At 32.3% G+C, this 288,358-nt stretch overlaps 12 protein-coding genes and 3 long non-coding RNA genes across 29 annotated transcripts; 8 read left to right on the top strand and 7 right to left on the bottom strand.

Annotated features, from left to right (window-relative positions):
• The first annotated feature begins 36 nt into the window (after positions 1–36).
• On the top strand, positions 37–7,122 carry LOC148629006 (ceramide kinase-like). The gene is made up of 8 exons (XM_088542277.1): positions 37–195; positions 353–523; positions 662–784; positions 956–1,019; positions 4,040–4,407; positions 5,220–5,429; positions 5,672–5,856; positions 6,606–7,122. Exons 1-8 carry the CDS (start codon positions 93–95, stop codon positions 6,822–6,824), a joined length of 1,443 nt encoding a protein of 480 aa, XP_088398403.1. The 5' UTR covers positions 37–92; the 3' UTR covers positions 6,825–7,122.
• Positions 7,123–12,724: 5,602 nt separating this feature from the next.
• LOC148629005 (ceramide kinase-like) lies at positions 12,725–15,876 on the top strand. Its single transcript, XM_088542267.1, has 8 exons — positions 12,725–12,846; positions 13,026–13,196; positions 13,381–13,503; positions 13,715–13,778; positions 14,023–14,390; positions 14,610–14,819; positions 14,978–15,162; positions 15,379–15,876. Exons 1-8 carry the CDS (start codon positions 12,762–12,764, stop codon positions 15,586–15,588), a joined length of 1,416 nt encoding a protein of 471 aa, XP_088398393.1. The 5' UTR covers positions 12,725–12,761; the 3' UTR covers positions 15,589–15,876.
• A 17,006-nt stretch (positions 15,877–32,882) lies between these two features.
• Positions 32,883–35,976, top strand: LOC148629004 (ceramide kinase-like). Its single transcript, XM_088572073.1, has 4 exons — positions 32,883–32,940; positions 33,624–33,687; positions 33,943–34,756; positions 34,932–35,976. Exons 1-3 carry the CDS (start codon positions 32,883–32,885, stop codon positions 34,310–34,312), a joined length of 492 nt encoding a protein of 163 aa, XP_088428199.1. The 3' UTR covers positions 34,313–34,756; positions 34,932–35,976.
• A 31,350-nt stretch (positions 35,977–67,326) lies between these two features.
• LOC148629003 (organic solute transporter subunit alpha-like) lies at positions 67,327–74,093 on the bottom strand. 2 transcript variants are annotated; one of them, XM_088542249.1, is made up of 8 exons: positions 73,985–74,093; positions 73,782–73,871; positions 72,571–72,731; positions 72,227–72,300; positions 71,041–71,199; positions 70,144–70,258; positions 69,675–69,927; positions 67,327–67,954 (listed from the first exon to the last, which is right to left on the bottom strand). In XM_088542249.1, exons 2-8 carry the CDS (start codon positions 73,828–73,830, stop codon positions 67,788–67,790), a joined length of 978 nt encoding a protein of 325 aa, XP_088398375.1. In that variant the 5' UTR covers positions 73,831–73,871; positions 73,985–74,093; the 3' UTR covers positions 67,327–67,787. The 2 variants fall into 2 exon arrangements, with proteins under 2 accessions (XP_088398375.1, XP_088398367.1); XM_088542241.1 differs by having other exon boundaries at positions 73,782–73,842; positions 73,985–74,080.
• Positions 72,787–86,704, top strand: LOC148629002 (uncharacterized). Its single transcript, XR_015914748.1, has 3 exons — positions 72,787–73,424; positions 79,776–79,867; positions 86,532–86,704. It is a non-coding gene; the product is annotated as an uncharacterized LOC148629002 (long non-coding RNA).
• A 3,400-nt stretch (positions 86,705–90,104) lies between these two features.
• On the bottom strand, positions 90,105–98,570 carry LOC148629001 (organic solute transporter subunit alpha-like). Of its 2 annotated transcripts, none has more exons than XM_088542220.1 (8): positions 98,291–98,570; positions 96,725–96,777; positions 96,333–96,499; positions 95,573–95,646; positions 95,057–95,221; positions 94,584–94,698; positions 93,599–93,851; positions 90,105–93,119 (listed from the first exon to the last, which is right to left on the bottom strand). In XM_088542220.1, the coding sequence occupies exons 2-8, from the start codon at positions 96,774–96,776 to the stop codon at positions 92,929–92,931; spliced, it is 1,017 nt and encodes a 338-aa protein (XP_088398346.1). In that variant the 5' UTR covers position 96,777; positions 98,291–98,570; the 3' UTR covers positions 90,105–92,928. The 2 variants fall into 2 exon arrangements, with proteins under 2 accessions (XP_088398346.1, XP_088398337.1); XM_088542211.1 differs by lacking the exon at positions 98,291–98,570 and adding an exon at positions 97,190–97,271.
• Positions 97,306–102,677, top strand: LOC148629000 (uncharacterized). Its single transcript, XM_088542230.1, has 5 exons — positions 97,306–97,439; positions 99,279–99,417; positions 100,167–100,306; positions 101,291–101,423; positions 102,130–102,677. The coding sequence occupies exons 1-5, from the start codon at positions 97,307–97,309 to the stop codon at positions 102,137–102,139; spliced, it is 555 nt and encodes a 184-aa protein (XP_088398356.1). The 5' UTR covers position 97,306; the 3' UTR covers positions 102,140–102,677.
• Positions 102,678–102,813: 136 nt separating this feature from the next.
• LOC148628999 (protein KRI1 homolog) lies at positions 102,814–118,100 on the bottom strand. The gene is made up of 18 exons (XM_088542199.1): positions 117,951–118,100; positions 116,767–116,843; positions 116,321–116,426; positions 115,728–115,827; positions 114,345–114,431; positions 113,871–113,955; positions 112,912–112,995; positions 112,258–112,361; positions 111,558–111,684; positions 110,604–110,699; positions 109,591–109,761; positions 109,190–109,277; positions 108,858–108,934; positions 108,263–108,371; positions 107,614–107,744; positions 106,859–106,923; positions 104,611–104,715; positions 102,814–103,568 (listed from the first exon to the last, which is right to left on the bottom strand). The coding sequence occupies exons 1-18, from the start codon at positions 118,018–118,020 to the stop codon at positions 102,830–102,832; spliced, it is 2,421 nt and encodes an 806-aa protein (XP_088398325.1). The 5' UTR covers positions 118,021–118,100; the 3' UTR covers positions 102,814–102,829.
• Positions 118,101–120,960: 2,860 nt separating this feature from the next.
• LOC148628998 (uncharacterized) lies at positions 120,961–123,635 on the top strand. Of its 2 annotated transcripts, none has more exons than XM_088542177.1 (2): positions 120,961–121,120; positions 122,175–123,635. In XM_088542177.1, exons 1-2 carry the CDS (start codon positions 121,065–121,067, stop codon positions 123,517–123,519), a joined length of 1,401 nt encoding a protein of 466 aa, XP_088398303.1. In that variant the 5' UTR covers positions 120,961–121,064; the 3' UTR covers positions 123,520–123,635. The 2 variants fall into 2 exon arrangements, with proteins under 2 accessions (XP_088398303.1, XP_088398294.1); XM_088542168.1 differs by lacking the exon at positions 120,961–121,120 and adding an exon at positions 121,335–121,470.
• A 993-nt stretch (positions 123,636–124,628) lies between these two features.
• LOC148628997 (uncharacterized) lies at positions 124,629–131,982 on the bottom strand. Its single transcript, XM_088542189.1, has 9 exons — positions 131,854–131,982; positions 129,599–129,777; positions 129,200–129,360; positions 128,926–128,993; positions 128,556–128,655; positions 128,191–128,283; positions 127,245–127,372; positions 126,565–126,664; positions 124,629–125,919 (listed from the first exon to the last, which is right to left on the bottom strand). The coding sequence occupies exons 2-9, from the start codon at positions 129,752–129,754 to the stop codon at positions 125,403–125,405; spliced, it is 1,323 nt and encodes a 440-aa protein (XP_088398315.1). The 5' UTR covers positions 129,755–129,777; positions 131,854–131,982; the 3' UTR covers positions 124,629–125,402.
• Positions 131,983–134,848: 2,866 nt separating this feature from the next.
• On the bottom strand, positions 134,849–164,730 carry LOC148628996 (mitogen-activated protein kinase kinase kinase 1-like). Of its 4 annotated transcripts, none has more exons than XM_088542059.1 (21): positions 164,258–164,730; positions 160,386–160,442; positions 158,093–158,216; positions 156,115–156,150; positions 155,346–155,471; positions 154,690–154,848; positions 152,600–152,716; positions 150,688–150,824; positions 149,643–149,764; positions 148,616–148,703; positions 147,634–147,796; positions 147,220–147,462; positions 146,474–146,595; positions 146,120–146,211; positions 144,077–145,729; positions 143,685–143,854; positions 143,150–143,308; positions 142,466–142,628; positions 141,933–142,064; positions 141,539–141,813; positions 134,849–139,140 (listed from the first exon to the last, which is right to left on the bottom strand). In XM_088542059.1, exons 1-21 carry the CDS (start codon positions 164,434–164,436, stop codon positions 138,982–138,984), a joined length of 4,476 nt encoding a protein of 1,491 aa, XP_088398185.1. In that variant the 5' UTR covers positions 164,437–164,730; the 3' UTR covers positions 134,849–138,981. The 4 variants fall into 4 exon arrangements, with proteins under 4 accessions (XP_088398185.1, XP_088398193.1, XP_088398204.1 ...); XM_088542067.1 differs by having other exon boundaries at positions 158,096–158,216; XM_088542078.1 differs by lacking the exon at positions 160,386–160,442.
• A 145-nt stretch (positions 164,731–164,875) lies between these two features.
• On the top strand, positions 164,876–192,141 carry LOC148628995 (uncharacterized). Of its 9 annotated transcripts, none has more exons than XM_088542096.1 (11): positions 164,876–165,013; positions 168,442–168,487; positions 173,548–173,664; positions 174,357–174,377; positions 181,979–182,154; positions 182,739–182,839; positions 184,408–184,500; positions 185,212–185,454; positions 186,230–186,380; positions 188,192–188,324; positions 188,941–192,141. In XM_088542096.1, exons 3-11 carry the CDS (start codon positions 173,590–173,592, stop codon positions 190,072–190,074), a joined length of 2,127 nt encoding a protein of 708 aa, XP_088398222.1. In that variant the 5' UTR covers positions 164,876–165,013; positions 168,442–168,487; positions 173,548–173,589; the 3' UTR covers positions 190,075–192,141. The 9 variants fall into 9 exon arrangements, with proteins under 9 accessions (XP_088398222.1, XP_088398263.1, XP_088398231.1 ...); XM_088542105.1 differs by having other exon boundaries at positions 164,889–165,009; XM_088542137.1 differs by lacking the exon at positions 174,357–174,377.
• A 15,382-nt stretch (positions 192,142–207,523) lies between these two features.
• On the top strand, positions 207,524–285,956 carry LOC148628992 (uncharacterized). The gene is made up of 30 exons (XM_088542031.1): positions 207,524–207,673; positions 208,843–209,172; positions 210,808–210,977; positions 211,187–211,367; positions 214,422–214,436; positions 216,673–216,774; positions 222,096–222,206; positions 227,379–227,600; positions 227,931–228,088; positions 237,757–237,909; positions 238,032–238,185; positions 239,756–239,955; positions 248,863–249,079; positions 249,502–249,906; positions 250,280–250,489; positions 251,755–251,833; positions 253,269–253,447; positions 253,973–254,125; positions 255,385–255,498; positions 258,312–258,428; positions 258,844–259,077; positions 259,209–259,476; positions 265,141–265,319; positions 271,408–271,536; positions 278,138–278,254; positions 279,562–281,121; positions 281,601–281,725; positions 282,519–282,591; positions 282,812–283,041; positions 284,013–285,956. Exons 1-30 carry the CDS (start codon positions 207,574–207,576, stop codon positions 284,130–284,132), a joined length of 6,405 nt encoding a protein of 2,134 aa, XP_088398157.1. The 5' UTR covers positions 207,524–207,573; the 3' UTR covers positions 284,133–285,956.
• LOC148628994 (uncharacterized) lies at positions 272,968–278,143 on the bottom strand. Its single transcript, XR_015914701.1, has 2 exons — positions 275,248–278,143; positions 272,968–273,125 (listed from the first exon to the last, which is right to left on the bottom strand). It is a non-coding gene; the product is annotated as an uncharacterized LOC148628994 (long non-coding RNA).
• LOC148628993 (uncharacterized) lies at positions 281,698–284,239 on the bottom strand. The gene is made up of 3 exons (XR_015914702.1): positions 284,105–284,239; positions 282,869–282,989; positions 281,698–281,835 (listed from the first exon to the last, which is right to left on the bottom strand). It is a non-coding gene; the product is annotated as an uncharacterized LOC148628993 (long non-coding RNA).
• Positions 285,957–288,358: the final 2,402 nt, after the last annotated feature.

Here is a 288,358-nt window from a genome sequence, read left to right as displayed (position 1 = left end):
CATACGTTCAAACTAGATTTAAAGATACCTATTTTTAGAAAACTTTATGTATATATTTCAACATAACGTGGTAAAATTGAACAACGATAAGAATGTATTTTTTGAATGGACAAAGAGTAATAGTGACCTGTGCATCTGACTGTATAAATATTTTATCTGATGCGGGAGTTAACGATACAAGTCTTATTAATCAAAGTAAGATTTAGTCAGACAAACATGAAATAAGGCTAATTAGACATGAAAATAAAAATGGATTCTGAAAAAAATATTTTTCATTTTCGCCATCTGATATTCTTACATGTATTTGTGTTATTAAAGCTAATCATTTTAGTGCTGTTTTTGATATTCATAGAAACCATTGCACTGAGAGAAGTACTGAGGGTGTCTGTCGATGAATGTACATTGACGATACAAAATGTGATTCATGAAAATAAAAGGAAATTGAAGATAAGATCTCTTACTCTATCGGGATGTTCTGAAGATATTGTTACTCTGGAAAAAGCAATATCTGCACACATATCCGGTATGTATTAATTCACTTTGTAGTATTTTTATATTCATTTCGATCAAACAGAAATACATAGATTTCATTCGCGGTTAGTTTAACCAATATCAGTATGGCAATGAACATTTTGGCAATTTTACGAATCATTTTTTGTAGATCGTCCTAAAAGACTCTTGGTGATTGTAAACCCAAATAGTGGTAAAAGTAAGGCGCTTAAAATTTATGAAAAGTATGCAGCTCCTTTATTTAAAGACTGTGATATCAACGCTGATGTGTGGGGTAAGTTCTACCACTATTCATAGCCATATTTTATCATAAGTATAAGGTCGACTGATATAAATCACTTAAATCGATACACACCAAAATGTAATTACCTTTGTTTATATTTCAAATATGTACGGAATTCGAAAACATTAGCAGAGTCTTGCATTTTCATGCCTCTCCTTGCAGTGACTCAGAAGCCTAAAGAACCTACAGAGATACTAAATAACTACGACCTATTTCATGTGAATGGGTAGGTATAGCAATTTGGTCTTAATAAACACCTTTGGTATATGAGTAATTCACATGTATATCATGCAACAAACGCGTACACTTCAGACTTACTGATTGCTTTTATCTGGTTTATATAAATACAGAGTTTTATATTCCGTGAAGGACAAAAAACGGAATTGAAAATCTTAACAATAATTCTTATAACCGACCCTTACTTCTCCAGTTCCCTTACAAAGAAAACCACGATGACTTAAGTTGCAAATCAACAAACTTAATATATGAATTAGAATGCAACTTATGTGGTTTAATATATGTCGGAGAAACGCAAGAACGATTAAATAAAAGAATGTGCGGCCATCGTTCGGGAATTAACACCACCAAATTCCCGACAATTTATCAACACTTTAATCAACAAGATCATTCAATCCTCTCCATGAAAGTTCGTATTTTAGAAAAAAATTTACCATCCTACGAACAGTCCCGCTCTAAGTAAAAACTATCGTAGGCAAAAAGAGGAGTACTGGATACGCAGACTAGGTACTGCAATACCTTACGGATGCAATGACAACATCAAAAGTATAGGAAACCTTCCAAGCCAATATAACAATAACATAAATGTGATGAATTTATTTGACAAAAATCCAAGACGGGAAAGGAGTCCTGGCCATCATCACATTAAAACCAAACTTTATTCTATACTTCTCACTCTACTACACTCCCTTTACAAAACAAGTCTTGACACTCCTGTTTCTGACCCCACCTCATCATTATACAGACTTGTTGCCATCATTTTGGATATTTGTTTCCACAGACTCTTTAAACCAGTTTGCGTGAAAAGTCAAGATGAAGAAAAACGATCATTTCTTCCACTACCGTTTGTCAACAAAGGTATAGATGCAATTAATTTGGCTAACATACTCCATCACAAAAACGTTACCAACAAAAATTCCCCATATTTCAAAGACAAATCCATACCAATTATTTCATATTCCTATACTTCACCCATCGCATCCAAAATTTTCAATTATAAAAGGCTATTGCAGAACCTCGAGATTGAGGACTTCAAGGCTAAACCACCTGACTGTTCTTGCAAAACATCTCCATTCAAATATGGTCCTTCTGGTCACGTCGTTACGGGAGATTTAACCATTATCGAAAACGAATCTCTGCGTAATATCCTTTCTAAATGTCCCAAGTACCGTGAACCACGCTCCATTAATTGGAATTATAACTTTAAAGTTCTTATGGATGCCGTCGAGGACTATGCAAGAAAATGGATAAAACGAGAACAAGAAGACAGTGATTCTCTGTCAGAGTGGTTAAAGGCCGTGAGGTCTTTAATTTTGAAACGAATGAAAGTTTTAAGTAGGTCAATGAGTGCCAAGGCTACGTAAGTTTTCAAAGACCCCGATGTAGCAAAAACATTATCTACTATACATGACAAATATGTTGTCGTACCAGCAGACAAAGCCCAAAACAACATTGATTTTGTCTGCAAAACGTTTTATATCCAATGTTTATCATCAGAGGTAGACGTAGAAAATAATAGCAGTGATAAGACATACACTGCTACCACTCTCTCCAAAGACGAGATTGTGGAAAACCATAAATCTGTGCTATCCTGTTTTGGTCTCTCTATCAAGGACGATGATTGTGATTTACCGTTTATGTACTGGATTCCTAAACGTCACAAAAATCCATACAAACAACGTTTCATAACTGGATCTGCAAAATGTACCACCAAACCTCTTTCAAAACTTTTAACTTCTATACTCACAACTGTCAAAGAGATTCTACATCTTACCACAACACTTGTTACTCCCGTAGTGGTATTAATTCAATGTGGATCCTGAAAAATTCGAAAGATCTTGTGGAGACAATCAGTTCAAGACTATTATCTGAATATAATAGCATTAAAACCTATGATTTTTCAACACTGTATACTTCTATTCTCCATACTCAGTTAAAATCCCGACTTAAAAACATTATACATCGTTATTTTTTTCAAAAAAAGATGGTACACCTAGATACAAATATATAGTTCTTGGTAGAGATTCCTCATACTTTGTAAGAAGTAATTCCAAATCATCTTCCAAATATACAGAAAAATTTTAATCGACAACATATTTGTCCAGTGTGGTGGACGTGTTTTTCAACAAACGGTCGGCATTCCAATAGGAAGAAATTGTGCTCCTTTACTTGCTGACCTATTCCTTCACTCTTATGAGGCTGACTTTATAGCTGATCTGATCAGAAAGAAAGAATATCGTTTGGCTAGATCCTTTAATCTCAGTTTCCGCTATATAGATGACGTATTATCTTTAAACAATCCTAATTTTGGGGATTTGATACATCGCATCTACCCAAAAGAACTTGAGATAAAGGATACTACAGACACTGTGAAGTCAGCCTCATATCTTGACCTACACTTAGAGATCGATGGTAAAGGAAAACTATTGACCAAACTTTACGACAAACGTGAAGACTTTTCATTCAGAATTGTCAACTTTCCTTTCATCTGTGGCAACATCCCTTCGGCTCCTGCGTATGGAGTGTTCATATCACAACTCATACGTTATGCCAGAGCTTGCCGAAGCTATGCAGACTTTTTGTATCGCGCTAGAGCTCTAACAAATAGGCTTCTGGAACAGGGTTATGTTACTACAAGTTTGAAGTCATCACTACAGAAGTTTTATGGTCGTCATCATGAACTCGTGGATCGTTATGATGTATCCATCAGCACCATGAAAACTGATTTATTCAACGGGTCGTAGTTTTCCTTCCCTCGTTTGTCTACCCCGGACTTGACTTTTTATGAGCAACTCTAGAAACGCTTACCCTACCGGTGCACCTGGTCCCTGCTCCCAGTTTTTAGTGGAGTCCGAGTTGCTCATTTACTTTTGATACTTTGTATGTATGATTTTAGTTACTTTATGTCCTTTGTTGTGTATGTCTGTTTTCCATGTCTGGTCTTTGTCCCTGGATTACATCCTTTTGATTACCGCTATAACCTTGGTTCCCTTGATTACTCTTTATAAGGATTGTTGCTGTTGGAGGCGATGGTATTTTCTGTGAGTGCATTAACGGCTTGATAACAAGGATACAGAGAGATCATGGTATTGACCCTAACAATCCTAAAACAGAGATCATACCAGCCTCACTGCCTATTGGCATAATACCTGCTGGTTCTGGGGATATAATTGCACAATATCTTTATGGCACAAGATGTCCAGGTACAGCTGTTCTTCACATTCTGCTTGGGAATCAAGTTTTTTCAAACCTTGTGAGTGTACATGAAGGTGGAAGGTTACTGTCATACTCAGCTCTTGTACTTGGCTTCGGATTGTTTGGGGATATGATGAATGATTGTGAGAGTTTTAGATGGATGGGACCTACAAGATATAATAGTAAGTTTTTTTGTTCTTTAACGTTTAAGTCTAAATTTTCAGTGTAAAATAAAGTGTTTTTGGTGGTAAAGGAAAACTAATAACCAAACATTACGACAAACGTAATGACTTTTCATTCAGAATTGTCAACTTTCCTTTCATCTGTGGCAACATCCCTTCAGCACCTGCGTATGGAGTTTTCCTATCACAACGTTATACCAGAATTTGCCGAAATTACGCAGACTTTTTGTATCACACTAGAACTCTAACAAATAGGCTTCTGGAACAGGATAATGTTGCTACAAGTCATCACTACAGATGTTTTATGGTCGTCATCATGAACTCGTGGATCGTTATGGTGTATCCATCTGCACCATGAAAACTGATTTATTCAACGGGTCATAGTTTTTTATTTCCTCGTTTGTCTTCCCCGGACTAGACTTTTTATGACAACTCGGCGGGTGTTTCTAGAAAAGCAGAGGACGCTTACCTTACCGGTGCATCTGGTCCATGTTCCCAGTTTTTAGTGGAGTCCGAGTTGCTCATTTACTTTTGTTACTTTGTATGTATGATTTTAGTTACTTAATGTTCTTTGTTGTGTATGTCAGTTTTACATGTCTGGTCTTTGTCCCTGGATTTCATTCCTTTGATTACGCTAGAACCTTGGTTCCCTTGATTACTCTTTAATAAGATAACAATACTGAAAGATCTCACGGCGGGAAATCTTTGGGGAATATTTTACTGCAGTGAGAATGAAGTCGAATTTTGTTTTATAGTACAAAGGCATTCTTTGACCGAAAGCGAAGAAAACAGTTTTAATCTTCGTATTTCAGTAGTACCTCTTGTTACCATGCTTAAAAGACGCGAGATTGAAGTAGAGGTTGAATATTTTCCTTTCAAGAAGGAAGAATCACCTAAACGTGCACGATTGTGTGGTTATCATATCTCACTGCCGAATGGGTTCTTGGATACATCAATACTGTCTCAGATTCATAGAGCTAAATCGACTGCGGAAATACCATATGAACACAAGGGAACAGAAGGTATGAAGCTTTCATTCACAAATGTCCAATCAATGATAGATTTCATTATTTATTTAAAAGTAACATCTGTGAACAAAAACATATATACTTGACCGTTCATTAAATTCTGTTTATTTTTGGAGGAAATTGTTGTACTCCATTTAGACATGTGTTTTACCTTCAAGTGTTATAGTTTTCAGACCAATCAGTTTAATAAGGTTATTTATTTTCTTTAAATCAATTTCCTTTCTCTATTACTTTAGAAACACAGTCAGAAGAAGGGCGTGTCTATGCAGTAGATTCCCATGCAATCACAATGAAGGAGAAGTCAGGTCGAATGACTCCTTACTTTGGACAGGATTCACTTATGGTTTATGTTACACACAAATGTTCACTCTCTGATCATATATCACAGCTTACCAAGGTCAAAAATGAAAAACCTGATTGTGTAAGTATACTATAGGATTAAACACTGGTTGTCTAGAATTTATCGATGTGTAAAATTGGACCATTCACTCACAATTCAAATAACAGTCCTAATGACTTTTATGCCAGGTTTGTGAGTTAATGGTTCAATTTTATACATCATAAACAGTGTTTAATCCCTATAGTTCCAAACCGTAACTATCTGAAATATTTTAGTATTTTCTTATATGCTCTAATTCAGTGAAATTGACTTTGCAAATTGTGGCATTCTACCGACAATGTGACATGGTTGTCAATTTCAATATTCAAAAAAATTACGGGCTACTGATATCGATATTCTTTCAAAAATTATTGTTTTGAATAAAATATGTCAAAAATGAATGAAATGAAGTAGATAATACCGTTTTAAGCCTTTCAACGGCTCTATTTTTTTCGAAGCGGTGGTAGCAATGTTGTTTACGATATGTACATGGAATTTAGTATATTGTAATAACTGTTACCGCAGAGGTCGTAAAAGGTGAACAACCAATCATAATACACGAAAAGGGCATTGATTAATTAGATTGGAATCACTAGATTTTAAAATTTATTCAATCATAAGTTTGGCAACAAAACTACCAAAACGTTATTCTTCATCTCCGAAACCATTTTGATACATTACATTTTTAATTATATAACAAAATACCTCAACTAGTAAATAGAATGTGTTGTATTGGTTGTAAATTGTAAATTAGTCACACTAATACATTTTCTTTGTATTTGGATTTGTAGTATGACTTCAAATTTGTCAGTAAACATTCTGTCTCAGGATACAGAGTAAATCTAACCAATTCTACAGTAACAAATAAAGATGGAAAGAAAGTACTTCAAAAACACTATTATATCAATTGTGATGGGGAAGCAATCCGGTTAACAGAACCAAGTTTTGATGTTAAATTGCACCGGAAAGTTATCATGTTTTTCGGAGAGCCATCTGACACATATAGTTGATATTCCATGTTTTTTTATGAAAAAGTTCTGGCGGCAGTTTACTGAGATCAGGATATTAGAAAAAAATTAGGATTGTTATTACCCTATTGGAATATCCATGACTAATTGTATCTTAGTTCCTATTGTTGTACTAACATATCAAGATACATGAATATTAATAAACAACATTTAGTCTTCAGAAACTAATAAAAGATTAAAATTGACGGATCGAAAATACAGTGATAGACAAATTGGACTGATTACGCAAAATGAGAGCTCTTTTTCGTTAGTTTTACAGACAAATAAAGATTAAGCAGAGTCTTTTGTCTTCTTTATCACACATTATTTAGTGATTAGGGAATTAATCCCAGAATCGAGAAATGAAATCAGTACATCATCTAGATAGGGATAGGTCACTTTGAAGGGCCATTTTTTCTATTTTGAAACCTCAGCAATTATACAACCGACCTTATCAGAGTTTAAATGCGAATTGATTGGTGATGATGAAACACTGAACATACTAATTGTGAAAATTGAGGTATATTTAAACTACATTCTTGAGATATGTTACATACAAACCAAATACCGTAAATAAGACAAGATACATATATATAGAGTCGTCACATTCTGAGACGTTTATATATATATAACTCAAAAATGTGACGACTCTATTCGCTACACTGTTCCATCGGATCAAATTGATACAGGGAAGATATGTAAACGTATAGAAAGGTCTGAAAAATTTCCAACGATGTTAGAACTGTTCTGACACGTTTGTATAATATTTATTTGTTGTGACATGCATCATTAATTTGATCCTCTATCCTACATAATAAATAAACTGTATCGTGCTACCATACATCGTGTACCAAGTTACAACTCTAGATTAATCCTACGAGGATTAATGACCCGGTCAGCGAAAGCCATATTTTTATATAGCATAGCTGGCCGAGTGGTCTAGGGCGCTGGACTTTGTGCAGGCGGTGTTGCCATAGATGTCACAGCGGTACGAGTTCGAGTCCCGCGGAGGGAACGATAAAAAATTTGCTTCGCAAGATCGTTGGGAATTTTTCAGACCTATATATATATATACATATATATTGTATCGCCTGAATAGTTTGGTATGTCGTTTTTAAAACCACTTAGATATGGTATAATAGAATGAATGTGAAATGATTTTTTGATCAATATAATATAAAATACAAAGTTAACCTTAATTTAAGTCAAGTTCTAGGGTATTTAATATCATTTGTTTTATTCATGTTAACCTTGAAAAGATAATTCTATTTAAACTACCTATCTGATTCACTCGTTCAAAATACAAATAAATCATGGTTTAAGGTTTAAACACAAAAATGGCGGATTCAAATATGATAAATAATAGGAAACAAGTATAAGAAAACTCATATCAAACAGAAAAGTGACGATTAAAATAACTGGAGCGATAATGTCCATTTCAAACGAGTATGCCGCACAAAATGTAAGTTAAAGACTAGGTGTACAAATTATATTTTTACACAGTATTCCATTATGATACTATGACCGAACCGTCAGCGGAGAAAACCGATCTTTATGGTTTAGTTTGTCTAAATTTCCAATAAAGAATTGAGACAATTTTTTGGTATCTTTATAGTGCAATCCATGTTCAAATTTAAGGAAAACAAAATATTAAACAGTGACCACATTAATACAAACATGTAATAAAAATGAGAAAACCATATGAACCATACACAGTAACATTAAGATACAGAGATAATATATATCACAATGATCGAAGAGATACTCAGACATTTTCTTACTAAGGGAACAGCATATATATATATACGCCATGTCATGAGGTTTAGACGCCTTTACTAGTTTTCTTCTAATTCAGTGTTAAGTTTTAATGACATCGTGTTTCCATTCTTTCTTAAAAAACTACCGCGTGTTATAAAATTGCATTTTTAGGGCATTTTATCTTCGTGTGAATGAAATTCAATATCAATGAAGTCTATAACACACAGAGATATCACCAAGTATTCATTTTAATCATGAAGATATCACGTCTCCCTTTAACTTTCAGAGTGCCTTTGCGTAGTTTTCTCATCAACATTTTTATGAAATGAAAATTTCTAAAGGATGAATAACTGAAAATCTACCGCATACGAATAAACTACTTTATAAAAGAAATTACAATATTCAAATGCCCATTAAAGAATTAATGTGACATCCTCAATTATCGATCTACGACACTCTCGACTGTAGTTATTTTTAAAATGAGATATATTCACGATAATGTTATTTCACAACAGTTGATTCAGGATGGATTTAGACCTGTTTGTTACCTTCCTTTTCACTATTTGTGATAAAAACTCTAATTGTAGCAGTCACATTTTATGAAGACTTATTTTGTTACTCTTTTCAACTTCTCCGTCTTCTTCCTTTTTTTTTACCTCTTCTCCTCTTTCTTCTTAGATCGCTTTGTTTTTTAAACGTCAAATTCGGTTAAAGAGTAATCAAAGGAATCAACGTTATAGCAATAATCAAAAGAATGCAATCCAGAAACAAAGACCAGACATGGAAAACACACAACAAAGAACACGAAGTAACTAAAATCATACACACAAAGTAACAAAAATAAATGAGCAACTCGGACTCTACTAAAAACTGGGAGAATGGACCAGATGCACCGGTAGGGTAAGCGTCCTCTGCTTTTCTAACAGACAAGTCAACAAGTTTAAAGGATGGATAGCTGAAAATTTACTGCAAACGAACAATTTGCTTGTAAATAGAGGTTACCTTATGTCCACATAATAAGTTGACGTGACACGAAAATATCCAGTTACCGATCTACTCCCCCCTCGTCTTTTGATGTAAGATTGTTACTAAAACTTTTTTTAAGATATATTTTTAACGAAGATATCTAACATTAATCGATTTGAGATGAATCCAGACTATTTGTAACTTGTTCCACTCTTTGTGATTTGAGACTAAAACACTTATCTAACATAAAACAAATATCATATAAAAAATCATATAAATGTTGCATATTTGTGTTGTTGTATACATGTTTTAGAGAGTTATCTCTCATCAGCAGTATTAGAAAAAATACTTAGGCAGAATGATTAAGATTTCAAGTTAATTATTTCCAAGAAATAATCAAAACGAAATAAAATAGAAATCAAATTTCCGCACCAATAATTTTACTATGTATGTCAAATGAGCTATATTTATAACACTGTATTCCATACAATAATTGAAGCACCAGTATTTTAGGTGTTTCGAATTTTGTCCAACGGCGTATTTTTGTAAATGATAAACAGAAATATGAAATGCCTCTATCATAAGCGTTATCGAAATATTTTACGTCAAAGAAACTTTTGCATACAATTTTGAGATCGATCTTGCATTAATACAATGAATAAACGAAGAATGATTGCTTATGTAATCATATTACTTATAAAAACAAAATGAAATGTAAGCATTGTATCTTCAAGACTAATATAGACTAATCAATGAGAAACAAATTTAACGTCACCCTTAATTTAATAATTTTAGTATAATTAAGATTTGTTCAATCATTTTCATCACGTGAATAAACATTTTACTCAACCAAGAACATGCTTTTAATGACTGTCATTGATGCGGAAGAATTGTACTTCAATGGAAGTCAGTTTCCTATTTGTCATTGTACGCATTTATAGTTTCCGCATGAGACAAGTTAAGATAAGAAGAACAAAACAAACAAATGCAAAAAAAAATAATCTAAACTGTCTTTATGTCTTGATTTTATTTTACCATTTCTTAAATTAATACTTATATACAATTTGATATCGTAAAATATCTTAATTCAGATGGTTAAATATGTTTTCCGAGTAATATTTGACCTAAATACATTTGATCGAATCTTTCCCCTCTCTTTTTTAAACTTTAAAATGGCTTATTTATTTTCCAAATGATATGTCAATTTTAGAAGAATATAATTATTAAAAAATATTTTTTGTATACGGAAATGGAAATTTTAAGAAATATAACGGGAGTTTTGTTTTAAATATCATTTAGCATTGGTCTAACTTCAACATGGCTTGCTCTACAAATTTTTCTACTTAGTGTCTTTATTTTGTTTTTTCAAGAGGTCAACATTGCCTTGTAAATATATACATGTAAATATGTGTGAGTTTGTGTGTATTTTGTTAGGTCCTGAAAAATAGAAGTAAACATCGCTTGTTCCACTAAATGACACTCCCCATTCTTTTTAGAAGTTGTAATTTGAAGAATTCGGGTGTTTGCTTGGTTAGATAGGTTAAGATTGCACATCCACTTTGTCGAGGGATCCCTTTTCAGGAATACTTGACAGTTTAAGGCCCTACCTTTGCATCTTGATATGTCATTTATTCATATGGTCATTCATTATTATGTAATATGTTCTTGCTAGAAATCAAATATTGAACAAATGATATTTCTCTCAATTCTAGTTTTGTTATGATACATACATAGCAGTGTGCCCTATGCGACCGTAAAATGGTGCACATCATTATTCAAAATTTAGACTGACAGAAAGGAAATTTTAAAGTAACATAACAGCGATTTGGTTTTAAATGCCAGTTAATATTGGTGAAACTTTAAAAGTGTCCAATCAATAAAAAAACATGAGCAGGTTCCAAAAGTAAACTACACCACTTAAAACAAATACAGATTTTTTTAAAGAATAAGTAAGTACATCTATCTAATCTAATAGGAATTAGGAAGCTGGATTTATTATTAAACACTGTTAACTTTATTCATTTTGAATGTTCACAATGAACAGAAGATATAGTACATATTTGCATTGGTGACATAGGTTTCCATAGTATTACTTTAAAATTTATCAATTTAACCTTGCGTCTTCCCCTATTGATCAAAATAACATAGCTACTCTGTGTCTCGTCACTACAATAATAAACTTCACTTTAATAAACATTTTATAACTTGCATTTTATCATTAAAACTCAGACCATGGAAAATGCACAGAAACGTATCTTCTGTCTGGATTGTAATGTTTAGTCTACATCAAACAGAGAAAAATAAACTTAATATTATATTTGAAGAAGAGACTTAATTCTACAAATAACTTCAATATAAAACAGCGTCTGTTGAAAGTGTGAAATGATTACGCAATGAAGAAATGTATGGAAAAATTAACAAAAGTTTCCCTCCCTTTGATTATCTGAAAAAAAAATATACAAGAGCTATTTCAAAAATATATCTGCCATAATTATTTATTTGATTTTTTACGAAATAACTACACTTTAGTGGTAATTAGATAATGGTTATATTAGTATTACACAAATTTGACTTAAGAGCTCAGTTCATGCGACAATAAAAAGTAGGTTACCTAATCGTAATATATTGTTTTCCCGGTAGTGAAAACTTCCAGTAACAGTCATCATGTTATTCAATATAGATGCATCGTGTACGTTATTTTGACATAACATACCGTTACATCAATTAAATTTAATAAATCATTTGAAAAATTGCCACATCTGCATAATTAGGTGAAAGAAATTGAAATGTTTCTTGTTCGTATTTTTACTATGCACAGGCATGTTTATGATTAAATCATCATATATGTTTTCATAAGCTTTATTCTGTTACGAGCTGTAAACGTTTTGTTGAGTGGTAGTCAGATAATTTGTACCCAAGTAGACAAATAACAAAGCACCATTTATAATATCAAAATTCTATGGAATCCTTGACATATAAAATCTAAAAATAAATATAAATGATGTTGAGTCTACAATGAGATATAAGATTACTTGATAAATTAATTACTTCCATTTCACAGAATATCCGGTTTTTACACTCCTACAAATGTATATGTTAAAATGGTTTTTTAGTAATCTATTTTTAGTGGATTTGGAAACCACCTATATGTATATAAAGGTAACGATACGACGTCTGTCATTGTAATTGGTAAAATACAAGTGAACAGCAAACAGAATGATTTTTATGAATGGTAGTAAGGTTACGGTGACCTACGAGGTTGGATATATAACTATATCGTCGGAAGATGGGGAAAGCATTGGTAAGTATATAGAAGAAGGTGATAAAATATTAAGAAAAATGAGAATACATCTTAAAAGATTTAAAACGACCACTAAGTGTGTCGACGAAAAACTTATAACCTTCGCACATAATTAATCATATCTCTAATGTATTTGCATTCTATGTTCTACATTGATTATTTTCTGTATTTCTTTCCAGAAATTATAGCCATGAAAGATTTGTTGAGAGTTGCCTCTGATGACGATTTTCTGCGTATTTTTTACGTGATAAGGAAAAATAATAAAAGAATGAAACTAAGATCTGTGAACATCTCTGGTTGTATGGAAGACATCAATGGCTTAAAGGATAAAATCACAGCAAATTTGTCAGGTACGTTTGAATTTCTAATGCATCATGTAAATTTCTTATTTTCATTTTTTTCGTAGCAACTTTGAAGAATCGTTATTTTTGTTCGGAAAGAAGTACTCGTGTTGACATTGTGATGAAAAATAAAGTTATGGTTGGATTTGTAGTTTGCACAAAATAATTTTTTGTAAAATCTTTCATTATGTAGGTCGGCCAAAAAGACTCTTAGTGATAATCAATCCTAACAGTGGAAAAAAGAAGGCACTTAAAGTGTACGCAAAGTACGCCGTGCCTTTATTCGATGATTGTGGAATCCATGCAGATGTATGGGGTAAGTGATTTTTGAACGTCTATCCCGTCTTTTATAGGAACAGAATAAAGTGACCGCTCAAGAGTTATGTTTAATTTTGGATATGTAATAAATGTAACAAATTCTTAATGAAGTTCAAACATTTTTGTCCGTTAGTTATTTTTTTTAGTCCACAAAAGCTTTTGTGACTGCGCTAACCTCAAATATTCAATATTTTTATTGTTCATTTCAGTTACACATAAACCAAAAGAACCCACGGAGATTCTAAAACAATATGACCTTTGTAATATTGACGGGTAGGTAGAAAATTAAAATGGTGAATGATATTTTTTTTTATAATTCACAATTATTCAATGTTAAGACATATCAAATAACAACATACATTAACACTCTGTGACAAGGAATTAAAATTCATGTTCATTTTTATTCAATTTGATATAAAATACATTTTTTTTTTCATTTGATAGAAAATTCATTTGATATTTTGTTTAGCTCAACCTTCAAATGTGATTTAAAATAGACTAAAAATTATCGTTTCAGGATAGTTGCAGTCGGAGGTGATGGAATATATTGTGAATGCATTAACGGGTTGGTAAACCGGATACAAAAGGACAACAATGTTGATAATGATAATCATGGTAATAACATTATACCGGCCTCACTCCCGATTGGCATCGTCCCAGCTGGTTCCGGGGATGTAATCGCACAGTACCTACATGGCACCAGATGCCCCCGCACTGCTGTTTTACATGTCCTATTAGGAGGACAAATTGATGCCAACCTTGTGAGTGTACATGAAGGTGGAAAATTACTGTCATACTCAGCCCTTGTACTTGGCTTTGGATTGTTTGGAGATATGATGCATGACTGTGAAAAATTCAGATGGATGGGACCTTTAAGATATAATGGTAAGTTGAAGATTTTGTACTGCTTTGTTTCTTTTTTCGCGTAAGACGAATTGACATTCATATGATAAAATTATTTGATGACGACTTGTTCTATTACATTTTTCTCTTGAATTAAATGGAAATTGTTTCATTAAACCACAGAGCGTAAATAAGACAATTCATATGTATTGTTCAATTTAATCAAACCCTTTGTACATTGAATTTTTTTTTCAATTACAGTAATACCCTTGGCTAATATGTTCAAAAGACGCGAATTTGATGTTGAAGTCGAATATTTCTCTGGTAAGAAAGATGAAGGAATCAAGCGTGGTCGATTATATGGCCGACAAATCTCATTACCAAATGGATTTATAGACAGTAATAGCCTTTCCAGAAAACATCGCACAAAATCTACATCGGATCTTCGTCAAAAGGAAACAGAAATAAAAGGTAGCTATAGTAATACATCTTCATGTCTGTCTAAAATGTTATTCTGTATGTGTAGTATATTTAAGAAATGTATGTACAATTTTCTCCTCTTTTAAGCTGTTGTTAATCCATTTTAAAGAGCATTTTCCTTAGTAATTTTCTATCATTCTGTATTATAGAGTCAGTCAAAGAGGAAGGACGTGTATATGCAGTCGATTCCCATGCTATTATGATGAAAGAGAAGTCAGGACGAATGAAACCTCACTTTGGACAGGATTCTCTTATGGTGTACACTACACACAAATGTTCTCTGACTGATCATATCTCACAACTGACCAAGGTCAAGGAGGAACAACCCGATTGTGTAAGTTATCAATTAGTTTGTTCGTAGAACATAAATAAATCATCTACAAATTATCATTACTGGTTATAAATTTTGTATTAGCATCACAACAAAGTAGTTCATTTTTTTTTTTATGAATGTTGTAAATTTTTATAATAGTTAATTAAAGTTTAACATAACTGTAACTAAATAGTTTTTGTTATTCGAATTATCTAATAATATTGTTTTCTTTTGCAGTATGACTTCAAGTTTGTCAGTAAACATTCAGTCTCTGGATACAAAGTAAACTTAACAAACGCTACAGTAACAAATAAAGATGGGAAGCGAGTTCTTCAGAAAGACTATTACATTAACTGTGATGGTGAGGCTATACGGTTAACAGAACCTAGTTTCGATGTTAAGTTTCATAGGAAGGTTGTGCGGTTTTTCGGAGATGTTGCAGACTGATACACCTAATCAAAACCAACCCCGGTTTTGAATTCATCACAACCTTAACGATTAAGGTTATTTTTAGTACTGTAAAGGTTCGCTCTTAAGTGACATTTCATGTTTTGCGTTGTTAAGAGCAATTTGAAGAAAGAGATGCGCCTATTATGAAAGTCACATTCATGAGACACTTGAACATCAAGAGGGTTTTGAGTGAACTGACAGGAAATACACCTGACACGATGGTATAACTTTGTCTTCGTTAATATGTACTGTAAAGTTGAAATAAAAAAGAAACATTAATACATTCGTACGTCTTTTTTAATTCAACATTATTTCTAGTTAAGTATCATACTGTTTCAATATGTTGCATGTACTCTTTTGGGGATGCTAAGGTCACTAATGGTGTCAACGACATAAACATAATTTTGAAGTTCAAAAGGACAAAGAAGTAGTATCGGTAAAAACGAACCCCACTGACATGAAGGAACAGTTGATGACAGTATTTTTCTATTTAGTTTGTCTTTTGTTGCCTCTGTTCTGTGTGTTTTGTCTTTAATTTTCATTCATTTATTTTTTATTTTTGTTTCTTTCTTGTGTTTTGTGTTCTTTGCGATTATAAGAGTTTATGTATGTGCAATATAAGAATAAAAACACAATTTATGAAATAGGAGTCGTTGATTACTATTTGGTTACGGTTAATATGAAGTAATCGGATATATTGGGATAGAACATCAGGTCAGAATTGGTTTTAAGAAAACCACAAGGTCAAATTATGTAAATATCTACAAGTATTTAAATGGTATTTGTCAAAACCACAAGTATGTAATTCATTCACTTTTACACTTATCGGAGTCACTCAAGCGAGTAATTCGTTGTTCTATATGTAAGGAAGATAAGTTAGTTGTAACTGATGTTAATAAAACCTGGGACACCAACAAGTCCTCCCCATCACAAACAATCATACGTACAAGCAAAGAAAAATATTAAAAATTGATACATTGCAAAAGCATAATAAGAATTGATAAAAACAAATCTGAACTCTGCAAAAGGTTAAATTTCGTACTAGTTTTCAAGAAGAAAAAGGAATTTACTGGGAAAAAATGATGTTATATGACTGAAAAAAAATACAGAATTACAATATATTTTCATTTATTTCCAAAAGTATTTGAGATAATGGATAATACAGACACTTAAAGGTCTCCCTTACATCTTGACTTACAACTGAGGAAGACCGATCACTAAACCAATGACTTCTCATTTAAATACCCATGTTATACTTGTCTGTAACAACATTTCTTCAGCATAAAGAATTTTCTATCACATCTCATAAGTAACACGAATTCTAGTTTTGTACCCAGCTAACCATTTACAATTTAGCTTTTGGAACAGAGCAAAATCAATTTAACTACATAATACATTTTAAAGAGTTAGTATGCACATGGAGAGTTTGTAATATGATTTAGACAAATGAATGATATCATGTTTCCTTAGCTCTCCATCATAGGAAGAAGCTGAAATTAAAATATTTGATTTCAACGAATATTTCTAGGACTTTTTTCATGAGTTACAATACTAGGTATTGCTGTGAACTGTAAAGTTCATGGAATCTGGAAGTATTCTAAACGTCTTCGATAGTTTACTTCAATACATTGCAATTCGTAGGCTTGGATTGTTGTTGTTTAATTTTTTGTCGAAGTAGACAGAATAATCAAATGCATCTGAGTTAAGACATCCGCTCCACATATTGTGCAGAAGCATAAGAAAGTTGCTACAACCTTTCTTGAACGTCATATATTAGAATATATATCATTCTTTTAATTCACATTGAAGAAATAGTGAATCAATCCTACATTTGAATACAAATTTAACTTTGGCCCTTAGAAGCATGGAGAACAAGATTTCAGTCTCAATGGCGTTAACCTTTAAAACCGAGTAAGGATCTTTACTAGTTTCATCTAATTAATTTCTTATACAAACTTCTGCAAATCCCTGTCTTTGTCAGATTTGCGATGGAATATTAAACTAGTTATATCAATTACAGCACACGAAATCACTCGCCTATTTCATCATAATAAACAATTTCCTAATGCGATTAAAAAAAATAATCTCAGCTTAATTTGAAATTTAAATTTGATAACTTGAATGGCAACATTACATTTTTTGGGGATATTATCAAAAGTTTCAATTATCTTGTGGCGAAAACGTGTGCATATGTTCAAAAAGTACATTAAACAGGTAGAAACGTTATTTTTTTTACCGTATTGATGATTTATCGATAGATAGAATCCATGTAATCTAAATTAGGACTGGTATAAGATAAAAAAGGGAATTTTATCCGAAATTTTAAAAGATAACACTTGCCATTTTGCACTTTATTGAACAAAGTGTATGCATTCTAAAAGTTAATATCAAAATGTCCATATGAATAACACAAACCCAAACAAATAGTTAACAATACACTACAGATGGTCGCATGTATGTAAATGATATCTCTTTTAGATCAATCTGATTAAATGAATAGCAAAATTAAAAAAAAAAGATGTTTGTAAGTAATTTGAACTGAACTTGTGATTATCACTCTCAATAGGAAACATTCCTTTTTTTCAGAACATATGGTTACATAAAACTAGCTATATAAAACAAATTTACCAAAATCAGGCAATGAAATAACAATTGCACAATCAAGTTCTGTCTATGAACTAAGGTTAAATGTGCTTAAATAACTAAATACAAGCCATTTAAATTACAAAATGATGGCATAACGAGGCATGCAAACGATAAAAATCAAATGCCAGGGAATGAAAGCAAAGACATTACCATTTTCTATCAATATCTTTCTAAGTCTTTTAAGGGCAGAAGTTGAGCAATTGCTTGTTCTTACAAAATTTAATTTTCCAATAGAATAGGTATCTCCTAATTCATATTTCTACTACCAACATCTTTCTCAAAATGTATCCATGATCAAGGTTAAAGCTTTAGAACAAATTATTGTATTCTTGTGTTCTGACTAAACAAACAAACCAAGCGTGTTCATGGCATCATTACTTGAATTACCTTTTGAATCGGAATTCATAGTATTCTAACTGTGAATAAATTATGTTAAATGGTTCATTTATTTACTATAATTTTAGCAAAGGTATTTTGCAATTCATTTGGTATGAGAATGTATCCGATTTGAATATTGATAAAAAAATAGTATTGTATGCTTTATGGTCAAAAACCAGTAAAACCAAGAAAGTAAGCAATGCATAAATAAGAAATAAAAACATGAATGAAGCTTAGGCATCAGTAAGAAAACTGGTGCTTTATAAAGGTTTCAGTGGCTTACACATAAACAACTTAGAACAATATAGAACTAGTTATGTTTACCCCCCCCCCCCGATGAAGGTTGTCACCAAATATAGTCTATAATTACCTGTTTTATGTATGACTAACGACCTCTATTACTCATAGATTGCTTTCTCTTTCAAATTTTCCATTTTTGACCATGATCAGAGGAATCACGGCGAGTTCCTTTAAAAAATAGAAAATATTTACGCTAACGTAGCTGAAATCATAAAGGAAGGAACATTTATTTTTGTAAGATTAGGACTGGTACGAGGGAATCAATTTTCAATTGCATAGAAAGAAGAAACTACAATGGTCAAATAGATAACAATCTTGAGAATACTTTGAATATCTTTTATTTAAAAAAGTGATCTTTCTGTACTACTAGAACAAAATGAAATTTTTTTGAGAAAATGTATCTGCAGTCAATCGATTTTTTTTTCATATTTGAGAGAATGGATATTTTGAATAAATTTTTTAAAGTTATATTTCTATGTTGTAACAGTGTAAATTTGAAGCAGAGAATATGAATTGTAAATGTGTAATAAAATTCAATTTCACAAAAGTGGAAACCCTGTATTTAAATTTAAATCCAAATATAACGATATAATATCTTCTGTGAATGAAATTTTATGTAAATCAGTCTATATGTTACATTTTACTACCAACTTTTCCCTTTAAATTTTAAAGTACATTTATGTTCTTTTTTATTCAAAGTTTTTAGTGCAACAAAATAATGACTATACAAAGTTTAAATGATGATTCTCAGTAATCAAATGAATGAAATTCTGAATGAAACACTCAAATATATGTAGTTTGTATTTTGGTATACCTTCTTTAAGACTTTATAGTTTATCGTGATGTTACACATCTTATACTACGCTGTTTTGGTTTTAAATCATCAATTAGTTTTATTATTTTAATTTTTTTATTGTTAAGTATCATTGATTAATGGATTCATAGTGGATATTGATTCTCTTTACAAGCTTTATGGCTGAATTTCCTTTTTCCATTTACTATGTCAATTTAAGTTGGTACAAACGAGTCTGGCAACTGAATGATTGAAAAAAAGTTTAGATAAACCTAAACGTTGGACATAACTCTAAATAAGGAAATTGTCAAACGAAATTTTGCAATCAATATCAAGCTTCTTCTACAAATCAATGTCAGTCAGATTTATAATCACACTGTCAAGTAGAAAGTATTAGCTACGACAACATGATAAGAACGAGAATCTTGATATTCTTATTCTGGAAACAAAGAATAAAACAAGAAAACGTACCTAACACACTGCTAAACACAAATTAACAAAAACAAAAGAAAAACATACACAAAAACTAAAGAATAAATGAACAACATTCACTTTAACACAGAGTATAGACAGGTAAACGTCCATTGCATTTCTATAATCACCCAATCCAACTAGTTGCATGCCGATATAATGTCAAATCAGAGCTGAACGATAGAATGAAAGCAAGTGACAGTGTAGAATTATGTTCCAATGTTTAAGATGGCCACGTCATTAAAAAAAAAACGAGTTCATTATATTGACCGTAAGATATTTGAAGTTGTGAATTTCGTCTTGTAGCAACACAGCCAAAACGCTTATACAAAGGAAGTACTCGGTAGTCTGAAAGAAATATATGTTTTTTATACCATCTTACATTGGTCAAAACAATACAAGTGTTTCAATCAATAAAGGAAATCTAAGGATGATCCAACTGTTGACTAACCTTAACCACTTAATTTAAGTATAACTTTCTTAAGTACGTCATATTTCCTGTGTCATTTAAATGTAGAATGAGGAAGCTAACTTTAGTTTGGACAATACGTTTTATTATCATGTTGCAAAAGCCAGCTTGATACTTAATGTCTTTTTTCCGTACTTGATCATTGACGAGCAACATTCTGTCTGAGTGCTGTTTTTTTTTCCGAACCTCTTGAATTCAACTATGGATTTTATTTGAGTTACTGTCGCTCGTATTTCAGTGACGACCGCTTTAAATCTACTGCTTTGTGGGGTTTGTTCTCCAGCTATTCAGTGTTGCCAAATGATGTTCCTTCGTTTGATGCAATTACTTCTTAATGGTAAAAGCACACATAGGTTCAGGTTAGTATAACCGAATCAATAAAAGGTTCAAAACATACATTTTAGTGTAGTTTATTTCTCGAGATTCCTTAATGCAAATGACAAAAAAATTGTTTAAGAAAAACTTTTTTTCAAATCACCATTGTCTTCACTTCGATCCATGTATCGCATTACGATCACGCAGTCATCGTTCTGGAATTTACACCACCAAATTTCTAACAGTTTATCAACACTTTAATCAACAAGATCATTCTATCATCTCTATGAAAGTTCGTATTATAGAAAAAATATTACCATACTGCGAACAGTCCCGTTCTAAGTAAAAACTATTGTAGGGAAAGAGAGGAGTACTGGATACGCAGACTAGGTACTGCAATACCTTACGGATGTATTGACAACATCAAAAGTATAGGAAACCTTTGAAGTTAATATAACAATAGCACAAAAATCCAAGACGGAATAAAGTCATGGCCATCGCCACTATACGTCACCTAAGTTACATGATGTCCCCATAGATGGTCTCCTTCCTCTTCCTTTCATACAAAAACCTCTTGGACTTCATCACATTAGAACCAAACTTTATTCTATACTTCTCACTCTACTACACTCTCTTTACAAAACAAGTCTTGACACTCCTATTTCTGACCCCACATCATCATTATACAGACTTGTTGCCATAATTTTGGATATTGGTTTCCACAGACTCTAAACCAGTTTGTGTAAGAAGTCAAGATGACGAAAAACGATCATTTCTTCCACTACCGTTTGTCAACAAAGGTATAGATGCAATTAATTTGGCTAACATCCTTCATCACAAAAACGTTACCAACAAAACTCCACCATATTACAAAGACAAATCCATACCAATTATTTCATATTCCTATACTTCACCCATCGCATCCAAAATTTTCAATTATAAAAGGCTATTGCAGAACCTCGAGATTGAGGACTTCAAGGCTAAACCACCTAAACATTTCTTGCAAAAATTTCTGGTCCTTCTGGTCATGTCGTTACGGGAGATTTAACCATCATCGAAAACGAATCTCTGCGTAATATCCTTTCTAAATGTCCCAAGTACCGTGAACCACGCTCCATAAATTGGAATTATAACTTTAAAGTTCTTATGGATGCCGCGAGGACTATGCAAGAAAAGGGATAAAACGAGAACAAGAAGACATTGATTCTCTGTCAGAGAGGTTAAAGGCCGTGAAGTCTTTAATTTTGAAACGAATGAAAGTTGTAAGTAGGTCAATACGTGCTAAGGCTACACCAGTTTTCAAAGACCCCGATGTAGAAAAAAACATTATCTTTTATACATGACAAATATATTGTCGTACAAGCAGACAAAGCCCAAAACAACATTGCTTTTGTCTGCAAAGCGTTTTACATCCAATGTTTATTATCAGAGGTAGACGTAGAAAATAATACAAAAGAAGAGATTGTGGAAAACCATAAATCTGTGCTATCGTCTTTTGGTCTCTCTACCAAGGACGATGATTGTGATTTACCGTCTATGCAATGGATTCCTAAACTTCACAAGAATCCATACAAACAACATTTCATAGCTGGATCTGCAAAATGTACCACCAAACCTCTTTCAAAACTTTTAACTTCTATACTCACAACTGTCAAAGAGGGTCTGCAGTCCTACCACAACACTTGTTACTCCCGTAGTGGTATTAATTCAATAAGGATCCTGAAAAATTCGAAAGACCTTTTGGAGACAATCAGTTCAAGACTATTGTCTGAATATAATAGCATTAAAACCTATGATTTTTCAACACAGTATACTTCTATTCCCAATACTCAGTTAAAATCCCGACTTAAAACATTATACATCGTTGTTTTTTTTCCAAAAAAGATGGTACACATAGATACAAATATATAGTTCTTGGTAGAGATTCCTCATACTTTGTAAGAAATAATTCCAAATCATCTTCCAAATATACAGAGGAAGATGTTTACAAAATGCTGGAATTTTTAATCGACAACATATTTGTCCAGTGTGGTGGACGTGTTTTTCAACAAACGGTCGGCATTCCAATGGGAACAAATTGTGCTCCTTTACTTGCTGACCTATTCCTTCACTCTCATGAGGCTGGCTTTATAGCTGATCTGATCCGAAATAAAGAATATCGTTTAGCTAGATCCTTTAATCTCAGTTTCCGCTATATATATGACGTATTATCTTAAAGAAAACCTAGTTTGGGGGATTTAATACATCGCATCTACCCCCAAAGAACCTTAGATAAAGGATACTACAGACACTGTGAAGTCAGCCTCATATCTTGACCTACACTTAGAAATCGATGGTAAAGAAAAACTACTGACCAAACTTTAGGACTTTTTGTATCGCGCTAGAACTCTAACAAATTGGCTTCTGGGACAGGATTATGTTGCTACAAGAATGAAGTCATCACTACAGACGTTTTATGGTCGTCATCATAAAGTCGTGGATCGTTATGGTGTATCCATCAGCACCATGAAAACTTACTTATTCAACGGGTCATAGTTTTCCTTTCCTCGTTTGTCTACCCCGGACTTGACTTTTTATGAGCAACTCGGCGGGTGTTTTTAGAAAAGTAGAGGACACTTACCCTACCGGTGCACCTTGTCCATGCTCCCAGTTGTTAGTGGAGCCCGAGTTGCTCATTTGCTTTTTTTACTTTGTATGTATGATTGTAGTTACTTTATGTTCGTTGTTGTGTATGTCTGTTTTTCATATCTGGTCTTAGTCCCTGGATAACATTCTTTTGATTACCGCTATAACCCTGGTTTCCTTGATTACTCGTTCACGAGTTAAGAGCAGATCAATATGTACTTATCATGTTAGTTATATAGTAACAGTGATACACAAATAAGTATCACTGTAATGTTTATTCAATCTGCCTAAGAAACACACCTTACAATATAGTAACAATTCTTGATGATGGAGACCAATCTCGTTGGTTAAAAGTTGGACTTGATACACTACAGATTTGTTTCCTGTATTTTATTCCTTATTTGACAATTGAAACTGTATTTCTTAATCAAGTCACTCAGTACCATTTTCAATTGTTAGAGGATTCTAAGTGAATTATTGTGTTTAAACAAAACAAACATGAAAAAATACGTGTAACCCCATTTGCCTGATCATTGCATTAAAATGTATTATATATGAACATGTGAGAATGCACTGTACATATTTGAAGAACGTTTTTCCCGGTATTTTTCCGATATAAGTCATCATTTTTATCTACGTAGATGACCAAAAATTCCTATGCCAACTTATGAAATGAATTAAGTCAGTACTATAAATTGTACCAACATTTTTTTCTACCTTTGATGTATTCATAATTTTCAGTGATACATGTATATTAAGCCTACTTGAGCCTAATCGTTTGTGCTTATAATTTTCAATGAATATTATTGAAACATTTTACATAGAATCAAACAGTTTAAAATGATGCTGAGTTTACCAATACTAAATACTAAACGCTTTAAAAAACATGATATATTTCGCAGAACACTTTTTGGCAGTTTTTGTTTTTCATATCTTTCAGTGTTATTGTAAAGCGCAAGTTAATAGTTATAAGGTGTAATTGTTGAATGATGGTAGTAAATTAATGGTGACGTACGAGTTTGTCTATGTAATTATATCTTTAGGGGAGTGGGAAAAGCATAGGTAGATTACAAATGAAGATGATAAAGATATTTAAAAAGCATAATTTAATTTGTGTAAAAAATTCAATTAACTGTGTTTAGTGAAAAGATATTTTTGCACTAAATTAACCATCGACCTCTGTATTCTATAATGATTATTTTCATTTTCAGAAATAATACAAGCCAAAGATTTATTACGATTTTTTTAGAAAATCTTATTTTAAAACATTTTGGACGTGTTTGAACAGAAAAGTAAAAAATTATATACATTTAGATATTTTCCCATCTCTGGATTTACTCAAGATATCAGCGCAAATGGAAATGAAATCTTAGCTTATGTCAGTGTTAGGTATGGCTCATAATGTGTATCTGTTGTAAGTTATTCGGGTCATTTTATACATAACCAGTACGGTACAAACCATATTTGAATAAAACACGTATGGTCTGATTATATGAACACTAAGCAATCAACCGATCGTAGAAATTTATGTCAAACAAGTGCCCCTTATTATTTTGAAAAGTATTCACAGTTTCTATTCTGCATACGTAAGTATTCTATATCAAATATGTTTTACAAATCAATGAATGAAATGCGACTATCTAAAATGATGAAAACAATATTGGCACACTTAATCCCTCGTTGTGTTACCAATGATATCGAAATTAGTCTAAAAGGTATAGATCAAACGAGTACGGACTGTCCATACAATCTTCAACTTTTTTTATCCATCCATTTTTTTTTCGAAGGAAATTTGTAGATTCGATTTTTTTGTGATGCTAAAAACGAGAAATACTCTCTCATAAGAAATCAAGAAAACCAAGATTCCAGCGGAAATCAAAAGAATGTAATCCAGGGACAAAGACTAGACATGGAAAACAAACATATCATAAAACAAACCAAATAAACCAAAATAACACGTTGAATTCGGACTCCACCTAAAACTTGGAGCATGCACCGACAGGGTAAGCGTCCTCTGCTTTTCTAGAAACACACCCGAGTTGCTCATAAAAATCAAGTCCTGTGTAGACGAAAGAGGAAAGGAAAACTATGACATTTTTGATTGTTTTTCGTTTTACACTTGTTTTTTTCTGTTTTGTCTTGTGTGTGTGTTTTTTTTTGTGTGTAAAGATTAGATCGATTTTCGTCTTTAATGAACTGTTATTTTGGGGCCTTTAACAGTTTGCCTTATAATGTGGATCTTTCCCATCAGCAAAGACTGTGCGGTGACCTGTAGAATTTTCATTATTCATTGCTTTTCATTTGGTGGATGACTTCCTCATATCAATCAGACCACATCTCCGATGTTGTTACATAAATCAATTAAAACACAGTAAGGTTGAGGACCTCCATGTCCTCTACAATAATGCACTTTTTGTGGTGCTCGTGTGGTTTAGTGGCCACTCAAGGTTTCCATTGAAACCCTTATGAAAACAAAGGGGATTTAGATAAAAATAAGTTTGGCATTATATGTAGATGTGCATGGATGGCCCCAAACATGCTAGAAACGTCAGTCCGAGATCTTCTGAATCACTATAATGATTATGATGAAATATTATAAGAAAGTTGGGCAATATGAATAGACGTTAATGTAGGACTATGAATACTCTGAAGACTTCAATGAAAAAAATCGAACTAACGTGTTCATATGCTGAAAAATTGTAATCAAAACTCTTCCTATTCAATTTTTGATTAAGACAAATTCTATTGGAAGGTCAGTCGGGCACCTTAGAAATGCATAAAGAAAGAGAATTATCATCGAAGAACTAAAAAGAACTCCAAAGAGGTATAGTTTTCTTTCTATGCGTTTGATTCTAATGCTGCTAAATAGTAATCAAGGGTACCAAGATTCTAGCTGAAATCAAAAGAATGTTGCCCAGGGACAAAGACAGGACATGGAAAACAGACAAAATGAACTAAGTACATAAAATAATCATCATAACTCATACAAAGTAACAAAAGTGAATGGGGAATTCGGACTCCGCTAAAACATGGAGCATATACCAGGTTTACCGGTAGGCTAGGCGTCCTGTGCTTTTCTAGAAACAACCGCCGTGTTCTCATAAAAAGTCAAGTCCGGGGAAGACAAAAGAGGATATGAAAACTATGACACGTTGAACAAAACAGTTTTCATGGTGCAGATGGATAAGCCGTAACAATCCACGAGTTCATGATGACGACCATAGAACGTTTGTAATGATGACTTCAATCTTGTAGCAACATAATCCTGTTCCAGAAGTCTAGCGCAACTCAAACAGTCTGCACTGTTACGGCAAGCTCTGGCATAACGTATGAGTTGTGATAAAAAAAACTCCAAACACAGGTGCTGAAGGGGTTTTGCTTAAGATGAAAGGAAAGTTGACAATACGGAATGAAAGGTCGTCGCTTTTGTCGTATAATTTGTTCAATAGTTTTCCTTTACCATCGATCTCTAAGAGAAGGTCAAGATATGAGGCTGACTATACATTATCTGTAGTATCCTTTATTTCAAGCTCTTTGCGATATATTAAATTTCCGAAACTAAGATTGTTTAACGATAAAACGTCATCGGAAATTGATATTAAAGGATCTGAAAAACATATGTTAACCATTGTTTATGACCACTATGAAAAATATATAAAAACATGTCTCTGACAAACGAATTAAATCATGGAAATCAATTAAATAAAAATCATACGGTGTTTACATGTTTTCAGAAGGATTTCACATATGAAAAGGGTATGGTTTTCACATGATTTTTGAAAACATGTGAGTTCTTGTATTTTTTATCGCACGAAATTGTATGTTTAATGGCACGAAAATATTTTTTACCATACCAGTTCTAAACATTTGTTGCCATATGTTTTAAAACATAAGAAAACATATGTTGGAATTTCTCATATATATGTTTCTTTCAGTTTTAAATTAAATACACATTGGTTCTTTCAAATCTCTCATTTTTGTCTAATTCATATTAACGCATAAAAATAAACTAAAGTACCATCTTATTTCCATATGGCTGTTATTACAATTAAATGCTGATAAATATCATGCAATAAATGCACTGATTTAGACTCACCGATTAATTTTGTCTGGGTTAAATCCAAATATTATCTTAGTAAACATATATCATATTTCATTAAAGAATAATACGTAGGATATAAGATATTTAATTACAAGGAGAAGCACGAAATAACATATTGTAAAAAATGACATTTTATCTCAGGATTGTTGCTGTTGGTAGTAATGGTATTTTCTTTAAGCGAATCAAAGGTTTAATAAGAAAGATGTTTGAAAGTCATATTGTTGACCGCAACAACCATTTACAGTATCAACGTTTATAGTGTCATTACCAATCCTTATTGGCATAATACCATTTGGTATAGTGGATACAATTATGAAACACCTGAACCTGGTACAATATGTCCATTTACTCTGCCTAACACACTCTGCTGAAGAATGTTAATGTTCTGCATTGGTTGTTATAAATTCAAGATATGGTTGGATGGTACCTATAAGACTGTGTAATGAATGAGTTGGATCTGGGTCGATATACACAGCAGATTCTGATGAATATACCCAGCATTTTGACCTATTTATAGAAGTCTAAAACAGAGTAAAATTCATTACTACGTTTTGTGCTAGTACAATAAGTATAACTGTCATTCTTTTTCTATATTCATTCATGATGAAATTTAATTCACTCCTAATATTTTTGATATTTATAAAAGTAAAAGTAATACATTGTTTACTTTATCGGTATTTGCAAAAAAGATAAAAGCAAGAATGGTCTTTGATTCCAGATTCCTATTTAAACTCTTTTAAACTAACTCCAGATTACAGTCAGGTGAACTCTTGCCAACATGATTATATGACGTGCGATTAATGTAGGGGTTGACAAACTCCTGTTGGGATGGATGTTTCACCCACATAATTTATATTGTGTTCGCACATCTTAACATCTTTCAAAGGTCAAAGATGAAAAACTTTTATGAAGATGAAAAAGTACTATTATGGAAGTATTCTATTTAATTATCAAGAAATCCTTTCAGCTTTTTTAACCATCTTAAAACTATTTGTGATACATAGATCAAAGTAGCCAGGCTATTTTATCGTTTTTGAAATAATGGTATTATGAAATTCACTTGAACGATTAAATGTTTACAATTAAACTTGAAGTGCGACGGCTACCAAACCCGGATATCCTTCGGCCAAAAACAACGCGTACAGTGGGCTGCTGGAATGTGTGGACCCTCTATCAGACAGGGAAGTTGACGCAAGTAATAAGAGAGAAAACTATACGAAAACTGTTAGGTTGATCTATTAGGAATAAGTGAAACAAGATGGACAGGAAATGCGTCAAAACAGCTAACATCAGGAAATCAGATATTATAATCAGAAAGATCAGATGACAATCACAGTAAAGAAGTTGCATTTATAACATCAAATGAGGTGCACAGGTGTTTACTAGAATGGAAACCTGTGAGTGAAAGATTGAAAACAAAATATCGCTAAGGAACAACAAACACCAAAAGTATTAACATATATACTAAGAACAATATGGCCCACTGACAAAACATCATCTTTTGGAGCATGGGACCCACTGTAAAGTGAACTAAAAAGTAAACATATCGAATTGTAACAACTGGAGAGAGATAATGCTTCTTTCATTCACCAGCAAAATATTAAATCGAATCATTCTGAACAGGATAACAGAAAAAAAAATGGACAAGCTCCTATGAAAAGAACAAGAAGGATTTAGAAAGGAGAGATCGTGTTCAGACCAGATACTCACCTTCATGCAAGTCATAGAGCAGAGCAGTGGGTGGAACTTTTCCGTGTACATAAACTTCATTGACTTTACGAAGGTGTTTGACGGTGTTCTCCTTTCAGCGCTATAGAAAATCTTCTGCTCGCCTTATTGCATTCCTGAAAAGCTAATAACTATCATTAGAATGTTATATGTTAACCTTAGCCTCAAGATTATATGTAGAAAGACCTTCACAGAGGACTACAAATTACACTCGGAAGTCAAGCAAGGGTGTCTTCTTTCTCCTTTAAGTTTCAACCTGTATATTGATTGATCATGAATGAAACCGTCAGCAAATTGCAGAGAAGTATCACCTGGACATAAAATGAAGGGCTTGGAGACCTGAATTTTGCAGATGAAATTGCCCGTCTCTCTCATCGCCATCGAGCCATTCAAGAAAAAAAACAGATGATATGCAATATAGCAAAACAGATTTTTTGAAACATTGACGCCAAAAAAACGAATAAAAAGAAGCTATCACCTTAGACTTATTAGGCATTGTAGAAAATAAACGACTTTGTAAAACCGCACAAGATTGCATCTAGGAAAAAGATGTGAAAGCAAGAATCTCAAAAGCAAGTGAAAAATTTTGCAATGCTAAATAGCATCTTGAAGTCCAACATTAATTGGTCCCTGGACAGGCAACATTGGAATACTTTGGTGACGGCCTTATGCGCTTCAGCACGAAAAGGATTAGATCCGTAGGTAATTGAAATGCAATAGAAAGTACAAGAGTTGTGTCTATTTATGCCTCTCCTTTAAGGGAATGCAGTGTATTTTATTGTTCTCTAATGTCTAAACTTTACGGAACGTTGTGAATAACTTCTTCTCCATTGAAATTACCAGTTTACAACAGTTACATTCAAGAACAATATTATACTGTTTTAACTTTCTTCCCTATAAAAGAAAAACACAGGATTAGACAGCACAAGAACACATAATCTATGTTGATAATGTTGCTTGCCAAAAAAAATAATAAAAAAATAATAAAATAACCATGAACTTTAATTCAATATCGGTAGATAATATCAAGATAACATTGATTTGAAATATTGACAAGTATTAAGATAAAGGATATTTTATATAAAATCTTAGAAATTACATTGACAAGATAAGCCGCGTCTTTAATGTATCTATCTTAAAGATTAAGCACTAGATATAAGTACAATATTTTCAAGTTACCAACAAAACAAACGAACTAAATTTGTACCTTTTAGTTAATGGTTAAATCAAGGGAAACCACCCAGCAGGCTTTGTGGTTTTTGAACGTAATTTGATAGTCGATACCACTGTGATACCTACTTTCAATTTAATTACATTTACTCTGTTCCATATAAAAAAATAGCTGAAAATACAACGTATCTTAAAGGATGACGATTAAAAAAACTTTCTGAATTCATTTCAAATCATGGGAAAAATTTCAATAAACTTTGGGTGTTAACAAAAATAGCTATTTTGAAATCCCCCTTTGGAGACCTTTAGCTAACTCCATGCGTGTTTAACATTGTTTTTAGGATTTCGATTTTCTATTTATTTGATCAATTTTCTAAGATGATATATTTTTCGGACTCCATTATCTTTGTAAATAGATAATGGTGATTCATCATTTAATAATCTTCGATTTGATAATCATCTCCATATAATTTATTCATAAATTTTTAAATTAAGAATAGTAAAGAAGCACAGAAATCATTGGTTGAAGAAACTATGAAATACTCGTAGTTTATTCTCCATTTGGAGACATAATTCTATATCAGATGCTTCAGTGTGGGGAGTGTTATCTAAAAAATCGTTTGTTTTGCAAGAAATTGTAAACATTACACCTACAAAGGCCCAGTGGCTTACACAAAAAAACCTTTTTGACAAGGTTATGTATTCCATAGGTTAAGCCCTCTATTTTGTTCTCTATATTGTCGACACACTAGTTGACCAAAATGGGATGTCAGTTTTCAATGAAAGACAACTTCCTCTCAAATCCCTCTCTCAGTAGACTTTACCTTCACCGAGCTTTGTAAGAACCATTGAGTGCTCACTCATTCAGTGATTTGGAAAATCTGTTTTTTTTTTCAGTTTCTAGATCCTTTGTCTTATGTAACATTTTGTGTTGCCCCGGCTTTTCCAGTGGGTTTCCTCTCAAATTTTCTTCAGTTACACTATTTTTCTTTGAGGCGTATTTTTTCCATGATCGTCAAAGCACTATATGTGTTGCATTGTACAATTGAAGGATTAAAATTATGATAAACAACGTCAAGGTCGTTTGTAATAAGTCGGAAATGTAACTGCGTAGTGAAAAATCCGAGAACCAAGGTTTTCTGTACATTATGAATGAAACTGTATGAAAAGTGGAGAATATACAAAACACAGTACTTGTAAGGTATTTAGTTATATCAGCAGCAAATCCCTTTAAATTATGAAGTCCGTCTTCGTAGTTTCCTATTCACAATATTTCTTAAGACACAATTATAGGTAAAAGATTGTTATTGATATTTCGCTGAAAACGAATAAATCTAACTAAGTGGGGAATAGCTAGCCTTGAACAGTGACATATAAACACATTTATTAGGCCAATAAATCTTTAGCGTGATACTTTGACCTCTTGTTTCAGAACTTCATAACCGTGTCTACCGACTTGAAATTTTAGAAAAAAAAGGGATGACTATTAATTTCATTGAAATGTATCCTCAGACGAGTGGATTAAATATGGATAAAACCTAGTTTAACATTGCTTTTTCCTTATTTATTCAATCAAATTGATGATGAAAAGAATTGGAAGCTAATGACTTATGAACTTTTGTCAGGATATTTTTGCTTCCATCACCAAAAGAGCGTACCTAAAGTTACACTACATATTTAAGTAGATACAATTTTCCAAAGCAAAGAGCGCAGAGTACTATTTTTATTTGTTCTTATTACAATTAGTTAATACAAACGTTTTACATCTAATCACTAGTACGAGATCTTGCAATTTTTAGCAATTCGATCTAAACAATAAATTTATAAATTAGTACTTAAAAAATAATTTATAATTCCTTTGTATTTTTTTACGAAGTTCAATTTCTGTTTTAACAGTTTCAAACAATCTCAATAATCATAAACAAGACGTAACAACAAACAGGTAATATACAAAACGTTAAAAAAGCTTTTCATATTAAAATCATATTCTTAACAATGCTGATTATTGATTTAAACTTTCGGAGAAAAGTCATTGACACACTTAATATCAACGAAAAACCTTTTAAAAATCACGGTGAGTCAACAAATAATAAGTTTTTTAAGATAACAAAGATCCCGTATTATTACGTATACAAAACAAATGTGCTGCAAAGGTTGTTTTTTTAATCTATTTAAAGTAAATTTGGAAACTATCTTTACGTATATAAAGGACACGACTCCGAGATTCATCGTGATTTATAAAACACAAGTGAACTGTGAAAAGTATGTATTTTGTGAATGGTAGTAAAGTTACGATGACCTATGATGTTAGATATTGCACTATATCTTCTTCAGAAGATGGAAGATCTATAGGTAGGTATTTTGATGAAGATGAAAAACTAGCTAAAATAATGTGAAATGAAACTTTATATCAAAAGAGCTTTAGTGTGTTTAGTGATAGGATGCTCTTATTTGCACTGCATAAAATCAAATGAAGTCTTTCATATTCATAGTCATACCATGTGCTTCCATTCTATATTGATTTTATTTCCTTTACGTTTTAGATACCATAGCAGCCAAAAATATATTAAGAGTTGCGTATGAAAAGAGTTTTGTGAAAATATTCTATGTAATACGGAAAAGAAACAGAAAGTTAAGACATAGACATGTAACCATCTCTGGGGGGTATTGAAGATATCTGTCACTTTAAGGATGAATTCTCGGCTTTCTTATTATTTTTGTAGGTTCAACAAAAAGACTTTTGGTGATAGTAAATCCTAACAGTGGAAAAAAGAAAGCATCAAAGGTGTATGAGAAATTTGCTGCACCATAGTTCAAAGATTGTTGTATTCATGCTGATATGTGTGGAGTAAGTTTATATTTCATCTGTAAGATTACGTAAAGTACATGAAGCATCATACTCATTGACAAAAAAAGAATAAAATGACATGTTTATATTCAATTACAATGTTTAACTCAAGGTATCCTTCCAAGAAAAACAAAACTAGATAAGTAGCAACCTCAACCATTTATTGGTTTCTTTTATCATTTTTCAGTTACTAAACAACCCAAAGAACTTACGGAGATACTCAAACATGACGATCTTTCTCGTTTAGACGGGTATGTATAGCAAAGCTTAAGTACAAAAAATTAAAATATGATTACAAAAAAAAAAAACAGTTATTTCCACTTGATAAATTTATACGGTATGAAATATTGTGTGTACTAATCTAATTTAAGTTTTTTAGCATCATAGATCATTCATTACACAAAAGGTATCAAGCTCAATTTTGGGTGAAAAAATAAGTTTTGTTACATTAACATCGACAAATGAAAATAATGCATTAGAATCATTTTTTATTATAATTATTTCAGGATAGTTGTAGTTGGTGGTGATGGAACGTATTGTGAATGCATTAACGGATTGGTAAACCTGATACAAAAGGACAACAATGTTAACAATGACAATCATGGTAACAAAATTATCCCGGCCTCACTCCCGATTGGCATTATCCCAGCTGGTTCCGGAGATGTAATCGCACAATACCTTCATGGCACCAGATGTCCTCGTACTGCTGTTCTATTCATCGTATTAGGGGGTCAAGTTGATGCCAATCTTGTGAGTGTACATGAAGGTGGAAAATTACTGTCATACTCAGCCCTTGTGTTTGGATTTGGATTGTTTGGAGATATGATGCATGACTGTGAAAAATTCAGATGGATGGGCCTTTTAAGATACAATTGAAAGTTTAATCTTCTTCTTTTCGGCAGTAAAGTATAGAATGATTCTCTTATACAAGACAAAAACTTTGCCATAAAATAACTAAATGAAAAAATACCAATCTTATATAAATACTGCTTATTGTACATGCATTTAGTGCGGCCATTGGAAGACCAAGCCTTTTATACTATATCAAGAATATAATTATTTAAAACGAAGAAAATATTGCCCTTGAACTTTAAGTTTGAATGGATTATATAATGCTCACTATGATTTTTTTTTAAAAAGTTTTCAGTAATACCTATGACAAATATGTTTAAGAGACGTGAAATTGGTGTAAAAGTTGAATATTACCCAACTTCGAGAGATAAAGTAACCAGGCGTGGACGACTGTTTGGGCGACAAATTTCACTACCAATCGCAAAACATCATTGTCGGATCTGCGGAAAAAAGAAATCGAACAAAAAGGTATTTTATATTAATCAAAATGATCAATACATATTTGAATTTGTATTAATGTGAATTTTGTTGTTTTTTTTCTTTTAAGAAATTAATTAAAACAGTGATAACATTTAACAAGACTCCCTTCCATGTGAAATGTCTGCACTTCTTTTAGCATTGACAATAAATCCATGTCTTACAGAATCAATCAAAGAAGAAGACCGAGTATATGCAGTCGATTCCCATGCTATTATGATGAAAGAGAAGTCAGGACGAATGAAACCTCACTTTTGACAGGATTCTATCATTGTTTACACTACACATAAATGCGCTCTGACCGATCATATCTTACAGCTAACAAAGGTTAAAGAAGAACTACCTGACTGTGTAAGTGAATAAAAAAAGCAGATTTAGAGAAGAGACATTACTTTTCTTCCTAGTTGACAACCTAAATTATTAAATATTCAAATCATAAAAATTAGCTTTTTTATAAATACCAGTAAATTAAAGATATACATTAAACAGTCTAAAAAAACTCACAATTTATTATCAAGAAAATGTTTCTATGAGATTTTAGTCTAAACATATGTAGTTCCAAATATCGAAAACTTCTGTCTCAGGATACATCTAACCGATCCTACAGTAACAAATAAAAATGGTAAGAAAGTACTTCAAAAAGACTGTTATATCAATTGTGACGGCGAGGCAATCCGGTTAACAGAACCAAGTTTCGATGTCAAATTTCATAGGAAGGTTGTTAAATTTTTTGGAGATGTTGCCGACTGAATAACATTGACAAACCCAACCCCGGTTTTCAACTCAATACAATCATGTCAGTTAAGGATGGTTCTAATACTATTTCATTTCACTGGATAGTGATATGACTTGGATCTGTTAATAGACTAGAACCAGATGTGTTATTCGTATATAGAATTCGGTCTGATAACGTTTGAACACCAAGATGAAACATTGTAAATAAACTGATAAAGAGGTATCTGCTTCCACTTATGCATCGTGTGAAGTCTACTTTAATAAAGTTAATCGGTACGAAATTTTCAGTTTTAAGTGTACGATACTGTAAACTGGACTTGCGAACATACAACTGAATCCACTGAGGAATGTTTTATTGATATATCTTACTGACGATTTTAGTGTTTTAAGACACCCTCGTTCGATTGTCTGAAATAAGTATCTATTATTTATTACCTATCTACATTTATGCTATTAAACATTTACACAGAACGATAGATTCAACGCATTTGTTACTCCACAAAACAAGATACATTTACATATCTGTCACCTGCACTCAAGCGACACTTCGTTTAATACGCAGAAATAATTGCGCAAACATTTTCGCTGTAATGAGGTAGATAAACAATACAAAAGCATAGTTAAAATTTACTCTGGTTCTTTTCGAAGTCAATGATATTCCTTAGTATTTTTCTACCTAATTTGATTGTTTGTTTGTTTGTTTGTTGGGGTTTAACGTCCGAGCAGCAATATTTCAGCTACATTCAGACGATGAACATGAAATGGATGATAAAATGAACATGAAATGAAGAAAAAGGATGGGACACAAGGACAATAGTGTCGACAAACCTCGATTGCCACTGGAAAAAGAGGGGATGGGTAAGGTCGGGCAATTTAGCCTCCTGTGGCGGAGCGCAAAGTTTCCTACTCCTATCGAATACCACAGCAGGGTTCTTTAACGTGCGAGGAACGTGGCATCTTTCCCAACACGGTGCACCACTATGGTTTGCGGTCAGATTTTCCGTATTATAGCCTGACAACCCCAGCATGTAACACGCCAGGGGTACCCCATTCCACCACCTGGGGCACACATCCCATTTACTCTGTGGGCAGAGCGCCTAGCCCCCGGATAGCCTACCTAATTTGAGGAAAACCCTTTAAGCTATTTAACTGATCTGATGAAGTGGTTTTCATTTTGTATTCCTGGTTTTATTTTAGCATATTATAATCATACAATAGTTTACAGAATCACTGATTCAGGATTTATATGTTATATCATCATCCCTCTAATTTCCATAATGAAAAGTACAAGGGATTTCAATTTGTGATGTAATAAAGGAAAACCTATATATATATATATATACAACGTCTCAGAATGTGACGACTCTATTTGCTACACTGCTCCATCGGATCAAATTGATACAGGGAAGCTATTATAAACGTATAGAAATGTCTGAAAAATTCCCAACGATGTTAGAACTGTCAAATTTGCGATGCAAATTTTTGTCGTTCCCTCCGCGGGACTCGAACTCGTACTGCTGTGACATCTATGGCAACACCACCTGCACAAAGTCCAGTGCCCTAGACCACTCGGCTAGCTAGGCTATATGGAGTTATCTCCCTTTTTCTTAATTTTCTCTCTCTCTCTCTAGACCACTCGGCCAGCTAGGCTATATAAAAATATAGCTTTCGCTGGCCGGGTGATTCCTCCTTGTAGGATTAATCTAAGCCTGTTACTTAGTACACGATGTATGGTGGTACGGGACAGTTCATTTAGACGTTAATATGTAGGATAGAGGATCAAATTAATGATGCATGTCACAACAAATCAATATTATACAACGTCTCAGAATGTGACGACTCTATTTGCTACACTGCTCCATCGGATCAAATTGATACAGGGAAGCTATTTTAAACGTATAGAAAGGTCTGAAAAATTCCCAACGATGTTAGAACTGTCAAATTTGCATGCAATTTTTTTGTCGTTCCCTCCTCGGGACTCGAACTCGTACTGCTGTGACATCTATGGCAACACCACCTGCACAAAGTCCAGCGCCCTAGACCACTCGGCTAGCTAGGCTATATGGAGTTTTCTTAATTCTCTCTCTCTCTCTCTCTCTCTCTCTCTCTCTATATATATATATATATATATATATATATATTTATAGAAAGGTTGAAAAGTTCCTAACGATGTTAGAACTGTCAAATTTTTGGTCGTTCCTTCCGCGGAACTCGAACTCGTACCGCTGTCACATCTATGGCAATACCGCCTGCTCAAAGTCCAGATGAACTGTCTCGTCGTACCATACCATACGAGTCCCGCGGAGGGAACGGCAAAAATTTGCATTGCAAATTTGACAGTTCTAACATCGTTGGGAATTTTTCAGACCTTCCTATACGTGTATATATATATAAACTCTAAGGCTCAATTTTTTAAATTTGCGAGTTTAGTCGTCAGATTTCAATCGCAGTTTAGGCCGGCTTTTATGAAATACAATACTAATCATATAAATAAATGAAGTTTTTATATGCTGTTTACGTCTTTAAAGAAATAACCTTTCATCATATAATCAATACAAAAACTGCTGCCTCAATATTTTTAGGATTATTACATTTAAAATACTGCAATGTTTTATAAATAGTCTATCTACTGGGTTTGCGAGTAGCCTAGGGGAACTTAGGTTCACAATAAATGGCATCAATCCAGAGGTTATCAAAAACAAAAATACCAATCATATTAATATAGCTAAATTCGATATGCAGTGCACGTTTTGAAATATAGAACGGTACTATTTCTCATTATTTTAGGTTGGCCTTTTGTGTACCCTACTTAAGTGAGTACTTCCGGACACTGTGATTGGACAAATTGTACTGATACCCAAAACGTTTTATTAATTCCAGGCTCAAACATTATTATACTTTAAAAAAAATTGCATTATATTTTTTGAAAACCATTCTATATAAATATCATGAATTTTTAAGATTTATGTGCCATCCGCAGAAAAAGGGGGAACTTTGACCCCAAACATCATTTGCTTAAAATACCAAAGCACCGAGACGGTTTTATTATGACTTTGATCGCAATTTTAGTCAGAGAAATGAAGATATTACTGGAAGAGTAATCAAGGGAACCAAGGTTATAGCGGTAATCAAAAGAATGTAATCCAGGGACAAAGACCAGACATGGAAAACAGACATACACAGCAAAGAACAAAGTAACTAAAATCATACATACAAAGTTACAAAAGTAAAGGAGCAACTCGGACTCCACTAAAAACTGGGAGCATGGACCAGGTGCACCGGAAGGGTAAGCGTCATCTGCTTTTCTAGAAACACCCGCCGAGTTGCTCATAAAAAGTCGAGTGCGGGGTAGACAAACGAGGGAAGGAAAACTATGACCCGTTGAATAAATCAGTTCTCATGGTGCTGATGGATACACCATAAAACTTCTGTAGTGATGACTTCAATCTTGTAGCAACATAACCTTGTTCCAGCAGCCTATTTGTTAGAGTTCTAGCGCGTAGTTTCGGCAAGATCTGGCATAACGTATGAGTTGTGATATGAACACTCCATACGCAGGAGCCGAAGGGATGGAAAAAAGTCAGTTTATAGCTCCGTCATTGTTTTAAAGGTGTGAATTTTTCAAAAGTTTCACTATTGTCACGTATGGGAAATAAATAGTACCGTTCTACCTAAAGGAGTAACCTCTCATTAGCAGCATTAGAATCAATTCAGGACCATTGCATTGGTTTCCGGCTATTCAGTTTTCATGCCATTTGTTATACCTTTTTGATTGCGCAATTGATTCTATCAATTCGGTAATTTTGTTATTACTCTTCATTAAGATTATAACTTGTATTGACCGATTATTTGATTATTTTCTATATCACTACAGTTGTCGCTGTTTGTATGAATAAATGCGTGTCGAAAGCTATTGGTATGAAATATTAAGCTTTCAATTTACGGGGAAAAATCAAAATACAGCCTTTTAGTCGTTAGATTCACTTCAGGAGACACACAATCTTGAAAAAGTTTTGACTTTCAGCACTACTAGTTCTAGAAAAGAACATTCATCATTTTTTCATGAGTTTGCATTTGTATTTTTGTCAATGCTGAATTTTAAACACAATTTAATATAAGTAACTGTAGAAACAACTGTTTGTACCTCGGCTCGGGAGTTGCATAAACCATTATCTTCTTCCTATTTGATAGTGATACGGATGTGCTTTTCTGCTTCTGTATGATACACGTAGTTGTACCGGCATATTATATATGTAATATGCATACAATCTTTATTTCTTTATCCTTTTATTGATCCTAAGTCATGTATTTTTTTTTCAAAAAATCTTTCTTTTATCATATTAGGAAATCATGCAATGTGATATCGATAACATTAGTTTTTTCCTGTTCCCCACACTCTATCAAAGGAAGTTGTTGATATAAACTTTGATGTATAAGAGTGGTTCAAGTGTCTCTTTAACCTTTGTGATTGGAAGTAAAGACTATGTTAACAAATATAGACACATCATTCATTATTAGTTAACACAGATTGTTACCCACTTTTACGCTGTGCATGTACACGCTGAAAATAGTATTTGCCATATCTAAAGCCGTATAAAACTATAATCATCAATTCCATAGGGGTTATGAAAGAGTAATCAAGGGAACCAAGATAGTGGAAATCAAAAGAATATAACTCAAGGACAACGACAAAGACATGGAAAACAGACACACACAACAAAGAACATAAACTAACTAAACTAATACATACAAAAGTAAATGAACAACTTGGAATCCACTAAAAACTGGGAGTATGGACGAGGCGAACCGATAGGGTAAGCGTTCTCTGCTTTTCTAGAAACACCCGCCGAGTTGCTCATAAAAAGGATAGTCCGGGGTAGGAGAAAGAGGAACTTGCTTTAGTGAGGTTAAGGGGCGAGAGATGTATTATAAAACAACCATTATATTTCAATCTGATCAAAATAAATGCACTGCCTATAAATACTTATACAAATAAATACTAATGCATATCATTCCACTGTATTTAATATCATATAAACTTTGAATTTTATCAAATAAAACAGGATTTATACCAAAGTCGACCCTAAAACAAAAACAGTATCGTCAGTATGGATATTGCATAATATCTATTAGTATGTTGTGTGCTTACTTAAAAAAAATCTTTTGCAGTTCACCCAAGATTAAATTGATAACTATGAATGCAAAATGGAGTCAAAATGTGTAAACGTTTCTGAATTGGTGTAATAACACTTGATTCCCTCACATTCGTTTTGGTAAGATTTTTTGCCTTAATGTTTTAACAACTAAAATATCTAACCATGAATTTCAATTCTATCAAGATATTTGACAAAATATCTAGTTTGTAGAAGCAACTTGTTCATGTTTCCGGATCCAAAAACTACCCGTTAACGTCCTATTAATGAAAGTAGAATAAAAAACGTTGACGTCATTTTGAAACGTAAACAGCTTGTTAATGTTTTTTACTTATGTTGCTTTGTATTATTCTGGTGATTTTATGTTCTTTCTCGTGTATGTTTGTTTTCCCTGTCTGGTCTTTTTTCCTATACATTCTTTTTATTTGCTCTAGAATCTTGTTTCCCTTGATTACTCTTTGAAACAGCGTGTAAACCTTATTGATACAGGGAAGATGTAAAAAAGTATAGAAAGGTCTGAAAAATTCCCAACGATGTTAGAACTGTTAGAACCGCCTACACAAAGCCCATCACCCTAGACCACTAGGGCGCTGGACTTTGTGCAGGCGGTTTTGCCATAGATGTCACAGCAGTACGAGTTCGAGTCCCGCGGAGGGAACGACCAAAAATTTGCATCACAAATTTGACAGTTCTAACATCGTTGGGAATATATATATGACAATAAGTCATTTGAGGTGGAAAGATAAATCATTATTGAAAATTAAAAGGGCCGAAAAAATGAAAATACCCATGTGCATTTTTAAAGAATGAGATGCTTTTGTGATTCACAGACAAAAGAGTATTATAACAAATGAACAACGACCTTTAGATCCTTTAGTTCCTTATTTGGTTACAGTAATGTTCGATACTGATCATGACTTACTGATGATTTATTTCGTTCTTACTTAAGGACTTGGCAATTGAACTCTAATTGTTTCCTTCTTGAAAAAAAATCCCATACTAATCATCGAAACAATATTTTTTCACAACAAATTCTGAACACAACTAGACAAGCATTGTTTTAGTCAATTGTCCAAATGGCCTTTGATGAAAGCATAACATTAAAATTATAACAGCTAACAGTTCCGAGTATGGAATAATGCAATTTATTCTACCAAATTATGAGTTACCACGAGTATTATGAGTAATTGAACCATTTTTTTCATTTAGCAAACTGACATTAGGACTATGAAGACAATATTTGTTACATCTAAAGTAATGTTACTACATGAATATCTACTAAAAATTCAGAAGTGTTACAGGTACAAACACTTAAGATTGTTTTTGTTCTGTGAAATTTTATTATAAGCACGTTATTCGACATGTTTTAATAAAGAATGATGAAGATCATTTTTACCAATCCTAAGCCATTCTAAATACAAATTACCGGTAGTCATATTGTTTTAAAGTTTTTAACTTTTTATTTTTATTGTGAAATGTGCTGTATAAAATTATGATGTAAAAGTCATTATCTGCCTTTGGTTAGTAGTTTGATGGCGTTACAATGAATGTTAGGATAAGGTTTAAAGAACGCTGTTTTTCATACGACTAAGCAGCCAAATCAGTATGGCGTCAAAGCTTACCAATTTTATGCTAAAACCACAAACATTCAATTCAGTGCTTTAATTGTTTTCTTCATTTGGGCGAGTCATATATATATATTTTTTTAATTCTAAAATCCTTTGAAAAAAATCTTCAGCGGGAATTTCCATTTTTCATGTTTCAAAAACCTGATAAATTTGGTTTTACTAATTTTATGTTTGTGGTTTTGATTTTACATATTTTTGTCACATCAATAACCACAAGATAACTTTACCGGATTTTCATGTAATGTCATAAGCCTCTAGAAATTTTCTATCTCAACAGCCAGATTTATATCTGCTTTGAAATTAAACCTTTTTGAACATTCCAATTCCTATTAGTATTATTAGAAAGTGCAATTGCACAAATGATAACTTTATTGCAGGGAATCCACAAAAATGAAAATGAACAATACATTATTCACGTAAATTCTACTTATTATGGTTCGTTATATTTACGATGCAGTAAAGATTTACTTAAATAAGATAATTTAGCTGATGTTTATAGCGTTGCCTCGTTGCCCCCAGTGCTTGAAGACGACATCGAATATAAATGGTCCTAAACATATACGGCTATATTAGGATGGTGTACAATTTGACGTAGGCAAAATAAACTTGTCTGATAGATATAACACTTCTCCCTACTCATTATTGCAGGAAATTTCTGAACTTAAAAAGGTTTGATGTATATAAATAGTTCAAGCACCTCTTAGATTATACATGCAAAGATAGACATTACCAATAATAAAAGTTGAATTCACAATTACTTGGTATAGAATGTAACCAGCGTGGCCTTACAAATAAGTTCATTTATAAATAGTTATTTTGTCTACAACAACTTACCTAAAATAAAACAAACAAATTGGGCAAGACCATCTTTATGAATAAAGGATATATTTAATATAGTAAACAACAAAAACATTTGCATTACGGTTTCTTAGCGAATACTAATTGTTCCGTGTTTAAATGATATAGTTTTTTTTAGAACAATTTGAAAAAAATAGAAGTGAATCAATTCCATATAGTTTTATAGTGCTTACTTATTTATTAATTGATACAGTTTTCAGATTTTTATCACAACGTTTTGAATTTTCACAAGTCTTTAATGCGTTTAAAATATTTTTCCTGCATCGTTTTTTCTTGATCTTATCCAATTTTAATTTTAACTTAGTTTCGTATTTCAACTGTAATCATTCTTAAGATGTATCAGCAATTTATATACGATTATGTTTTTAATTTATATATCTTGAATAATTTCACTTGTCTAAAGAAAGTACAATAGTTCGCTGAATTTTGGGAGGTTGCTCAGAAATCTATAAAACGGCGGATCGATATCGGCTGATTGCATGGGCATATTGTACAGCGGCTAAAAAACGTCGCGTATAATTTTAACAGCCAATCAAATTTTATTTCCGGTGCGTATCCGCACCTGCACCTGATCATATGCCGACAGAAAGGAATCCCATGTTTTCCTTGCCAGTTCTTAATAAATGTAACAATGGTACTTTCAATTACAACATTATTGTGAAAAACTGACATTTTAATTTTCACTAGTTCTCAAAATAACATTTAAAATGATATTGTTTCATGTTGTTTACTTTTTTCAAGTTGTTTACTCTGTTGATTATTGAAAAAAAAATATTCCGAAATCAGCTTTGTATCAGTCATTTCATAAGAAAGTTGAAAAATATAAATCAGTTAAGTATGTCGAATGAAATAATGATTCAATCAGTATGTAAAAAAGGCTGAACACTAACATGTACTGATATATTCTGGTTGGGAGAAAATTCTATATGTTGTTCCTAAACACTCTTATATTTCTGCGAGAAAACTGAATTTTTGATAAAATTGAAAATTAATAATATAGCAATTCAAGCATTTCAAGCGTATTTTGACTTTGTCCTCTGTCAATATGTTTTTTTTAGGTCGATTTATCATCGTGTCAACTCGCAAAAAGGCTATAATTGTATAGTGAATGTTCAACCTTATTAAAAATATTTATAGAATTAACTAAATTAATTCTTTTTGTTTAAATTTCTATGAAAAAATAGCTGTTATTAGTTTTTAAAACAGTTAATCAATCCATCACTGTCTCGTAAACTGAAACTTCCTTGGAAATTTTCAATAATTTGGTCATTAAACAAGCGAGGATCAAGTGATAATGAATGGATTAAAAATATCGCATTAATATATCCTGTGATTATGATTACTAACGCAACATAGCATAAAACAAATATAAACATTGTAGCTGATCAAAATCAACCTAAAAATATAAATAAAACAAGGAAATAACCTATACGTCATATTACAGTTTAAAACTAAAGTATATGATATAAAGCTACTAATAAAATACTGTTTATTTCTAGTTTTTTTCTGGAGATTGACAATGATTACCTTGCGACGATTAAGTGTTATTTTCTTTAAAAAATAGACAGCAGCTACCCTACCGGTGCACTTGGTCTATATTCCCAGTTATTAGTGAAGTCCGGATTGCTCATTTACTTTTGTTACTTTGTATGTATTATTTTGGTTATTTTATGTTCTTTGTTGTGTGTGTCTATTTTCAATGTCTGGTCTTTGTCCCTGGATTACATTCTTTTGATTTCCGCTAGAATCTTGGTTCCCTTGATTACTATTCTTCAATAAATCATTACCTATGTGCCCACATTGTGAAGTTCGTGTTCTTTTTCTGGGCATGATTTAATTTTTTTTCAATTCTGCCTGATTCCAGCACACAAGACCGGCTAGCCATCCCGCAGCACCTCAGTTCACTCACGAATTTAGATATTTTTTTTTATTTTTTGTGTGCTTTAAGTAGTTTTGGTGATGTGTAAAATTTGTCGTGTTTTCTTGTGTTCATTGCTATGTCTGTGTTAATTGAACGTTTGACATTTTGTTAATGTTAAGGTATTTTAGACTATTCAGTTTACTGCTGTTTTTCTTTTTATATAATACATCTGTGGGCAAATATTGTTCTATACACACAATGTAATACATGAACTGACATGATATTATATTAGTATGTATAAAACGGATATAAATGGGAAATGAGGTACAGCTCCATCGTATTGCTCTTGTTATAAGGGAAATAATCTAATGTCGAAATATATAACAATGTCTAATATTTCAAAAAAGTATTCATCATTTGTTTAAATCATATAATTTCAAATTGATTTTATAACTCATTCCGTCGATTTCTTCGGTTTCAGTTCTACAAGTTTGGTAATTTAAGATTTAAAAAATCCTACCTAAGGAGACTTTTCCCTAACAATTGATTGATGGAGTTTTTATTTGACCTCTGCCTTTTTGTTTTACGTAAGCTAGAAAAAACTGTTAGTAAAACTCACTAAATGACGCCCCTGTTCCCCCTGAAACCATATTGAAAATATATAAACTGAAAACTGAAATAAAAATATTTATGACCGCTAGAAAGGGCCTATCTATAATAGTTATCAAGTGGCTGGGATAAGTAGTCTTGAAGTTGCGAATTGGTGGAAAGATTTACGGATGGCATCATTACGATGTTCAAAGTGGTTATATTAGCAATAATAATAACAATGATATATTTTGATACCGTAAGGGTATATTAGTACGCATTGCAAGAACATCACAAAAACATAGTGCAACTCTGTACATGACAGTAAAAATGCAGTGTCTTATATTTCATCAGCACAATACATATTAACTATTTTTTTTTAAATAAAATGGTTATTCTTCGGACCAATGATTTTAATTTAAATGAATTGAAATCTTTTTTGTTTGAAGTGACTTATGTACATGCACTGAGATAATGAATGTCTATAGTCAATATTTTCTTCAGGAAAATTTCCTTTATACGCAGACTGTTGTATAACTATTAATCAGAAACATATCACAGAATGTTTTACTTGAATTTAACCATTGTATTGAAGAATATTTACCGTGGTAAGTCTCCCTAATACTCGAATTTCTCTGTAAACCTCATGCCCCACGCAGCGGCAGACCTTCCTTTCCACTCTAACTAACCGCTACAGAGAGGTCTTTCGAAATTCTAGGGCGTTATTCAAGTCATACATCGTTTGACAATCGAAAAACGTCACGTAAAATCATTCACTTTTTCCAGACTTTGTATTTTCTGAGGGGGCTGGCTGCAGCGTCTACAGTGAATTTCGAACGAGCGTAACGTCCGGAAGACTTTCCATTCTGCATGTACTTTTTTTGTCTTTTGTTGTTTGTTTTGTATGTTTCGCGTTTGGCTTTTTTTAAATGTTTTTCGCCTGTGTCACCTCGATGTGTGTTCTTTGCTTGACATTCATAAAACACGGAGTGATATCGATTCGCAAAATATTTTTTTTTATATTTTATTTGCTTTTGCCAGTCAGAATTTTGATAGAAGACCCCTACATCATCACGTGATCGGGATGTATTGCGGTAATAACTGATATGAACATTGACCTAACATGGCTTTGAAAAATGAAGATCATATATAGCTAATAAATTATCAAAATGAAACATGCTTTTACATACACTCACGCCCCAAATGTATTCCATCATGGGTCTTCTGAAAGATGTATTACATTTCTTTTTACAAAGCACTTATGCAGTTTTCTAAATGAATATTATGGGCAATGAAGTATAAGCCAACTAGGTAAAATTTAGGACTTTATCTTGTCTATATAAAATAAATTCTTCTTCTGATCATAAATTAGATTAGAAACATTAGTTGGTAGAAAGGCAAAAATAAAACGCACATATTTTTATACCCTCCATGTTTTGATGTACACCCGCTCAGGGCCATGCAATGCAATATTATTACCATAAAACCTTATTTTACACATTTCTCATATTGAAATGAATATTACCAAGTCAGGACCAATATCGTGGTCTTCCAAACTTTCCGGTTTTTTGCCCTGACATTGCCAAATGTTATACGGACTTTCCTTTCCTTATACTATTCCTTTTGACTGCTGTCTTTTATTAATGCGGTAATTTTGTCATTACCTTCATTAGAATACAGTAGATGGATTGTTATTTATAGGATGAAAGTTGTAATTAAAAATAAGGTCTGATTCAAAACACAGATTCCATTTGGGTTTTATTGTAAACTATTGTATTTATTCTGTGGGTCATTTCGTCGATATGCAAATCTTGCGAGAAGTGAAATGAAAAATACCTCAAAGATCAACAAGAGATGGTGCATTCCTGAAAGGGAAAATATGAAAGTCAGTTTTATATAAGAATATTAAGATATATGTAGTCCTGATCTTCTCTCTTTTTGATTATTAGAAGTTTAGAAGTTTAATTTTTTTCACTTCATATATACAAGAATCTAATATTGCTATACATAAATATAACATCGCTTTTATCGTTGTTTACAGTTCATAATAAAAAATTGTTGCTGTCAGATTTCAATTCTTAATACCTGTTTAATTAATATCATTTAGTTAACAGTGTTAAGACAAATACTTACTTATTCCTCTTATAAGCGGTCCTCTTGAACCATCACATGGTATTACACCAGACTTTGCCAGCTGATTAACTATAGTGAATTGAAGACTGGAGAGTAGTATGACCAATTGTAATGATGCAAATTTCGATCGCATTGAGTAGCCTTCTAGTTTTTTAATTGTATTACTGTGTATAACGACTAACCCCCAAACAGATATCAAAGATGACACTGTGCTGGTAATATAAGAGTAGAATGTACAGTTTCTGGGGTCAGACTGAAGAAAAGACATAAACAGGTTTAGGTTCAACATTAACTTATGTATTTCACATAATATATTACCTTATACGACAAAGAATGTCGTTGTTTTTTCCTTCATATATGTAATAAACCTGAAGTTATTTTTTTTTTGAAAATTGATAAAACTAACACTCAATTTTGTGAAGTATTTGCTTCTTTTTTTTCTTTTTTTCTAATATTTTTTTATATTTCATTTTTTTCTTCTTGTTTTGTTTTATAAGCCTTTGTTGCTGTGCTAAGTGGCTGTGAAGGTCGCGCACAATACAAACTCTGGTATATGAAAATGCGCTCGTGTCTTTTTAATTCTAAAGTTTCATCAAAAGCACTAAGCACTATCTATTCAATGTAATAAGCAACATTTCTTTTGTATTGTACAACCAAGATATCCCCATCGTTATTCCCTTATGATACAATGAAAATGTTTTCATATTTTTAGTGATGATTTGTATATGTGTTTTTTTATATCGATGGGCAAAAAAGAGAAAGATTGCAAAAAAAAAAACAAAAACAAAACAAAAACAAAACAAAACAAAAAAACCAAGAGATGAAAAGAAATTTTGATTTGTAATATTGAAAACTTACCTCTTCACCTGGTACATAAAGACCTTGTGTCCATGATAAGAGGGGAACCGTTAAGGCAATTGGTCTGACAAACGTTACTTGCAGAACAAACAATCTTGCTAATCCAAATGTCTTTCTGTAAATAAAATATGCTTGCGTTTTACTTGCATTTGACAACGACAGAAGAATTATTTCATCCATGTAACAAAAGTTACAGTTTACTTCAATAGGAAATGAGAAACGGCAATCATATGAGTAAAGTTCGCTGAGTTCCATCCAGGCCTTGCAGCATCTTTTTAAATAGAATGCGGTACTGTTCTTAAATTGACCATGAATTCTCTTTATTACATGTAAAACAATAAACGATAATTACCTGGTAAAAGGACAGTCTTTTAAACAACGTCGACAAATACAACAAAGAGGTGGGGTACCAAAGGAAAGTTTTTCTCCTGTCATACTGATCATTAAATTCTCTGTACCGCCAAAGTAATCAATAATTAATTGAATGAACAGCCAAATACAAATGGCTAAATATCTATTAGAAAAAAAAAAACAACAACAACAAAGATAAAGCAGAATTAATATCTTTGGGTATCATAATAATAATTCGATTCCGTATATCAAACTTTATTCGGATCCTTTTCGAATGTCAACTTAATTTTTGCGTGTGATGTATTGAAGTAAATGATCGAAATGGTTTACTTTTTCAGGCAATATATTGAAAACTTTAAGTACTTAGCTTTGCATTGACATAGTGGATTACTTTTTTTCAAATGTTTTGTTATAGGAAAAATAATTGTTCAAATATGTACTCACAATGAGGACAATATTTCTACAATCAACGTGGTAACTGGAAACAACAATATCAACAGGGACGTTAACGCCATCACCTTAAAGGAAAAAGGTATAGAAACAACACACAATGCATTGCTTTCCTACAATTCTGGAATGCACAATCAAATTCCTGTTACATATATACAGTGGAACTCCCCTAAACCGGCCCCCTGAAAACCGGAATCCTCCGAAAACCGATCATTTAGTTTTGGTCCGGAATTTTCCCCTATATAATTAAATAAAAATTTCCTCCCTAAACCGGCCCCTCTGAATTACGAACATCGGCTGCAAAATTCGGTCCCAAAACCCATTTCTTTGTAAAAATTAACCTCCGAAAACCGGTGAAAAGTTTGCCGACAAGTAAAATCAATGAGCCGTGTAACATGTTGTAAACATGTCAATCACGGTAAGATCAATAAATCAGTACTTCAAAAGGCTAACACCGATCTTGATTGGCATTAACAAGGAGTGACACTCTTTTATTCATTAATTATCACAGATAATGAGGGCAATAACCATGATCCTATATGTAATTAACTTTTTAACAAATGTTAAATTTAAAAATTGTTTTGATAACCACATTTTCAAACGATTCTGTAAAAACAGAAAATGAAAACTTCAAAATATGTTGTGCCGACCGCTTGTGTTCTATTAAAAACAGAAAATGAAAACTTCAAAATAGGTTGTGCCGACCGCTTGTGTTCTATTGTAAAATGAGTAAATGAAATTAAAGTTATGGCTTGAAAATGGTTTTCCTTAAATAGCCGGTGTTACAATTTTCAAATCATTCTGAAATTTGCATTGCTTCTGGTTTAATCTAAAATTACTGCTAAAATGTCAAAACCGCCGGCTAAACGTCGTCGTATTGAATTAACGCTAGAAGACAAAATTAATTTAATCAAAGAATCTGAAAGAGATAACAGCGTTCAGTAAACGTTTAATGAAATTTGCAACTGTAAAAGACGACAATTTTCTCAGTGTTGCGCAAGAACTCAACTCTAAAAGTGAAACCGCAATTCTTCAAAGGTGTTTGAAAAAGAAACAGGTATCAGTTGTAGACTTTTTTAAAGTGTAATTTGTTAGACTGATGATTAAATGTACAATTAACTGTAAAACTTGTTTTCAATTTTATTAGTGCTTTATTTATGAGAATCTTTATCTATGTTATTAAATGTCACTGAATAAATATGATTGTACGTGTATAGGTTTTTTTTATGGGGTGCAATTGAAAAGTGAACGTATATATGAAGTAAATGTACAAGGGACATAGTATTCTTTATCTATATCTTGAACTCAGACTGACCCTATTGTCTGCAACAATAAGAAAGAGAAGGGTAAAATACTGTCTATATGGATTCATTGTCATGATACCTTGGTATTTAGTCGGGTTTTTGGTTTAGAGACATTTTTATTTCACTTTTGATTTGTTTCTTTAGTTTCTCAGTCACATCTTCATCTTTTAGTATTTTTAGTCAACAAAGGCATCGGTGACTAGTTTACCTTAAAAACTTTACACAGATCAAAGACAATATCAATAAACTACGCCACGCATCACTAAACTGTCAACAATATAAAAATACTGAACAGTACGATTACTCTTTAATTAAAAACTACAATACAACTTATACGTTTATTCTTGATTTGAACACAAACATACACAAATACCTATCAAAGAATGTGTGTAGAAACATGCAAACAGTGCAATCAGATAATCATCAATAGGATCGGATCGATCACAAGATCAATAACATTGTACTTCCGGTATCCATATACGGAACGGATACGAAAATTTCCGGAACCTCCGAAAACCGGCACATCTGAAAACCGGCCGGTTTTCAGAGGCTCCACTGTATATTGTTAGTGTATTACGTCTCAGATTTCAATGTATATGTTATAAAAAATTCGCATGTGACTCCTCTCCCTTATTAAAAAGAAGAGGACGCTTACCCTACCGGTGCACTTGGTCAATGCTCCTAGTTTTGGTGGAGTCTAAGTTGCTCGTTTGCTTTGTGTGTATGATTTTAGTTACTTTGTGTTCTTTGTTGTGTATGTCTGTTTTCCATGTCTGGTCTTTGTCCCTGGGTTGCATTCTTTTGATTACCGCTATAGCCTTGGTTCCCATAATTACTCTTTTATGTGTAATCTTGTGTATGTATATCGTCTCCGTTTCATGTGTTCACGTTTATACCATGATTTTGGATGAATCATCTCACTGCTGACACTTCGGTATTTTTGTCAATATTTACTGGTGTCTATTGGTAAAAATTGATCTAAGCGTAATATGTTATTTTATTATCTTCAGTGACGTGTGTCATTTCAGCATTCCAGCTGCATATCAGTGTGTGGTCGGCATTTCAATGGGAACAAATCGTGCTCCTCTACTTTCTGACCTATTCATTCATTCTTGTGAGGCTGACTTTATAGCTGATTTGATACGAAAGAATGAATATCGTTTAGATAGATCCTATAATCTCAGTTTCCGCTATATAGATGACATATTATCCTTAAATAATCTAGTTTCGGGGATTTGATACATCGCATCTATCCCAAAGAACTTGGGATAGAGGATACTACAGACGCTGTGAGGTCAATCTCATATCTTGACCTACACTTAGAAATTGATGGTAAAGGAAAAATATTGACCAAACTTTACGACAAACGTGACGACGTTTCATTCAGATGTGTCAACTTTCCTTTCATCTGTGGCAACATCCCTTCAGTACCTGTGTATGGAGTGTTCATATCACAACTAATACGTAAAAAAGCAAAGAACGCTTACCCTTCCGGTGCACCTGGTCCATGCTCCCAGTTTTTAGTGGAGGCCGAGTTGCTCATTTTCTTTTATTGTTTTGTATGTATTATTTTAGTTACTTTATGTTCTTTGCTGTGTATGTCTGTTTTCCATGTCTGGTCTTTGTCCCTGAATTACATTCTTTGGACTTCCCTGGTTCCCTTGATTACTTCTTCATATGTTTTGTTCACTCTAAGCAAAAAAGTCGATATTCAATATTGTTTCTTTCAACGATAAAATACTTTTCTTTCATCCTAAAAACAATTCTATTTTTTTCTTAAAAAGATTACTTCCCAAGTACTATAAGTTATAAGCTCCCAAGTGACCGTCTATGGTTATTTAGACAGTCAGTAGACTGTTTAAATAATCATTGATGGTTGTTGGAGCTTATAACATTTTTGTACGATTTTGTTTATCTATATTATAGGGAAATACATTAAACTTTGTATCGAGCTATACTTCTTCGAAGATTTTTTAAAAATTATTCTGTAGTTACTTCGTAAAATACATTTTTGTCTTGGCATCCAACTCAAATGTACATGCTGACCAGTGGCGTGATTGAACTATCTTTATCTCAACATTCAGGTCAAATTGTTTGAAAGTGCTATATTAGTCTCAACGCCATTCTTATCGGTGAATGAATTTTCCTTTTATGTTTTTTTTGCAAATTGTTCATTCAATTATTTTCATCAAAGGCGGATAGATTTTCTATGTATCATCTTCATTTACATATTGCTGCTTCGGTTATTGGACAAATGGTTTTATCCAATCACGAATGGTCAACACAACGCGAAATCGTACGAGATAAATTTGTAGTAACATTGTTAAATGCATATGTAATATCGAACCGAAACTCAAGGCAAATGATTGACATCATTGCTATTTATAACATTTGCACATTATTTTTGACATTCTTACTGGATAGATTCCAACTAGGAAAATGACCTTCTTTTTCCCTATGTTTATCTTGGCTCTCACGAGGATAAACCATACTACTTCAAAATATATAACTACAACGGACGCAACCAGTATTCCACACAACGCAGTCAATACAATGATTCCTTTGTGAAAAGAAAGCTCTGTAAAATAAAGTAACATTGAAGCAGATTGAACTAAATTTCTTCTTGTGTTTGTATTAAATTATGGATAGTTTGTGCCTCAATTTGATATCATTGTCAACAGAATGTTATGTATAAAGTGCACAAAAACAATTTTCAAGCCATAACAAGGGATATTAGTTTTTGATATTTTAAAGGAAATCAAAGAATTCAGGATAAATATTTAATCAAAAAGAACGCAAGAAAATATGAACAAGTTTTTGAAACTCTTTCGGTAGTTCTGAGTTGGTATTTGAAGTGGTATTTGACATTTTTTTTTAGAAAATGATGTTTTAATCATTATTTGAAAGGAGTTGGTAAAGTGCATTTCATCATATATTGAAAACGAAAAGGCTATACTATTAAAGAGCATTTCCTTTTTAAGTCGCTAATATTGTTTATAAATAAACGACTTCCTGCCTTCAGTACTTTATATTCGCATATGATTTGCATATTTATATATTACTACACCACATTATGCTGCTGACCGGTGCCATAAAACCGTCAATTCTGGCTTCTAACGAGATCAAAATGTACCTTTTAAATATCATACACTTGTGTTCTACGTGTGTTTTTGCTTGTATGAGAACGGGAAGTTTACTTTAAAAGATGAAAATAATCGGTTAGCATTGAACTCAGTCTCCGATTCAGACACAGGGACTCATTACAATTGACTGTATAGGTAATAAACATTATCGGGGCCTTGATAATGTTTATGACATGTATAGTCATTGCAAGTTGTTTAATGTGGTTTCTAATCTGGTTCCCTGGTCAATATCATAAGCGACCCTAATATCGCTGAAAAAATTGAGAAACTTGTTAAACGAAAACATTACCCGCACTTCCTGGTAACCAATTGTATTGAGAAACAGTCGGGTCTTTACAGTTATGAAAGAGTAATCATATCAAGAGAACCAAGATTCTAGCGGAAGTCACTATTTTCAGCATATCGCATTCGTGCCATTATGGATGTTGAAAACAACACTTGAAGCCAAAATTAGTGGCATAAAATATTTGATGATTTGAGACTTTGAAGACTTTAGTCTTTGATTTTTCCTACGGTTCATTAATCAATACTAAATATGACTCAATGTTAACCATGTGTACTTTAACTTACCCAAGTAAAGCGTTTCCAGTGATGGTATTGTAAATATGACTCAATGTTAACAATGTGTACTATAACTTACCCGAGTAAAGCGTTTCTAGTGATGGTATTGTAAATATGACTCAATGTTAATAATGTGTACTATAACTTACCCGAGTAAAGCGTTTCAATGATGGGTATTGTAAATATAACTCAATGTTAACAATGTGTACTTTAACTTACCCGAGTAAAGCGTTTCCAGTGATGGGTATTGTAAATATGACTCCATGTTAACAATGTGTACTATAACTTACCCGAGTAAAGCGTTTCCAATGGTGGGTATTGTAAATATGACTCAATGTTAACAATGTGTACTGTAACTTACCCGAGTAAAGCGTTTCCAGTGATGGGTATTGGTTGGTACAATTGTTGATAGAATAGTTCATTACCGCAGTATTTGCTGAGTCATCGTCAAACATCTTCTATCATTTTAAAGAAATAAAAAATCAACACATAAAGAAATAATTATTTTAGCATATATTTTGCCTTTTTTACATTTAGAGAACTGTCCTTGGTTAAGAAATACAAAATGTATATATAACGCTTTAGTTATGTAACCAATCATAAACGCATCAATTTAAACTTTGAAAATCCAGTAATTAGACTGGATAGACGATATTTTTTATAGTTCATAAATCAATGTTTTATAATCCTAAAATGGTCCATGCTTTTTCATCATTTAGCAGAAGATGACATAAAACGCTATTTAGTCGGTGAAATTACCTAAAAAGACAATAATGACCAACAGCAAAATATAAAGGAAACATTGTTTTTTTAAAAAGGGGATGGAAATTGTTTTTTTTTTTTGTTTGTTTTTTTTGTTTTGTTTTTGTTTTGTTTCGTTTTGTATGTCTTGTTGTTGTTTTGTATTTTTCTCCTTTTTTATGGTTCTTTCCTGTTGTTTTTCCTTTTTTATTGTATGGTTATTGTTTCCGATTCATTTCAATCGATCATTAAGTATAAATAAGTACAAAGGTGTGTTGGATAGGTTAATATAAATCTTTCTACTTTATTGCATATGATATTTACTGTCACGTGCTTAAATTTGGTCCGTTATTTTTACCACTTAAAACAGCTTTTTTTAAATTTGTTATAAAATTTTCAAATCTCCAATAAAACCATATAACAAAATAACAACAGTATATTGTTCTCGTGGGGGTATTGACACGCCGTACGTAACAATCAATATTTAACCTTGGATTAGGTCGAAACCAGAACAGATGAAACATTTGACATTTTTGAAACTGTATTAAACATTATAAAGAAGATAGGTAAAGAAAAGTCATGTTTCAAATGTGATTGTTTCAGACATTCCTAAGCTTAATTTTATTACTTTACGTATGAATATTTTTTTTCAGCTTACCCTTTTTGTACTGATATTAAACTAAGAAAAGAAATTGCAATTACGGCGATCCCAGTATGGCGACGAAGAAATAGGTAGAATCTGTTCTGTAAATTTTCTCAAATCTACACGTGTTGTTAGAGTTGATTTTTTTTCAATTTGAAATTTGCACGTGGTCCCGACTTAATTTACACAAGTGGAAATGCGTTCACATGGACAAATTTGTACTCGTGTGTAAATTTACATATACCCAAATTGTTTGCAAAGGGCTTATGTCATAGATTCGCTGTCATTCATCACCTTGTCTGCATCGTATGCTAATATATATATATATACATTATTGGCCAATATCTATTATCTTCCCTCTATTACCATTTACCTCAAATTACTGTTCTAAAATTTCAACGACAATTTTTCTGATTTCCGACCGCACAATGTACCGATACCACACAGGACGTAATGGTATTTTTAAAATAAATTCTTGCAGCCGAGTAAGAACACGTTAGATTTGAGAAAATTTAAAAGATTTTATTTATTTCTGTTGTCGCCATATTTGGATCGTCGTATTTTATTCTACTACCAATTTAAGAATAGTGAATTGGATACTAACCTCGCATAAACAAACTCAGCAATAGTCAGCACAGTTCATTCCAAACTTGCTATTACCGCTGTCGTACAAAAATATTGTCAAATAAGTTGACCACCATTGTCACTTTTTAGATTTCGTCAACTGAGATCAAATAATAGGGCTTTATGTTACTTGTTAGTTTAATGTTGAAAGGATTAAAATGATAAATACGTCAGTGTACCATATAATGACCATGCATGGTCTCAATACATAGTCGACTCAATTGTAAATATTGTTGAAAGGTCATTTAAATGTTATTTAAGGTGATTTATACAACAGATACTGACGACTAAAGCGAAGTAATGACCCTTGACCAGTTAGACCACTCGAAATATTGAAATTTGAATAAAAGTGTAAAGTACGATTCAATCTAAAAATCATGCAGAAGTGATTCATTCTCTATTAATTTGAAAATCCGTACAATGTTTATATATATTATGAAGTAAATTGGTGTACACATTAATGCATGAGATTTTCCCTGCTTTTTCAAAGTAGATTTCAATCAAATTTTGTAGTTAATATCTGCTAAACATAACTTTAACAAGCACTTTTGTTAGAGTTGAACTGGCACCTAGAACTAGACTGAAAAAACAGTGCTTCAGACGAGGAAGTGGTCGTTGAAAAATGAAACACCAAGATTCAAAACGAGGGGATTTCCATTGGGAAAGAAGAAATGCCGACATTAATTTTAAACGCGGGAAAATCCGTTGAAAAAAAAATAAAAACGAAGTTTCAAAATAAGCATGAAGGTAAGTAGGTAAATGCTTTATTAAAACAAGTAAATTTTTATTGGGCAACTCTAAAACGCACAAATGAAATAAAACAAATATACAAAACGCATGTTAATGGACAGTTTTCTAATTCAATCATTCTTGAACGTTTTTTGTAATTGTAAAAAAAATAAATGTGGAAAGAAACAACACATTTTATATATTTTTTTTAATCTAAAGAATTACAACATTGAATGATTGCTGGTAGTTGTCTCCAAATTTTAACAGCTGCGAAATTGAAAGATTTTTTGTAAATATTTATATTTGGTCGAGGTAGAAATACGACATTGATTGGAGAAGATCTTAAACTGTTAAGGTTAACATTGATCTTGTAAAAGTAAATAGTTCGGTACCTTACAGTTAACTATAAACTATTTGTACACTGAAAGTTATTATAGATCTTTGTTTTGGTTATTTACTCGAACAGTTAATGATGACTATCTGAACTAGAAAGACTGTCAGCAAAGCTTACTAACTTGATTACCTCCCCCTCCCATTCCCCTATTTGATAACATGCACATTTTGACCTCCATATTGATTTGGATCAAAATCTAAAATAGGAGGTACACAATGGCAATATGTAATAAAGATTCTGTGAAAGTTTTATTCAATTCGATTCAGAGGTATAGGAGGAGTAACGGTTAAGAGATGGGTCCCCCACCCCTGTGTAAAGAAAGGAAGGAATGAAGGAAGTACGGACGGACGGACACTCCCATCACTAAATACCCTCCAATTTGCAAGTGGAATATACTAAGGAAAACATAGAAGAAGACGAAATAGAATGATTGTTGTGACTCATTTGCACCTTTATGATTCTAAAATAACTGTATTCAAACGGAAAAATCCTATAAAAAATGTCGATTGCCAAACGAGGGAAAATCCTGTTTATCAGTTTTTGTGCTTATACGTCTAAAGAAAAAAATTCTACCATAGTCGCATTTTCTTGTTTCTAAAGTATGTCGAAGTAGGCAAGGACTTTCCACTCTGATGTTCTACGTTCTGACCCCGAATAAGACATTTCGATTTGATTTGTCAATTTCTCAAATATGCATAAGTTTATGTCCCTCTTCGTAAATTTTGATTGGTTGTTCCCTTCTTAAGCCGAGTCGCTGACATTTTTTGCTAGTGTATGAATTGCATGTAGTTCGTATAGTAAACAAGCACGGTTGTTATGTATACTGGTTCGACAGAGGAACAAGTCGATAAAAACCTTTAAACTTTTATATTCGTATTCTACATAACATCGTCAAACAAAGAAGTATAATTAGGCCTAGCAGTACTTTCTATTGACTTTGAAATGAAATGGAAAACCGCGTCAAATGATGATTAAGTGTCACGAGAGATCTACAAATTATTGAATTTAATGATGACAATAAGGTCTGAAAGAAAACAACAACACATAGATAGCTATTCAGGAGTTTAACATCGTAGCGGTGTTACGTCTACTGTAATGATTTCTATTTCACTTAACGATTGAATAAAAAATGAATTAAACATTTCCCGATTTTAATTTTTTACATAAATTTGAACGTGTTCGGCAAAGAAAATGCAAAGAAATGCCAAGGTGTATGTTAGAAGATAGTGAAATATTTTTGTATCATCATCTTTCATCGTTCTATAACTTTCTTTTTTTTTTAGAAAAAAAAAACACAAATACAAATAATTATATTATGAATATGGAAAAATGATTGGAAGTGGCCTTCTAAAAAGTTTTCCTTAAAACTAAGTACACAAACGGGAATGATTAATTCCTGAGACTGACCCGCTGCCATTTTTCGGGGTAGTTGTCGTTTGCCGGATTGTTCGGCTTTCACTATGTTTGTTTCCATAATGTTTAATATTAATAGGAGATAATTCGACTGTCTTTGTGTATATAAACCACTATAATCGCAAAAAAATGTTTCGTAACACAGCGCTAGCCAATCATTTGCACGAAATGAGTGACGCTGACCATCAGCTGACTGTTCCAATTCTTGGTTTAATTTTCGTTTTCGTGCTAACATATATACTCAATACCATTAAACCCGGTTTGCACTCATATGTGGTATTAATAATACATGACGGACTGAGGGGTTTCTTAACGCCCTTGGCTATCATTTAGGGTCTTTCACGGACGGTCTAAAGCATCGAGGCGTTAACACAGTCCCCGGGCATAGTCATACCCGTGGTGTATTCAGGGAAATTAGTTGTCATGTGACCACTTTCATTCGTTAAATTCATTATCACGTGATTTAATGTCGATATTTGGTGAATCTTTGACCCAGCAAGATACGTTTTGGGATAAAATCAATACTTTCAAGGGCATGTAAAACAGATAGGCAAGTCAACTTATTGGAGCATGCCAGTCAATTGATGAAAACTCTCCAAGGCCGAAAAAATAATGTTATGTTTCCGATCACCATTGTAAAATTTTGTAGGGTCGGTAGATAGGGATTTATTTTTATTTATTTTTTTTAAATGAAATAAGTCATAGTGACACCAAACTCAGAATATAATGAAAACCAAATATACAAAGAATAATCATGGAATAGACTTAATCTACGGCCTAATCCCTTTTGGGATTCGGCGCTTTAGATATTTTTTTATTTTGATGGTGGTGGTCAAAACAAAAATATTTCGAATACCGAAACCCAAAAGGGATTACCCGCGACCAAGAGCACACTCACGGCATGTATGTTTACAATTTATTCTAAATGTAACAACCAGTATTTCTCTCTTTGTTTTCCATCTAGGATAGAAAAACAACTTTGGCTTTATTTTCTTGCTTTTTTTTTCTGAAAGACAATCGGCAGACTTTTTGATTATTTTTAAATCAAAAATAAAAACTTTTGGGTAGGGGGTCTGAAGGAGGGTCGGTAGGGTAACTGGAAACATTTTTAGGCTTGAACGGACGGTCTATTTATTACTACAGCAGTGCTAGAGGTAGCGTGGCAGGCTATTTTCTGACTTAGGTTGGGGTATTTAGGAACGGAGTTCCAACCTCTTACATTGTAGGAATAGTCAATATACAAATAATAAGAGGTTTGGGTTTTGGGTTTTCAAAGTAAGTATATTACCGAGGAGCTGCAACGATTTTTAGTTTTGCTATATATGTATATGTCAGACTGCATGTACTGACCACTCTTAATATGATTTTTAATTTATCCATTTTTTGTTTACGATTTCTTGATAACAAAGTAAAGTTTGTACATGTACATAAAAAATATAACCTTCATACTTAAACATTGTATATGTAAATATTACTCTTTTTAAAGATGTTTACCATATAAAATATTTTATAATACTTAAAGTTTACTTACCATTTTTTGTTTAATTTCCAATTGATAGAAAATCATCACATTATGACTCTATGTACATGTTATTGTGTGTAAATAGTTTATGAACTGTACAAGTATGACGGGTCCGTCTAGTCTACATTTGTTGAATCAAGTATGTTTTATACATGTACAAAAGTACATAAAGGGTTAGCTGGCTTTTGAAATCAAAACACCTGAATACATGTATAAACACAAACAAAATCTTAGCTTGACAAACATGTTGATTATTTTTCAGGTTTCTGAATATACGTGCTTGCATTTGTATTACTCAAGATTCTCCCTCAGTATTATTTCTCAATTGGAAACGGTGAAAGTTGATTTTCAACATGTGAGCTTTTGCATAATAAGTGGAGAAATATTTTAGGACATAAAAATGAGGTTGTAATTATAATCTCCTTTTCTGAGCTCATTTTATTATGATATTGTACACATATGTGCATGCAAGTTAAAATACATTGCACATGCAATGTTCTTTAAAAATTGTTTTATAGCCATAGTGATGTCAGATGATTTTTTCCTTAGAATATTCAATAGACATTGATTCGTAATACACAGATTTACTGTATGATTATAGATGTACGAGTAACAACAAACACTCAATTAACAAATGCAGGCATTGATATACAACAATGTAGAAAAAGGTTTTTGATCATTTTTGTAAAATATTAAAAATAAATGTCTACTCTTTTTCTTACATTTGCAGATAGATAGATATGGATGAATCGCTTTTCTGTTTAAAGGATGAGGGTTACATTAAGTATCAACACATTGATACTAAACGCGTAAAAATAACTGAGTTTTGTTAAATTGTGAAGAAGATTTACTGGATTTAAAAAACAGAGAAAATAGAGATTCTGAGGAAAAGTTAATGACAGTGTTGTGATGTGCTAAATGTACATACACGTTCTGTTGGTTCTGAAACCAAATGATACTGGCACTGCCTTTGGATATATTTTGTACAACTGCAAAACAAGTACTTTAGTATACAGTTTTTGTCCAAGGAAACATTTTTCAGGCTACTAAAGTGTATAAATATTTAGAAGTTGATATTTTGTTTTGACACAAGATTTAGTTGAAATATAGATTTGAAAGTGTTAACTGTAGCCAGTATCGATGGATTTAGCCTTAACGTCCTTCATATACCGGTATTGTAATTTTGTTTCATAAGAACTTTATAGTTATGGATGATCAATTGTTAGGAAATTTTGATATGAGTTTACAAACTACTAAAGGACTGCTCCTATTTAATTTTGAGTTTATTGCCCTACCATTTTAAAATTATGGCCATCATGTAACTGACAGATACCACTGTTGGTTTCAGTTAACCTAAAAAAAACCCTGAGAATCCAGAATTTTAACAAGCTAGCTACATAAAATGAAATAGTCAATCCTTAACATGACTAAGCATGTTCAACATATCCATGCAAGTACATCTTCAAGGAAGAAGCATTGTAATATGTTTTTGGCTTGTCTTATGGTTATGGTAAGTCATTGTGGATTTTCTTCCCCATTTATCGATATCAGTAGATATTTAATAACATATGTTAATACATATTTATCAACATGTGTATAATTCAATTGCTGATATCAATAAATGGAGGAGTTTTCTAGAAAATGCAAACACGTTTACCCTACCGGTGCACCTGGTCCATGCTCCCAGTTTTTAGTAGAGTCAGAGTTGCTCATTTACTCTTGTTACTTTGTATGTATTATTTTAGTTACTTTATGTTCTTTGTTGTGTTTGTCTTTTTTCCATGTCTGTTCTTTGTCCCTGGATTACATTCTTTTAATTTCAGCTAGAATCTTGGTTCGCTAGATTACTCTTTCAAGACAAAACGTATATATGATCAAATTTGCCCATCGACAATACCAGTCTACGTCCATATTTGCCCCTCGGGCAATACCAGTCTGTGTCCACACTTGTAGACATCATAAAAAACTAAAGCACTTGCTATAACGTATAAAAAATGTCGAAGGTAAAAATATCACTCAGAACACTTCAATTCGACGCAGTCGGTATAGTTTCGCTTTTTACCCTTTGACCTTAAAGACGCTCTTCTATGGAAACGCAATTCACCTGATCGCAATTTTGTTTCCTGATTGGCCAAATACTGATAACTTAGTGGCGTTCGAAAAAAACTGTATCGAAAATTGAAATTGCGTGTCATGTTTTATTTTCTCAAATGATGTATAGAAAATTATAAGTTAAAAAGTATAAAATCTTATTCCGTCGGCTATCTTTTTTTTTTAAAAGATAGTACTTTTTTAAGCGTCAAAGCGGAACGTATCTAATGTTCGTCACTAACCAGATAATGTATTAACACATCTCTAGATAAGGTCAATCTGACGTGCTACGTTCTCACCTTAATAGACATCATCGATTTGATAACTGGTTCAGTCAGTATGTATATATTTTTCAATAGTATGCAATTATGTATTTAAACCAAAGCACTGAAATAAAAGTTTATGTTAAAACAGAGTGAATTTCCTAGTTCTTCTGTATCTTTTTTCTTCTTTTTAATCTCCATTTGGTTGTTTAGTTTTTGTTTTTTGTTTTTTTTTTATTCAGGTATTTTTTTTTCTCGATAATTCCGTATTTCAAAGTTTTCAATAACAGACTGATACTGCTCCAGTGTATCAAACGGTAAAGTTTCGTTTAATATATATTTCTGGTTAATTTAAAACATGTTAATTTTTAAATGAATATCAAACTGGATTTTTTTTTCTGTTCGATATTCGTTTGACATTCGTTTCCATCAACTTGCCGTTTTTGTAATTTCCATGAGTTTGAATTCTGAATTATTCCTTTTTTTTTCAGTAAAAACAACTTTGGTGGTTTAATGCTGTCACTGTCCGCAGCATTAAAGTTATAGAGAGAGTTCAATGGATTACAAAATAAAATGTACAATGTAGAATTACAGTGTGAGATTAATTAATGTTCTCATTCATTTATTCATTCTATCATTGCAATAGAAATTGAAAATGTATTTTCTTGAAATTAAGAGGACCAAGATTCTAAGACTTCCTAAATTAAACTACTGATTATTTGATCCAAGAATGGATCAAATAATCAATAGTCTGTCATATTCATCGTGTGATATGAATGTTCATAGCGATCTAGGTTTTAGAATTACATGTAATTTTATTATATTTTATTATCTACAAACCGATTACGGATTCGGAGTGTTTTATCATTGTTCCCACCGTAAAGAAAAGGAGGGGGTATGTTATGGACTACATCCGTCCGTCACAACTGTTTTAAAACCACTACACGAATTTCGTAAAATATAATTGTTAATCAGCACATGAACATGATTATCTTGAATTGTAAATTGTAATTTGGGAAATTACAGTTTAAGAGTAATTGAGGGAACTAAGTTTGAGACTTTAACGGTTTATTTTGCATGTCACACTGTGTGATCACATTGAAAACACACTTCTCCTGTAATCACAGATCTTTTTTTTTCAAATTTTGCGGGATAGTTATTCACCTCATACACCGTATCATCGATATTCCTTTATAGTGCTGCGGACAGGTATCAAAAGTGCTTTAGTTTTCGAGTTTAATGGGCCTAGAGGGTAGACGGCTATATCATATGTCAATGGAAAGATAAACCAATGTACTTTTTGAATATCGTACTTTTAATGTGAAAACGGTAAAGTCGTCTGCTATTTTGCATTAATTAGAGGAGGGGTCAAAGATCAATCGACCCTAATACACTTTGATAAGTAATTTAAGTGAAATTGTTTATTGTAGGTATTGGGAAACAAGTAACCTGTAAAGAACAAGTGAGTAGAATTTCAAAAATGTAAAAAGGAAATTCCGGCAAAAGTTGACTTTTTAATCACACAACAAAAATGCCCCTAAAAATGGTTGCATTTTAGTGCATTTTAATTTGATTAAGAGATAATAATACACCGTAGAATATTACAATGTATATCTAAATATTCTTTACTGAATAACAATTAAAATAAACACAACGTTCTGCAACATGGGCTTTACAAAATGTGTTTGAAGTTGCAAAATTTCACATATTTTAACTACTAATCATAGTAAAATTGTAAAATACGGAATCATTTCCTAACAAACTGTTCTGTTTCCGAACTGTTGGTACAACAGAAAAGATGAATTTTATCCAAGGTAACTTATTTTTGACATAATCAATATTTTAAGTGTTTTCAAGCAGATAGATAAAAGTTTGACATATTTTTTTTTGCTATTCAATAATTGAGCGCTTAATAATGTTCGTTTTGAGGAAATTGGAATGAAGAACAGGATATCCATAGTCAAGACAAAAGTCCAAAAATACAAAAAATAGTCATAAGAATAACATTTGTGAATTTACAGAATTACTTAGCAAGCCAGGCTTGATAAAAAAAAACTGGGGGTTGGACTAGGTTCATTGGTAAGCTATTAATTTTCACGCCATTTTTCTGTTTTCCATTAAGTGCCCGTCGATCTGTTCGTATATAAACGATGTCATTTAAACGATTTAAACGAAGGAGAAAAAAAACTCTGGCATTGCTTAAAAGTCATCTAGTATGTGACGGTGAAAAAGAGAATGTTTTTTTTTTATTAATGGATTATTTCAAATAAAATCGGCATTTACTGTCATGTAGACCAATGAAAAGTTTCCAAGGTATGAGTGGCTTATTTACGATTCCTAGATTTTACAGCATCTTCGCAAGGCAAGGGTTACGGTCCTGCCCTTCACATTGCGTGAAGGGAAGAGGCAAGACCGTATTTATTTAAATTAGAACAAATCAGAATTCGAGAAGTGAATCATAAAAGGACTCACTTATTCGGTCTTTGCGTGAAGCAGACAGCCGTGATTGGCTGCCACATTGTAAATGTTCGAAACAATATTTCTACCTAGTCAAAACATGACAACAGAAGTAACGCACAATTCAATGCACAAACCACTTACTAGAACTGCTCTGTACATGTATGTTTACGCCGCAAAAAAAGTAAGTTAATAACAACTTATAGACAGTAAATATAGCATCTCCTTTTTATAAAAGTCTTGATCGGAGCCCCTCTATTTTCCTAATATTCTTGATCCGCCCCTGTTCTGGACAATGATGTTTCCCTTTAACTAATATTCTAACTGTGTTACCATTGTGTCCTATTCGTACGGCTACTAAAACTGAGTGGTACAAAAGCTTTGAAGTTTTTATTGCGTCTGGATTTCTTTCTTCTTTTTGCTTTACAAGGAGACTGGTTTGGTTTTATCAACTCGTTTATTTTAATCCGTTTAGTGCAGCGGCGGATTCAGAGGGGATGCATGGGGTTGGCACCCCCTTCTTATTGGAATATGTCTCTTTCATGTGTAAAATTTACAAAAAAATGGCGAATAATATCCTAGCACAAACACACCCTGTATTGAGAAACCCCGGCTGGCACCCTTCCTTTTCATAGTGTGGGTCCGCCACTGCAAAGGATATTGCATTACAAGTATCAGCCTGGCGCACAGTTAAACATTATTGGACATAAATATTGTGACAACATGCACGTATATGTGTGCACATGCTGCCATGCAAAGTTCATAGTTCACAGTTTATGTATTGTCAAACATATTACAGAATCCAGCCTTATCATGAACCCGCGAACCCATTTTTTGTTTGAGAATCCCTGATTCATGGTCAAATCTTGAACATTTTATTTGAAGTCCAAGCATATAAATACAAATACAAAAAAATATGTATGTTTTTTGTATGTACAAAAAAGATCTCAAAGCCGTAAGTCTTACAAAATGTAAGGTAGACTTGATACTTTATATGTGTCTCTGTTCATAAAACAGTCCGGAAACTACATAAATTGTCCTTAAACGATTCAGTATCATACAATTTAAGTACAATTAATAATTTAAACATGTAAAAATTTGCAACTTCAAACTCATTTTGCAAAGCCCATGTTGCAGATCGAATCAGAAAGTTGTGTTTATTTTATTTGTTATCCAGTAAAGAATACTTAGATATATATTGTAATATTCCACGGTGACTTATTATTTCTTAATCATTGAAAATGCACTAAAATGCAACCATTTTAGGGGCATTTTTGTTCTGTGATTAAATGGTCAACTTTTGTCGGAAAAAGTTCCTTTTTTACATTTTTGAAATTCTATTCATATGATCTTTGCATGTTACTTGTTTTCTGATACCTACAATGAACGATTTTAGTTAAATTACTTATCAAAGTGTATTGGAGTCAATTGATCTTTGACCCCTCCTCTAATTAATGAAAAATATCAGAAAACTTTACCACTTCTCAGTTAGAAAAGAATGATATTCAAAAACTACATTGATTTATCTTTCCATTGACATATGATATAGCCGTATACCCTCTAGGTCCATTAAAAAGTTCGAAAAATCCTTAGCCGCCCGCAGCACTATGAAATGTCTTTATTGATTTACCTTTCTTTTTCCAATGTCCTTATTTCTTTTTAAAGTTTTTTTTTTTTTTATTTTTAGTCACATTTACTGTTTCTTTGTTTTGTAGAAATGTTGACATCCACACTGTGCCACTATCTAAAAATACATTCTGTGTATGTAGCATGGGTCTTCGACTTTTCTCTGAGGCGGGAAATATAGAACGGCCTGTATCAATTATTATGCCTATAATTTTGCTTTAAATATGTACACTTAAGAGTGTTCTATGGTCCGTCTCTTGTTGAATTGTACCAAGAATAGCTTCACACATAGATTCGACCTTTACATTTTCCCCCATAAATATTAAGTACTTATTTTATTCAGAGGCATAATACTTAATTTGATTCTATAAGTAGGTGTATTGCGGCTTGCGAGTAGCTATACACACAGGCCTGTGTTACTAAATAAAGAAGATAATTCTTTTTGTTATATTTTAGACCAATAGACATGTACAACAAGAATAAGAAAAAACACTGAAAAAATTATTGACAGAAACGTTTAAAATAAAGTAAACAAAACAGCAACAATAACAAGAGTATTTCTATGATAATACCTGTATAACAATAACAGAAGTTATTCACATGTACAGTCCAAAACGCTAACATTCCACCTCGTTACATAAGGTAATAAACCAAAAACAATATTACACATTTGTGTCTGAATGACGAGGCTCAACTGAGATAAAAAAAAAATAAAAAAAAACATTAATATACCATTTTCTTGCGATATCCTATAACAACCGAAGTCTAGATCAAGAGAAACGACACTGGTTTGATACAATGTACAAAGTAACAGTAAAAACTGGACTTTTTTTTGTTTCATGATTTCATAGTGTTTGGTCGTAATAAGTTTATATTTTTTTATATAAATGTTATGGTTATTTATCTGCCGTCACACTTAATGCAGTCACTCGTTCATTCTCCACATTAACCGTGATTTCTTTCTCTAATTGGTTTATAAGTTCGGGATCTAACCTTCGGTAAGCAAACCTTGCTAGAACAGCTGCTAGGAAAGATTCCAACATCAGAAGCATATGATGAATTGCTACAAAGAGAAAAAGTATTACCTTTTACAATTCGTTTGGACTTCCACCTTACATGATATGAAGAAAGTGTTTTGTTTATATGTTCAATGCCAGATATGGAAAATCCATTGTAACTTATACACCATAGGCAAAACACATCCATTTTTTTCTGAATGATACTGAAAATAACCATTTAAAATTGTTGGGCTAGATATAATTGAGAAGTCGTAATTCTAGGTCAAACTTCACTTCATTCTTCGTTCATTTTTTCTTTGCGCCCCTTCAGTCATGGTATCAGTCCTGCATTACTTTTCCCATAGACTTCTATAGTAAAGTGCATATTTTAGGACTTTAAAAAATATATGTAAAGTTTCACTTCCAAGGTCATGTCGAAATTAATTCTACAAAAAAAGTAGGGTGAGTCCACGAAGATAAATATCCATTTTCTTTACGTTTACTTTCGTTTTGCACTCATCAGACTAACATTTTTAGAGGAACATTTTTATGTTATAATGTTATGCTTTCTTGAAAGAAGTTTATCAACTTATAGTGTTATGTTTGCTCTATTTTATAAGCCATTGTTCATATCGTTTGGCAAAAAATCAGTTTGCAAAGCTACAAGAAGAAAATGTACTATATTTTTATATCCTTCATATTTTGACGTACACCCACTCAGAATATGTAGTGCAAGACTGGTCCCTCATAGTCATTCGAAACTCCTCCCATCAGTTGACTTCCCTTACTTTGCTCTTCACTGGGTCTTATTTCTATATCATGCATTATTAAAAAAAATTGTATACTTTACAACATATTCTTCAGCAGAAAGTGAACTAGTCAGGTAAATTACTTATTTATACAAAGTAGCAATAAAAACTTATTTAAATAATATGATATTTTTAGAGAAAAAAATCCATCTACGTATTTTTATCCTGCAAAATTAGGTGGGTTTACAGACAGAATCAATGAATCCTAAGAGTGTACATTTACTGGCAAGTAAATCACTAGACAAGCTGTACATTATGACCATAAATTATATACACACGACAAGCAAATCCTCAGCCCCGTCATACAGCACCACCATTTAACTGCCCGGCAAGTGAATCACTAGTCGCGTTATACAGTATGATATGATACAATGACTAACCGTATCTTCTGACCAGTGAATCACTAGTCCCGTCATACAGCATAATTCCATGCACTTACCGTATCCCATGACCAGTGAATCATTTGTACCGTCACACAGTATAATGCAATGTAGTAACCGCATTCCCTGACCAGTGAATCATTTCTACCGTCACACAGTATAATGCAATGTAGTAACCGCATTCCCTGACCAGTGAATCATTTCTACCGTCACACAGTAAAATACAATGTACTAATCGCATTCCCTGACCAATGAATCTCCAGCCTCGTCATACAGTATGGTACAATGTACATGTACTTACCGTATCCCATGACCAGTGAATCATTTGTCCCGTCATACAAAATGATACATTGTACTAATCGTATTTCCTGGCCAGTAAATCTCTAGTCCAGTCACACAGTTTGATACAATGTACTAACCGTATTCCCTGACTAGTGAATATCTAGTCCAGTCACACAGTATGATACAATGTTCTAACCGTATTCCCTGACCAGTGAATCTCTAGTCCATTCATAACATATGATAAAATGTACTAACTGTATCCCTTGACCAGTGAATCATTAGTCCCGTCACACAGTATGATACATTGTACTAACCGTATCCCATAACCCGTGAATCTCTAGTGTCTTCACATTTTGGAATGTTATTTCGTGCCAAGAGACTGATAACACCAAACTGAAGATTGACAAATACAAGTACCATCTGTAAACTGACGAACTTCATTGTTACTCTAAAATTTGGCAGTCTGCCTCGTGTTGATCTGAATGTTATAGACATTCCCCATATTCCAACCAGCGTGGACAGTATACTTGATAAATTTGTGAAAAATACGGCATTTCTAGAGTTCGTCTGAAACAGAAAAGTTAGAACGACTGAATATCATTTAATTTTATATTTATTTATCATGAAAATTCAATCCCAAAACAAAAACAAATATGTGAAATTTTTAAACAAGAAAAACGGATTTAAAAAAACCTTAAAGATGTAGAGATGTTAATTAGGCCTTAAAAACTTATCTCTCTCCAATTCTCTCTAATATGTATTTAATAACATATATAATCATACCTCGTCGCCTGGTGTGTATCTGCCATCAGCCCAGAGAACTGCTACTATAAACAATGTCAATGGTTTAAGAATGACTATCTGTACCACCATAATCATTGCTATTTTCAAATATTTTCTGTAATATTTATGTCAAAATAGAGTGAGATTAGTGTGTTCAATAATTTAACAAGCCATAAAAAGCATCACAAAAAGAATGTGAAAAAAATATCCACATTGCCATCATTTACAAATGCCAATGTTGTAACCGAGAGTAATATAGATAACTTTAGGGATTTCATTTGGGCAAATGCCCGGTTTACTACATCGTGATGGTCATCAGGTAATTGTTGTATAACCAGATGAAGCGCAATTCTATTCCCTGAAGTGAACAATAGTACTCGTTATAAAAGTTTCAAACCAAACATAACTACTTGTTATACCAAAAGAGTTTGCAAGTGCATCGAAATTTTACGAATAGGACAGTGAAATCGTCAAATAAGTTGAATGGTTGATACGTTTTACTAATTTGGTAAAGTAAATAAGTTCATGGTTTGTTTTGTTTTGTTTGTGTTTTGTGTTTTGTGTTTTGTTTTGTTTGTTTGTTTGTTTTCGTTTTTTTTATTTTGGCAGTTTTTGAGTAATAAAAATATTTGTTCAACATTTGTAAAGTGCTATGAAAGTTGAAGGCAAACTTTTTTTTTATAATTCCAAAAGGTGTTCACGGTCAACTTTGAATGACAACAATCCATGAATAATAACAGCTACAAAAACATTCGAATGTATCACTGTCATTTAATCTATAAACAGTAGTTGTCAATAAAACCTGCGCTAAAATAAAATCATACTTTTTTTCAGGGTCCATTTGGGGGCTTACTTCGCGGTAACTATATCAAAATGTTTAAAGATAAAATTACATACCTGTTAAATGGCAAATTATTAAGACAAAAACAGCAGCAACAACATGGAGGTGTTCCGTACTGCATTTTCTCTGCAGACATGATTTCAAGTAGTCCTTTACTGCCCCGAAAGTATGATATGAGCATGTTGACGAACAACAGTAAGCAAACTGATAGATACCTTCCAAATAAATGATATGTGAATATAAAAATCTAAGATTGGCCGCATTTGTCTTAATATCATATGACAAAATACATTGCTATTTCAGTGAATGTTTTCTTGTATATAGTATGCGGGAACTTTTTTTTTTTTAAATCAGAATTCTTTTAACATGTAACCTTCTTATATATTCTAATGATTGTCTGTTGCATTAGTTGAAAATGCTGATTTATCTTCTCTCTGCAACTAAATCAACTTCATTTCGGTACTTTGATTTTATCGGAACCTTTTTCGTTATCATTGATCTATGATTATTTTATAACTTTGAAGTGCCAGACAAAGCGATTTTTTGTCACAAATTCCAATCTAATTTAAAACATTTGTCTTTTCCGTGTATTATGATCGGTTGTTAAGCTTCTACGGCCCCAGAGAGGAGTTTTTACGACAGTGTTAGTTTTATAAACATATCATATACATGGCTATCATCGCTTCGGCAAAATAGTGCCTATTAAAGGCATGAAGCGGTAATATCTGCCTTATTCCATTCATTTTCGACATTATAGATTTAAAACAACAATTTTGAAACAATACGGATATCACAAAGTAGCAGACTATTACTTCGAATCGTGAAATTGACAACATGTCACTTTGTCGTGTGGATGACTCCAGTTTCAATTTTAGGTGTTAATTTCACTGATTGAGAATCTCAAAAAAAATTAAAACGATATAAACAATTCATATAATTTAGGATTGGAATAACAAGGATTAAACACAGTTTATCCAGAATTAATGGATGTGTAAAATCGGACCTTTTACTAAGAAACATGACATGAAAACCTATACTTGTTTTGTGGGTGAATCGTCTGATTTTACACATTGATAAATTCTGGAAAAAGGTGTTTAATCCTATGATAATAACCCAAATAAAATCAGTGTTGTTGACTAACAAGCTCAATTGAATGAATATTTAAAAAAAGAACTTGATTTCAAATGTTCTATGGAGTCTATGAAATCAGAAAGCTTCGTAAGTTTTTAACAAAATACTTACGAAGATGCTATGAGTTCACAAAGTAGTGTTGATCTTGGCACCAATACTGCCAAACAAGATGTAAAACCAATTACCTGGAAATTTAATGAACATGATTCATCAATTTTTTTCACGCCTGGAGATTGTTTTTTCACTAATGCCAGCCAATATCAGCAATATCTAGTACTATCTAGTAAATAGTTTTCATTTTTTATAAAAAGTTGCTTACTTTGACAAACAGATTCAGGATATGTTTAGTATGCTTGGAGAAAAATAACAAATAAGAAAGTATCATATGGACCATTGGGTCTTTTTAATGTTCTTTTCCTTCTTTGGGATGTAGATTAACTAACAATAATACTTACTGGGAACAACCCAAGTTGGCATATAATCTTGTTTCGAAGTGTTTTGTGCGGATAGTGATGTACAATAAACCACACTTCTTCCAAATATATCACAACTGTACAGGCAACCAGGAAACAACAAATTCCAGTCAACACTTGCAGAGAAGTTTTTCCGTCAAGCTCTTAAAAAATAAGTTCAATGCAAATAAAACGAACTACCCTTGACGTAAAAAAGTAATCAGAGATGTCCAGTTAAGAAATAAGTCATGGAAAGTCCATTTTATCATTGTTTCACCATGAGTTGTCCATTTTTGTCGCATTCTTTTACCCCAAGAAATAGTAAGGTGTTAAATAACCGCTTAAATGGCCACCCTGTGGTAAAACAATAATTAAATGATTATTTCGATTCTAATTGGGCTATTGTCTGCATATTTTTGAATAGGCACAGCCTATGTGTCGCACGAAATGTTGTTCATGTGTTTATCCACGATTTTTTTAACATGGCTGCGGTCTAAAGATTTTTGAAGCACGTCATATTAGAATGAAATTCAAATCAATAAAATCAAGAACAATTTAACTTGAAACATGTTTTCAAAATGAATGAATACGGAGGACGCTTACCCTAGTTTTCTCCCAGTTTTTATTGGAGTCCGAGTTGCTCATTTGCATTTGTTACTTTGCATGTATGATTTTAGTTACTTCATGTTCTTTGTTGTGTATATCTGTTATCCATGTCTGGTCTTTGTCCCTGGATAACATTCTTTCCGCTATTAGATTGGTTCCCTTGATTATTCGTTCACAGAGTTAAATACAATCAGTTCAAATTCTTATGGAGACAGTCGTATAATATTATATAGGGCGACATTTTCATTCAGGTAAACATATCTTTATTTCTTTGTTACGTAACTTAATCAGGAAGACAGACATACTAAAATATGAATTCGACACTGAAGTACGTAAAATAATGGCGGCAATTATGGACGCTTTAATCAAAGATTCAATACATGAATGTATGTCTTGGATTGTTACGATAACAACATTTGTCATTAAATGTTACTCTGTTTGGGAAAACAGTAAAATCAACTGAAATAAAAATTGATTTTAAAAGACGTTTTTTTTAATTTCATGTATCAAAACTTTAAACATTTCAAAAGGCAAAGGCAGTCGCTTACATTAAAACTTTGCATTTCACTGTTGTTTTCTTTGGGATGAAGAATGATATGATAATTTACCTGCATATAGAACTTCAGTAGTTGGAAAGTGGTTGGTACAAGTCGACATATTGCAGTTTATCTACAAAACATTCAGTTCGACTCTAAAATCTGGAGAAAAAATAGTTAGAATTCTACATCTTTGTCATTTATATAATTTATCAATATACCATATAAAAATAGCGAACTCGATCATCCTCTTTAACAAAATATTTTTGTCTTACCTCCACCATCCGCTAGCAACCCTGAGAGATGTATACTGTTTATATACCGACGTTCTACATTGTGACCGGACCATTTCTATGTATGTTATAAGTGGATCTTTTTTTAAATTGTTATTGTTTGATCAATATTGTTAATGCGTGATGTCTTTCAATTGTACATTTCGATGGCTTATTTCACTGAGTATGGTTCATATGATTCCGGATCGTTTTGATTAATCATGTCTCGTCTAACTTTCTTTTAGATGTCGTTTATGTAACACTGTCAGTGCATTAGGTGTGAAGTTTAAGGACTTATGATATGTAATGTTGATTTTGTATCAAAAATGATATAATATTTTGCTGATTTTATTCATGTAAAAATGTTGATATGTTGACTTGCGATTGATTTTTGTTTGAAACAGAGTAAAGAAAGTCAGTAATTCGTTGTGTGGCTTTCGGCGTTCTCAATTTATGAACTAAATCGATATCTAATAAATAAACAGCTTCATTCATTTATATCACTGGACACAAGGACAGATAACTTCAAACGACCCCTTAGTGTTTGTACTTCGATATAGTTTTATTTTGATAGTTTCGTGTATACGTTGTTCGTTATTTCTTTTTTGACAATAAAACTTCTGTAAGAAAGACTTCAATCTTGTAGCAACATAATCCTGTTCCAGAAGATTAATTGTCAAAAAAGTCTAACGCGATACAAAAAGTCTGCGTAGTTACGGCAAGCTCTGGCATAACGTATGAGTTGGGATATGAAAACTCCATACGCAGGTGCTGTAGGGATATTGCCACAGATGAAAGGAAAGTTGACAATACGGAATGAAAAGTCATCGCGTTTGTCGTATAGTTTGGCCAATAGTTTTCCTTTAACATAGATTTCTAAGTGTAGGTAATGTTTTTTTTTTCATAAATACATATAGAAGTACTAATATTAGTTTTACGTCCTTCGAGCTTAATTGGAACGGTTCGTAACATATCGTATATCCTGATACTTAAATGCTTAAAGAAAGGTTGAAGAACTGAACGACTGACTGTATATTGTTTCAAACACTTTGAAATTTTCGTATTATATTCTACATGCATGAACTTTGTTCCATTTTGATTCATTCAAATCTGCCTGCTCTTAGGAGATATTCAACATTAAAAATCCAATAGATTCTGTTGTATTTGAGTCTCATTTACAGAGTTATCTCCCTTAATTTTGAAATCTACAGTGCATTTTATATAATTTTTATCTCCTAAGAACACAAGTTTTATGAAGAACCGAATGCTAATTTCTGTTTACTATGGCAATTCAAACAAAATATCAAAAATAAAAATATGTAGGCTTTTCACCCATGAATCTTAGCTGGAGTACTACATAATGCATGGGGTATTCTTATAGTCCCAGATTCTCCGAATTGATATCTTTATTTTGTTGGCTTTCGAAGTTCGTGTTATTATCAATCATTATATGATTAACCTCCATAATTTCTTATCAAAGCCAATGAATGTCATTCTCACCGCTAAATTGATTTTAAAACTGTGTATTTTTTAATTGCAGTGACATATTGTAATCACACTACCATCATGTGATGACCTTGAAATTACACAAAGATACATTTATTTTCTTTGATGAAATCTATTAAATTCTTGACAGGGTGTTATTTTTTCGCAAGATTTATTGCTGTTTTATTAAGTTTGAAATCCAATGATGTCCTGGCGTATATTCCTATATTTTGGATAATGTCCCATGTTTTATGTTGATTTTTATCATCTTATTAATTAAATTAGTCTATTTTTAATCATTTCCCACTATTTTTTTGCATTTTTTACCTTATTTACATAATGATAATTTGTGTCATGTTTTCACGTTCTTGCCATGTATTTTTTTAGATATTTTAATCGTCCTATTGTTTACGCTTCTGCATTTTGGTCGATACTTTGAAACCGCCACAATATCCGTGAATATCAATACATTTACGGAATTTTATATTATAGATTATTTATTAAGTATCAGTCTTTCTAAAATCAGACAGAAGGTCTCCATGCATGTCAAAAACCCACCGACTTCAGTTTTATTTCTTGTTCAGAGGTAGTTACATGTCACATAACCAGTCTTAGTGTTTCATTCGGTTGTTGCGCATTTGAGATAAAAATTATATAGATTGTACATGAACTTGGAACTTTGAAAGAGTTATCGTTCTTGATTTGGTTTCATTTGGTTCATTTTTGAATGTATGGTTTTCTAAAACGTGCAGACCTGAATGCAGAAATGATTATCGTTATGTGAAAGTATAGCATATGTAGAATGCAAAAGCATTGTTAGTTTGGTGGGTTTTTCCTCACCATGAATCACTTTACCATTGGTAGTGGCTGAATTTTATGTGGACTGGTACTTAGTTACATTTATAATTTGTAACGATAGGTATATTATGATGTAAATGATAACCTTTATTAGAAAACTTAATCGTCTTAATCTGTATTTTGCATATAAATTATATTTCGTAGAAATCTGGCTGTCTAAAGCATTGTTTGAGACATATTATAAAAGAGTAAACCATTTTCCAGAGTTACGAATTTAATTGTATATCTATTTTATGTATTAAATGTGTAAGGAGATTTTGTAGTAATGCTTTTATGTTGCACTTTCAATGTCAAGATCTCGATCGTGACGAACTGCTTTGTTTGGTTGTTTCGAGTTTCGATTGTATTCCATCAAATTCATTGCCTCTTGTCTTCGGAAAACATATCTGCTAAATATAGTGAGTATAAACATCTCTAAGACCAGGAGAAAATGAGCCATTCCTGCAACAAATGAATAAAAGTATGACTGTTAATATATTACAAGACTTTAACAGTAGGTCTTAAAAAAGCTTTCTTATGTGTTATATTATTGTTCACATTGGATTGAACATAATTCAGGTAAAGTATTTTTTGTTTTTGTTTTTGTTTTTGTTTTGTTTTGTTTTGTTTGTTTGTTTGTTTTTCAGAAAAGTATAATCAGTCACTACTTTCAAATTACACTTTATACCAATAAATTGGCTGTGTCATTACAGGGACGCAATCATGGTAAGAAAACAATCATTGACTAAATATATGGGTTTCAAATAAGGATAACAACAAAATTACCGAACACTAATCCGAATAATAATTAGGTCAAGTCCAAAATAAATCTGGCAAAATAGATATTACACCACCGGAGAAGCTGGTACGTCAATGGTCCTGACTTGGTTAAGTTATTTTAAACGAAATGGTGGGTTAAATCTAGGTTTTAAAGCGCAAACTAAACCTCCGTCTTCCATTGCGGCATGAATATACCAATGGTGATTAAAAGCATTTGCATGCTATTGTCATATTCGGAAATTAGCGGTCACATCAGCACAAAGAACAATTTACAAAAAACAATCATTACTAATTATTTTAGAGCAAACTGACTATTTTTCAATTAAGGGCTGATATCTAAAAAAAGAAGTTGGTAGACGCATTTTCTCATAACCCTGATTTCAGGAGTTACGCAGTATTTATGGCGTTAAAGGAAATCAAAGTAGTTAGTACTTGCTCTAAAATGTAAGCAGAGTATGCAGGACATGAAGGTACATTGCTGCAAAGGTAAGGAAAATGTAAAAAAATAAAATTAAAAATTAAAAATAAAAATTAAAGTCTCTTTTATCACTAATCGTAGTGCTGAGATGACCACTGTTATCAAAATTCAAGATGTAGGTCCAAAAAAGATGCCGAACAAACTATTTTTGTAGTCTTCTTTAACTTGTTTCTTGAAACTTGAAAAATAGCTCCTCTAAGCGTGACAAATATGTTATCAAAGAGGAAATCAAGCATATTATAACTCTTCTTTTCTGTGAAGCACATTTTGCTCTTGTGCGATGTTTTAGAAAAAAAAATATATGGATTGGTAACCAAAAACAACGAGATTTTGTGAAAAAGCAAAGGATTTTTGAATAAGTCCTTTCAAACGAGGTTTCAATTTATCATGTGGTTACATAGTGTAAAGAGTTGAGAAGTCAAAAGTTTGTAGAGATTTAATTTCCAAAAAGCTGCGGAATTTCAGGTTTTGAAGTAAATCTTTAGAATTTTTAAGTATCAACATATGATTAATGCCAATACTTATATGTGGTATTGCAACAAGCTTGCTTTCCATCATTTACCGCGAACAATATCTTTGTAAGATGAATTTAAAACTCCTTCGTGGAGCAAAATGAAAAAGTAATCAAGGGAACCAATGTTCTAGTGGAAATCAAAAGAAAGTAATCTAGGGACAAAGACCATACAGGGAAAACAGATATACACATCAAAGGGCATTAAGTAACTAAAAAAATACACACAAAGTAACAAAAGCAAATGAGCAACTCGGACTAAAAACTGGGAGCATGGACCAGGTACACTGGTAGTGTAAGCGTCCTCTATTGTTTTAAGGAACACCCGCCGAGTTGCTCATAAAAAGTCAAGTCCGGGGTAGACGAAAGAGGAAAGGAAAACCATTATGGCGACCATAAAATTTCTGCAGTGATGACTTCAATCTCGTGGCAATATAACCCTGTTCCAGAAGCCTAACTGTAAGAGTCTTAGCGCGATGCGTAGTTACGGCAAGATCTGGCATAAGATCTGGTATGAATTGTGGTATAAATACTCCATACGCAGATCCTGAAGGGATGTTGCCACAGATGAAAGGAAAGTTGACAATTCTGAATTAAGAAATAATGCGTGGAGGGGTAGATTTGTACTCACTTTAACACGGGTACGTCATTTATATTCGATCATTTAACACCGAGTGACAGTGAGGTGTTACGTGGGAATATAAATGCCAATCCCATGTTAAAATAAGTACAAATCTACCCCCGGAAGGAATCATTTCTTTTCTAATATGACAAATACGGAAATTTTTTTGACAAAAATTTCCCTAAGCGTAGACAAAATTACGGCTATTCCGTTTAACCTTCCCCGTATAGAAATTGGATTAATGCTTGTTTACATCGCCGCTAATTTCCGTAGGAGGCAATGAGAACAGCCCTCGGGGAAACGCCGATGATGCACATTTCTGTCATAAATTTGTCATCATATGTGTGAAATGTGTGTATTTATATAATTGATTCCATTTAGAAAACCCCTTAGCTGTTAAATCATCGCGTAAACGTTTTTAAATGAGTGTTTTGTCTCGAAGCGACAGCGAAAGAAAAGAGAGAGTGCTAAAGGTGGGGTTGTACCGATGTAGACTGTTTGACGATATGAAGACGTCATATTAGAATGAAAAGTCATCACGTTTGTCGAAAAAAATTGGTCAATAGTTTTCCTTTACTATCCTTCTCTAAGTGTAGGTCAAGATAGGAGGCCGACTTCACAGTGTCTGAAAATCTTGCTATATACCTTTCTTTGTATGGATTCTTATGAAGTTTGGGAATCCAATACAAGTAAGGTGAGTCCACACATTTTGTCTCGATGTTGAGAGAAAACATGAAGACATATGGTTGTTTAGGATTTCATCTTTGTTAAAAGGAGTAAGTTTGTATGCGGCATTACCTGGTATTTTACTATTAATGCCCAATACCTTAATAAAGCAATTGAGGTAATGCGCTTTACAAACAAATATAATGTTAATGATATATGAGACTAAAAAGAAACAAAATGTAGACGCAAACAAACTAACTTGCTGCCCGTACTATCGATCCCCTGCCTCCAACACATTCTGGTATTCCATTTATTCCTAATATATGAAGTAAGAAAACTTGTGAGTCGAATAGTAAAGTTAACTGTAACCAAATTTTCTTCAGAGTTATTTTAAACATATGAAGTTTCTTTGCAGTGGCAGTGAAAATGATCTCCAAGCCAACCAAAGCGACTGTAAATGAGGCAAGGTTCAAGACATCAAAAATGATTGCAGTCTGCAAAAATATAGTAAGCAATTATTGAGTTATTGTGCTTGTATATGATATGGTTTATTTATGTGACGACTCTATACGCTACACTGCTCCATCGGATCAAATTGATACAGGGCAGATATTGTAAACTTAAAGCAGGGTCTGAAAAATTCCCAACGGTGTTTAAACTATATATATATATTCAAAGTTACCTGCTCAGGTAAACACTATTCAATATATTAATGGCTATTATAAATGGATATAACTATGGTATGCACAAAATTGCTATTTTTTTATATTTTATATTTTTGCATCAGCTTTGAAATGAAATCGTTAAATGCTGAATGATTCTAGTACCAGAACAGCTGCATACATCATGATATGAGGTGGGCTACATATTGACATCGAACATAAAACTACCTGTCAAGGCAAAAATGTTTTAACGAAATGTAATTTTTCACTGATATCGATGTTGTTCATGTCTGTTATTACTTATTTTGATACTAAAGCATGGCATTATATATATGATGATTTGTAATTTTTGGTCGCATTTTTTTTATCAAATATTTTTTTTCTGTTTATGGTTGTGAGGTGTCTTCAATATTTTTAGGTTCATCTTAAATTCTTCGTTCATATGATTCACCAATGCCCGAAGCTCATTCCAAATGATTGAAACAATTTTTAACAAGGAGGCTCGAATGATTTTAAGTAGCTGTCTGTAAGAATCATGCAAAATCTGAAAAATGTGATACACACCCAAAAACAGGCTACATATTTTTATTGATGTAATTAAGTCTTTTTATGGGTCTATATCATGAAATGTGTAATTATTCATTCAAATCTGCCTGAAAAATTGAATGTTAGTTTCTGTTTACTATGGAAATTGAAACAAAATATCAAAAGTAAAAATATGTAAAATTTTTTTTACCTACGAATCACATTTTGCATGATTCTTAGCTGGAGTGTTACTTAAACAGTTAACATTGTACTTACAACTGATCCCGGAACATAGTTGTCATCTGACATCAAAACTGCTGTAGTATATATTAATATCGGCCTAATTATCACAACTTGAAACGTAAGGCTATGTGCAATGCGTAGATTTTTCCTAAAATTATTTCTATTGTCAGCGTTGATTTATTTCTACTGTCTTAAAACATATTATCGTTTCCTTCTATGTAGGTTACAAAAACTGAGGTTAATTATTAATTACGGTAATCGCTACACAAGAGGAATTGCGTGAAATTTTAAAACTCCACAAAATTCTCAGAATCAGTCTTTTTTGTATTCATGTTATAATCCAGGAATACTCATTAGGAATATTCATTTTTAGGCTTCTTTTTATGGATTTTAACCATTTTATCAACTCTTGTAACATTAATGATATCGATTTCTCATTCATTTATTAAGTCTAAAAATTATTTTCCTTCTTTTTCGATTTCCATTTATTCCTGAATGTACTGAACGTTAACAAAAAACCCAAAACTTATCGAACAGGCAACGTGTTGAGAACAGTTCTGTAAACATGTGCAAATTGGATCATACCAGCAAGGCTATAGTAACACGTGAACTTAAACTAAACTCTTAAGCCTCGTTCTCGACTAAATGTGCACATGGGCAAATGTATTTGCATATATGTAAACTTGTATATATGTAAATAATGTAAATTTACGCACGGTCGCAAATTCGTCCATGTAAACGCAGTAGTAAAAGTACATTTTAGTTATTTTTGGTAGTAGTGATCAATGTTCTCTCAAGACAGACAAACGGTCCATATACATGTAATGTTGTGGTTGATACATGTACAAGTGAATGCTGATATAATTCTATCAAGTAACTTAAACCCATTAAAAGAAGGTGTACAAAAATACTGGTAACCAATTTTGGTGACTGAGAATTGGGTCCAGAAATGTTGTTAAAGCTGTCATTCTCTCATTTCTGTCCAAATATTGCACAATAATATTGACAATACATGTAGGAAGGGGGTTCACCTGAATACGCCAAATGTGTAAATTGAATTTTTTTTTTCAATAGCTGTAACTACAGTACATTGTATAATCTGTTAATTGAATTTTTCCTATTTCGAAGAAAATATAATGAACCAATATGACAATTTTTCACCACGCACACAGTTGCGCGGTTCTCAAGGTCAGGATAATGGCGTCTCTTAGGGACTGGGTATGCTTAATTAAATACAATATAATAATACAATATTGCCGAAATAACCGACCCAAAAACCTTTATACACCCACGATTTCATCAAATACAAGAAAAAGGAATTCGAATCATAGGCATTACAAATTTTGATGTGCTGTACACGTGTTGCATCAGCAGCAAAAGCAAAACTATCTTAATAGGGGAAGCCTGCAAAGGAAAATTTGATACCTAAATTTTAATATAAATGATGGTCAGACAAGTCTGACTATTGGGTTGGTGAATAACCTTGGGGACTTTTGGTTAAGCAGAAATGATATTTAACGCAAATGTAGATATGATTGCAGTACAATTGATGCACAGATTTGAATGGGACATATGAATGCTTAGCAAATTAACTTTTGCACGTATACAAGTTTGCTATTTATGTAAATTTACGTCATTAGAATAGGGCTCTTATCTGCATTTTTTAAATGTAATGGTCCTAAGTCAGTACAATTTTCAAGCAAATTGTAAGTTTTTAAAAAAAAAAATACCTATTGAATGGAACCTTAAAACAGCATCCAATATTCATTGTCTTTCCAGCCATTTCTTTAAAAAGATTTTGAGTTCCTCCATAGTATCCGACAACCAGCTCTATAAATAATACCACGCAAATAGACAGATAGCTGCAAAATAAATTTTAAGTGTCAGTCTCTGTAATTATTAGGCATTAGGTAAAACATGGTATGAAAAGAACCGACATTTTAAAAGTTTAATTTTGCACCATCAGAATCAAGGAAAAATATAAGATTTTCCATGTAGTTTTGGTAGATTTAATTATAATTTCATTGAAACCCGATATTATTTCTAGACCAAAAATACAAATAAAATAATTCAAGAAAGCAGTGGAGACGTACTGTAATGTGTCCAGCTGGTCATTATCAAAGCTGTCATATGGAGTTATGGGGGAGTCATTATTGTTGATTCGTTATGTTATCTTTTTCTTCAGGGGTCTCTGATGATCAGATGTTTCAAACAATATTTCATTATTCATGAAAATTAATCTAATCTAATAAGTGATAATTTCACTTATGATCAGAGCATGGCTCAACTGGTTGGTCAGTAAACTGGTTACGTAAGAACAAATTCACTTCTAAATTAGCATGTCATATAGTGAAAGAGTAATCAATGGAACCAAGGTTATAGCGGTAATCAAAAGAATGTAATCCAGGAACAAAGACCAGACATGGAAAACAGACATACACAACAAAGAACATAAAGTAACTAAAATCATACATACAAAATAACAAAAGCAAATCAGCAACTCGGACTCCACTAAAAACTGGAGTCACTCATAAGCATCAGCTTTAGACATCTTGGCAAGAATACACATGTGAATTGTTGTTTGCAATTTGTTTACCCACCCACAAGTCTCCCTTTCGTATTTTAGTTTTATTTCATATTTTAATTTTGATCATTGTGTAAAATGTTATTTTTGTTGTAATTTGATACTACTTAATTGATATTTTATATGCAGAACTAACTCTGCATTATATGATTTTTGAATAAATGACCTTTTTTCTATCAACCTTTCAAGCCAATATAACAATTGCATAAATGTTAATAATTTATTTGATAAAAATCCAAGACGGGAAAGGAGTCATGGCAATCGACACTATACGTCATCTAAGGTACATGATGTCTCCATAGATGCTCTCCTTACTTTCATACAAAAACCTCTTGGACTTCATCACATTAGAACCAAACTCTATTCTATACCTCTTACTCTAGTACGCTCCCTTTACAAACGAATTCTTGACATTCCTGTTTCTGACCCTACCTCGTCATTATACAGACTTCTTGACATTATTTCGAGTATTGGTTTCCACAGACTCTTTAAACCAGTTTGTGTGAAAAGTCAAGATGAAGAAAAACGATCATTTCTTCCACTACTGTTTGTCAACAAATGTAGATGCAATTAATTTGGCTAACATCCTCCATCACAAAAACGTTACCAACAAACTTCCACCATATTTCAAAGATAAATCCATACCAATTATTTCATATTTTTATATTTCACCCATAGCATCCGAAATTTTCAATTATAAAAGGCTATTGCAGAACCTAGAAATTGAGGACTTTAAGGCTAAACCACCTCACTGTTCTTGCAAAAACTCTCCTTTCAAATATGGTCTTTCTGGTCACGTCGTTATGGGAGATTTAACCATCATAGGAAACGAATCTCTGCGTAATATCCTTTCAAAAGGTCCCAAGTACCGTGAACCATGCTCCATAAATTGGAATTATAACTTTAAAGTTCTTATGGATGCAGTGGAGGACTTTGCAAGAAAATGGATAAAACGAGAACAAGAAGACATTGATTCTCTGTCAGAGTGGTTAGAAGTCGTGCGGTCTTTAATTTTGAAACGAATGAAAGTTTTAAGTAGGTCAATGAGTGCCTATGCTACATGCAAAAACATCGTCTATTATACATGACAAATATGTTGTCGAACCAGCAGACAAACCCCAATTTGTCTGCAAAACGTTTTACATCCAATGTTTATTATCAGAGGTAGACGTAGAAATCGGAGCAGTGATAAGACCTATACTGCTACCACACTCTCCAAAGAGGAGATTGTGGAAAACAATAAATCTGTGCTTTCCTCTTTTGGTGTCTCTACCAAGGACGATGATTGTAATTTACCGAATAAGTACTGGATTCCTAAACTCTACAAGAATCCATACAAACAACGTTTCACAGCTGGATCTGCAAAATGTACCACCAAACCTCTTTCAAAACTTAACTTCTATACTCTCGACTATCAAAGAGGGTCTGCAGTCCTACCACAACACGTATTACTCCCGTAGTGGTATTAAGTCTATGTGGATCCTGAAGAATTCGAAAGATCTTTTGGAGACAATCAGGTCAAGAATATTATCAGAATATTATAGCATTAAAACCTATTCCCCATACTCAGTTGAAATCCCGGCTTAAAAACATTATACATCGTCGTTTTTCCAAACAAGATGGTACACCAAGATACAAATATACAGTCTTCGTATCGATTCCTCATACTTTGTGAGAAATAATTCCAAATCATCTTCCAAATATACAGAGGAAGATGTTTACAAAATGCTGGAATTTTTAATCGACAACATATTTGTCCAGCGTGGTGGACGCGTTTTTCAACAAACGGTCTGACATATTCCTTTACTCTTATGAGGCTGACTTTATAGCTGATTAGATCCGAAAGAAATAATATCGGTTGGCTAAATCCTTTAATCTCAGTTTCCGCTATATAGATCGGGGATTGATACATCTCATCTACCCAAGGAGCTTGAGATAAAGGATATTACAGACACTGTGAAGTCAACCTCATATCTTGACCTATACTTAGAAATCGATGGTAAAGTGAAACCATTGACCAAACTTACGACAAACCTGATGACTTTTCATTCAGAATTGTCAAATTTCCTTTCATCTGTGGCAACATCCCTTCAGCACCTGCGTATGGAGCGTTCATATCACAACTCATACGTTATGCCAGGGCTTGCCGAAACTACGCAGACTTTTTATATCACGCTAGAATTCTAACAAACAGGCTTCTGGAACAGGGTTATGTTGCTACAAGATTGAAGTCAGTCATCACTACAGAGGTTTTATGGTCGTCATCATGAACTCGTGGATCGTTATGGTGTATCCACTTGCGCCATGAAAACAGATTTATTCTATGTGTCATAGTTATGCTTTACCGGTTTGTCTGCCCCTGACTTAATTTTTTATGAGTAACTCGGCGGCTGTTTCTAGAAAAGCAGAGGAGCTTACCCTACCGATGTACCTGGTCTATACTCCCAGTTTTTAGTGGAGTCCGAGTTGCTCATTTACTTTTGTTACATTGTATGATTTTAGTTACTTCATGTTCTTTGTTGTGTATGTCTGTTTTCCACGTCTGGATTACATTCTTTTGATTATCGCTATAACCTTGATTCCCTTGATTATTCTTTGATGTCCTATTTACAGCAAAACAAGCTCGGGCTTTTAGCTTTGTGTATCTTAGTGCGTAATAATGATGTCTGTAAGTCTGTCTGTGTGTCTGTCTTAAATGTACTGAAAATGAACATTCCAAAGGCACATAACTCTGTCAAAGGCCTATTTTTTCTATCATTCTATTTCTGAGCAAATCCAGTGATGCAGAGATCAAATATTGGTCTTTTCAAATAGAGAAAGAATTCTTGATTGAAATTATATTTTCAGATTGGTGGGCTTTGACATGCATGTTTCTGATTTTCCCATTTAGCCTGGTTCTTACAAATACTTACACTTAACAATAAACGGTACTTATAATAATCAGGCTAAAATACGTAATCTTACTATACATGTATGACAATGACATGCCACTTCTAGTTCGATTATAAGAATAAAAGATATTGTGTAATTGGTCTTGCAGTGCGTAATGTTGCATGAAAAAAATATTCATTATAGCAAATACAAAATGAACCAATGACTGTATTGTAGTATTTACAAACGAAAAGCTTTACTTTTATATATCTTTTATCTTTATAAGAAATGAAACTTACAGTGAATCAATAAAGTGGCAGATGGATGTCGATCTTGGTACCAACAATGCAAACAGAGAGGTCCATCCAGTTACCTGAAATTTATAAATGATGGTGCATGTACATTTAACACCAATAAAAAATAATTATATTCATTAATTGATTAAACTACTCAAACAAACGACTTCTAGATCCTTGAACATTTTATGTTTTTGATAAAAATTGAATTGCTTGTTTGGATATTGGTGGTTATTGACAGGGTTTAAGACTAAGTAAAATAGTTATTCTGACTTTTTGTCTGGACTTGCTGTGACATTTGTACATAAATGCTGCTGTTTTTGAGTAAATATAGCAAAACATTTCTTGTAGAAAGATTGTTTTACTACTTACAGGGTTTAGACTAAGTAAAATGATTATCCTGACTTTTTGCGTGGGATTACTGTAATATCTGTACACAAATGCCGCTGCCTCTGTGAATATTACCAACATCAATATACACATTAGGACACCTAATCCTAGAAAAACTATGATTTCTATTGGTTGGTTCTGAAAAATATCTGTGGAAAAATACAACAAAAATGTTCACAAAATAGCATAAAGCAGTAAATTTGAAGTAAAATATATCGGCTTGGGATATGCTAGTTTTAAACAGTAATTAAATACAAAATGAAGACATCACTGATACGGAAAAAATTCGGTAACATAGATATTGAATGCAAAGCATTTTTTCACTGCTTGGGAAGGGTTTTTATTACAACAAACGCTAACGCTGAAAATGTGACTTTGTTGATCTCAACCGTCAAAGCATCGTTTGTTATCTGATGGCATATAATAAGCAACTAAAAACAACAATGAAGATTTTCTCCAACTCTTTAATTAGTACATATTCTACTGAATAATGTTTTGATGGGGGGTGAATGGCGAACAGAGTATAACCATGCTAAACACGATAGCTTGAGCTTGTCATTGAGAGAAAGGGTGTGTTAAAGTATATTAAGCAGTTTACCTCTATAGTACTCATCGGTTCGTTGAAACTCATTGCTACAATTTGCAGCCATTTCATTATCTAAATCAGGAAAAGAGTATGTATTGATATAATAGAATAAAATTTTGTTTGAAGTTTTTTTTTTGTTGTTGCTTTTTTTTCTTTTTTGTTTTTGGTTTTTCTTGTTGTTTTTTTTTTTCTTGTTGTTTTTTGGTTTTTTTTTCTTTTTTTATGTTGTTTTTGTTGTTGTTTGTATTGGTTTTTTTGTTTTTTTGTTTTTGTTTGTTTTTGTTTTTTTCGTTTTTGTATCTATCTGTTTGTTTCGTTTGTTTGCTATTTGCATTGTTTACTAAGAAATGACTTAAAATGATGATGAAAGAGTTGAACAGATCTATTTATTTACAATCTGTATGGTAATCGTCGCCGTATTGACAAAGTTGACTATTGACAGTTTAGTAGTTAAGGTATGTATATCGTCTTTATGAAAGATCAACAAAACATTTACTGTTTAACAAAAAATTGTCTAGCGCAGTAGTAGATCAATCCTGCACAAAATCAAGTCAGATAGCTTCCAATTGCTTTTTAGATACCTAATTTGTAAAACCGCTTCAACGCTGTTTTTTTTTCTTTTCGATCCTAAAAAATGTTTGATTTATATGTTCTGTTTTCACTTGAAATCTTCAGCATTCATTTCAGTGTTTAATTTCATTTTTCTGTATGTATAAACAAAATCATTGGGGTTTTGAAAGCTATTTCTTCAATGTGTAAGGTGTGTACGGTTATATCAATATACACATGTATGTAGAAATTGATAGTGCCCTGGATAATGTGCGATCACTAGGTTCCATTACAAAATTTAATTTTCATTACAAAACGTCATGCTGGAAAAGGTGGATAAACGTTTTGGCGAAAAGCGACAATTTTTAAAAGCTAATTGTGTTGAAAAAAAAAACACTTTTATGAACAAATATGTTCTACAGCAGAATGATTTAAATGGCACTTATTAATTTTAAACTAAAATCTTAGTGTAAGTGTTTTGTTCATGCATAATAAGCTTAATGTTAACTGTACATGGCGACTTAAAATTTTCACACTCATGACCAATAATTCGAAAAATAAATTTAACAAGACTTTTTTTTTCATGTTCCACATAAAAAGTATAAATTGATCCGATTCGATAAATAACACTGATATTTTGTATCGATTAAAAGGTGTTCAAAGATAGACTCATATTTATTTCTTAATGTATTTGGCAAATTAAATCAGACCAATGAATGCTCTTAGTCATTTTGTGGGGCCAAAGTTTCACATGGGTAGTTAACGTATAAACATATTTTTACATTAAATTGTTTTCATTACAGAGTTGAAAAAGGTATAGTACCTTGGTAAAAAAAAATGTTTTACTTACAAGTTTATGGAGTCTATTTGCATTTAACTTTTTAAAGATCCTTTTACGTTGTAATTCTATATGTAAGGCGATTATTTTATTACGATTGTCTTTATGTAAGTCCTGTTCAGAAATAGTTTCCGTGTCTGTATCTAAATCTGGGTCAAGAATTCGTTTTTGTTCTATATATTATAAAATATAAGAATATTGGGACAAAGTCATGAATTCTTTGTTCTCAATTGTCCAACTTTACAGGTTTACATGAAAATTATGATAGTAAAATCTGTTAAAATTCGGATATTCTAAACTTTTCAATTTTTCAGAGCTATAATTTGAGTGTAATTTCAAAGAATCAATATTAAATTAAAACTTAGATACCACCTACAAATTATAATATTTGAGAGGAATTACAAGCCCAACTTAATATCCAAACAAGGAGAAATAAGACTGTCAAATGGAACAATTTTGTGTATAATTTATAGAAACATAAATCGAGTTCTGCATTTATGGCGTGTGTCATATATTAGATTCCTCGTTGGTCGTCCATTGAATACCTACCCATGGATGGCTTTGATACGAGCTGTCATTTTTCATCTCGCTGGGGTAGTTGTCCCTTGGACATACTCACCATTTCCAATCTCGTCATATTAGGAATCAATAAACAAAATATATATGTATCAATTCGATCAAATTTACTTATAGTGACCTAGAATCTGTACAAAAATTAATAACCCCGCTCTTTAAGTATCATAACCCTATTTCATAATATATAATAATTTGTTTAGCATGTAATAAAAATTCGATTGAACTTTTCCTCGTAGTTTTATCCATTGAAAGTTTGTAGAAACTGACAGTGTCCTGGATAATGTGTGATCACTAGGTTCCATTACAAAATTTAATTTTCATTACAAAACGCCATGCAAAGACCTTAAAATAGCATTTTCCATTTGATTAGAATAAAGTTCTTAACCCCAAACAGGCTGGAAAAGGTGGATAAACGTTGTGGCGAAGAGAGACAATTTTTAAAACCTAACTGTGTTGAAAAAAAAACACTTTCATGAACAAACAAGTTTTCCAGCAGAATGATTTAAATGGCATTTATTAATTTTAAACTAAAATTTTAGTGTTAACGTTTTGTTCATGCATAAATTCATGGATTTAACTTTTCCTCCATGGAAAGTTTAGAAAAATAAAAAAAAAAACCAGAAATATTATGATATACATTTTATCTTTAATATAAAATATACAAGAATAACCATGTGTAATCATAAGTTAGTAAAATATAAACATCATCTGTATCTTCAGAAATCGTCATCATTGTCCTGTAGATAAAAGTAAAAATTTGAAGTAAAAAGTGAAAACTAAAATGTACATTACTGTCTATGATTATTTCTGTCAAAGTTTTGTATTGAATAAATGTAAGTTCTGCTTTATATTTAAAGCTTAGACATGTCTGTAAATCACATGCATGTACACAGGGGAAACTGAAAATATATTTTGCATGTTTTGCATATCTTAACAAAATGAAGAAAAAAACACGTTGAAAGTTTTCGTGTGTAGTATGTATGAACTAAGAAATTAAGTTATAAGCTAACAGGTGAAGTCTATAGTCATTTGGACAGTCGGTAGATTCTGCTAGAGGGTGAGGCGTTATCCAAATCTTTCAAACAGATCTAACAGCTGTCTAAATAACCATAGACGGTTACTGGAGCTTACATAATTTTTGTACGATTTTGCTTTTCTATATTATTGGGAAATAAATTTATGTTTGTATAGAACTTTGTTTCTAAGTGTTTTTTTTTTGTTTGTTTGTTTGTTTGTTTTTTTTTTTAAATCATTCGGTTACTACGTCAACTCTATTTTTGTTTTGGCGTCCAGGTCAGTTTATTGACATGTCTGCAAAGCACATGTTTTGCATATGTTTCAAAAAACATAATAAAAGCGTACGTTGGAAATTATCGTGTGTAGTATGATCATAAACTAAAAATTGTATTTAAAATGAAATCAGAAATCAAATATATAACTCATCAAAAAGGCATAAAAAGTCATTTCAAATGTTTTCCTTTTTTCTTTACCATAGCTAATACTGAATCAAAACGATTCTAGGATCCTTAATTTGACAAGGCTGGACACCGAAGTTCTTACTCTTTAATTCTCAATTAATTAGATACATAAAGTGAATAATTTCAGCATTTTGTTCGTTATGCCACTAGTCATAAAGAATCTTCTAATTAATTTCCAATAAAAAGTCTTTAAAAAGTGTCTTAAAAAATATCAGGTTTTTTATTTTGGTCTTTTGTTGATTTTTTAATCATTATTAGTACATTTTTTTGTTGATTTTTTTAATCATTATTAGTACATATATTAATAATGAATATTGCATTATATAGCATATCTTACACCGAAACAACCATTAAGTGTTGCTCAATTTGTTTTACATCATGCATGTATATAATAGACCTATTGTTAACCAGAAACCAACATATTGCTTATTTAGATCTTACCATTACTGTCAAAATACCTTGACAGAAAAACAAGTGGTTCAGATGAGCCAGAAACAGTAACAGCATTGTTCAAGAGAAGTAACATGGTAAAACATTTCTTCTAACATTAACTCGAACCCTTTACCCTAGCTCACCTTCAATTATCACAAATATAGTATTTATTTGGAAAACATGTATATGTAGTAAAATTTGCAGCTACTTATCACCCTGTGTAATAAGTGGAATAATACAGGGAACATTGATAGTAGCTTGGTCTATCAATGCATATTACAAGTACTAAGTATATTCAATAAAGAAGTTTATTTTGTTGTTACAAAAAGAACTTAAACCCTTTAGTTGAAATTACATGATCATAGAAAACAATTGTTACAATACTTGATCACTTTTCCGTTATCCTACGATAAGGTAACGTCGAATATCTACAAGAAAAATAAATATGTAATGCAAATATATAAATACACATATAATTCCACGTAGTTTTAAACTATGCTATACTATCACAAATCACTGGCACCAATCCTAACATAACCCATCACCATGGATATACTACAGAGGATTCATGCAATGGGCTATGAGGTTGAACAGTAAAACATAGATTCAAAACAATCACATTTGTATTTCTCTAAGCACAGCACAAAAAATCTTGATGTGATAAATTGATGTTTAATTGTGTTTTATATGAAAGCAAGTAAAATATTGTTGTGAAATAGTTATGTTTGTGCCTTCATAAGTAAAGCACAAAAATAATATGAACATACCAATAATATTTCATGTGAAAAAATGAGTATTTATTGTCGAGTTTTCATGGTTAAAACAAACTAAACAATAATTATAGAACAATGAAAATTTGGCCATTTTAAGGAGCATGGTGACACATACAAGGTTACACGTGTGAGTTCAGAGGTAGAACCGTATATACATTTCCGACACACCTGCACTAATATCTTATTTGATAACGTCATGGACAAAAAAATGTTGGTTTCACTAATGGCACCAATCAATCCTTTATATTGACTTTAGAAAGATGTTTTGTTTACAGTTAATTCATACGTTTTTGGTTTTTTTGTTTTGTTTTGTTTTTGTTTTTGTATTTATTTTTGGGGGGTCTGCTGTAATCTTTTAATTTTGTGCTTTGGTATATTACAATGATTTATCTTTCATTTTAAAACATTCAAAAATATCAGTCTAAACCATACCCAATTAGGGGAACAGCGAGAGCTCAAATCTGCATAGATATGCATTTCTTCATATCATTTTTCAACATATCAATAATATCCGGTGTTTTACTACTTATAGTATCTCTGAGACATTAATGCAAGTTGTGTCTTTTTAACACATTTCATTTCAACTCAAAAACTTTTGTTTAAATAGAACACATAATTTTCATCTATAACGAACATTTAGAGGTACTTTGCAATCGGCTTTGGCATTTTATATGATAAAACAATGTCATGTTTTGTTTTAAAGTCTAAATTCAATCGTTTCTCATAAACATCGAAAGGCAGAAATGAAATCGTTAGAATATTTATCTAGCTAATGGCGTGTACATCAACAAAATTATCAACTCCAGTTACTTCTTTCCCGTTTGAGTCTTTCATTTTAGTCTTTGCATCCTCTAAGTTGTATTCCGTCATGTTCTTTGCTTCTTGTCTGCGGTATGCAAACCATGATAAAATACACAACAAAAACATCTCAAGCACCAGTAAAAAATGATTCAACCCTAGAAAAAACAATAACAAATCAAATGTAATAAAAAAGACATCCTAATAAGAGGTAAATGATTCAAGATGAACACTTAACGAAATTATACGTAATATATACAATAAAAATTCAAGGATTTCAATCCGTTCCCTTACAGATACATGTTATATTTATGCTAAATTAAATAGATAATAACTATTATTAAGACATTTTTACGTGTTTTACCTGAACTGTAATGGTACAGGGAACTTCAACAATACACATGTTTCGCTTCGGGGCAAATGTTGATTGCCATATAAACTGTTTCCCTGATTCCTTAGGGAGTAACCATTTGATTATTGTAAAGGTCTAGTATCGAATTGTCTATCCTGCCCTTTTATTTTGAGAAAATATATAGGTTTTGAACCTATTTTTTTCAATGATTTCCCTTTTATTGGATTTAATTTAATTTAATTATTGGAAGTAATAGAATGTGGAGTAAAACAATATCTGACTTACTGGATCCCCTCATCAAAGGTCCTCTACTTCCAACACATCCAGGTATGCCATTCTTTGCCAGAATAGAGATTATGAAGCTTTGTAGATTTAGCATCACGAATGTAAGTTGGAGAGATGCAAACTTCAGTTTTACTTTAAACATCGGTAACATGTCCATTGTAGCACGATATACTATTTGTAACCCCCAGATACCTAACAAGGTTGATACTGAACTGAATACTTGAACAACAAATGACCCACTCGTCTGTACACCCTGTAATAATATAAATGTAGAAATATGTAGTTCCTTTCCACGAATCTGTAATACTTTTTGATCAGCATGATGGTGACCTGGTCGTGTCAATGTTGGGTGGAGTCACGACTGCCATGAACGCATTATCGTCCGATAAATGGGGTCGCCTCATGTGGCATTCAGCAGAATATGTCACAAACATGTACTCAACTTTTTTGTATGATATTTTTACCACTTACTTAGATAATATTTATTATCATATAAAATCAACTGCATAAAATGTATTTTATTAATTTGATGTCTGTAATGACAATTTAATTTGTGTATACAATGTTTATATAGCTGTCTGTATTAAAGATAATTTTGTTTCTTAAATATCAATTCTTCACCTATGGGGGAAATAAAGATAATCAATCAATCAACCCACTATCTGCACTCCCTGTAATTATATAAATGTAGAACTATTTGGTTTTTGTTTAGTTCATGGCAACTTACTTTTTGCACTCGGTGCGAAAGGAAAACATTGTAAGATATTTCAGTTGGAAAGACTTAATAGAAATTAATGTACACACGAGTTCTCAATTCTGATCATGCATTGCTCTACTTGTATTTTAAAGTCGATTACATTACCTCAGGCAATATCAAAGCTTAAAAATATATAAATATTGCGTTATAAACTACAGTACCAGTGTGGTAGTTTTGTTACGTTATTTATTATATACACTACAATTAAAGTTTTACATAAAGACTTACCTCATCTCCAGGGGCAAATTTATCGTCCGCCCATAGAACTGCAGCAACAAACATGACTATAGGTCTTATTATAGCGGTTTGTAGGGCAAAAGAAACAGCTATTCTTAAACTTTTCCTGTGGAAATTTCAATTTTAATGTTATTGCAAGTAAAATATTTTGTCTTCAATTAAGTGTATAATTAAAGAAACATATTTAAATAGCTGTTGTTTTTATGCTGATTAGAATGTATGGGGGAGACCTAGTAAAAGATTCCAATCTCAATCAAATTGAAGGGATGATGACCAATAACACCCATACTTCAATATATGTTTTTTTTTTTATTTTATCACTACGAGTTTATTTATTTACTCATTTATTCATCATTTTTTTCAAGGAAACCTGATAACTGAGCTGCAGCAGTCATTGTATTTTTTTTTAGTGATACCATATATAGTAATGCATTATAATTCTTTATGATATACAAATGACCTACTTTGTAAAAGGTACATTGCAGCATTTGCAACAAACGCAACAGCAACAACACGGAGGTGTTCCGAACGTTAGTTTCTTATCGGACATGTCCTCCAACAGCTTAGTTGTCCCGCCAAAATATTCTAGCAGGAGATTCATGAATATCACAATACAAAATGACAGATACCTAAAAGGAAAAACATGTCCAAGTATGTGATTCTTCTTACAATTGCATTTAGAATAAATGAACCGTGTCGCCTACACAAAGCACTAGACGGAAATATCGCATATAGGCAATGCTTGCCTACGTAGCAAAACTGATTTAGAATTGTAACTTAAAATCAAAACAGACCAACTCCATCATAACACGCTTACAAATGACCGTAATGAATTATGGTTGGGAATTTTTAAAAACGTAGAATAAAAAAGAAATATATAATGAAAATTTTAAAGTCGTGATTCAAATTTTAATTACCAATTCAATAAAAAAAACTTCTTTCAAACCTTTATTTAGCATTTACTTTAAATATGAACTCACACGGAAGCGATGAATTCATCCAACAGCGTAGACCTCGGTACTAACAACGCAAGAAGAGACGTCCATCCTACTATCTAAAAATTGTCAAAGTGGAGAAAATATGTAGGGGTTGTTCTGTTCATTTTTTCTACAAACATATGATAACCCTTAATGTAAATACCAGGAATAGCTAGTTAATTTCTTCCATCTGTGCGAAACCCAAAAGGGTATTCAATGACGTTATATATATATAAAAAAAACTCAATCAGTTTGTTTTGGGTTTTTTTTAATTTCTTTGGATTAACAACATGACACCTTAGACTCTAATATTAACCCAGTACATTTACAGTCATGATTTATTTTTAAATAATATGTAGCGGTGACTTGACCTTCTAGGTGGATGGCATTTATCATCTAACATCTTCATATAAGCGTATCAATAGAAATAAAGTATTAACCCGCTTGGTTAATCAATGTCTCACGTCTCTCTAGACAGAAATAGGCAAGCTAGTATTTAAAGTATTAGCGCTGAATTTTGTGTGGCTAACTCGGGAGCGGATCCAAGTATTCTGAACTCCGGTTCCAGAGGAAAGAGGCATTTTTGCCCATTTTTGCCTAAATGTTGTTCAAACCCAGGACCCTACCCTTAGATCCACCACTGACTTACTTCTATGTTATAATGTACTAAATGGAGAACCCATCAACAGATAAAAAAAGGGTAATTCGTCGTCTTGACTTAAAACATTCATACTTGGTTAAACAAAAATAATTCATTACTTACAGGATTCAAGGCGAGTAAAAAGATGATTCTGATTTTTTGGTTTTTGTTACTGTGAAATCTGAAGACGTAAATGGAGGCTTCGATGAACAACACCAACATGGTGACGCACATGGCACAACATAATGTGAGAAATACTATGACTTCTGGGTACTGGTTTTCGTGTAAATCTGGAAAGAAAACAAAGTATGTTAAATCGCGGTGTTTAATAAACTTTCGCAAATATATTTATGAATATTTTTTATCTAAACTTACAACTCCATGAAATATCATAATATTACTAGTATTAAACTACGTGCAAAATTGTGATTATAAAAGATTTATATTTTCTTTGCCTTAAAAATGTCGAAGATTGAATACTTCGTTATTGAATTATTTCTTGACTTAAAACTAACCTTCGTAAAGAACTTCTGTAAGGGGGTATTGGTTGGAGCAGTTAAGTGGCATTCTGTTGGCGTAAAAAAAAATATTTTTATTATTACATCTTTATTGTCATTTTGCGGAGAACAATAACGTTAACCCCGTCAACACATCAACTTTGGTAACAGATGTAGAAAATGTGGCATACGACATTATACTATACATTTTATGTACTTAATGTTAATTCACCGTACACATAATTCTTGAAAGAGGAGTATATATAAGCGTTAAATTTATTTCGACGTTTTCGATGGTACCTAAACAAACTTTTAGAACTGAACAAAAATGGGTCTCGATTATTTTTTCGTTATCCTCGCGGACTTTTTAACTAATGAATGAAGCATGCTCTAATTGCTTTGAAAATTTGTCCTCTATTATGAAGCATATAGTGATTCATTAATTAGTTTATTACAGATCAATGCAATTAAGGGAAAACTTACCTGTTTGGTTTATAATCGTCTATCTGGTCAGTTTAAAGGTACGTGTATGGATTAGGGGTACACAAAACTTGAATATCCCACGTGACAATCTTTTATTATTAAACATTTATACACAAAATGGCGAAGAAGAAGGGAAGACTTAAATTAAGATTTCTAATTCTTGTCTTAACAGTGCTACTACCGACCAGTGTCTTGACATTGTCTATTATATCTGATCCGCGGATAGCTTCTAAGGTGGAATTGACAACAGGTGAGTCTAGCTATGTTGCTGTCCCAGGTTACACACCATCTATCACTGTCTCAGTTAGAAGACATTTACAACTAAAATTTTATTTATTTCTAAAGGTCATATCAAGTTACTACTATTAAGGGTCATTGTACTACAATCATATTTTATTCATAAGTTGGACGTGGACACCATTCTGATACCAGTACCAAGAACTGTGGATATGTACTGTTCACACTGGTCTTAGAAAAAATAACAATTAAGGTAACCGTGTAGGGATTATTTTGTTTCTAAGACAAGCGCTTGTGGTACTGTTCCTTACATTTTGTAAGTTTGGTATAATTCCTTGTTGAAAGAATAATTATTGATCAAGGAGGAGTGCGGCTTGTCCGAGATCTTTGGTTCTTTTCGTTAATTATTGAATGGGCACATGTAAGCATGTTTTGGAAGCTAGCTTTTATAGTATACTAATAGTACATAATGAACATTATAAAAAAGACAAAAATCAGTGAATATATTAATAATAGGAGGGGGTAACTGCGTGCATTTTTATGCAATCTAATATACCCTCCCTGACTTATGCAACCAAATTTAACATTAAATTTTAGCACCGTTGGTCATTTTAACAATGTAATATCCTCATGAACAAGCGTTATCAACTTATATCATAATTTGGAATGTTTAGAAACCCAATTAAATTAAAATTAGACATCAATTGTTCAATCCAGTCACTTTTGGTAAGTCTAATTTCAATTAGAAGTTCGGTATCAAATTAATACTAAGTGGAACGTAATTCAATTGACCATTTTTTTAAATATTAGATCTGTTTCTATTCAGTATATATAGGAACAAGAGTTGTACAAAGGAAGACTTACCTGAAGTTAATATACCGTCGCCATTATACAAACCTCCATCCTGTAGAAATACAATTAACTAGCCATAATTTGTTTACAATATGTAATGTTAAACAGGTCGTGCCGAGAAGAGAGCGTGAAAACACATGGTAATCCAATACACTCGCGTGCGACTAGAGGTTGATTAGACAGAGCGGTGGTGTGATAACACTAAAGGGGTAGATTTATTTTTAAAAAAGGAGAATTTGAGGGACAACATTGTGTATCGTACATTTAACCATTCGAGTTTCAAGTCGCATCAAATGTTTTATTTCCTTCATAGAAATTATATACTCCCTGAAGTGTTTGTTTTTACGAAAGACTGAAATCTTTGCATTCTAGATTGCTGAACCAAAAATAAAGAATAAGAGAAAGGCCTAGAGAAATCTAACTTTGTGAAAAATAATTCGGATTCAAAAAATAGATATATAGACGACTTTTTTTACTGTTAATTGTCTAGTTTATTGGTCATGAATTTCAACAAACACTGAGCATCCCGCTGAGGACCAATTATACACCTTAATCTACGTATTATATAAGAACGATACCAACAAAAACTTACTACAAGAGCTGCCCCCGCGTATTGACTTTTTGTTTCTCAACTCGTTCACTTGGATAGAAATTGCGACCATTAGACCAATTCTCAGCGGCGTATGTAGAATTTAGTATAGGATATGTTGCCTTTAACGGTGGTCATCATACCCGTCGTTTCCAGTGACCTCCTTCCTCTTGCATCGGACTTGACTTTCATTGAGAAGCATAGCGGGTATCTAGCAAAAATCAGGAACTGCTTACACTTTTGACTTAACTCCCAATTGTTTGGGTTCGCGCTGTTTTTCCCTGTATATTGTGGTGTGCGAGTTGGTATTGCACACAATTGTTTTGTCCACAAACTTCCCTTTGTTTAGAATTCAATATTTTCCATGGTTATGCAAATATGTCAAGTACTTATATAATAACAATTTTACAGATTGTGTCGATGACTTAGGTAATGTGAAGGCACATGATGATGTTTGGACAACAACAGGAACATGCGATAGGAACAGATGTTACCACCATGTTACAGATCACATTCTAGGCACTCTTAGAAAATTCAAAATTATTTACAGGTAAATTCAACAAACCATATTTTTTTTGCGGTGGGCAAAATGAATTCTAAAGACCATTACCTCTCGATCCCTTTTCAAATGACCATTTCCATTTTGTTAAAAAAAATTAAATATGATCGTTGGTGAATTTAAAAAAAAGTCACTAGTGTGAAAAAAAGTTCCGTGTCCCCGGCCAATACCAGTTTTTGATAGTGAAGAGGACAAATCTACCCATCAAATAATTGTTGACCATTTTTGTCATTTTAGCGTTCAAGAGATTCCAGTAGCAACAGTATAAAATTTATCAAATACATTGAGTAATATATCAATATATAAAAAATGATAAAAATTCAACTTTCACAATACTAGCTGTAGCCAGTCTTTGAACTTATACGAGAAATTCATGGTAGCAACATCTGAAATAAATTTTATCCAAATCCGTTGAAAATGTGTACACGAGAGCGTTCATAGAAAACAACTTTTAAGTTTTCAATGGAGCTTTCAAAATATAAACCGATCGTCGTTGACTTTCAAACTTGTCCGAAAGATTCACGATAGAGACCATGGTGTAAATTTCATCGAAATCCTTACAGAAATGCTGCAAGTCCCGTATCAAGTTGCAGCGGGAACAAAAACATACATCAAAACTTAGTATTAGTAATTGAAAATATACATTTAAAGGGACACAAAAGGTGTTTTTTTCCAGAAAAAAACTCGATGCCTCAAAAACCCATCAATGATTCTAATACAAGTAATTTTTCTATCAACAGCTGTGCAGATATAGTAGATTCACAGAACCCAGACAATCCTAACTGTCAACCTGTGGCCAACGCTAGTGCAGTATTTCCAGGATGCTGTCCTGTACTCCAGTGCGCCACAGCAAGTCCTCTTACAACATTATCACCTACTGGTAGGCTATTTATAATTCATTAGCTTCATAGGAATACCGATGGATTAAATATTTGAATATATGTTTAATAGTGCATGATGTACGAAAGATCAGAAAACATTTTACAGAATTAATAACACCAAATATTCATGCAACAATCACTTAAAAAAATTTGGTTGGTTTTTTTTATTCTATACTATTGCTATAAAAATCTTATTTTTAACATAATTCCAAACAGCAATTAACTTTCCAAATTTGCTCTACTTCACTATGGGAATTCATTTAGGATTTTACATCTGGTTAAATTTTGAGTGAAATATAAACAGTGTTAAGCTACTTAAGATCATTAGATACCCTTATATTCATTGCTCAATATTCTTGTGAAAATTTTATCATAACATCAAATGTGCTAAAAAAAAAAAGAAATAAGGAAATTGATACAAACCTATATAACATACTACTGCTTTGAAAACATGAACATTTTTTTCTTTCACTATTATACAGCTCTGCTATTATATACCATTTAAAGTATCATTCTAAATGAGAATCAGGCAGATCTAACAGAAGCACATAAATCCTTGGACATTGTTAATAACCTACATTTTTTCGAATAAAGTATTATCCACTCTTACCATTTTTTTTTTTTTGGGGGGGGGGGGGGGGGGGCCGGGGTGGTTTTTTAACAATTTAGTTAAATATCCCATCCAAATGAAAAGTAAAAAACAAGAACTATAAATAAGAAAAACATTGAAGGGTTATTTTGAATAGACTATAGAAAAAAATGTCTATTGATTACATTACACCTGCAAAGTAACCTGTCAATAGAATCCAGTTTTAACCTGAGGTAGAAAAGCTTAATCATTTTAGCTGTAGTTAAGGACTAGCTTAGATTTTGAAATTTAATGCTAACCTCTAAAATGATCTTTATAATGATACTTAAAATAAACACACCAAAACTTAAAATAAACACACCAAATTATACTGCTAAGTAATGTTATTTTTCAGCTTGCTATGACAGGTCCTCATCATTTGCATGTTCATTTTGGTACAACATGACGGGAGGTTGTCAACCTGGAGTGGACAATTACAATGATAGATTGTACAACTACACACTTATTGGATGTCGTAAATTGTGTGGGTATGTATATCTTTAAACAGTATTCTATATGCAAATAGTCCAGCTCAAGGGCGGATCTCAAGATTTTTAAAAAGGAGGATTCCAGAAAAAAGGGGTTCAGGCTATTCTTTGCTCATACTTGTCCCAGTTTGCACAAAATTCATAGAATAAATTTTCCAACAAATGGGGGAGTTACAACCACCAGAACCCCTCTGGATCTGTGACTTCAACCCACATAGTAATATGAACATGTAATTTTGAAGAAGATGCTGTCAAGACACAGACTCAAGATTTGAACACATTGAACCCTATCCCCTTGTTTACTGCAAGGTTTGGTGAATACTTCAAAATTGACCTAACTACACAAAACACACAAAAAAAGCCTTATATGCACACCTTATGCTCCAAAATTTTGGTTGATAATACAGAAAAAAGTGGAAATCACTGGACAGCCACCCCCTTCCTTTGGGCAAGTTGACCAGCTCCCTCTTTTCCCAATCTTTGGATCTGCCATTGGTATTCAGATGTAAAAATGAACAGATTTATGATTAAACAATATCAAAATATGAAAAAAATGACAAATATCAGAAATATATAACATGTACTGCAGTTAAACCAAATGAATTTCAAAACAAACAAAAAACATGGTAATATTTACATGGTAAATCAAGACAACTTATTTCTAATGACTAGTTTTAAAGTTTATCCATCCTTATTTTTCTTACAGACACTGTTGAAAGCACAAAATGGTAATATTGAGCTCAGAGCACAACACTTTCAGGATAGATGTTAAGAGATCTACATTTGTACATTGTTAAAATTGTAGGCTGGACCTACATTTGTTATTTTATGCAATACTTATAAATTCATTTTAATAGATTTTTTTAGCTATGTATATACATATATTTGTATCAGGTTCTCATTTTGTAATCCGTCCAATGATGTCTGTAATCCGTCCAATGTGATAAATAACTTAGACTGGTATCATCACTTTGAAATAAGAATTTTGTTATTTTTTTTTAAAACATGAACTTTTAAATATCTACCTAAAGCAAAACTTTATGATATTGTAAAAAATGAAATCTTATATAGATATAATTTATCTAGTTGTTCATTTATTACACAATTAATTTTTGAAAATTTTCAAGGTAAAATATTTACATATGTTTTTTTTTAATTCTGAAAACAGTTTATCTTGTACTAAAACTGTGATCCTGATTGATTTTCTACATCTATATTTTTTGTTGGATCTTTTTGCATTAAATTTCTTTGAAACCTTGTGTTTTTAATAGTCTACAAGTATCAGTGACTTCTGAGATGAAGGCATTCAACTAACATAAATTGAACACATACACATTTTCAGAAGACATTAGTTAGGACCACCATACAAAGAAAATAAAACAAGCTAAAATCAATCAGATAAAAATTTATTCCTTCCCCTTCTGCATATAGTTGTCAGTTTTCATGAATTTCAGTTTCTTGGGATTGATTCCATAAGCAAGTAGTCTTTCATCCGACAGTTTAGGAAGTTTATTCCTGTTTTTCTTTTTTTTCTTTTTCTTTTTATTAGTGTTTGTGTCAGTATGTTTATTTTCTTGAGGATCATTTGAATCATGCTGTACGTCACGACTTTGTGGTTTGAATTCTGAGTCTTTCTCTGCATTAGACATTTCTTTGGCAACATTTGTTTCTGAAAGTTTTCTTTTCTTTTTCTTCTTATTTGGAATGCTTGTCCCAGAAATGTCTTTCAAATCTCCTTTAATTTCAGTACTGTTCTTCATTTTTAACTTTTTTGCTTTATTATTTTTAACCTTTGCCTGTTCATGAACAGTTGTCACAGAACATTCTGAGTTAACAAGTGTTTCACTACTTCTATCCTCCAAAGAAGAGTTGGTACTAGCTGCTTTATCACTATTATCACTGTTTTTCATATTTAGCTTCTTTTTCTTTTTGGGTCTTCCTTCAGCACTTTGTTTCTCTTTTAACTTTCTCTTTTTAGTACTTTTCAATATTTCTTTCTTGCTTGAAGTTTGGTCTTGCATCTCAATAGATCCAACTGTTTTCTCTACAGATGAATTCACAACATTATCTGATGACTTTGTTTCTTGATTGCCCTTTTTGTTCTTTTTCCTTCTTTTCTTTATATTTTCTGTAGAAGACTCTCCCCTAAAATATATAGTATAAAATATATAAAAATAAAGTCCGAGAACTCATTTAAAGGAGGAAATGAAAACAAAATCAAATCCTGATATTCCATACTCCCCTCTAAAAAGCTAAAATGAACTGGTCAAAGTTTAATATACAAACATAAAAAATGTGAATTAATTGAATATTAAGTGATATCAACCCAAGTAATGATACAAAAGGAAGATGGTGGCCTTACTGAAAACTACTTTTTGAATTTGCTTAAAATTAAACTGAACTTGTATTTAACAATACTAAACATCCGTGCAAAATTTCAAAACATTCCTTGAATCGTTCCCAAATTATCATCTGGAAACTGTTGAAAGACTAACAGATGGATGGACACACATTTTTTCTGAGGGCATCACTTAATATATCGCCACTTTGTGTGGTGGGGTATAAAAAGTACAACATGTATTTTTATAGTGACTTAGTTTGAGCCTAATGACATGATGTAAGTTCTGAACTGATTATCCAAGTTTTATTCAATGACAAAGTATACATGATGGTGTAAACTTCAGTGGACTAAGCATGTAAAGAAATTTGATGCTGCCAATCTACTATAAAAAATACACTAAATTAAAAAAAAAAATCCATCATTTATATTAATTTGGCATCTTTTAGTCCATACATTTGTTATAAAAATTAAATTTGCATTTAAATTCCAAATTTACTCAACAAAAAATACTTTAATACATGACATTTCATGTGATAGTAGACCAAGCAGTTAATTTGACAATCACAATATTACTAACAAATCAGCTGCTGATAAAAAAAAAATACAATTATTTTGTTTAATTTTTACAACACAAACTTCTGTTTTAAGTTTAATATTAAGGGCGTCTGTTGAGGAACTGTTTACTATGAGAGGTCAAGGGCCTGATGTAAAAGGTATTGATAGACTATAAAGATTACATGACTTAAAATTAAGGTGTTAAAGGTGTTTCAATGTATATATATCAACCTGAGATATTACATTTAATACACAAAATATTTTCTCCTAAAGTTAGAAAATAAAACTTACTTTTCCTGTTTTTCTGTAAGACTGGTTAAAACTCTGGTCTTCTTTTCTACATTCTTAGATTTCTGTTCATAAATTTTAACTTCGTCAATTTCTTCCTCTTGGGTTCTTAAAAAATGATTTGAACAAAATATGAGAGTACAAAATAATCTTAATGGCTATGTACACAGATAATGTGATAAAACATTTCATAAGTAAAAAATATTCACAACTATATGTACCAGTACCTTAAAATAAAATTATAATAAATCACACTTCTATGACTTGCCTAAAAACATTTCTTTATATTGAAATTTACAGAGTACAGTTTTTGTCTCAGTGTTCAGTAAACATGAAAATAAGTTTTTTTTCCCTTTTTAATTTAAAACTTATTCTAGTTAACACATTTTCATACAATTTTTATAATGATTAAAATGTAAGTTTGCCATTTTTTTTCAAATTTGAGTATGCATACAGCATACTTTAGTCTTAAAGGAAACTAATTCATTTCTGCTATAAGTGCCTAGTTTTGACAAATAATGCATTTTAAAGAAATGTTTCTTCAAACTTGAGGAGTCATGTGACTTAAATGTTAAAAGGCAATATGTCTGATTACCACAAAACAAATATTGTAGTAACCTACCATGACCTTTAATTGCGACCATTGTTTATTTGTGTTCTTCTAATTTCACCAACATAAGGGAATGTTTTTCGATCAAATTTAAGTTTCTTATTAGGGTTGACAATATGATGATGCAAACAAAACTAAAGTTTACATAGACCTATCACTGTGCTGTATATCCATTTCTAAAAATAGTTTGGTCAACAAATTTGTTATACTAAGCAAGTCACAGCAGTATGCACATTTCTTTTAAATGATACAAACATGAGAACTTATAGTCTGAAATCATTGTTTCTAAAAGAATAAAAGGGAGGTTTTATGTTCTCATGATTTCTTTTCATATCCTTTAATATAGTATTAATGTATGGCCTTTTTCCATATTGACCCTGTAACATGCCCTTCGTATTAATATAATTAAGTATAACTGTAATGGACTGAGGCAATGCGAGGGCCATTACACCCATCCGAGGCCATTATTAATATCAAGGGCATATTACATGTTTTCCAATAATCCCCCCCCCAAAAAAATCATAAATTTAAAGCTCAAGATTAAACATATCTAATAATTAACATACTTAGTCTCAGTACCATCTTTCAGCAACTTTAAATATCTTACTCTAATTAATTGAACTATTAATAACTAATTAATTAAAGTTGTCACTTATTTGTAGAAATGTACGCCATTTTGATAAAGTTCATAATGGTCCCGTATTGATGCCCTGTTTTGAAAATCATATTGCATGGCTGTGATTTCGTAATGACCGGCTGTAGGAATTTCCGGTTTGTAATGACCAATGTTGAAATTTTCGATTCATAAAAGGATGGGCATTTCTATATTATTGATGTAAGTTGCTTAATAAGTAACTTTAACATATTCAATATATTCATTATTAGGACCGCAAAGACGGCTTCTGAAAATAAACATGCGCAATAGTCTTTCTATTTGTCTTTCACAAGTTGTGATGTAAAACATGTTTAAAAAACTCAAATATTTTATGCATAAGCAGTATACAAGATAACATAAACTGTATCATCAAGTTACTGAATAGCAAACTGAAGAAAATATAATTCGGGGCTAAATTTGATGACAATTCATTTATTGAACATTCTGAATGATCAAGTGGCATTACGCCTTGGGCCAGGATTTTAATAAACTAAGGGTAGACTGCCTGGGGCTGAGAAGCTCCAATATACATTGTCATGCAAATTCTGTAATATCTGATACACCCTAAAAAATGGCTACACATTTTTACTTTTGTGAAAAAGTTGTTTTATTGTAATTATTCATTCTTAGAGATAATTCATATTGAAAATCCAAAAGTTTCTATTGAATTTCAGTGCCAATTAAAGAGTTATCTCCCTTCATTTTGAAGTAACGATACTTCATTCTATACAATTTATATATCTTAAAAACTAAGGGTTATACGAAAAGCCAAAAGTTAATTTTTGTTTAAAATATCATTTTATATCGAAAATTAAAATAAAAAAAACATGTAGTCTAACCACAAATGACATTTTGCATGATTCCTAGCTTGGGTGTTACTTAAAAACATACTGTTGCTAGACACATTGCATGACAATGTACTCATTGATTGTAAATGTTACACGACACTACCATCATATTAACTGACTGAAGATAACACACCATACCTGTATTGACTCATCTTTTTCAGAGAAACCCATGCATTTAACTCCTTGTCTCTAGCATTCAATATCTACAAATATAAAACATATAAAATTCTCACACAAAAAATCTATTAAGAAGGTTCATTTGACACTGGAAAATGATAAAGGCTTTGGAAAGGTTAAAGGTCAACTAGACCAAATGTTTAGTTTCTACAGCAGTGAAAAAAAAGTTCATTTTCCTTTTAAAAGAAACAAAAATATGACCAATAGTATTAACACTTTGTCTAGCACAGTATTAAACAACAGATTGAGGTTGGGAGGGAGCTTGGATAGGAAAAAAATCAAAATTCAATGTACATGTCTATAAATGAACACAATCTTGAGTTTAATATACACTATTTTACTCATAATAATATCCTCTACACATTTAGCAGGAAAAAAAAAAACATTTCCTTTTTTTTCAGTGTGACTATTATTGCAAGATTACTCTGTAGTTAAGCAATTGGAACTTCACTTTCATTACTGCTATACAGAAAGAACTGCAGTACTCAGTAGGTAGTGTTAAACATAGATAGCTATCACAAATCAAGAACAGTAACTCTGCCACGAAATCTGCCACAAAAGAAGGTGCAAAGAAGAAAAAATCATTGTAAAAAACTTACTTAACCAATTTTTTAATTTAGCAAAAATCCAGACATCTACAAGTAATAAGAAATGCAGAGTAGTTCCAATTGAGTATTAAAGGCCACTTCATATGTTGTTTTCAGTGTATTGCTTACCTCATTGACAGAGAGACCAAAATCATTAGGAACAACAGTTCTGTACTTGAATCTACAAGGTTTGTCATCTACTATGTCTTCATAATCCAATGAGTAATACTCATCAACATACTCCTCAAAGGATTTCTTCTCTGGAGTAAAAGCAACAAATGAAATACAGGTCATTAATAAAACAAACTTGGACATACTTGCCCCTAGAACTTACCACAGCAGTTTTTTTTATACAATATACTAAAGAATACTGTGGTAGTAGCTGCTCTAGCTGTTTTAAACAGATGTACTGCTTTGTCACACAACTGTCGAAGTAGAAAATATTTGTTTGTACGACGAATATTTCTTTTAGTTCTTGCAGGAATAGTTTTTTGTCTTCCAATAAATGAAACATAAGTTTAATATTTTGATGAAGTTATCGTAACAGCAGGGTATTATTTCATTTGATAACTAAGTTTAATAACCACTGCTGGTCTTTTCTAAGCAGGTAGTTTCAATTATTCAGAGTGTATTACGGTAATAAAAATACATAACAATAGATATCTACTTCACAACACAGCAATGGCAAAATGATTCATTTTCAGCTTTGCAATCCATAAAAAAATCACGCTTACATAAAAGTAAATTTATAAACACTTTTTAATGTGTAACACCTTACCAGGATCAAACACAGGTTTAGTTTTAGCCAAAGCTTGCTTAAATTTTGACTTTTTTTTCTTCTTATTTGATTTCTCTACCACTTGTGAAGGGTCATAATCAGCATCCATCTGTATAATACAAGAATTCATCGCATTGGTTATGTATAAGGCAAAATCTGAAAGTGTATGTTTCTAACTGAATTTATTTTTGTCAGATATCAAATATAGCATCTGAATAATTCTATCATTACTGGTATTTGATAACAAGTAGACACAAAGCATAACTTCATCATTTGGTTCATATAAACTTCTAAAACCAAATTCAAACAGCTATTTGACATTTTTATGCATAGAAATTATATTAAGATGGTTATCAACAAAGCATACTATTACATGTAGTGGTACTACTAAGGACTGCAAGTCTAGTTCTTAGTCACTCTTACCATGTAAAAATAGATATTTGTCATTTTAGTTGGTATTTTTACACAGAAAGATGTTCTGCTTTTAGTACTGAACCTAATGCTCCATAAATTACGATACTCCATGCATTTAAATGGGACCCATTCTCATGAAATCACAGATTTATGTGACAAGGCTTACGTATCCTATACTTACAATAAAGTTGGAGTCATCAACATGAGGTTCCTCCTCCTTTTCTGCATGCTCCTCCCCTGTCCAATTGTCCCAGTTCTCTGTAATGTGTGAAGTAATACTCCATTACATAAATAAGTCAGTAGAGAATGAAAGAAATGTAACTGTTAACTGTATTGTATTGAATTGTGAAAAACCATGAATGAAATTTTCTTCATGGATAGTCATGATAACAAACACAAACTTAATAATGCTTGAAAAAGAACATGTTACAAAAAAAAACAAAAACTAAATATGTTTATTATCATGATAATGCTTTTTAAGTGTTTTATGCAATTTATCATAAATGTCCATACCAGGTACTAAGTCCTCATCATCAGCTGTAAACACAGGTTTGATGTCACCATCTTCATCTTCACCATAATAGTCTTCATCAAAACATGCCTATAATGAAGAAACTTGAGTGTAAAAATCTATTTATACTGAAGACATTCTCAGAGGCTGTTAATCACATTGTTCTATGGGAACAAAAGAACAAACCTGAAGTGATCATATTTTTTTTCTTACATTCAAACAAATTGAAACTTCATATCATTTATGCTATTATCATAAAGCAATATATTTTGACTGCAAGAGAAGGTATGTAATACAAACAACAAACAACATATTGGAATACATCAGTAGCTGAGAACTGATAGAAATTGAACCATATATGAATGGAACATTCTTTTCATATCACTTAAACATACAAAAATACCTTCATCATTTCATCATGTTTATCAGGATCAAAGTCGTCTTCAATGTCTTCCATTTTTAGTCCTAATGACTGGTTTCCTGTTATTTCCTTTAATTTGTCTATTTTACTCATTATTTCTTTCTTCTTTAAGTTTTTCAACTGTTTTATTTCCTGTTTCCTTTTATCTTTTTCCTGTGATATAGACCATTTTGAATCAAAATACAAGCACAATCTAGATAAATTTATTGCTTATATAAAGTAAGGTCTTACATCTCACACTGCATGATGAACATAGGTGGGCTCTAAAAAAGAACAGAAGTTTCAACTTCCATCATAAGGTAAGGTGCAAAATCCAAAATCTGATATTTTTTTAAATTCACAAAAAAAAAAAAAAAAAAAAAATGTTTTCAGAGATGCAAACAATTTTACTTTTCTGTCAGACATTTGGGCCGTCAGAGTAGCAAGTTCTGCCTCACTAATCAACATTTTGCCAGACCTATATTTTAAATCAAAAATTAAATGAAATGTTAAGGTATAAATGTTACCAAGACTTCAGACAGCCTGTAATATAGTGAGTATTGCCCCCTGTCCCAGTTCAACAATGAAATGCTTAACCATTTTAGCTGATTTGATTGGTCATGAAATATTTCCTTACCTTAAAGTATACAAAATGTAACTCCTTCCTGAAGAGTGAGATTATAATACCAGATATGAAATTGTTTAGGTTGAAATGGACATGGTACAAAATGACAAGATTATGAAAATGCTTGTTCCTGTTGATAGAATAAAGCTATGGGAACAGGAAAATTTACTTTGATAAAGCTGAATACATTTTTTTATTAACAAAATTGACGAGGAATGACAGAGACATTGTAAGTTTTGGAGGACTTATGCAGACAATATTATTGGCCATTAAATCCAGCACAGCAATCATTTTTGCAAGACCTGTATGAATTCCGCCTGTTAGGGTCTAATATATCCAACAATTAGTAGCATTTCTGACGTTATATTCTTTATAGTATGTAGTGCCTTACCTTTTTTTTTCTTTCTTTGATTTCTTTTCTTTTCTCAGCTCTTCTACTTTCTTTTCTGCGAACTGTATCATCTATTTGTCTTGGAAATGATTTAATCTGTTCAACATAATACACTTCAGGTAATAGAAATGTACATTTTTTAAATCATACAGCTAAGGAGATGCCCTCTCAAGCCTATAGTGACTATTTCATTGGCACTTATCCCTTTGATATTGAAAGCAATTATTTTGAAAATATGCCATGAAGACAAAACAGACATCACTTAATTTGAAGTAAATTACTGCTGATGTGCATAAATTTCTAATGCAACATTCTAATTGCCGTTTTTGTAAATGGTTATATAGGAATGGAGATAAAAATTTGATATTGGATGATATGCCATCATCAATCTTGATTTAATGGTTACAAATAACTATTCACTGTCTAGGGCACTGTTTCAAAACGTTTATGTGAGAGGTATGTAGGTGTAAGTCCCATTGATTTGTTGAGGATTTAAGTGTAAGTGAGTCTTACAAGTGCTTTGTGAAATGGTACTCAGTAAACTAACCTTAACTGAGTCTTACAAGTGCTTTGTGAAATGGTACTCAGTAAACTAACCTTAACTGAGTCTTACAAGTGCTTTGTGAAATGGTACTCAGTAAACTAACCTTTGCAAACACTGAATCCAGTATTCATGACGACAAATTTTCAAATACAGTTATCTTGCACCATTAAAATTAATTTACAATACAGTATTTTGATTGCTTTAGTGTATAAACTTTCACTGAAAAACATGTGGACCATCAGATAAATCTTTAAATACTTCCATTTAAATTTATTTACTTAGGCAATTAATAGACGTTTTCAAACAAAATATTCACTAATGTACTAAACTGATATCTATAACAGATCAGAAAAAAAATGATACAAAATGTACTACAAAAATAAAAGTGGTAGGTATTGATGAAAACATACAAAATCTTGATCAGGTTCCTCAAATCTGAAGTTGTACTTCCTCTCAAATTCCTCTTGATTTTCCAAGGCCTCTTCATCTTCAGAGAGACCATCACCATCATCTACTATTTCTTCATATGTTGGTATTCTACAATACAGAAGTTACATTGTCAGACTACCTGACTATCTCCTTTGGATTTTTATACATCTCAATATTTTGTTTCTGGAGAGTATGCTTAATTAAACTTGAAAGAGAGCTTAAAGCAATGGAATCAGTTTAACAAACTTTCATGGTAACTGGTGGAAGCATATTTGAGTTAAGGTTTGAAAAAGTGGAAACAACACAATTTTTGTATGAATAATGTACCTGAATTCAAAATTTTTAAAAATGAAAAGGGAGCATATATCAATAGAAATATTAGCTGCCAAAGTTTCAGGAAAATGGGTACAAATGTTTTTGAGTCATATTTTGAAAATCATCCCTTTTTATGAATTAAGTCTGACTACCCCAAAACATAATCTCATTTTTTTTTATATAAATGGAAAAGGAGCTCACACTAAAAGGAAGAGTTTAAGGAAAAATTATAGAAGTATTTTTGAGTTATTGTGTGAAGAGTGAACAATGGACAGACAGACCAACTGCCAGACACCAGTATACCATACTAGGTCCCATTGAGAAAGACAGGTATATAAAAAAGTAAACAAAAATTAAAAGAGGTACCGATCTGCATCTTTGTCAAGATATTGCTGCTTTAGTATATAATCTCTAAGGAATTTCTCTCCTTCATCTAACCCTGGATCATTCCAGTATTGTTTTAAAGAGTCCTGCAACAATAAAAGATTATTGATCAATGAAATTGTCATTATTACATCAACAAATTAATTATTGAATGTTTTTTAAAATGTCAGTGTTGTGAAACATATTTTAGAAGAAAAACATGAAGCTGCATGTGCTTTTGTACTAGGTTCACCCAAACTGCATCTAAAATGGCAAATTTATGCTCTGTTTATAAGAAGCCACATGCAAAATCTGAAATCAATCCATCCATAGGGAGCTGGGATATATGTGATATTTTTTTTTCATATTTTTTATTTCATATAGTGAAGAATTAAAAGTGCCACAAAACAGGAAGTTGATATCAGACAGCATCAAAAATCACTTGCAATAAATGCTCCAACATCATTGTATGTAAAGACTCACACCAAATTAGAAATCAATCCATCCATTAGTAGCCAAGATAATTGCAATGAAATTTGTACTGACAGACAGACAGATAAAGTGATTCCAGAATTCCATCTACATTTTAGACAAACATCTAAGAAGAACTTCATATAATAATAAAAATAAAATGTTTATTATCAATCTCAAACTTACGATTTCTACCCCAAACTGTTTCTCCTTTTTCTTTCCTTTCTTCTGTTCTTTTAACCAGTCATCATAATCATCTTCCTCTTTGGCCTAGTATACAAACAGTTTTCATATGAATACGTGCAGATTAAATACTTTTATAAATGCATACCTGTCCTAATATCTGGAATATCTGGGGTTTCCCAGAATTAACTACACATGTATTAGGGTCACAGATGGTTTCAATCACCCCATTTTTTCTTGAGAACCATTACATCTGTCTGATTTTTTTTGCCAGTTTCAGGGCCCATTCATTAAAAATTTCACTAAGGAATGCCTAATAATGTACAACCATCAATAAATGAATCAACACAGGTATGTGAATAAAACAGTGCAGAAATGTTTTTTTATACAAGATTCTGATAGAATCTTTATTGATTATTTGAAATTTATGGGTCTGCAACTCCTCTGATACAAAAGTAACAAGCTACTTTTATTCTAGTCTCGCTCAATTTCACAAGTAAATGGTCTAAAATGTCAACAAAACATGGTCTCTCATGTAAAATGATCAAAACTTTAAAGTGTAAAGAACATGGTATCAACAAACAGGAAATTGAATCTGGAATTCAACTATGTGGGTGTGACATGCACAATTTCAACCTGACTTCGTGGTACCCCTAAATCTCCAACTTTTTGTATGGCACAACTTAAAATAGAGGGTTGCAGGGTCAGAGGAAATTCAGACAAGCCAATTTTATGTCATGCATGCTTGAAAAATCCAACAAAATACAGGTGTTATCCAAGACACAATGTATTGATGAAGCAGACCAGTCAAAAATGCATATGAAACCACTTCAATAAATGGATTGTAAAAATTCAAAAGAAGGATAATAATTTTGAATATTCCCAGAGACATTAACAAGGAACTAGAAAATAAATACTATCTAATAAGACAGTAAAATGTCAGAAGACCAAAATTCACTTACCTCATCTTCTTTTGTCTTCTGTTTCTTGGTTAAAAACTCTGAATCACTTGAATCTGTGTCTGAATCATCAAATGCACTCTTGAAGCTGAAAATAATATCAATACATTAATATACTGTAGAATCAAACAAAATACAGATAATAAAGAAAGAAAATTTCTGTATATCAAGACAAAAATAGTACCAAATAAGTACCAAAAAAATCATAGTTACAATTGTATTTAACAAGTTGATAAATGGACTGGTTACATCAAACCATTTATAAAAGGTGTTTATAAATCTAAATTTTGCTGCTTTCAATACTTTTCTTCATGTCATAAATCAGTTCAATTCCTTATTACCTTAAACCAATACAGTTCATCTTGACTGTTTTAGTCAGCTTTCTAAAATTCGAAATTTTGGAAAAAACAATGTTTTAAATTTAGATTTGTTCAGCTGTCTACATTATGTTATTGTAACCTGACTGTTATATAATACCTTTTTCTGATTTCTTCTTGCTCTTGAACATAACTTGGTTTTTGTGGTATATCATCCACGTCACTGTCACTATCATCACTCAATATACTGAAAACATATACAAAAATGCACATGTATTTTTTCAATGAAATAATTTTTTTTTAAACTTTGAAATAGCTACTGACATTGAATAAAAAAGTTTTATTGACATTGCTCCAGCAACAATTTCTAAAAAGCTATTTATAAGATTATGACATATTACATATTGATGTAGTGAGCTACTCATATACTTTATAAATCCAAGGATAAAGGACATAACCGATACAGCATATGCATAAAATATTGTCAAAGTTGAGTGATTCTTTTTAATTTGAAATGGATAGACACAAAGTTTGTCACACTACCAAACATTATGTCTACATTCGAAATCATTTTCATCTAGTTATCGAGTAAAACAACCATTTTTTTAAAAGCCTACTGGCTTTTCATTGAGAACCAAATTTGGTGGTTTGATTTATCCTGACAAACCATGAAAAGTGGTACCCCACAAACATTAGTACTTTCATAGTAACCATAATTATCTTGGCAACAAACAATGAAAATGTTGATGCTAGATTGGGATGTCACCAGATTTGAATATTAAGAATTTGACTAGTGTTGATTTAGCAGGTTGTACTCATAATCTAAACCACAGTAGTTGGCAAGAAGCTAATGAATCTATTTTTAATTTCAATGTCAATGTCTTTTTATCAATGTGAAATTGAATATAGTGATTACTGACACAAATATCTTCTTCATTTCTGAACCTTATAATATCAAACACACTGTCTTATGGCGATCTAACATAAATACAGTTGTATCCTAAACAAGAAATGTTCAAAATATGGTATGCCTATGTTGAAGAACAAAAAAGGTACATAGTATGGCTGGACACAAATCTGCACAGACAGACAGACTGATAGAGTGATTCCTATACAGCCCAATGAACTTTGCATTGTCTCATGGTAATACATCCATGTGCCAAATATGATATGAATAATAAAAATCAAGTAATTTTAACTAGACTTCAAAGATAAAGGTCATTAAAGGTCATGATCGTCTTATTACTCGTACACCCAAAATGGAAGTACAAAAGGTTGTCCCAGACACAATCCATGTCAAAAACCATATAAGATCATATAAAAAGTTTGCAACACATTGTCTAATGGTGATACATATGTGCCAAATATGGTATGCCTATGTCAAATAAAGAAGTTATGGTCAGGACAGAAATCTGCACAGATAGACAGACAGAGTAATTTCTATATACTTCCTTTAATCGTTTTTGCTGGGGGTAAAAAAGAACATCCAAGTTATGGTTGTAGTTTACACATTGATATCAATATTATTATTATGAAAAATTACCCTCCTTTTTCCAATATAACTTTTCTTTCATAGTCCTTTAAGTAAACAGGTTTTTCTTTCTTCCCTTTAGTAGGTTGTCCCTCACTTGATTCTGATTCTTCTACAATGAAAACAATTGGTAGTCAGGAATGACCAAAATATGATTTCACATGCCAAAAATGCCAGAAGATTTTACTCAAACACTCAATAAGTTCAAACAGTCTTTTAATATCTGTGTTCATCTGCACTTGTGATAATGTTTTAATCCTTAGTAAAATACAATCATGGTATAATATTATCAAGTTCTAGACATAATACAGTCAAAATGTGTTTTGAATGAACCTTTAACAAAGGTCTCTGTCCTTTCTTGGAAAAAAATTTAAGTTCAAAATATATTTGTTTCAATAACATGTGTCCAAGGTAAAACCCTAAGATTTGACCATTAACTTTCTATCATTACATCAAATTAAAACTTGCCATAAAATCTTTATTCCATTACTAATTTAACCTGTTTTCCACAAGCAACTTTATTCATAATTCATAGCCATACTTTCTTTTGTAGAATTAATATGAATCTTAAAAAATATGATTGAACGAAGCCTTACTATACATACCTCCACTTTGATAAAACTTTTCATCCTGTTTATAAATTTTGGGATCTTTACTTTTCAGAGCAGCATAAGTTTTTAGCCAATCTCTTTCAACAGCAGCTGTTAACCCCTAAATAAATAAGACACCATACTACACGTACATTAAATCATTATTTATTAGCAGTATCTAGTAATTAAATTTATACGTCAGAAAAAGATCATGGAAAACATACACAGATTTTCGACTTGCTTAAATTTATAACTCTTGTGCTAATCACAATGTTTTATTCTTAAATTATTGGCAGCTAACCTAAAGGTACCATACTTAAATGTTCACAAAAAATTAACAACATATGGTCGTTTTTCTTTAAGAAGAACCATGACCTTGGGTTAAAACTAAAAAAAGTCTTGGGTATATGACATACAAAAATATATATTGTCTAAATTAATAAATTGATGAATAAAAGTACCTCTGCATTTTCATCCTCAGATTCTGATGAGCTAGAGTTAGACTCTAAATCACTGATGTTTCCATACTTATCCTTTACTGTAAAGAAGATAAACATTTAAAGAAGAAGTGCATTAATCATATTGATATTATTACCCTAACAGTAAAGTTACTATATCTCTGCTCCCAACTATAGATAATTGAAATCAGAAAAGGGAAGAATGATTCAGATTAATAAATATTGGCAATTTTAACCAAAATTTTCAAGAACAATGAATTTTGATACATCATTTGTGAATAGATTTTTTTGTTCTATTTGTTGTGCCAGATTACAATACTTTGCTCTTATGATTTGCTTTTTAATTAACATCACTGGCAGTTCAAGAATTCCTGTTAATGTTAATAATAAAATCCTTAAACAGGGACTGACATCAACTGCTGTCCAATTGTCCAAAACAACTAAAAATGGCAGTCGAACAACTGATTTTGATATTTCCTATATCATTAACTTAGTTTTACTTTACATAAAATAAGTCAAGATATAAATTTTCCAGTATTTTATTAGACATGAAAGTTCAATAAAAAATTGACTTAGCTGCAGATCTTGGGAGGTACAAAACTATGACTAAACTTCTATCAGTAAGTGTTCTGCCTCATACTCAAATGAAAACAAAAAGGTAAAAATACAAAAATTGCTGTCTCGTTCAAGACATGTATGTGATGATCATTCATTATGCAATTTATGGAAATCAAATTAAAAATTGCAGAACTGTGAAGAGACAAGAGCAGTCATAACATGAAAACTTTCATGTTGTATTGTTGTATGGCCAAAAATATGTGTTTGTGATCATCACTGCATATTACTGTAATAGTCAAGGAGTAGTTATCACCAGCAGGTAATTCTCATCAAAAAATGCACAAAATTATGAAGAAAAAAAAAAGTACTATGAATAAGACTGCTGATAATTTGCTCTCAAAAATGAGCTATCATACGATGAATTTCTTTGAGGAATAAAATTTTGGTGAGCAGATTGGCGAGAATTGCTTCTGTCTTGAAAACGGCGAGATCAACATTTTGTACTCTCTGACCAGTAAACTTTCTACAAGTCTTCCACACATTTTAAAAAGAACAGAACCAATAATGACAAAAACAATCGATGTGTGACAAATATTTGTGAAATAGAAGAACTAATGAATAACACATACACTTCTGAAGCTCTTCTTTCTGTCGCCATTCGTCGTATTTCTTCGCATACGCCTTGTTTATCTTCAACATGCTCGCATACAATGGGGTGCATTAACGGCGGGGGGAAGAAACAAAAAAATATCAACAAATGTCAATTCGTTACTTGAGACATTTGCCCCTTTAAGCCTGAGGATGAAACATTTTGAGCAAACCTCACTAGTCCAGTCTCTGCAGACACTTGATTAGATCCGAACAGCTAAATGGATGTATTTGCTTTAGGGCACCGTTCTGCCCCCACCAGACGACAGAATTGCTCTGCGGGTTCCCTTCAATTTCGAAGCGAATTAAGTCCGTCCTTTTCGTCTAACATCAGTTTGTTGTAGTTTTGGCGTGAATTCAGAATTGATCAGGATACTTGAAGATTATCGAGAGTTAGACATTCGCCAAGCGAAGCCCCCTGGAAGTTCCGGAGATTTCCTCCACTGGAGACAGATAATCATGTCCAAAAATTTTCAGCATTTATACCTTTTTATGGTCTCTCTATAAATTAGTTTACGCTAAATGAATAAGGATGGAAACGAAGAAAATAACGTATACTGGCTCATCAAATTAGTTACCATTCTTGAACACACAATATATGCAAAGTTAACATGCACAGCGACAAGATTTTCTTATTTGGGATAAGCGTAGTATGTATCTGCCCGGGTTAAGAATATTTTCAACATAGAACTGATGTGACTGAGGTTTCTCTATCTCAGACGTACATGAGCTTTTTGGATTCCTAACATTTAACCTTACAAAAAAAACACTTGATCATTATATTAGATAATGTAAGTAGAGAGCTAGAATACTTTACTATTGACAAAAACATCGAAATGAAATACAGTTTAATATGGGTCTAATTCAGGTCAGCATCGTCTCCTACTCTGAATAGTAAGTCTTGGGTCCTTGTGTACAGCGAATTGTCTGTAACTTGTCAATGCCAATGTTAAACTCTTTGCATACATGCAAAACGCATAATCCTGATAAGTTTAGACTCTATTCATTATGCTGAAGATTTCTGGTTAGAGGCAGTTTTCAAGACTGAACTATAGCTAAGTTAAGACTAGAAGCTTTGCAATGCATGTGGGCAGCTTCTGTGATTCGTTCTCTTATCCAGACTTGATTAAGTTCCGTAATGAATTAATTTGCAAGGGCCTCTCCTGTTGTTTTGTCTGCATCATACATACAGTTTTAATTTTTTTTTCAAAGTATCTGACACAGAGGGAAATATGTTCAATTGTAGAACTATCAGTTGCTTCGTCGGCAATAATTCCATAATGCATGGCCTCATTACAGCTAGCGACAACTTGATTTTGAATTTGATTGGTGCAGAGCTTTATTTATTTTCTATTTGCGGAGATGTATACTTAGCTCTCGGGTCGCAAAAAGCAAGATGATCGGCTAAAACTAAAGGTCGTTGCTTTTTGCTTCATCATGCAACAGTGCTATGAAATTTCTATCGTTTCATCGTGTCCCCACAAAGCATATGTTTTGCTTTTCACAAAGAAGAATAACATCTTCGTGCATGATATTATGCAAGATCTTACGGTTTCGTAGTATCTGGTCATTGTAGCTTTTCAATAGAGATTGTCAAATGCCGGAGGATTTTCCGGTCTGCATGAATTCGTAGGTATTCGTCTGCTGACAAATTACACCGTTTTGTACAACAGCATTTATGTTCAACGTGTTTTTAAATACTTTACAATCCTTGATTTTTTTTAAGAAGATTTTATCAGAAGTCACTCAATATCAAAATTACCTTGTTGGAAAGGCAAATTCTGAGGAATCTCATTCTTTTGTCAACATTTTGTTCCATTTTGAATTAATTTTTGTTTATCATGTCGGTAGAGGCTTTCACTTGGTCGAAAAAAGCTGGGCCTACAAAATGAGAGTTATTTCATCAGTTGAGCAGTTTGTAGATGAGGCCATAGCAGTTGAAACACATTTATCGGCATTGGAAACAACAACAGGTTTATCGGATTTACAGAAGCGTCAAAAGGTTCTGATGAATTCTTAAATTAACTGTCGATATTTCGTTGCATTATCAACTTAACGTGTAAATCGTATAAAATCAGTAACAAAACTGTTCAAATCGATGGATCAAGACTAATGTAAAAAAAAGAAATTGCGCATTTTGGTGCTGTCAAAATTGCAGCCGTCAGAATCGATTGATACTGTATGTCAGTTGATTGACAGGCAAAAAATTTAAACCTTATAAACAAAGACGCGAATGTTTTTAAATCTGACATTTTTTTTAATTAACGTAGTAAGACATATAAGGGCAACAGTACATAAATGATGCATAACCTTTGCCAGTAGACAAGTAGTGAACCATCGCCTCTCTCCTGTTTTTTCTTTGTTTTTGTTTGTTTGTTTTTCTTTAAAAAAAATTATTGTTTTGGACAAAACTATGTGGAAGTTCGAGCTACGCGACGCGCCTGTTCTTTTACTTCATATGCAAATATTATGTTTATTCTCGTACCCCGTGCATGTGCCGCGGTGCCAGGTTGTTATAAAGATTTTGATGAAGCAGAGCGACTAGCTTAGTGCTCTAACTGTATAATGTGTTTTAAAAATTTGAATTTAAAAATTCCAATGTTATTATAACTACGTTTGAAGTCCGAATTGCTCATTTACTTTTGTTACTTTGTACATGTATGTATTATTTTGGTTACTTAATGTTCTTTGTTGTATTTGTCTGTTTTTCCATGTCTGGTTTTTGTCCCTGGATTAAAATATTTTGATTTCCGCTGGAATCTTGGTTCCCTTGATTACTCTTTAAAATAGCATAAATGATACGATACCATATGATGAACGTTAAATTTATTTTTGATGAACGACACGTATCAACTCATCCAGGATTTCCAGAGAACGGCGGCGTAAAAGCCCTAAACCCCATCACCGCCCTTAATTGAGATAAGAACCTTTAGACAGCGCTTTAGAAACACCTGGTGGTACAGACATATGTTAATATTCATATTCGGTATTGATGAATATGCAACACGGCTGATAATCAGCATCATATTACAGGTTACCTTCTCTTTTGTGTGTTACTTTTATCGGACATACAGCGTCTTTTGAGTTATAATAATATGGATTTTCTTGAAGATCTTCTAGCTTTACCGAGCAACAACATTCGACGGAGACGGTAAGTTTCCTAATTATTTCTGAAAATGATAGTTGAAACGCTAAAAATAGTGTTTTGTTTACGAATTTAAAGCGAAACCAAACATATAAAATAAAGCAAGCTTCTCTCCGGAGTGCAAAACTTAAAATGCGCTTTAAGAATTAAGACAAGGCTAGTATTGTCTATTCATAGCAGTATATTGTTTTGTTAAGACGACGGGCATTCATTACTAATTATGTAAATTGTGTATTGGAAATTTGCCCTGAAGACGTAGAAATAATTGGCATCTCTATGATGTCTCCGAGTCATAAGATGATAATATCAACACTCTCGCTACAATCTTTTTATAAACAAAGAACAGATAAGTTGAGGTAGGAGCAATTCTAATATATTGCTTTACATCTGAATAACGGTTCGATACTTTAATCTAGTTGAACAATAACATCATGCAAATTGTAAAAAGATGGAAAAATATGCAGAATATATAAATTTTCGTCAATATCTGACATCCGGCTCCAGTAAGATAACCAGTTCAATTACATTTTGAATTTGCTTTGCTATCTTGACGTTTGTACATAAAATGAAAAACATTAAGACTTTTTAATCTTTAGCCGGCAAAATAGCACTGCCTATAAAAACTGAAACATATTCATTTTCTATTCTAAATTACCGACTTGTGTGGTTTATGCTGAATCGTATTCCTTCCTGAATGTTTTTCATGCTCTGTCATACAAACATTTGCAATTTCAATTGTATCCGCCTTCGGTACAGCAGACATTTAAAGTAATATACAGTGAATGATAAACGCTAATTATTTGAATCACGATAAGGTTTTTGAAACTTAATAGTGGAATTGTTACAACATTGTAGCATTATCCCGTCACTTTAATTTTTCGCCACTTGCACATTCTACTCCCCACAACATGGGATTACAAATTAATACGATTACACTAAATATGTTTCTCATTCAAAGACAACTTATTTTCTATCTCTTTTCAATACTTTCATGGGTACCAACTTCATCGTGTAAATTAGTATGCATTAATAATTACATAGTCGGCATTGTGTTTTGTAGTATGTTGAGTTCTGAAGACAACGACAAGCCAGGATGGGAAGATTTACCAGAAATTCTCTTGGAAGAAATTTACACGTATCTTACTCCGAAGGAAAGACACCTAGCTTCTCAAGTATGTGCGACATGGTACACAGGATTCTACTCACCAAGAGTGTGGGAAACATTCGTTTTAGAGAAAAGAACACTAACACGGCGGAGGTTTAACTTTTTCAAAGGTATACAAAGAGAACTTTGCCCAAGGAAAACCCAGATGTGTCTGTATCAAGTTGGTCGTTACTTCAAGAAAATCCACATCAAACCTCTTAGTGATTACTACAACCTCTATGAGTTTTTGCGAATTCTGCAGGCATTCTTGGTCTTTTTCGATGAATATCCTATGCCACTACTGAAAACATTCCACTATACATTTTCGTGTGAGAGCTATGACATCAGTGGGAGGCAAACACATGGAACAGGAGGGAAAATGTTGGAGGGATTGAAGTCCCTCCTGGAAGCACTTCAAGGAATTAGGTTTCTGACGCTTAATCAACTTTTATTATCAACCGAAGATCTTGAAGGCGTATTAGAAGCTGTCTGTAACCATTGCTCCGAGACAATTGCAAGGCTAGAAATTTTAGACTTCAGTAGCAATCCATATCCGTTGACGGAGGTAGTGCGGTTCGAAAATTTGCAAACTTTAGTCCTTGGTCCTCACAATGTTGACGACGAAGTTGTAATTCTGCTCGCAGGAACAGTGCTGACCGAACTACAACTCATTCAGGATCGTTACACTCCTGAGACCCTTCCCGTGTCAGCCGATGCTTGGAGGCTCGTCAGAGAAATGGCACCTCATATGAGAGTTGTTTTAGAAATAAACGGCCGAACGAAAGATGAACTCTTGTTACAACCGCACGCACCAGTCTACAAAATAGTTATTGCTACACAAACTTACAAAATTAAAGACAGCCTCATCACTTCTGTTATCTATAACTATCAAACGACTCTAGAAATGTTTGCACAAAAAAGTTTAGTGAGAGGTGCTCGGTCATTCCATGATCGCTGTGACGCTCCTGTTTTGTCTTTAGTTCGAAACTGTCCATGTTTAAATACCTTGATAATAAGCGAGCGTTTGTCCACAATGACGTTGATACTGCTGGCGGAAGAGGGCACTCTAGAAAATCTTTATGTTCGTCGGTATGCTGTCATCAAGAGGGCAGATTGGCCACACTGTAGCAATTGGACAACACAATTGTTCAAAGGATTGAAACACAGCGCATGGAGCTATGAACGCACAAGACTCCGTATAGAAGGAAAACTCCACCAGAAGTGGTCTTTTCTTCGTGACAAGCAATTTTTGGCTTTATGAATTTCTTTGTATTAATTATATTGTTCGCTCCTTTGTGATCTCTCCGCTTTTATCACCATTTATACTGACAAATGTTTTATTTTTATACCACATTAAATACTATTTTCATTGTACAAGCTTCAGGTATAAAATTTTTATAAGACCCCTAAAAAAATTCCAGTCCTCTGTATCATGATCCAACAAAAACTTCAGTTAAGACAATAGATCTTTAAGAAATTGTACCACAAGGTGTCATACCCCCAAAAAAACATGAAATTGATTTTGGGGTTGGTGATTATAACCATTAAAGAATTGGGGACCAAAGAGGCCAGACCTCTGCAGTTGTATTAAGCTGTGCCCTGCAAAGCATTAGGAAAATGCTTCTTTCTAGCACCTAATTTCTAAAGTCACAACCCTTATCTTCTTTTGGTGATATGACACCTTAAAGCATAATTACAAATCCATTCATTCCAAGCATCAGGAAAATGCCTTTTTGACCCCTATTTGCACCTAATCACTAAATGATTCAAGTCACGACCCCAAAATCAAACCAACCCTTTCTTTTGTGGTATGACATCTTGTGGTACAATTTAAATGAGATTCATTCACTTTTAATACCCTACTCAAATTATTGTCCAGACATCAGGGAAATGCTTTTTTCTGGTCCATTATTCCTGAACTGTTCAAGTTACAGCACCCAAAATCAATCAAAGTCTTCCTACTATGGTATGGAACCTTAAGGTACAATTTCATAGAGATCTATGCAATATTACTCAAATTACTGATGTCTACAGACAAGGGAGACAACAGCAGCATCATACAATTATACAATCACAAATTTTTCTGACTTTAGGTTTGTATGAAAAGGATACCCACAACCTATCACAATTATGCACACATACTTTCAAGGATTATTTTACCCAAAAGTTTAAAATATAGAACAGAAAGAACCAGAACTGTTTGCCAGACTCAGAATGGATGTTTAAATGACTATGGCAGTCAGGGGGCCAGTTATACCATCATGAAACCTGTAAAAACTTAGTCTGTCAATGATTCTTAAAAGCATGATGATATTGTTTGAAGTCTTTCTTATGTGATTCCTGCAATGGATCATGCTACTGATAAAAATCAATCTGAATATCAACTTTTTAATAGCACTCATTTTTCATAAGTTACATTGTAACTGATATGAATGTTTGTATTTTCATTCAAGTTGTGTGTTCAATTTTAAAAGAAACAGTATTTCAAACCACAACACATACAGGTATTCAGCAGTGATCTATAACAACAATGGCACACACAGATAAACATAATGAAACTTATGACAAAAATTACAAACATATGATAATAAATAAGACAATATGTGCATGACATTACATTTAGATCTCAATAACATCTCATAAAGCATACTTCTATGGCATTAAACAGAACAACTCTTCTTTTTGCCACAGAATGAAAACCAAACATTTATACCCATGTACACCTTACACAAAGTATTACATGTAGGGCAATACAATTGTAGCTGCTACAGAATGCAAATGTCAGAAAAGCTGACACTCATACTTGTATTATCAATATAACATGTATGAAAAATACAGTATAACTCATAATTGACATACCTAACTAGTATCAAATTTGTGAAGAATACTATGTGTTTATAATACTGAAGTTAGCCATGATCATTTTATCTTAATATAGGATTAAGAGTGGCAGTAATTTTTATATATTTATCTTTTAAGTACATAGCATACTGTCCATAATGGGAAGATCTGAATTTTGACAGAAAAATGAAATGTACATCGAAAAATCATTACTCAAAGTAAGAACAACTCAAATGCATGTCAGTTCAAGTCAATATCACAGATTTTTAACTGAGTAAAACATTTACTTTTTAGTTTAATTTATCAAGTATCTCGACACTCCATCACCATTTTCCTAAATCGCTGTGCTGAACTTGGCCTTTCTAAAGGAGGTGGTGGGGATGGTACATGTTTTATACCCTGATCATTTGGCATATCTAAAGTCACAATCTGTGCCCCACCAATGCCCTCTTTCATTGTCATCACTGCTCTTCTTCCTTTAAAGTTAATTATCCCTGCAGATTTTCTTTGATTATCTACAGGTGAATTTCTCTTATCACTATCTGAATGACTGGACTGAATACTATCATTTGTTTGGTGTACAAGTTTGATATCATGTGAAGCTTTCATAGGCTGATTCCTAGTACTGGAAGAAACTTTAGGTCCAGGTTTTGGTGAATCTGGTCCGTGTTTAGGAGACTCTGGTCCATGTTTTGGTGAATTGTCCTTTTTAGATGATTGTTGATCAATGGGAGAATCCCTACTACTTTTTGTTACAGGAACAGGTGGACTATCTAGATTCCTAATACGAATTTTTGGACTAGACACTGGGCCAAGTTTTCTGAAAAAAATCCATAACAGATTGGTAAGAAATCCATTGTGACTACAGAACGAAACTAAAGCAAAATAGGCTTTTGATATTGCATATTATAACAGAATCGAATTCATTTGTCTGATCTAATTTTCAGTTGAGGTGAAGACATTAATACAGTCTATAAGAAGTTAAAAGCATTTTCCCTTTATTACACCTTCTTTGTACATGTACATGTTGTTTATAACAGTGAATAAGGTATAAAACATTCAATAGTCAGCTGTGCTTATGCACATGATATGTCTGTTCCCTTTCATTTCTTTTGTGCATGTTTAAAGTTCCAAAACAAAAAAGCTAGGTAGAGACAGAAATTTTTTTACCCGAAGTTCATATGATTCTGTAAAAACCATGATCAAAGAAGTAAAAAATGTTGCTATGAAAATTTTGAAAAATCTTGTCAGAAAATGGCAATAAAATTATTTGGGTAGGGCTAACTTTTAAGGGTATGGGTAAGGGGAGTGAAATTTAATTTCAATTTTGGCCTTATTATTTTACCATAATACCTCTGAAGAGGTCAAAACATATAAAATTCAATGATTTCAATGATTTATAATTATTATTACTTGGTATGAACAACGTAGAAAAAAAATACTAGCAATGAAAAAATATACTTACTGTATTGGTGGCATTGTTTTTGAGAAATTCTTCTTAGGTGATTTAAATGTGGTACTTTCCAAGAGTTCCTTTTCCATTTTTGATCTTTCTTGTTGTAAATCTGTGGGAAAAATGATATATTATAGAAAAGTAATAAATATATATATATACATAAAAACAAGGACTGTAAGATACCGTATATTTCATTATATCCAAGTATAATTGGTATACAATATAGTCTACTGACATTTAAAAAATCCATTTTAGAAAATTAAATTGTCTTATTCATAGTTAAATAGTTGTGTTATAGAAACTAGACTGGAGTAAATTACAAAATTTGTTCTTTTTTATTCATCGATGTTTTATTTATATTACTGAAAATGATTATTGATTTCTTGTGAATGAAAGATACATTTGTAGATATTCTGAACAATGTGTGATGCCAAATAGCATTTACACTACACAAGTAGTTAGACAATTCAGCATGACTCTCAGTAAGTCAGATTAAGACAACATGTTATCAACAAAGGAAATTTTTTTGTCTTCTATTGGCTGTGAAGAGATGTTGAGAATACAATTTTCATAGACTGTAAAATGAATTAGTCCTGGTTTTACCATGATCTTTGCTCTTAAGGGGACCACATTATCAATTAACTTCAAAGGTAGTTATTTACATAATAAAGTACATTTGTATTGTTTACCTAATATTGTTGGCTCTCTAGACAGTGTACCCTGTTTCTCTGCTCGAAAGTCAGCTTCTTCATCAATGCATTCATAAAGAAATCTTATATCTCTCAGTAGAGTTTCTATTTCCTCTTCAATTGTAGATCTGTTTTTAAAATTACAATAAATATCATTGAAGAATTAAGAAATCTGAGCAAGTTAAAATTCTTTGAATTTTTCTCAATATAATATTCAGTCAAATGTAATTACTGAACTTTGAACAAAAATAACACGGAATTTCACATTGTTTTTTATCACATACATGTATCCTAAACTTTTCATCCATTAATAAAATGCTGAAGTAAATTTCAAGCTTTAAAATCAGAAGTTACCAGTATTGCAGAGTTGTCATTTTGAACCAATGCCAGTTTAATTTATGCAACATCTGGAAAAATCTGACTTTACATATAAGAAACTAAGAGCATATACACCTGCTCTCTTCCTCAAAAAGTAGTTCATGGGAAGTTGATGTAGATTGAGTCTAAAACTAAATCCAACAATATGGCATGCCTTGCAGCCTATATAAAGCTTCTGTAAAAAAAATCAAGTGGCTGTGACAAGATATTGCTAAACTATTTCAAAAATGTTATATTCCAATATAAACAAAATCTTCATGCAGGAAGTTGTTGTCACTTAAGTCTGAAATTAAATTCCAGCAATATGGCATACACATAAAGATTCTATTGAAATTTCAAGTGGATGGGATACATAGTTGCAGAAGGAACTCTCACAAAAAGGTGCAGATTGACAGAAAGTAAGATGTACACCATGTCCACTATATACCAACCAATTTCAAAGTCTGGGGGATTACAACCAAGTCCCATTTTTCGCAACAACTTAGATCGATTTTCCTTTTGTTTGAAAGATAAAGTATTTTACCGAACTTTTAGATTCATGATGCCATTTAAATAATAAGATGCTTACCTAAGATGCTGCACAACCTCCTCAAATTTCAAGAAATTGAGTTTGTCATTCATAGATTCAATTTCTTCACTTAAAGTTGATGCATATGATGTTCTGAAAAAGAAATAATAGAACAGACTTCAACAGTTATATATTTTCATAACAACAAAGGTTTTATTTAATCCTTTGAAAAAAAAATACTCATTTTATGCCATGAAAGGAAAATGAACACTAATGTACAAATAGACTATTCCTAAGGGAGTTTAAAAAAAGAGAAACGAAATTTTTCATTGAAAAAAGCTGAAATCTGTTATTTATTTTCCAAAAGTGAAACATATTTTATAAGAAAAGATCACAGTGTCATATTCTTATCTTAAGTTTTGTACCTGTCACTACCAGTGGGACTAGTTATCATAGGTGTAAAACTTCCTTCTCTAGAAAATGCAGAACAAGGACGGCCTGATCCTGGTCTTCCAGTACCCGGTCCTGTATAGTAAAAGAACATATTGCACATTACAACATAGAAAATCATGGTGCCATGTTTTATTAGTTATTAATTTAAAAGCCAAAAATATAAATAAACTTGAGGCAAAGGGCCAATTTTCTTTTTACATTCCAAGATGCATAACTCTAAATTGGAAAATTTGGAAAAAGAAAAAAAACCACAAAATTTCTCTAAGTATTTTTGAGTAATTGTATACAACTCTACTACATAAGTTTTGGAGTATTTAGCATTTAAATAACCGAGATACTTACTGGAAGAATCTAATGCATAATCAACTACTTCCATATTGTATTTGGTCTGTAATACTTTTTCTGGGTTTCTGTAATATGAACCAACTGTTTTATTTTAAGTAACCATATTTTGGAAATTTAAAAAAAATCACCTGCTTTCCCAGATATTAGTAACTAGTAAAAAGTCAATAAGTTGGTACTATCACAACATAAAGATGCCCCTCAATTTAACATTTATAACAAAAGTAAATTTAAATCAGAGATAAAAAAAAACCAAAGTATACAATGTATTTACACTCCTTGCTTCTGTGCCTTTTCTTTAACATTCTCAACAAAGAATTGTATTTCTTGTATCAATCGATCACGAAGACCTGGGGGTTCTGGCAAGATCTTGGCAGGTTGCATATCATCTGTTTCATATCTGTAGTCTCTCCATATTTCTAGAAGGGTATCAATCTAAAAATATATATATCAGGATTGACAAACTAATTAAGTGACTATAGTTTAATAAATTTTATGACTTTGTTGTCCTTTAATGTGAAGTGGAGCTCAATTGTGCTATATTTGATTGTTCAAGATGAAATTATCAAATGATTTATATAAGTCAGTAACATGACATAAATTTGTTTCTTTGCAAATTTTGCATTTGTCTTGTGATAAGTATGAACAGTTATATCAAAAAGTTAAAACTAACCTCAGCATGAAGTTCTATACTTTGGTCTACCAAAGATTCTCCCAACATATTCTTTATCTCCATCTGTTCGTATGGAGAAATATGCTGCTCCACCAGACTCCATAGAGAAAGAGGCGGTTCATATGCTTGAAGGTCAAATGGAGGGTCATCCATCATAATCAGAAGTTTTCAGCCTACAACTACAAGCATAAATGATACTAGTACGAAAAATTTCAGACATATGCATATCTGAAAATAAGACTTTGTAATAACTTGTATGCAGGCAAAGGGAGCTAAATGGTAGAAAAAGTGGTCAAATACAGAAATGGCTGGGTTGCAGTAATTTTGAAAAATACCAAGTTGGTAAAAAGGAAGTAGAAATGTGACAGACTTGAAGTCCCATCCCATGATATGGGACCCCAATACTAAAGTTGTGTATCAAATATCTAGTTGCTGTGAAAATGTTACGCAAATATATTCTCCATACATCTGCCAACCACACAACTGACATTCACCATTCTATTAGCCAATTTGAAAGAGTGCAACCCAAACAAAAAGTCCAAAAACTGTGATCTGAGAATTATAAATACTGTGGTTTTATTTCATTTTGTTACTTCTATACACAGAAAATTTATAATTGTCCACTGAATTCTTAATTTTTAGGTTTCATATACAGCTCACAAAAAAAAAACATAAAAATAAATAAATTGTACCCCACAAATAATAATGAAACCATAATATATTTATATCCCTTATAAAGTTCTACAAGATGACATTAAAGGGGTTTCTGAAACATGAAAGTTCTTCCAATTTCCTTGATAATGATCACGTGAAAAAATCAGACTAAGATTCAATGGGACCAAGCAGCTCCATGACCAATCAAGAATGGAGTAATTGTAATCAGTTGTACACTTTCATAAGTAATCAATTACCGTGTGAAAAGTAGTGTAATCATGATTACTTTTTGATTACATTACCTTAAAATAGGTTTGAAATAGCATCAAGAAAGAGTAAATTAATGTACACAGTTACAATACAAACATATTACAAAATGCTATTGTTTGTAATTAACTTTCCTTTACTACAACTGGAGATTCAGCAGTACCACGTTCAAAATGTCAACAAAACAGGGTCTCTCATGGAAAATGATCGAAACTTCAACAAAAAATTTAATTTTTGTAGCAAATTTGGTATCAGAATACAGGAAAATGATTCCGGAATTGAACTATACTCGGCGTCACATAAATAACATACTGTTAAAATTTGAATAAAAATATTTTCTGCGACTTTATTGACACCTACCGTAGTTTAAATTGTCTTAAATGACTTGCTCATTCATTTAGCCAAACGGCTTCTCCCTACACACTGAATCATTAAATTCAGGTCAGATTTTAATTCTCGGTGCCAATATTTACATTGTAAAAAGTCGGCCATGTTTACAGTGATTGGGTTGCTAGGAGATGTTGTTTACGTTTAAATGGTTTGTCCAAAAACCGAACAACCCAGAATGCATTTCGGCGTTATTTCGGATATCTCGGATTTATTTTACGCGAACAACGTACAATACCGAGAAGTTGATCAAGCAGACGATTGTCACCGGAGTTCGACGGGAACTTACGAACTTCGTTTGTAAACAAATCGTCCCGTAAAAACCAACATGGCAGATATTAGTATGGGATTTTCCCATAAGGATTTGTTACACATGATTTAAGCTAATGAGCAACTTGTTTAGGGAGAAGCTGTTTGGCTAAACGAATGAGCAAGTCATTTAAGACAATCTAAACGATGGTTGGTGTCAATAAAGTCGCAGAAAATATTTTTATTCAAATTTTAACAGTATGTTATTTATGTGACGCCGAGTATAGGTAGGTGTGACATGCACAATTTCAACTTGAAAGTCGTTACAAGCAGTTGAAGGGCATTACTCCACAGTACCGCTGAATCTCCAACTTTTTGTATGCCACATCATTCTGACACCAATCTGACGTATCAATATCCAAATAAAAAAGAGGAAGGTTGCATGGTCAGAGGAAATTCGGATTAGTGGTTTCCCAGTCCAATCCATGTTTTTATTCAGTAAAATTGGACAAATCTGAAAATAACCTAATAAATCGTCTATAAAGGAAAGGTTCGAAGACGATAAAATCAAAGTAGAAATTAAGAAAATATATAGTTGTCATAGTTGTTAAGACAACCAAGCAGACGAATTCCAAATAAGACTGATTATCTCGATGTCTGATTATTTTACGAGGATCTTCGTCCATTCCATTACTTACTTTACATTTTTAAATCATCAGCATGTAATTGTAACACTCATTTACGCTACTCATTTGAGAAATTTTGCTAAAATCATTGTGCAGAAACGCTGTCAACATGAAATCGCCATTTTGGAATGTTTTGACTAAATCAAATCCGATGACGGATTCATCTCCGGAAACAATCTTGGGCTTTCCTTTTTAATTTTGAACGGCTGTCATCATAGAGTAATCACGATGGCCGACCGAAATCTCTATTTTTTTTTTTTTTTTATCAAAATAATGTTTTATTTTCATATATATATTTTTAAATTATGGTCATTTTGGACTTTTTCGAACACACTTCCATGTACGTTAATCTTTATTCTATGCAAAGTTTTGTTTATTAATATTGCATATATTAAGCCCGCGTTTCTCGGAAAATATTCTGTCAAAGGTGTCAGGAAGTTGGAGAAAGATGTTAAAAAACAATATTTCGCAACTTATTTTGCCGGTCTTTTGCGGAAAATTATAACTTTTTTAGTTAATAAATGTAACTCCACTACTTACTTGTAGAGGTGCATGGACGTCAGTCGATTCTGCTCGTGAAAATAGCAATAACGTGCCAAAAATTAACGGCGATCGTGTATGTGTGAGAGATCAAGGGTCGAAAATCTACACTTACCAAATACATGTTTTGTATGATTCTTATGTAGTGTGCTACTTAATCGATTCCTAAATTATATCGTTCAGTTAGATATGATTTTTGTTTTGATTCCCTTTTTAGTTCCTAACTTTCTAAACCATTTGATACATAACCAACATGGAAAGGAGGTTGTCAGACAGCAACCATTTTTAGCTTTTTGTACCCCCTCTCGCTTTTAGTTTTGTTTTATTTGGGTTTTGTGAATTTTTACATCGTAGGCTTACTTTCTTCATTATATTCTGCATAACGTTTCTTATGAATATATCCGTGTTTATGAAGATGTTCGCGAGGAACTAATTTTGCACCGGTATCGAGAAATAATTTGAAAACAAATACTAATACATGATGTACTATGTATAAATGCTTATACAAAAAGAGTAATTAAGGGAACCAAGATTCTATCGGAAATCAAAATAATGTAATTCAGGGACAAACACAAAACCAAAATAATACATACAAAGTAACAAAAATGAACGAGCAACTCGGACTCCACTAAAGACTGGGAGCATGGACCAGGTGCACCGGTAGTGTAAGCGTCATCTGCATTTCTAGAAACTGCCGCCGTGTTGCCATAAAAATTAAGTCCAAGGTAGACCAAAGAGGAAAGGGTAACTTTGATATGTTGAACAAATCAGTTCGCATGGTGTACGAGTATATGATGACGACCATAAAACTTCAGTAGTGCATAGTTACTGGCACAATGTATGAGTTGTGACATAATTTTCCATACACAGGTGCTGAGGGGATGTCGCCAAAGATGAAAGGAAAATTGACAATCCGGAATGAAAAGTCATCGCGTTTGTCGTATAGTTTGGTCAATAGTTTTTCTTTACCATCGATCTCTAAGTGAAGGTCAAGATATGAGACTGACGTCGCAGTGTCTGTAGTATCCTTTATCTCAAGTTCTTTAGGGGTAGATGCGATGTATGAAATTACCGAAACTAGGATTGTTTAACAATATTACGTCATCTATATAGAGGATTCTGAGATTAAAGGATCTGACTAAACTATGTTTCTTCTTTTTGATCAGATCATGCAGCCTCATGTAAAAGAGTGAAGGATAGGTCAGCAAGTAGAGGAGCACAATTTGTTCTCATCGGAATGCCGACTGTATTGAAAAACGCGTCCACCACTCTGCACAAATATGTTGTAGATAAATTCCAGCACCTTCTTCGGTATATTTGGAAGATGATTTGGATTTTTTTTTACAAAGTATGAGGAATCTCTACCAAGAACTATATATTTGTATCTAGGTGTACCGTCTTTTTTTGAGTAACGACGATGTATAATGTTTCTGAGTCGGGATTTTAGCTGAGTATGTGGAATAGAAGTATAAAGAGTTGAACAATCAAAATGTTGAACTGTGGCAGTATCATAATGTAAGACGTGTCGAAATATGAACGGGCAAAACTTTGACAATTTAGAAGAGAACTAAGCCTTGGTGTTAAAGAGATATTTTAAAGTCACAACTGCCTATTATATGGGGAGATATAACATTCACAAGACTTTATTATTAACCAGCAATACCAACGCACATCCTTACATCATGCACAAAATACAATTAATTTTGCAATTTATTGCTGGAACACCCAGGAAATTATCTCTTGAATTAGTAATTAAGACCATCACTATAAATCCCACGTATAGTCCATCAAAATCAATAAATCCCTTTGACAACTGAAAATTGATTCTTTACATATATATATATAGAATACAGTTTTTTTGGGGGGGAAAATTTATCAATTTAATGATTTGAAAATTAAAATTAAATTCTTATCATCACAAAAATACTAGAATCTTTTTTTTATTGTGAATTGGTTACTAAATCAATTTGTTTCTGAACTTTGTCATCATCTTCAGATAATTCATTTCAAATTCTGACTTGATTAGTACTTCGTTTTCATTTCACGGAGTAATTGCATATTAAGATGGCTATATTTCTCATCTATAGTACCACACGTCACTACCTCAAGTTACAAAGTTGAATGTTTCCTATTCTTTATCTTGTTAAATTAGACTTGACATCCCCATTTGCAAGAAAGTCTTAATCAAGGGGGGGGGAGAAAGGGTGTTATCCTCTTTTTAGTGAAATTGAGGTTAAATTACAGGGGTATTTTATTGCAGCACACTTCAGATTTTTTTTCAGAAAGTGTGTTGTTGATAAATGTTTCTATTCTCATATGCCTAACAAGTCATCTAGGCTGAATATACTACGATTTCAATCTCCTCTCTCTGAACTCAAGTCATATGAATCTGCTACTGGAATATTTTTAGCCTTTTTTTCTTATTATTTAATTTCATACTTGCAATGAATTAAGCAAACCCTTCTCTTTAAGTATCTTTCTTTATTTCTATACATATAACAACTAATTGGAGTCAATCCAATTAAAACATAAATCTGACAAAATAAAACCATAAAACCAGAACAGAAAGACAAAAAGACATGAAAACACAAACAAAACAGACATTTAACATAGCAAAAAAGGAGTTTATACATCAATGACCTGTAAGTAAATTTAGCACTTTATGAATGGTGTCTTCAAGATCAATAAATTTTCCTATTATACAGAAGCTTATTCTTTCGGTCCGATTATAAAACATGGAAAATTTGTCTATCACATAACCAGTTATAAGACTTTTTATAGCTATTTATCAAAATTGTTGAACTCTTGGTACATTAGAATAAAAAAAAGAACTGTTCGAAGTTCACAATACTTTCATCCCAACTCCTCAAAGCACTCAAACTCGAAACTTATAAATGCAAAGCTGAAATTTGCTCTACCTCTCACATGCAAGCGTCAAACAATAAATATCTTTCTTCATTCACAGTTGTATTGTAGGCCTTGTCTTAATTTAAAATTTCAGAATTAAATAAAAGAGGTAGCTGCACTTAAAAACAAAATGATTGATCAACTCAGTTATTCTTTTGTACTTGTTCCTATTGATTGGATTGCCTGTGATTGTGTGTTCTTATTGTAACAGGATTGCCTGTGAATGTGAGTTCTTATTGTAACAGGATTGCCTGTGATTGTGTGTTCTTATTGTAACAGGATTACCTGTGATTGTGTTCTTTTTGTAACAGAATTATCTGTAATTGTGTGTTCTTATTGCAATAAAATTGCCTGTGATGTGTTCTCATTGAAACGGGATTGTCGGTGATTATGTGTTCTTATTGTAACAGTATCGCCTGTGATTGTGTGTTCTAATTGCAACAGGATTGCCTGTGATTGTGTGTTCTTATTATAACAGGATTGCCTGTGATTATGTGTTCTTATTGCAATAAGATTGCCTGTGACTGAGTGTTCTTTTTGTAACAGGACTACCTGCAATTGTTGTTTTTATTGCATTAGGATTACCTGTAATTGTGTGTTCTTATTGTAACACATTGCATGTGATTGCATTTTTCTATAGTTAAAGCACCTGCTGCTTAGTCTTTTTTTTTGAGAATTGAAAACTGGTTGAAGAGACAAAATACAAAATTTATAAAACAGAAGTGTTTTTAAGAACAGTTATCATCTCATAAAAGAAGTGCTTGACTAAAGTGCATGACTATAAGAAAAAAATACTTGAAATAGTAAAATGCCTCTAAGTTTGCCTGAGTAGTGTAGATCTGTCAAAAGTTAGTAACTTTTGAGTCTGACATGATAAAGATCATAATTGTAGGTATTGAATTGAAAATCAACAGAAATAGGCTGAAATAGATATATAACAACAACATATACAACCCACAACACTGATGCATGCTTTTTAGGGGAAAAAATCAATAATCTGGTTGTTGAATAGCTTAACTACATTAGAAATATAATATTAAACAAATGTAAAGAGAATTATTGCAAAATTACAAAAAAATACTTTATTAAAACCGATATGTAAATGAATTTGGCTTACTTTTGACTATTATAAAGCTTTCTAGATGATAAAGCATTGAAGTGTCTTAACTTTGAATTGCCCTAGAGTCTGAACTTAACTTTGCCATTTAAAACAGTCTGATTAAGATTAAAGCAGAATACACAACTCGGTAAGTTTACAAGAACTATCAATGACTTTTTTTTTTAAATTATAGAATCTTTTGTTAAACTCTCATTACTCATAATATAAAATATTTTTTCCATGTTTAGCTATCTCCATCATAACTTTTAATTACACATATGTACTCACTAACATTAGTTAATAACTTATTAAATAATATTCAATAATTTCATATTTTTCCTGTTCATTTGACGTCAATCTGTTCTGTTTTTCTCTGTCTTTCAAAAAATGTATTATACAATAGATAAATGTAAACAAAAATAAACTTTGATGTAAAAAGAAATCAGCAAAATGAATTGTATATTGCTGTAAGTATAAAACGTTTTGATCACTGCGGTGGTCTAGATGAATTTCTTATAATATAATACAATCTTGAGACAGATATTGTCAGAAAGTTTAACCTGATCATGGAAAAAAATATACATGTACAACGTAAACCTGCATCAATGACAAAATAAGATATTCAGGTTACTAATATGAACAAGAAGCTTTGATTTTCATGATTCAATAAAAAGTAATTTTTGATATGTTAATCGACTGGTTCATGGGAATGTTGACTACTATAAAATGTGTCATTGTCAAAACCAGTCATCGCTGAAAATATTAGTATTAAACATTATAGTTATATTATTGTATTAAATGACAAAATGGCAATATTTACAAAGCACTTAAATGTATGTTTAAAGAGGCTCAGAAATTTCCTTTGATATAATAAAAAAGCATAAGCAAAAACCTATTGATATTTTGTCTTTTTGTTTGAAATGAATACTCCATCATAATAAACAAACATCATCCATAAGCAAAAAGACTAATCTTAATTAAAGAAGACATATTTTGGATAGATCCTTTGACAAAACAAGGACAGAAAGCTACAGGGATTCAAAGTCACTTTCAAAATTGAAAAGTCCTGGACTTTTTGGCAACCTACTTGATAGGTCCTCTATAAGAAAGTGAAAGATCCTAAATAAGAGTAAATGTAAATTAAGTAGGTCATGGACTTAGTTAATGGATATTTCAAAGGTCCCAAGCATCATTTCACAAGTACAGACTTACATACATGTAAATCCTTAACAAACCAACAGGACTTACATCAACATAAGTCTTATGAAAGCCTTGTGAAACAATGCCCAGCATACAAAATTTAGGGTCCAAGACCTCCAACTAATGCTAATTTGAACCCCTGAGCTGACAACATAAAGCTATTTCTACAACATTTAATTTGGCATTGAGAATTATATTAAATGACTAGAAGTTATAATGAAGTTGTAGTAATGACTTAGTATTAATGATAAATACATTTCATGACAAAGTATAAATATACACATATTATGCATTAGTAAATACTGTACAATATGTAAAATAATTTGTTTATAAAACTGATGTTGTACAAATTGTAATAAAAATAGATATTCCTTTTTTACAAAACATATAAAATGATTAGAGGAATAGGTAAAGTCTCACAACCATTGATTAAGCATTTGAGCCTATAATTCACATCATCTTGTTCTACACAAAAATGATTATTGTTACATCTCATGGCGTCATTTGTACTAAAATTTCAAACAACATGGTACACATAACATGATTTCTTCTGTTGTTATTTGTCATAAATAATTCATTAAGTACATGTAAATGTTTGTGACTAAATCCTGAGATTTCACAGAATAACCCAAACTTATTATCAGATCTACTACAAGAATTTAAAGATTTGACAACTGTACGTAAGTACACAGTAAAATTATTCTTTTAGATGTTTTCTTCGCAGAAGTCAGAGGGACCATGCACCATTTATGACATAGCAGCTGCTAATGTTCCATTATAATCCGAATTTTTTACCAAGAATATCAAAGAATGGTCCACTCAAATTTTTTAGATCATTAAAAATGGTCCAATCTCAAAATTTTAAATCTCAATCACTGCTAATGTAGGAAGTTGTTTATTACAGTGTACAAAAATTTCACTCAATGAAATAATTGTTTTTGCCTAATTTGCTAAAAATAAAACCTTGATATTGGCAGTACAAGTTACACATCTGCTGCTGAATGGTCTTAAAAGAATGTGACCAGCTTTAAAGCAGTATAAACATCATCTTATTACAAAAAATACTGAGTATAAACACCTTATTTATTGAAGGAGTACTGATATAGAAATATTGTCAGTGTTTTATTCTTAAGGGGGTAGACCTAGGGTAAGGGACACAACTCTTACAAATTATTAGAACGTTTATATTCAGCATTTTACATCAATCTCATGTTAGCATCAGATTTCATTCTGTTTCAAATGAAAGCTTGATAGGCTTTGGTTGAATTGAATATGATACAAACATATTACTTTAAGAATTATGTCCCTTACTCTAGGTCTACCTCCTTAAGTACCTCACCATAGTAGAAACCTTATAGGAGTAAATAAGATCAAAAAGTGATCACGAGTTTTGATTATCTGATTGGTTTGTAGCTTGTAAATACAGGATGTACAATAAGATCTTTGGCTCCAGGTCGGTCTTTCTTGTCATGTTCCAAACATCGTAATGCCAGATCTTTTATTGGTGGAGACAGATTCTCAGGAATTGGTGGTGGTGATAATGATGTAGCAATCTGAAATGCACATACATTTTGTCATTTTGAACTCTAAGAATTCTACCGGTACATGCCAACTAAAACCCCTTAGCTTCATTTTGTCATTTTGAACTCTAAGAATTGTACCGGTACATGCCAACTAAAACCCCTTAGCTTCATAATGTACAAAATGCATTTTGGGAAACTGAGATTAAACTAAATATCATACATAGAAATGCAATTGAACCAGCAAATTTTAATTAATTTGGTATAAATCGAGACTTTAGTTATAAGAAGAAAAAAACGAGAAGTTATGAGAAAACAAATTTCTTTTTATTATAAGCATTTACTATAAGTATTTACTATTTTGTATTTAGGTTATATGCTGGCACATTTGTTGCATTAATTACAATATACATCTAAAAAGAGGAACTTCATTTTAAAAACAAAATTCTTCACAATGCACAGCTTGATACAACCTGAACAATTGGGGCAAGTATAGACAAACCCAGCTTTGAACTTTAATATTGCAATTAGTCATTTTACACAGGATAAGAATTTGACCATAATCAGAGTGGCCCCTTTTTGGACAATGTTTCACAAATGGTTCCAGTCACAACCTCCCAATTCTATGCCAACCTTCCTTTGGCTTATAGTACTTTGTAATTCAATTTCAAAGTGATCCATTCTCTTTTACTCAAATTGTCAATCAGAAGTCAGAAAACTGTTTCTGGTCCCTTTTTTGCCCCTTATCCTTAATTTGTTCTTCAAGTAATAATCCCAACAATGAATGCCACCCTTTTTTTCAAGGTATTGCACCTTGTAATTTGATTTTGAAGAGATATATTTATTTATATTCAAGTTATTGTCTGGACATCAGGAAAATGCTAGTTTCTATTCCCTTTTTGGTACCCATTCCTAAACAGTTCAAATCTTGACCCCCAAAATCAATCCCCCATATGCTCTTTATGCTATCGAATATTGTGCAACAATGTCGTAGACATCCATATCTTATTAAGAGAGTTGTACAATAATATTCTAAGAAATACTTGTTTTTGGCCCCAAATTCCAAAACAGTTAGGACCATAACCCCCCAAAATGAACACCAATCTTATATCATTTGGACCCTTGTTTTTAAATTAAATACAGTTCAAGCAATTTATATTATTATTTGCATGAAAAACAAGTGTGTACAGACTACAACAATGCCGATGATGGCAATGACAGGGTCATGCCATAATATGACCAAAATTTTTTTGTGGTTGTATAAAAAACATTTTTGATTCAATTATATTTGTCAGGAAAGAATTCAACAGTATATCTTTCAATCAAGGCTCAGGAAAATTTTGACAGCCCACATCGGTCATTTTAACAAACTTCAGCAGACGTTTGTGTCAGTCTTTGACACGCTAAGATCGAGAATAAACTTTTAAAAAATTTTTGTAGTTATTTAAAGAAAAATATTGGAATGTGTGTTATTTCAACACATACTATGTTTGTTATAAAATATCTGAACAAGTTGGGTTTGACCACATGTGGATGTTATAACAAATAAACAAACATCATATCTCTTGGGGTTTTTCATCACATCGGCAAACAGCCGTAAACTTCCAAGTGATATAAAAATGTTGATATTTAAATGAAAATTGTGAATAAATTTGGTATATTGATTTATATGGGTTGTTGACTACTGTGTTAAAACGATTCCAGTGATAAATGAATAATTACAAACAACGACTAATTCATAATTTTGGCACCACATGTTTTTGTTAACACTAAAAGATCAGCGGAAAAATGTTGGATTTGTAAATCTTCTTCTGAATTTAATAAATCAAGTAATAAATGTATAAAAATTCTCTGAGACACTTTAATTCATACATCTACGCAATGGTGCAGCACGTTTACCATTAATTTAATTATGCAATCAACTAATCAGTTACAGGTAAATCACAGTCACAGGTGGCTACACATCTGCTGATATTGACGCACACCTGTCAATTAATTTCCAAAAAACAATTAGGAGACAAGTAGACAGGATGTTCAGACACTAATAAACCATGCAGACTTTAATTTATAAGGGTTGACAATTTTTCATGTCTGATATTTGAAAATGGTTGTCAGTCATTTGCAAAATTTGTCAGTCAATGAACGTCATTTTTGACTGAAAGTTCTGTGAAAGTTTCATCCAATTCCATTCAGTGGTGTAGGAGGAGTAAAAGATAAGAGTTCGGTACCCACTTGTTTTTATATTAAAAAATGACAAAGTCTATATTGTGCAATGTGAAACTCTAAATTGACTTGGATTAAACTCTAAAATAGGAGGTGCATAATGTGGATATGTAATAAAACTAATGTGAAAGTTTAGAAGGAAAGAAGTATGGACATCCATATCAGTATATATCCTCCAATCTATATGGAGGATATAACAAAAACTTACCTTGAATATAAGTGCTAAATGATTAGACACAGCTTTGGCATCCCATGGGGGATTGGTACTTGACATTTCAATAATGACACAACCAAGGCTCCACACATCACATGCCCTTCCATACTCTTCCCCTCTCAAAACTTCAGGAGCCATAAATGCTATGGTCCCCAATAACTGCCCCTGAAACTCCCCTGCACCAGTAGTCTGTGATGCCAGCCTTGCAGCAGCTCCAAAATCACCAATCCTTAACCTTTGACCTGTACTATCAACAAGTAAGTTAGCACCTGCAACAATAAGAAATGCATTATGTGTTTTCACTCAAGTGAATATCATACCAAAAAAATGTTTCTATAATTAGCATGAAAAAGAACAAATTTGCAATACAAGTATTGTATGTCTATACCTTTTAAATCTCTGTGGAGAATATGGTTGTCATGGAGATAAGCAAGGCCTTTTAATGTCTGGAATGTATAGCTGATTATGACATCTTCTGAGAATACACCATACTGACTCAGTAAATATGACACAGAACCACCTGCAAAAATAATGATATAAACATAATAACAAAGCAGACGTATGTGCTCCAATACACACTAATATACTGAAATATGTCATTAACACATTATTTCATGTTTAAAAGAAACAGAGCATTTCTGATATTTAAAAACTGCATAAGTTAATTGATATTAAAAGAAGCATTAATTCAAGAATACTTGTGTCTTGGCAAATATTTTTTTCATTCTATTCAACACTCGAAAATTAAATAACAGATTTTAGTTCAAATTTCATTGAACAAAATAATAAAGTAAACAATCACTTTATTTCATAGAATCAACACTCAAAAGAGTTTAATATTATTTAGCTACTACAACTAAAGGCTTTGTTCGTTTAATTATCATAATTATTTATCTTTTCTTGTTTGAATTTAAATATTACCAGGCATCCATTCTAAGAACATGTTGAAATGACAGCCCTGTTTAGTAGCTCCCAGTATTCTGACAACATTGGGATGGTTAAGTTTAGCCATCATCTGTATCTCCTCTGATATTGTCTCTACTACTTTCTCTTGTTCAGATGCATTATTTCTACAGAAAGATATCTGAAACAAAACATAGCGTATTTAGTTTTGTCCAGAATGTTGCAAAAAAAAATAACACAATGCCTTATCGTATTTGTATTCTAGGCGTTGGTTATGATGTTGGTGTGGGCGGAAGTTACATGTTGCTCTAAATGAATGAACGTTAGAACATAGTCATTAACAAAAGAGTCAACAAACCAGAAAAAAATTTTAACCAATATCATCCTATAATTTTCATAGCACATTGCCAATCAACTGGGATATAAAGCTAACACACTTGTATTGACATTGTCTCATAAAACAAAGGTTTAACATTTCATTACTAACAGGAATGAAATACTAGGAACAACAGAGAAGTGGAAGTAAATAAAGACAGAGAAATAAATGATTATTACAGTAAAATATGGATCTGTAAAAGCAGAATAAATCATATCCCTGCTATTAGGTATTGAATAAGGTCTAATATTTCATCTCAAGTTTAAATATGCCTTCAACTTAAGATAATGTAACTACGCACTAAATTATTACACTTAAATTTGTACCTGTTTTACAGCCATAATGACACCTGTTTTAACATCTCTAGACTGGTAACATGTACTGTAAGCTCCAGTTCCAAGTAAAGCACCTTTTCTCCAGTGGACACCTTCATAGTAAAACTTTGGGGAATGGTCATTGTCTGTTTGGTCTCGATTTGAGTATTCCTGTAAAGCAAAATCATCTAATTACTCATGTCAGCTGTTTTGCTAAAAATGAATGTAGGAGATGTAATAAAACTGGAAGTAACAAATGGTTAATCAAATGTTGATACATGTGTATCATTTTATTTTTTATTTGAAATTTGTGGTCATTATAACACATATGGTATTTTATTACTGATTTGTGTAAAAATCATAATTTTATGCTTATGCCTTACTGCTTATGATACCAGGATTATGAGAATAAAAAAATGGTTTGAATCAATTGCAATTTTTATCTTTTATCTACCGGCAGAATAACACATCCAAATCCTAAGATTTGTAATTTTACAGAAATATTTGTGGGTAAGAATTTTAAGATACATTTTAGTAGAATTCTCACATCTGGTTGTATCCTGATAGTAATGACTTCTTCTCTCTCAGTAGGAGTAAGTCCAGGAATCCTCGGTTTGGGAGGATCTAGGGAAGACACCTCTAATGCCTTGGCTAGAGCTATAGCTTCCTCTTTTTCAATCTCTTCCTTACAAAGGCATGATTCACCAGTAACACTGTCTGTCGAACAAAAGTGAAAATGCAAACTAATGAAGAAGGTCTTCAGAATACTTCATTTTCACTTAAAATGAATATTCAAATGTTACAGTAATGAATGTTTCTTGGATGGCTATTAATTATGTTTATATTGATGACCATAAGATTTTATCTATAAGTACTTCAATTCATTATACTCTATTTAACAATTATATCTGCACTAATTTTCTAATACATTGTACTCACCACTGTGCACAACAATTTCAGGGAAATGCTTTGGAGAAGCACAAGAAGTTACTTCTGATTTGAAGGAAATCTTCCTATCCTCTCTATTTGGTGTTCCCTTACTACTTGGAGAATCAAAGTTAAGAAACTCATCACTTGACAGGCCACCCTCAGATGAACCTAGGCGAGACCGAGATTGCGACCTTCGATTCCTTCGCCTATCAAGAGAATCATCTGATGATAAGACTTTCTCCTCTGATGACATAGAATACTGAAATTCAGTTGTCCCTGCATAATCTAATCCTGTCAAGTCTTGCCCAACAATGGAATCAGATGGTAGAACACTTGTTGAAGCACTATTAATTGTCTCAGTTTTAAAACTTTTGGAATGGTCATTTAAGCTGCCTTCATTAGAAAACTCATCTATTTTAGATGAAGTGCGTACTTTGCAGATATCACCAGATAAATCTAAGTCTGTGTTTGTTGTAGAATTAGCCTCAGTTGGTGGGTTAACAAATGTAGAATCCTCAGCTACAGGTAAGTTGAAAACGTCATCATTAGAGTCACAATTTAATGGCAGGAATAAGTTCTTTTTAGGTGGTGGACCATCTTTTTTCTCCACAGAACTTTGACTTTTGATTGTTTTTACTTCAATAGCCTCTTCAGGAGTAGCAGGGAAATCTGTCTCAAGAAGACCTGGTGATATGTTATTATTCTGTACATCTGCTGAGTTGACACGAGATATCGGTGGAGGGGGTGTTAATATTGGTCCTGTCTCAAGTATTTCATAGCTGCCTCTTCTGCTAGGTGGACGGGGTGGTATAGGTGGTGGTGGTTCTTTCTCTGGTGAGGGGGGAGATTGGAGAGTTTGTATAGTCTGTTTCTTCACAGTGTCTGGACTAGAGGAAGGACTATTGTGTGCTGAGCCTGATTCAGATCCGACAGAATTTTCATTTATAGTGTCTTTAGTCTCTTCCTCAACTTTAAGACTGGAAGTTCTCTTAGACTTTTGTTTTCTCCTTGAATGAATTGGAGTGTTAGGTGGGGCTACTGGCAAATTCCTACTGGCATTTTGAGCACTGTTTTCACTGTGACTATCAGAGTGAGTAACTGGAGAATTACACCTTGGAGATGATACAGGAGTATCTGTTGGAGATTCATCTGAGTGTTTCCTGCTTCTTATTCCATGATGTAATTCTTGCACAATTTTCTCAGACAACTGAAAGTCAGCAACAATTCTCCACAAACGTTTTTTCATAGAAGCACCAACATTTGTGTCAATTGTTGTGAGCATTTCTTCTAAATCGTCAATCATACTTTCAATATGAGCAGAAAATCTACAGACTAGAAGAAAAACACGTCTAGCCATGCGGCTAATCCTCATATGAGCATTTGTGACACCCTTAATAGAAAACTTTGCTATAGTGATAAGTCTTTCTTGTACTGAAGGTTTGTGATACACATCTCTTGACTTAGAATCCTGAGGAGGACCTTCCTCATCTGCAGATCTACCATCTGGTGGATTACGTGGTAACAATTCATTGTGAAATTCTTCAAACAACCTTTCAAGGACGTAAAGTCGCCCTAACAACCACTGCCAGGCTACAGTATCTCCATCATAATCTTCTGTTACAGATCTTATGATGAAATCCAAACCATGTAGACCATGGCCACCTGAATAAAAGATTATATACAAAATGTACATTTTGCAGAAAAAACAAACTGTAATATTCCATTTGCTGGTTTAATTTCCTGGTTTTAAAATATAATTAGTGCTTCATAGTTCAGTAAATCTATTTCAAAGGTAATATTTTTAAAGCTAATTTTTCAAATGCGAAAATGGTAAAAATTATTACATTACAAAAATAACTATGTTTACAGCAGTAAAAGTTTTTTGTTATCTTTTATACTTCCTATCAAAACTCATAGCGAGGTTCATCATTACTAAGAAACTGGTCCAGGTAATAATTGTAAATGGCTCATATCTAAATTTTGTGCTACTTAAAATGATGCTCGATAATAAGCTTCAACATGTAGAATTCTGAGGAAAACGTAACATCTTACCAGAGTTGTGTATCTCTTTTCCTATTGCTAGCTCCCCATCTTGTCCTTTAGCAATCTCTACTAATGTGGATAATGACAACTGACTAGTTCGTCTGTAAGGTTACAAATATGTTTATATAAATATCTAAATGTAAGTTTACTTCTTCAAATTCAAAAAGAACAACTAGAGAATTTGGTTCATTAATAGTTTTTAATAACAACTCATTCATAGACAATATTTAATTAAAACAAAACAAAAAAACATGAACACAACGAAATTTAGAAATACAAGTTAAATTCAACAATTATTCAAGATGACTCTTAAATATTACTGTATCATTACCAAATTTGATTTTAAATCTGCAGAATACTAACCTAGTTCCATCAGTACACTTGATGACCACAGCATCAATGATAGATTTGAGCAACCTTTCTATGCGTAACTTTTGTTGTTGTTCTCTACATGGTGTATATGATAAGATAGTACGGAGTGTCCTCTGAAAAATAATTCAACATAAAAATAACTATTACTTTTTATGTTACAATTATAAGCTTCAGCAATTTAAATGAAAATCAAAATCCTTATACTTATTTATTCACCATTTTAACATATTACCATTTCTTTTCATTTTAAATTTGTTATTTTTGCCTTCCAGCAAAATCTGATGGTTTTATTGCTTTTCTTTTTTTGTTATTTTCTGAATACATCAAGAATCTTCTAAAAGTTATGGCCTGAGTACTGTACAGCAGAAAATTTTCATGTATTCGAGTGGTCTGTCTAAAAAAACCAAAATATTTACTCTTAGCTCCATTACTTTGTGTACCACTAACCATCCGAAAAAATGAAAAAAACCAAATTTTTCCTTTTTGTCTGCCTAAAATCACCAAATTTTATATCCACCAAAATAACCCATCATACGGTATAATTCTTGAACAATTTCTTTCATGTAGAAGCTTACAGGCCTGGATTTGAATTTCAGCAATAGCCCATATCTAAAAACATTAAAATTAGCCATCTTTTAACTTTCTTTGTAAATATGTTAGAAACAGTTGTCACAATTTTATATGCAATATGACATACCCAGCATGGCTTCCTGTTATTAAATTCCACACAAACTTACCAATGAAGCAACATAAACTCTATACACAGGGTCATTACACATATATGCAAGTATCTGACAACAACACTCCAATGTTTTATGTGTGGCAGTCTGTCTCTCAGGTGATACCAATACTCCTGATCTACCTTCACCCATACCTCTCATCAACACAGCCTGAACTTCCTTACACAGGTGATTCAAAGCAGATTCTCTGATAGACCAGTTCTTAGCAAAGAAACAGGATACTAAGTCTTCACCAAAAACCTGAAATATAAATAGAAAGTTTCAAATTGTAATTAATTAAATTTTAATTAATTAGATATCATATCTCGAAATTCATATGAAGTTCTTGAAAGTACAGCTGTACAGTACAATTCACTATGTGTTTCATGGACAGTTTAAAAATCTCACAAGTGTACAAAGTGATATTTTTACCTCAATCCATGGAGATGCCATCTCCTTGCAATCATCAGGAACAGGATCTGCATATGGAAGACGAGTTTCAGTGGCTGTAGTACCTGATGCCTGGGGCTGTGGGGAGGGTGCACGAGTATTGGGTGGCGCTCCTGGTGGCTCACGTGAAACAGACTCATCATGGCTATAAGATATAGTTTTATGGTATTTGCTGTACATTAAAATATCTAATTCTGTATTTTTCATTTTGACTGAGACAACAAATAAGCAAATTAAAATTAGCCAACAGATTAATACATATGTATTTTATGAAATACAATGCCTGTTTTTTTCTGCATGTACCATATTCTTCCGTACCCCCTTCTTGGCAAGGGAGATAGACAAAAAAAAGTTAGTTTCTGTGTAAAACATGCATTGGGGAGAGAGGAGAAATCACCAGAAAAACACCACATTGAGAGGAAAGGATTCCAGAAAATTCCCTGAAATGTGTATCATTTCATCATTAATCTTTTAAATAAATGTATTTTTTTCTTTACATTTTCTAGCATTTGCAAGCCATTCAATGATTAAAATCCTGTGATGTATTGGATCCATTCAATGAGTAGGCTAAAATGTTTATATTTCTTGTTATTTTATGCACATCAGGTCAATCAGAACTCGTAAGCCTTTCTTGTTACACAAAAGAAAAAAATCTAGAATTTTATTGTTTTGGTGTATACCATGCACCCCCCTCCTGGAAAGAAGAAAAAGTTGAAAAAAAGTATGTGGCATACACGGAAGAATATGGTAAATGTTATTGTCAAACTTACATGTAGTTTACTTTATCCGTTTATTGTTTATTTATTTGAAATCAACACAATATTTTTCAAACAAGCTAGTGATCTGTTTTTTTTTTGTTTTTTCAGTAAAAATAATTACAATTTTGCATAGAAATGATCATAAAAGACTAAATTCATAACATGTATTTGGTTCTTATCACTATATTAATGTATGGTAAAACTACCTTTTCACTTCGAAAGTATTTGTTTTCCATTTAGCTCTACATAATGGGCAAATCAATGGATCTTTCTGTCGTCTACAGAGCTCAAACCCTTTAAAACAAAACAGGATGAAATGTACATACAATTAAGATTGAAAGGAAATAGCTCTCCACAAATTGAATGCTTTTCCACAGGAAACATTGATTTTCATTCATTAGGGACTTAACAGTCTATTGCATAAATAAACAGATGTGCTAAAGCAAAAGATACAATTTCAAAAAAAAAGGACAGCAATAAACCGTAATGGGTTTGTAAAAGAAGATGATAATTAAGAAGTTATTCTAAAATACCACCAGTAATCATAAACAGGAAATAACAATTTAATTTGATTTGTAACAAACTTCCTGGATAGTTAGTTCTCTTTTGAGCAAACCAGTTTATTTTGTCTAACCTGGCTTGGCACTGTGATATAATTAACTATGATTGATTCAAGTGACTCAATTAAAAATAATAAAAAAACAAGACAATGTTGACTGATTACGAATCAATTATTGATATAATATGCATATATATATATGATATCATATAAATGATGATGTAACTTATAATAAACTACCAATAACTTACAGACTGCCATACAAAGATGATGTAACCTATAACAACTTAAAAACTGCCATACAATGATGTAACCTAGAATAAACTACCAATAACTTACAGACTGCCATACAATGATGATGTAACCTAGAATAAACTACCAATAACTTACAGACTGCCATACAATGATGATGTAACCTATAACAACTTAAAAACTGCCATACAATGATGATGTAACCTAGAATAAACTACCAATAACTTACCAACTGCCATACAATGATGATGTAACCTATAACAACTTAAAAACTGCCATACAATGATGATGTAACCTACAATAAACTACCAATAACTTACAGACTGCCATAAAATAATGATGTAACCTAGAATAAACTACCAATAACTTACAGACTGCCATACAATGATGATGTAACCTATAATAAACTACCAATAACTTACAGACTGCCATGCAATGATGATGTAATCTATTCTGACAACCGTTCTCACACTTCAATAGACTCTCTCCCTCCAACATCTCCAGTAAACATATTGGACAAGTATCTTCTTCTTCCTTCACACTCCTACAATATTTTAATCAAGTTTTCCATTATCAATGACATACCAAGTTGAAGTACTGGTAAATGGCACTGGTCATCATACCTGAAACTTACTCATAGTTTTATATTAATCTGAAGATAAGAATGCAGGTAGATTTTTTGGGGTATTTACAACTATTTTTGAAATAGAAACATGACATTTAAGGTATGACTGTTATATTGTTTAGGTCTATCAAGAAATAACCTCAATAACATGGTACACACCAAATAACCTGCTAAAGTATGAACCACAGGCATTGAGGTTATCTAAAAGCACCCCAAAAAATGATGACTTACGGATTCATGATTGAGTCTGTTTCTTAAGGTGCATGGGCAACATACCCAATATCTGAGTGAGTAGGAGTGACATCTAGTGATATAGACAATGTTCCAAACATTTAAAAGAGCAGAAGTGATATAGACCAAGTACCCAAAATACATACATAAAATACCCACAGACTAAATACCCAAAATATGACTAAACAGGAGTGACTTCAAGTGATATGGACTACATATCCAATATCTGACTGAGCAGGAGTTACTTTGGGTGATATAGATTACATACCCAATATCTGACTGAGCAGGAGTTACTTTGGGTAATATATATTGTATACCCAATACCTGACTGAGCAGAAGTTACTTAGGGTGATATAGATTACATACCCAATATCTGACTGAGCAGGACTAACTTCGGGTGATATAGATTACATACCCAATATCTGACTGAGCAGGAGTTACTTTGGGTGATATAGATTACATACCCAATATCTGACAGAGCAGGAGTTACTTTGGGTGATATAGATTACATACCCAATATCTGACAGAGCAGGAGTTACTTTGGGTGATATAGATTACATACCCAATATCTGACAGAGCAGGAGTTACTTTGGGTGATATAGATTACATACCCAATATCTGACTGAGCAGGAGTTATTTCAGGTGATATAGACTCTGATGATGAACCTTTTTTATTTTCTTTTTCTTTTTTCCTCCTTGATATTCTGGATGAAACCTTGTCTTGATACTTTCTGAATAAGTTCTCAACCTGTATCAAACATTATGTAAATAACATATAAACTGTGAAAAACTTTTTTACAGGAACAACACATCTCAATCCTTAAATTCTAATCCTTGGAAGTTTAGTAATAAAAATATATATTATCACCTTAAGTCTGATTTAAATATTACCATATGATTCAACAGCTTCCATCTTCTTAAGTACTACTCCATCTAAGAATCAGGCAAAATGTGTATGAGGTGTGGCACATGAAGAAAAAATACTGAGATTTTATTGCATTATCCAAGTATTTATACCTCATAACCCAGGGGTCGCGCTGGACTTCGCCAATGTTGCAATTTGTGATTTTTTATTTTATCTGGCGACAAAAATAGCCAGTTGGTGATTTTCTTGGCACCTAGGTTTTGTATATTAAAATTGACAGGATGTTTATCAGCAACAGATATTCTCTCTAATTTTGTGTTAATTGACTATGACCAATTTATGACTGAAGGCAATTAACGGTAATTAGACCAGGCGACCATGACTGACAATATCCTCATGGGAGGTGTCAATCAGATGTAAATATATTATTGAGCCAATCAAAACTCTCATCATCTGGTCAAAGGTAAACACAATTAAGGCCATGTGCACGTGGCTACACACAAGTTTCACAGCCCTGTTTAACCATGTAATACATTCAGAAACAGACTTACCTAAGAACAGAATTAAATCCAATTAACAATGATTATCCCACCAGGAAGTGTCTAAATACTTCGCAATGAAAGAATTAGTAAAAGAAAATGGATGACATTTGTTTACACTTTTGCCATGTGACTTTTTGTCAGGAAAATCGGGAAACAAATAGAATGGGGATTCCCAAAATCTAATTAAAGACATGCTATTCAGATATCAAGATAATGGTCCATGGTACAAAATGTAGTTTGATAAAAATTTTATCACTTGAGAAAAAGAATCAAGTTTGTTAAAAATAAAAAAATATATTAAATTGTATTAGATAAATTAGACCATAAAGGACAAAGGTGAACATGTTTTAAAATCATTGACTATATGAGAATGGTAATATAAAGTCTTTGATAGAAGTAAAATACCTGTTTCTGGAGTAGTACATTATTATTTTTTGCATATTAAAGTGACAGATTAGAGCAAAAAAATTGCTTTATACATGCATTAAGAGTGAATATTGGGTACATGTACAACTGTATGTCATGAATGGAGAGGTTATTTTGATGAAATGACAAAGATAATTCATCAGCGGACTTATACTGTCATTTTTTTTTAAAAAGTATAATTTTTTTGGCACCCTTTGGCTCTAATTTCTGAAAACTGGCGACAAAAAATGGCAGCTGGCGATTTTTCTGCCGACATAATTTTGGAAGCCAGAGCAGTCCCTGATAACCTCAAGAAATTACAGTCAAAGTGTTTGTAAAATTTGCTTTTTGGAGTTATTGATAGGTCAAATTAAGTTGAAATGCACTATGGAAAAATGGCAGGAAAATTTTTTCAAACTTTTTCCTGATATAAGCAGTCAAAAAATATCTATGTCACCAATGCTTCAGGATAAATTTAAACAGCTTTTCAGTTGTTTTCCAGATGAATTTGAATATGTTTGAAGCAAAAAAGACCAAACTGAGAAAAATGATGTGTCACTCATTGTCCGATTCTTACCCAGAATGGTACTTAATAAGCATGAAAATTTTTCAACCTACTTACTAGTATTAATAAAGGAATAAAGCTTGTTTGAAAATATTTATTACTTGTATTTATCTTAGTTCTTATTTTTTTAAGAAAATACATTGTACCTCATAATTTTTTAGTGTTCGGCTCCACAGGCATGGGTCTGACTCCTGAACTTGGAAAACTCTCAGCATTACAAACAATACATGCACACAGTGAGGACCTTTACCACAACTACATGTCTGAAATTGTAAAAAAAAATGACAATTTCAAATTATTAACTTTCTCTTTAATTAATTGCAACGACAACACTTGATGGCAGTTCAAACATATAACTGATTTAACCATCCTTTTTTTTCAACTTTACTATTATCTTGTCAGAGTTGACTTTCTTGCTTTTTTTAAGAAAAACAAAAATTAGTGCTTACAGTTCACATGATTAAAAACATTCATAATTCCTTAAGAGAAATCTCATTGCTATTCTGGTATCTTTATTTCAAAGCAGCAATTATTGATTAGTACAGAACACAGGATTTTTTTTCAAATATGTTGACAGAAAGATTAGAAGATAAACAAACATTCCAAAGAAACAATTACCATAAAAAGAATTTAGGAAATGAAATTTTCCAGTAAATAATGTTTCTGGTCAAATCACTGACAACTGAAATTTTCTTAGTAACAGAATCAAGCATAGCCATTTTGATAATAACTGTGTGATAATGTCATCACATTGGAACAATTGGGAGAAGTTGTTTTATGCTATGACTGAACTGGCCGTTTCAATGAATTTAAGTATTGGTTGGGGGGGGGGGGAATAAACTTCTTTATCTAATTCAATCTGATTGGTGTTGATTTTATTTGACTCCATATTTAGTAAAACCGTCCACCTGTGGTTCCAATAAATTAATTAAATCAAGAGCTGGGCTCTTTTCCCTTTTAAAAACATTAAAAGTACGGTACTTACATTTCAGTCTGAATTATAGGGAAATGTGAACTCAATATACTAAATTAAAAAAACCCAATCATATAAATATCACAAATTTTGGTATGCTGTTACACATTCATTATATCTCATCAGCAGCATTACATCCAAATACATAGGAAGTTCAAGATTCAACTATATTAAGTGCTAAATAAAATTCAAGAAAGAAAGCCAAATCCAGCACAGTACATGTACTAAATAAGGAAATAAATAAATATCACTTGTCCCCATACATACATGTACATGTAATTGATTTCAGGAAGTTATTGTTTTACATGTTACAAGCTTATTATATGAAATTATTCTCATGAAATTTTCTACCATTAATAAAATAACATTTACTAAAAAAAAAAAAAAATAACACATGTGATGATTAAAGATGGAAATGAATATTATGAATTATTCTTGAAAAAAAAAGCATAATTAGCCAAATAGTTTAATATTCATCTAAAAAAGAACTATAACATTGTCTCATACAGAGCTGAACAATCAGTACATGATACATCCATCTATTTTAACCTCATCTATATATGAACAATTAACGGTGCTTCACAGCACTGCTCAGTGAAGACCATTCCATCAGAAATTATAATCTCACATTATGTACTAATATAAATACAGCTTGTAAGTTTTGTCATGTGATCCTGTGAATTCTCAATTTCAATAATATAGGTAGTGTTTGTTAATATAATAAGACTAAATACTTATCAAGAAAAATCCTCTGATGTGTAAATATGATGAGAAAAATATGACATTGAACTATTTCTACACTGAAGTAAGTATGGTAAAACACAAATAGAAAAAATTGGACAACTATGCATCATGTAGCTGTACCCAGAAATAGCTAACTAAAAACAACTCAGTTTTCAATTTTGAATGCTTTCAACAATGGAAATTCTGGATTAAAAATATAAAATGGAGAACAAGACTTACCAACCCTATACATAATATGGAGGGTATGGATCTGACCTTATGGAACAATAAGTAGATCATTCCATTTTTTTGCATGTAAAAATTCCCATTACTCAAAAATCAACGAGAATTTTAAATTTAAATCAATAGAAAGACACTTTTCATCAAAGTTTCATGACAGTAGGAGGAAGTAATTTTGAGTTATTTGGCCAAGTGTGAATGATGGAGAAATGGACAACTGTATAACATAATTTCTCCAGACGAAAAAGAAGGGCATATAAAAATGAATACATTTTGAACTACACTATACTATAAACTAACCTGTGGTCCAATGATAACTCGAAATTTATGATCTGGAGAATCTCCCCCAATTAGAAATGAGTTTGGTCCATTCTGTTGTAACAGGTAAAGTCTTGCTCTCTGAACTTTCTCTATCCTGTTTTTGGTCAACAAACTGGAACCTTGATTCTGTTTATTAAACTGGAGTACAAAATGAAAAATGTTTAATGAGAGTGCAAGTAAAATACTCAAGGGAGTTAAAATAAAGATTATAAAAAATTACCACTCAAAATTATAAATCTGTAAGGGAGATTTTAAGTGAGGGGCTGATCTGAAGATTTTGAAAGTGGGTTCAAGGCTATTATTTGTTCATCTTTTTTCAGATTTTGCTCGAAATCAACAAAATGTTCGAACAAAAGGAAGGATTCTGGGGTAAAAAAATTGATCTGCCACTGTTAAATAGTACATGAACAGATAAAATCAAGAATAAACCAGAAGAATGAAACTAGCCACTATGTTCTATGTTCTTCACTTGGAACAGGTATTTCACACTTATTTACATGTTGGTGTATTACGATTGATATCCAATTTAAAAAAAAAAATTTCTACAGGAATAATTTTGTGGTTTAGTAGTTTTTGCATACTAAATACTATGCTTCGTACAGGACCATGACATTATATAATGATCTTTGACTTACCGAGTTTGAAGGTGAGATACGTCTCCTAAATGAATTACTCTGTGTAAGGTTGTTACTATTGACAACTTGTTGTTTAAATGTTGAATCCACATTTCTATTGAATGATTTCTTTCTGGTCACTCCATCCTAACAAGGTTATAAATGACAAAGTGATTAAATAAATTTTTATCTATAAACACCTAATTAACTTAAAAAAGACAAAATATATCCTTACAAAGAAAATTTTGACAAATAAATCCCACATGCAGTACCCAATAAGAAGATATGATAATAAAACACAATTATCACTGCTTGCAGTTGCTTATGATCTATCAGGCTGTTGGCATTTCACTAAATGTCTTCAAGTATGTAAGTATAAAGGTGTGCCTTAATATTAAAAGGAACCCATGTCAATTTCAGATTATACAAAAAATGTACCAAATCACTTTTCAACAAAAAAGCAGAAATTCTGACAACAAGCCTAAGCTAAAAAATTTGAATTAACTTATATATAAACATTGGCATGTTAGACAAATTCTGCAAGACCGACAGCATTTTCATCAGCCATGGCTGTCGGGCTGGTGTTCAATTTAGAAGATTGTTTTCTATTCCTTGAATTTATTTAAAATCAATATTTTTTTAACTCGAATAGGTCATATTTTCATACATTTAATGGCAAAAACATAAATGGTTCATCTTCGTTTAAAAATGAACTTTCAAATACAGAAAAAAAGAAAATTAGGTGATAACTGCACCCTATGACTTATAAGATAAAAAAAAAAACATTTACTTGTGAAGAACCAGCTCCACTGCCACTTCTGGAAACCTGCAAACAAAATAATATTATGATGATATTTTGAATATATTTGATATTTTTATACTCAATTCCAATTACAGGAAAGATTTCTTAACATACATGAACATAATAAGTTTGTTTTGTTTCCATCTCTTATCACCATCATATTAAACGACATTGTATACATACATATAACCTCCTACACAATAATATTCACATGTAAATGTGTTCATATTTGAAACATTTAGGAACTTGACATACATGCTCTGATATCCATGGCCTTGTTGAATACATTACATAAGACAATCCTTTCTATGTATATACATCTAGTTCTTATTATTCACAACACAAACAATACCCATAATACTATTGAAATTAAAAATGTGTGTACTATCATACATGTAGTGATAATTATTTGATAACACCTTAATCTGTGTCAACATCTTGCTGCTCAGACATTAAACCCCAACAATCAATCAATCTGTGTCAACATCAAACATTAAAACTAATGACATTTAAAATGAGAGGCCTAACAGAAATACTGGAATCTTTCATGGTGAACCCAAATGATGATAGTTAGGATGAAAAGCCTCACAGCAATACTGGAATCTTCCATGATGAACCCAAATGATGATAGTTAGGATGAGAGGCCTAACAGAAATACTGGAATATTTCATGATGAACCCAAATGATGATAGTTAGGATGAAAGGCCTCACAGCAATACTGGAATCTTTCATGATGAACCCAAATGATGATAGTTGGGATGAGAGGCCTAACAGAAATACTGGAATCTTTCATGATGAACCCAAATGATGATAGTTAGGATGAGAGGCCTAACAGAAATACTGGAATCTTTAATGATGAAGGTACGAGAACACAACGAATATAGTTCCAACTTTGGTAGTAGGTACCTTCCACATTTTTTCATATTTTTACTGGAAACTTATTTGCTGAAGTTTTGCCTCTAATTGGTAGTAAATAGGTTAAAATTACATGGGATTTTTTTTCATTAATCAATTCTGACTAAAAGTTGTGATTTGGTTCAGTGGAAGAAGGTTAAAATTTAGGACTTTTAACTCAGTTCATTTGTCATGTTTACCCCATCTCCGAGTTATATGTACATGTATTAATTTCAGAAAATGATGGTAAAATTTTCTACAATTTATATATAAAATCCTGTTTGTACATATCTTTAGGCCAGAGAAGTTTTATTCAGTTTGCGCCGGTGGAAATTTTTTAATCTGCTCAAATGTGTATATTGAAATGCACATGAAAATTAATTGTGGTCTCGTGCCTGAACTCAAATGATGATAGTTAGGATGAGAGGCCTAACAGAAATACTGGAATCTTTCATGATGAACCCAAATGATGAGGCCTCACAGCAATACTGGAATCTTTCATGGGGAGCCAAACTGATGATAGTTAAGATGAGAAGCCAAACAGTAATGGTGCATTCTTTTACAAGAAGGAGTCCAACTAATGATAGTAAACACGGGGAGCCTACTGATTATGAGTAATTCTTTTACAAAGAGAAACACAACTAAATATTACAGGCCTTACATTACAGAAGTGGTACATTCTTTCACGAGGAGGAACCAAACTTAGGTCTTACTTGAACAATTTTATCTTATTTTGTTACTAAAAGAAAGAGGAGTGATATGTATAACTGACTATTGTTTAGGAAATGCAAATGAGTTTTAAAAATAAAATTATGAGGAAGAAAATGTATATTTAACTTCTTCAAAACAAACTGGCTAATCAGTAACATATCTAGATGGTAAAAATCATGACCACACCAACTTTTTGAAATAAGGAAAGATGCATAAACCGTTTTCTTGATTTAACAAGTTATTATTACCGGTACTATTTGGAATTATTTTGGATTTAAGGAAACTGCTATTGAGGGAAATCATGCCCTAATGCACATGTATATCTTACATGCATATATATAAAACTATGAACATAACATACTACCATTCTGCCTCCTTTGTTTTTTTTCTTCTCTATTAAATGCCTCTTCCATGATGGTACTCTTTTGGGCTTCTCATTAAGTTTGGAATCTTCATTGTGAATTTTTCTACTGTCTTTGATAGCTCTGTAGCAATACATGTAAATACCAATTAAATCCATATTATAAGCCTGGTACATTCATAATTAGGAAATTGTAACATTACAGTAATAGCATACATTGTACACACATTCAAATAAACATAATTATAAGTAGGCCCAACATACATGTAAATGTTCAAAACAGAAGAATTAATTCCAATATCAAACATTTCTAAAATTATACCAGATCATGCACAATGAAAGTGAGTTTATTGTCATAATGCGTAGAAATGATTGACAAAAACATGCAAGATGAAATGTAAAAACTGTAAATTATGCTACTAGTACATGATGCTTTTGTTACTTGTTAATATATCAGTATGAAAATTAAGGATTAAATAATAGTACAAAAACAAAACAAAGACAACAAAACCCAAGATAAACTTGTAATTACACACATACATTGCAGGTCTATATTTGACTAAAGAAATGCACTGTAAATTCAGAAATTATTTTACAATTACATGTACAATGTGAAAGATAGTAGGAAACTAGCTGTTAGGACTTTCTCTTTATTATAAAAAGAATAGAAATATATTTTATTTAAAATATCACAAAATTTCTTCAAATAAGAAAATCAGGACTAAAACTATTCATGTGGGGAATATAAACAGAAAATGACTTTGACATCATTATGGGAAAAATATTAATCATAACATTGCACATCTCTATATAGTCACGAGGTGAGTAATATAGATTTGTAACAGGAGTTATGTCCAGCTACCTAAATGACCATATCTTTTACAAAACTTGTCAAAACAGAAACTCTTGATGTAAGTGATAGAATACTGTATAAAATTTGATGAAAATTCACTGAGTACCATGATATAGGAAGAGTAGTTGACTGTCAATGACACTGTTATGTTGGATAGACAGGCTGAAACCAAACTTAGTTTGCAGTAGGTAAACATAAATACATAAAACGGTTAAACCATTTCTGAATATACAATGATCACACATGGAAGACAAAACAACACATAAGTATGAAGCATTAGTATGGCCAACAAACAAAAAAACAAGCACAAGCATTAAAGAAGTTAACTTACAGTAAGATGAGAAAAGAAAAACATGTACAAAAGCAAAATGGATTGAAACAGCAGCACTACCTGTACTCGACAATCATGTTTAAGGTTTAAACTTAAAAGTAGTCATAAGTAATCAACTACATTTGAAATTACGAGTAATCATGATGCAATCAATTGCATTTTTTACCCCATGTTATCATGAAGTAATTGATTACATTTGAAAGAAATCAGCTCCACCAGGCTTTCAGGTGATTTGAGACCTAATGTCTATGGGTGGGATCTATTGTAACAGATTTCAAATAACAAATCAAAGTACCCATACACACCAGTATATATCTTCAACAATACTTCTTCTACAATACATACAAGGAATAGATTACCACTTAAATAGCTCCAACTCAAATTCAGACAATTTATCAAATCGTTTTAGAAATAATTCTTATTAATAAGAAAATTTTACAAAAAGAGTAGATTTTCTGTTCTGTTTGCATGGTCAAGTGTACAAAATGGACACAAATACAACAAATGTAGCTACAGAAATAAATGCAAATGAGATAAGAGCTAATACTTTAAGTGAACAAATCTACTGACTCATGGTTAGGTATAAGGAAGCAACCATTTGATTTTCCTCTAGGCAAAAGGGGATGTTTGTTTCCAGCAATGTGAAAAATGAATAGCGTGTTTTACTCCAAGCTTTTAATAGCTTTAACACTGAATTTGAGGGGAAAAAATGGATTTACTTTGTCATGAAAAAACTAAATTACTTTTTGCCAAAGGCAAAAAGAGTTTGTCTCAGAAAAAAAATCCATATCCCCCCACTGAAAATCAAATAGTTGCTGCCTTAGTATTTGTTCTATTGTAATGTTTTCTAGGAACTACAGTTGTACATGTACTTATACCATGTATACTGTAGTTATGTCTACATGTACAAAAGAACATGCGTGTATTTAAATGACCAGCAGGTCAGAAAATCTGATGAGGCTGTAGAGGTATCAATCAGAGAATGATCAGTACTCTAAGTTTAATGATTGAGTTGAGTATATCCATTCCATCAAAAGTCAAGTGTTAAATGTGAGGAATTAGAAAAATGCAAGGAGTGTTTCGGGTGCTACAACACTTAGTGACATTACTTGGTCTCTGACTCTGTCACACTTAAATTAGTGGCTATTCTCTGGTCTTCATCACACCTACAGAATTAAAAGTCTAATAATGATGTATTTATTTTACACAATACCAATTTATGTGAAGTTAACCAAAAGGTTGAAGTATATTTTACAGCATTTGAATACTCAATAACACAAATATGCAAGTATTCACAGGCTTCTATAGTGCAAATATCAGTCATTAAGAAATACTATCTGATTGATTGACATGTCAGACAAAAATTTTTGGATGCTTATATATAAGAAAAAGGTCAAATTTGGGTTTTGGGAAGACATTCATTTCATAATGACTGAAATATCAAGTTTTAGGTGTTCACCTTTTTATTCACACTATAAGAACTGACAAATGACTTAAGGAAATTTGTAATGTCATAAAAGTTAATGGGTTTGTACAAATATACAGGTTTAAGCACATTTTGCCCATCCCAAACCCCAATAAAAAGTAGGAAATTTTTTTTTGTTACTGAGAACAGGAGAATGTGTCTACAGAGTAATGTTAAAACTATAGAAAAGACAAAAATACCCATGATTTTATAACTGTTATGTTAATATTCAATGAGTTTTAAACATATGGATAAAATAGTTTTATGTCACTCTTTTAACCTCATTGGTTTTAATTTTAACTTGTTTTCTCACTTCCTTTTCGATATAAATTTAATTAATCTGTATCATGCCTTAATTTTAAATGAAGTATGGTTCAAGAGCTTTGATCTATTATTTAAAACTACATTGTATTTAGTCCAAGTTGGTCTAGACTATAAAGTCATACATACATTAATTCATTTTAACATTTTAGAACACAAAATTGGATGATTGTTTTTAACAGTTTATCAACACATTCACCTTATGATTCTTGACAAAAGGAGAAGCTCACTGTTATATTGAACCAGAGTATTGATTTATTACTGTATAGTGGATTATTTTGGTAGGTGTAAAAGTTAGCACAGTTTAAAAAAAAATGTACAAATATTTTGGTGTTTCTAATTTTGTAATTAAGCCCATAGCACATATTTGGCAGAATTTATTTCCGTGTTTTATAGACTGCTAAAATACGCCAAAATTAGCACCTTGCTAAATTTACATGTTATACAGTATAACAGACAAAGGAGACAATATAATGGATATTTGTATGGATAATCTGCAAAATTGTATCATTAAATGTATTAATGACACTTGGAAACAGTGTTAGTGTCAACACTTTATACAAAAAAAAAGGATTAATATTACAGTGTAAGTGTGACAACAAAACTACTACCTTAGTCAAAGAGGGTAAACCTATTAAGACAAAATTCAAATCAAGAGCACATTTGCAAAAACAGATCAAGGTGAGATAGGATCAGATAAACCTCAAAGTTTTAAAGAAATTTTTTAAAAAACTGCCTCAAAGGAACATATACTAAAGTGTTTACTAGTATTTTCTATTTGTCAAATCAAAATTTGGGGCACAAAAGTTTCAAGCATGTACATGTACATTTTGTATATGCATGGTGTAGTGATCTCTCCAGGGCCATATACATGTACATGTAGCAATGTGAAAAGAACTTCCTACAGGGTCCAATGCAAATGTGATGCTATACTTTGTAGATGCAAGATGCTATATTGGAATTCCGGGAATACCAGGATGCTACATCTGTAAATCTTAGGGAGAACACTGTGGTGATTTACAATTGTACAATACTTGAACCAAATTTGGTCAACCTCCTCAGAGGAGTTGCCGCCACAAAACATTGTGAATTTGTGAGAGAATTATGTGGATTATTTATACAAATAAACATGTACATGTAGGTCCCATCATCATATACATTTTGTAGTAGAAGGGGAGAACAATTTGGTAAATTATGACATGAAAATTACTACTAGCAGTAATCATATGCAAGTTTGGAAAAATAGTAAAAACAAATAAACTTATCATTTAGTAAACTTATGCATGTACAATGTACAAAAATGTATATGAATGTATATGAAAATTAATTACATTTCCAATAATGTTTATATTGATAAAAATAGTTTAGTTCAGAGTAACAGGTACTGTTATTTGTTTGATATCTATCTTATCAAAAATATATTAATCATATAAATGTCACATCAACTAGTTAAAAGAATTTAGAGGTTTCCCTAGACCAATTCAAGATGGCATTGCAACATGCCTTCATCTTAAAGAACCATGCTACCCTGAACATAAAATTTACAATGTGCCATTTGGCCCTATTGGACAAACCCAGCTTACAGTTATACATGTAGAATTAATTTAGCAATTAAAAATTCACTCCTGTTCTATTGGCACCCATTTATTAAATGTACAAAATGTACATGTGAATGACACTTTTACAACATCACACTAGGGTGCTAATGGCAGATTTTTGACAATATATTACCCTCAATGGTTCATGTGTACATGTGAGTGGGGTGCCCTCAAAAGAAGTTTTTATAATGGTTTAGTGCCCTCAAAAAACATCAAGTACCATGCCTTAACAATTTCTGGGGAAAACACTTTGTATAGCATCATTTTCCAATAAAAATGTATAATCATAAAAATGTACATAAACAATGCACACGTTATATGTTACATGTACTTATTGTCTTTGTCAGTTGTCCATTTAAATGTCTATTTATACATGTAACATATAAAGGTACATTTGTATGGTGGTTTGTGATTCATTCCTGTATTATTTCAAATCATTACACCTCAATCAAAAATCACCCAAAAAATGAAAAATGCTGGTTTTTTTTATGGATACAGTGAAACTTCTCCAAACCGGCCACCACTGGGACAAGAATAAATGGCCGGTTTATAGGGGTGGCCAGTTTTGTGAAAAATAGCAATGCATTCTAAGAGCTGTTCCATTAATGTGTTCTATAACCCTATACCTTGTCAGTTTGTTGGCTGAGACATACATGTATTTAATGCAGATTCAAAACTTTTGGCATTTTATTACATTTCTAAGCTTGCATTATTTGTAAATGATCAGATTTTACAAACAGTACTGCCAACAAAATAATGTTCTACGGTTTTAGAGAGCGGCCGGTCTATTGAAGACAAAACACACAGGTTTTAAGGTATATCGGCCAGGACTTTTGAAAAAGGCTGGTTTGAAGGGAAGACTGGTTTTCTGAGAGAAGTTTCACTGTATTTCCAAAAATGTTACAGGCATTGAATAAATGGATTAATTAATTGTAATTGAACCACTTTCTTGTTAAAACCATATGGATACAGTTTTCTTTTCAGTTTTGACAAACGAAGACCTGAATTTAAGCTACAACGTACATTTACAATGTATGTTTAGAGCAAAATTTATTAGTCTAGATTTAAAAAAAAAATGCTAGAAAATAAGAAACAAACAAAATTAATGACAGCATATCCCATAGTCATAGTGCCACATATAATTTATCCATTGTCAATGACTTTCCTGGATGTTTTACTTTAATCTGAAGAAATAATATTGTGATTTCATAAATGACAGCTGAAGCAAAAAATTCTTGTATATATGTACAAAATGTACATGTGTATATCAAACCATAGTATTTGCAGAGGAACACTTGTCACTTAAATGGTGGTTAAGGTTCTAAAACTTGGATGGAAAATACCAAATTTTTATTCAAATATATACATTGTACATGTACAATGCAAATTTCAGTATTCAGTCTGTGCAACACTCTATAAACTGATAAACAATCATCATCAGATAAAGCTTCACATGTTCACTTTGTCATGTAGCATTTGTTACATCTGTGATGACAATCATAATTATAAAAAAGTAAAAACAAAATGTACATGTACAAGGTATGTCAATTGTATCAGTGAAAAGTTGTGAAATGGTAATAAACTCTTATAAGTTCACCTTGATGGAGATTTGATGCCAACATCATCTATTGGACGCAAAATCTTTCTCCATTCATGAGGTCCTTGATACTCTTCTGCATTCTTGTGTTTAGATTTAGGGGATAATTCCCCATTAACATTTGTAATCCCACTAGCACTGCTCTCTACTTCGTCAATTGCAGCTGCAGCTGATGCCATGGTCCTAATTGAATCATCTCAATCAAACTATAAGTCTTAAGGAAAACAGTGGTCTACATTTGAATGAGACTGAGAGTGCCAAAGCAAATCTGACAAATCTTGATGTCGTTGTTGCATATCATACCAATCGCAGGTAAATTAGACTACAGTTTTGGATGGAATGCCAACTTTTGTTTATCTATTGACGCGGTTTCCGGTTGGAAAACCCTAAATTTTACTGTTTATCGAGTCCTTTTGTTTACAGCAAGCTGAGATCATTTCCATTTTTGATATTTGTTTATCTCAGAGAAGCTTAAACAGATTCAGTAAGATATATATGCGTAAAACGCACAGTTGACCGAAAAATATTTTTAGTCTTTCGGAAAGAAAAGTTTTTAATCAGTCAAAAGAAACTCGAAAGAAACAGGTGCTTGTAGGAGTTGCGTCAAAGTTATCTCCCTTAGCACATGAAATACTCTCTGGGCATGTTGTTGTTGACAACGTCAAAATCAAGCACGTTTTACTCAAAGAAAGTTTGAGCGGAACTAAGAAGTCATGTTGTCAATTTATATCAATTTTTATACTTGAAATTCAGTAGGTGAGCTTTTCTTTCACATACTTTAAATAGCCTTGTAGCATTGGGCAGTTAAATCAGAAAATATAGCCTGGGACACGAAACTGGCAAAAGGGATTAACTTTTGGTGTACCTTAGGTTGAATATGTTTTCTGAAGAATCAACATAAATTAACTGGTCCTACCCTTTTTATGTGTAAACTGACGTCTGTTTAGTGAAGATCTACAATTGCATAAACTAAGTTTTTCATTTTTTGTCAAAATACCTGCCTATGGTAAGTATGGGTTATTTTTTGCATGATATTGTCTAACCCCTTTTGGGATTCAGTGTCTGGGGCTGTTTTCTGATTTAGCCGCCTAAAACTGAAATCTGTGTTCAGATTTGAACACTTTAAATGATAGAAAAAATAGGGAATGGGCCCATAATTTGAGACAACTCCGTGCTACCTGAAACACTCCAAAGAATCATAAATTTGAATACCACTGAACCAGTATTAAGAAATGGTTGGAACTACTATCAGTTCTTTGTGAGACTGGTCACATATTTCTGTTGTGCTGGTTTTTTTTTTTTTTTTTTTGTGAAACATAATGATTTTCTAGTACTAAGTTTAAAGTCTTAAATATATTATATTTACTTTTTTATGTTCAGACATTCAAATTTGCTAATCCCAATATCTTTATGAACAAACCCCCAAAATAAGTAAATTATGATTTTTTAAATCCCTTACATGGATGGAGCATCAGTAACGTCCTTTATATAAAGATGCTCTGAAACATGTACAGCTCACAACTGTTCTGTTTGAAGTGACATATGCAGTAAGGAAGTGATTGTTTGAACTTTAAAAGCAGACACACAATGTGTGTTAAACAATGTATGAAGTCTCACATATTCCAGTTGGTCGAGACAACATCAATGTATAACAACATATAGTGCTGTGTTACCAACAAAGTCAAATGTTACATCAGTACAAATACATGTGGTTGTGTCCCTCATAAGCAAATCCTAAAATCGTATAAATGTTTATTTATTTTAACATGTTACATGTAGCACATACAATATATCTGTAATGAAAAATGTTATTGGTGAACAAAAAGGTGGTGTCTCTTTATTGTATTGTAATTATATTTATATCAGCTAGTTAATGTTATTTGACCAGTTTTCACTACTGATTTTACCAATTTTAATTGGTAGCAATTTTATGCTGCCTGTTTATATTGTCATATATTGGAAATAATTAATGGAAATGGAAGCAGAGGTCTAATGCACTATGAACCTAGTTTAACCCACAATTTCCATAGAAAATACCTGTAGGACCATTGCAGGTTGTTTCCAACTTTGCAGTTTTTACTTAATTCAGCCTGCAGTAATCACAACTGTTACTTTTCCTTGCTTTATAGTTTTGACTACATTTTGTCTTTTTCTTTTTTGAGTTGATAAGTACTGATTCTGAATTTACATAGTTGTTTTCCAAATATAACAGTTGTTGATTGATAAGAATGTTTCCTTTTCAAAATTTCTTTTTTTAGATATACAATAATGATTCTTTTAATCATGCTTTCTATATTAGTTCATATATTTTGGCTAAGAATTTGATTTTAAAAATAGTATTTTTTCCCTTTTTGCTCTATGATAATGATACTGGTTAATTTCTTTTTTTTTATGTTGTTCAGGCCAGCAAATTCAATACTTTCTGAGTAACTTTGTGGTAAGAGACAAAATAGACAAAAAATTGCATTTGAATTGTAATATTTCTAATGCATGCATCTCTTTATTAACTGCTTGTAATTATTTTATTCCCCTTGATAGATTCAAATATATATATACATGTAGTTATGGTTTTCCTACTAGAACACAACTGTAGCCTTTGTATTTCTGAAGACCTTTTACACTCTACACTCAGTGGTATCAAAAACCAAGTAGTTACAAAGCTGCCACTGCCTGTGAATGGAGATTTCTACCGTTATCATGATCAAAAATGGAACTAACCTTTCTTCAATAGCATTTAGAACCATATCTCATGTAAGATTCTCCCCTATTCCCCTATTTCTATTGAAGAAAAAAATTCTGTCACAAATGTGGAATCATATTATAAGGTCCCAATCAGATATCATTGAGAAACCCAGTGTTCTCATGAATTGAAAATTTGAAATACATGTATATGACTTTTTGGCATAGCACAGCTCTTTAGACCTTTTCCTCAAAATGACAGCACAGTGCACTCCAACTAAATTTGATTTCCGATAGCGCAGATATCCCGAATTAAACATTTACCTGCTTTGGCTGCCTGCATAATTTTTATACCCTGGTACACATAGTGGCAAGGTATTGTGTGATACTCTCCGAAAATCTGCCTGTCTGTTTGTCTGTCTGTCCCCTGACTGTTTCCAGATAATAACTTGAGAATGGATTAATGAAATTTTTTTTTATATAACTTTGCACAGTTGTTAAGAACCATAAAAAAAACAGGTTAAATGCAGTTTTCATCAAAATCCAAAATGTAGTTTTGGAGTTGGGCTATTTTGAACATTTTGCTATCCCCCTTTTTTTTACCATATTTAAATGTTCAATTGAAACCCTCTTTTCAACTTTGGCAGCCAAATGGACTAGGCAAGAACTTATATAATGTATTTCTTTCACCGGAAAATCCATTAAGTGAATTATGAATACATATAGGTATGGGTTTTTAGTAGTACATGTATAGCAATTTGGTGTTCATCAGGTAACATATGTAAGACAAGTGTCAGTTTTCTCTTTATATTTGAAATTGGTTATAGGGAATTATATACAAAAACATGTGGTATAATTTTTACTATCCTTTATTCATACTTATTGTTATGGAGGTGTAAAAATAGCTGTTTATTGTATATGTCATAATGTGTTATGATGATAGACCATTATAACCGATGATTTTGGAGTACACAGCAAATTTAATATTAGCCATGTAAACACAGACCTGAATGCTCAGAATATTTTATTGTCTCCTATCTCTCTTGTAATGACATTATGTTATCAGTTGAGAGGGGTTTTGGAGAATTTAGTCTTTGTTGTCAATAATTTTAGCACCTGTATGACAGAACTAAATACAAATATATTTGTTCAGTAGAACTATAGAAGTATTGTTAACAGAGTGAAGGAATGTAGTTATCTGATTGTGAATCTGCAGGGGTTTACCCTTAGTTGGCTATCAAGCACTACTTATGCTATATATAGACTCAATTGATAACTATATATGTAAATCAGGGATGCAAAAGTAGAATTACATCCTAACTAAAGGCATTATTCCTGACTTAGCCTAGATGCCAAAAAATTGCAATATATATTTTTGAAACTATTTTACCAAGTTGAGACATGCTTTTCACTAGTTAGCATTGGCTCATAGAATTTGAAGTTTTTTTTTTAGTGTAAGAATTCATTTTAAATTTTGATGAATATTATCTGTTATTTTGTTTTAGATTGTGCTGGCTTAGGATGGTGTTGCTCAACTACAAAATGTTGTAGGTGAGTACCTGAATATATAGCCTTTTTTTCATACATGTCTCCAAAATACAGATCATCTAATATACAAAAGTATTCATCAACCTTTCAATATTTTTATTGTTCCATACAGACAGTTTTGGGAGGGCATTGATCCCCCGGCCATTTTGATGTGTTTTGTAGCCCTCTTGCCCCCTAAACAGATATGTTAATATTTTTAGGTATTTGCCTTTTGTCTGCTAGAGTGCCCTGTTTTATCTGTCTATAACATGTCCTTTTCAAAAGCTTCATAGAATACTTGCTAGATAAGCAAGGAACCTGGAAAAGGGAGACAAGTCATCATGCAAAAGCATTATACCAAATATTAAGCATTGAAGCTGAGAAAGTGAAACAGACTGACAGACAGATTGGCAAGCTTATAGATGGACAAAGAGATTGCAATATAGCCCCACTCTAATGATTGGGAAAATCACATATATTTACAGTCCATGTTTTACTAACTGATATTTTCCTTCTCTCATAATTGAAAGTTTTCAGTATGTGGAATAAGAAAAGTTTCATATTGAAAATTTGATAAAATTAATATATCTCATAACTAAAGATCATGGGAATGATACTCTTTTTGCTTTATTGTAGAAATAAGAATTATACATGTATGTGATACCTGTAAATAGAGAAATGTATATTTTATAGTTATGAAAAGTAGACTATTAATTACTCTAGATCTCTTATCATGATAAGGGCATCTAGTGTTCTGGTTTCTCAGTTACAGATATAGGACATATCAGACTGTTTATTCTTTAAATAATTGTCCATGTACAATCTATTATATAGAACATGTTTTGGTAGCCAGTCAAATCAACAATTGTTTGTTCCCTTACTATTTTTCCTCATTGAAATAAAAAGTAGATAACCTTATTTTCTTATACCATATCAGTAACACACCTCACATAAATAATGATATCCCTAATAAGATTGAGACATACAATAATCCCATAGAATAAATGTAAACTCTCCCTTGATGTGTTAAAATCTCTCTTGAAGGATTTTAATCCGCAGACTTTTATTTTATTGGATTTAATATTGCATGCATAGATTGAAAGCAAATATTTGCTTTGATAACAATAATGTAATATGGGCCCATGTTTTGTTAGATGATATTTGTTAGGGCACCTATTGAGTATTGGCAATAAGTGCTGTATTTTTGATAACTTATCATGACATTGAATTGTTGTGTTGAATTTAATACAGAAAATTGCCGGGAATAATAATGGACCAAACCTTAAGGTAATTATATCTATGGTATAACATTAAACTAATATTTGAATGGAAAATGATTTGAAAATATTTTATTAAGGTTTTTCTTCATTACTCAGTGATCTGAACTTTAAATTGTGTTTTGTTAATGGTGTATACATTGTATTATGGATACAATGCCTACTCATTAGTTTAAAATGATGTTACTGTTATAAATTTAATGTATAAGTTTACATCACAGGATCTAAGCATTCAATAACTTGTATTATAGAATTTGGCTTCATGATCATATCATTTCTTACAAGGGAGTACTGCATATTTAATGCAAAATACTCTCATTAGAAGTATTAACGTGAAAATCCTATGCAGTTTATAGGTCTTAACAAAAAATAGTTGAAGTTACAGGATATTAATGTGCACTCCTAAAGGTTTGTGTTTTTACTTTTAGATTATTTCATAATAGCCTCCATGTTAGGCCCAATTTTCCAATTTCACTAAATAGTGCAAACCAACTTGTCATTATTTTATCTTTCCAGTAGAAACAGACAATTCAACTAACAATTTTAAAATCTATGATGTGACTTTCCCAGGGATCTAAACTACTACCTTCCAACTTCAGGGAAAGAATGCTACTAATGTGATACCACTAAGCACTTTGAAAATTCAAGGATTTCTTTTTTTTTTGTGTGCATTTTGATTCTCTTCTTATTTATAGGTAATGAAATTCATTTATGGTTTAAACACAACAGTAGATTTTCTTTGCTGATGAGAGATCCTCAGGAGAGAAAGTCTTATGAATTTTTCATAAATTTATTAGATGATTTCTTCCTTAACTACCTCAATCAATAGTACCGGTAATTTATCTGAGATCCTTTGATATTGGTCATGCTATTGATACCCAATTACTCAGTTTGGGTAGCTCATGACAACTCCATTAATTGGAATGGTCTTTATAAATTTTATTCATATGGAATATTATTTACATTTAATGTGCAAACATTTAAGTTATTGTGTTCCTGTAGACATTTAAACCAATTTTGACAGCAATAATCAGATCTCTGTTCCTTGGAATTTAAAAAGCCCAAGTGCTATCGCAATGTATAATAATTTGGGGAATATCAATCACTAGTTAGGTAATATGATTTTGGTGTAGTATTCCAGATATGGAACATGATGTGCTTGAAGATCAAAAAAACTTGTGGAAGCAATGGAATAGTTTCCAGATAATTATCTAAAATCTGAAATATTTTATCAATATAAATTTGATACTGAAATTAAAGATAATAATGGGCTTCAGATAAATCTTGGGTCACATGACCTGCTCTAATGAATAGAGAATGACCTTTCTTATTGTACACATTCCTTTTCACAGTAGTTTAAAATTTACATGTGAATCATTAGTCAATTTTCACTCAATATCTCTTTCAGAAAATGAGAAGTTGAAAATAAGTTCATTATTCTATAGGTGTTAATTAAAAGTCTTTTAGCAGATACATGTAGGTTTGAACTAGTACAACTTTTACTTCTATTTGTTATGTTTTCATATTAGACATTTTATTTGAGTAATTCCCCTTGGTGATAATCTATATTTATTTCGTGGCCCACTGCCAGCAGCAACATACATTCAAGCCATTAATGCATGTATTAATAAACCGAGCAAGTGTGCTTTCAAAAGATATCTAACATTATAATTCATTGCATGGTGTGATTTATATACATAAAGTTCTTCAATAAAGAAACAACATTGAGGACTGTATGGCACAAATGATCATTTATAATTATAATTACAACTCTACTGTAGACCTTTTCAATACTCATGTCGTAAGAGATCATTTAAGCATCAGTACCTTTGATCAGGGAAAATCTAAGTGATCAACAATAGGCATGGAGTATTTGTACAATAGATTTTGATCGGCAATAAGATAGAAATATAGGAGCCAATACAGACTAGCATTTAAGTAGCAGTCTTTGTAAGAATCATGCAAATTTTGTAATATGTGATACACCCCAAAAAAGGCTACACATTTTTATCGTTGTTATCAAGTTGCTTTATAGGTCTATATAATGAAATGTATAATTGTTCATTCTAATCTGTCTGCTCTCAGGAGATAATCCACATTGAAAATCCAACAGTTCCTATTATATTTCATTGTCATTTACAGAGTTACCTCCCTTAATTTTGAATTCTACAGTGCATTCTATACAATTTTTATCACGTTAGTCCTTAGGGTTATATGAAAAACCAAAATGTAAATTTCTGTTTACTAAAGCATTTTAAACAAAATATCCAAAAAAAAAATATATAGACTTTCTCACTACGTATCACATTTTGCATGACTCCTAGCTGGAGTGCTACTTAAAACCCTGACATTGACATGCTTGTTCAGGCAAAAAATTATTGTTTAGTATGGACAGAGGTTATCAATATTTGTTTTAAGTGTGTATTCTACAAGATTGGTTTGGATGATGACAATGACACACACGAGGTCATTTAACATTTGTAATGTACTCTGAATTGCTGCCACGTTCCTTTCCTGTAGTTTTGTACATATACTCAGGCAAGTCTTTTATGTTGTAGTTTTTTTTTTCTTTTTAAAATTTAAATAGGACATATTTCTGTTAAGGTTTCTTTCTATCATTGTACATGTTGGGCTGATGTGATTTTAACATCTTTTGTTTTAAGTTAGAATAAAGACAAACAGAATCTGATAATTTTTTTGTGGTATTCATTACTGGACTTGTTATGGTACTAATCAGTTAGAATAAAGACAAACAGAATCTGATATTTTTTTTTTTGTGGTATTCATTACTGGACTTGTTATGAGATCATGATTTAATATAAATCTCAGTGAAATGAAAACTGATGTTTATATATAATTCCCTTTAAAACTCGGGCACCATTATATAGTCCTGATTTTACATACATTGTTTCAGTATACGTTTTAATTAACTGTGCCAAATGTCTTAAATCCTTATCTAGCAATACAACTTTAGAAAATACTAGATAATGTAATTTTAATTCAATTTGTACTGTGAATAAAAGATAAAATGATGAAACATTAGTAAATATTGTTGGCAACTATTCTGAAGGGAATATTTGGATCCATTCATAGTTGAGAAGAATATATAACCTTTGCCAAACACATTATAAATCTTTCAGAGTTGATAAGAGCAAAACCATGTACACATTTAAGGGAGTGTTGAACTACTGTTTGAGAGGATTAAATAAGACTTGGTGCATACATTTTCACTTGGATATGTTTTATATATTGAGATGTATGCAAATATGATATTGGACACCTGAACAACCTTTTAATGACTAAGTAAAATGCTACACAAGACATAAATTTGTTATCAAATGAGGTTCTATTCAAATTAGGATTTATATGTATACATTATAGAATTCAAATTTATTAGACTTGTCCAACATTAAAGTTTGCCTGGTATCAACTTTGATCACTTCTTGTTGTAAGCATAAAAGGTGAAATCTAATTTTTAATTCTGTCACACAATAAGAAACCAATAAGTTTCATATCTGAATATGGACCTCCACAACCTGTGCTTTCAGATTAACATTTAGTTATTGTGTTATGTGTTGTATTCACCAAAAACCTATAACTTAGGTAAAGAGATCTGTTTGTTCCTTGAAGAATTTTCCTGACATAGATGGATAATTTGCAGGTCATGCTTATAGACCACTGCACTACAAATAGACACGCTGAGACTATGACTACGATTTGTACTTAGTTGTACAGTGCATATTGTAAAATGGAATGTTAATATTCATCCAAGACTAAAACTAGTAAAAGATTCACTATCCTTTACAGGAAGAAGACAATGAACAAGTGATATAAAGAGTTAAAATAAGCATGGCACAAAGGTACATAACAGCCATGGACTTTGCTGACATGAGGGCGAGGAAAATATTAAGGAAACAGGCCAAAGTAAGTATCAAAAACCCACTCATGGCCATTGATACATAATGTCATTATAGCATACACAGCTCCCTACTTAGTGTTAGGAAAACATGGAGTACAAACAGATTATTATAACATACACAGCTCCCTACTTAGTCTTAATAAGAATTAGTTGCAAAAGTCTGTTGGACTGAACACGATGTCAAGCATCCAGTGATAATCATGATTTAACATGACTACTGGTACTGATCAATTTTAATAGGAACATCTCTCAATTTAGTGATGTTTTGATTGTGGTTAATTGTTCAATGAAAGTCAAAACTTAGGAATCACTGAGATGGATGAAAAGTTAAGGTGTTTACTCTCAAAGATTTACTCTAAAAATTTGCCACCAAAGAAATCTATTATGAATTAATATATTTTGTCTGTCTCTTTGGTTCTTGTTTGAAAATGTTAGTTCAGTTTATTAAACCAATGTACACCAATTATCATACATCCATTTTATTAATTTAACATGCTTCTTGCTGAAAATGTTAAACAAGAAATCTAAAATCTGTGACATTGGCTTACCTTGTGTTCATGTTTTGTCTGGTGACAAATGGCTATATCTGTCTTCAACTTCAGAAAATATAGAATTTCGTTCACTGACTCATCTATAATTGATGGGATGAATTCTTTTCATAGTATATGAAATTTTAGACTGAAACTCCAATTTTCAGATAATCAACAGAAAACCGCAGGTAGGGAACAAGGGTACACTGTATAAAGTATAAATTTTCTCTATTTTCTACATTATTGTATAGTAAACTGCACTAAATCACAGCTTCTGAACATGTTCACTTCATTAGAAAAACTAATTTATTCGCCTTAATGCATTTTTGGAGATTTAAACTAAGAAGAAATGTGCATTTTTTTGCAAATTTGTGTTGTATAGTTTAGTGATAAAATAATGACAGTAATTTAGTTGTCATTTGTTGTAATACTATTGTGTATGAATTAAACCAGTAGACATGTGCATCTGTTATCTGTTAAAACAAATCAAGTAGACCTATTTTCCCCAGTTTTTCTATTTAAACAAAAGCATTAGACCTGTTTCCTTTTCCTAAATCCAACTAGGCCTTAAGAAACGCTTGTTTTGTCTACAATTTTGACCAAGCAAATTTTTAATCTTGCCTTTAGATATTTCAAAATGTTTAATTTTTGAGGACACAAGTTATTCTCAAGAAATAAGTTAAAAATGTAGTAATGTTTTCTTTTAAATGTATACAAGCTTTAATTGTATCTTCAAGAAAATTGAAATTAAAATTTAGTACCAGTATTTATTTTTGTTGTTGTATTATTTTGCTTCCGATTTCAATTCATCAAATACATAAATGATCTTTGTTATGTTAATCTATTTTGATAGAAAAAGATGTACCAAAAGTCTCTGTAAAACTTTTGGTCCAGTTTGTTCTGACTTGGACCTAAAGTTTTAGTAGGGGTCAAGTTCTGACTTCATTATGTGTCAAGTTCTGACTTGGACTTAGAGTCTTAGTTGGTGTCAACTTCTGAATTGTATTTCTTTAGGAACTGAAACCTTAAGGATGGAAATGAAATAATAAAGTATCTATAAACTTTATCTATGATGAAAGAACTATTTATATCTATGATGCCAGAAGCAAGTCCATTAAATAACTTCCATTTTCCTTTTGTATGTTATGAAGTCACTTGACTTTGATGTCAGCAATGACTGTAAGTCTAAAACATACAGAGGAGTCAACAAAATTTCTACAACATAGTCAGATGTTCTAAACAACTATCAATGTGTGAATAAAATATTTAAACAATATAAATACATGTATGTTTTTTCTATATGGTCTGGCTTTGTTTACAATTAAACCTGACTTAACAGAACCCCATTCACGGTTTTATTCTTTTTAGGTGCTTGTTCCCTGTTTACCAAGGTTCAAATTTCATTGAAACTGACATAGCAGGAAGTCAGTAGATATCTGATTTGGACAAGTTTCTTGGGTTTTGTTTCAGGGTTCAGTTTAGACTTGTGCCACAGGTTTCACTATATATCTTGCACATCTCAATACTGTAAACCAGGAAATTTTTGTGCCGTCTTTTTTTCATGATTTCTCTAATCAATCTACTTTCGCACAGTTTTAAATTTGCGGTCTTTTCCTGAATTATGGTATAATGTTCTTGGAAAAATATATTCAACACAGTTTTATTGTTGTGCTACAGCTCTTACAGCAAAAATATCAGAAATAAATCTGCCCCAAAAATTTCACGGCTTACAGTATTTAATAGAATTGAACATCTTACATATTATATTCCCAGTATGTGTGCAGCTTTTATAAAAATACTGATATATTTTATATACTGGTAGACAGTTATTACATTTTTTGAACATGTAAATTGTAAGTGATTTTTGTTGTAGAGTTTAAGTTGGCTTTAATCATATAGAATTCCATACACAATCTTATCATTAAAATTATCCTCATCTATCAATTGTTAACTGAAGAAAATTAATGTCTATTGAGAAGTCCTCTTTGGTTAACTTGAACATTTATTTCCATTAAAACTCAAATCATATTCCTTTGAAATTCATGTTTACACCCATTATAATTCATATGCAGGTTAAACTTTCGAGAAGTTCTTTAACACACTTTTTTTTGACAGTTTATCATTACTCTTATTCATCACCACTAAAGAAATTTTTTTATAACCATGGAAATAATTTAATGCAAACAGATCTTTTGTGTTTCAGATGTTTTTGTTGTGAGCTAGATGCTAAACTGTGTTGTTTGGTTTAACTGTGGTCTGTTTTTGTTCTGTTTGCGCCATGAATTAGCGACTTGTTAAACAACTACCTGTAGTCAAAGTCATTTTCACTGGTACAACTGGTACATGAAGTAAAAATGCAAAACTTGTACCATAATAGACTTTTAAGGGATCCTAGAAATCAGTGAAAACTGCTTTAATATCTTTCACATTTACTCCAAAAGCATGTGGTTGTTGCATGTAAGCCTGCACTGTAAGTTCCATCATCAGTTTGTTAGTGGAAAGAGAGATAATTCAGATCCATTCCGTCACCTACAGTTTATTCAGCAATATCACACCAAACAAATTTGTTTACTCCTTGATATATATTTTTTTAAATGTAAATTTTTAAATTGCAAGATGATTATCAAAGAATTTAAGACATAAACATGATTGAAAACTTTCTTTGTATGACAGAGTGAGCTACGGTTAAGTGAGAACAAAGACATTTTTCTCTTATTACCTTTTCAAAAGAACTTACCTATCAATTAGTTGACATTTATTTTACAAAGTATACAAGAAACCTGCCAACATTGGTCTGTTTTCAAAGCTTTTTCTTGATTATTCTCTTTTCCAAATCCAATAAGCCTTAACACTATGCTTATACATTATGAACTTTGAAAATTTCTTTTTAAATCCTCTTTTGTTTATATCACTTGTTTTATCAGAAGCTTTGTTTACTTTTTTTATTTGAATGTGCCTGTAGATATCTTCTTAGAGGAGATAATTAGAGGCTTTAAAAATCTTTATGACTTTTATGAAGGATTATCTGTGACAGGCTCTATATTGACAAAGCAGTAACAAATAAGTATTGTCCATTAGCTCCACAGGTTGCTTTCTTTCAATGATATTCAAGTTTATATAAAAACATGACAAGACAAGGCTTTGGTCTGTGAAAAGTGTCCTGTATAGTTAAAAACTAAGCAGGTAGGATGCCATTTTACTTAACTATACAGATAAGGGTGAAATTTAAGTACAATTAAGGGTATTTAGCCTGCACTTTTTGCAACAGAACTTGAATTCTAAACAATATCTATACCCATTATTTTTATCATATTTTTGCTAAGCATCTCAATACTAAGGACTCCCATGTTGAGTAACCATTCCTGCATAAGAAAATTTTAAGTCTTAAATGACAACTTTTCTCCCTAATAGGTCAAGATTAAGATTGTTTTAACCCAGACATGTTACAGTTGGCTGCTTGCTTTGATCTATACTGGTAATTTTAATATTTCTAGATAATTCAAGATACTTAATAAATCTGTATTGGTGGAATTATAGAATGGTTCCTGGATATATCCAAATGAATTGAAAATTTACAATTATATTCTTGGTGGTGACATTAGCAAGATTGTCATGCATGCTTATGTTATTCACAGAAATATTGATTTTGAAAGACATGAAAGGTCACAAAGGAATAAATGATTAAAATCTTAACTGTGGAAAATTAATTTAGGTTTTTAATTAAAAAAGAAATTTAAGGGAGTTCAATTTCAAAGTCCCATGAATTATATAGCTTTAAGAAAGACAATTTCCAATTATAGAATGACATTTAAATCATTATATATAAGTATAGTGTTCTTTTAATTAATTATAATGACTGTTAAGGACAGAAAGATTTATTATATTGATAAAGGATATAATTTTGACTAGTCTACAAGTGTTAAAACTCATGATATTGGCTTGTCCTTGTCCAAATGATTTTATTATGTGTTACTGTGTTGGATCTTAATGTTATGATAAGTGGTATGTATTCTATGGTCAGGACTATTCAGTAATGTGTAATTTTTAATTCAAATTAATGTAAACATTTCAATAGTTTATATCTCAACAGTCTGAATAAGTCATATAAATTGGGAAGTGATTTTAGTTTTAAGCGTGGAGTTAGAACAAAGATCTAATGTAACCAAAGACACTAACATTGTATGGATTATGTCATTATTGTAACTATAAGTTTCTATGTCACTTTATTTGTTGTTTCTCAGTTATCTAGAACACCGTAAAGTGATCTTAATTTCATTTTTGAATTTTACTTTGGTTTTGAATGTGTTTCCAACATCGCAGTGTAGTACCTTAAAAGGGTTGAAAGCCTGCCTCAAGCCCACCAGTTATTATCTGATAAAATTTTGAGTTTAGACCCTTTCAAGTTACTGTGAAATGGTTGATGAGCATGCTAAATATATATTTCCCAAAGGATAATTCTTTCATTCTATCCCAAGCCCTACCTTGTGGAAGTATACCAGGGTGTATCATGCATGCTCATCGAGTACCCCACTTTTAACATGGAAGGGTATATTGTCTCCCTGGTTATGATATAAAAATATCCAGCTATCATTAAAATAGTGGAAAATAAATATATTCTGAAAAATGAAGCTTAAATAGCACTAATATAGTAATAAAGGTAATGTAGTCTAACATTTTTCTAATATTAAATGGATGACAAAAATGATCAAATTTACGAATTTTGATTTCATTCAATTTGACAAATATATGTCGCTATTTTCGACATACATGTATTAAAAAACAGACTACAAAATATAGTTTTTTTTATTGAACTATGTTTTGATCATGGAAGAGGGAAAAGGATCTTGGTTCCCTTCATTATTCTTTGAATCTGTTCTTTTCTACATAGTAAGCATTGGTATTTCTATAAAAGACCTCCGGAATACAGTATGATATGACAAAGTTCAGTGTCCTACCACAGATTTTAAGTTTCTTTTTAAAATCTTAATCGTTCATCAGTTGTATAGAATCATTGCAGGGGAGTTCAATAAGTGTGGGGATTTTAACTCTGTATAACTTTTAATATGGTTACGTTGATTCAAATTCACATCTTTCTTTCACTTAATCTCCCTGCTTTTATATGCTTTACATAATTGTTGAGGTTTTCATACTGAGTGGTATAAAAAAGTAGATTTAAACCATAAAATACTTACATAAAAGGAGAACAGAGGAGAAGATTAATGCATGTTTAGTGCAGTTTTTATTTATATGCAATACTTCATTTTGGCAAGTTGAGTTCAATAGAACTCCATATTGAATTTAAGATTCCTAGTGGCGGAGTAATTGACATGTAGGTCTGAAAGTTGACTGTTTATCAAAGAAAAGGTTTTGACTAATACTGATATTGATTCAAGAAAACTGTTTGTACAATTTAGTGAGTGTCTGGAAATTGTCGAAAGTTGTCACAATTCTAGGTTGAATAATTGAACAGGGAAATTAGGCAGCAGTCAATCGTAAGTCTTGTGTCATTTTAATTTGCCTTATAATGGATCAATGAACATATTTAATTGTACTTTTAAAACCTTTTTATAGTTTAAAGTCCGTCTTTATCTCCATAATTTCATATTTTTCAGATTTATATAATGTGAATTTACTAATTTACATTAAAACTTTAAATTGATTTGAAGTTAATACTGTTTTGGTAGCTATTAAGTTTGGAATCACCGAAAGTTTTTATTACAATTTACATAGCTACTTCAATCATGGAAGTATAAAAGATATACTTCTATGCTTCTATTTAGATAGGAGGTAAAATCAAGTTAACTTACACATTATGTATAAAAATATTAACTTAAGATATAAGCTTTATTCTAAAATGAAAATTTGATTTGGAAGAAAGGAATTAAAAACAGTTATGGGTAGGAACAATTTTGCATAAAATCAATTAGTTTGCTATTTTGTACTCCATTAGATTTAAAAAAAAACCAAACAAACTTTTTTGTGCCTTGTTTTCTCTATGGTGTTTAATGAAGGTACTAGAATTGTGATATCAATGCCATTTGTTCCTGTTTTGTTACATATTATATGCCCACTCAACGAGTGAGTGGTATACTGGAATCACCATGTTCATCTGTCCATCCAGATTTCATTGCAATTATCTTTGGTACCAGTGGATGGATTAATTTCAAATTTATTGTCTCGATTTATATGTTGTAAGTTATTGTATGGTTGCTGTCCAGTATTAACTTCCTGATCGGTCAGACTTTTCCATTTTTCTCCAAATGAAATATTAGAGAAAGTTTCATCATAAAAATCTTGGTTGCCACTGGAAAGACTGATTTCAAAAGTGGTATATGGCTTTATATAGACAAGGCATATGTTGTAATCCATTTTGTTTGCTGTCAGATATCCAATTCCTGTATGAGTGGGAGTATACCTAGCTCAACAACTTATGAAAGTGTTGTTGTGTAGTGTCTCCAATTATCAGTTAATGCAGTTGAACATATAGAAAGGTTTTTTTTCGATTACTAATGAAATTGACGAACATTTAAATTGTACATCATTCAGTTTGTTCATACCTCAGACTTATGGTTGACTTTTAGTCTTGTATATGCCCTCTCTTTGGTAGTGTATTCATGTGTGTCTGTGGTTTTCATCTCTGTCATATATAATCATCTTGTCATTTGAAATTTGTGGGTAGCAGGGGCATCTGTGTCCTTTGGACAAATTTCTTCTAGAGTTGAGATGGAGTCATAATAACAATAAATGATATGATAAATTACTCATGGTTTGACCTTTCAAATGTATTCCATTTCATGTTTCTGGTCAAATTTCCATCCTATTATACACATAGAAGGGAGAGATATAGTGAAAAGTGTTTCATTCTAGAAGTTTTAAAATGTAAATCTTTACTTTGACTATACTGAAAGTGACGGAGTTGACACTTCCTGAAATTGAATGAGATGTTCATGAAATCTTTTGATAACTCAGTGAATGGATGGATGATTTGAAGTATTTTCACTACATTTTTTTGTACATGTATTACATTACATGGTGTTTTTATAAATTCCCAAAATTTAGTCTCTTATTGATAATTCTATTTTTTGCTTATATCAATAACGAATTCTGCATGTAGGATAATCTTAAAACCATAACTCCTAAATAATAATAAAATATGGTTTGTTACAGTACTGTTAAGTTGTTGACTTCTACTGCAGTTCTATGAAGTACTGTTTGAATATGCTCTTCTATCTACAGTTAGATTGTCTAACTTCTTCTACAAACATAATATTTAGTTTTTAAACAAATCAATTAAGTACACATTACATCAAGAACCTCCTAGTGCTCATGTTTGATATCAAATAGTCTTTATTTGATTTTTGTTACTACAACACAAAAAGCCTTTCTTCAGGTTGTAAATTGTAAAACATATCTAACTTTTGGGTTAAATACATTGTATGGTTGTATTGCTTAATTATGATGTCTTATACAGTTTGTTAGGATTATAATGGTGCAAATCACTTGATAACTTGATATTTAGAAGTTTATTAATAAATCAGGACTTGCTTCGAATGCTAAAATGGTGTTTACAATTAAAACATATACCTATTAGATTTAAATCCTCCAGTTAAAGGCTTTTTTTTGCCTGGTGTATGTAAACTGATGGGAATGCATTGATTGAATTCAATGCAGCTTAATCCATAAATTTATGCTGTATAATAATATTGTTGACTTCTGTAAGTGGTGTTATTGTTGCTGTTATGAGCATCCTTTAGAAATTAGCATATGACATAATTACTGTGTCTTGTAGAAGCGTCCTCTGGGTGATATTGAGTTGAAGCACCATTACCACCCCCCGCAGCCTGTGTTGTCATGTCGCACAGTCAACATTGATGTGACAGGAACCAGAACATACAGACCAAAGTCTTCCACAGATATCATCAAAGAACAACACAGCCTTATACATAACATCTTTAACAAATCAAGGTATATAGAGTTCACTAGTTGGCCTGTAAAGCTTATAGTGGGAGCAAGTTCATGTGTTTAAACCAGGGATTTAGCTTTAGCTTTGGTGCTAGGAGTAACTGAGTACTTTTTGGTATGATAAATTTATGGAATCTATAGTAAAAAATAGTGGCCGATTGATTCAGTAATTAAAAAATTAGTGGAATATTTATTTATTTCCTCAAGCGACATGCCCTTCATTCCTACACTAATTTCAATATTTTATTCACTTTTTATTACATAATCTGTATGTAACTAACCACAAGATGATCATTTAAGAGAAAAACATGACTGGTACATGTATTATTTTACATTTGAAGGAGATAATCATAAAAGATTGTCATGATGAAGTGTTTGAATTATTGCATTGCAAATAAAAAAGCAGTATTCAATGTATGTTTTTGTTAGAAAAGTTTTACTTGCACATGTACTTTCTTTTAGATAAGATCACGCAAAAATTATTTTGACTTCTATTTTCCTTCTGATTATTTTGAATTCTAATAAGATTATTTACCTGTATTTTTGTACCATAGTAAATATATAACAAATTAGTTTTAATTTATCAGGAATATACAGTCAGCTCCATCCAAAGGAAGACGTACACAGTCACCGAATAGACAGTTTTATGGTGATCAAGATCACTTGAGGAAATTTAAACGCCTCAACAGTAAGTTTTTATTTGTTAGCTTGTGTAGAAATTTGATCTGTTTTTTTTTTCTTTACATGGCCTTTCATAATGACTGCATCAGATCTTTGATTTCAAGACAGGGGTGGAGTAAATAGAATTGAAGGTTGAGTGAAGTGAGGCTAGACATTTTTTTTGGAGTTAGAATTGTAAAAATTAAAAATTTCATGCAAATTTTTATTCCCCTACTTTTAGTTGGATGTTCACCCGACATTCCTCTTGTTAGATCTGCACTTGAATGAGCCTCAGCTATTACCAGGTAGTAAACATTTGTTTCCATGTCAAATCTGTTGGATGCAGTTTATTATATGGTTTTATAATGTGGGTTGACAGTGTTGAAAAAGAATCAATAGAAATGTACATGTATTAAGTGGTAAAATTTTACTTTGACCTTTCTGAAGTTCTATCTAAGACATAGGTTGTCAGGTCATTCTACTCAGTAAAAATAACTCTTGGCTAAATAAAAGCACTGGCACTGATAAAAGCATTAGACTGAACTGATTCCAATATATTAATTTGTCATGAATGTTTCCATAAATTCAAGAAGTGTGCAAATTGTAAGATTAAAATTGCACTTATTTACATGGTAAGGAGATCAAGAAAATAATAACCAGTAGAAAGTGTGAAGTCACTTCAATTTGTTAAAATTATTAGTGTCAGATAAGTGATATTAGACCTAATTATTTATTGAATTTCTATAAAGATATGTCAGAACTAACAAGAGAACATTGATGTGTTGACACTAAGAGGACAGTGTTATTATTATTTTTATCTCCTTATTTGATCTAGAAATAATTGGAGAATTGGAGAAGAAAAGTTTTGGGTTATTGATTGGTAAAGTACAGTGAAATCTGTCTAAACCAAACCACTTTGGATTTTAAGTACTTCTTTGTCTAAGAATCAGGCAAAATGTGTATAAAGTGTGGCACATTAAGGGAAAAAACAGAGATTTTATTGCACTAACCAAGTATTTATACCCGATAAACTCCAGAAATAACCATCGAAGTGTATGCAAAATTTGCCTTTTAAGATATTAGTGTCAGATAAGTGATAAGTCAAATTTAAATGCACTATGGAAAAATGGCAGGAAAATTTTCCCTCACTTTTTCCCTGTATAAGCAGTCAAAAAATATCTACATCACAGATGCTACAGGATAAATTTGAATAACTAGATGTATTTGAATATGTCGAGGCAAAAAAGGCCAAATTGAGAAAAATTATATGCCTTTCATTGCCTGCTTCTTACACAGAATAGTACTTAAATTATGTTCTGTTTCTATGGTTGTACAGCATATTTATTTAGGTTCCCAATACATTGTAATGATATAAAGAGACTGATGAAAGTGTCTGGTTAAGAGAAGTGTTTGGATTATTCAGAGTTTGAGTTTGTACAGGTTTCACAGTATTTTCATATTGTTATTTCTAATGCTTTAAAATGAATGTGTTGGATTGTGGAGAGATAGGACTCAAAGTGTGTGATGTTTCATTTTGTACTGTTTTATAAGCCAATGATTTTTCATGCAGTATATGCTTGAAACATTTGATTTTAGTTGAAATTCAAGGCAGGCCACTTACATCTAAATCACAACCATCTACACCAAGAAATAACAGGCCAAAGTCCAACCTAAGACCAAAGACTGCAGGTATGAAATTGAGTTTCTTTCTGTATTCCCCACCCTCAATTAACACTGGTGCAGTTAATGCATGTTATAACATTTTCATCCTAAAACAGACTTATCTTGTTCATGTGGAAATATGGATAAAGAAATTTGTATGAAATATCTGTATTAATATTATTTACAAGTCATATGCAATGTTATAGCAAGTTAACTGCTAGGGATGCACAAGGTTTGGTTCTTGCTAACAAAAGATGGGTTTTAAAGATCTTTAGGTATGTCAGAAAGCTATTTTAAGATGTAAGAATTTCTGTAGTGTTTCTGTAGAATGAATAGTTTTATAACGTGCTGAATTATTAACCATGAATATTCAGTTAGAAAAATAGTAAACTTAATATAAGGTGGATATTACATGTAAGGGAACAAACTCGAAAGAAGCTATGGCAGTTACTTTCAAAGTGAAAAAAAATATAAAATTTCTACAATGTATTGAACCGTTTTGTTTGTATCCTTGGTTACTAAAATGTGAAACAACACTAACTTTACTGACTTCAGTCTATTCATATCTAGTTATGAATAGGATTTTTTTATTCATTTCCTGTCAGACTGAAAAGGTAAAAGGTTCATTTCATCAAAGTAATGACTTTGTCCTTTGGTAAAATTATCAGTGGAAAAAATCCACTGCAATTTGCTTAGCGTCAGATCACAGGTAGTTACTGTTTTATTTTTTAAATATAGGAACATTTCAAAAACCAACAACAGAAAGTGTCAAGAGAAATGATCCACTGTTATTGTCAAGTAGAGTTGGTAAAGATTTGACACAGAAAATACATGAACAGTGGGAGGCTGATAAACACGACTTGAACCAGGGGGTGTTTGTAAGGGGTCAATCTAAGGAGGGTGTACCAAGCCTTGACAGCTGGCTGATGTTTGGGGGTACACCAGCTGAAGGGTCCACTGGGATAGTGGATGCATTTGCTTGTAAGTCAAGCTAACAATGTCATTGAGATTTGTTGTTTATTAATCACTGAAAACAAACTGTACTTGTTCACATGTACTTATTCTGCTTTCTGTTTTGTGTTCTCTGTGTGTCACTTCTTCCTCATAATTACTGAGTATAAGTATCTGTAATAACCAAGCAGTGGTTGTACTCAGAAAGGAAGAAAGCTTGAGAAATTTTGTTTACTCTATAATCAGAACTAAAGAATGATTAGGTTTATAAAACGTTTTGGAGTAAAAATGAGTAATAGCCAAACTAAAATTCACTGCAAATGAACATATCAAGGCATAATTCTGCCAAAAAAAAAAAATCAATAACCATTGCTATGTTTTAAAAATCAAATGAAGGTCATTTCAAGTAGAAAGGTTTTTTATTAATGAAAATGTTGCCAGAAATGAGATTAGTGAGGTATTGAAATGCATGTTTCAGGTTTGTGGAATTTTGTCATATTCTAACAATGACTTGCACTATGACTGTGTGTGTTTGTTTAGTTACATATATTCAACTTCTTACCTTGTTATTTTTTTGTCTTTTTGATATCTGTGTTAAGTAAAGCACAATCAGTCTTTTTATGTTTTTTTAAGAAACATGTAACTTACTATAAAAAAAAAGTTTGAATTATCACATTTCAACCGAGAATTGTATTTTTGCATATGAAAATGCCCTCCACAAACTGTTTTCTGCCTTTGCCATTGACAAAATTACATTAAATTTGTTTTCTATTCACTATTCCAATTGTTTTATGCACTTTTGTAGTAAATGAAGATGCAGAATATTACAACATAGAGAGTAGTGTTGGTAGTAGGGTAGCCCAGCAGTTACAGAAAGGAGACAAAGTAAGAATTGGTATTAATGGCAATGTCCAGTCACAAGATCTCAAAGTGAAAAAATGGAGCAAAGAAACAAGGTACGTTGGTAAGCTCTATTCACAAAACAGGTATCAGTGTTTTCCTCAGGCCCTTATGACCATGTGCTTCACAGCGATATCCAGTTTGAGAGCTGTGCTATCTTGCTACCAGTGCTGTACTATAAAGTTTAATTTGAGGATTAAAAATCAATATGACAGGATACCTTTGTGTCCCACAGTCATTTACAGCATCCTACGAAGTTATTAGCACAATTGATAGCAGTTAACATGATATGGTTTGTTGATGACCGCATAATTATGACATTGCCAACAAGATTCTTAATAAGTCGCCAATTATAAGGGAGTTGTCAATCAGATACAAATATCTATGTACTGAGCTTATCAAAACTGACTGATCAATGGTAACTCAACCCTGACCAAAAGCATGTGGCTATTTATAAATGCAAAGTTGAATGTTGCAAACACACAAGATGTTTTCAACATCTAGAAACTGATTTACCTTTTAAAAGACCTTATAAAATTCCAAAGTAATATTTATTCCATCAGACACTTCCTAAACACTTTGAAAAGAAAAAGGAAATGGCTGTCTTTTGTTTACATTGCTAAGTTGTATGTTAACTCCAAACTACTGACTTCCTAAAATTTGCCGATTGATTTTATGGCAACATGAATTTAAGACCAGAGTAGTTTAGTACATGTACATGATTAGATAATTCTAAGTCTATAAATATATTGAAAGTTACAAAGACTAGAAAAAAAATCTTTAATAGAGAATGTTCTTAATCAAATGAATGTCACATTCAGAGGAAGCCCTAAACAAATGAAAGATTGTTATCTCTAATGGGTCTGATGTCAGCAAAAAAAATTCAGGTCAACATCAATAAAGAAGCCTGGATATCAGAGAAAGTGTTCATGAAGAATTATTTATCATTTGATAGTATATCTTTTTAATTTTTGTGTTAAATATAAAAAAAGGAAAAATAGTATTAAAGTTATTATAACTTCAAGTTCAATGGTAAAATATTTAGCTATTTTGAATGCACAGATCAGTTTTTAAATAAAACTTAAAATATGATGAGGCACTTTTCGGCATGGGACCTATTAATGTCATGTCACACACGCTAAGTACAGCACTATCAGAAAATCCTGGGGAGAACACTGAGTATACTTTTTTTTAAGTTTTAATTTTGTCTATTTCAATTGAAGTTTTTACTTGCACTGCAAAATAGATATATACAGTATCACCATATCAGCCATACTTACAGTATTTTTAAAATGCTATACAGGTCAAAAGAAGAAATTGTAGACTTGGGTCAAATAAAATAATTTATGTATAAATTTAATTAGATTTTTTTCTCATGCCCTTTCATTTTTATTGCCATACCAATAGGATAAAAACTACTTTCCTTGTCCTTGCAAGGGGAGATAATTAATTCAACTTGTATAAGTTTTTGATATAATGTAAGCCCACAGGCAGTTGAGGGTATTTCCTCTGTGAGCTTCCTCATAGTATTTCTAGTTATTTTCTGCATATTAAAAATGTCATAAAGCACCTTCATTACTATGTTGGAACAATAAAAAAGAAAAAAATAAAATACTTATCGCTTTGATTTTCAATAAAATGGTCTGAGAATGAAGAGATGAATCTGAGTGGCCTTTGGTATGTGTGGAAAAAGTTGACATTGAAACTAATGTTATTGTAAAATAAATATTTGTGACAAGCAGGTGAATGCAAGAAAGAAATTTTTTATTTAAAATAGAAAGCAACTTTAAAAGAAATCTTAAGAAACCATTAACATGCTATATGAATTTATTTTGTAAAAAAAAAAAATAACTCGCATATATTACAGTTATGTAAAGGATATAGAACCCGAAATTAGACCAGATACCATGATAATACCACTCTGTTGGGATGATGCTGTTACTAACCCTGTCACAAAAGTTATTTCTTCTCGGGCAGAAAAGGAGGACAAGACAAGACCTGTAAGTCAATATGTTTACAGTTACTCTCTAAAATTGATAAAGTTTTTCTGGCGGTATATGACACATAACAAGCTTAGTTGGAGGTGAAAAGTTTATTTTATTTTAAGTACCTACCATAGTAAATTAACAAAATATATACTAAGCATTATTTTATGTTATTTACTCAGATAAAAAGTTATTCTTACCATACATGAATGAAAGTCATCGTGAAAAATGGTATTTCCTGCCGAAGATGGAAATGGAAAACAATTGGATGTAAATTATTATACACAATATATTCCTGTATATGTCCTGCTTTGTCTGTTGGTCTGTCAATGTTCCTTGCAATAATATTTTTATTACAAACTAATAATTTGTTCTGATTTGTGATCTGATTAGTAGGACCTCTTGTGGCGACCCAGATTATTTTGTATCAATTTCCTTTTTAACTAAACAAAAAAAACTTTGAAATATTAGTTAAATTTCCAATTTTTTGCATGAACAAATAGACATTATGTGGATTTCTGGAAGAAAAAAAAATGTTTAACAAGGTTTAATAACAAATATAACAGGGATTTTAACAAAAATCATCACCTGATACTGAGATACATGTTACTATGTTACTTTTTTTTTGCAGAATTTATGTGAATCTCATCCAGTGTTGTTTACTAAGGAGAATGAAGAAGAAAGATTGAAAGAAAAAATAAACATGACAATAATAGATAGGCCAGGTAGTTACAAGGTCAAACATCGCCCAAAATCTAGGACAAATGTCACAGGACTTGAGCAGGACAATAAAATAGTTGACATTACAATAGATGGGAAGTCTGATAATGAAGAAACAATGCTTCACAGTCTTTCTGTTGATGATGTGTTGCGTCATACACTTGACAATAGAAGATCATACCGATCTGAGGATAGTTTGGATAGAAGTAGTCTATATTTAGAACAAAATGGTGTTTCATCGCAGGTGGATGATTCCAAAGAAAATGTACGAAGTCCAAGTAAAGTCAGTATTACTGATTCACATGTAAGTGATAGAAGTGACGTAAGCTCAAAACAAACAAAAGCCAAAGTTGTGACTTTGAATTATAGTATTGGTAGATCACACACAAGTGACTTAATGGTGGGGCCACCATCAGGGGCTTTAATTAGATCTAATACCGATATGTCGGCAAAATCAATGAGGGGCGATAGGTCATATAGAAATGGTGATCGATCAGGATCAAAGATGAGCTATAGGGTATCATCTGGGAGATCAACACGAATGGCAAGTCCTGCATCATATGCTAGTTTTGGTCCGAAAGCTGAAACTGAATACATTCAAATCTCTTCACAAATAAAGATGCCAAATCCAGCCATACAACAACCAATTGTAACAAAACAAGATGAATTCATCTCTCAAGCAAAATCTAATGAGGCCATAAGACAGGTCACTAAACAGAACAAAGCACCTGTTGTTGAGAAAGATCGGGAAGTCAAGCAAGTAACACCAGCTCCTGCACCCTCCCCAGAACCCCCAGAAGAAGAGTCACAGGAGATAAAACCTGTGGAGACTAAAAGGTCAACAACTCCATCATCTGCCCCTGTAGCTATCAATATCCCTACTGCTGAACAATTTGATGGAGAATCTCCATGGCCAACTAATAGGACTGGTACTGATGTAGAGCCCTCACCACAGAGCAAACTAAAAATAGAAGGAACAGATTTACAAAAAATATCTGAAAACTCTGCTGAAAAGACTGTTAAATTTAAAGATGAAGTTTCCTGAGAAGAAATAGTTGCTGTTACTTATAATTTTAATTGCATTTATTTGTGATATCATGAAACCTTAACCAGTTTAACTTAACTTTTTCTGTAGTTTACTTAGGGGTAAGGAGTAGTAATATTTAAAAAAAAAAATAGATTAGCACAAAGGTAAATGTAGAAGACCAAATATTATGGAACAAAAAGGTTTAGTTTTGATGCAATGATGTCTATTGATGCTAAAAACAATGAATTTGCATAAATTATATGAAAACTTCCTTAAATGTTTCATTTCAAATATTTCTAGATGGTTAAGTTTGTTTCTATTTTACATGCATTTAACTTTTTACGTTCATATTCTTGTTCTAATAAAAGCTATTCAATATGTTGATTGACAGCCGATGTGGTGAAACTTTTTTATTCATTTTTTTTAACATTACTACCATACTTACTTTTTGTTATAAGAGTGATTTCATAATAGTGTTAGTGAAAGAAAAATCAATTTTCATTTTATTTTACGTGTTCACTATTCTTAAACTGCTGATTTTTTAATTTTTTTCAGTACTGGAAATTTGAAATGTTATTGACCTTTATCCTTTTTTTTACATTTTCATATTTACAGTATTAACAATAGTTATAGAAATGAAATTTATGAAGCGATTGTAATTTTAGTGGTATCATTAGATACATTTTTTTTCTATATAGACTTAGTTGTAGTTCAAGTACTCAGTGATATGAATAAATCAAGTTGAATACTAAATTGAATTTCAAAAGACTGCAAAATAAATATAGTGTTAAATGATAAATCTGCAATTATACAAAAAAAAAACTTTTCTAGTGCCTTGAACAATAACACATCGAAATGCAAAATCAAACAATAGTTTAAGGATGTTGACTTAGGTAAGGGACACAACTCTTTCAAATCATTGGAATGTTTGTATTCAGCATTGTACATTGATCTCATGTAAGCATCAAAGTAACTGGGATTGATTTCATTCTGTTTCAAATGAAAGCTTGATAGGCTATGATGAAATTGAATATGATACAAACATATCACTAATTTCAAGTCATGTCCCTTTAAATTGATCATTTTGTATTAACTGCAGGTTAGTTAATGGTCATGCATGAAATTTACTTCTGTGAGGTACTTGGCTTGGGGAAGAACAAAAAAATTTCCTATCTGAAGTATATATTGGACATGCACAAACATTATTCTGCAGTTACAACAAAAGGGTCTTTAGTTTTAAGTTCTTTTACTCTTCCATGCTTTTTCTAGATGTTACATTTTAATAGATTGGTAGGAGTACATTCATGTAGCATGTAGAAGTTGGATGCAACAGCATTTTCAGGCATAGTTAAAAGAATGCATTTGTTATCATTACATCTTACTTATTCAAGTCAAGCTTTTTTGATTTATGGATTTTTACATGTTTGTATGATCATTCTAACAAGTATATATGTAATCAAATGCCATTGTACTATGCTGCAAAGGTGCATTTTATAGAAGTTCTATCTTTTAAGTGCTTTTGTTAATGAACTTGTTTATCTTTATTTTTTTTGTCATTATTGAAAGACTTAAGAGTAATATACATACCACAATTAATTGATAATTTGGTTGAGAAGTACAAAAACAAATCATGCATTTTTGATATCATTTGCAATATGAAAAACAAATATATTACAGTATTTGATAACAATTACATGGATTTCTGTGATTTTTTTTAACTCTGGTTATCAAACTGATACTGTATTTTTCATTATGCGTGTACTTTGTTTCTGCAGACTTATTATCATTGCTATACTGTGACTACAGACCTCGAAATATATTACAATAGTCCTCTTCCATCTATGTTTACAGGGTTATGATTATCTGAAGATTTATGTAATACATGTACATTTCTCTGGTTTATGTTTAAGATAGTTTGGAACTTTATTGTTTGTTGATAACATGTGCATATATTTGTATTGTTCTATTTTTAATGACATTTATATCATTATTTTTTAAAATTTTTATTCTTTACATGAGCATACCTCTTTGTTAATAAGTTAATTGTGTCAAAATCTTAAAAGCATAAAGAATTTGAAGAATTTAGTAGATTTTAATCAGTCTGGATGCATTATAGGCCTGTGTATGTTACTTCCATTCCTCCTATCAGAATAATTGATAAAGGGAGTTTAAATATTACTAGGAAATTTTTATCCTTCAAATTTCTTTGGAGTTATGTCCTTTGGATTTAGTTTCTAGAAGAACTTGACCAAAACATTTTTTTATCGCTACTTCTTTCAAACTACTGGACATAATTTCACAAAACCTAGTATGTTGTAAATATTTGTTGTCATGCATTTACAAGAAATTATGATGACTTGAATTGCCCAGCGAAAGCTATATTTTAATATAGCCTAGCTGGCCGAGTGGTCTAGGGCGCTGGACAACTTAATTCTGGTGATGTTGCCATAGATGTCACAATGGTACAAATTCTGAGTCCCACAAAGGGACCGACCAAAAAATTTGCTCAGCAAATTTGACCGTTCTAACATCGTTGGGAATTTTTCAGACCCTTCTATGCTCACGTTGTCTTCACTGAATCAATTTAATCCAATGGAGCAGTGTGGCGTATAGAGTCGTCACATTCTGAGACGTATATATGTATTTAGATTGAAATTCGATTTTACACTGACGTTTCTCAAAATTTTATTTTTTTGCTGAAGCCAAGCTATAGCCAAGGAAAGAATAGCACCCTCTAGAAGTAGACTAACTGCATTGAAGAGACACGCCATCAGTGCTGAATGGTGGGTAAAGCTATGTACCAATGAAATGCTTTTAAAAAATAATAGTTTTGCACATGTAAACAGAAATTAATATAATTGTCAAAGTTCATTTGCCACCAACAACCTGTGATTGGATATAAAAATATGAGATGTGATACGATTGCCAATGAAACATTCATCCACCAAAAGCCAAGCAACGAACAATTCAACTTGTACAAATCACCAAGCAATCTTCAATGATGAGCAAAACCCAAACCATGAAGCAAGCTGTTAAAGGCCCCAAAATAAATGAAAATGGAAAAAATGAACATAAAAACAACGACGGGTTACTGGCTTGGGACAGGCACATAAAGTATGTGACTTGGATTTAAACATGCTTAACCTTCCTCTAACATGGAAAAGCGGTGAGAAAACATAACAGTAAAACGAACGAACTGAGATCGATACAAAATACAAACACTTTAACAAATAGGACAAAATGCAACAAGCTAAATCTACCTCAAAAGAGTAGAGTACTTGCTTTTTCTGCAAGCATGTTTTTGGATTAAAATACATTCGAACTTTCATTACTTCTCAAGAAATAGTAAACCATTGCCTTATGTCTCCAATTAGCAAGCAAAAAAGGAATTGAATCAACAGTTAAAATCACAAGTGCTTGGGATCGGGATTTTTTTTGGGGGGGAGGGGAGGGGGATGTTAAAAAGAAAAAAAAAACAAAATCATGTGTAATAACAGCAAATATGGCACTTCTAGTATCCATATGAAGTTATCTGACATAAAGGGGTCGACTGATATATAGACTATATCTCAGTTGACCACCATATATCAGAAAACTTTATATGTGTAGTATAAGTGCGAAGTACCAAATTTGCTGTTACATGATTTTGTAATATTTTCTTTTTAACAAAAAAAAAAAAAAAAAACACACAAAAAAAAAAAAAAAAAAAAAGAAGAACAATTCCCAACCCCAAGTAGCTGTAATTAAAATTGCATGCTTTTAATGTATTTAAATACCGACAAAAAGCTTAAGTCAATCACAAATCCCATGTATTTGAAGAAGGTAGATTTATGTCGGTTAAAAGCATGCCGACTTGAAATGAAATTTATTTTTTTTATTTGCAGAAAAACAGAAACCATTTGTATAAAACATCAAAATAGCATGAGCACTGGTGGATCTGGAGACGGAGAATGATTGCAAGGGGTAGCCCCCCCCCTTTTTATTGGAAAATTTGCCATTTGACAAAAAATGGTAAATAATGTCCTAGCCTCCCTCCTTTCTAAGAAACCCTTGGAAGTGTCTGGATCCACCCCTTGTGTGTGTAATAGCATTGATATCGATTACAAATAAGTTGAAGTTTTAGTCCTCCTTGTATCTAATGCAGAAAGACAGCTGCAGCTGCATATGACTAGCAATAATTTAAATGATATCAAAGTCTACATTACCACAATGTGAGGATAATAACTTGCATGTATTTTAAAATGGAGAAAGTCTTTTGGAAAATTAAGGTTGTTTGTTTTTTGTTTTTTGTTTTTGTTTTTGTTTTTTTTTTTTTTTTGGGAGGGGGGCAACTGGCAAGTCGACGGCTCATTAGGATGAAGGAAACGGATTTTATCCTCAAAGGATACTTAAGGCACTATGATTACATTCTTTTAGTTGTGATATGAAAACCCCATACGCAAGTACTGAAGGGATGTTGCCAAGATGAAAGGAAAGTTGACACTACGGAAAGAAAAGTCATCGCGTTTTTCGTATAGTTTGGTCACTAATTTTCCTTTACCATCGATCTCTAAGTGTAGGTTATCTCAAGTTCTTTGTGGTAGATGCGATGTATAAAATCCACAAAACTAGGATTGCTTAACGATATGTCATCTATGTAGCGGAAACTGAGATGAAAGGATCTAGCTAAACGATTTTCCTTCTTTTGGATCAGATCAGCTTTAAAGTCAGCCTCATAAGAGTGAAGGAATAGGTCAGCAAGTAGAGGAGCACAATTTGTTCTCACTGGAATGCCGACCGTTTGTTGAAAAACGTGTCCACCACACTGGATAAATACGTTGTCTATCAAAAATTCTAGCATTTTGAAAACTTCCTCTACTGTATATTTGGAAGATGATTTGGAATTGTTTGTATATGGAATCCCTACCAAGTCTTTTTTTGAGTAACAACGATGTATAATGTTTTTTGAGTCGGAATTTTAACTAAGTATGGGGAAAAGAAGTATAAGGAGTTGAAAAATCATAGGTTTTAATGCTATTGTATTGTGATAATGATCTTGATTTCAGGGTTTCCAGAAGATTTTTCGAAATTTTCAGTTTCCACATTAAATTAATACTACTACGGGAGTAACAAGTGTCGTGGTAGGACTGGAAACTCTTTGACAGATGTAAGTATATAATTTAAAGTTTTGAAAGAGGTTTGGTGGTACATTTAGCGGATCCAGCTGTATAGCGCTGTTTGTATGGATTCTTGTGGCGTTTATGAATCCAGTACATAGACGGTAGATTACATTCATCGTCTATGGTAGAGAGACCAAAAGAGGAAAGCACGGATTTATGGTTTTCCACCGTCTCTTCTTTGGAGAGTGTGGTAGCAGTATAGGTGTTATCACTGCTATTATTTTCTACGTCTACCTCTGATAATAGTCATTGGATGTAATACATTTTGCAGACAAAAACACTTTTGTTTTGAGCTTTGTTTGCTGGTACATTATATATATCATGTATAGTAGACAATGTTTTTTGCTGCATCGGGGTCTTTGCAAATTGATGTAGCGTAGACACTCATTGATCTACTTAAAACTTTCATACATTTCAAAATTTGCGACCTCACAGCATTGATCCACTCTGACAAAGAATCAATGTCGCCTTGTTTCTTGCGTAGTCCTCTACGGCATCCGCAAGAACTTTAAAGTTTTAACTCCAATTTAAGGAGCTTGGTTCACAGTACTTTGAGCCTTTAGAAAGGACCTTATGGAGAAATTCGTTTTCGATGATGTTCAAATCCCCGTAACGACGTGGCCAGAAGGACCATATTTGAATGATGAGTTTTTGCAAGAATAGTCAGGTGGTTTAGCCTTAAGTCCTCAATCTCGAGGTCCTGCAATAACCTTTTATAATTGAAAATTTAAAATGCAATAGGTGAAGTGTATTAATATGAAATAATCGGTATTGACTTTCTTTGAAATACGAAGGAATTTTGTTCGTATTGCTTTTGTATGAAAGGAAGAAGACCGTCTATGGTGACATCATGCATTTAAGGTGGTGTATAGTGGATTGGTGATGGCCATGACTCCTTATCCGTCTTGGATTTTTGTCAAATATATTTATCACATTATGTTATTGTTATATTGACCTGAAAGGTTACTTATACTTTTGATGCTGTCATTGCATCCGTAAGGTATTGCAGTAATTAGTCTGCGTATCCAGTATTCCTCTCTTTCCCTCCGGTAGTTTTTACTTAGGACAGGACTGTTCGTTGGATGGTATATTTTTATTCCAGAATACGAACTTTCATAGATATGATTGAGTGATCCTGCTGATAAAATGTTGATAAACCGTCGGGAATTTGGTGGTATTAATTCCCGAACCTCGATCGCACATTCGTTTGTTCAATCTTTTTTGTGTTTCACCGACATTTACTAGACCGCATAAGTTGCATTCCAATCCATAGATTAAGTTCGTCGATTTGCAACTTAAAGTCATCTTGACTTCTTGTATGAAAAGTTTTGTTTGTAAGGGAACTTGTTTGGGTATTAGTGAAGAAAGAATCGGTTATTAGAATGTTGAATGTTTTGCAATTTTTAATTCAACATTTTGATATAGCACAATGTGGTTCGTCATTGTTGTAGTCAAACACATCATTTAATGTGATACATGGTTTGATTAGTTAGAAATAGACAGAATTTTGTATTGGAATAGACGGTCACCTGACTAAACGTGTTATTGATTACAATTTGTTTGAATTGTAGGGGCACTATCCATACCAGATGTGAGCGTGATAGGATTCCCATCTGGGGATACCAGTCTTACAAGACAACCGTGTCCGGTCTGCTATCAGGTTCAGACCTTTTTATACTGGGCGACATCCAAGCCAGTTTAATAAATTCGTTAAGATTCATAAAGCAACAAAATATCAGGGTTCTTAAAAGGTCAATTAATACAAAATCAACATTAGTTTTCAAAGATCCTGACCTTAAAGATGCACTTTCCACCAACCATCAAACAAATGTTGTTGTCCCTACAAATAGAGCACTAAAACAGCATCGTCTTCGTCTGTAAAGGTCATTAGTTTTGAAAAAGAACTTAAAAATTGAACTTGGCAAAGCGGTTACGCGTACATCAAACGAAATCATATCATTCATGAATCTTCCATTGTACTGTCCATTGTTGATCTCCCAAATTGTACTGAACACCTATTTTTCATTGTCCATGCAAAGATCGTTTCTTTGCTTGGCCAAGCATTCAGTTATTTTGCTTATGATCATCATTATTACAGTGTAAAATGATCTCCAGAATTATCGAGGTACTCAGCTATTCAAAAAATGGCATCATTAAGACGTGGATTGTGACAAATCTAAAAAAACTTCTATAGAATCTTCGATCATGATCCTCGTCATAATCACATTTTCTATATATTTGGAGAAACCTTTTCTAGCTTGTTCCACTCTTTATAGAGACATCCTGTATATATAGATGTTCTGAAACAAAATAATACCAGACAAAAAAAAGGCAACATTTATAATGTCCAGCAGGTTTTGTAAAATAACGTACCAAATGTGGAACGTTGACGTCATTACAATTAAGTAATGCCACAAAATATTGATATATTGATGATATATTTTACTATGTCATGAAAAACTTTTACGTTATTACAACAAAGTTGATATTTTAGGCAATGTTCATAGCTGAATACCCCTTTCAATATATCATTACTCATTAGCTATGCTCATTTCTTATCTAGTATAAACCCTTGACTTTTTTTCATTGATGTAAGTGCTTCTAATTTATCTTTGCTTTAAAAATACATGTGTCTGTTTGTATTACTTACAAACATTTTGTATGGTGCTTCCACCTTTCTGAGCAGATTAACTAATAGACTAATCCAATGACCAGTACTTCTGTATTTTCTCCATTTTTTTCAATGCCAAAACACATTTCTGTTTTTTAGTGTTTGGTTTGAATTTATGTTTCTGTAATATCATACCGTATTATGATTACATACTTAAGTAGCAGTTATTGTAAGAAACATGCAAATTCTGTAATATATGATACACCCCAAAAAAGGCTACATATTTTTATTTTTATTATTTTAAAAGTTGCTTTATAGGTCTATATGATGAAATGTGTAATCATTCATTCCATTTTGTCTGCTCTTAGGAGATAATTTACATTGAAAATCCAATGGTTTCTACTGTATTGTAGTGTCATTTACAGAGCTATCTCCCAAATTTTGAATTTTACAGTACATTCTATATGATTTATATCTCCTATGAACACGGTTTCTATTAAAATCCAGATGTTAATTTCTGTTAACTTGCGCATTTTAAACAAAATAGCAAAAATAAAAAAAAACATGTATCATGTATCGCAATTGATAAACAATTAGTATGTGTCATCTACTACAGCTTGTCATTTTTAATATTTTATTATTTTGCCGATAGCAATATTTTCATAGCTTTCAAAACTGACATTCAGAGAAAAATGTTATCATGAATGGATTCGGTGTATAATTTAGAATTGCATTTTGACTAGATAAGATGGTAAAGTCTAGAATTTGTCTTTGTTGGTATGCCATTAAAAAGTACTCTTAATTCATTTGCAACAGAAAGAACATTGTTACATATGATCTGTATGCTAGGGTTTCTCCTTGACAACATATTTGTTACTTTTGGAGGGACACTTTTTCAACACATTATCGACATTCTAACAGGCTGTAATTGTGCCCGCCCGTCTCCTAGCCGTTTTGTTTCTTAAATAGTAAGAATCGGATTTACTTCTAAATCTTGTGAAATACAAGAAGATTTAAGAAGCTAGATCCTTGGCGTCATTTTTTTAAATACCTTCACCACAATTTGTCGACAGTCATCTCATTATAAAATTATATGACAAACGGGACGATTTTGATTTTGAATTCCTAAATTTGGATTTTTTTTGTGCAGTAATATACCATCTTTCTCTGCATGTGGTGTTTTTATATTTTTTTTAGCTCAGTTGTTAAGTACATCAGACCCAGAAGGAATGTTCTTACTTTTTAATACACTATCATTGTCTGAGTTAGATTGTTTGGATTCAGGTTATAAAAAAGATGCCTTGAATGATTCCTAAATACTTTTTTAAACAAGATCTTGAGAAATATTGTGCTTGAGAAACAGAATAAAGATAATGGATTTTCATATATATTTTTATTTTTATATTTTATTTATAATCATTATTTTTTATTTTATTTATTAGTATTTTTTTTATTTTATTTATTTATTTAATTTTTTTTTTGGGGGGGGGGGAGTTTACTCATTTATTGTCATTTCTTCTGTACTGTTTGACTACTGATTAAACAGATTTTAACCAGTGGCAACTTACCGTTTGTATTGTAATATACCAGACATAATTAACCAATGAAAGTGGAAGGTTTAGGGCACTTTAAAACCTGGTTAAAACACAATATCCATCAGAAATCCAGAACCATGACGATGGTTTCCAACGTTTTATCCTGATATTGCCGTTTGTTATACGAACTTTCCTTTTGGACTATTCCCTTTCAATATTGCCGAGTTTATAAGTTGGGTAATTTTGTTATTACCTCATATTCATTTTTTACATTGTCGCCAGAGGGGATAAAAGGAAGATACTTCTAACTGGTCAAATTCACAGGCTGGAGTTCTTGACAAACGTTGAACTTAATCTCATAATGCTCATAATGATAATATCTTAAAAATCAATAGATCGGTAATGAAATAGGGGTGACAACAAAATTACCGAACACAAATGCGATCCATAATCAACTCAAGTCCAAAATAAATCTCACAAAATATATTATACCACCGGAACAGCTGGTACCACAATAGTCATGACTTGGTACAGGCATTCCAAACGAAATGGTGGGTTAAATATAAGTTTTACAGCGCATCAAACCTCTCTCTTCCTTTGCGGCGTGAAAATACCGGTGGTGATTAATTGGCACTTGCATGCTATAGTATCATAATTGGTAAATTGCGCAGTGTTCATATTAGCATAAAGAATGATTTACGAAAAGCCACCATTACTCGTTGTAGAAGAACCTTTTTATTTTAACCAAGGGCTGATTTTTGAAAAACAACATGGTGAAAGAGACGTTTTGACTCGCATTTCCTCATACCCCTGATTCAGGAGTCTGTTACGCAGATTATTGAGCATTCAAGGAACTGATCTAGAAAGATTGGTGTAAATGAATATTTTACATCTAAAATGCCAAATATTACATGAAAACGATTCACAAAACAATGGAAGTAAATATAAATTTATTCAATGACACATGCTTAAGTTTAAAACAATAAAAACAAAATGCGACAAAACGATGAAATATAACATTTAGTAAAATGCCTCTTTTCAATTGCTATAAATATGTCACATTCAGACTTCAAATGTCAGTTGAAATATTAAATCTGTTTGCTATTATAAAAGGTTATGGTTATCAAACTGCAAACAACTATTGGACGGACAACGCAATGACGATCTACTGCTTTTTAGTGATAAAAGCAAATAGCTAATTGCCCATAAGGTAACTAAATGAATAATTGAAACAATACACACAGGAAGTGGAAATATTTACGGGTTCTTTTGGAATTAAGTCATGATGGACTTAGCTTGCGTTTTGATGCTAGAATTATCAACTTATTCAAGATAAACTTCAAGGGAGAGAGAGGTAAGGTATTGGAAGAGTTAAATATTGGTGATATATAAGTTGTTAGTTATAAAATCTCGAAATAAAATAAGACAACAAAGGCAAAACATCTTGGATTCAGAAACAACTCGGAATTAAGCATCTTTTGGGGAAGGATTGTGAGAGGGGGTTCGGGAGGGGCCAAGGGCTCACTTCAACATTCATTTCCTAAACCTCATTTCAACATTCATTTCCTTGTTCGCCATATAAGGTCACACACAGTTGGGAATGGTCGCAATCGAGTCGGGGGGGGGGGGTCAGAGAGGGTCTGAGGAGGTCAACATTCATTTCCTTATGCGCCATTTTAGGTCGCACAGAGTTGGGAATGGCCGCAATGGACTCGAAAAGTGAGTGCCATAGTTCTCATTTCAAATCATTTCCTTATTCAACATTATTTTCCTTATTCGCCATTTTAGGTTACAGACAGTTGGAAATGGTCGCAATCGACTCGAGAAGTGTCAGAGATCTCATTTCAACATTCATTTCCTTATTCGCCATTTTAGGTCGCACAGAGTAGGAAATAAATAAAATTATTTTGAAGATTGTTGCGATTTGAATTCTTTTCCAATTTTCAACAATAGCAGGTTGCATTTTTTTTATACAATTTATCCATACGATAAATTGTCTCAAATTTGGAATCATTCGATAGATAATTTCAACTAACTTCATGAATAAACCAAGAAAAGCAATTTTCAATATTTAAAAAAACACAAAACACAGAAATATTACCCTTACCGTTTAAAACATGTCTCAGTATGAAAGTGAACTGCTCATTTAAAGCATACCAATCCTGTCTAACTCAAATTTAGGTCATTTAGAAACTATGTCTCTATCATATCTTTTCCGACACTAAGTTGTTTGTGATAGAGTTATAATTGCTTTATAATCGAAAAGTCTTCAAAATTCCACATTTAAAACAAGTTTTTGTATGATACATTTTATTTATTAAGTATCAATAAACTCTTAAAAAATAAGCATATATATAGAGAAAATGCAAACTTTCAGAATATAAACACTGTAAATAATTTGGAAATTATGATTAAGAAATCGATTTACAGAACATACCCGCCCATTTAAGGCGCAAAAAAGTAGATTTTTTCTTCTATTCGGGGTCGCCTTTTGAAAAAATAAGCGAATATACTAAGCAATTATGATAGACAATAATTTTGAACTAAACATATTTTCATTTAAATACTGAATAGTCATCGTGTAGAGCTTGTGTGTGCTTTAAATGATAACTTTCGTTCAATATTGGCCGGGGCACATTTTAGCGCGGTAGTGGCACTTTTTCGTCGCTAAACTTGTCTTGCATTAGTTTACATATTCATAAAAAGTAATCAAGGGAACCAAAACCTAACATGAAAAAAAGACACATACAACAAAGACATAGGATCACCAAAATAATACATACAAAGTTACAAAAGTAAATGAGTAACTCGGACTCCACTAAAAACTGGGAGCATGGATCAAGAGACTGGTAGGGTGAATGTCTTTTGCTTTTCTTGAAACACCAGTCGAGTTGCTCATAAAAAGTCAAGTCCAGGGTAGACAAAAGAGGAAAGGAAAACTATGACACATTGAACAAATCAGTTTTAATGGTGCAGATGGATATACCTTAACGATCCACGAGTTCATGACGACCATAAAACGTCTGTTGTGTGACATCAATCTTGTGACAACAAAACTATGTTCCAGAAGCCTATTTGTAAAAGTACTAGCGCGATACAAAAAGTCTGCGTATGAGTTGTGATATGAACTGCTGAAGGGATGTTGCCACAGATGAAAGGAAAGTTGACATTTCTGAATGAAAAGTCATCACGTTTGTCGTAAATTTTGGTTAATAGGTTTCCTTTACCATCGATTTCGGTCAAGATATCAGGCTGACTTCACAGTGTCTGTAGTATCCTTTATCTCAAGTTCTTTGGGGTAGATGCGATGTATCAAATTCCCGAAATAAGGATTGTTTAAAGATAATACGTCATCTATATAACGGAAACTGTGATCAAAGGATCTAGCCAAACGATATTCTTTCTTTCGGATCAGATCAGTTATAAAGTCAGACTCATAAGAGTGAAGGAATAGGTCAGCAAGTAAAGGAGCATAATTTGTTCCCATTTCTTGCGCAGTCCTCTACGGCATCCAGAAGAACTTTAAAGTTATAGTTCCAATTTATAAGGCAGAAACAGGTGTGCCAAGATTTGTTTTGTAAAGGGATGTAGTAGAGTGAGAGATATAGAATAGAGTTTGGTTCTATTGTGATGAAGTCCAAGAGGTTTTTGTATGAAGGGAACGAGACCATCTATGTAGACATCATGTACCTTAGGTGACGTATAGTGGCGATGGCCATGAATCCTTTCCCGTCTTGGATTTTTGTCAAATAAATTCATCACATTTATGCTATTGTTATATCGACTTGAAAGGTTTCCTATACTTTTGATGTTATCATTGCATCCGTAAGGTATTGCAGTACCTAGTCTGCATATGCAGTACTACTCTCTTTCCCTACGATAGTTTGTACTTAGAACGAGACTGTTCGTAGGATGGTAATTTTTTTCTAAAATGCGAACTTTCATAGAGAGGATTGAATGATCTTGTTGATTAAAGTGCCGATAAACTATAGGGTATTCGGTGGTGTTAATTCCCGAACGATGACCGCACATTCTTTCGTTAATCGTTCTTATCTTTCTCCGACATATACGAAACCACATAATTTGCATTCTAATCCATATATTGATCTGCAACTTAAGTCATCGTGACTTCTTATATGGAAGGTTTTGTTTGTAAGGGAACTGGAGAGGTAAGAGTCGGTTATAAAAATGTTGCATGTTTTGCAATTTTTAATACCACATTTTGATATGGTACAATGTGGATCGTCATCGTTGTAGTCAAATATATCATTTAAAGTGACGGAACATGGTTTGATATTTTTGAAATAGTCAGAACTTTTGTTCTGGAATAGATTGTCTGCAGACTGAACGTTTGATTGGGTACTTTTAGTTGAATTGGTCGGGGCACTTTCCATACCAAATAATTCAGTTTTAAAAACCAAAGCAATCCCAACTGATGCTCTCCTACAGTTTATTCTATTTTTGACAAAATAAGTATACCTAACTGGGAGTTTTAAGTCATCAAAATATGTAAGTTTTGTTTCTACAAAAACACATATATCATGAATACATACAATTTCAATAAAATCATGGGTCAATAACCTTTTTTTCAAACAACAACCATGTAAAAAAATAGATATTCAAGTAATCAACAACAAAATGAGTGGCATTTTCATTGTTAATGTTCAGTACTGAACCTCAAGGCTGACCACTTACACCGACCCGTTACCTGTATGGAGTACTTTGATTGTTTGTAAATGTAACTCCTCTGGGGGACGACCCATGGCGTTGACGTTTAGGTGGGGCGTGACTCCAGAGTCAGGTTCATTCAAATGAGTTTGGTGGCTTGAAGCCTGCGGTGCAGCACCGTCCAGGACCTCTGCTGAAGCTTGACCATCACGATTGGACTTTGGAATAAATTGTTGATTATTGTTAATTGTCAATGTACAGTTTGTCATGTACCATTGACACTTGTCGACCTTCCTGTCTAGTAGTTCTCATAACAGGGTAAAGAGGTCTACGCCTTTTCTCAATTTTCGGTGGATATTGATCTCATATTCCGTAAAGTGTACCTTTCAGTCGTTTTACAACACTAAGCACGAATTCAAGATCACGATGATATATAAACATCGCAACAATAGGTGCCCTTATGTTGTCATCGCCATGAGTCTTGAAGCGATGCACATTTCCAAAATGAATATAATAATCGACTTCGTTACAAAGGAAGTACCGTAATAGTTCTTCGGTATTTTCATTTGGCACTCTATGCAACCCTGTAAAAATCAAATATCCAAAAATCACCATGAAGTTGATGAGAGAGGTGCAAGGTGAGCCCTTCCAGCCCATGGACTATAAGATTTACAGTTCTATGAATGAGATTTTTTTCCGAGAAATTAATACCGATACCAGATTTCTAGGGGTAGGAGTAATATATTTAACTTTAGTTTTATGATTATTTTATGGTGAAAACTAAGTTTTCGTGGTTTAATCATATCGAAAAATTCAATTATCAGTTAAATGACAACGCATTTGAGACGTTTTGGCTAGCTAAGAAATAATTTGTACAGTTGACTTTATGCAACTCATTATTTTTTGCAATTTTTGATAAATTCTGACTATGAAAATTGCCACAAAAGTGTCAATTATGATAGTACAAAACAGCAATATACCAAATAAGCCACATTGCACTGAAGTATGAATACTATTGGGGTTTGACATAAAACAATATTGTAAATTTATGCGATTTTTCTATGGGGTAGGAGAAAATTTTTTCCATTTAACTCCAAAATTCTAACTGTTATTGCAAGTTGTTTGGTACCATTGGAAAGCTGTATGATATTTGGTTACTTGATGATATATAACTTACTTCGTTGAAGTATGAAGTAAAAATTAATTGAGGTACAAAAATTGACTAAAATTACAAAAATGTTTTAGTTTATCATTTGGCGACAAAATGATACAGTACTGGAAGATAAAAGTATATATAAAAAGCATATTTTGGTTGTTATAAGCGACCATTAACAAGACTTATCTTCTTGGGTGTTTGGACCATTGCGCTGGACACACAGATCTTCTATAAATTATGTTACCCATTTATGTTTCATAACTCATTTTGCAACCTCGTTTCTATGGCTCATGGATTTATAAAGAGAGATAAGTTTCGAACACCGGGAAGAGATTGAGAGCTGGAGATGTTAGACCTGTAATTAAGAGCTGAGACAGGCAGACAGAAATCATGGCAAGAATTTGTTAACTGAAGGACCAAATTGAAGACGAACAGGAAGAAGACGACCACATGACTTGGATGGACGGATACTAGGAGTGTCATAGATCAAATGTTGTATATAATAAAATAACAATAAGTATTCCATTGTGTTGCGTTACATATGTTGGGTCTTTGAGAAATTTTTAAATGAATTATGGCAAATTGTAATAAGTCTTCGAAATAACTCCAAAAGTATCAATTGTGAAACTGTCCAAAACAAAAAAATACAAATACAAATAAGACATACTTTTAGTCAAGCATAAGTATATCTATATGGCATTGAACAAATTAAAGCGATTTTTCCTAGTGGTAGGGGTACAAATTGTGCATTAAGCTAAAAGAGAACAGCTTGCTGTAACAATTTGACAACAATAAAAAGATGAGGTATCAAACTATCTGATGATAATCAAATATGTTATTTTCATTTGTGATATCAAATGATGACCATTACGTTCGAACAATTTGCCTAACCAGATAGAATAAATTTATATAAATGTAAACTTCAACTTAAACAATGAAAATTTAATTCGTAAATGGAAGATACAAAAATACCCGAAAATCATCGAGTGATGGTTAGTATGGTGGTGCATCACTGACTCACCCAGTCCAATGACTACATACATGAAAGGGGAAATGACATAGAATGTTGAAAAAGGAAATGAATGTTGAAATGAGATTTGTGATCCCTCCCGAGTCTATTGCTATCATTCCAAACTCCTTGCGACCTAAAATGGCGAATAAGGAAATGAATGTTGAAAAAGAAAATTAATGTTAAAATTAGATCTCTAATCCCTCCCGAGTCGATTGCGACAATTCCCAACTCCATGCGACCTAAAATAACGAATAAGAAAATGAATGTTGAGAAAAGGAATGGATGTTGAAAAAGGAAGTAAACGTTGAAATGATATGTCTGAGTCCTCCTGAGTCGATAAACCCCTCCCATCTCTGTGCGACCTTAAATGGCGAATAAAGACATGAATGTTAAAAAGGGGAATGAATAATGAAATGAGATCTCCGACCTCTCCCGTGTCGATTGCGATCATTTCTAACTCTGTGCCATAAGTGGCGAATACGGAAATGAATGTTGAAAAAGAAAATTAATGTTGAAATGAAATATCCGACCCCTCCCGAGTCAATTGTGAATGTTCCCAACTCTGGGCAACCTAAATAGCGAATAAGGAAATTAATATTGAAATGAGCCCTTGGTTCCTCCCGAATACCCTCTCACAATCCTTCCTTAAAAGATGCGTAATGATGTGTTAGCACTTTGAAATGCTTCATTTGTGAAAAATACCTTTGAGATGTTTCCTATGATAATTATGATAAAATAAAAAGTAGAACGTATAAATTAAAAACAATAAATTCATATCCACTCTGTCAATCACACTATATAAGACATCATTGTCGATCCTTCATATTTGAGACAAATTTATGATACGAAACTACATCCAGGGCTTTCAATGTGGTTTATGCATACGTTTAGTCAGTAAGTCCTAAAACAGCGTTTTCGGCCAAATTGAAGGTGTTTCTAGGAATGCAAAGTACACTTACCTACACCGATGTATTTGATCTATGCTTCCAGTTTTTAGTGGAGTCCAACTTGCTCATTTACTTTTGTCACTGGGTGGCATTCTTTTGATTTCCGCTAGAATCGTGGTTTCCCCGATTACTCTTTCGCCCTTTATTTTTTTTTTAAAAAACTACTGTACTTATCCTGAGGTTATTCTGTTCATTTTTAAATATCTTTTTAAAATAAGATATGTTAATACTATTGAATTACAACGCATCTAATTTAAGTTGTAATGCTGTATGTTTGTGACTCTTACTTATCGGATATACTTATTGGATAACTTAATTCATTCGCCGTTTTTGTGTTTGTGTTTTTGTTTTTGTTTTTGTTTTTGTTTTTGTTTTTTTTTTTTGTTCTTTGTTTTTCAGGAAAATAATCCATACATCTGTTTGACTAAGATGTTAATATCTCATATGTGGATGCTTATCATATTGCTGTGTTTTGGGATATTTTCAGTTTCCTTAAACGCTTTCAGTATTCCCATGGATCCTGAAACAGGTATCGAAATTCAAAATTGCTGTGATTTATTTTATTCAGATTTTTTTTAAATCATTATATTATACTAGGCTATCAATTTATCAACAAACATATGAAAACCAGACTTCCATCGAAAATACAGTACCTGGATTTGGTAAAGATTCAAATCATGTACATTGTAATACAGCTATGATGAATTGTGAATGGTACAATGAGAGAAAGTTTCATAGTTTTCCTCTCTTTGTTGCTTAAAGAAATAATTTATACACTTAGTCTTAAATTAGGGTCAACATCGTTTTAAACAAAAGTGTCATTCTCAAACTTTGTTATGTTAAAAAAGTTTTTAGAAGTATTTAAATTTAAAAAGTAAAAAAAAATCTTAATATTTTTGTAACAAATTCAAGTCTTTCAAATATATGCTAAAAAGAATATTATCAACCTCAAAAAAGTTTGCGTTTTTGAGCAACATGTTAACGTGAAATGGCTGTATTGTACACATGTAAAAAAAAAACATATACAAACATGCATTAAACCGGTGTACCTGGTCCATGTCCCAGTCCGAGTTGCTCATTTATTTTTTATATATTTTTTTTTAAATATTTTTGGTTATTTTTCGTTCTTTGTTTTGTATTTCTGTTTTCCCTGTCGTCCCTGGATTGCATTCTCTGATTTCCGCTAGAATCTTGGTTTCCTTGATTAATATTTCAATCACATATACCTTATATTAATCACCCAATCACGGTAAATTGTGAAAAACAAAATTAAAAATCCACTCACTACGGTTTCCGGAATAATCTGAGCTTAAATATTTACAGGTAAGTACAAAAAATACAAAGACTGACCAGAATCAAATAACAAACTAAATAAGGTTTACCACCTGAAATCCGCAATTTATACCTGACTTCTTCCTTCCAAGTCAGGAAGCCAAGGTGGTAAAGAATCTATTATATCAATTACATAGCAGAAATTGTACATCCTGCTATTAGATACAAATACAAAACATACAACTTAATACACAACATACAAAAGTAAGACATACTTATGGTATATTTATTTTTATTTCGTCTAATTAATTACTTGTTTTGCATATAGTTTTTGATGACAGTCTTGGATGTGTCATTTATAGATGTTTTTTTGTTGTTGTTTTTTTTTAAATTCCCTTATTGTTTTTTTTTTTTTTTTCATATTAGACATACAAGCACGATCTGCGTGGCCCCAAGGAAAATATGCACTTCCTGCAAGTATGTATGGTTGTCCCGAGACGGGTTGGAGAATACATTACATCAACCTTAGTCTTCTGACTGATGAAATTTACTGGACAACTTCTGGCGTTATTTATCTATGTGATTGTAATAATGCTTCAGTTATGTGCAACCACACAAGCTCTTTAAATATATTAGGTCCATATTCTTCTAGATCATTCCAGTTTAACTTTTGTGGCAGAAACGATGCAAACCAAAACTCGTCCTGGCCAGCTGGGAACTACTGTTTGTTTGGAACAGAGAATCAATGTCCCAAAGGTATAAAATGTTTAAAATCACACATATTTGGTATTATAAAATTCAAAGTAATAATAAAGTTCAAAATACCTACAGGGGGTACTTTATTCGCTTACTGTATACAAATGTTTTTTTTTCCCAAAATCTTTTGTAATGCGCTATCCTCACCCCCATCAATGTGATATCGAAAACATGATGGTTTGATATAAAATGTACAACATCGTCGCCAAAAGAAACAAGAATCATCGTACAAAAACGGCCTATCGAAGATAAACCATGTCCACTGTGAATATGTAGGCGCTACACAAAAAAACTTGTCGTATACCGAGGGATGTTGAAATTTTCACCAAGTATAGTTACATCTTATCTCTGGCAGAACATTTACATGTTATTATTAATAAATTTTTAAAACAAAAAGGAAATAACCGAAAAAAATGAACACCGTCTCTTCATATCGAAAAGCACGTTCGTATAGTTTGTGAATGATTACGTTCATCTGTGTTATTACCACTTAGGTTATTTTTTTCTCATTTTCTGATATAAGTATACATTACATCAGGTTTTGTTGTAACTTGGTAGTAATTGTTTTGAAATGTCTGAAAACCTTTCTAATCCGTACACTTATATGCCATGAAAGAAATTTAAATCCCTCTTTAATCCCATATACCCTTTAATAACAACAAAACAACTTTCATCACTTCGTTGTACTAGAGTACAACCAAAAATATTTTTTCCGCTAACAGACCAAAAAAACACCAATAAAGGTGTCACCTTAGTATTAGATGCGAAATATGCAGCATTGCAACAGCTTTTCTAGCATATATGGTTTACCTTTCATAGTTGATTAGAGCCTGTTCCGATTATTTATATTTAAAAAAAACGCCATCGTGAACTTGTCACCTCAACTTTTTTTGCCAGGGAAACAATAAAATTCACCATATCCGCTCCTTTAATTAATTCAGGTATCGTTATCAAGTTTTAATTAAATTTAAGAAGCAACACTCTTTTCTGATTTCTAAAAAATTGTGTCCATCATCTCATAGACCAAATTTTATAATGTGACTATGACGTCATCAACCTAATTTAATGATTACACGTCGAATTTGATACTAAAATTAAATCATAAGCAATAACTTTTATATCTTTCGGTCTATTTGAAATAACTTCAATGCCCGTGGAGCACACTTGAAAATAAACTACTATATAAAAAATATAACCATTCTTAAATAATCTACGATTTTCTGTAACAACAGAAATATAAAAACAGATGTTATATCTACAACATAAGTCGTCTAGTCTAACGCTGAGTTGACTACTGTTTTACCCATTTTGACTATTGTGTACCAATATAAACATAATTCCATCGGAACAATTGTAGCCAGTGTGGTAGCGGGAGGTTTGACTAGCCTTTAAACCGGTTTTACTCATCGTTTGGACTACATGTTTTATATTTTTCCTTGATTTCTCTTTAAATGTAAGTCGTTTGGCTAGTATAAATTACCTGAGCATCATCATGTTGTTAATAAGGGGAGAGTTGGTAATGATTGCACGCAGGTCCTCTCAGCCAATGAATTTCAAAATTTGTCACTAAAACTGGCAATTGAAAATGCATGTTCTATTTAAAAATAACATAAATAACATATCTATTAATGAAAGGGTTTAAAGAGAGTACCATGACAATCAAAGGACAGAATGTCGAGGCAAGAGGTTTCATGAATGGTGTTAACAATACTGGATACATTTTTGTTCCTTTTTGCTGTCAAGATGATGATAGAATTATGTCTTTGGACACACTGCCAAATGACTTCCCATTTGTTCTAATCAAAGTAAGTGAATACATTTTCATTTCCTTGAATAAACTCTGTACATGTTAATGTTATTTTGTATTTAAGGTATTGTAAATAAAAATAATGAAAAAATCGTTAGAATCTTCTACAAGATTGAAGATATGATGTGTTTTTACAAAATTATTCTTTATGTAATTAAGTGCTTATTCATTCAGCCGTTTTATATTATTTACTCTTTTGTTATGAAGGGATCGAGATTCCAGCCGTGCCCGCGAATGACAGATATGACTGTCCATGAGGAAACTATATATTTACCGAAAAGAATTGCATCATTTTCAGGAACTTTACATAAACCTTTGATGACAAATACTCATCTTGGTCTCACATTTTGCTACTACCAACCATATAGATACATTATAAAAATACCAAGTAAGTGCATTAAAGATAGATACAGCACACCCAAAACTCAAACTCAATATAACGAATGAAACATTTCACAGGCTTTATCAAATGCAAGATATTTAGCGTTCATGTGTAATAAAAGCCTATGTTTGTACATACTCCACAAGGCCACAGCCGATTGCAAAGTTTCCCAGCTGTCTACCTTGATAGTCTGCTTAAAGTAAGACAATTACTCCTTATAAAAAGTTTCACAAATGCAAAGTTTGTCATCAAGGACTTTAAGGCTAAACCACCCGACTGTTTTTACAAAAATCTCCATTCAAATATTGTACTTCCGTTCACGGAGATTTAAACATCAACTAAAACGAATCTTTCCGTAAGGTCCTTTCTAAAGGTCCCAAGAAACGTGAACCACTCCCCATAATTTGGAATTATAACTTTGAAAGTTTTTATGGATACCGTGGAGGAGTATGTAAGGAAATGGATGAAATTGATTTACTGTCAGGGTTGATAGAGGATGTTACGTCTTTAATTTTGAAAGATATGAAAGTTTTACGTTGGTCAATTAATGTCAATGCTGCATCAGTTTTCAAAGACCCCATTGTGGCAAAAACATCGTCTACTATACATGCCAAATACAGACGGAAAATAATAGCAATAATAACTTATACTGCTACAACACTCTCCAAAGAAGAGATACAGAAAATCAAAAAAATCTTTGTTATCCTCTTTTTCAATGGGAACAGATTGTTCTCTACTTGCTGGCCTTTCCTTCACATCTATGAGGCTGACTTTATTGCTGATCCTACAAAAACTCGAAAGATATTCTCGAGACAATAGGTAGCAATAAAATTGATTTTTCAACTCTTTATATTCTATTCCCCATATTCAGACAAAATGCCGACTCAAAACCATTTTACTTAGTTGTTACTCAAGAAAAGACGGGATACATCTAAATACAAATATGTAGTTCTTGGTAGAAATTCCTCATACTTTGTAAACAACGATTCCTAATTATCTTCCAAATACACCTATGAAATATTTTACATAACACCTGAATTTTTTATCGACAACATATTTGTCCATGGCCAGTGTGTTGGACGTGTTTTTAAAAAAACGGTCGGAATTTCAATGGGAACAAATTATTCTCCTCTACTTGCTGGCCAATTCTTTCACTTCTATGAGGTTGACTTTATAGCTGATATAATCCAAAGGAAGGAACATCGTCTGGCGATATCCTTTTATCTCATAATCATCTATATAGATGACGTATTATCGTTGAACAATCCTAGTTTCGGGGATTATATACATCGCATCTACCCCAAAGAACGCTATAAAGGATATCATAGACACTGTGAAGTAAGCCTCACGCCTTGACTTACACTTAGAGATCGATGGTAAAGGAAAATTGTTGACCAAACTATACGACAAACGTGATGACTTTCATTCCGTATTGTCAACTTTCCTTTCTTCAGTGGCAACATTTCTTCAGCACCTGTGTATGGAGTTTTCATATCACAACTCATACGTTTTGTCAAAGCTTGCCGTAACAACGACTTTTTGTACCGCGCTAGTCTCTTACAATTAGGCTTCTGCAAAAGGGTTGTGTTGCTGCAAGATTGAAGTTATTACTATAGAAGTTTTATTGTCGAAATCACAAACTCGTGCATCGTTACAGTGTATCCATATGTTTCATAAGAACTGATTTGTTCGATGTGCCATAGTTGTCCTTTTCTCTTTACCTCGTATACCCTAGACCTAACTTTTTTTAAGGAGCAACTCGCCGATGGTTTCTAGAAAAACAGAGGACGTTTAGCCTACCGGTTGACATGGTCCATGCTCCCAGTTTTTAGTGGAGTCCTAGCTAGTTGCTCATCTACTTTTGTTACTTTGTATGAATTGTTTTGATTATTTTAATTTCTCTGTGTGTGTGTGTGTGTGTGTGTGTGTGTGTGTGTGTGTGTGTGTGTTTTTCATGTCCGGTCTTTGTCCCTGGAATACATTTTTTTTTATTTCTGCAAGAATCTTGGTTCCCTTGATTACTCTTTGTCTACTTGCCTTAAAGTGTGGCTTTATATACTCCTCGGTATGGCTAACCTTCCGATCGTCCGTCACGCTTCTGAACAACTTTTAAAGATATGAAACTTGATAAGTAATAAGTGTTAAGATTGTATCTACTTTTGTGTCACATAGAAACTTAAGATAGTGTGGGCATACATTATGGAATAGGGTTAGGGTTTTTTGTAACATTTGCCCATGATACTTTTAGTGTCTAAACCATATGCTTCACAATGATAAGATAAACTTTAATGATTTTGGTAACTTTGGACTTGACTTGATTGTCTTAGACTCATTATTATATACATGTATATGTAATAGAGATTAAACTTACCATGCACTATAGTCATTTCAAGAATATGAAATAGCTAGCAATGTCATCATGTTAGTGAAAAAGTGATTAAATGAATACTATGATAACGTTATTTTCTTGACGAGAAAATTAATGACAAATGCTTCATGTACTTTCCTGGAAAATCAATTTTACTCGATATTCTGGTATATTCAATGGTACATGTATTTACATTATTATGAATGACTTAACGCAGACTTCATTATATCACACATACTACTTATCGGCTGATGCTTTGGCTAGAACAAAGCTCGGTTCAAACATTATTTAAGTACCATTCTGTGTAAGAAAAAATCTCCGTGTTTTTATCCTTCATGTGCTAAACCTTTTTGTTTGATTCTTAGACAGAGAACAACTTAAACACATTTGTACAAAAGTTATCTTTAAAAGCCACTGATAAAGAAAACAAAACAGATTGTCTAAACTACAGTTTACATGTATCGCAATTAATGAAAGTTTGATAATAAAGATAACGTATAGCTCAGTAGTCCTAAAATTTTTATTAACTTCTCATTTTATATTAAATTGAAGAAATTTCGGAATAAGGATGGCAAGTTTTTAGTTTTGTATTGGGAACAGGGGACAAAGGTATTTTGGAAAACATTATATGGTGATTATGAGTAGTGTATTTCTTCTATATCCCAATTTGATATTTTTGATATATTTTTCAGCAACCTTGGAGCAAGGTAATAACACATTAGTAGACATTAGCTTTTTTTTTATATTTTCTTCGATTTTGGCAACTCTCAAAAAGAGAGTTCTCTCTACCAAAGACGAAGGTTGCAATCTACCGTCTATGTATTGGATTTCTAAACTCAACAAGAATCCATACAAACAACGCTACAAAGCTTGATCTGCAAAATACATCACCAAACCTCTTCCAAACTTTTAACTTCTATACCCAAAGCTGTCATAGAAGATCTCCAGTCCTACCACGACACTTGTTACTCCGTAAATGGTATTAATTTAACGTTGATTTCAATAGGTATCAATGAAACCTATGATTGTTCAACTTTTTATATTCTGTTCCCCATATTCAGACAAAATTCCGACCCAAAAACACTTTACATGGTTGTTACTCAAGAAAAGAGGGGTACACCTAAATACGAATATGTAAATCTTGGTAATGATTACTCATCGTTTGTTAAAAAAAAGATTCCTGATTATCTTCCAAATACATGTACACCGATGAAATTAAACACAAATTTTTTATCGACAACATATTTGTCTATGGCCAGTGTGTTGGACTGTTTTTTTTTTTAAAAAAACGGTTGGAATTTCAATGAGAACAAATTGTTCTCCTCTACTTGCTGGCCTATTCCTTCACTTCTATGAGGCTGACTTTATAGCTGATCTGATCCAAAGGAAGGAACTTCGTTTGGCTAGATCCTTTTATCTCATAATCATCTATAAAGATGACGTATTATCGTTAAACAATACCAGTTTCGGGGATTATATACATCGCATCTACCCCAAAGAACTTCGGATAAAAGATACTACAGACACTGTGAAGTAAGCCTCATATCTTGACTTATATTTAGAGATCGATGGTAAAGGAAAATTATTGACCAAACTATACGACAAACGTGATGACTTTCATTCCGTATTGTCAACTTTCCTTTCTTCAGTGGCAACATTTCTTCAGCACTTGCGTATGGAGTTTTCATATCACAACTCATACGTTTTCTCAGAGCTTGCCGTAACAACGTAGATTTTTGTACCACGCTAGACTTCTTACAATAAGGCTTCTGGAAAATAGTTATGTTGCTATAAGTTTGAAGTCATTACTAAAGACGTTTTATGGTTGTCATCATGAACTCGTGCATCGTTACAATGTATCCAGGAAAAAATCTCTGTGCTTTTATTCTTCATATGCTAAACCTTTTTGTTTGATTTTTAGACAGAGATCAACTTAAACACATTTATACAAAGGTTATCTTTAAGATCCACTGATAAAGAAAATATACTGTCTAAACATTACTTTACATGTATCGCATTGAATGGCCGTTTGGTAATCAAAATAACGTATAGCTTACCGGTCCTTAAAATTTTGTTAACTTCTAATTTTATATTAAATTGAAGAACATTTCGTAATAAGGATTGCATAGTTTTGTTTTTCGGAACATGGAACAAATCTCAGTTTCTACTGTGACGTATCATCTTTAAACAATCCTAATTTTGGGGATTTATACATCGTATCTACCCAAAAGATCTTGAGAGAGTAATCAAGTTAACCATGGTTATAGCGGCAATCAAAAGAATGTAATCTAGGGACAAAGACCAGACAGTGTGCCTTTACCATCGATTTCTAAGTGTAAGTCAAGATATTAGGCTGACTTCACAGTGTCTGTAAATTATGTAATATCATTTATCCCACTATCCCGGACTTGACTTTTTATGAGCAACTCGGCGGGTGTTTCTAAAAAAAAGCTTACCCTACCGGTTCACCTGGTCAATGCTCCCAGTTTTTAGTGGAGTCCGAGTTGCTCATTTGCTTTTGTTACTTTGTATATATGATTTTAGTTACTTTATGCTGTTTGTTGTGTATGTCTGTTTTGCATGTCTGGTATTTGTCTGGTATTCTTTTTATTTCCGCTATAACCTTGGTTCTCTTGATTTCAATTCTATATCGCAGTTCGATAACTTTAATAAATTTTTCAGCAATCTTGGAGCAAGGTAGTAGACATAAAACAAATTAGTTATCTCATTAGCTTTTTTTTTTAAATTCTCGTCGATTTTGGCAGCTCTAAAAGATAACACATACCATTATTTCAAGTTTGTAATGTTACTTTCATTTTACTGCATTTTTCTTTTATGTCGTTTAGATTTTTAAATTAGATTTCGTTATAACTGTATTACACGTCTAACACAAGTTACATTTTAGGGGTCAATGGTACTGTTTATTGTGAGCATATTTTGCAGGTGTCGAAAACCTTGAACTATACAGCGACTTAAAACCTGTTTATGTCTCACCTTACCACGAGTCGGAGACTAATAGCCCTTACTCCGTCGTTAGGACAGACAGTAAGTATTAACAGTTTTTTAAGTATATTTTTCACTTATTATTATAATATAAAAGAGAACACTGGCATAAACAATTTACTATAAATTCCTTTTTCAAAGGAAATAATGATATAATTGTGTGATCATAAGAATGATTTTCTAATGTCAATGAGGCAATGATTCAGATGCAGAAATAATATTTTGTCATATAAAATAGAAATAATACATGTAAGGTATGGTGTAGTAATTATTTACACTTGGGTTGGCTTTTATATTCGTACCTTATACTTAGCTAACGCTTAGTATTTAATACTCGAATATCAAGATCCAGCTAATAGGTATATGTACAACATGTACAACACTATACTGTCTGGGACGCCATAACTGTCTTATCTGATCAATTATATTTATACGTGGTGCTTTTTTTCTTTATATTCGGTACTTCCTTATTTATATGCGGTTGTACTATCTTTATATGTAGTGATTTTATCTTTATATGTGGTGGTTTTACCTTTATATGCTGTGGTTTTATCTTTATATGCGGTGGCTTTACCTTAATATGCAGGGGATTTACTTTTATATGGGGGGGTCTCATCATTATATGCAATGGATTAACCTTTATATGCGGTGGTTTTATTCATATATGCAGTGTATTTTTCTACTTCAGCACTCTTCCTTATATGCTGTTTATACGTCTTTATATGCTGTTCAAACTTCATTATATGCTGTAAAAAGCTTTGATTATCTCATTGCAAGGCTTGAATGTTCGGAACTTTGAAACATGATCAATTTTGCACATCACAATGTTAAAAAAATGGAGAATCTTGTACAATCATTTTAAGGGGAAAAAATAGCACCCGACATTTTTAGATTTCTATCTATTTCTCATATGGAACAGTTAGGCGTAGTGGATACAGATCGGAAATGATGCAATTACGTCTGGAATTTTTGCCTTATGGAAGTCGAAAACCAAGTAAAAATGGTGGAAATTTCGAGATTCCGAAAGAATTACTTAACAAACATATAAGAAAGCAACTTCACAATTATGGACATCAGATAGATTCTTTCTGTTTCTGAAAGTATTGTGTATAGAGAAAAATGAGGATGTACGAGTTAAGGAAATGGCGAATGAAAGTTTTAAGTAGGTCAATGAGTGCCAAGGCTACATCAGTTTTCAAAGACCCCGATGTAGCAAAACATTGTCTGCTATACATGACAAATATGTTGGCGTACCAGCAGACAAAGCCTAAAACGTTTCACATCCAGTGTTTATTTTCAGAGACATATACTTCTACCACACTCTCCAAAGATGAGAATGTAGAAAATCATAAATCTGTGCTATCCTCTTTTGGTCTCTCTGCCAAGGACGATGATTGTGATTTACTGTTTATGTACTGGATTCTTACACTCCACAAGAATCCTTATAAAGAACGTTACATGACTGGATCTGCAAAATGTACACCAAACCTCTTTCAAAACATTTAACTTTTATACTCACAACTGTCAAAGAGGGTCTGTGGTCCTACCACAACTTTTGTTACTCCCGTAGTGGTATTAATTCAATGTGGAGACAATTAGTTCAAGACTATTATCAGAATAAAATAGCATTGAAACCTATGATTTTTCAACACTGTTTACTTTTATTCCCCATACTCAGCTACAGTTAAAATCCCGACTTAAAAACATTGTACATTGTTGTTTTTCCAAAAAAGATGGTAAACCTAGATACTAATATATAGTTCTTGGTAGAGATTCTTCATACTTTGTAAGAAATAATTCCAAATCATCTTCCAAATATACAGAGGAAGATGTTTACAAAATGCTGGAATTTTTAATCGACAACATAGTTGTCCAGTGTGGTGGACGTGTTTTTCAACAAACGGTCGGCATTCCAATGATAACAAATTGTGCTCCTTTACTTGCTGACCTGTTCCTTCACTCTTATGAGACTGACTTTATAGCTGATCTGATCCGAAAAAAATAGAATATCGTTTGGCTACATCCTTTAATCTCAGTTTCCGCTATATAGATGACGTATTATCTTTAAACAATCCTAATTTCGGGGATTTGATACATCGCATTTACCCCCAAAGAACTTGAGATAAAGGATACTACAGACACTGTGAAGTCAGCCTCTTATCTTGACCTACACCTAGAAATCGATGGTAAAGGAAAACTATTGACCAAACTTTACGACAAACGTTATGACTTTTCATTCAGAAATGTCAACTTTCCTTTCATCTGTGGCAACATCCCTTCAGCACCTGTGAATAGTGTTCATATCACAACTCATACGTTATGCCAGAGCTTGTCGAAACTACGCAGACTTTTTGTATCGCACTAGAACTCTAACAAATAGGCTTCTGAAAGAGGGTTATGTTGCTACAAGATTAAAGTCATCACTACAGAAATTCTGTGGTCGTCATCATGAACTCGTGGATCGTTATGGTGTATCCATCTGCACCATGAAAACTGATTTATTCAATGGGTCATAGTTTTCCTTTCCTCGTTTGTCTACCCCGGACTTGACTTTTTATGAGCAACTCATGGGTGTCTCTAGAAAGGCAGAGGACGCTTACTCTACCGGTGCAGCTGGTCCATGCTCCCAGTTCAGGTTTTAGTGGAGTCCGAGTTGCTCATTTGCTTTTGTTACTTTGTGTATATAATTTAATTAATTTATGTTCTTTGTTGAGTATGTCTGTTTTCCATGTCTGGACTTTGTCCCTGGATTACATTCTTTTAACTACCCTATAACCTATCGCCCACTAATAAATTCTTCATGCATAAAATGTCGCGCTAATCATGGCAGTAATTTGGACATTTTTAAATAGAAGTTGTTGCATGGAAAGGACCGAAAAAAAGTCCTCTAAGACGACATAACTATTTGGACTTCATACATTACCATGTCTTTGACTCCAAAATTAGTTCATCCTCATCCCCGCTCCCATTTTTACGTGTTTGCAAATTGGTCACTTTTTTCTGTTGGTGAGTTTTGTTAGCAACTTCTTATTCATTTAATATTTGTTTTATGACAAAGTATCCAGCCTTGTAATAATAGTTGTCATCCTTGAAACGACTGTACATCTGTCAAACATTTAAATCTAAAAATTGGTTGGTAGAGTCGACTCTGTTTTGAGTAATGACTGAAAAATTCAGTTATGTGATTGAAATTTTAAGAATAAGTAACGTTTCTGTATTTTTGTAATTTCAATGAGACTTTCTCTTTAGCCATCTTACTAGAATTTTTTATTACGTTGGGAGATTCATATATTGAAAGTGGTACAGGGTAAATGATTCTTCAAATCGTAATCTTGTGAAAAAAACATTTTAGGTATTTTAACAAAAAAACATGGTAGGTACTAAAAATACTGTTTCTAAATAAGATCCTGCAACATATATTTACAACTTATTTCCTGGGTGTTGAAATCTTTAAACGTATATCAACTTTTATTTTTGTTTTTTGTTTTTGTTTTTTGTTTGTTTGTTTTGTTTTGTTTCGTTTTTTTTTCTCTGTTTGATTCAGAAGTTTAGCAAACCAGCAGAAATTATTTTATTTTTCATACAGCCTATTACACAAATGTCATCTGTATGCATTTATATTCATGTAATATTGAATGTATTGAAGTTTACCTTTGGAGTTTTCATGAGTACAAAGGCTATCCAAACCAGTTCGCTATTTCATAAGACCAATTCATTATAGTCTTTTATGCTGTGATAGATAATTATTTCTTTAATGACAGAATTACTTGACCGAATATTTCTAGTCATATTTCAGTAATTTATGTACTAAAAAATGATTTAAAAATGTTAGAATACACGATGTGATTACATACATTTTTTCTCTAAAAACAATGAGTAATGGTATAAATTTATTTAATGTCAGTCTCTGTAAAATTCAGGCAGTGGGTGAGGCATGGTTTGAACAAAAAATCAATTCGAAAGTGTAACTTGATTGTTTTCACTTTCAAAATCTAGGAAACATAACAAGATTTTTTATATCATTTTGGTAAATTGAATCATAATTTGACTGAAATGCTCTATAAATAAGCATTTCAAGGGCAGATAACTCTGTCTAAAACCTCATTTTTATTAAATTTTATTGAAAATTTTTTTAGCAAATCCAGCAATGCAAGGATCAAATAATGGTGTTTTTGAATAGAGTAAGCATCATTAAGTGAAAATATATTTTTAAGTAGCACTCCAGAAAAGAATCATTAAAAAGGTGGTTTGAAAGCCTACATATCTTTTATTTTTGATTTTTTGTTTAAAGTGTCAAAATCTGTCACAGTAAACAGAAGAATTCAAAATTAAGGGATATCTTCACAGAGCAGGTAGATTGGAATGAATAACTATACATTTTACCATTATAGACCCATATTACAACTTAATATCAAAAATAAGAATATGTAGCCTTTTGGGGGTGTTTCACGTATTTCAGAATTTTCATGATTCGTACAAAGACTGATACTTAAATCGGTAGGATTTTGACATGCATGTTTCTGATTTACAATCATGTTTAAATTCAATAGCATGTATGTGGTATATTTTTTTTTTTTTTTTGTATTTCACAAGATCGTTTCACACTTTTACCAGATTAGATGACCTTCATTACTCAACTGTCTGACAAAATAAATGGCATTACAAAATGTACAGGAAACCAACCAAATCCTGTGAATAAACTTGAACGTTACTATCTACTCATTATTCTTATTAGAAATGATACCAGGATAAACTTTTCACTTGTTTGTACAAAAGATGACATAAAAAACTACCAAAGACAAAGATCAGTTCGCCGGATCCCAAAATGTGATTTTTTTTCAGAAATGTTTGTCACGTTTTTAATTATCATTAAATAATTATACAAATGGCCATTACGTGGTAAAACGGTCATAATTGATTTTCCGTGATTTATTTCGATTCTAATTAGACTTATTTCCTCATATTCTTGAAATTGTGCACAATATGTCGACTGTTATGGAACAAAATTATGTTGTCACGTCGGTAAATTTGATAAAATTTATCTATCGTGGAAGCATATAACGCTCCAAATGTGGCGCATTGTATTTTCCACCTACTCGTAAATGAACAAACAACTATTCATCGTATCATTATGTAAGATAATTGTGGTGTCAACTGATTTCCGATATTATTTATTTACCTTGTACTGATTTGTTATTGTAACTACTGAAAAAGCAAAATATATATATTAGCAAAGAGCCTGAATTCAATCGATTATTGATCATGGCATGGACAATCAAATTCCAATTGTCGATGGTCAACGACAACGAGTGTCTGCAATGCTAAATTGTCCAAAATTCACAAGTATTTTTTTTACGATTTAGGTGAAGACATGAGAATTTCGTTTACCACAAGCGTTGTTCATAGACCATGGATTCAGATAGACCTTCAACAATTTGTAAAAGTTTATGGTGTTTATAAGCAAGATCTTATGCGTATGTATTATCAAATAGTACAATTCTCAATATAATTACAAAATTTAAAAAGAAAACTGCAACATTTATTTTTACTCGGAGCTTACTGCAAACTAAGAATAATGTGATAATTAATTGGGAAGAGTGGATAACATAAATCTGATCATCTTAATGTGTTCTTTGCCAGAGTGGTTATGTTTTAGTTATTCACGATAACCATTTTGATCGTCACATTTAATATATAATTTTTCTCAATTATTGGTTACTACTTTCAACACAGATTTTAAAGTCTGTGAACGGCGGATTGATATTTAAGTAGTGACGTTTTGTAACATTTTGGTGGGAATAAGTCAGAGAGTAAAATTACCGAATTTTTTTCACAGTGTGATTTAGAAATGTTTACACAGGAAAAATTCGGTAAATCACAGCTATCTATAAAGTAAGTACATTCATTTAAATAACACAGATGAAAACCAATGGACAAAAAGTCTATAGCTCTTGTTTACCTTGTCAATCAAAATTTCTATGGGGTAAGATCAATACCTGATTTTACCTAAAATGTACGCGAGGACAGCTGTAACCATTCTTTTTCAAGAACTATAAATGCTTAAAAAAGCACATGATTAATGCGACTGCGAATCTCACACATTAAACAGTTATGGACATAATTTGAAAACACAACGCCTCTCTTGATTTTAATTTTAAATTCAACAAGTGTGGACACAGACTGGTATTGCCCGAGGGGTAAGTATGGACGCAGACTGGTATTGCCCGAGGGGCAAGTATGGACGCAGACTGGTATTGCCCGAAGAGCAAATTTGATATGTGTTGTCTTGAATGTGTTTGCATCGTCTAGAAAACTTCTCCATTCATTGATATCTATAATTGAATTATGCACATGTTGATAGATATCTATTAACATGTGTTACTAAACATCTAAATGGGGAACAAATTCCAATATGTATTGCCATAAGACAAGTCATATACATATTACAATGTTTCTTCCTTGAAGGTGTACTTGCATGGATGTGTTGAACTTGCTATGTCATGTTAAGGATTGCCCATTTCACTTTAAATAGGTTAGCTTGTTAAAAGTCTGGACTCTCACTTTTTTTAGATTAACAGAAACCTACAGTGTGGTATCTGTCAGTTACAATTGGTGGCTTTTATTTTAAAATGATAAGGATCATAAACTCAAAATCAAATAAGAGCATTTCAATAGTAGTTAGTAAAATCATAAAAAAAATCATAACCATAACTATAAAGTCTTCTCACGAAAACCAAGTGAATATGGACGACGACACGGACGCCGCCGATTGTGACGCCACTTTCAGCACCAAACCAATATACAATGTTTTGCGGTGACACTATTATATCAAATGTATACATATATAGGCTAATTCTGGGGTTCGGAATGCTCCATTTTCAATTCCCTAAAAAACCTGTCAATTACTCCTCCTTAGGACCAACTTAGTAGTGTGTGATTTGTTAAGAATTTACATCTATAAGGTCTTAGTTTTTACATTAGTCCTAGGTAAACAGTTCTCTAGGAAAAAGAGAATAAAACTGCATAATGGAAAAAATTCCCACTTACAATCATGTACTCAACAGATGACATTCGAAATTCTTGTGAAACAAAATTACAATATAGATATATGAAGGTTTTTAAGGCTAAATCCGTCGATACTGGCCCACAGTTAACACTTCAAAATCAATATTTCAATTAAATCTTGTATCACACAACATTAATCAATTTCTAAATAGTTATATACATTTGTAGCCCGAAAAATGTTTTCTTAGACAAAAACCGTATGCTATAGTACTTGTTTTGCAGCTGTATTAAATATATCCAAAGGCACTGTCAGTATCGTTTGGTTTCAGAACCAACGTAACGTGTATGTACATGTCAGCTAAAAGCTGAAACCCGACTTTAAATAAAATTTCTTAGTCTTAGTCTTAATTCAGCAGTTCAAAACACTGTCATTGACTTTTCTTTAGAATCTTTATTTCATTAAATCCTGTAAATCGTCACAATTTAATAAAAGAGTAATACAGACATACACAACAAAGAACATGAAGTAACTAAAATCATACATACAAAGTAACAAAAGCAAATGAGCAACTCGGACTCTACTAAAAACTGGGAGCATGGACCAGGTGAACCGGTAGGATAAGCGTTCTCTGCTTTTCTAGAAACATCGGCCGAGTTGCTCATAAAAAGTCAAGTCCTTAAAACTTTTTACCTGCGTAGAATTAATGTCTTGATACTAAATGAAACCCTCATCCTTTTAACAGAAAAGCGATTCATCCATATTTGTCTATATGCAAATATAATAAAAAGAGTTGACATTTATTTTTAATACTTTACAAAAATAATCAAAAATGTTTTTTTTTACATACATGTAGTTTTATATCAATGTCTGCCCCTAATTTTCGATTGAGTGTATTGTGTTACTCTACATCTGTAATCATATACCGTAAATCTAATTGTGTATTGAAAATCAATGTCTATTGAATATTCTAAGGAAAACATCATCTGACATCACTATGGCTATAAAACATTAAAACAAAACGTACCATGTGCAATGTATTTTAATTTGCATGCACATATTTATACAATATAATAAAATGAGCCCAGAAAAGGAGATTATAATTACAACCTCAATTCAATTTCCTAAACTATTTCTCCATGTCTGGTATTTGTCCCTGGATTACATTCTTTTGATTACCGCTATAACCTTGGTTCTTTTGATTACTCTTCCACTTATTATGCTAAAGGTCAAATGTTGACAATCAAATTTTACCTTTCTCAATGAAGAAATAATACTGAGGGAGAATCTTGAGTAATACAAATACATACACATATATACAGAAACCTGAAAGATAATCAAAGGTTTGTTAAGTCAAGATGTTGTTCATGTTCATACATGTATTTAAGAGTTTTTATTTCAAAAAGACAGTTAACCGGGTTACCCTTAATGTACTTTTGTACATGTATAAAACATACTGGATTTAACACATGTAGACTTGACGGATCCGTCGTACTTGTACATTTCATAATTTATTTACACACAATAACATGTACATTAAGTCATAATGTGACGATTTTCTATAAATCGGAAATTTAACAAAAATGATAAGTAAACTTAAAGTATTGAAAAAAAAAGATTTTGCGGGGTTAACATCTTTAAAAAGAGTAATATTTGCATGTGCAATGTTTAAGTATGAAGATGATTAAAATTAAATTTTTATGTACATGTACAAACTTACCTTTATTTTGCACGAAGTCATAAACAAAAACAAATGGTTAAATTAAAAATCATATTAAGAGTTGTCAGTAAATGCAGACTGATATATACATATATATAGCAAAACTAAAAAGAGTCCCCGAAACTTCATGTTACAGAAATGGGCAGCTAATTGGACTAGTCCAACTTAACAGATTCCTCAATGCCATGTGTTTTGCAACAAAACGTTGAAAAGTTCATATACATGATATACACGTAGGTGTACGGAACATGAACTGAATCGATATCAGAACCCCTTTTGAAACACAAATCCCAAACCTCATATTATCTGTATATACATAGACTACTACTACAATGTAAGAGGTTAGAATTCTGTTCCTCCATACCCCAACCCTAGTCAGAAAATAGCTTGCCAGACAACCTCTAGGACTGCTGGAGTAATAAATAGACCATCCGCTTAGGCCTAAAAAATGTTCCCGGTCATATACCGACCCCTAACCCAAAAGTTTTTATTTGTGATATTGACAAAATAATAATTAAAAAGTCTGCCGATTGTCTTTCAGAAAAAAAAAGAGAAAGTAAAGAGAAACATGTTTTTTTCTATCCTAGATGGAAAAACAAAGAGTTAGAAATACTGATTGTTTATATTTAGAAGCATGTAAACATACATGACGTGACTGTGCTCTTGGTTGTCGATAATCCCGTTTTGGATTCGGCACTTGAAATATTTTTTTTGACCACCGCCATCAAACCAAAAAGAGGCCCAAAAGAGATTTGGACGTGGACTAAGTCTAAAATTATTAGTTGTTTAGTATTTGCATATTTGGTTTCATTGTGTTCTGAGTTTAGTGTCACTATAATGACTTATTTCATTTCAAAAGCTTTAAATAAAAATAAATCTGTACCTACCAACCCTACAAAATTTCAGAATGGTGATCAGAAACATAACTCCTTTTTTTTGGGGGGGGCCTTGGAGATTTCTAATCAATTGACTGGCATGCACCAATAAATTGACTTACCTATCTGTCTTACGTGCACTTGAAAATATTGATTTTATCCCAAAAAGTCTTTGCTGGCTTAAAGATTCAACAAATGCTGTAGGCTGTACAATAAAAGCGTGCAAATCACAAATTGGATCATTAGGTCACGGATCGACATTAAATTACCTGGTAAGGCATTTAATGAATTGAATGAATGGACGTGGTCACATGACTACTATAATTTCCCCGAATATACCATGACCTACATTCACGGGTATAACTATGCCCAAGGACGGTGGAAACGCTTCCATGCTTTAAATCGTCCGTGAGAGACCCCAAATGATAGTCAAGGCGTTAAGAAACCCCTCAATCCATCATGAATTACAAATACCATATATGAGTGCAAATCGAGTCTAACAGTATTGAGTATATATGTTAGCACGAAAACAAAGATTAACTAAGTATTGGTATAATTAGTTGTTGGTCAGCGTCCCTCTTATTGTGAAAATGATTGGCTAAAACTGTGTTATGAAAGATTTTTGGGGATTTTAGTGGTTTATATCCACAAACACCGTCGAATTATCGACTCAATTATCTACAACAATGTTCTAGCTTTATAATGCACGAAATGAAGGGAGTAACGTATAAACGGAAATTGGTATCTTTTTTTAACTTTATTGGTATAGTTTTATATAAATAACATAATTGCAAAATGGAGTAAAATGATTTTTTAATCCCAAAAATACAGTTTACCCAGGTATTTATTATGAGAGAGGTTATTTTGTTACCTAATTGATATTAATGATATTTATTGTAGTTTAATTGATATAACTTTTATTTGTAATGTCCTTTAAGTGTTCCCCGTTATAGAAAATTTTAGAACATGAAAATTTGAAATGTTTCGTTTACACATATGACAAAATGTTCACTAAAGAATATTTTACATGTTTTCTATCATTTTGCAGTTATGAGAGGAAGAAGCCCCTTATGTGGAGTTTACATTAGTATGGAACAGTGGGACTTTCTCAACAGAGGGGCTGAGACATGTTACTTTGGAGTATATTTTTACTTTTTTGAGAAATATATGTGTCGTCGCCCAATTACTGGACAATATGTTACATTGGTCTTAGAGAATGCTGGCACAACACACTCTTTGGAAATGCAGTACATCAAAGTGTACGGCTCAGGTTAGATATACAATCAATTTTTATTTTGCTTGAATAGAAAATGTTTTAAAAATATTTTTGTCATGTACTAAGTTTGAGTTTACTATCCAAATCCTTTTTTGCAAAGAAGAACACAGACCTGTGAGTTGAAAACACAAATCAAATAAAAAACAAGAAAAAAAGATTACAAGCCAAACAAAAAGTTATATAATCTGAAGATATGTATTGAAAATACGTTTGATTCATATAGGATGAACAACTAACAGTTTAATGTATTTTACCATAAACGCTTCATTTGTAAGGTCTATACTACACTAGTATTTGATATCAGGAAAATTCATATGCATTTAGGAACTTGGTGTGGGCAACATTTAGGAATGATTAACGGTAATATTAAAGAATACCAGTTAGTCACGTCTTCAAATCAAAAGGATATTCGATTTATCCGAGCTCTGTTTGGAACACGAGGATGGTGTTCGCACGAATATGACATGAAACCCTGGTTAATGGTATGTATGGATAATAAGAAATCCAGTAAGTAAACCCAAGGAAGCAATTTTTTTCATTAATCTAACTGATTATTTAGTTGACATAAAAAGATTGAAAATTAGATAATTTGAAACTATCCCAAAGTACTTTTGTAGATTTTTGTTTGGCTAGACATATGCTTTTTAAATATCACATACCCGGTTGTTGCTTGATCATATACCTGGGTGACCCTCCTGATTCCCTCGGAACGTCACATATTTAGCACTAACCTAACACCAATTTTAAAGACATCAGAGAGATTTGCGTTAAATATAGAATTTTGTGCAGATAAAAAACGCATACAACATTTTCTAAAAACAAGAGATTCGTTAAATATCCTTTACTCAAATATGTTGTTACAGTAAATGTTAATGTTTTGGTTTTGTTCGCGGATAGTCTGAATATTTACCCTAGATATATGCAAATTAATATATTAACGTCATGCATTTTTGACGGCCTTAACACAGAAATATGGTACCTAAATCAACAGTGTAAAGGTCAAAGACGATTTCTCAAATCTTGGTTATTTCCCAAAATTAGATAAAAACTACTCGATTTTCTCAAATTCGTCAAAAAAAATAGCAAAATATAATGCTACAAGAAAGCGTTCGTTTACGTTACTATCTGTTGGCTCGGCTCGAGTGTAACAAATACCTGCATCGTCCGTTGGTTAACGACATGTTCAGCAATTATTACATTGCACTACTAAGGTGTGACTTCATTTTCAAGAGAACTATCAAGGTCGTAAACATGTCGTTACTCATCATAGTAGCATTTAAATATGCTTGTTAATGATGCACAAAGTATATTATCAAATTAAACTTGTAAGTTGCCAATCCTTTCATGAATCGTTTCATCAACTGACGCACGCGCGAAATTTTGACTTATCCGTATCACAAATCATGACGACCAGTGGTCATCCTAAAGAAAATATTCATATCCTATTAATACTTCTGTGTATTTTTAAAATATATTTCAGATAACGAGTATCGTTTTCCTTTATAAATTCCAAATTGCAGACAAAAGGAATAAATTAGATTTGTTTTTGATAGTGACTTTATCACAGTTAATATGAGTGCTCGCTTTAGCGGGCTCACCTGATATGAGCCATTTATTTATTCCTGTAATATCTGGAGTGAATCTGTTCATATAGTTCATATCAAGAGAAATCTTTGTTTCATCTTCATTATCCTGTATACCCTTCAGAGTACTTTATTACTTCAATTATAAAAACATCTTCATTTTTACGGATATGGACGTAAGTAACTTGTTTTTTTTTTACTTTTCAGAAACTATTGTTTTCGTATCATTATTTTATACCATGTTCGGGATTTTTCTTTATTTTGATTATGATCTTCCTACATATTTGATTTAAATGCTGCAGATGAGCGGTTACTCCCTGAAACACGTGTACAGCATATCGAAAATTACAATATTGTAACACGAGCGGGCTCGCCGGCCGACAGTAGCGGTCCCGTTCGATTGACACTTCTTTTATTTACTCTCTCCTTTGTCAGGATCATTATGATAAGCAAAATACTCAATAACAAGAAAACAACTTTATTCTGGTCCACAAGTTTCCATAGCACCATATGCGGGAACATATGTAGTAATTTATAATTTAACGCATAGCATTTGGATTCTCCGTGTGGTGGGGGATAACTGCCGGGAATTGATAATTTTAAACCTAATATTCAATTTCTTTTTCCAATAATTTTCTGTCTTCGGACATTTCTAGCCAGTTTTGTGGGAGCCATTCTATGGAGCTGTCCTTTATTGTAAATTTTACTTTTCTGAAGCTTTCCTTTTTGGGACTGTTGGTGTCTAATGATAGACTGGCTTGGTAAGATTGGCTGTTGGTTTGCGATTTTAGGTTCCTGAGGCGTAAGGTCTTGTTCTTATTCCTTGGGATGATGACAGTATAGATTCACTGTCACATGGTGATGGTTCAGTAGAGGATAAGTTAAATGTACTTGGGATAACGTGATATCTACAAATATGGACTTTTGAAATGGAATGGTAGATTGTTGGAGAATTGCTGGCTGTAAAACTAGGCACATGGATGAAATTAGTAATGATGACTGAATTTTTGTTGATGGTTGTGGAGCTGATATTGATGATGGCTGAGGCACTGTTTCCTCTCCTCCATAGGGATTTCCTGGTCTCTTGGGTGATTTGCCCAATCTTTTATCCATTGAGAATGTGATTTCTTCATGTTTTCGGTTTTTGTTAACCATTCAGGAACAAGTTGTCTGGTTACTATACTGGACTATAAACTTGATTAGAAGGAATTTGTTACATCATTGACTTCCTACTGTAAGGGGTTACATGAACTGTTGGATGTTTCATCTTTTCATTTCACTATATGTAGTATCACATTTTCTTATATTGTTGTTGTTGATGGCATGGTATTTCAAAATACTTTTCTTTTTTAAATGGCTCTGCATGTTTAACATATGCAAGTTGTGGTACTGACACTTAAATTTAAAGGCAATTGTCAAGTGTGGTCAAAGGCTTAAGTTTGCATTATTATTTGGCTCCACCGCTTCAGCATTTCTATAGGTTTGTATTACTCATTATATAGTATAATGCATAACATCTTCAAGTATTTTAAATATACTGGCATGATCAATATGGCAGTTAATCCACACTGAGAGTTTTTAAGGGTTACTCTAGGCAGGGAAAGGCTACTAACTAGCAAGGGGTGATAACTTTGTTATTTCAAGATTGGTACTGGCATAATTTGTCCAACACTAGTAAATGGAATCACTTTGTAGAGTCTACTTCTTTGGAACTTCTGTTAAGTATCTTTATGACGGACACATTTTTCCTTTATCCTCATTATTACTAACTTCTTTATCATGGCAATTCCTTTAGCCATCTACTCATGACAGGACTGCAACATCTCGGGTAAGGTATTCATGGCAAATCTGCAGCCAACTTCCTCGAGTCAATAATACTACAAATTGTTAAAATAAATAAAACATCTTAGCTGAGCACCTAGAATGGCCAGTTCTACTACTCAACTCTGAACTTAAAACATCATCTAGATCCAATGAGATCCGGATCGTCATAGGATCTCCTTTTACTGGTAAGGGTACCAATGTCACCTGTAACTTCCTGTCAACCATAACAATAAACTGTAACATGTTAAAATAACATTTGTACAGGCAAAAATATAAAAGTCATTGGAATTCCTTCACAAATCTCCTTTTCTGAGTTCAATTTCTCCTTTACTTCACTTTGGACTCTTTATACCAATTAGATGGATTCTTTCTCTTCTAAAGTATCAGTAGGTCAATATGGACTATCTTTGCCTTTTGTTTTGGGGTCTTCTTTGTCATGTAGACCAGGTCATCAATATTTCTGATCACTATGAACGGGCCTTTCCATTTTGGAAGTAATTTTGAACAAACACCTTTTTCCGGCATGGATCAAACAACCACACAGCTTGTCCTGGTTTTACTTCTCTCTTCTTTGCTGCTTGGACATATTGTCGCTTTTGATAACTATTGCTTTTCACCATGTTCTTTCTAGCAAGGGTGTGGGTTTCAACACGACTTTTGTGCAGGGACTTCACATATTCAATCACACTAACAAGATTACCAGCTTCAGGCATTGGCATAATGGCTTGTACAGGCAATATTTCCCTTCCAAGCATCATTCTATTTGGTGTAAATCCTGCACTGCTATGTTTTGATGATCTGTTGGCCATTAATAAGTGAGGTAAGTTCTCATCCCAACTGCTCTGGTTATCTTGACAGTACATTTTAGCATTTAAATTCTGTTAAATCTCTCAATACATCCATTAGCTTGTGGGTGCTCTTCCTGTTGAATTGGTTTTCTCAATTCGCAGTAATTTACAGTACGTTCCTGCATTATTTCGGACTCGAAATTCTTGCCTTGGTCAGTACAAAACTGTAGTGGTGTACCAAATTTGCATATGAATTTATTTATTAGACTTCTAGCAACTGTTTTTGCTTCTTGGTCAGGGATAGGTAGGGCTTGTGTTCACTTGGTGAACAGGTCAGCTACAACTAAGATATATTTATTTCCTCTTTCAGTCACAGGGAGTGGACCAAGAATGTCCCTCGCTACTCTTTCCATAGGTTTTCCTGCAATAAACTATCCCATTGGTGTTTTCTTGGAATGGCTTTTTTTATGCACTGCACATTCTTCGCAGCTTTGAATGAAATCAGTTACAGATTATTTTAAGCCTGGCCAGTAGTAACTTTGCTGTAGTTGTCTATTCGTAGGTGATCAGCTGTTGATATGTTAAAGTATAGGCCTATGATTTCGTTTCTCTTTGAAACTGGTACGACTAATTGGTAATTGATTGTAGTGATTGGTCTTATTTTCGTCCCATTCTCTGTACAGTACTCCATTCACCATCTTAAATCTATTCCACTATCTCCATAAGATCTTGGTAATTCCTGAGTGTATTGAAATTCAGGTTATTGAGGATACTGTTTTTACTCCAATCTTATTATAATATCTACTATGTCAGGATCCTGCAGTTGTAGTTGTCGTATGGTTTCTTGCTCCCAAACATCCAACAAGATGTCATGTTTTCTGATTACTGTGTTGTTTTCAGCTTTCACTATACTCCTCGTTACTACTCGAACCTGGTGTAGTTCTTTTTCTCTAGAACTCCCTTCATCATCAGCATCAGTTTCTACTGTTTCATTACGACTCTGTTGGTTTTGGCAGGATTTTGCATGGCACTCTTGACAAGGCATCAGCATTTGTATGTTTTTTGTCCTGGTCGGAAAATTACTGTTAGATCATAGGTTCCTAAATCCTGTAGCCACCTCACTGTTTGGCGTGTAGGGTTTTTTTTCAAATTTTGCATCCAGCTTACAGCAGTATTATCAATTCGAAGAAGTACTTTCTGTTCATACCAGTATAAATAAAAATGTTTCAGGGCAGTGACTACAGCAAGAAGTTGCTTTCTTGTGACACAATAAGATTGTTCAGGTTTACTCAAGGCCTTATTCATTTAAGCAATATGTTCTTTAGAATCTTCCAACTCTTGAGAAATGAGAGCACCAACAGTCATCTGTGTCAAGAATGAGGAGTTTTCCTCGGATATGCGAGTATTGGCGAGTTCTTTTAGTGCGGTGAAAGCTTTGTCACATTCAGAGCTCCACAAAATCGAACTTGTGCAGATGCCTGGCTACATCTGCGAAAGACCTAACAAAGCGTCTTAGTATGATGCTAGCCCAAGAAAACTTCTAACATGTTTCACATTTCTAGGTACTGGCCATTCTTTAATAGCTTTGATTTTCTTAGGATCTGTGCTAATCCTTTCTTCAGAAACAATGTGGCCTAGAAATTTTACTTCTTTTAAGGAAACACATTTGGACGGTTTGAGTTTCAGGTTTGCTTCCAATAGGCGCTGCAGGACATTTTCTAATCTAGTGATACATTCAGCAAAACTGGACCCTGGAACAATGATATCATCCATGTACAAAAGACATTATCTTAATACATCTTCAATCAACCGTTCAAAGGTATTTGGACTATTAGTTGCACCAAGGGCATGACCGCAAACTGGTGCAAGCCCTGGCTGGTAGAGAGAGCAGTTTTCTCCCTGTCCGGTTCATGGAGTTCAATTTGCCAAAATTTGGAGTTTGACAATTCTTCTAGACAGTCATCTACTCGATGAAGCGCATAGGAGTCTTTCTTGGTCACACTGTTTAGGCCAGAAAAGTGTGGTTTGGTTAGTAACACAAGTGGTGCACACAATGGGCTATTGGATGGTTCAATTATTCCTCGCTCCAACATTTTACTTATTTCTTGCTTTTCTATTTCTCTTTTTCCTATTGGAAGTCTTCTAGGTGCAATTCTGTATTTTACTCTTCTCAATTTGTCTCCTATTATTCATAGAGCAGTTTCCTTTGCTGGTCTGGGGACCTCTCTTGAGCTTCTCAATTCTGTTAAGCAGCTGCTGTATAAGGGAATTACTATATGGGTTGCTAGGCATTGTTGTTATTTTGGTGTTTGCGTCAACTGAGTTTTGGGGTGTGCCTGTTTCTTGTCTTACATTCACTTTCCTCCTATCACCTGACTCTCCTAAAAGGGCCTTATACCATCCGATGAGGTCAACAGCTTCTGATACGTTTCTACACTATTTGTCAATGCATCTACACTTCATCTCAAGAGATATGTTCTTGTGTAACTGATTAAGGGCCGAAAGTTCTCCTTGTGCTCTGGTGGCAAGGTTACTGTAGGCTTTCTGTGCCATTTGGCGGAGGTCATCTCCAAAGGTGACAATAGGTTCATTTGGGTTTCTTGTTCTTGTTTCAAATCTGGATAGACATCTATTCTAATGTCTGGCATTCCCGAATCTCTGTTCCATATTTCTGACTAGTAAGTAATAGGATCATTTTTCGGCAGCAGTGAGGCTGATATAATAAGTCCTTGCAGGGCCTCTCAGACTTCAGCGAGAAGTAGAACTTTCTCTGTGCCAGACCACCTACCTAGTTCAGCACAGTCTTCAAAATGTGAAATGTACTCTTCCCAACTGTCTCTACCATTGTATGCCTCTGGTTTTATAGTCGTACCTGTTACAGGTGTATCCCTCAACATGCCAGCTTGATGGGTATTAAAATATCGCGGCTCGTTTTGGGTACACGTTGTTCATAGCTATATGTATAGGAGAACGTACAGACACGGGGTGGTACTTATTTGGTGTGTCTTTATTTCTTTGCATTCTGGCAAAAGGGTTCACGTCTTCCCGTCTAGGTTCATCTCTCCTGCGAATGACACCTTGACCGTCTACGTCTACGGCGGTTTCTCGGTCACCGTCCACCATTCGGAAAACAACCTCGGAATCGGGTAAATCGGCTCGTCTAGGCTAAAAACCACTAATTCCACTTCCCATAGGCTTCTATGCTAATTTCACAATATTCAATGGCTTCTCTGGACTTTACCTTAACTTTAACCTGCAGAGGACTATATATCAGCATGATTCTACATATGTCAGCTCACAATCCTCAGAATGGCATGTGGGGTTAGCAGACTTGCAGTGCAGTACTGGTCACCGGAAGTGAAGGGTCTATAAATAGCATGGGAAATCCCAGTGTTTTCACAAGATAGGGGTATATTTAAAAATCATTATGGAGATTAGGCTTCACATCACAAGAAGCAAAATGCACCTATAAAATGTACAGAAATGTTTTTCCTGTCAGAAACTGTTTAAATTTTTTAAATAAGATGAGAACTTTTTTCACAGCACTATGAGGAACAGGGGTAATTTCTGCGTAGGACTATTTTTGCGTACGTTCCAAATGCTCATTGGTTGAATTGGTGGTCTGTAACCTCTATCGCTACCGTTCTCGGAATTCTTTATTTCTTTTTCTATAATTTAGAAATTGTGATTTGGGTTTATTAAATTTTCTGGGCTGTGAACTCATTGGTGCCACGGAAAACTGTGGAATCACAATGAATAAATTTATTAACTTGGAACGTTATTTTAAAAAAAACATCTTTCAATAAATATAAATTTTCTACCACACTTCGTAGCCTAAATAGATATTCTAACTGGAAAACTGCAAAACTGGACGTGGATAAGATCTCTGGATGCTCCTGTAGTTTTTGGAACATCCCAGTTCTGATACCAGTTGTAACACGAGTGGGGCTCGCCGGACGACAGTAGCGGTTCCGTTCGGTTGACACTTCTTTTATTTACTCTTTCATTTGTAAGGATCATTATGATAAGCAAAATTCTCAATAACAAGGAAATCAACTTTATTCTGGTCCACAAGTTTCCATAGCACCATATGCGGGAACATATGTAGTCATTTATAACAAGTACATGTAAACAACGCATAGCATTTGGATTCTCATTGTGGTGGGGGATAACTGCCGGGAATTATAGCGTCTAACCCATATTTCTTATTATGACTTGAATTATATTATCTATATAACTGATATTAACCTTTCAAGGTGTGCTGTTTTGGTACATTCAACTTCGAAGATTGTCTATATAACTTTCTGTATATTTTGGCAAGTGTATGGGTTTGGCAGTTTCTGGGAAATACTCTGCGTGTTATCCGCTATTACACTGAGATTCTCTGTATTTATATATTCTGAAATTTCTTGACAGCCAATAGTAAACAAGAGTTGGACTCAAAAATTCCTGATAGCTAATAAAAAATTACAATAAATGACAGGAAAAATCCTTAAGTCTCAGGAATTCTGACAAAAATCCTGATGTCCCTTATAATATAGTTAGAGACAATAAATTTGCCTGAAAAGTAAATTAAGTTAAAGTAATGGGTTATAAAAACTTATTTTTACTTCAATTCTATGAAAATTAGCTCTATAAATTAATAGTTTGACTTTATGCTAAGTTGGGACTGCAGACGACGCGCTTACTAATTCCAAGAAAACTAGTTCCTTTAAGTTTGGTTATAGTTAACTCAAAAATACTTTAATAGCAATTCAAAGCAACTTTTATAGTGTAAAAATGAAAAATTAAACATGTCTTATGATTTTCTTATCATAATGTGGTACGTTCACAGTTGGAAAGAGTAATCAAGGGAACCAAGGTTATAGCGGTAATCAAAAGAATGTAATCCAGGGACAAAGACCAGACATGGAAAACAGACACACACAACAAAGAACATGAAGTAACTAAAATCATAAATACAAAGTAACAAAAGCAAATGAGCAACTCGGACTCCACTAACACCTGGGAGCATGGACCAGGTGCACCGATAGGGTGAGCGTCCTCTGCTTATCTAGAAACACACGCCGAGAACTAATGCGAAAAGCTATTTATATACTTGATCACATGACACAAACAGTATGGATGACAGCGAAATGAAAGTAGAAAATTTGCGATCAAAAAGTACACAGTTCGCAACAGTAAGAGTGTATGACACACAAATTACGTGATCTAGGTAAAAAAATCAAGTTATTGAAATGAAATGATTTGATTTTAACGAACTATTAAATGTTATTTTAGTTTTAAAAAAATGCCAAATATCGTACATGTGAGTACTCATCCCTAACAAATCAATTGATAATTTTGAACCTGATATTCAATTTCTTTTTCCACAGGTTTTTCTACAATAAAGTTTATAAAATTAGTCGTTGTTGTTTCTTCTGATGTCAGTTCACCGGTTTATTACAATATATGATGAGAGGTTACTCCTTGAAACACGTGTCATATCGAAATTTGCAATATATAAAACTGGTATTTTTTTTTTAACGAAATGCTATCGAAACAATGGAACAAGTCCATGTGTGATTTAAATCTTGTAAAATTTTACAAAGTTTCATGAAATAAATAATATGGAAATGATGACAAATTATTTAAAAAAAAAAGAAGAGACATATGGATTGTCCGAGAAAAACTCGCTTTAATACATAGACAAATTTTACCTACCAAAGCTGAATATTTGATCTTAAACATGATAATCACGAATCAATAAAAAATATTGAGATTGTTTTAAGAAATGAAATGTGACCCTCATATGATGGTGTGATTAAAACCTTCCAATAAAGAGAATACATTTGCAATTTCGAGAACTTCTTGTAGAGTATTGATTTTTCTAAATATGTTATAAGAATGTTAAACGATATTAGCAGAAACTTATTTATAAAATGATTAGTAAATTCGTTTGATCGGGTATTACAGATAGATTTGATTGTATCCACGAAAGTCCAGGCAGTAATACTGCATGGTTGGTATCAACATGAAAAACCAGTTTTAATTAAGAAGTTTACCGTTCAGTACGGTGTGAAGAAAGATAACTTGTCCTTCTACAGTGAAGAAAATGGACGTCCAAAGGTACTTTTTAGTTCTTAAAGTAAATAAAACTTTAGAAGAACAATCAGTTTATAAAGTGTAAAAGGGAAACAAGTTCAACATTGACCAGATAATGAACGTTCTTTTTTTTGTCCTTATTGCAGGTTTTCAATGTTAATGCAGAAATGAATGTAAATAGTTTTAAGAAGTTTTGGTTTTGGAATCGTCTGGTTGCTAGATACATCAAGATTAATGTAGTCGACTTTGATGGGCCTAGAGCATGTATGAAAGTAGAACTTGTAGGATGTTCAGTCTATAGTAAGTGTTATTCACTTATTGTTCACATAAAAGGGAATTAACCATTATTTTGTAGCATTTAATTAAATTATTTTTTACACTAACTAAGCTATCCACGCTAAAAGAAGATATATACAAGAAGAATAGAAAAAAATAAGTGCAGCTTTTTGACTGAAAAGTCCGATGAAAAAGGAGGAACAACCGTGACAAAAATGGAGATAATTTTGTGATAATGGAAACGAGAATTCTATTTATGTTAAAAAAAAGTCATGGCAGTAACCGTAAAAATTTGGAATGATGAGTCTTTTCCCATGAAGTACTGTAAATGAAAGTGAGCTATATCTAGAAAATTGATTGTTTTTTTATATTGCAATTTTAAATAAATCTTTTGTGCTGAAAGACCTTATACTCTTAAGTAAATGGAATATGACTACATTATCAATAATAGTTGGCAATGTAGATGTCAGATGTTTCAAAATATATGTTTAGGACAAGGATGGTTGTAGCAACATATTTTATGAAGGAAGGAAACCTGCATCTATGTAGAATACTGTATAAAGGCTAAAAACCACTAATTCCACTTCCCATAGGCTTCTATGCTAATTTTACAATATTCAATGGCTTCTCTGGACTTTACCTTAACTTTAACCTGCAGAGGACTATATATCAGCATGATTCTACATATGTCAGCTCACAATCCTCAGAATGGCATGTGGGGTTAGCAGACTTGCAGTGCACTACTGGCCACCGGAAGTGAAGGGTCTATAAATAGCATGGGAAATCCCAGTGTTTACACAAGATAGGGGTATATTTAAAAATCATTATGGAGATTAGGCTTCACATCACAAGAAGCAAAATGCACCTATAAAATGTACAGAAATGTTTTTCCTTTCAGAAACTGTTTAAATTTTTTACATAAGATGAGAACTTTCTTCACAGCACTATGAGGAACAGGGGTAATTTCTGCGTAGGACTATTTTTGCGTACGTTCAAAATGCTCATTGGTTGAATTGGTGGTCTGTAACCTTTAGGACAAGGATGGAAATCTATCTATTTTTGCCCATCATAAATTCAAATGAAAAAACAATATACCTTTAATGATTGAAATCATCTGGTAAACATTTGTTTACCTATTCATATCTTAATGCGAGAGTATTATATATTTGTATTTTGATTAAAAACTTATGTTTTTCTTATGTTTGTTCATGGTGGTCCTAAACATATGAACAAGGTTTCAAACACATATTCAATACATATTTTGCAATTTTACCCGTGTACCGTCTTTGCGTAGGATTATCCGACGCTACTTGTATGATCCAGAGACAAACTGAGAATAGATATTCTTTTGTTTAAAAACGTCGTCTCAATTTCCGTTCCGTATAATTTGTGTTTATTATGCTTTCGCTTATAGCACTTTTTTAAAGCGAAATATAGGAACTAGCTTTTATCATTGATGGTTTATTTTAGTAGCAAATATTAACAAATTAACGCTACTTAAAGCTGCAACATTTTATTTATACCACACATCAATGATTTTTCATTGATTTATCATTTTCGATATTTAAATACTGTTTAATTTTATTTTATCTAGAAAACACCCCCGAGCTAAGAAACATTTCAAAAATACTTGTTGGAAGTGAACCTGGTACATTGTTTTCTCCTACGTTTCCATCTAATTATCCTAGAGGACTAAAAATGAGATTCAGACTTGTTGGACACAAACAGTATATAAAACTGACAATAGTATACGTTGCCCTTGCTGAAACGGCTACCAAATCGTATCTGAGACAGGTATCTTCTGTTTTAATTTTCATTACTTAACAAAAATAATAATTGCATGAGAAATAAAACCATCAGTGTAACAAGTAAGATGTAAATCTTTAAACAATACTTATAAAAGTATCAAAGAACTTATAAATAAGAAAGTCCAGTTCTCACATCCATTCCAGACCTGAATATACGCTGTGTTAAGTTTTGTATCGTCTGGGAATATATTTTGTTTTCTAGTTTTGATCCAAGATCGTTACTTTTCAAATGTTACACATAAACGATTAGATATCCACAAATAGGTCTATTAATCTACAATATCCTCTATTCCAAATGGGTAGTTTACCACTGGCTATTAACCTTATTTGGGAACACAGATGTTTCGTCATGCATTGATGATGTATCGGAACAAACACAGAAGGTGCATTTAAAAACTAAACTTAAAGCTGCATTAGCTGTCATTTTCGTATATTTTTGTTTCTGTTGAAATATGCCTAAACTTTTAAATATTTCTACCAAATTGTACTTTCCGTGTACAATTTTATTTGGTATCCACAAATAAAATGCATTAATACATGAAATAGGTGTCGATACATTTATTTTCTTGCAAGACAAAAAGTCGACTTAGATAAATTCGTATGCATGTAGCTTCTGGTGACCTTAATGCGCGCATGTGCTGTAAGGGTCGATTCTTTAAAAAAAAATTATTGCAAAGCGAAAGTGGTTAATCAACGGCAAGGAAGACCGACGGACTCAAGCCTTAAAAGAAAAAAATTCGAAACTAACGCAAGGATCCTTTTGTAATTTACGTATAATGTGGTACAAATATGGACAGTAATTGTCATTATCTATTCGAAAACTAATCAAGAAATACATGAAATGAAATATAAACAAAACACGTGCTTACATGTGTCAGATATTATAGGGGGGAATCAATCTACTCGGAAATCCTCTTACCCTGTTTAATTCAATTTACATGACCTTCACCAACTTCTCCAGTTTAAAATTTAACTTGGAAAACAGTTCAGCAAATTATAGTCCATTTCAAATTCAGGCTCTGGAAATACACAAAAAATACTAAATGGAAATGTAAATGAACGTTTATAGATGAATGTGCAAATTAATAGAGTATTCAAAATTTTTTTTATTTATCTTTTTGCCAATAAAACATATAAACAAAATATTCACATATGTACCTAATATGCAGCCAAATAAGATAAATGTTTTCTGATGAGAAATCCTTAACTGTTGGGACAAACATTATTATAACTATTTCATGTTTTAGACCATTCCGGAATAGGTGATTGTTTTTGACAGCATGCATACCAACAAACACAATTTTATATTACCCTAAATATCTTTTTAGTCTTTTAATACTGCATGAATTTCCTATTGTGTGTTATATATTTATCTTCCTCGTCCCATGTATGTAAAAGAAATTCCTTTATAAAAAGTTGGAGGCTTCAATTTGACATTTTCCTTGCATAATTTGCTTGAAGATGGAGTTGTTGGTGGAATTATAGAAGTTATTGCTGTTGTTGGAGTTGTGGGTGGTAATGTAGATTGTTGAGTGCATTCCATAGGAACATCTGAACATGTGTTGCTATGACAAGTTACATCCAATTCAATAAGTGCTCTAAGGTTTTTATCAATTTCTTCAATGCCATTTTTTAAATAGTGATTTGTCAGCTTCCTGTTTAGAATATCTCTCCTGAACAAAATCTGAGATTTCAATGCCCTTATCATGTCTTTCTTAAGCAATATTTTTTTTTCGAATAACCTTCCTTTTTATTTATGGTTCTCCATATACCCCCAAATCTTTCTATTGATTCAGTAATAGCAACTTCTAGGTCTTCTATTTTTTTTTGCCTCTTCTCTTCCAATCTTTTCTAAATGATATGACGCTCTTTTTCTAAACCAAATTAATCCCTAATGTCTTCTTCTTTAAGATTTTCGGCATCAATTCTAGAAGATTTAATATTTGATCTCTCTTCCTCCTAAGATTTTACTATTTAACCACTCCATTGTTTTATTATTTTTCAATAAAAGCTCGGTATTAAGGGTAGTTGTGTTGATATTTGGAGAACTAATTTTGTGTAGATCAAGCTGGCCCATTAATCTTTCTAAAGCAATATTTGAGGAAGGACAGGTGGAACTTTCTATCCTTGTTTTTTTTTCATTTACACTGTAGTATTTTCTTTTTGGTAAAAATCCTTGAAAAAACTTTGAAAAAATACATTAAAACGATTTCCTTTATAATTCATAATAGGTACATCTATTCCACAAGATTCTAAATACTTTTTTTAAAAACTTACTGCTTCACAAACTTTACAACTTATACAACTTCATTGTATAGAAGCTTAGATATTCACCTTAGCAGGCTTCCTTAAAGATTCACCTTTATTTCTAAACAGTTTTTCAAATTGTACTCCCTCCTCCTGTTCATTAAGCTTAACAACGTTTTCTGCTTCACTCGCAAACTGAATTAAAGGATGTGCACTGCAATTAAATTCATTAAATTCAAAATCACTGTCATTATCATCATTATCTTCTCTGAGTAACATGTTTCCTTTCAATTCTGTAGCGTTTCTATCAGTCATTATGTTTTTCAATTTTTCTAACTTAATGTTTTATTAGTAACATCACTAACCATGTCCAATGTAGCATCAACATAATGTACAGCAGTAACACTTGATATTTCCTTAATGCCTGTAATAGTTATTTCTGCTTTAAACATTTTTAAAGGCCTATTAAGGACAAAAAGTTTGTATAAAGTGTTTAGAACACATCTAACAGAAGCTATGTAAGCTTTTTTTATATATTTTTCAATACATCTAACTTGTCTTAATTTCAGTAATTATTATACTATAACACTATGTTGCAAAGGAGATAAGTTATACATATTAACCAAAAACAACACTACCAATTAAATTGTATGGCACATGATATGAATTTCCTCACAGCTAAAAATGTTAATGATGCTGCTTTTGATATCATTTTGCTTAGATTAGAATGTACTACGAGTAAGGGAGCTAACTCATGTCATAATGTAAATTTCTATAAAAAAAATATATTTTTGTGTAGAAGAAACTATGAAAAAAACAATTAATGCAGAATTTTGTTTTTTGGGGTTTTTTTGTTGTTTTTTTTTTGTTTTTTGTTTTTTGTTTTTTTTGATTTTTTTTGTTTTTTGTTGTTGTTTTTTGTTGTTGTTTTTTTTTTTTTGTTTTTTGTTTTTGTTTTTTTTTTTACAATCCACCTAAGACTTGTACTTTTGGCTGTTTTAAAAGTAAAGGACACACTGGAGAACTATGTTGCAAAGGGAGAAAATTGATGAATATTTGGTTAAGGTCTCACTAACCACTTCTAACGTTTCAATTACTTTACATGTTAAAAAAGTAATTTTCAGTCTCACTGTGAATTCCCATTACGCTAATGCTAATTATGCTAATGGTACGATGATTGTAGAAATTCTTCACAAAATTTACTTGAATATTTAATACTGAAAATCCACATTTTTACCTCTTCTGCTAACTGACAGCATGTAGGCAAATTACTCACACATGTAAACAATATTCATACACTTTTGTAGTTAATTACATATATGATTTTAAATACACATTCTCAGCTTTATTTTGACTACTTTTAATCATAATACACACAAATAATGCACTTACAATGCATATGTCTAGGTTCAGTGTGTTTTTGGTACTACATAGGGGGTGGCCATTTGACCCGGAAGTGGTTAGTGAGACCTAAACAATTTCAATTTATTTCAAATTAACCATGTTAAACCATCATCTGCAACCCACCTTTATTAATTCATTTGGAACTTTACTAAATAACTCGTAAAAGGGGTTAAATTAATCATACATGTATTGTATTGCCTTTACCTAATGTATATTCTCCATCTTTATAACAATTATGTTATCATAAAAATGTCTGCCTTTCTTAGTAGTTGAATCCTTCATAAGTGTGATGTCTTTATTACAATTGATGACTTCTTCCAATTTTTATTGCATATTGACCAACCTTCCCTAATCAATTTATGAATTGTTGAAATTGATGGCAGTTGTAGAATTTCCTCGTCAGTAAAAAATTTAATGATGCTGCTTATAACAGACGACATGTTTCGAATAGAAATATTATTTCCTAAACAGCTAAATACACTTTGCCTCATTTTGTAAGAATTAGAATTACCTCTTTCTGAATCTTTACTTTCAATATATGTACATGTATCATTTTTACCAGTATCAAAGTACAATTTCTATTCTCTTGTTCCTATATAAATTTGTTTTGCTAATATATTTCTTCTTTCAATAAATGAGTGTCATGTCTAAAAATATTACACTGGATAGTTTTGTCTTCAACATTTACACATTTATCTTCAATTTTCACAGTCTGGCAGCATCCCGAATTAACTTTCATATGATTTTCTCTTAAGAAAGATATTTCACTTTTAAAATCGTTAATAATTTTTGTTCTTCTAATAACCTTCTTCTCATTTCCGGTTTTTCTCTTGTGCACTTTTCTTCAAAATACTAATGATGTTAATATGGGTGTATATGTATCTAGTCCTATACTTTCTGGGAAAATTATACTCCTCAAGTTCATAGGAAAATAGTTCATGATTTTTGTCCACCCTTAACAATCGCACTGTATGTGTCACAGTTTTTACTTTCTTCTCAATACTTGAAGGAACTACCTCCTATTTATTTATTTTGCGGCTACGCATACCCAGTGATGAAGGATATTTCTAGAACTACATCCCTATACCTCTTTGCATAATCAAGAAACGGGATAGCATTTCCATTTGTCAAACGAGTAATAGAGATGAGTAAAGGTGGAAGGTGTTCCATGTTAGTATTGCATTGCTTCATTTAAAGAAGCTAGGGATAAAACGATAAGCAGTGTGATTTTTAGAGAAGCATTTAATGAAATACAGTTAATTGTTTGCAAAGCTAGCTATCTCACCTTTCACACACTAATATTTTGTTTTGGATTTCCAATTAATGATGACAGATTATAGACATATCAATCTTTATTGGTTCTTACATAATACCATAAAATACCAAAGAGACTCTATGTTCAAATAAAAAATAAAATTTACAATATACTTCATATTACAGTAATTGCTATATACATATAGAGAAATAAACATACATGTACATGTTGAATAAAAATCCATTTCAATTATAGCTTGTTTTTAAAAAAAATTGAGAATAACCAAAAGTTTTGATGTGAAATTCTTATTCATCACTATAATCAGACAGTTAATATACAACTAAATTTTTTATTAAGATAGGAAGATAATAAAACTTTTTTCTCAAAATAGTAAGAAGGGAAAGAATAAAACGTATTCACAAAATAGTAAGATAGGGAGATAATAAAACTTTTTATCAACATAAAAAAATAATTTAAGTTAAAAATCAAGACTAGCCAGCATCAATATTTAGAGATGAATTTACTGGTTTTGCTTTCTACGCTTGATATAGTTGAAGATATTATGAGGTGAAGAATCCGCATCACTTTGCTCATTACTATCTTCAGGAATAATCAAGGGAGGAAGGTGAAATTTTAGTTCATCACTGGAATCGGATTGTAAATTTAGAGCAGTGTCTCTCCAACTCACCTCATAGCCAATAGCAGGCTGAGTTTCATCGTCACTGCCAAATTACATTCTGATTCAGGTGAAGGAAAAGGAGAATCAGAGTGTGTAAGAATCATTGAGTTATATAAACTGGTTCGAAAACCAATTTGAGGTTGTGTTTCATCTGAATCAATAAAACTTGCACTGACTGATTCACCTACATGGTCATTGGCGTACCCTGATTCTGAACAATAGTTGACTTTCAAAATCATTTTCAGAATGTTTTGAAAGTAACTTTGTAACAAAATCAGATAGAGTATCATCACCAGATGAAAAGCCTATGACGTCAATCAGCTGATTGTTTTCCGATGAAGACTCATTTGATGATGTCTCTACAAAATCTAAATAAAAAAAATCGTCATCATCAACAGCAGCGATTATGCTTGCCTTCTCCCCACATGTACGGCAAGTGCAGTCTCCTGGATATGTGCAGGAATCGTGAAGTTCCTCAGCGATATTTTTATCTTGGAGAACTCCAAAATATTCACCAAACATAAATCTGTACATTTATACTGCTTTAGCATCACCACCTTTTGGAAACTCCATCCAAACAAAATCTTTTAATAAGACCACTTCTAGTCATTTTTTGTAAAATCACATAATATGAAGGTTTCATTCATACGATCCTGTGGCCCTTTTCACAAAAAATCGTAAGAGTAAAATTAGTCGTGAGTTTTGACGTAACAATACTTTTATTTACTATGACTTCATAACTTACGACTAATTTTACACTTACGATTTTTTGTGAAAAGGACCACTGCTGAATTAATAAAAGAGTAATCAAGAGAAGCAAGGCCACAGCGGTAATCAGAAGAATGTAATCCAGGGACAAAGACCAGACATAGAAAACAGACATACACAACAACGAACATATAATAACTAAAATCATACAAACTCCACTAAAAACTGGGAGCATGGACCAGGTGCACCGATAGAGTAAGAGTCCTCTGCTTTTCTAGAAACACCCGCCGAGTTGCTCATAAAAAGTCAAGTCCGTGGTAGACTAACGAGGAAACGAAAACCATGAACCGTTGAATAAATCAGTTTTCATGGTGCAGATGGATACACCACAACGATCCACGAGTTCATGATGACGACAATAAAACTTATGTAGTGATGACCTCAATGTTGTAGCAACATAACCCTGTTCCAGAAGCCCATTTGTCAGAGTTCTAGAGCGACACAAAAAGCCCGCGCAGCCTTGGCAAGCTCCGGCACAACGCACGAGCCGCGATACGAACACTCCACACACTTTCCTTAGTTAGGTTATTACAACAAAGTACATCTTAACAAGCATCCAAATAAGATTTTGTTTCCAATATGCATCTAAATATATACCAATCCAAATGATTTAATAGAGTTAACTAATTCATTGGCGGAAACAGGAGGTGCAAGGGGTTAGTACCCCTTTTTTTTTTATTATACTTTTTTTTCATTTTCATGTGTAAAATTAACAAAATATGGTAAATAATATCATAATATCATAACATATCCCTTTTTAGAGGAACGAAAGCTTGCTTCCATCCTTTTCAAATTGTATAGATCCTCCCCATGCTAATTTCAAAATATAAAATAGAAATTACCATACATACCATTAAATGAGATGTAAAGGTTAACTTTGTATTCGTCTGTATGGTAATTAATGTTGAAGAATAATAGCAGGTGGTTCTTACTTAGGGGGAAGACAGTATCCAGAATAAACTGCTTATTTTTTTTTTAATAATTTACTTTAATGTCCATTCGATATTTTTTTTTGGGGGGGGGTGGATTGCAAATTGTTTGGAAAATTATCGTCCTGAGCTTGGTCACACTTTAATTGGCATTTATTATAATGGTGTTTTGCATAATCCACAAACTATCATCTGTCATAAAGAATGAACAGATAAAGTTAAACTTGAGGACAAAACAGCTTTGGTTACCACCCCCATTTTCAGGATAAAATTATAGTTTGAAAATATACATAAAAAACTAACACACAAACAGTAAAATGTTTGTATTGAATATTCAGTGCGAATATATATAAATCTTATATTGCAATTTAAATTAAGTTGAGTCGTCATGTATATCATATAGAACAAGACTTTATAAAAGGGAGATAACTGCTATCATGAATAATTGTAAAAATGACAAATTCATGTGAATTGCACTAAAATAACGCTTGAACTCAATCATTCTTAAGTATAAAACTCAATTTCATCGCTTCAAGAAAAGTGCCAACGGGTGCCGTTCATTACTTCATTTTTTATTTGCTAAGAAGCATGATGGATGCGGCAAACACTTTTATCACAAAATCATAATTTTAAAATATTTAAAGATTGTCAACCGTTTACAATTATGAGTAATACGTATAAATTATAAATAAATTATAATAGAAACAACAGACTTACCTTGTCTAGTGCGCATGAGAAATAAAAAACAATTCAAGTAACCACGTGAAGCATGACCCCGCGGAATCAGCTGATTGAGTCAATATTTACCGTTGGGTTATCTGCCCTTTTACTACTCTCTTCAGTTCCAATGGCTGTCACCTGAAGTAGCCACCTGTGTATCCATTATTGTTATTTTTTTCCCACGGTGAAAGTATTTTTAACCTAGGTGATTGTCATGTCGGCAATCTTCGAAGGTAATGGCGAAATATAATTAGATCAGACCTATCGACCTTCTTTGATTAAAAATTATTTAAAAAAAATATTAAAGTTTTCACAATATTCTGTAGGTATTATCGGCATTGATTGCTTCAATTGCAATACTACGGACATATTTCATTGAATCCGCAAAACTGAACAAATTCGGCAGCTAATGCATCTTTTAAATGATAATAACTATGCAAGAAACAATATATTTTGCAGAAAAACAAACTAGACTAAGTTCTAATTTGGTAATTAGCAACTCTTTTTGAGTGTGTTGATTTTTTAATTGCATGTCACAAGATAAGGACTTTATGTTACAAATATACTTTACATACACGCACAGAATAAATCAATATCAAACTCGCAAAAAAATGTGTTATCTATTTATCTATGCTAAGAGGTTTCAATAAAGAAAAGCAAAATGTTCAAATATCACTTGTAAATATACAGTCAATGCATCTTGACTGCTCAAATAGAACGGTTGCAGTATAAAATAAATTTGAAGTCAATATATCGGTTAAAAATACAGAAGGGTAAGCTTTTCCTGCTCCATAAACTAATGTATGAATGTTATTTCTACCAAAGGGGAGTGTTAATAAAATTCCTCAATTAAGTTTGAATATCAAAGAAGAAAAACAAATTGTGTTTCAGATAGGCAATACAGATATCAACCCAATATACTGCAAAGATAATTTAGCAATCGATATTGGCACTGAAAACCGCATTATAATTAGTTATGAAGACCAAAGAAGATATCGATATGCTTCCTTCATATCCTCAACAACTTATGTCAACATAAGTTTCACAACATGTTTCCAGTATAAACTAACAGATGGATTAATGTTTCAACTGCAGTACGAAACTGTCGGTAAAGTTGCCGTCTTTCCTTCAAATTTATGCCAAACAACGTGAACTCTAATGAAGAAATAAAAAGCTAAAAAAAACTCATTTATAAATGTTTAATACATAACCAAGACATTTGCACACAAACATTACTAAGTCGTTAAGCGATGTTTTAACCTTATCTGAATGGAGATATGCATCTGTTATGGTTCAATGTTGATAAGTCATTAAGTAGACCTAGGCTATTGAAAAGAAGGTCCGGAATAAAAATCGATATCCTAATAAATGTTTCCATTTTAATTGCATGATCTGACTGAAAGTATGAAAACATTAATATCCATTTAGCCACAGCGTGTAATCTTTTTTTTTATTATTCAATTCTGTTTTTGTTGATATGATATCAGTTACAATAAGCTAATCATTTCGGTTGTTTTCATACCACTATAGATTATCCAGGATGTGGCATTGACGGTTCTGTTCAGGTGGTGTGCAATTTAAAGTCAGCTTATGTTGCTTCTTACCTTTATCCATCGATGTTTACAATTTCACCGTCTAATATATGGAAAATAGAAGGACAGCCTGGTCAGTACATAGAATTATATATTATTGATCTAAACGTATTTGGTGAGACTAGAACTGACACTTTTATAGAGATCTTCGACGTTGATAAAAGTGGAAAAAAGCGTGAATCACTCGGTAGGTTTACTAAAACAATTCCGCATAAAACTTTGAAATCAAGTTGGCATCGAATGGAAATGGAATATAGGATTGTCAGTGGCGTAAACGGTAGAGGTTTCTTTGGACGGTACGAAACAAAACGATTCCAACAGTTCCAGACTTTTTCAAATGAACGTAAGTACAAATCATAATGATAAATGAAGAAAAAGAATTAACTCATCTATAAATCAAAATGTTGTAAGTAAAACTTTCGTTCTCTTTTAAGTCTAACTGAGTTACTGGTAAATCAGTGCGCTCGATGATTGCCTATTTATTTTTTATCTGCTGAGATACGTTTCAAACTGTTAATGTCATACTTTACACTGAAGTCAGAGTCCATTTTTTTTACAAAAATGTCCTTTTTAACCCTCGTCTTCTGAAATAATATTAGGCCATCACCTAAGTCTTGTCGATGAAATATATGTCACAGCTATGTCTTCAAAGATTTCTACCATAGCTTCTGTGTTTTGAAAGTTCTAGACGCCTTAAGTATTTATCCCTTTATCAGGCTGTAATACAGGTCAGTACTGGTTTCAACAGAGCTGTTATACGTTTAGTAACATTTCTTATGGTGATCATCAAAGAGCGGAGAAAGAATGCCAGAATGATGATAGTCATCTAGTTGCCATTGGTTCTGAAGAAGAACAGAAATTTCTTTTTTCAATATATATACATCTGGTATCGTTTGAACCTGCTACAGATTATTCGGTTCATATAGGTACAAATACTTCTTAATCTTAATTCTTATTGAGTCTAGTTTTAAACAAGTATTTTGGGTTTTTTTTTTTATTTATTTATGTTCAGGATATTTCATATCATATGAGCTTAGACCGTAACAAATGAAGTGAAAGAGTACAGCACCCTTTTGCAAAGAATATCACAGTTTTTTTTATGTAGGATTGAATGCCTTTAAAGGAATTAAGTGGGTAACAAATCAGACTAATTGACTCACAAACTAAAAAAAATTCTACAGGTTCACTTTGTGATTGTTTTTATACGATGAATAAATATTTTGGGCAGTTTTTCAAAAATGTGTTCCCACATGTAAAACTTGAAATTAAAACAAAACATAAAGTTTTCATACATAAGTTCAAATTAATACACATTTATCATGTAAAAATATATTGTATAGCAATATAGTATATAGAAAGCAATGCAACGTCAGCGTGCATTAAATTTTCATATTGCACTAATGCAAATATATTTTAACTTTGTTACTAAAGTTCATTTTAAAAATTAATTATATTGCCATACAAAAAAGGGGGTTATTGCATGAATACTGGAGAATTATATCCCTCGTAAACTGGTGCAATATACAATTCTAATCGGTATAATATTCGCCATTATTCATGCAATAACCCTACAATAATAATTCCCTAAAAAATTATTTTACTTCTCAACATACATATTTGTAAATGTATTTACTATTTATCTATGTGTTAAATTCATAGATCATATATTGTAATCAATTTAATTTTCAATCTCATTGGTTCGTATAGTTATATTATATCAAATTATGTCAACCTGGTACTTTATTCCTAATACAATCCATTGTTCATGTTATATTTATTTTGCACTTGACTACATAATGGTTCAGACTATTGTTCGGCAATTTTGTTTTTACCCTTTTTTGTAAGATAAGATTTTTCGCCAAAAAGCTAGTTGTGTATGTTTTTGGTTTTAAATTTATTATGTATATATTATATATATATACAACGTCGCAGAATGTGACGACTCCCATCGCTACACTGCTCCATCGGATCAAATTGATACAGGGAAGATAACGTAAACTTATAGAAGGGTCTGAAAAATTCCCAACGATGTTTAGAACTGTCAAATTTGCGAAGCAAATATTTGGTCGTTCCCTCCGCGGGACTCGAACTCGTACCGCTGTGACATCTATGGCGACACCGCCTGCACTAAGTCCAGCGCCCTAGATATATATATATAGTTAGTTTGTAAAAACGAACTTTCTTAACACAGGTCTACTCAAACAGAATTCTTCAAAAATATTCACAGATTTCCGCTGGACAAATGGCGAAACTATGGTCTACACAGCATGGTAATATGTTTTGAATCATTTGTTTGGTTGCCGTTACAAACTTAATTTCAATTGATAATATCATCAGGAAGAAATTCAAGATAATTCAAGAATTTCAAGAGAAAATTCAAGAGACCAAGATTCCTGTGAAAATCAAAAGAATTCAATAAAGGGACAAAGATCTGACATGGAAAACAGCTAAATACAACAAAGAACATAAAATAACTAAAATAATACATACAAAGTAACAAAAGTAAATGAGCAACTCGTACTCCATAAAAAACTGGGAGCATGGACCAGATGCATCGGTAGGATAAGCGTCCTCTGCTTTTCTAGAAACAGCCATCGAGTTGCTCGTAAATAGTCCGGGGTAGACGAAATAGGAATGGAAAACTTTGACACGTTGAAGTAATCAGTTTTCATGGTGTAGATGGATACAACATAACGATCCACGAGTTCATGACGACCATAAAACTTCTGTAGTGTGACTTTCAATCTTAGGGGTAGATGCGATGTATCAGATCCCGAAACTAGGATTGTTTAACGATAAAGCGTCATCTATATAGCGGAAACTGAGATTAAAGGATCTAGCTAAACGATGTTCTTTCTATTGGATCAGAACAGATATAAAGTCAGCCTCGTAAGAGTGAAGGAATAGGTCATCAAGTAGAGGAGCACTATTTGTTCCCATTGGAATGCCGACCGTTTGTTGAAAAACGCGTCCACCACACTGGACAAATATATTGTCGATAAACAAGTCCACCATTTTGAAAACATCTTCGGTATATTTGGAAGATGATTCGGAATTATTTTTTACAAAGTATGAGGAATCTCTACCAAGAACTACATATTTATATCTAGGTGTACGGTCTTTTTTGGAGTAACAAAGACGTGTAACGTTTTTAAGTCGGGATTTTAACTGAGTATGATTTTATAAATTATAGGTTTTAATGCTATTATATTCTGATAATAATCTTGAATTGAGGATTTCCAGAAGATCTTTTGAATTTTTCAGGATCCACATTGAATAATACCACTACGGGAGTAACAAGTGTTGTGGTAGGTCTTGTAAACAATTGAATCAGTAAATAATAAGCCCTAATTTAATTCCTGAATGAGGTAAATCGGTAATATAACGGTGTCAATGTTTTAATGAACACAAATGGAATACCACCAATTGCGTTTTCATTTAGTACTTCCGGCATAGATGGACTAAATTACACACTGTTTGTGTTATGTTGTTTAAGTTGTTGTTTGTGTGTTTTTATTTAGTATTTTCTGCATTGTTTTTGTACAAGATGTACTTACTTTCGTTCATATATCTTCTGCATTACTACCTCATATTACAAAGAGCCATGAAATAACTAAGACCTTAAAACACGAAATAACGAGGCAAACTAATTTAATTTAAAAAAATATTTTTTTCTTTAATGGACATGTACTTTCTATGCATTAGGTTTGAAGGTTCGTCCAACGCATTGCCTCAGCCTGATGGATTTCAAGATGAGTTGTGCACAGTAATGATTTTAAACAGTGCCCATAATGTTCGGAATTGGCATGATATTCCATGTAGTTACTCCAGAATTCACTCCTTTGTATGTGAAAAAGAAATGAATGTTAACAAGACAAAAACAGGTGAACTATATACAGTTTATTTTTAGTATTTCTTTCAGAAAATTTCATGCTCTTTTTGGATACGACTTATGTAAAAAAAAAAACGTGGCAAATAACATGTTTGTTTTTACAAGTTTTAAAATTGTCAGACCTGGATTTACATAATTAAGGCAGGTCTTGATATTAGCCTGTCATCTGTTTTGAAATATTAGTGCAAATATGTATTTGAAAAAAATGTGAACATTCCGTTAAAATAGCTTTTCTCATTTTTCATTTACAATACACCATGTGTGACACAAGATTCACAGTATTCAATTCTGATGAAAGATATCTGTTGTTAAAATAACTTCCTCAATTTTCATCATCTTTTTATTATATTTTATTTTTTTCCACATCCATTTAGAATTATTAACCGGATGACACTTCCTCGTAAATAAAAATAGAACGTAAACTATAGCGCAAGATGAACAATGGATATACATAGAGTCAAACAGCAAAAAGTCAATAAATCACAGCATGCATTCAAATTTTCCACATTTTCTTTAGATTCTTTCTGGACAATTCGTCACGAAACACAAGGAATTGTGAGCGAATTGAATTCTTCTTTGTTTGAGTGCAACAGTGGTGAAATTGTGTCATTTTCTGTCATCTGTGACTCTTTTCGAGACTGTGCAGACAATTCTGATGAGAACAATTGTCGTAAGTATAAGACATAAAAGAATTAAATTACATGTTGTATATAGGTCCAACAGTAGTAGTTTCTACAAGTATCGCCTTTAATTGAAAAATTTATGACATTCGGTACTTTGTGTATCATAAATACAAAAATTAGTTTTATAGTTGCATCATCAGTAAAAATAGGATTGCACCTTATTGTTTTTCTATTGTTTTTTTTTCAACATTTACTTTGACATGGTCCCCCTATTCATCTTTCAAGATATCATTACCAACTTTGGCCAATTGATAGAGCTCATTTAGGACCTTTTTTCAAGGTCAAGTGATTTTAAAGTGCATGATGGTAGTCTCTAGGACTTCCGATTCTGGAGTTTGTCATTGCAATATATTTTCATAATTCACTTTGAGCATAATGAGCTCTCTAATTTCCCTTTTTCGGCTTTTTTCTTGCATATGTTCTGTAAATTATCACAGTTTTTAGATTTTAAATATGTTATCTTGTTTTGGATCTGTTGAAATTTTAATTTTTAAGAGCGAGGGTAAAATGTTATCTACAATAGACACACAAATGATCATTTCTCAGAATGAAAGATCTGCTCAAGTACATTTGTTTGACACAATACCAAGGATTAATATAAAATAAAAAAACCAACGGTACTGCAATAACTTAAAATTTTCGTAATTTTCGAAGGGAGTCCTGTGATATATCATTTTGAAGGTCTAAATGAGCACATTTCAACCCCAAAATAGGGCCATTAAGTTCAAAAAATTTAAGTTCTTTGAGGGTAAGGTTGTCGCATATCAAATGAAAGGTCTTAAAGCGAACTTCCGAAATATCGATATTTTGTCCGGAAAAAAATTAGTTGGGTAAGGTCAATGAGTGAAAAAACTAAAACATTTTTATTAAATTAAGTTGTCATATCAAATTAAAGGTCATAACGTGTATATCACTAATATCAATTTTGTTATACGGAAAAAAGAACCCAGTTGGGGTTCAAAATGTGCAAAATGCTTATGTTCACAGAAAGTAGGTTGTAGTATATCAAATGAATAGTCATCAAGTTTACATTACATAAATCATGATGGAAGTGCAAACACAAACTGTTGTAGAAGGTTAGCATGTTATGTATAAAATGTCTGAAAGTGTATAGTTCAAAAAGAAAGTTTTCAAGGAAAAGACCTTTCCATTGTTTTACAAAATATTGACATACTAGTTTATTATTATTATTATTTTTATTTTCACGCCAAAAAGGTAATTTATTTAACATTATCTGTTTAATAAGACGGGAGTTGTAATACCAACCAATTTCAATGTGGTAATGGTGGATGTATTCATTGGATACACTACTGTGATCATGTGCGCCATTGCACAGACGGCTCCGATGAGGATTTCTGTTGTAAGATTAACCTTTTATCATATTCAAATAACCAAAAACATTTTTTTCTTTTTAAATTTGCATCACGTGACTTTAAAAAACATATTTGCCAGAATTTACTTAACAAAACAGTGAAATCGAACCAATCAAAAATGTGTACTCTAACCGAGCTTACGGTTCAACCACTCGTATACTGTAAAAACAACATTGGCTTCTTCGACGAACATTACTCCCATCGAAGAAAGGGGTGTGACAATCGCTATCTTAAAGTGACGCTGCATATACACCATGTCAGAACATTAGATAATTGACCTTTTTTCTCTGAATAGGAAAAGTTGAAATTAAAATTTAGGAGCTGATATTCAATAGGACCCAAAATAATTTACTGCAGAACAGGGGTTATTTACATATGAATATTCCCTAACTTTGTTAACGAAAGTAAATTGATATGCTGCTGTTCTCCGAGGGCAATCTAGGAATAGCCCATTACGGATGTTCTAACATGAATGACATCTGGGGTGACCCCTTAGTGCCTTTGCTGAATTTACTTTTGTCAGTTGAATTAATTTTTTTTAATGAACTATGTGTAATTCCACTTTTTAAAGCTCCAGTAGCTTTCTGTGCTATATAAAGCACTTTTCATGGTCACGAATCGTGCACCCCACTCATCAAGTTACGATGATTTTCGCGTTTCTTTAAATCTCCAATTTACGAATCTTTTGTTGCCAAAGAATTTTATCTGATTCCTTTTCGGTATAAGCCTATATTTGTGGACCAATAGGTAAAAATCAAAGGTTTTGTGACTCATTTATTCGAGCGTCTTAGTCATTCTTGGATATCACATACAAAGTAGCTGAATTTATGTAGGTACCATCTTACTTCCAAATATCTCAGCTTTTAAATGTTTCAAAAACTATTGCAGTAACACTTACGGTTTTTATTTTACTACAAATATTTACCCCTTCCGACGGAAAAATAGCTTAACTTGACATTTTTTTTCAAATCAATGTCAAAATCCTTAGAGTATTTATGCCTTAGCAAGAAATAGCTTATTTTGTTTTCCTGTTTGTTACTGTGAAATCCTCAATTGATACCTCTGGGGATCTTCTAAAGACTTGTGGCGATATTCTTTTCAGAATTCATTGAAAATGCTAAAAATGGTATTTTCGATTTTTCCATAAAAAGGTCGCATAAATGCAGATTTACAAGCTCTTGCACGACGAAAGCGTCCCAACTATCATTCGATAGATAATATTCATCCAACCGAGAAAAAAGAATTTTAATTGAATTTAATGTTTACCCCTACCCCTAGAAATTCGTCTTAGTATTAAACAAAATTCTCTTTCACAACGTTCCTATACGGTGACACTCACAATTGGGCAATTTTCCCAATTCACCACTTTTGAGTATACAAAGGCAAACATTTTGTGTGTGTGTGTGTGTGTGTGTGTGTGTGTGTGTGTGTGTGTGTGTTTTAGGGTAAATTGGTTTTAGATGAACCCATGTAATAAATCAAAAATGCTTCAATCAATTGCCCCAATTCCATGAAAAAATATCTAAATATAAAACGCTAAATGCTACTTTTTAGCAAATTTGGAGAAAATTGAATAATCTATTGACTATTTGGTCAATCAATTACATGACGAGTCGTTTTTATGTGACTTTTTATGGAAAATTCGAAAATCCACTTTTCATCACGTTATGATAAATTCGGACTATAAGAATTGCCACGAGTCAGAAAAAGAACTCAAGTAGCTGTAATTGTGATAATTCCAAACAGAAAATATTAAATATGCAATTTTTACTGTAGAATAAATACTCTTGGGGATATGTCACGTTAAGCATTTTTTATGGTACAGAAGGGATGAATATTTTGCAACTAATTCAAAACCATTTGTGTATGCACAACTTGTATGGTACCACGACCAATCTGAGACATTTTGCAGTATGTTGATACCTATATATAAATCAATTAATCAATTATCGTTTTGTAGAAATTAGAAGTTTGAAAAATAAAAATACACAAAAAAATGGATTTTTTACGTATTGAAGAATGAGAAAAGTGGCAAAAAATACAATCAGTTTAATTTTTGGTGACAAAATAATTTGTTGATGGGAGTGATTATGGTACTAGAAAAGTCATATTGAGGATCGTGACGCAAGAGGGAGCACGTGGGGCGTAGCTCAAGTACTAGGAATAAATATTGAAGGAAAGGTATACAGATACATTGTTTAGAAAGTAAGAGAAATCGAAGATGCTTCATAATTTAGGGAAAAAAATTCACTTTTCAAAAAAATTGATATTAGAATAAAATTGATTCTTTAGCCGAAAAACTCAGTCGTCCATTAATTATTGCAAAGTTTGAAGTATCTGATATTTTTATTCTATTTTATCAAATTATCAGGCGTCATTGTTTATAAAATACATTAAATTTATTATTCTAATAATTTTCTTTATTTGCAGGATAAAACTAAATTTAGATTTTTTTCTAGACCTGTTTCTAGATCTCAAAGTTGTTGATTGAATAAAATTATGTGGATTGATTCAAAATATGAAGTGTAGCTTAATATAGTTAGGACGCACATGTTGTAAGCAATTTTGAGTGTTGTCCGATATCAACCAACTGTTTTGTAAAACTTTGCAATTTTCACTCTATCTCGGCTTCCATTTGGATTGAATCATTTCAAATTTTGCATATGGCTTGATATGGATGAGGTATGCGTTAAAAACGATTTTGGTTGCCGTTCAATATGGACTTCCTTACGGGATTGGGTAAACCTAGCACGACAACACGTGCTACTTCATGTTTGTTTTTGTTTTCATTCATTTACAGCATGGCCTGTCTGTTCACAGAAAGACTGGACATGTCTCAATAACCAGTGCATACCAATACTACAAAGATGTGACTCTATCAAACATTGTGTTGATGGTTCTGATGAACAAAACTGTCGTAAGTCATTTTCTTTGTCTAGTTTTCCCTCTTCGAATTTCTTCAATAAATCCGTCATTGCGCTCCGTTATCCCGATCTCGTTGACTTAAATTTAACATTTTCTTACCGGTGATCGCTACCAAAAACTAATATCATTCAGAGACTCACACAGACATTGAGATGGATCTTATATTATTAGTGAAAAAAATCTTTCTTTTTTTCCGATATTCATTAGTAACTTAACCAACAATAACGTTGCATCAAATCTGCTACACGTCCCGACAGTTACACAACATGTATGAATTAATAGCAATGTATAAGACATTTGCGCGCGAAAAAAAGTGCAAAAGTGAAATATCGTAGTTTCTTATTGGAAATTCAACATTCCATCGTATGAATCAATGATACGTAAATCACTGAAATTGTATGTTTTAGTATCTGAGTGTTCCCGAGCTGTCTTTCAATGCAACAATGGATATTGTCTATCTTTAAAATATTATTGCGATGGAATTGCTGATTGCCCCGGAAAGTATTTGGAAGATGAAAGTTTTACAGAAGTACTTAATTCTGCAAATCGGTGTCAAAGACTTCGTGATACCCATAAGTCGTGTGAAGAATGGTGGAGTGTTGGAGCTAGAAATAATGGGACGTATACGTTGCATTCACAAGGTAGGGAAAAGTGTTACTAAGGAGCAAATAAATGGAATGAAATGTCACTCGTTCATACTGGAATATTTATACATTTTTCAAGTGAGTTTGATTATCTATCTTGCTCCTAACTTAAACTTTTTCTATTTCAGATGCCGTTCAAGTAACTTGTATATTCGAAATAATCGGCGATACAGTTAACGTAAAGACATACTTTATTGCAAAACATATCAGCCATAATACACTGAGCATACCTGGAATGGTGTCGCAATATTTGCTTTATACTTTTCCTGCGATAATTAAAAGCGTCGTTTCTAATCCAGCATACAACTGTAGACAAACCATAGATCTGATGTGTTATTACCAGGACAGTATCGATATTAATAAACATTCGGCGATCAAAGAGTCATGCGACGAGGGGTATGAAATCAAACTTTTTTTTCAATTTGACTGATTTTGTTGTAATATAATGTTTTACTTCAAGTTTCAGAATATAAAAAGTTTTTATTTAATTAACTCTGATGCACAAATGGCAAAAATCTGGCAATGACCATAGGTCTACATTACTTCATCAGAGTTTTCCAATGTTAAAACGTCATTCTAGAAACTTTGATTTATTTTGTTTCATGTAGAATATGTTCTGTGTTAGAACTTATTCAAAATATTTCCCAAGAAGTCTCCTTGAAAATTCCTGGTCATTTTGTATTGGCGTACTATTTCTATCGGTAAGAAACTGTATTCTTTTACAGTGTTATTCTATGGTAAAGAAGAATTATGAGTACGACATACTTGATAACCAGATATCGTGAAAACCTACCCATTGTCTCTTTGCAAGTTCTGCAGTGGTACAGTTCATCTGCACTAACATTTTAGTGCCATTTACAGAGTTATCTATCTAAATTTTGAATTCTACAGTACATTCTATATAATTTTTATCTCCTAAGAGCATGGGTTAAATGAAAAGCCACATTTTAATTTCTTTTTATTATAACATTTTAAACAATATATCAAAAATAAAAATATGTAGGCCTTCCAACTATGAATCCCATTTTGCATGAATCTTTTTTGGAGTGCTACTTAAAGCTGCATTAGCTGTCATTTTCGTAAATTTTTGTATCTTATGAAATTTGAATTATTTCTACTAAATTGTACTTTTCTGGTACAATTTCATTTGATATCCACAAATAAATGTATTACATATATGAAATAGGTGTCGATATACTTATTGTCTTGCAAGACAAAAAATCGACCTAGATAAATTCGTATGCATGTGACTTTTGTGACCTTAATCCGCGCATGTGCTGTAAAGGTCGCTTCTTTAATAACAAATCTGATTGCACAAATAATTAGATCAGACCTATCGATCTACTTTGATTAAAAAACCTTGTTTTAACAATATTCTGTGTGTATTATCAACATTTATTGCTTCAATTGCATTACTACAAACTTATTTCTTTGAATCAGTAGAAACAAGAACTGAACCAATTTTGCAGCTAATGCAGCTTTAATCATTAAAATGATTAATCTTGCGAACAATCTCGCTTGTAAATTAAGTTTCAACGATATACAGGCTTGAAGACTTTTTAAATTAATGTGAATGTCGGACATCAAAACAAATGTGTCAGTACGTCTTAAATTATGATAATTATCCCAGATTTCTGAACATCAATTCTTCTTTTTCTTATATATTGTATATGCGAATAATCGAGGAAGCATGAAATCGGGTGATTATTTTACAAATAAATAATGTTTAGATAACAATTTTATTTTTGGATGGAGATATATATTCATCCAAGGCAATTTTCGCAATAAAACACCGGTTATGTAAAATAATATAGCATAATGTCATTAATTGTTCGTCGTCTTATTTTCTCTGTTAAAACACGAAAACTAAACTTACGAAATATATTATCCATTTCGGTTCGAAACACACTCTGCAGTAAACAAATCTAAACATACAAATGTATTTAATGTTTTTTGTATCAATAATGGTGTATTTATTTATTTATTTTTTGTTTTTGTTTGTTTTAGTTTTGTGTTTTTTTTTTTATCATCTTGTAATAAATTCATCTTGGGATACCAAAAATGCACAATAAATTTAAGAAACCACTGCAATACGAATAAATAAACAGTGTATACCACCGGATTTCGTTCAATATTTCTGTTAACAGGTCGAAATATCAGGAACATGTTTTGCGTAGATAGCTGGAGGATTGCATAACGATATCGATAAAGATGTTAATACGCTATAAGAATACATATAAAGAGCAAATTTTGTCAACTAATGACAAATCGAGTGTGCTGGAAGGCAAGTAAATGGTCTGTAAACACAACTCACTACCTAATTCGGTGAATACCTGTGACGTATCAAAATCTTATCGACAGCAAATATAGATCTTGAACATTGCGTTATAGAAAAACACGTTGTTTTGGGCTGGTCTTGAACCTTGTGTGAAAATATTAAACTAAAAATATTTACAAACACTGCGATGAAAAGAAACTATACAAAACGGGAAGAACTAAATGTTTTTTTTTTATTTATTCCTTGTAGATATATAACACACGGAGTTCTTTAATCAAAAATCCCTCTCGCTTCACTCTCTGTATATCGCTCCATATCGTGCTTTGTTCTACTATTAGAATTTGCATTTGTTGAAATCATTTGAGCAGAGGTTTTGTAATCTAAAATGTTAACTCACAGGGAGTATAGATTTTTTTGTAAGAACGCTCTTGTGTCATTTTAAGCGCTTTTGAAAGGCTGTTTCGTTTCAATATCATATTGAAGGATACAGATGGGATAGTGAGGCAAATATATCACATAAACGCTCTTGCAATGCACGTTACAAAATATTTTGTAGCGATTCCCCATGATCGTGCTGGTGAAAAATGACGAATTGTGCATTTTTTGCAAAATATTTACCTTTTGTCACCATAGAAGCAACTGTAACCTGGGGTCATGTTGTGCCTCAATATTTACAAGCTCTTACAAGCAGGCTATGTGAAGCCAGTCATACGTGGTTTGAGAAAGACCTACTTGGAGTTTTTCTTGACAGAGGCCCAGTGCTCACGAATGGTATTGACGAGGAGTTTTTTGTCATGAGTCTACTATATAAGGTGTTAAATGTGAGTAATTCTGGGGACGAAAACAACTATAGTTTTATAAAGAAAAGTGAGTTGGTTCCTGAAAAGAACAAAAATTTAACTTCATTTTAGATAATATCAAATAATAGAAATGCGAGGGTGAACATAGACAGTCACGGCAACTTGGCAATAAGGAAACGCGCTGCTCTTCAAGATCTAAGATCTAAATATTCATCACAATATCATAATAAATCCTGCAGACACAGCCAAATCCGCCTACATTAATGTGGCCGAGCGTCAAAATAAAGACGACCGTTTTTACATCAGAATAACCACAGACCTCACTCAATCCTTTGTGGACGAAATAAACACTTAAGTTAAACAAAAGAGAAGTATGGGAATCTCGGAGGGTCAAAGTTCCACTTACTGACTGCCTAGTCACTTGTCCCACAGGCGTTTTTAAAAAAGAACAACTTTACGTTTAATGGAGACCATTATTTATAAATAAATGGCACAGCTATGGGTACCAAAATGGTTTTGTCTTATGCCAACATTTTCATGGGAAAATTTGACAAAGAACTACTTTAATCCTCTTTAGAAAAACCTCTGTCATGGCATAGGTTTATTGGCGACGTGGAAACATATGATGAAGCAGAACTAACAATTTTATCGCACGTGCCAACAATCAACACCATTCAATTAAGTTCATTTACAAAACATATGCTACTAACATATCATTCCTCGATATTTCTAGCACTTTCTCAGAGGGTGACCGGTCCACAGACCTATACACTTAACCAACTGTTACACATCAATACCTTATGCCTAACAGCGGTCATCCATCTCACCTGACTAAAAGTATGCCATTTAGTCAAGCCCTTAGGCTAAGGCACATTTTTTCCCAATAATGAATCCTTAAAAACGTCTATGTCAACTGAAGAATAAGTTAAGAAGAAGAGGATTTAAATACAAGACCATCAAAGAAGGGTTCGAAAAATTCACAATATCCCAAGGAGTAGCCTGTTACACTACAAGGCAAAGAAAAAGTGCAAAAGAACTCCTTGTGTTCTAACATACCACCCTTGTCCCAAAAACAGCCGCAATATCATTCGTGAGCACTGGGCCTTCTGTCGAGAAAAACTCCACACTATCTAAAGTCTTTCCCAAACCACCTCTCATTGCTTTCAAACAGCCAGACAGTTTGCATAATTCGCTTGTGAAGGCTGAAATATCTAAGCCCAACTTGACTCCAGTGAGAGTTGCTCCTGTGGTGACAAAAGGTGTAAATTTTGCACCAGGACGGTCACGGGGAAACACAACAAATTATTTTGTATTGTGCACTACCAGAGCACCAGTGCAATACATTTGCTTCACTCTCCCATCTGTGGCCTATATATATTGGCGAATCTAAGCAGCATTTTTACAAGCGCTTGAACGGGCACAGGAGCGACCTAACAAAAAAAGCTTTTACTCCCTGCGAGTCAACACTTCAGATTACCAAACCACTGCCTCGATGATTTCAACAAAACACAATGTGGAGCGATCTACAGAGAGTGAAGCGGGAGAAATTTTGGATAAAAGAACTCCGTGTTTTACATCTGCTCGGAATTAATGAAAAAAAAGTTAAGGTCTTCCTTTTTTTGTATTGTTTCTTATCGTCACAGTGTATGTAAATATTTTAAGTTTGATATTTTTACACAATGTTCAGGATCAGCATAAAAATGAGTCTTTATAACACAATGCTCAAGATCTTTATTATCTGTAGATAAAATTTTAATACGTCACAGGTATTTACCCGATTCGGTAGTGAGTTGTTCACATACCATTTACTTTCCTACACACACAGTTTTTTAAGGCACTGAAGAAGGTCATTATTTGACCGAAAATTGCCCTCATTATGTGTTATTATAGTATATTAACATCTTTATCGGTATCGTTGTGCAATCCTTCAGACTTGTATAATTCATTTGTTTGTGTTTCATCGTCATGACGCGACGATCCGATAGAGAAGGGTCTGAAAAATTCCCAACGAAGTTGCTTGTTCCCTCCGCGGGACTCGAACTCGTACCGCTGTGACATCTATTCCTCCTCGTAGGATTAATCTAGGGCTGCAACTTAGTACACGATGTATGGTAGTACGGGGCAGTTCTTGTAGGATAGAGGATCAAGTTAATGATGCATGTCACAACAAATCAATATTATGCACCGTCTCAGAATGTGACGACTCTATTCGCTACACTGCTCCATCGGATCAGATTGATACAGGGAAGATGACGTAAACGAAGGGTCTGAAAATCTGAAAAATTCCCAACGATGTTAGAACTGTCAAATTTGCGAAGCAAATTTTTGCTTATATATATGTGTGTGTGTGTGTGTGTGTGTGTGTGTGTGTGTGTGTGTGTGTGTGTGCAAGTTTAGATACATTTAAACTCGATGGGAGGCTGCAAATTTGGTCGCCCCTTCAGCGGGATTCAAACCCCTTCTCTGAATACAATTTATGTACAACGATCCTGTAGGAGATATACCTGGAATTTGTCATTGACTACATACATATCAACACACGGTGGGATATCAAATGGGAACAAATTACGCAATGTTACTCGCTGACCTATTCCTTTACTCTTATGAGGCTGACTTAATAACTGGTTTTGTCCACAAAAAAGGAACTTGGTTTGGTCAGGTCATTAGATCTGTTATGACATAATTATACGATATATATTAAATGTATAAAAACAGAAACAAGAATAAAAGTCAGTTCCATATCTTAACCTTCACTTAAAGATTGATGGTATAAGAAAACTTTCGAACTACACGACAAATGCAATGACTTCTCATTCCGTGCTGTCAACTTTGCACTTATCATTTGCAACATCCCTTCAGTACCTGCAAATGGAGTTATTACTTATTTTAAAGGAAATCATCTGTGTACAACAAATTAAACAAATACTCTTTTGATTGATTGTTTGAACTCCCAGCTAATGTAATTTTTCTTGATACTTGTAGATGTCAGTGCGTGGGAGGAATAGATTGGACAAATAAAAATATCAGTACACCACTTTCGGACAGGATTACTGTAACAGACACATCAAAGTTACCAATCGATGAATATGTACTGCCAAAAAAAACGTTTAGTAAAGAAAGCTTTTACAATGTTGACGTAGGCCCTGTGGTGTGCGAGTCTAGTAAGTTTATACGGTTGAGTATATTTTAAGCACACTTTATTTGTAATATGAAAAGATGGATTGGACACAATTAAAACCATAACTTTTAAGTCCTTTTCGCTTAATACTTTATACAAGTATGTAAGAATAAAATAAATTTAAGGTTCAACAACGTGTAGGAAAATTTATTTGTTTGTTTGTTTGTTTGTTTGTTGGGGTTTAACGTCCCGAGCAGCAATATTTCAGCTATATTCAGACGATGAACATGAAATTGATGATAAATTGAACATGAAATGATGATGAAATGAAAAAGGGATGGGACACAAGGACAATGGGGTCGACGAATTTTGATTGCCACTGGAAATAGGGAGAGGTGGGTAGGGTCGGGCAATTTAGCCTCCTGTGGCGGAGTCCTATGGTTCCTACTCCAGGAGAATACCACAGTGGGGTTCTTTAACGTGCGAGGAACGTGGCATCTTTCCCAACACGGTGCACCACTATGGTTTGCGGTCAGGTTTTCCGTATTATAGCCTGACAACCCCAGCATGTAACACGCCAGGGTACCCCATTCCACTACATGGGGCACGCATCCCAGTTGCTCTGTGCGCAGAGCGCCCTAGCCCCCGGCTAGGTTGTAGGAAAATTTAAAATACGTTAAATGAACGAAAAAAGATGAATAAGAGTCGCAAGTGCTGAAAATGTCTATCGTGACCAACCATGTGTGGTCTTAATTAATTAAGTAATTGTAAATCTTTTTAGATACTTGACAAAGTCAAATATTTCCCTAAACATAATTACATTCTGTTCGTATGTTAGTTCAATAGTTCTGCATGTTTTATTCAATCTATGTGTGTTCCATAGAGGACATTTAAAGAAATAATGGTATGCATCTTCTCTTTGAAACCATATCCACATGATTTATCTAAAATGATATTTGCTCCATAGGGACATTTAAAAATAACGCTGAACAACGTAACTGAATACTAATGTAATTCAATTTACGCAGTCCGTGTATACAGTAGTTCGTGGGCTCAGATAACCCCTCCTGCGTCCCCCTCAAACCAATCATCAAAATTAAGATTTACAGGTACCATTATACCTCCCATTTACGAATTTTTTGTCGCTAAAAAAAATAACTGAAGCATTTTGTTTTTTTTTTTTTTTGTTTTTTTTTTTTTATTTTTTGTTTTGTTTTGTTTTTTTTTTTTGGCTACTTTTTATACCTCATTAAGGTAAAAATCCATTTTTTACGTTTTTTGACTTTTCGAACTTCTTCTTTCTACAAAACGAAGTAAAATAACATGTACATATTTCATCGTGTAGCCAAATGTCTCAGCTTAACAATGGAACCAAGAAAGTTGCGATAACACTTAGGATTTCGGGATAAAATGTTTAAAAAATGTACCTCTACCTTACTAAAAATCACTTAAATTGACATATTTTTCATGTCAAAAACCCTAGAGTATTTACGTTCCAGTGAAAATGGCGTATTTGGTATTTTCTGTTAATTAATACTTCTGGGGTTCATTTGCGTCCATAGTGTCTTGGCACCGATCTGCCCCATGCAATATTACCTCTTATTGAATTTTATATCCTCCATCTGAGGAAGTATTCGGTATCATTCCACTGTCTAACTGTAGCGTGGGTAAATGGTTTCAAAGTACAAGGTCTTTATTTTTGTAAAGGAAGTTGGTCCTATTGCAATGCGATTTGCTGTAGTTGCATTACCATCTCCACACTTATCCCAGACTGCAGAGGGGTGATTCAACATAGTTCTTATGTAAAGTGTATGCAGTTTTCTAAAATATTTCTACTAAATTGGTATTTCAATTTTCTTAGTACATTAATATGCTATTTCACATTCGATATAATATTTTCAATGTGTGTGTTCCATTTTGTTACTCAAAAATGTTTTGTGAAAAATTGTCATTGGAATTATGTTATTTAGATAAATTAAAAGGAATTTACTGGATCTGAATAAAAACAATAACGACTTCATAAGTCTGTATATCTATATAGCTGAATGTATCCAATCTTACTAGATACAAAACAATAGTATAAATATCAAAATAATATATTCTGTATATTTAGATCAAATAGCTATATCGCAAGTGATATAACTGTTATTCCAATAAAATACTTTTAAGTCTAAACTTTCATAAAAATGAAAAGAATATCCGCATTCATTCTGAAAATCATACGTCTTTCATACCAATAGAATGCATCACAACGGAATATAACAAATGTAACTAACCTTTAGATATGAATATGAATATATCCATTACTAGAATAAATAGAAACTGTCAGTACAAAATGTGAGACTAGAAATTCAACAGAATTCAAGAAAAATTGAAAAGTGTAATTTACAAAGGAATTCACACACAACCAATCAGAACAGAGAGAATAAAGGTCCCAGGATGTAGTGTGTCTAAATGAAAATCAAAGTACTGAAAGTCCTAAAGTCATAGTCAAAGTATGATATGCATCTATAAAAAAATATACACATTATAATATTTATTCATACAAAAAATATCAAATTATATCAAATCCATATATACTACATTAAGACTGCACATTTACAACTATTGTCGTACACGTATATTTCCCTAAACATTCAGGGCCAGAAATTACATTGTTTTCAGTGGGGGATATCTGATGAACCTTTATTTGACTTAAGGAGGTAGACCTAGGGTAGGGGACATAACTCTTGAAATCAGTGATATGTTCGTATCATATTCAATTTCGCCAAAGCCTATAAAGCCTTCATTTGATACAGAATGAAATCAATCCAAGTTACTTTGATGCTTACATGAGATTGATGTTAAATACATTACACAAACGTTCCAATAATTTGTAAGAGTTATGTCCCTTACCCTAAGTTCTACTCCATAATCGGGTTCTTCATTATTTTTCATTATGTATAGGCGAAGATATATTTTCATGAATGATATTGTCCATATTTTGCTTCAGATTTTGCAATTTTTTCAAGATTATTAACCTTTATATGGTTAATAAATAGAATAGAATAATCAAGGTAACCAAGGTTATAGCGGTAATCAAAAGAATGTAATCCAGGGACAAAGACCAGTCATGGAAAACAGACATACACAACAAAGTACAAAAAGTAACTGAAACCATACATAGAAAGTAACAAAAGCATGAATGAGCAACTCGGATTCCACTAAAAACTAGGAGCATGGACCAGGTGCGACGGTAGGGTAAGCGTCCTCTGCTTTTCTAGAAACACCCGCCAAGTTGCTCGAAAAAAGTCAAGTCCAGGGTAGACGAAACACTATGACACATTGAACAAATCAGTTTTCATGGCGCATGAATTTAGTACCGATTTTCTGAAAGTGATCTCGCTTTCGTATTTCGCGCCAGATTGCATTATTGAACTAGGGTTCGTCATGTGAAAAGCACTGTTTTTGTTGGAATGCATTTCCTTGCAATTTTTAGAAACTGGACAGAAAATATTTTGCGAATTTCATCAACGTCCGTATTTGGTGAAAGCAAAATATGCCAATCTATATTTACACATTATTCACTATTTAATCTACCATGCGGTCAAGAAGGAAACTTATGTCTTAATATGATTTTAAACTATGTATATGATGGACAGAGCTCAATGTGTGCCCTCAAACTGTTTCGTTAAAACACACATGGACGGCCGTTGAATCTTTTTTACGGTGCACCATCATGTTGCTATGGGCGATGTCTCATTCAGTAAGGAGAATGTGTAAGACTTTCTTATGGGAAAGCTTAACACATTTTTACGATGTCAATAATTTCCAAATTATTATTAAATGATAAAAAATAGTATTCATAGATATATTAAAAGACAAAAAAAAACACCTCTGCACTTCTGCAATTGTCTACTTCCGTGTCGACTCACTTCCGTCAGAATATTTTTTAGTCATTGATTATAGTTCTGGTCTTACATTATACATATTTAGAACGTCGCTGATGTTCCATACATATTACTTGTTCTTGTTCCAATTACCGCTGTTGTATTAAAAATAAGATAACTAGATTTTAAAAAATCAAAGACTGAAGTCTTCAAAGTCGCAAACGTCAAATATTCATTGTCACTAATTTTGGCTTACTGTCAACATCCGAAATGATACAAGTGCGATATGCTCTAAAACCGGGTGACTTCTGCTAAAGTCTTGGTTCCCTTGATATTATTGCGTACTCTGACCCGAATGTTTTCAATCATCCAGAACAAGATTAGACAATTGGCAATGGCTATATATAGATATCTGTGTCCTGATAATATATATGATTTTATATAATCAATTGTAACGAACGCCAATGTTCGAATCGGAAACTGGATAATATTACATAAATTCAATGTTAACCGATCATTTTATCATTTGATGTAAACTTCCCGTTCTAATACAAGCAAAAACAATGAATATTCATAAATATCGGGGCGTGCTAATGTATCTGACCTATATAGTCTTGTAACGAGCCTCAGTGCCTGAATCGGAAACTGGGTAATGTTCAAAGCTAAGCGATCATTTCATGTAAACTTCCCGTTCTCGTGCAAGCAAGAAACACACGTAGGATACACGTGTATGTTTAACTTCATATAGGGAATCCGTTGAAATTTAAATGAATTTCATGTGTAAAATCGGTATTTGACGATTGTGGTTTAAGTTTCATCTGGAATGATCAAATATCGATGGACAGATTGTTATTAAAAGTCTGACAACGCATAATCTAAATGACCTACTCATTCAGAACGGGTTTTCCAAAATGAGTAATTATTCGAGCGGAGAATTAATTCTTTTTTAAAGAATTTAAACTTATTTACTTAGGCTCAATATGACTGACGAATAAACATAGCCAAAACATAGATGCTCAAATATTTAATTTCCGATTAAAACTTGACAATGATCCGGAATACCGAGACAAAATAGATTCTGCCATGGTTTTGGAAATGAATTTTACTTCCTTTTAATATGTTATAATAATCATATAAAATCTTCGTGTGTGTTATATACCACAATATACTATATACAATTCCTAAAAGAATATGTATTTGTACAGGAACTTAGTCATCTATATCAGAAAAATTTAACCATTTCTTTAACATTAAAATATTATACTAAATCAGTAAGCTTACTTTTTATGTGGTTAAGTGACATTGATGGCTAGTCGTACTGTATATATTGTGCGTTTGTTTGTGTTTTGTCTTCTTGTACACGCATTTGTCTGAGGTTAACTAAAATATTTGTCTTGTCTTGTGTTTTCACCATTTGAAATCAGTTGTCCATTTGGTGATAAAATTTGGGTTATTCACTACTGTTTGTTTTTGCAGACGTTGCAGCGTTTTCAAAATACATTAGGTATTTTGAACACATATCCATTTGTTTTAGAATGCTTGATATCTGCTACAAAAGTCGTGGCTAGTGATTGTATTATGAAATACTTTTCAACTTTTTGAGGGTTTTTTTTCTGAATTAATTTAAACGACCAAATCATCAAATGCCAATTATGAGAATAGTGACAATACGTATGAAGCTTCAATATGAACTACTGAGTTTAAAGTAGCATAGGTATTAGCTTAATTATTAATGGTATAAGGTCCAATAGTTCATAACTATTTTTAGAAAAAAAAACATTATGAAACGAAAACAAAAGAAAAAAAACAACAAAGAAGCTGCACCAACTTATGATGTCCTCCATTTTGTATCAATCTGCATTTGTCCTAACATTCGTCTTGAATTATTCAGAAACAAGTACTGTACAAGACCAGCTCAAAGTTGATCGCTAATATTTTGCCAAACTCACTTATCATAACGTTATTTGCATTTCCAAACAAAAAGTTCAGATCGAAATGATAATCACCTAGCCGTTGAAATCCTTTTTCTCTGTATAAGTTTTATAAAACAATGTTTATTCTTTACTCATCCTCTTCGGGTAAATGCGTATAGGATAACGCATTTCATAGAAGGCATATATTTACCGAATACTAAATTATTTGGGATTATAGGTTGTTCTCATGATGTTTTATTATTTGAATTACTGTGTAATATTCTTATATGTACATCTACATGTATGTCTTTCAATTCTATGATAAAACATAATCAAAATACTGTTTCAGATATTTCTGTTCATTCAACGTCAGATACTCGCATGTGCAAAAATGGAATAATGTACAACTTTACAGATCACTGCATTTTATATAAAGATTATGCAGCCTGCAGAGATATGTCCCATGCGCAATATTGTGGTGAGTTAAGTTCTTAATCTCCTATATAAACCAATACACGACATTTCACAAAAAAAGATTGATATAACTCCTGAAGCAAGTTTTAAAATTTGATACTAATTTTGAATGCACCCTTAGTACTTAACAATAAAGACACAGAATTTATATATGTAACATTAAATGAAACGATTCATCCTTGAATGACTATTAAGGATGGTCTCTGCTCTTGTACGTGTTATTTTAAGAGTTTCGGACTCCTCAGGCTTCATCCATTTCAGAGCATGAATATGCTTTGCCCAGTGAGCCCTTCTTACTTTCTTTTTATAATTTCATTAAACACGCCTTGAATTGTTATTTAAGAGCATTTAATGAAATATGTGTTAATTTTACGTGGTTTTAATAGATGAAACCTACAAAGACAAACCCTATGGAAAATCTAGAGAAATCTTTTCCGGCCAAAATTTCAATGCTTATATCTCAAAAACGAACACACCGACACATCATTTTTTTTTCTATTAATATTGTTTTAATGTGAAAGATCTTAAATGATTTCGCACTTTGAAATCCTTGTTATTCTTTAACTGAGCAGCGAACCAACCCCGTTACAAAATCAAAGTGCTGAGGCACTGAGTCAAGGGAGACCTCATAAATATTCATGTAACCAAATTGCAAGCTAAATAAACCGATCAAAAACTTAGTCAATTTAAAGAGAACTGTCTGTTTTAATGAAATGCATGTCAATACTGCTTGTTTATTCATGTATTTATGGATCGTCTTTCCTTCTATTGTTTTTGGTATTTCTGGCTGTGTACGTTTATGTCCTCAAATTTGACACTTTACACCTAAACCAGCATTTCTTCAAAATATGATCTCCACTGTGAATCACTGACTACCAATATTAGATGGATTTTCTAAGTAAGAAAAAATCCACACTTTGAAATTACGGATTGAAGATGCATGAAGTAGAAATAAATCCTGTGGATTAAGGGAACTAGTTTGGCCAAGGACCTAATCTAACAGGAGAAATGAGCAAAAACCTTCTCCTTCTTTGTGCTCTCTTTGGCCATGATTTGTAATAGATTAAATGAACAAATTTGTCAATATTGTTAGTTTTCAAACAGAATTTACTAAAGTTTGTCCTTGTCATTGTTGTCTAGATTAGGCCCTGAGTTGAAAATGTCTAATCTATACACTTTTTTACAATAAAATTATCTTTCTCTAGAATTTTTTCAATTCAAACAAGGATACAAACTCTTGTTATCAAAACTACTATGCAGTTTAAAGATCTTTAAACTGAAAAAAAAATTGTTTGTATCTCATATATTTTAGCAATTTAAGATTCCAATCAAGATGGAAAGTCAATGATAAAGAGATGTAGTGAATACAGGAAATATTAAGTCTTTCTTTATAACAAATGCACTTTGAATATAAATAAGTGCTACGAAACCAGACTTCATATTTGTAGTTTTTATTAAGAGATGTTGACATGTACCAGCACTTGAGAATCATGAACTTTGTTGCATGCCTAAATAGTGTCCCAGCACAAAAATAGTCAATTTTGCTTTTGCTTTCTTCTCACTACATCTAGTAAAGCTTTAAAGGGATTACCACTGAAAAGAAATCAAGGAAAAAATGATGACACTGCCTTTGATAATCGCAATATGTAACAATATGTAAATGCATGAAAATATATATGTATTTTAGCCACATCACATGGAAGTACAGAAACCTCCTCTTGATGATAAATATTCTTACATGTACATATAATTGTGTGCAAAATCAGGCAAAAACAGAGGTTGGGTGGTTATCATTATCCCAGGTTTTACTGATTTTTAAGCCACCTAGTCAGTACTGGCAGATTGAAATTTTGCAAACAGAATTTCTGTAACATTATAATTTCTGTCCTACATTATAAAAAGTTAATACAATAAATATATATTATATTTCAGTGTTCTGAAATGTTATTCTTAAAATATCTCTATCAGCTGTCTTAATTAAGAAAAAATAAACACTTGTTTCTCTAAAATAATTCAAATTTATCTTAAATAAAACATAACAAACTTTACAAAAATGTAGTACAATGTACTTCATGAGCACATCTTTGTTTCAATAATTGTTAATAACAGGTAACATAAGTAAGAGTAGAATATGTTAATTTTCACCTGACTGACAGATGGTAATTGTGAAAAACACCTCCTCTCATAACCAGGAAGATCATTAAAGTGGTTTGAAGTGGTGAGTTTAAAACAATAAATTAAAGTCATTTTATGTACTAGACACATGTCATAGGTGCAAAACTCTTTTTTTAACATTTTTGTAGAAATTTATGAATCAATTTTCATTCTTCTTGTCTATATTATTTTTGTAAGCAATTAAGGAATAAGACCTGAGATTAATATGTCAAATGTAACAGATGGCTTAAGGTTACTCTCTTTTGATTATTATTGTTCAATTGCTTAATTAGAGTTACAAATGTGTTTTCATCTTTCATTTAATTATTATCTTATAATTAGCTTTTGACATATTTCAAACAAATGTTATCATTGCTCAAATACATGCCAGTCTTGAGCAATTGTCAGTTTTGGACCATAAATAGACTGAAGAAATTAAACAATAATTTAATAATAACAATAGCCAAAAGTAACCAAAATATAAAATGCACTATTAAGATTGTCACAGTTTCTGGTTCTATAATGTTAATTTTCAAATTGAACAATGTCCAAATTCACTAAATCCAAATTTAAATGAATTTTGATAAAGTTCAGAAGGTTAAGTTCTGATCCGGCGAGTACTGGAATCTGTTCCTTAGAAGTCTAATGAATCAGTAACGTTTGCGGATAGCTGGTTACGGATGATTCGGAGTAACTGGAATTAGATGACTCTGTAGGTTCTACTGTATTCCTTCTGTACTGTTGTTAACTTCACTGTTACTGTTTCTTACTCTATTCTATAGTTTACCCCATACATACTTGAAACTTTATTTGTAGTTACTTTGCCACATATCAGTACAAGAGTCTTAACCTACATAAATATCCCGAGTCACTGGAGCCAAGCATACAGAGTTAATTCCCCTAACCTCATGCTCAACTGGCTCTTGGTGACAGATTTTTGGTGGAGAATCCGGAATCCGGGTTAACAGACTCTTTGTGGCATTGTAATCTACTCAAAATTTTCCAAATTCTGAAGGACTTCATTTCAAGTAGATCCAGAATGTGAAGTAAACAGTTCAAGTTCTTGGTGACACAAAACTTCTAAATACAGAAACTGGAAAGTTTACTAATGATATTGATCCAGGTCTTCTCCCATGTATGGTTTCTAGTTACCTGATGATTTATAATGATTTCTGCGCCCCCCATTTCAAAATATCTGGATCCATCCCCTTATGGTGATTTATTTATGAGCAATTAATATCACACTGTAAAGTATATAACAAATTTGATACATGTATTATTATATTTCAAATGTTATAATTTCATGTATGAAATCTTTAATTAATACTGTACTGCATATGCCAGTAACCATAGTTAGAGTATATGCACATGTATTTTTGTAGTTTTCAGTAAAAATTTCCAGTTCACAGACAAACAAATGTAAACTGCAAATTTTGCTAAGACATATGACAACTGTTCTTTACAAGCAATGTTTACTGTAGACCTATCACCAGTTCTGAAAATGTCAATTCATTGTGTACATTGGAAGTATATGAACAAACTTATGTATACCTTCACTTACCTAATACTTTGTACATGTATTAATGTCCCTGAAAATCAGCTTTTAGGAAAGGTCTACTTTTGTCATGATATCCATCATATTTTCAATCCACTTTCATGGACATAGAATTTTTAACCTAATTGACTGTGTCTTTCATGTGTCATGAAAATCCTGTATCCAACTTTAAGATCTGCATTCTAAATATACATGTACATCTTGACAGTGCACTAAAAATGAACCATATTGATAGTCAATTATGACTTGCATCTATATGGACACAATACACATTTACATTTCATACTGAATATTACATGCCAAAATCTGTATCACATTCGGTATCAACACAAGAGTCCTGTGTCAACCCACTTAGGGCTATTGGTCGCGGGGTAATATAGGTCGAGGATTGATACCGCATCAGATACAGATTTTGCCATTTCATGTTCATTAAAACATATATTTTAATTATACTTCAAGTGTGTTCTGTGTAGGGTGTGATGTAAGGTATGCAATATAGGTCTAGGGGTGTGATATAGGGTATGCGATGTAGGTCTAGAGGTGTAATATAGAGTATGCAACATAGGTCTAGAGGTGTAGTATATGGTATGCCATATAAGTCTAAAGGTGTGATATATGGTATGCCATATAGGTCTAGGGGTGTGATATGTGGTATGCCATATACCCGGTAGGTCTAAGGGTGTGATATACAGTATGCCATATAGGTCTAGGGGTGTGATAAACATTTGTACAGTATGCAATATAGGTCTAGGGGTACACAAAATAGGTCTAGGCTTGTGAATTAGGGGATGCAATATAAGTCTAGGGGTGTGACATAGGATATGCGATATACAATGTAGGTCTAGGGATGTGATTTACAGTATGTGATATAGGTCTAGACCTAGGGGTGTGATATAGGGTATTCAAATCACAGGTTAGCCACAATGATAATTATTGAAATTGAAAATTTGAGAATGGGGCTATTTCTAATACAATCAAAATGTAATCAAATCATTTTTAACATATTTAAATAAATTTTCAGCAGGAATGTTATGCTCTAAGAGTTTGTTTGGCTACATATAGATACCTAATTTTTACTAGATATCCCTCTTTTTGATAGATCAATATCAACCACCGAATGTGATAAATATGCCACATGGCCTAAATTTCATCCCAGTCTAATTCAGATTCATTACTTCATGTGACATAGAAAAAAGGTGGAGCAATTAAGATCTAATTTTAATTATATTGCCTTTCATTCTTGCCTTTGAAACCAGGCACTATTTATGTTTCTGCTTTGAAATCATATCAATTTAACAATTCCATGATTCGAATGTTTATTTTCTAGTTTAAATACTTCATATTGTTTGCTACATGTACATTTGTATGTTTATTCATGTACGTGTACACATTGGTTGCATTTTAAATTCCTGGGATCAAATCCAACACACATAATATATATGTATATAGGATTTACATGTATTTAACAGTACAATGTGTATAAAATATAGAACCAGTTGAAAACTCTTAGCATATGTAAAAATATTTGTTATCAAAATTCTTCACAAAAATACCTGTAATTTACAAACACTATACATAGAACTTTCAAACCTTCAGGATCTGGCACAAGCACATCCACACATTTTGAAAACGAGGGGTGGCAGCTTGGTTTCCTGAGAAAAAGGGGGTGCTAGGACATTATTTGCCATTTTTGTCAATTTTACACATGAAAATTATAATTTTCCCATAAAAAGGAGGGATGTAAACCCCCTCACTGTAATCATAAACATTAAAACTATACTTACGTTTTTCGTACATCACAATAAGCGTACATTGCAGCTCCATAAATCCGTTATTAGAAGCTCTCGACATTCTCAATAGATTTTTATAGACATGATAGTAGTCTACATTCAACTCCTTGGTAAGATTGACAAAATATTTACACTTTCAAACCTACAGGACCCATCTTGTAATGGTGGTCATTAACAATATACTAACAACTCAAAGAGTGTACATTGCAGGTAAAAAAATCCGTCATTAAAAACTTCCGACATCTTCTTGTGAATGTTTGACCCCGGTTGCTCGAATAACAAAAAACCTCAAAAACCAGATTGAAAATCCGAAAACCTCAATCAAACACGTTTTTGGGTGGTATAATTGCTCACTGTGTTATTTAAACACACTTGCAAATAAGTTTTTTATTAGTATTCCAGCACTTTCTAGATACTGTAATAATCAATATGGCGTTAGTACTTTGAAATTAGTCACTTGTCCTTCCGACGCCATATTGTTTTCGGTTATTGGAGGTAAAAATAGTTCTGTTTGCCAAGACAAAATTCAATTAGTTTAAAATAAGCAGATAATCATAGAAATATTGCAATTCAACAAATATTACAAAAGCTTTGATGCCATAATACTTCCATCTCCTACGAAAAATAAAGCATCATATATTGATCGGCGGCGGAGCGATATACTAACGTAAATTTGCAAGGTGGAAAAGGGGGAGGGTAAAGAGAACAGACCGCGGAATATTTAGGCGGTTCCATGTGGCAATATCCCACTTCCGGTTGAATCCCACTTGCCAACGATCTCTATGTCAAGTTCAGGCTATAAATAGCCTTCCTTGACAAAAATGTGTATAGAAATGATAAACAGAAATAATTTAATTATCAGTGTTTCAATTGTGAATTTTCTACCTTCTCTTATATATAATGATTTTCTTCCAAATAAGACAACTATTTCAATATAATGGCATTGTAATCCATCATATACTAACATCAACCTAAAAAAAAGACAACTCTAGTTTGAAAAATAGTATGATGTGAAACAAATACCAAGTTTCTTTTTTATTGTCAATTTTAAATTAATTGCAATCAGTCAACGTCCATGGTCCTAACATTTGTGTTTTTACTTTAAGAGTATTTCGCATGTCCATCAGGATTCTACAAATGTCCGAAAAGCTTCTGTATTTCATCTGAAATGGTTTGTGACGGCATCAAACATTGTCAACATGGCAACGACGAACTGAATTGTGGTTAGTAAAATGGGAAAGGTAATGGTTTGTAGTATGGAGTAGGCATTGCTTATCAGTGAGTGCAGCATTTTTTTTACCAGTACATAGTTTCGCGGAAAATGGCAAATAGTTGTAGGCACGTGCATGAGCATTGCTTAGTCAGCAGAGAACGTTGACTTTTCATGTTTATTTGAAATAAAATTATCATTATAATATAGAAATGGTTTGCTCGTATAATTATTTCTGGTGTTTATTCAATTTACAAGTCCTTACTAAAGATCTTACCAACTTTGGTGCAAAACGTAAAATATTTTCAGTTAAAAATAAGGTACATAGCGGAAATTGAAATGTTATTTTGTTTGGAGTTTCTTTCAACGAGGAAAATCACAAATGACGACGATGGAGTACCGATCCTGGTTGAAGGTTGACTATCGTAGTTTAATGAATACCTTTTGACCACATAGAATATAAACTCATTTAGAAACTGACGTAATATCTGCAGCATTTATAAAGCCTTTGGGGCATAATGTAAATATGAACATCGACATTTTAAGTATAAGTTTTTGTAAGAATCAGGCGATGTGGAAAAAATCAAAAACATGATATCTGACAACACAGTTTCACTCAAGGATAATTCCCTATTTGAAAAGAGCATTCGATCTCCGTATAAGTGGCTTAGGACATAACAGACTTGTTTCAATAGAATGTTAGAAAAATATGTTTTACAAAGTTATCTCTTTTTAAATTTTCATTTTCAGTACATTTCAATGACATTTTAACTCAGTTTACTATTGTGATATCGAAAATCGTTGATTCTGTTTGTGCAAATAGTCAAATTAAACTTTCAAAATGGTGGTTTTTCCATACCATGTCCACCCACTGCCTGATTCTTACAGAGACTGACACTTATTTGCATTTCATTATTGGAAACGAAATAAATTATTGATAACCGACAATGCAAATTAATACATATAAATCGCTATGCGATACAAATAATAATGACCAATGTTTTTCTTATAAGTGTGCACCTTTGACTCCTCCAGCATATAAAATATGTGATTTCAGCATCTAATGTGTATACATGTATATGGAATAAAATACATTTATGATAACAGTTATATAAATAAATAAAATAATACTTTTAAACATGTATGCACTTTTTGATAAATGTAGATGTTATCATACATAACTGATGAATAGATAAAATGATAAGAAAAGGAAATTCGACAACAATTCTGTACAAAGATATTTAAACAAATCAGTGATATACTTAACAGGGTATTCGATTTTTTCTTAATTCATTTATGATAATTTTATTACATTTTTAGGTTCTTTGCAATGTCCCGGACTCTTCAGATGTCAGAGATCTACAATATGTTTGACGATAGACAAAGTTTGTGATGGCAACACAGACTGTCCTATGAGGGATGATGAACTGGAATGTGACTCCATATGTCCAGCAGGCTGTTCTTGTCGTATTAATGTCCTGGTATGCCATCACATTGACGTAAATTTTGTTTACAACTCTGCGACTAAGAATGTTAGGAAGTTAGATTTGAGTCATTCAAACTTTATAGGAAACAACTTTTCGATTCCTGACTACCAGCTTCTGGGTCAATTAATATTGCACAACTGCAGCATACAGAATTTGTCGTCGTTGTCATTTTTGAAAATTTTTAACCTATTATATTTGGACTTAAGTTACAATGCAATAGAGATATTGCTTTCAAATACATTTTTCGGTCTTGGAAAACTGAGAATTTTGAATATTACAGGAAACTTTTTACTACATACGATCGAACCATGGGCATTTTTATCACTACATCACATTACCAAGCTCGATATTACTAACACAAAGTTGGCAATAGTAGAAAAAAATGCCTTTGTTGGTCTTAAAAAATTACAGTTTCTTGATATATCGAGAAACATGATAAAAACAATAAGATATTATGGTTTTAATGGTTTAGAATCCTTACAGCATATTGACATGACGAACAATGTTATAGAAACATTTCCTTTGGACGTATTTGCCAATTTGAGTGTATTGAAGACCATGAGAACTGATTCCTACCTTTTCTGTTGCCGTAAACCCGAATCAGTTTCAGATGAAAACTGTCATCCACAAAAGGATGAGTTTTCATCTTGCAGTGATCTTATGAGAAGTGATGCTTTACGCATTAGTCTTTGGGTAATTGGATTAAGCGCGCTGATAGGGAATGCTGGTGTTATTTGTTACCGTCTTACAATTCCACACGAAACACTGCGCAAAACACATGGGTTCTTCGTTCTAAATCTGAGTATTTCAGACTTACTGATGGGCATTTATCTCATTATTATTGCTGCCGCTGATGTTTACTACAAAGGAGACTATATCTTGTATGACCGTACGTGGCGGAAAAGTTTGTATTGTATCTTTGCTGGGGTGTTATCAATGACGTCATCAGAAGCATCCGTGACATTTTTAATGTTAATATCAATTGACTGTCTTTTAAAGGTGAAATATCCATTAGGAGGTAAGCACATAACCTTGAAATGGGCGAAAATTGCTAGTATCGTATGCTGGTTAGTTGTTATTTTTCTTAGCATTCTTCCGGTTGTCTACACTGCGTACTTCTCTGAAGAATTCTACTCTAGAACTGCCGTTTGCTTAGCGCTCCCATTTTCCAGAAGGAAGACATGTGGCTGGGAATACTCGGCAGCTATTTTCATCTTTTACAACTCGATGGCATTTCTCACGATTGTAGTTTGCCAAAACAATATTTACAATTCCGCAAAGAGTAGCAACAGAGTAATTGCTAGGAATTCCAGACAGGATATAGCACTAGCTAGACGACTTTTTCTTGTCGTTTTGACCGACTTTTTGTGCTGGTTTCCGATAGGATTGATGGGTATGTTAAATAAATGGCATTTGAAATACCCCTCTTTCTTCTTTCTTGTTATTATTTTCCATTGAAATGAACGAAGCTAATAAATTTTTTTCAGAAAAAAATTATACCCACTTATCTGTTTATACATGTAGTGAATATAATGGATTAGTAGTCTGTATGATTGTAGGTTTTTACTGCTTATGTCTATTAAACTACCACAATAGTAGGACCAGAAGATGAAATCATAGATTTGAGGAATTTTGGGGTATTTCCAAACAATTGTTTTCATGTTCTAACAGAGGATAAACAGAAACGATTTTGACAAATGTCACAATCTATTACTTAATCAGATACTATATTTTTTTCTTAAAGTTTTTAATATTATGTTACAAATAATCTATTGATACCTTTATGTATACGTTTTGATGAATAATCTCAAAAATATTGTTTATCATTAGCAAAACAATAGAATTTACATATACTATTCTACATATTTTCAGGAATTTTTGCATTGGGAGGACATACTTTTTCTTCTGATGTTTATTTGTGGGTAGCTGTGTTTGTATTGCCAATAAATTCTGCCTTAAATCCACTGTTGTACACATTCTCCATCGTTCTGAACCAGGTATATACAGATTGCGTCTTGTTGGTGTAGAACTTAATCTATTAATGAACTATACATACCATGTGGGAGTTTCTGACTGGAACAGTCAAAATACATTTTTTTCTCAAAATCTACGAAATAAGATACAAAAATATATCAACCAAACAATAAGATAACGTTCAGCATATAAAGATGATTTTATTTGAGTATTGCTAGTTGTATTGTTTCTGTCTATGATAGAATAACCTAAATATGTTATGCCAGAGCTTGTCGTAAATACGCAAACTTTTTGTATCGCGCTAGACTTCTCACAATTAGGCTTCTGGAACATGGTTATGTTGCTATAAGATTGAAGTCATCACCTCAGAAGTTTTATGGTCGTCATCATGAACTCGTGGATGGTTACGGTGTATCCATCTGCACCACGAAAACTGATTTATACAACGTGTCGTAGATTTCCTGTCCTCTTTCGTCTACCCCGGACTTTTCTATTTATGAGCAACTTGTTTCTAGAAAAACAGAGGACGCTTACCCTACCGGTGCACCTGGTCCATGCTCCTAGTTTTTAGTGGAGTCGGAGATACCTTTGTTACTTTGTATGTATTATTTTGGTTATTTTTATATTCTTTGGTGTATTTGTCTGTTTTCCTTGTCTGGTCTTTGTCCCTGGGTTGCATTTGTTTGGTTTCCGCTAGAGTCTTGGTTTCCTTGATTGCTCCCCTTTTATCCAATCAGAAAGCTTTTTACTTCTGAAATTAAATTTTATGCAAATATATGAGAAAAACATTATGATTATTTTTTATATTCAACTTAGAAAAGTCATGCTGTAAGAAGTCTAACAGCAAAAGTTACGAACAAGCCAACAATCCACAGAAGAAGACGTAAACGTAATGTTAACATTTAATTAAAAAGAATTCAATTTATGGACTAACTCCAATGTATTCCATACAAAGAAATGTTAATTGATAATTGCAGTGTTCATCATGTTTATTTGTCGTTATTTTCATTGCAAGTTTTGTCATATTTTAAATGCCCTTCTTGATCCATAATCTTATTAGTAAATCAAATACAAAAGACATTCTCAGCATCTCAATGGACTCTTTTCAGATTCTGAGACTGAACACAAAGCGTGGATACTTTTACAAGACTGCCATGAGGACTTACACTTGGAGTGTCGAAGCTTGAGAAAATTGGTTGGAATGAGGCGTTTAAAACCAAAGGAGAGTTATCTTCTGTTTTCTTCTGTTGTTAGCACAGTTGCACACTTGCATCAGAACGGTTATACCTTGAAAGGAAGCATTGATCCAGATTCAATCATAGCCATGATTGAAAATGAGGTAACATGGCAATATCGTTTTAAGAATCGAAGAAACCATCACACCACAGGCAGTTTTCGAACATACTTTTATGGGCTTAATTGTAATGCCTAAAGCATCCAAATTATACTGAGAAGGTGACAGAAAAAAATTATCAGTTAATTAAAAAAAAACTAACCAAAAATAAATCTGTTGAACGGTGATAATTGTATTTAAAAACAAAAACACACTTGTATTAATTGAAAAAAAACTCCATACTTGTATAAAATGACAACAAAGAAATCTCCATTCAAAAGCAAATCGTAGTTAAAAACAAAAATACACATGTAGTAATTGAATAAATACATCCATAAACTTATTACAACATGACAACAAAGAAATATTCATGTAAAAAGCAATTATTTTAGAACCAGTCTAGACAGAAATATTATTTAGGCTTGTTAGGGCAAAACAGTGGGTAGTGAAAATTTTGATATTAACGTAAGTAGCAGTCTTTGTAAGAATCATGCAAATCCTGTAAAATGTGATACACCTAAAAATAGGTTACATATTTTTATTTTTGTAATTAATTTGCTTTATAGTTCTATATGATAAAATGTATAATTATTCATTCCAATCTCTCTGCTCTCAGGAGATAATCAACATAGAAAATCCAACAGTCATTCACTACGTTATCTCCCTCAATTTCAAATTCTACATGCAGTGCATTCTATATGATTTTTTTTTATCTCTTATGAACAAGAGTTCTATGAAAAGCCACATGTTAATTTCTGTTTACTATAACAATTTAAAAAATATATATATGTAGGCTTTCCAACCGTGTATCACATTTTGCGTGATTCTTAGCTGGAGAGCTACTTGAATGCATCCAGTACGTTTGGTTACACATATTGTTTCAATTACACAATACAAAAACGGGAAGATGGTTAAAATTTTCTAACATTGCTTCAAGATAACAATTTTTAGATTGCTATACTTGTTTCCATTTCCAGAAAATTGTTCAGATACAGATCATTTCACCGAAAAAGGACATTTCCTGTGAGAGTGAAAGTAACAAAGACATAGAAGACATTGGCACACTCACCAGATTTCTACTCAGAAACACAAACTAGCTTCCGAAGAAATAATCAGAAAATGTTTATTCCATGACACATGATACTAGATAAAGAGGAACCAAATCAGTTAGATGTTAACACATTTATGATCATTACAGTTATACAAGTCCAAACCGAACTCTTAGAACAGACACCTGTATGAACAATGCATTCACAAACATCTTAGTTTCCGTGATTGCTCTTCCAATCAGTTACATGTAATCACATTTATGATAAGTACAGTTAAAAATAGACACCTGTATGTACAATATATTTTCAAAATTCCTTTATGCCAACATTCTGCATACACTTGACTTAATGGTTAGTTTTCAAAGTCAAATGTCTCCTATTTTTTAATTGATTTTACGGACTTTGATGGAATTTGACCGACCAAAATGTGTTTTCGGAATGTAAATAAAAAAACAAATAGAGATGTTTGATTTCTTTCCCGTCTTTATGACGGATTTGGTGAATCCATCTGCACCATGAAAACTGATTTGTTAACGTGTCATAGTTTTCCTTTCCTCTTTCGTTTACCCCGGACTTAAATTTTTATGAGCAATTCGGCTGCTGTTTCTAGAAAAGCAGAGGACGCTTACCCTACTGGTGCACCTGGTCCATGCTCCCAGTTTTTAGTGGAGTCCGAATTGCTCTTTTACTTTTGTTACTTTGTATGTATTATTTTAGTTATTTTATGTTCTTTGTTGTATTTGTCTGTTGTCCATGTCTGTCCTGTCCCTGGATAACATTCTTTTGATTTCCGCAAGAATCTTGGTTCCTTGATTACTCTTTAATTACTAAACTTTATTTGAGTAAAAAATGCAACTTTGAAAAAGTTTTCTTTGACTTTAATTTTCTTTTTAAAAAAATGAAAACAAAATGATGACGAACTTTGATCGTGTAATCAGGTCTTAAGGTGTACTGTACTTTCTGCAGCAGGGTCTTTGTGTAAACAGGTGTTTCCTCAGTTAAGTAAAAACATATATATGATATACTGTGGTGTTAGTGCAAAAAAATTCGTTTATTGTTGTGTAGAGGCAAAAATGATAATATTGTAGTTTTATCATAAGTGTGAGTAATGTTCATGTGTGGTTTTATCTAAGTGTAAGTATTGTTAATGTGTAGTTTTATCTAAGTGTAAATAATGTTCTTGTTGTAATTTTATAAAAGTTTAGGTTATGCTATTGTTGTTGTTTTGAATAATAGTTTGAAATGTTCGTATCGTAGTTGTATCTATATGAAGGAAAGTTTTGTGACGTAATTGTATCTAAATGAAGGAAAGGTTTGTATCGTAATTGTATCTGGGTGAAAGAAAGGTTTGTGCCGTAGCTGTATCTACGTTCGAATTGTATTCTTACGTGTTTTACGTGTAAGACATATACATGTAGGTTTATCTAAGTGTAGGAAATGTTCGTGTCGTAGGTTAATCTAAGTGTAGGAAATGTTCGTGTCGTTGGTTTATCTTAGTGTAAGACATATACATGTTGTAGGTTTATCTACATGTATTAAAGAAATGTACGTTTGTGTCTTAGTTTTATCTAAGTGTAGGAGATAATCGTGTCGTATGTTTGTCTAAGTGTAGTGAATGTTAGTGTCGGAGGTTTATCTAAGTGTAAAAAATGTTAGTGTCGTAGGTTTATCTAAGTGAAGGAATGCTCGTGTTGTAGGTTTATTTTAATGTAATGAATATTGTGTTTTATTTTTACACACATAAAGTGTTATTTATCTTCGTGTTTTTGCTCAAACTAAATGTTGTTAATTTTCTTGTTGCAGTGGAGTAAATTATAACAGTAGTGCAATGTATAAATTAACATATGAGCAATACTAATCTGCAAATTACAATTTTAGTTATGGGAATTAATCTTTGATCGGATAAAAAAGAAAACAACGTTTGAATGATAAGTTCTGTTTGTTCTGGTTCCGTTCCATATTATTCTCAAAAGCCATAAAGACTTCTACATCTAATTCATGGTGATCACCATTTGCACATGGTCAGATTGTTTGTTCCAATTAACTGCAAGTTTCGTAATTCTTTTTGTCAATATTTTGACTTCATGTTTTATAGTTTCAGTGTTCTGTAGATGTTGTAATTAAAATTGATGTTAAAGACCTTATCGTCAATGTATCCATACAGTAGCTAGAACACAAACACATCATTTCTAATAGATGAGAATTCAGAATAATCCCTTTTTACTTCAGATTCTTTCGTCTTGTCCAGGTGATAAATCTTGTAAGGAACTCGGTGGATGTTTCCGCGCAGAGGGCGCCTGCCCGTTTGATGAACATGGTTTATACTCCAAGGTTTAAGTGGAGTTGGGTTGCTTACACATTTACTTTCGTTTTTGTGTAGGTATATTTTTGGTTATTTCATGTTATTTATTGTGTCTGGGTATTTTCCTCTTCTAGGCGTTATCCTTGGAATAACAATAATTATTATTATTGAATCGCGGTTCTCTTGATTTTTCTTTTACAGACTGACATAGCAAAATATACATACAGTTTCTGTATATGCTAAATATTTAGGAAATGGTTTTGGAAAATACCTAAAAAAACTAATTGTTAATTCAAGTTTAAATAGTAAAAAATGAATACATAATGAAATGGATATGGAAAATACGTCAAAGAGACAAATCCACCGGGATAAAAAAAAAAGTCATCTCAAGGCCAACCATGGGTCTTGGACGAGGATAGAACCCTCATACAACAGGACAGACTGCAACTGGACCAAAAACAAATCTACACTCGTGCAGCGTAAAAGTTGCAATTATAGAATATCCATATATATTCTTCAACTTGATATAATTGAAATAACTAACTTAGAAATGTGTCTCCTGACTTTTTATGCAAAAAAGCTGTCACAAAAAAAGACAAGGTGTCCAGATATACAGACAAGGGAAATAATATCACAATCAATGTAACGGTGATATCTAACATGATATCTACAGTGGGCCAAAATGATAATCCAATATATTAAAAGAAGACACTATAAACGAATTCTGAATTTAAGATAAGTTCCGAGTACTGTTGTAGAATTCAGTATGTATGTGAAATTAATTCATGATTTGATAGTAGAATGGCGACAATTTTATGTTTTACTTAAGTGTAAGTTTTTGTAAGAATCAGGCAAAATGGGGAAAATTCTCACATCAGTTCTCAGCAGGATACGCCAAGAAACATTCAAACCAAGTTTGTTTTTTATTGCATGGTCAAGTTGTGTCTTGGGAGGAGAGTTTTGAAAAAATATTAACGACGACGGATGCCAAGTGATGGCGATAGCTCATATGGCCTTCAGCTTGATATTTGAAAACGAATTATCCCCAAAACTTTACAATGACGAATTTATCTAGACCATGCTAAAATATATAAAATTTTGACACATTTATGTAATGTCAAAGAGGTAGAACGGGTGCTACAAAACTTTATTCAAAAGTAAAGGGTACGGAAAGATTAAGTATGTTGATTGTACTTCACTGTATCCATGGACACACGGACACTGTCAAGATTTTTTTTTTTTTTGTATCTGTATCACCCATGCAGCCATCATAACGGAGAACTTTGAAGAGTTGGAGTATGATTGTAGTCTTTGCAAATTGAAAATAGTACCACCGATGGGATCATATCATTTCCGTATCACTAAATCGAAAGCTAACATTTCCCATTTGCAGAATCTTGCTGAAAATCAGGATATATGTTATCATAAGTTAAAAAAACAGACCAATTACAAAACTTCCACCCCGGGGATACTAGAAAAATTACATAATTTATTTAAAATAAAGAAATAAACTAAATATTTTGTCAATTTGAAATGTAAACTTTAATTATTTTTTTTTTTTTATCTGATTCAGTAATAAATATTAATATTAAACACAAAAATAAACAAAATTAAATTAAATGCTATATGTGTTTTAGTGGATATTTATTGTGTATCGTTGAATATATGTTTACTTGAGTCTCCTGTTACATTAGTACTTTAAAATTAATAAATGATAAAAAAAAAAAATACTTATATAGTTTTTGTAATATATATATTTTTTCATAAGAAAACAACACACAATAACTTCATTAACCTGTCCTCAATCAATATTTAGTTACAAAATAAAAGTAAATATTTCTATTAATTTATTTATTAATTTTATATCACTACTGTAAACTTAGTGCTATAAAATAAATAAATAAAAAATATACTTATATTCGTTTTTTTTCTTGAATTTATCCATAAAAATAAACATGCAAAAAACTTCATT

This window comes from Perna viridis, chromosome 1 (assembly GCF_037379345.1).
Source record: "Perna viridis isolate PV_CMFRI_1.1 ecotype Kerala chromosome 1, ASM3737934v1, whole genome shotgun sequence".
NCBI lineage: Eukaryota > Metazoa > Mollusca > Bivalvia > Mytilida > Mytilidae > Perna > Perna viridis.
The sequence above is the reverse complement of the archived record's forward strand: the minus strand, read 5'-3'. Positions and strand labels throughout refer to the sequence as shown.

What these genes read in the sequence shown, in the direction of transcription:
- LOC148628997 (XM_088542189.1), bottom strand. Translation starts at nt 129,754, where the DNA reads ATGATGGATGACCCTCCATTTGACCTTCAAGCATATGAACCGCCTCTT. An exon ending in AAGGCACAGAAGCAAGGAGT is followed by an intron (nt 128,994 to 129,199) that starts GTAAATACATTG and finishes TTCATATTACAG; the next exon opens with AAACCCAGAAAAAGTATTAC. An exon ending in AAAACAATGCCACCAATACA is followed by an intron (nt 125,920 to 126,564) that starts GTAAGTATATTT and finishes GATTTTTTTCAG; the next exon opens with AAAACTTGGCCCAGTGTCTA.
- LOC148628999 (XM_088542199.1), bottom strand. Translation starts at nt 118,020, where the DNA reads ATGTTGAAGATAAACAAGGCGTATGCGAAGAAATACGACGAATGGCGA. An exon ending in GAAAGAAGAGCTTCAGAAGT is followed by an intron (nt 116,844 to 117,950) that starts GTATGTGTTATT and finishes TCTTCTTTACAG; the next exon opens with TAAAGGATAAGTATGGAAAC. An exon ending in CTTGACAAAGATGCAGATCG is followed by an intron (nt 111,685 to 112,257) that starts GTACCTCTTTTA and finishes TCTGTATTGTAG; the next exon opens with AATACCAACATATGAAGAAA.
- LOC148629003 (XM_088542241.1), bottom strand. An exon ending in GCCAACTTGGGTTGTTCCCA is followed by an intron (nt 72,301 to 72,570) that starts GTAAGTATTATT and finishes TTAAATTTCCAG; the next exon opens with GTAATTGGTTTTACATCTTG. An exon ending in GATACACACCAGGCGACGAG is followed by an intron (nt 69,928 to 70,143) that starts GTATGATTATAT and finishes TTTCTGTTTCAG; the next exon opens with ACGAACTCTAGAAATGCCGT.
- LOC148629005 (XM_088542267.1), top strand. Translation starts at nt 12,762, where the DNA reads ATGATTTTTATGAATGGTAGTAAGGTTACGGTGACCTACGAGGTTGGA. An exon ending in GGAAGATGGGGAAAGCATTG is followed by an intron (nt 12,847 to 13,025) that starts GTAAGTATATAG and finishes ATTTCTTTCCAG; the next exon opens with AAATTATAGCCATGAAAGAT. An exon ending in AAAGGAAACAGAAATAAAAG is followed by an intron (nt 14,820 to 14,977) that starts GTAGCTATAGTA and finishes TCTGTATTATAG; the next exon opens with AGTCAGTCAAAGAGGAAGGA.
- LOC148628996 (XM_088542059.1), bottom strand. Translation starts at nt 164,436, where the DNA reads ATGGCATCAGCTGCAGCTGCAATTGACGAAGTAGAGAGCAGTGCTAGT. An exon ending in GAACACTAAAAAATTATGAG is followed by an intron (nt 150,825 to 152,599) that starts GTACAATGTATT and finishes TGTTTGATACAG; the next exon opens with GTTGAGAACTTATTCAGAAA. An exon ending in CCTGCTCAGTCAGATATTGG is followed by an intron (nt 149,765 to 150,687) that starts GTATGTAATCTA and finishes AAAATATTGTAG; the next exon opens with GAGTGTGAAGGAAGAAGAAG.
- LOC148629006 (XM_088542277.1), top strand. Translation starts at nt 93, where the DNA reads ATGTATTTTTTGAATGGACAAAGAGTAATAGTGACCTGTGCATCTGAC. An exon ending in TACAAGTCTTATTAATCAAA is followed by an intron (nt 196 to 352) that starts GTAAGATTTAGT and finishes TGATATTCATAG; the next exon opens with AAACCATTGCACTGAGAGAA. An exon ending in TGAACACAAGGGAACAGAAG is followed by an intron (nt 5,430 to 5,671) that starts GTATGAAGCTTT and finishes CTATTACTTTAG; the next exon opens with AAACACAGTCAGAAGAAGGG.
- LOC148629001 (XM_088542220.1), bottom strand. Translation starts at nt 96,776, where the DNA reads ATGCCACTTAACTGCTCCAACCAATACCCCCTTACAGAAGTTCTTTAC. An exon ending in TTTTACTCGCCTTGAATCCT is followed by an intron (nt 95,647 to 96,332) that starts GTAAGTAATGAA and finishes GACAATTTTTAG; the next exon opens with ATAGTAGGATGGACGTCTCT. An exon ending in ACCTTTGATGAGGGGATCCA is followed by an intron (nt 93,120 to 93,598) that starts GTAAGTCAGATA and finishes TGTTTTTTCTAG; the next exon opens with GGTTGAATCATTTTTTACTG.
- LOC148628995 (XM_088542096.1), top strand. Translation starts at nt 173,590, where the DNA reads ATGGCACAAAGGTACATAACAGCCATGGACTTTGCTGACATGAGGGCG. An exon ending in GAAATTTAAACGCCTCAACA is followed by an intron (nt 182,840 to 184,407) that starts GTAAGTTTTTAT and finishes ATTTGATTTTAG; the next exon opens with TTGAAATTCAAGGCAGGCCA. An exon ending in GATAGTGGATGCATTTGCTT is followed by an intron (nt 185,455 to 186,229) that starts GTAAGTCAAGCT and finishes GCACTTTTGTAG; the next exon opens with TAAATGAAGATGCAGAATAT.
- LOC148628998 (XM_088542168.1), top strand. Translation starts at nt 121,391, where the DNA reads ATGATGTCTCCGAGTCATAAGATGATAATATCAACACTCTCGCTACAA. An exon ending in CAAAGAACAGATAAGTTGAG is followed by an intron (nt 121,471 to 122,174) that starts GTAGGAGCAATT and finishes TGTGTTTTGTAG; the next exon opens with TATGTTGAGTTCTGAAGACA.
- LOC148629004 (XM_088572073.1), top strand. Translation starts at nt 32,883, where the DNA reads ATGACCTATGATGTTAGATATTGCACTATATCTTCTTCAGAAGATGGA. An exon ending in AGAAGATGGAAGATCTATAG is followed by an intron (nt 32,941 to 33,623) that starts GTAGGTATTTTG and finishes ATCATTTTTCAG; the next exon opens with TTACTAAACAACCCAAAGAA. An exon ending in GATCTTTCTCGTTTAGACGG is followed by an intron (nt 33,688 to 33,942) that starts GTATGTATAGCA and finishes TAATTATTTCAG; the next exon opens with GATAGTTGTAGTTGGTGGTG.
- LOC148629000 (XM_088542230.1), top strand. Translation starts at nt 97,307, where the DNA reads ATGGCGAAGAAGAAGGGAAGACTTAAATTAAGATTTCTAATTCTTGTC. An exon ending in TAAGGTGGAATTGACAACAG is followed by an intron (nt 97,440 to 99,278) that starts GTGAGTCTAGCT and finishes ACAATTTTACAG; the next exon opens with ATTGTGTCGATGACTTAGGT. An exon ending in TACAACATTATCACCTACTG is followed by an intron (nt 100,307 to 101,290) that starts GTAGGCTATTTA and finishes GTTATTTTTCAG; the next exon opens with CTTGCTATGACAGGTCCTCA.
- LOC148628992 (XM_088542031.1), top strand. Translation starts at nt 207,574, where the DNA reads ATGTTAATATCTCATATGTGGATGCTTATCATATTGCTGTGTTTTGGG. An exon ending in CTCCGTCGTTAGGACAGACA is followed by an intron (nt 216,775 to 222,095) that starts GTAAGTATTAAC and finishes TTTACGATTTAG; the next exon opens with GTGAAGACATGAGAATTTCG. An exon ending in CATCAAAGTGTACGGCTCAG is followed by an intron (nt 227,601 to 227,930) that starts GTTAGATATACA and finishes ATATGCATTTAG; the next exon opens with GAACTTGGTGTGGGCAACAT.